The sequence below is a fragment of the Pseudophryne corroboree genome, chromosome 6 (assembly GCF_028390025.1).
Source record: "Pseudophryne corroboree isolate aPseCor3 chromosome 6, aPseCor3.hap2, whole genome shotgun sequence".
Taxonomy (NCBI): Eukaryota; Metazoa; Chordata; class Amphibia; order Anura; family Myobatrachidae; genus Pseudophryne; species Pseudophryne corroboree.
This window is the reverse complement of record NC_086449.1, coordinates 238,228,528-238,516,885: the sequence shown is the minus strand read 5'-3', so window position 1 is coordinate 238,516,885 and position 288,358 is coordinate 238,228,528.

Sequence of the window (288,358 nt, the reverse complement as noted above, 5' to 3'; positions counted from 1 at the left end):
TGGCACTGGGGGGTGTTTGTGTATGTGGCACGGGGGGCAATGTGTGTTTCTGGCACTTGGGGGCATTTCTGTATCTGGCACTGGGGGCATTTGTGTATGTGGCACTGGGGGCAATGTGTGTTTTTGGCACTGGGGACATTTCTGTATCTGGCACTGGGAGGCATTTCTGTATCTGGCACTGAGGGGCATTTGTGTACCTGGCACTGGAGGGAATTTCTGTATCTGACACTGGGGGGCATTTGTGTACCTGGCACTGGGGAGCATTTGTGTACCTGGCACTGGGGGGCATTTCTGTATCTGACACTGGGGGGCATTTGTGTATGTGGCACTAGGGGCAATGTGTGTTTCTGGCACTGGGGGGCATTTCTGTATCTGGCACTGGGGGCAATGTGTGTTTCTGGCACTGGGGGCATTTCTGTATCTGGCACTGGGGGCATTTGTGTACCTGGCACTGGAGGCATTTCTGTATCTGGCACTGGGGGGCATTTCTTTATGTGGCACTGGGGGCAATGTCTGTTTCTGGCACTGGGGGGCATTTGTGTACCCGGCACTGGGGGGCATTTCTGTATCTGGCACTGGGGGGCATTTGTGTATGTAGCACTGGGGGCAACGTGTGTTTCTGGCACTGGGGGGCATTTCTGTGTCTGGCACTGGGGGCATTTGTGTATGTGGCACTGGGGGCAATGTGTGTTTCTGGCACTGGGGACATTTCTGTATCTGGCGCTGGGAGGCATTTCTGTATCTGGCACTGGGGGGCATTTGTGTACCTGGCACTGGAGGGAATTTCTGTATCTGACACTGGGGGGCATTTGTGTGCCTGGCACTGGGGAGCATTTGTGTACCTGGCACTGGGGGGCATTTCTGTATCTGACACTGGGGGGCATTTCTGTATCTGGCACTGGGGGCCATTTGTGTACATGGTACTGGGGGGCATTTGTGTACCTGGCATTGGGGGGCATTTCTGTATCTGGCACTGGGGGACATTTGTGTACCTGGCACTGGGGGGCATTTCTGTATCTGGCACTGGGGTGCATTTGTGTACCTGGCACTGTGGTGCATCTCTGTACCTGGCACTGGAGGGCATTTGTGTACCTGGCACTGGGGGGCATTTCTGTACCTGGCACTGGGGAGCATTTCTGTATCTGGCACTGGGGTGCATCTCTGTACCTGGCACTGGAGGGCATTTGTGTACCTGGCACTGGGGTGCATTTGTGTATCTGGCACTGGGGGGCATTTGTGTATGTGTCACTGGGGGGCATTTCTGTATCTGGCACTGGGGGCCATTTGTGTACATGGCACTGTGGTGCATCTCTGTACCTGGCACTGGAGGGCATTTGTGTACCTAGCACTGGGGGGCATTTGTGTACCTGGCACTGGGGGGTATCTCTGTATCTGGCACTGGGGGGGGCATTTGTGTATGTGGCACTTGGGGGCATTTCTGTATCTGGCACTGGGGGCATTTGTGTATATGGCACTGGGGGGCGTTTGTGTATGTGGCACGGGGGGCAATGTGTGTATCTGGCACTGGGAGGCATTTCTGTATCTGGCACTGGGGGCATTTGTGTATGTGGCACTGGGGGCAATGTGTGTTTCTGGCACTGGGGACATTTCTGTATCTGGCACTGGGAGGCATTTCTGTATCTGGCACTGGGGGGGCATTTGTGTACCTGGCACTGGAGGGAATTTCTGTATCTGACACTGGGGGGCATTTGTGTACCTGGCACTGGGGAGCATTTGTGTACCTGGCACTGGGGGGCATTTCTGTATCTGACACTGGGGGGCATTTGTGTATGTGGCACTAGGGGCAATGTGTGTTTCTGGCACTGGGGGGCATTTCTGTATCTGGCACTGGGGGCAATGTGTGTTTCTGGCACTGGGGGCATTTCTGTATCTGGCACTGGGGGCAATGTGTGTTTCTGGCACTGGGGGCATTTGTGTACCTGGCACTGGGGGGTATCTCTGTATCTGGCACTGGGGGGGGGGCATTTGTGTATGTGGCACTGGGGGGCATTTCTGTATCTGGCACTGGGTGCATTTGTGTATATGGCACTGGGGGGCGTTTGTGTATGTGGCACGGGGGGCAATGTGTGTTTCTGGCACTGGGGGGAATTTCTGTATCTGGCACTGGGGGCATTTGTGTATGTGGCACTGGGGGCAATGTGTGTTTCTGGCACTGGGGACATTTCTGTATCTGGCACTGGGAGGCATTTCTGTATCTGGCACTGGGGGGGGCATTTGTGTACCTGGCACTGGAGGGAATTTCTGTATCTGACACTGGGGGGCATTTGTGTACCTGGCACTGGGGAGCATTTGTGTACCTGGCACTGGGGGGCATTTGTGTACCTGGCATTGGGGGGCATTTCTGTATCTGGCACTGGGGGACATTTGTGTACCTGGCACTGGGGGGCATTTCTGTATCTGGCACTGGGGTGCATTTGTGTACCTGGCACTGTGGTGCATCTCTGTACCTGGCACTGGAGGGGATTTGTGTACCTGGCACTGGGGGGCATTTCTGTACCTGGCACTGGGAAGCATTTCTGTATCTGGCACTGGGGTGCATCTCTGTACCTGGCACTGGAGGGCATTTGTGTACCTGGCACTGGGGGGCATTTGTGTATCTGGCACTGGGGGGGCATTTGTGTATGTGTCACTGGGGGGCATTTCTGTATCTGGCACTGGGGGCCATTTGTGTACATGGCACTGTGGTGCATCTCTGTACCTGGCACTGGGGGGCATTTGTGTACCTGGCACTGGGGGGTATCTCTGTATCTGGCACTGGGGGGGGCATTTGTGTATGTGGCACTGGGGGGGCATTTCTGTATCTGGCACTGGGGGCATTTGTGTATATGGCACTGGGGGGTGTTTGTGTATGTTACACGGGGGGCAATGTGCTTTTCTGGCACTTTGGGGCATTTCTGTATCTGGCACTGGGGGCATTTGTGTATGTGGCACTGGGTGCAATGTGTGTTTCTGGCACTGGGGACATTTCTGTATCTGGCACTGGGAGGCATTTCTGTATCTGGCACTGGGGGGCATTTGTGTACCTGGCACTGGAGGGAATTTCTGTATCTGACACTGGGGGGCATTTGTGTACCTGGCACTGGGGAGCATTTGTGTACCTGGCACTGGGGGGCATTTCTGTATCTGACACTGGGGGGCATTTGTGTATGTGGCACTAGGGGCAATGTGTGTTTCTGGCACTGGGGGCATTTCTGTATCTGGCACTGGGGGCAATGTGTGTTTCTGGCACTGGGGGCATTTCTGTATCTGGCACTGGGGGCATTTGTGTACCTGGCACGGGAGGCATTTCTGTATCTGGCACTGGGGGGCATTTCTTTATGTGGCACTGGGGGCAATGTCTGTTTCTGGCACTGGGGGGCATTTGTGTACCCGGCACTGGGGGGCATTTCTGTATCTGGCACTGGGGGGCATTTGTGTATGTGGCACTGGGGGCAATGTGTGTTTCTGGCACTAGGGGGCATTTCTGTGTCTGGCACTGGGGGCATTTGTGTATGTGGCACTGGGGGCAATGTGTGTTTCTGGCACTGGGGACATTTCTGTATCTGGCACTGGGAGGCATTTCTGTATCTGGCACTGGGGGGGCATTTGTGTACCTGGCACTGGAGGGAATTTCTGTATCTGACACTGGGGGGCATTTGTGAACCTGGCACTGGGGAGCATTTGTGTACCTGGCACTGGGGGGCATTTCTGTATCTGACACTGGGGGGCATTTCTGTATCTGGCACTGGGGGCCATTTGTGTACATGGTACTGGGGGGCATTTGTGTACCTGGCATTGGGGGGCATTTCTGTATCTGGCACTGGGGGACATTTGTGTACCTGGCACTGGGGGGCATTTCTGTATCTGGCACTGGGGTGCATTTGTGTACCTGGCACTGTGGTGCATCTCTGTACCTGGCACTGGAGGGCATTTGTGTACCTGGCACTGGGGGGCATTTCTGTACCTGGCACTGGGGAGCATTTCTGTATCTGGCACGGGGGTGCATCTCTGTACCTGGCACTGGAGGGCATTTGTCTACCTGGCACTGGGGTGCATTTGTGTATCTGGCACTGGGGGGCATTTGTGTATGTGTCACTGGGGGGCATTTCTGTATCTGGCACTGGGGGCCATTTGTGTACATGGCACTGTGGTGCATCTCTGTACCTGGCACTGGAGGGCATTTGTGTACCTAGCACTGGGGGGCATTTGTGTACCTGGCACTGGGGGGTATCTCTGTATCTGGCACTGGGGGGGGCATTTGTGTATGTGGCACTTGGGGGCATTTCTGTATCTGGCACTGGGGGCATTTGTGTATATGGCACTGGGGGGCGTTTGTGTATGTGGCACGGGGGGCAATGTGTGTATCTGGCACTGGGAGGCATTTCTGTATCTGGCACTGGGGGCATTTGTGTATGTGGCACTGGGGGCAATGTGTGTTTCTGGCACTGTGGACATTTCTGTATCTGGCACTGGGAGGCATTTCTGTATCTGGCACTGGGGGGGCATTTGTGTACCTGGCACTGGAGGGAATTTCTGTATCTGACACTGGGGGGCATTTGTGTACCTGGCACTGGGGAGCATTTGTGTACCTGGCACTGGGGGGCATTTCTGTATCTGACACTGGGGGGCATTTGTGTATGTGGCACTAGGGGCAATGTGTGTTTCTGGCACTGGGGGGCATTTCTGTATCTGGCACTGGGGGCAATGTGTGTTTCTGGCACTGGGGGCATTTCTGTATCTGGCACTGGGGGCAATGTGTGTTTCTGGCACTGGGGGCATTTGTGTACCTGGCACTGGGGGGTATCTCTGTATCTGGCACTGGGGGGGGGCATTTGTGTATGTGGCAGTGGGGGGCATTTCTGTATCTGGCACTGGGTGCATTTGTGTATATGGCACTGGGGGGCGTTTGTGTATGTGGCACGGGGGGCAATGTGTGTTTCTGGCACTGGGGGGAATTTCTGTATCTGGCACTGGGGGCATTTGTGTATGTGGCACTGGGGGCAATGTGTGTTTCTGGCACTGGGGACATTTCTGTATCTGGCACTGGGAGGCATTTCTGTATCTGGCACTGGGGGGGCATTTGTGTACCTGGCACTGGAGGGAATTTCTGTATCTGACACTGGGGGGCATTTGTGTACCTGGCACTGGGGAGCATTTGTGTACCTGGCACTGGGGGGCATTTCTGTATCTGACACTAGGGGGCATTTCTGTATCTGGCACTGGGGGCCATTTGTGTAAATGGCACTGGGGGGCATTTGTGTACCTGGCATTGGGGGGCATTTCTGTATCTGGCACTGGGGGACATTTGTGTACCTGGCACTGGGGGGCATTTCTGTATCTGGCACTGGGGTGCATTTGTGTACCTGGCACTGTGGTGCATCTCTGTACCTGGCACTGGAGGGCATTTGTGTACCTGGCACTGGGGGGCATTTCTGTACCTGGCACTGGGGAGCATTTCTGTATCTGGCACTGGGGTGCATCTCTGTACCTGGCACTGGAGGGCATTTGTGTACCTGGCACTGGGGGGCATTTGTGTATCTGGCACTGGGGGGCATTTGTGTATGTGTCACTGGGGGGCATTTCTGTATCTGGCACTGGGGGCCATTTGTGTACATGGCACTGTGGTGCATCTCTGTACCTGGCACTGGGGGGCATTTGTGTACCTGGCACTGGGGGGTATCTCTGTATCTGGCACTGGGGGGGGGGGCATTTGTGTATGTGGCACTGGGGGGGCATTTCTGTATCTGGCACTGGGGGCATTTGTGTATATGGCACTGGGGGGTGTTTGTGTATGTGGCACGGGGGGCAATGTGCTTTTCTGGCACTTGGGGGCATTTCTGTATCTGGCACTGGGGGCATTTGTGTATGTGGCACTGGGTGCAATGTGTGTTTCTGGCACTGGGGACATTTCTGTATCTGGCACTGGGAGGCATTTCTGTATCTGGCACTGGGGGGCATTTGTGTACCTGGCACTGGAGGGAATTTCTGTATCTGACACTGGGGGGCATTTGTGTACCTGGCACTGGGGAGCATTTGTGTACCTGGCACTGGGGGGCATTTCTGTATCTGACACTGGGGGGCATTTGTGTATGTGGCACTAGGGGCAATGTGTGTTTCTGGCACTGGGGGCATTTCTGTATCTGGCACTGGGGGCAATGTGTGTTTCTGGCACTGGGGGCATTTCTGTATCTGGCACTGGGGGCATTTGTGTACCTGGCACGGGAGGCATTTGTGTATCTGGCACTGGGGGGCATTTCTTTATGTGGCACTGGGGGCAATGTCTGTTTCTGGCACTGGGGGGCATTTGTGTACCCGGCACTGGGGGGCATTTCTGTATCTGGCACTGGGGGGCATTTGTGTATGTGGCACTGGGGGCAATGTGTGTTTCTGGCACTAGGGGGCATTTCTGTGTCTGGCACTGGGGGCATTTGTGTATGTGGCACTGGGGGCAATGTGTGCTTCTGGCACTGGGGACATTTCTGTATCTGGCACTGGGAGGCATTTCTGTATCTGGCACTGGGGGGCATTTGTGTACCTGGCACTGGAGGGAATTTCTGTATCTGACACTGGGGGGCATTTGTGAACCTGGCACTGGGGAGCATTTGTGTACCTGGCACTGGGGGGCATTTCTGTATCTGACACTGGGGGGCATTTCTGTATCTGGCACTGGGGGCCATTTGTGTACATGGTACTGGGGGGCATTTGTGTACCTGGCATTGGGGGGCATTTCTGTATCTGGCACTGGGGGACATTTGTGTACCTGGCACTGGGGGGCATTTCTGTATCTGGCACTGGGGTGCATTTGTGTACCTGGCACTGTGGTGCATCTCTGTACCTGGCACTGGAGGGCATTTGTGTACCTGGCACTGGGGGGCATTTCTGTACCTGGCACTGGGGAGCATTTCTGTATCTGGCACTGGGGTGCATCTCTGTACCTGGCACTGGAGGGCATTTGTGTACCTGGCACTGGGGGGCATTTGTGTATCTGGCACTGGGGGGCATTTGTGTATGTGTCACTGGGGGGCATTTCTGTATCTGGCACTGGGGGCCATTTGTGTACATGGCACTGTGGTGCATCTCTGTACCTGGCACTGGAGGGCATTTGTGTACCTGGCACTGGGGGGCATTTGTGTACCTGGCACTGGGGGGTATCTCTGTATCTGGCACTGGGGGGGGCATTTGTGTATGTGGCACTGGGGGGCATTTCTGTATCTGGCACTGGGGGCATTTGTGTATATGGCACTGGGGGGCGTTTGTGTATGTGGCACGGGGGGCAATGTGTGTATCTGGCACTGGGAGGCATTTCTGTATCTGGCACTGGGGGCATTTGTGTATGTGGCACTGGGGGCAATGTGTGTTTCTGGCACTGGGGACATTTCTGTATCTGGCACTGGGAGGCATTTCTGTATCTGGCACTGGGGGGGCATTTGTGTACCTGGCACTGGAGGGAATTTCTGTATCTGACACTGGGGGGCATTTGTGTACCTGGCACTGGGGAGCATTCGTGTACCTGGCACTGGGGGGCATTTCTGTATCTGACACTGGGGGGCATTTGTGTATGTGGCACTAGGGGCAATGTGTGTTTCTGGCACTGGGGGGCATTTCTGTATCTGGCACTGGGGGCAATGTGTGTTTCTGGCACTGGGGGCATTTCTGTATCTGGCACTGGGGGCAATGTGTGTTTCTGGCACTGGGTGCATTTTTGTACCTGGCACTGGAGGCATTTCTGTATCTGGCACTGGGGGGGGCATTTTTGTATGTGGCACTGGGGGCAATGTCTGTTTCTGGCACTGGGGGGCATTTGTGTACCCGGCACTGGGGGGCATTTCTGTATCTGGCACTGGGGGGCATTTGTTTATGTGGCACTGGGGGCAATGTGTGTTTCTGGCACTGGGGACATTTCTGTATCTGGCACTGGGAGGCATTTCTGTATCTGGCACTGGGGGGGCATTTGTGTACCTGGCACTGGAGGGAATTTCTGTATCTGACACTGGGGGGCATTTGTGTACCTGGCACTGGGGAGCATTTGTGTACCTGGCACTGGGGGGCATTTCTGTATCTGACACTGGGGGGCATTTGTGTATGTGGCACTAGGGGCAATGTGTGTTTCTGGCACTGGGGGGCATTTCTGTATCTGGCACTGGGGGCAATGTGTGTTTCTGGCACTGGGGGCATTTCTGTATCTGGCACTGGGGGCAATGTGTGTTTCTGGCACTGGGTGCATTTTTGTACCTGGCACTGGAGGCATTTCTGTATCTGGCACTGGGGGGGCATTTTTGTATGTGGCACTGGGGGCAATGTCTGTTTCTGGCACTGGGGGGCATTTGTGTACCCGGCACTGGGGGGCATTTCTGTATCTGGCACTGGGGGGCATTTGTTTATGTGGCACTGGGGGCAATGTGTGTTTCTGGCACTGGGGGGCATTTCTGCATCTGGCACTGGGGGGCATTTGTGTATGTGGCACTGGGGGAAATGTGTGTTTCTGGCACTGGGGGGCATTTCTGTATCTGGCACTGGGGGCAATGTGTGTTTCTGGCACTGGGGGGGCATTTGTGTACCTGGCACTGGGGGCATTTCTGTTTCTGGCACTGGGGGGCATTCGTGTATGTGGCACTGTGGGCAAATGTGTGTTTCTGGCACTGGGGGGCATTTGTGTTCCTGCCACTGGGGGGCATTTCTGTATCTGGCACTGGGAGGCATTTGTGTATGTGGCACTGGGGGCAATGTGTGTTTCTGGCACTGGGGGGCATTTCTGTATCTGGCACTGGGGCAATTTGTGTTTCTGGCACTGGGAGGCATTTGTGTACCTGGCACTGGGGGGCATTTCTGTATCTGGCACTGGGGGCATTTGTGTATGTGGCACTGGGGGGCAATGTGTGTTTCTGGCACTGGGGGGCATTTCTGTATCTGGCATTGGGGGCAATGTGTGTTTCTGGCACTGGGGGGCATTTCTGTATCTGGCACTGAGGGCAATGTCTATTTCTGGCACTGGGGGGCATTTGTGTATCTGGTAGTGTGGGGGCATATGTGTATCTGGCACTATTGGGTTCATATGTGTATCTGGCCCTCCCATATGTGTATCGCACCCCCATTTTAATTGCCTTTTCCCCCTTGTGGCATTTGGCCACACACTTTTTTTGGGGGGTGGGGGCTGCGCACCTTTGGCACGCACACACAGTACCACTAATAAATTTTTTCTACTTGCACCACTGGGAGGCACATGGGGACAGGAGAGGCTGCATAGAGAGGGGACACTGTACACCACCAATTTTTTGGGGGATGGGGGGAGACGCATTAAGGGCTGCATTAAGGGATGCATTATTGGGGTGCTGCGTATTTTAATGTGATAATGTTGTTTAATATTAATTAATAGTATTTTTAGGCTATTTGTATGTGACGGTTGGATTTTGTAGGTTAATTGTGTTATTTTATTTTCAACCAGCAATGTCGACTGACGAGCACCGCCAATTCTGGTCAGGGTTCATCGATCTCTTACATGAGAACGAGTGCCTGTGGCGTGTCAGAAGCCCGGACTATGCCAACAGAACCAAGTGGAATCGGGCATATCAGCAGCTCATCCAGTACAGTAGAGGCAGAAACTCTGTTGCCGATGTGCCTTGGGTGAAGAAGAAAATAGCAAATTTCCGAACAGTCTTTGTCGAGGAACACAAAAAGGTGCAGGATGCACAGCGATCCGGAGCCGGGACTGATGAGGTCTATAAGCCGACGCTGTGGCACTATGACCAGTTGAAGTTCATTATGGAGCAAGAGCCGTGGGTAAGGTCACGGGATGCTCTGGATCCAGAATCTCCAGTTCTTGTAGAAGAGGAGGCCCAGGAGAGTCTGGATCTGGTAAGTACACACACATTTGTTTGGTATGCCACCCACAAATGTTTACATAGACCTAATTTTTGTTTTTTTTATATTGCAGGAACCTACCCCGGAGCTGGAGGAGGAGCATACCACAGGCCAAGGGGCAGAAGTGAAGGAGCCAGTAGTGGAGCCGGTGGCACCCCAGCAGCCGCGTCCAGCAAGATCAAGGTGCACGGCGAAGAGGACCACTTCTGCCACCTATAGTCCCCCCCTCTGGCTCCCAGCAGTTTTTTCTACACGCCGAGGAGGTTCTGCATAGGGCCCGGATGTGGATCAACAATTCTGCAATTATATTGCAGCGGAGATGCGGTTAATGAAGGAGGATCAATAGATGATCCTTAAACGGTTAGTCTGTGAGGCTGCCTCACACGCCAGGCGCCAAAAACTGGTACTGGCGTGTGAGATAGTGCCAGCTGACCTTTGGCATCTCCCAAATTTGCCCCCTCCCACCTTTCCATACCACCCCCCCATGGAGCATGCGCCGGTAAACCCTCCTCCACAAATGATTTTTTTTCCGGCGGGAGCCACACAGCCCAGCCCTCCCCCCAATCTAGCACCTCGTCCAGTGGCATGTACTCGGACATGCCGAGTACACAGTCCTCTGTGCTGGGTGACCCACGCTATTTTAATTTATAATTAGTTGTTTTGTACCCGGTTTTTTAATTTTGTTGGAAAAATCTGCTGGTGATCTTATCCTACGCTGTTGCTCCAAGTGAACTTTTTTGAGGTCATTAGTACTGCAGCGTCGGTTTTGTGACCTCACTGTCCTGGACTACGGATCGTTGTGATCACTGCACTTCTTGTGTTCTATTAATACTGTTTGGAAATTTGCTGTTGTTCTTCACCCAAGGCAAAATCGCACTGGGTTTGCCTCTACGGTACTGGGATATGCCCGATTCCTGTTCTGTTGGCATAGTTCCTGTAAAAATGTACTCATTCTCATGGCACAGTGTATGAATCCTGACCAGAATTGGCATTGTATTTTACACATTTCCTTTTTTTTATAATGGTTTCTGGAAAAAAAAATTGTGTTAAATGTTTTTTAAAAATGTAATGTGGCTTATATTGCGTTATTGGCAGTGTTCGCAAAAACGCCCTATAGCGATGGTGGATTTTTCTTTTTTTGGGGGGAAGCATGGGTGCTGAGTGTTGCTGTGATGGAGGTAGGGAGGATACTGGTGAAAACCACACATTTTTTATGTGTCATTTTCTGGGCCATGTTTTTCACAATTTTTGGGTCATGTTTTATTAGGGCCTAATTCAGACCTGACTGTAGCCCTGCAAAATTTTGCAGGGCTACGATCAGGCACACCGACATGCGGGGGGTACGCCCAGCACAGGGCTAGTCTGCCCCGCATGTCAGGCTCCCCCCCCCACAGAAGTGCAAAAGCCGGCACGATGAACTGCAGCGAGCTATCAGGTCAGAATGACCCCCTTAGTCAGAAGCATGCACAGATCACTAAGAAAAGTAAGTAAGTGTTAAAAGTTAAAAAAAAAAACGATGTGCAGGTCCACTCAAAAAGCATAACTAGCCCCGGGCACCTTGAGCCGGTCCTGGTTGCAAAAATGGAGTAGGAGTCCCCCATATTTAAGCAACCAGCACCGGGCTCATGGACCGGTCCTGGTTCCAAAAATACGGGGGACAAAGAAGTAGGGGTCCCCCATATTTTTGAAACCAGCACCAGGCTCCACTAGCCAGGGAGGTGTTGCCACAGCCGGGAGACACTTTTATACAGGTCCCTGCGGCCGCAGCATCACACACCCCAACTAGTCACCTCTGGCTGGGGTTCCCTGGGGGGTGGGGACCCCTTAAATCAAGAATCCCCCCCTACAGGCACCCAAGGGTCAGGGGTGAAGCCCGAGGCTGTCCCCAGCACCCCTGGGCGGTGGGTGCCGAGCTGATAGCCAAAAAATATGTACAAAAAGAATATCGTCTTTTGCTGTGGAACTACAAGCCTGCCCCACAAGCTGGTACTTGAAAAACCACAAGTACCAGCATGCAGAGAATTAAAGGGCCCGTTGGTACCTGTTATTCCACAACAAAAGAAATACCCTAAAAAAGACAAAACACACACCGTGAAGGTAAAAGTTTATTAACACACACTTACACACTCACACATACTTACCTAGTGTCCCACGCAGCCCCTCGGTCCTCTTGTCCATGTAGAATCCATGGGGTACCTGTGAAATTTAAAAAATATGACCACACGGTGTACAGAATGGATGGCAGTATTTATATGACAGAGAAGCATGCACAGATCAGTCAGATCCGTGCATGCTTCTGTAAAAATGTTAAGAAAGTGTAGAAAAAGAAAATGATGTGCAGGTCCCACCGAAAGCATAACAAGCCTCGGGCTCTTTGAGCCGGTCCTGGTTGCAAAAATATGATGGAAAAATGGAGTAGGGGTCCCCCATATTTAAGCAACCACCACAGGGCTCTTGGACTGGTCCTGGTTCTGAAAATACGGGGCACAAAAAGAGTAGGGGTCCCCCGTATTTTTGAAACAAGCACCAGGCTCCACTAGCCAGGGAGGTGAAGCCACAGCCGGGGGACACTTTAATACAGGTCCCTGTGGCCGCAGCATCACATACCCCAACTAGTCACCCCTGGCCTGGGTTCCCTGGGGGGTGGGGACCCCTTAAATAAAGGGGTCCCCCCTTCAGGCAGCCAAGGGCCAGGGGTGAAGCCCGAGGCTGTCCCCAGCACCCCTGGGCGGTGGGTGCCGGGCTGATAGCCAAAATTGTTTAAAAAAAGAATATTGTATTTTGCTGTGGAACTACAAGTCCCAACAAGCCTCCCCCACATGCTGGTACTTGGAGAACCACAAGTACCAGCATGCAGAGAATGTAGTTCCACAATAAAAGAAATACCCCAAGAATGACAAAACACACACACTGTGAATGTAAAAGTTTTTTTAACACACATCTACACGCTCATACATACTTACCTAGTGTCCCATGCAGCCCATCGGTCCTCTTGTCCATGTAGAATCCATGGGGTACCTGTAAAAAAAATTGTTACAAAAATCAACCACACAGTGCACAGCCACAGAGCAGAAATGCATTGTTTTAAAAATGGCTGACAGTCAAAAAATACACTCCCCCCCAACCCGGTAATGTCATCCCACTATTATAATGAGATAGTCAAAATCTCACATAAGCCAAAATCTCACATAAGCCAAAATTGTAAGCACACATAGTCAAGAAAAGTTATTCAAAATCGGTGGTGCTGGGCTCCGGGGAGTTCAAGGGAAATTGCATAGTCAAAATCTCAAGGATCTCACCGTGTGTACACATCATTACTTTCTATGGGGTAGTACAGTTTATTAAACTACTATCCTGTGCCATGTCTGAAGTTGAAATGCCACGTGTTTGTGCTGCCCTTTGCTGTTGCCTAGCTAAGTCAGGCAGCTAGCTTGGTGCAACCTTTTGGCCTAAAATGAATGAAAACAATACTGTGAGTTGTGAGGTTTTCAAAATTGACTGGAAATTACTGAAAATGAATGTTATTGAGGTTTATCATGCCGTAGGAACAAAAAAGGCCCTATTATGTGATATTAGCAGTTTTTATTAAAAAAAATTTAAATACAGGTCCAAAACCAAAACCCGTGAGTGTGGTTTTGGCAAACCCACAAAGCTAATACAGATCCAAAACCAAAACTAAAACATGGGGTTGGTGCTCATCTCTAATTGCAATATGCAGCAGATGGTTCATAGGCATCAGAACTTAGTCCAAATGAAGAGGTACAAATTTGTATATATGAAACTGATCAGGATAGGAACTGCAGGAACAGATACAATGCAATCAGACATGGGAGACCAGACCAGGAGAACAGGAAACCGACTTGCTGAGCAGTCACTGAGCATGACCTGATGATCTGGCACAAGAAACCTTGTGAAGCAGATTTAAATTAGGGAGTACAGGTGCTGCCCACAGCTGCTCCATCAGCCTATTACCACATCACAGACTGCAGGGACACAGGGTCTGATTTAGAGTTCAGCGTAGGTCAGCTGCAGCATGCAGATTCCCGATTATGGGGAATCTGCGGCTGTGCAAGGTCTGTTTTGCACATGCACAGAAAGGGCCTTGCGATGTCGCCCGCAGTTCCCCTCTGCCACTGCCTGATTAACAGGTAGCAGAGTTGAGGGGGTGGCCTCGCAGCCCCCTCTTCCATCAGTCAGCTGAGTAAGCTGGGGCCCAGCAAGAGCCTTCCCGCTGACCCAGTGGCTTGTCGCAGTAGATTAACTAATATAGGACGGTATTCAATTAGCCCCATTCGTTTTTCTCCAAATGACCAGTTTATCAGGCTAATCAATTAAAGCCTGTATTTTTCAGAAGAAATAGCACATGGATCTCCGAGGGCTGTTTATTGGGGATTATGCTTCAAGGGCCTTAGGCACCCGAAGAATAATCCCTGATAAATACTGAATATTGGGGCTAATTCATTAGCCCCTGGCAAATCATTTAGCTGTGGTAAATTACAGCAGTTAAATGAATACAGGCCATGGTTTTAAAATATATCAATAAAACCCTGCTGCTAACCTGTGAGGTTGTTAGCCTCATTTGCAATGAAACAAAATTGGAGAGAAAAGAACTGTGTATTATATTAATAAACCATTAAAAATGCTCATCAGACTTCCGGTTCCAGCTGCGGATGGAGTAGGATGCTCCACTCTTTAGCTCCGGTGCCTGACCGCTACACACCCTGCCAAAAGCACTGTGTGGCTTTCCATTTGTGGCTCTCCTGCTTCCTCCAATACCGGGCATGATTCTCGCCGTGTATGAGGTTTCTCAGCCAGGGCATAGCAGAAAAAAAAACAAGTTCCGGGAAGATGCGGACTGCAGTGCTGCAGCCAAAATGGCTGCTGCAGCACATGCAGACACTGGGACCCTTTCTCATCCTGAATCTCAGGGCTCGGACGCACAGGCACTGAAGAAGCTGTTGAGGTCTGCTTCCCCTGCTAAAGCTGGTACCGAAGCTTCTCTCCCCTCTTCTCCCCCTGCTATTTTGTCTTATGATGATGTTGTAAAAGCTGTGAGGGAGACAGTGCAGCCATTACTCGCTGACCAAGTTCAGGCACAGGCTGTATTAGATATTAAAAGTCAGTGTAAGCAATTGGCTAAGAGAGTTTCAGAAGTGGAACATACTGTTGGTAAAAATGTTCATGACCTCGCCAATGACCTCGCCAATTTAAAGGATGTTACTGCTGCTCTTCAGATACAAGATGCACAGGTTTGTGGAAAAACGTGATGATCCGGAGAACAGATCACGTTAAAATAACCTGAGAGTAGTTGAAATCCCTGCGTGGCCCTGCTTTGTACCATTTTTTTTAAATACTCTCCCTGAGTTATTAGAAATACAAGATGCCTGTGCTGATATGGTTATCGAACGCGCCCACAGAACTGGGGCTCCTACTGCGTCCAATCCTCATGTTGTACTATTCAGATGTCTTAACTTTTTACATAAGGAAGCCCTAAGGGCGGCTTCCCACCATAAACGAGACCTTGAATGGAACAATAATAGGCTCCTTATATTTCAAAATTACTCTCCAGAACTTACCGGGGCTAGGAAGGCATTCTCACCCATGTGCTCCAAACTAGTTCAGGCTGGTCATAAATTTGCTCTGCTCTATCCAGGCCGCCTTCCGGATTTTCGATGGCAATTCATTTAAAGATTTTTCCACCCCAGATGATGCTGGGTCCTACCTAACTGAACTCTCTTCCTCTATGACACCACTGGATTGACTTATATACTGCTACCGCTTCCTTTGCCCCCGTGTACACATGGTGGAAATATTCTGCCTACCCTGCCTTTACAGTTCATAGCCATATTCTGGGATGTTACTTTTTCTGCCTCTACTCTACGTTGCTGGACTTTTTCTATGGACCTTGCATGGCTGGCTTGTTGTATGATGACTGATATCATTGTTTTCTAATCTATGCTGCCCCGCCTGCCCTACTCTACCTGACTACGTGAGATTTTTTTGTATTTATAACCTATGTGTCTTATGTCTATATTATCTTGCTATGACCGCATTTTTTTGTTTATTTTCTTGTCTGCAATATTGCAATTTAGGGCTAGCTGCACACCTACTCCTTCTCCTTCTCATTGTTTTATATACTTGTTATCCGTGAAGTTCAATTTACGATTATGCTACTAGGGACTCCTTCTGATTCCTCTTTATGTCTGTGCTTCTGTTTTTTCTTGTTTGTATGTTCTCCACTCTCCCTCCTTCCCTTGATGTGTCTTCCTTCCCCCACCCCCCTCTTTTCTCTATTTTGGATGTTTAATATTTGTATTTCCCATTGCCTGAAGACTTGGTGTGCTTCTAGATCCACTGGCTGGCCATGGATGTGGACCCACACTTGTTCTCTTAAATATTGTTATGACCTCATATAAAATAGGCTCCTGGAATGTTGGAGGCATTCATTTCCCGATTAAACGGAAAAAAAATCCTCCTTTATTTAAACAAACTCCGCCCGGATTTGGTTTTCATGCAGGAGACGCACTTACTTCTTCCTGAATCTAACAAATTGAATATGCTTGGTTGGGTGGTGGTGGTGGCAGCCGCCCCCTATAATTCTAAAGTGCAGGAAGTTTTGATTTTGGCTAAGCATAACCTCCAGCTGGATGTTGTTTCTTCCTATACTGACCCAGGGGGCAGGTTCCTTATTGCAGAGGTAAATATTTGTGATGTCCGTTATGTATTGTGCACTGTGTATGAGCCAAAATCTTATTCTAAATTGTTTTTCCGTTCACTGATGGCGAAACTGTATTTCTTTGCCCATAATATTTGGAGGTGATTTTAATATTATTACATCTTGGTATATGGATACCACGTCCACTGCTTTGTATAGGACTCCACTTAAACTGGGAATCCCTTATATTACAGAACAGCTCTTGCTTACAGATGTTTGGAAAGCCTTTCACCCTACAGAGGGGGAGTTTACCTGTCTCTCGGCTGCTCATAGCACACTGTCTAGGATAGATTATTTATTGTTTTCCAGTACAATAATACCTACCATAATTGCTTCTGATATTGAACCTATGTGTCTTTCTGATCACTCATTACTGTGGGTTTCCTTTTCTTCCACTCTAGATGTGGGCTCTTTCAAACTTTGACGCTTTCCTACTGACTTTGTTTCTTCTTTAGGCTTTCGCAACAAACTTGAAACTTTTTAGGAGGAGTTCAGACTAGACAATCTTGATTCTGCAAGTACTGATCCTTTGATGTTTTAGCAGGCTTCAAAAGCTGCCATCCGTGGTCACATAATTGAATATGTTTCTCATAGAAAAAAAGAATTTGCTTCCCAGTTCAAGCTCGTTCAAGGTAACCTGACTGAGGCCTGCCAAGCCTACAAAAGGCACCCTTCCCCTGCCTCTGAACGGCTTTATACCCAATCCAAACTTCATTTTGACACTCTCTTATCTTCTATAGGAGATAAACATACCTTTCACAAACAACAAAGGTTTCATAATTTTGGAAATAAAACTGTCCGCTTGCTCTCTAATCTTCTTAAAGGATCCAAACCCCCTTCCTTTATAAAATCTTTACGGAACTCTGATGGTACTCTTATTTCTTCTTCCAGAGATATTGCCTGGGTCCTTCATCAATCCTATTTGGATATTTATGCCTAGCCAGTGATTCATGAATGAGCTAAGCAGTGCTTTTGGACTGATCTCACTCTCCCTGTTTTGAACACTGACGTGACTGACTCTTTATGCTCACCCATTACTGCCCATACCCTGGACTGGATGGATTTTCCGGGGAATTTTATATGATTTTGGCCCCTAGGCTGACTGAGCCCCTTGTGTCACTGTTCAATGCGATTCTATCCTCTTATAAAATACCTCAATACTTAACCGATGCCCTTATTAGACTGATCCCCAAACCGGGTAGAGACCCCGATCTCCCTGGTTCCTACAGGCCGATTTCACTCCTGAATGTCAACTATAAGCTCTTTACTAAAATCTTGGTCGTTAGAATTAAAGTTCTTCTCCCTGCCATTATCCACCCTGATCAAACAGGTTTTATTATGTGATGCCATTCAACTAGTAATAGCCGTAAGATTATTGCAGCTGCTCAATGGTGGGACACTGTGGAAAGCTTGGGTCCGAATTTTATCCTTTGACCTTGTAACTTGGGACCATCTTTACACCACTTTAAAGGGCTTTGGGTTCCCGTAGTCTCTAATCATTTTGCTATGGACCATTTATACCTCTTCAAATTCACGTATTCTCTGTAATGGGTTATTATCTGATCCTGTTAATTTATATAGGGGTACCAGGCAGGGACGCCCATTATCTCCCCTACTTTTTGCTATAGCCATAGAGCCCCTTGGTACTGCCCTGTGTAGTCTCTCACAATTCCAAAGAATTACAATAGCTAACCATGTCCTACAGGTAGTCCTATTTGACGACGACATGCTTTTATTTATATCTCAACTGCTATTATCCATCCCTCCTATTATGCAGACTATAGTTTCCTTTGGGTATTTTGCAGGTTACTGTGTCAATACCACTAAGTCTGAACTCCTTCCTCTCACTTCCTTTGCTTACTCTCTTTCTTCTTCTCCAATTCCTTCTCAATTCCATTTTAATTCTACCAAACTCAAGTATCTTGGCATTTTTATCTCTGCTAAATTATTCGATCTATACTCCACCAATGTACACCCTGTCATCTCTAAGATTACCCAACTTCTTACTTCTTGGACGGCCCTGACACTATCCCTGCTTGGATGTGTTGCTATCCTAAAAAGTATTAGTTTTCCTAAACTCTTGTACATACTGCAAATGCTACCTATGCAATTGTCTAAAACAGAATTAACTTTGTGTGACAAACTATTTACAAAGTTCCTTTGGGACACTAAGAAACCTCGTATAGCATTACATAAGCTCAAACTCCTACGTGAGGTTGGTGACATGGCTGTTCCTGATCTTTTGGCCTTTTCTCGAGCTGTGGCTTTCTGCTATATTTCTGACTGGATACTCTCTAAATCCACTTATACAAATGTTCACATTGAACAGGCATTGGCTTCTCCCTAAGATTTGAAAGCTCTGTTCCACTTCCCCAAATCTGCCCTCCCAAATCTGCTTTTTGTTCTAATGTGCTGAATACGTATTTGGCGTGGTGGGTCATCATTAACAAGGCTTTACGCAGAAATCCGCACCATTCTAAATTTATTACATTTTGTGGTAACCCATGCTTTTTGCCTCCCTGGGACAACATTAAGTTCTCCCATTGGAGGGAGAAGGGCAATGCTGATATTAGAGATGTGTTTGATCCAGGGAACCATCTTTTGTCTTTCAGTGAGTTGGAACTTAAATACGCCCTACACAGGAATGAGTTTTATACGTACATTCAGGTTCCACATTTCATACATTCTCTTCCACTGCCTTTTGATGTATCTTTGGATATTGACCCGCTCATACCCTTAATGTCTTTGATCTCATTATGATCCTTCAAGACTAACATGATCTATTGGGACTTGAGGGGTAATTCAGAGTTGATCGTAGCAGCAAATTTGTTAGCAGATGGGCAAAACCATGTGCACTGCAGGGGGGGGGGCAGATATAATATGTGCATAGAGAGTTAGATTTGGGTGGGTTATATTGTCTCTGTGCAGGGTAAATACTGGCAGGGCCGGTGCAAGGTAATTTGGCACCCTAGGCAAAACTTATGCTCCCCCCCCCCCCTTCACACACACCCTTAGGTGAAAAAGCGTGGAGGAGACAGATCTGTGTCAGGGTTCAGCTTCATCGCACCATGCTGACACTGCGCGGTGACCTGTTATTGGCTGTGTGAAATATAAACTGGTGGGTCCTAATGTGCGCAAGAAATAGCGGCAGCCCACTTGAATAATGCCAACGGAGACCCTCTCCACAATCCCCAATATGCAATGTATGTGTAAAGAAAAAAGCAATATTCTATAGGCGCCAACTATATGGAAAGAATTGATATACGTTCCTTAATAAGTCTTGAAATAGGGCAAAATCTCAGGGTGTGTGGTCTTTCTTCTTCCTCCTTTACAGCATTCATCAAGCCGTCCCCATCAGAAGAAATCCTCCCAATGTACCGTGTTTTAGAATGACAGGAAAAAATCGTATAGTGTAATACAATTTATTTAAAGTAGGCTCAATTTCTTAATATAAAACACAATCCTCCTCAGGAAATCCTGGGTGGAGAGTTCAAAACAATTACCAGCTAAAATTATGAAATGTGCATGTAAAATCTTTTAAAAACAAAACGTCCTCCTCCCCAGAATGAACACTCAGAGTTCTTGGAAACAGCTTAGGTGAAGGTGAGGTTGGCTTAATTACCAGAAATCCCTGGAGCTCAGACTGAAGATGTAAAACCAGTTCTGCGACCCGGACTCGCTTGCTGGACCTCTGACTCCTCCTGGCAAAGATGCAGACCCTCCGTCACCGCTGTTGTGCCCCACCAACGCGTTTCAACCCTTAAACACGGGTCTTTTTCAAGGTGCTGAGTGTATTGCTTCCTTCATGCTTAGTTTTTAAACTTCCTTCCTCCAATCAAATCCTTTCTCCTATTACCTTTTGAGTGATCACAGCTGTGTATCACTGTGTCTCCGTCCTGGCTATCATAGCTCCGCCCCCCTGTTGCCATGGAAACGGTCCCGCATTTCTTTTCTACTGGTGGCTTCAGGCTGATGTCATAGCTCCGCCCCCTCGTTCCCATGGAGACGGACCGGCGTCAATCTTCTAGTGGTGACGTCAGCGCTAACCGCCGCGTCTCCCTGGTGACCCGTCTTTCAGCTGTTCGTGTCCTCCATCTCCTGCGGCTTCACATAGCTGGTCACGGCACGTCACTTCCTCCCTAGTTTTGTTGCCCTGGTGATGGTAAACAAACGTCGTACACCTTCCGTATCAGTTCTCTTTATCCTGGTTGCCTTAGTGATTGTAAACAGACAATATATTCATCACATTTCACTTCCTCCTTGATCCGGTTACCATGGTTTTCATATACACATATCGTGATCACTGCCCGACAGCTTCTCTATTCAAGGGTTGTTAGCAGAAATTAAGTATGGTATAGTCCCATGTGATACATATCGGTAGTTTATCATTTTTTTTTATTTTTTGATACAACGTCTTATGGTATACTGAATGCCATCAGTCATAAATCTTAGATCTTGTGACGTGGATATCTTGGGTAATTTGTACCTCAAACACAAAAGGAATACATATACATTATGAACCGCATAGTCAAGGATGTGCATGTATACAGTATATTTCATATAAGGTGTCTGTGCTTCTTTATCAGTAGTGGGTTTAAATGCCTTAGACATTTCTAGTTGTCCATTAATAACTACATAATCATGGGAACTAATCATAGGAACCATTTCAATTCAAAATCTGAATTGAGTCCATTTGGTTTCAAGGTGTTTAATTCATAAATTGTGCGCATCTCCATTTTCGCCAATTGTGTCCCCATGTCCCTTTTTCGACAATGTCCCTCCACCAATTTGATTCCTGCAAATCTTGTAATATGGTCAGTTGAACAATTATGTCTACTCTTAAAATGACTGGATAATGAATGTGTATCAAGACCTTTCCTTATATTCCGGAGGTGTTCCCCCAACCTGGTTTTTAATGGCCTCGATGTTCTACCCACATAGACCAATCTGCATGAACATTCTATTATGTATATTACGTTTCTGCTATTGCACGTCATGAATTTCTCTATTTTGATCTCAACCCCATTCAGCTCTATTTTTTCGATTTTTCTTTGTTCACTACTTATGTTTCTGCATCCGAGACAGCTTCCGCATCGATGGAATCCCATGGTCCGAATGCTGTTCCTTATTTGTGTCCCGGAGTGCATACTTCTTACCACCTTGTTACCTATATTGGCGGCTTTCTTATAAATGAATACTGGTTTCTCTGGAATAATTTTACCCAGAATGGGGTCCTTTTTAAGGATTCCCCAATGTTTGTAGAAAGTTTTTTCCACTGCCTTATGCTGTGAATTGTACCCTGTAATAAACGCCCATTGGAATTTCTCCTGTCCTTCCAAATGGTTCTTTCCTGGGTTCTCTAATAGTTTTCCCCTATCCAGGGATTTTACTGTATTCAAGGCATTATCTATTATTGTTGGAGCGTATCCACTTTTTTTGAATCTTGACGTGAGTTAATCCGCTTGTTGTTGGTATACGTTTCCATCCGTGCAGTTCCGTTTGACCCGTTTTAACTGGCCTCCAGGTATGCTGTTTAGCCAGTTGCTATGATGGCAACTGGTGGGATTGATATACACCTGGGAATCAGTTGGTTTGGTGTATGTCTTTGTTTTTAATGTTCCATTATCTACATAAATGGTCAGATCCAGGAAATTAATGGATTTGGTGCTACTTTCAAATGAAAACTGTATGTTAAAGTCATTTGTATTGAGGTAATCAAAAAATTCATTGAGGAGTTCAATGCCCCCTTTCCATACAAATAGCACATCATCTATGTATCTAATCCAGGACACTAGGATCGCCCCAAAGGGATTGTTGCTCCAGATGTGATCGAGCTCCCATTGTCCCATGAAGATGTTCGCGTAACTTGGGGCGAACCTAGTGCCCATGGCTGTGCCAACCTTCTGTAGAAAAAAATCTCCTGCGAACATGAAATAATTGTTGTTTAAAATGAAAGTGATTCCCTCAATAAGGAATTCTTGAAGACCTTTCTCGATGTTGCTAGTTGCTAGATATTTGGTGACTGCGTTTATACCTGCAGTGTGGTCGATTATAGTATATAGGGATTTTACATCTCCCATGACCAATATACATTCCTCCTCCCACAATATCGTTGGGAGGGACCTAAGTACATCTTTGGTATCTTTAACATGGGATTTATTCAGAATTACAAGCGGTTGTAGGAAGTGATCTATGTATTCTGACATATTGGCAGTAATAGAGTCAATTCCAGACACTATGGGTCTGCCTGGTGGTTGTATAGGGTCCTTGTGAATTTTTGGAAGAATATACAGTACAGGTGTCATGGGTTCCGAGTTCCAGATGAATTTTTGTTCCCTTTCTTCCAGGATTCCCTTTTGTCGGTAATTCTCAATGAGGCTCTGTAGTTCTCCCATTATCCTCTTCGTAGGGTCGCTCCTTAATTTCTGATAGGTGCATCCCTCGTTTAGTTGTTTATGGACCTCATCCTCATACCAAGTTCTATCCATAACCACTATGCCCCCCCCTTGTCTGCAGGCTTGACCACTATTTCTGTGTTCATCTTGAGATCTTTTAATGCTTTCCGTTCCTTCATTGTCAAATTGTGTTTGATGCCTTTATTGTCGATTTTCCTAATATCATCCTGTACCGAAGTGCAGAATGTGTCAATAAAGCTGCCCTTTACATGTGAGGGGAAAAAAATAGACTTAGGTCTAAAGGGGGTGGCATGGGATTCTAAGGGTTCTTCTGTAGGTTCACTTTCCTTAGCCAAGAAAAATTTTCTTATGCATAATTTTCGCATGAACTTGTTAACATCCACAAACGCCGAAAATGTATTAAGCATGGATGTTGGGGCATATTTCAGTCCCTTTCCCAGTACGCTTGTCTTGGCGTCTGTTAATGTGTGCCTGCTTAAATTGAAAATCTTTACTTTCTCTATTTCCCCCTCTGCTGGAGTTAAGGCTTTTTCGTTGCTTGTGGTCTTCTTTTTCTTATTCCTATTCTTGCGCCATTCTTTATTTTTTGCTTTTTTTGTTTTTAACCCTCCCCTTTTTCCCCTTCTCGTCTTATCTTTTAGCCTCTGTATGGGTACCTCCTGTTGCCTCCCCCTAAAAAAGGCGATCTTTCTCTGAACTTCTGAAGCGGTTCAAATCTGTTTCTATTGTCATCTCTGTTAAATCCGTAGTCATGATTGCGGACCCTATATCTATCCGGGGCATTGTCCCTCCAGGTCATTCCCTCCTTCCAATAGGGTTGTTCATTCCGCTCCCTTCGTCTCACATTGGGCCTGACCTGACTCCTATAAGGGTCATTTCTTATGGGACGCTCTCCCCTTCCGGGGTATCTCTCTATTGATGTCCTATATCTGGTCCTACGATCCCTTCCTGTATTCCATTCTGGTTCTGGTACTTCCCAGTGTACATTTCCCCTCCTCGGGGTGATTGGTTGTCTGGTAGTTCGACTTGATGGGGATATGGGTTCATCTTCAACTGATCCCAGATCTTCAGATCCTGCGTCTCGTGAGTTGCTGGCAGCCGACTCCTTCTTATCTCTAATGAACTTCCTGACCTTTCTATCTATGAGTGCTTTTTCATTTTTCTTGATGGCACTTTCTATTCTATTTTCCAATTCCTTGAACTCATTCATATCTTTGAAGGGAGTGGTGAGATCCCTGTAGATGATAATCTCTTCATCCAATTTCACTAACTCCCTTTTACGCTCCTCTATAATTAAGGCCATGAGTGAAAAGGAACATTCATTAATGATTTTTTCCCAGTTTTCTCTAAATTGTTCTGATGCTGTCTCAAAGGATGCTTTCTTGTGTATCTGTAGACCCCTTGGTATGATCTGATTAACGATGTACTTTTCAAGGGTGACGGTTTCCCACCAAATTCTGTTCTCCCTTAATAGGGTTTTTTCGAGTTTCCTCATTATGTCCTCTAAACTTTCATTCAGAAGTTCTATGTGGTTACCCTCATTTCTAAATAATTTGTCCAATGTTGATTTTCTATTCTCTCTATACTTAAACATGATTGCTGCACTTTTAAACCCCCAAATGGAGAAAGGATGTAAGTGTGAAATATAAACTGGTGGGTCCTAATGTGCGCAAGAAATAGCGGCAGTGTCAGGTCCGGGTGTTTTTGTGAATCCGTTAACCTGGAACCAACCACAGGGGTAGGTGCTGGGGTATGAAGAAAACAGGGAGGACGAAGGAAGTTCCGTTTCATATATTTATTAAAGTAACAATTCAGTAAGGAGTTAAATGACTAGTTGTTAATCATCATTATACTGAAGTATTGCAGGAATGACAGAAATAATATGCAAGAGAAAACTCAGAAATAAATAAAAGAAATGTTCATGGAAACATATGCAAAAACAAGCTGAAGAATAAATGTTGAATTGTCCAAATATAAACAGGCTTTGATGCTGAACTGCAGATTGTGTTTAACTGGTTAATGCAGACATGGAGAATTAACTGTAAGAATTTGCAATGGAGTTTTAAGAGTTAACTGAGAGACTGTGAAGAATTATCCTTGTAATGACAACATAGAAAAAGTACAGAATTGGGTTACTTGCGGGTTCCGGAGATCACTGTGAAACTGTAGTAGATGGCAAGGTGATGAATGGGTTAAATGCAGAGTTGAACAAACGAACAGCTGAGGGAATTGGAATCCTCCAGACTTTGTATGATAGGCAGACAGACAAGGTAACCTCATGCAGGACACTGGGAATCCAAGTATTTCCAATAGGTGTGCAATTGACTGATAGCACAATGGAGAGCCGGTAGATCTTTGGCAGTGAAGGCTGCAAAACGGACCTCTGGGAACGGAGGCGATATCTGGACCACGGGAATCACACAGGAATGCACGGAGAGAGTTCAGAGCTAGAGCACAGCTTTGATACAACAAAGCACTGGCCCAGAGTGACATAATCCCAGCCTACTTAAAGGCAGCACAAGCACGGGATTGGCTTACACCTGCCCACAGGTGTTTTCACAAGTGCTCAGTATTAGCTATTTGGTCTCCAACATGGCCACCTCCTATACAGCAGACACACCGCAGTGCCTTAGGCCATTTGGTCCCCGCACTCACAGTTCCCAGACTCTGCATTACCTGTGCCATTGATCACGCCGTGTCCCCACACGGGCGCACAGCACCGCGAGCAACCGCACTGGCAACGGATGAACCCCAGAACCCGCAAAGGTGAGAGACCGGTTCGTGACAGTACCCCCTCTTCTACGGGTGGTCTCCGAACACCTTTGAACCTTGTCAGGATTTTTGGAGAAGTATTTCTGTACCAGTCTTGGAGCATGAACATCTTCAGAGAAAACCCAGGATCTCTCCTCCGGGCCGTAACCCTTCCAGTCGACCAGAAACTGTAAACGTCCATATCGGGAACGTGAGTCCACAATCTCTTTAACTTCAAATTCCTCATTCTGCAAAGAGTGAACTTTAGGAGATTTGGACTGGGTAGTACGGAACTTATTGAGAATCAAAGGCTTCAGTAAAGATATATGAAAGGCGTTAGGAATTCTCAAAGACGGTGGCAGCTTGACTTTGTATGACACAGGGTTGAGTACCTTTACAATGGGAAATGGACCAATAAACCTGGGAGCAAATTTCTTAGAAGGAACTTTGAACTTGAGATTGCGCGTAGAAATCCAAACTTGGTCTCCCACTTTGTAATTCGGTACAGCTTTACGTTTTTTATCTGCAAAAGATTTATAACGAGCGGAAGTTTTGACCAAGGACTTACGTACACAACTCCAGATGCTAGATAGACGTTGAAGCTCTTGATCTGCCGCTGGGACCTCTAGGGCTGGCAATGGATGAAACTCTGGCACACGAGGATGAAAGCCGAAGTTAATATAAAAGGGCGTAGATTCTGAAGATGAATGGAAGAGATTATTATGAGCAAATTCTGCCAATGGAAGGTAGTCAACCCAGTCATCCTGTGAGGACGATATATATAGCCGGAGAAATGTTTCAAGGTCTTGGTTGACTCTCTCAGTTTGTCCATCTGTCTGAGGATGATATGCAGAAGAAAAGTTCAACTTGACATTTAAAGATGAACAAAGCGACCTCCAAAACTTGGCCACAAACTGTGTTCCCCGATCAGAAACAATTTCTCGAGGAAGGCCATGCAACTTGAAGATTTCAGAGATGAACAATCTGGCTAGTAAAGGGGCTGATGGTAACCCAGTTAATGGAATGAAATGTGCCATTTTCGAAAATCGATCCACTATCACCCAAATGGTATTTCGCCCTTTTGATGGAGGTAGATCGGTCACGAAATCCATTGAGATATGAGTCCATGGTTGTTTGGGTATGGATAGTGGATGTAACAAACCTGGTGGAGAACTTCTTGGACTCTTATGTTGGGCACATTTAGGACATGCTGCTATAAACTCTTGGACATCGGCTTTGAGACGTGGCCACCAATAAGACTGTTGAATAAACTTGAGAGTCTTTAGAACCCCAGGATGACCCATGAAGGAAGAGGAGTGAGCCCAGGTAAGCAGCCGTTTTCGAAGACTTGTGGCGACAAAGGTCTTGCCAGGCGGAGGAACTGGAGAGGTTCGAGTCATTAAAAAGGACCTAGGATTCACAATGGCTTGATTCGTGGTAGCATCATTTAATTCAGAAGAAGCAAAGGACCGGGAAAGGGCATCTGCCTTTTTGTTCTGAGACCCTGGACGATAGGTGAGTTTGAAATCAAATCGTGAGAAGAAAAGCGCCCATCGGGCTTGTCGTGGATTCAAACACTGAGCTGACTGCAGATACAGAAGATTCTTATGATCAGTATAAACTGTAATGCGATGTTGAGCTCCTTCTAGAAGGTATCTCCACTCCTCAAATGCCAACTTGATGGCAAGTAACTCTTGCTCACCGATTGCATAATTACGTTCTGCCGGGAGGAACTTACGGGAGAAATATCCGCAGGGATGGACCTTTTTATCTTCAAAGACTTGTGACAACACAGCTCCTACTGCTTCTGTAGATGCATCCACCTCTAGTAGAAAGGGACGATTCAGATCAGGCTGTCGAAGAATGGGGGCTGACACAAAGGCTTGCTTTAAATCAGAGAAGGCTTTGATTGCTTCTGAAGACCAGTTCGTAGGATTTGCTCCCTTACGAGTTAGGGCTGTGATGGGAGCAGCTAACGTAGAATAATTCTTAATGAATCTCCTATAGAAATTAGCAAAGCCGAGAAATCGCTGAATCCCCTTGAGAGTTGTAGGAGTGGACCAATCTCGGATAGCTTGTACCTTACCGGAATCCATACATAGCTCTGATCCAGAAATGATGTAACCAAGGAACGGTATGGAAGATACTTCAAAAGTGCACTTCTCTAACTTACAATAAAGTTGATTTTTCCTCAGACGTGTCAGTACCTCTTTAACTTGGTGACGGTGAGACTTTATATCCCTAGAGAATATTAGGATATCATCCAGGTACACTACTAGACACTTGTAGAGAAGATCACGAAAAAGTTCATTCACATAGCTTTGAAAAACTGCAGGTGCATTACAAAGACCGAAAGGCATTACAAGGTATTCGTAATGCCCATCCCGGGTATTAAAAGCAGTCTTCCACTCGTCCCCTTCTCGGATGCGGATTAAATTGTAGGCCCCTCGGAGATCCAGTTTTGTAAACACAGTAGCTCCTTTTACCCGGTCAAATAATTCTGGAATTAAGGGTAATGGATACTTGTTTTTCACAGTGATCTCATTGAGTCCACGGTAATCTATGCATGGTCGTAACCCACCGTCCTTCTTCTTAACGAAAAAGAATCCGGCTCCTGCAGGTGAAGAAGATGGTCTGATAAATCCTTTGGTTAGATTTTCTTGTATATAATCAGACATAGCTTGCGTCTCTGGGATGGATAGCGGATAAATTCGTCCCCTAGGAGGTGTTTTACCCGGAACCAGGACAATTGGGCAGTCCCATTCGCGATGAGGAGGTAGAGAGTCTGCTGCTTGTTTACTGAAAACATCCGCAAAGGATTGATACACCGGAGGTAGGTCGGGAAGGCTGATTGACCGGAGAGGTACAATTGAGGCTAAACAGTTCTTGGTACAAGATTTACCCCATGAAAGGACTTCCATGGTTTGCCAATTAAGTTGAGGGTTATGTTTCTGCAGCCAAGGTAAACCAAGTATCACATCTTGAGAGGCTTTGGGAATCACGTAGAAGGAGAGGTATTCGGAATGGAGCACACCAACTTTCATCTTGAGACATACGGTTCGATGAGTAATTATACCATCTGGAATTCGACTTCCATCCACTGCTGTAACGGCAACTGCTGCTTCCAGAGGCATGGTTTGAACTTTAGACCGCATGACAAAGGCTGAGGAGATGAAGTTCTCGGCTGCCCCAGAATCTAGGAGAGCTGAAACTTTCACTGTAGAACTTGGCACTTCTAATTGAATAGACAAGGTCGGCTCTTTCCCAGAACGTGATTCTAGAGTAACTCCTAGCTTAACCTCTCTTGAATAAGCTAGGAGCGAGAGTTTCCCGGTCGGAGTTTGCAGAATTTAACTAAGTGTTCAGAGGACCCACAGTACATGCAGAGGTTACCCTGTCGACGACGAAGTCGTTCCTCTTCTGTGAGGCGAGAGCGCCCAATCTGCATAGGTTCGTCTGTCGTTACCGGAGACTGTGATGAAGAATCTTGTCGAGGCCTAGGATGATAACGTGGACTGGATCGCTCTGCCCTGGATTTCTCTAAACATCGCTCCCTGTAGCGTAGGTCAAGTTTGTTACAGAGAGAAATCAATTCATCCAGTTTAATTGGCACATCCCGGATAGTTAAATCGTCCTTGATTCTCTCAGAAAGTCCATTCCAAAACGCGGCGATCAGGGCCTCCTCATTCCAGTTTAACTCTGAAGACAACGTGCGAAACTGAACAATATATTGATTGACAGGACGTAAACCTTGACGTAGACGGAGAATCTCCAAAGATGCTGAGGTGGTCCTGCCGGGTTCGTCAAAGATTCTCCGGAAAGAAGATACAAACTCTTTGTAATTAGAGAGGATAGGATCACCTCTCTCCCATAATGGTGATGCCCACTCCAGAGCCTGACCGGAGAGGAGGGCAATAATATATGCGACCTTAGAACGAGCTGATGGGAAACTGGCGGACATCAGTTCGAACTGGATCTCGCATTGATTCAGGAATCCCCTGCAAAGTTTTGGAGTTCCGTCAAACTTACTCGGAGAGGGTAACTGCAAGCGGGACGTAGGCAGCATCACAGGAGAAGCTGTAGTGGTAACTGGGACAACCGGAGTTGGAATCTGGACTTGAGACGTTTTAATTGCTGTATGAAGAGTCTCTAAACGGTCTGCCATAGTTTGCATAAACTGCACTATTTGTGTCTGTATAGACTCCTGGTTTTCCAGACGGGAAAGGATATTTGACGTAGCACCGCCTCCTGCGAATTGGTCACTTGACGGATCCATGTGGCCAGTGCTTACTGTCAGGTCCGGGTGTTTTTGTGAATCCGTTAACCTGGAACCAACCACAGGGGTAGGTGCTGGGGTATGAAGAAAACAGGGAGGACGAAGGAAGTTCCGTTTCATATATTTATTAAAGTAACAATTCAGTAAGGAGTTAAATGACTAGTTGTTAATCATCATTATACTGAAGTATTGCAGGAATGACAGAAATAATATGCAAGAGAAAACTCAGAAATAAATAAAAGAAATGTTCATGGAAACATATGCAAAAACAAGCTGAAGAATAAATGTTGAATTGTCCAAATATAAACAGGCTTTGATGCTGAACTGCAGATTGTGTTTAACTGGTTAATGCAGACATGGAGAATTAACTGTAAGAATTTGCAATGGAGTTTTAAGAGTTAACTGAGAGACTGTGAAGAATTATCCTTGTAATGACAACATAGAAAAAGTACTGAATTGGGTTACTTGCGGGTTCCGGAGATCACTGTGAAACTGTAGTAGATGGCGAGGTGATGAATGGGTTAAATGCAGAGTTGAACAAACGAACAGCTGAGGGAATTGGAATCCTCCAGACTTTGTATGATAGGCAGACAGACAAGGTAACCTCATGCAGGACACTGGGAATCCAAGTATTTCCAATAGGTGTGCAATTGACTGATAGCACAATGGAGAGCCGGTAGATCTTTGGCAGTGAAGGCTGCAAAACGGACCTCTGGGAACGGAGGCGATATCTGGACCACGGGAATCACACAGGAATGCACGGAGAGAGTTCAGAGCTAGAGCACAGCTTTGATACAACAAAGCACTGGCCCAGAGTGACATAATCCCAGCCTACTTAAAGGCAGCACAAGCACGGGATTGGCTTACACCTGCCCACAGGTGTTTTCACAAGTGCTCAGTATTAGCTATTTGGTCTCCAACATGGCCACCTCCTATACAGCAGACACACCGCAGTGCCTTAGGCCATTTGGTCCCCGCACTCACAGTTCCCAGACTCTGCATTACCTGTGCCATTGATCACGCCGTGTCCCCACACGGGCGCACAGCACCGCGAGCAACCGCACTGGCAACGGATGAACCCCAGAACCCGCAAAGGTGAGAGACCGGTTCGTGACAGGCAGCCCACTTGAATAATGCCAACGGAGACCCTCTCCACAATCCCCAATATGCAATGTATGTGTAAAGAAAAAAGCAATATTCTATAGGCGCCAACTATATGGAAAGAATTGATATACGTTCCTTAATAAGTCTTGAAATAGGGCAAAATCTCAGGGTGTGTGGTCTTTCTTCTTCCTCCTTTACAGCATTCATTAAGCCGTCCCCATCAGAAGAAATCCTCCCAATGTACCGTGTTTTAGAATGACAGGAAAAAATCGTATAGTGTAATACAATTTATTTAAAGTAGGCTCAATTTCTTAATATAAAACACAATCCTCCTCAGGAAATCCTGGGTGGAGAGTTCAAAACAATTACCAGCTAAAATTATGAAATGTGCATGTAAAATCTTTTAAAAACAAAACGTCCTCCTCCCCAGAATGAACACTCAGAGTTCTTGGAAACAGCTTAGGTGAAGGTGAGGTTGGCTTAATTACCAGAAATCCCTGGAGCTCAGACTGAAGATGTAAAACCAGTTCTGCGACCCGGACTCGCTTGCTGGACCTCTGACTCCTCCTGGCAAAGATGCAGACCCTCCGTCACCGCTGTTGTGCCCCACCAACGCGTTTCAACCCTTAAACACGGGTCTTTTTCAAGGTGCTGAGTGTATTGCTTCCTTCATGCTTAGTTTTTAAACTTCCTTCCTCCAATCAAATCCTTTCTCCTATTACCTTTTGAGTGATCACAGCTGTGTATCACTGTGTCTCCGTCCTGGCTATCATAGCTCCGCCCCCCTGTTGCCATGGAAACGGTCCCGCATTTCTTTTCTACTGGTGGCTTCAGGCTGATGTCATAGCTCCGCCCCCTCGTTCCCATGGAGACGGACCGGCGTCAATCTTCTAGTGGTGACGTCAGCGCTAACCGCCGCGTCTCCCTGGTGACCCGTCTTTCAGCTGTTCGTGTCCTCCATCTCCTGCGGCTTCACATAGCTGGTCACGGCACGTCACTTCCTCCCTAGTTTTGTTGCCCTGGTGATGGTAAACAAACGTCGTACACCTTCCGTATCAGTTCTCTTTATCCTGGTTGCCTTAGTGATTGTAAACAGACAATATATTCATCACATTTCACTTCCTCCTTGATCCGGTTACCATGGTTTTCATATACACATATCGTGATCACTGCCCGACAGCTTCTCTATTCAAGGGTTGTTAGCAGAAATTAAGTATGGTATAGTCCCATGTAATACATATCGGTAGTTTATCATTTTTTTTAATTTTTTGATACAACGTCTTATGGTATACTGAATGCCATCAGTCATAAATCTTAGATCTTGTGACGTGGATATCTTGGGTAATTTGTACCTCAAACACAAAAGGAATACATATACATTATGAACCGCATAGTCAAGGATGTGCATGTATACAGTATATTTCATATAAGGTGTCTGTGCTTCTTTATCAGTAGTGGGTTTAAATGCCTTAGACATTTCTAGTTGTCCATTAATAACTACATAATCATGGGAACTAATCATAGGAACCATTTCAATTCAAAATCTGAATTGAGTCCATTTGGTTTCAAGGTGTTTAATTCATAAATTGTGCGCATCTCCATTTTCGCCAATTGTGTCCCCATGTCCCTTTTTCGACAATGTCCCTCCACCAATTTGATTCCTGCAAATCTTGTAATATGGTCAGTTGAACAATTATGTCTACTCTTAAAATGACTGGATAATGAATGTGTATCAAGACCTTTCCTTATATTCCGGAGGTGTTCCCCCAACCTGGTTTTTAATGGCCTCGATGTTCTACCCACATAGACCAATCTGCATGAACATTCTATTATGTATATTACGTTTCTGCTATTGCACGTCATGAATTTCTCTATTTTGATCTCAACCCCATTCAGCTCTATTTTTTCGATTTTTCTTTGTTCACTACTTATGTTTCTGCATCCGAGACAGCTTCCGCATCGATGGAATCCCATGGTCCGAATGCTGTTCCTTATTTGTGTCCCGGAGTGCATACTTCTTACCACCTTGTTACCTATATTGGCGGCTTTCTTATAAATGAATACTGGTTTCTCTGGAATAATTTTACCCAGAATGGGGTCCTTTTTAAGGATTCCCCAATGTTTGTAGAAAGTTTTTCCACTGCCTTATGCTGTGAATTGTACCCTGTAATAAACGCCCATTGGAATTTCTCCTGTCCTTCCAAATGGTTCTTTCCTGGGTTCTCTAATAGTTTTCCCCTATCCAGGGATTTTACTGTATTCAAGGCATTATCTATTATTGTTGGAGCGTATCCACTTTTTTTGAATCTTGACGTGAGTTGATCCGCTTGTTGTTGGTATACGTTTCCATCCGTGCAGTTCCGTTTGACCCGTTTTAACTGGCCTCCAGGTATGCTGTTTAGCCAGTTGCTATGATGGCAACTGGTGGGATTGATATACACCTGGGAATCAGTTGGTTTGGTGTATGTCTTTGTTTTTAATGTTCCATTATCTACATAAATGGTCAGATCCAGGAAATTAATGGATTTGGTGCTACTTTCAAATGAAAACTGTATGTTAAAGTCATTTGTATTAAGGTAATCAAAAAATTCATTGAGGAGTTCAATGCCCCCTTTCCATACAAATAGCACATCATCTATGTATCTAATCCAGGACACTAGGTTCGCCCCAAAGGGATTGTTGCTCCAGATGTGATCGAGCTCCCATTGTCCCATGAAGATGTTCGCGTAACTTGGGGCGAACCTAGTGCCCATGGCTGTGCCAACCTTCTGTAGAAAAAAATCTCCTGCGAACATGAAATAATTGTTGTTTAAAATGAAAGTGATTCCCTCAATAAGGAATTCTTGAAGACCTTTCTCGATGTTGCTAGTTGCTAGATATTTGGTGACTGCGTTTATACCTGCAGTGTGGTCGATTATAGTATATAGGGATTTTACATCTCCCGTGACCAATATACATTCCTCCTCCCACAATATCGTTGGGAGGGACCTAAGTACATCTTTGGTATCTTTAACATGGGATTTATTCAGAATTACAAGCGGTTGTAGGAAGTGATCTATGTATTCTGACATATTGGCAGTAATAGAGTCAATTCCAGACACTATGGGTCTGCCTGGTGGTTGTATAGGGTCCTTGTGAATTTTTGGAAGAATATACAGTACAGGTGTCATGGGTTCCGAGTTCCAGATGAATTTTTGTTCCCTTTCTTCCAGGATTCCCTTTTGTCGGTAATTCTCAATGAGGCTCTGTAGTTCTCCCATTATCCTCTTCGTAGGGTCGCTCCTTAATTTCTGATAGGTGCATCCCTCGTTTAGTTGTTTATGGACCTCATCCTCATACCAAGTTCTATCCATAACCACTATGCCCCCCCCCCTTGTCTGCAGGCTTGACCACTATTTCTGTGTTCATCTTGAGATCTTTTAATGCTTTCCGTTCCTTCATTGTCAAATTGTGTTTGATGCCTTTATTGTCGATTTTCCTAATATCATCCTGTACCCAAGTGCAGAATGTGTCAATAAAGCTGCCCTTTACATGTGAGGGGAAAAAATAGACTTAGGTCTAAAGGGGGTGGCATGGGATTCTAAGGGTTCTTCTGTAGGTTCACTTTCCTTAGCCAAGAAAAATTTTCTTATGCATAATTTTCGCATGAACTTGTTAACATCCACAAACGCCGAAAATTTATTAAGCATGGATGTTGGGGCATATTTCAGTCCCTTTCCCAGTACGCTTGTCTCGGCGTCTGTTAATGTGTGCCTGCTTAAATTGAAAATCTTTACTTTCTCTATTTCCCCCTCTGCTGGAGTTAAGGCTTTTTCGTTGCTTGTGGTCTTCTTTTTCTTATTCCTATTCTTGCGCCATTCTTTATTTTTTGCTTTTTTTGTTTTTAACCCTCCCCTTTTTCCCCTTCTCGTCTTATCTTTTAGTCTCTGTATGGGTACCTCCTGTTGCCTCCCCCTAAAAAAGGCGATCTTTCTCTGAACTTCTGAAGCGGTTCAAATCTGTTTCTATTGTCATCTCTGTTAAATCCGTAGTCATGATTGCGGACCCTATATCTATCCGGGGCATTGTCCCTCCAGGTCATTCCCTCCTTCCAATAGGGTTGTTCATTCCGCTCCCTTCGTCTCACATTGGGCCTGACCTGACTCCTATAAGGGTCATTTCTTATGGGACGCTCTCCCCTTCCGGGGTATCTCTCTATTGATGTCCTATATCTGGTCCTACGATCCCTTCCTGTATTCCATTCTGGTTCTGGTACTTCCCAGTGTACATTTCCCCTCCTCGGGGTGATTGGTTGTCTGGTAGTTCGACTTGATGGGGATATGGGTTTTGTTTTTAAAAGATTTTACATGCACATTTCATAATTTTAACTGGTAATTGTTTTGAACTCTCCACCCAGGATTTCCTGAGGAGGATTGTGTTTTATATTAAGAAATTGAGCCTACTTTAAATAAATTGTATTACACTATACGATTTTTTCCTGTCATTCTAAAAACGGTACATTGGGAGGATTTCTTCTGATGGGGACGGCTTGATGAATGCTGTAAAGGAGGAAGAAGAAAGACCACACACCCTGAGATTTTGCCCTATTTCAAGACTTATTAAGGAACGTATATCAATTCTTTCCATATAGTTGGCGCCTATAGAATATTGCTTTTTTCTTTACACATACATTGCATATTGGGGATTGTGGAGAGGGTCTCCGTTGGCATTATTCAAGTGGGCTGCCGCTATTTCTTGCGCACATTAGGACCCACCAGTTTATATTTCACACATACATCCTTTCTCCATTTGGGGGTTTAAAAGTGCAGCAATCATGTTTAAGTATAGAGAGAATAGAAAATCAACATTGGACAAATTATTTAGAAATGAGGGTTTCCACATAGAACTTCTGAATGAAAGTTTAGAGGACATAATGAGGAAACTAGAAAAAACCCTATTAAGGGAGAACAGAGTTTGGTGGGAAACTGTCACCCTTGAAAAGTACATCGTTAATCAGATCATACCAAGGGGTCTACAGATACACAAGAAAGCATCCTTTGAGACAGCATCAGAACAATTTAGAGAAAACTGGGAAAAAATCATTAATGAATGTTCCTTTTCACTCATGGCCTTAATTATAGAGGAGCGTAAAAGGGAGTTAGTGAAATTGGATGAAGAGATTATCATCTACAGGGATCTCACCACTCCCTTCAAAGATATGAATGAGTTCAAGGAATTGGAAAATAGAATAGAAAGTGCCATCAAGAAAAATGAAAAAGCACTCATAGATAGAAAGGTCAGGAAGTTCATTAGAGATAAGAAGGAGTCGGCTGCCAGCAACTCACGAGACGCAGGATCTGAAGATCTGGGATCAGTTGAAGATGAACCCATATCCCCATCAAGTCGAACTACCAGACAACCAATCACCCCGAGGAGGGGAAATGTACACTGGGAAGTACCAGAACCAGAATGGAATACAGGAAGGGATCGTAGGACCAGATATAGGACATCAATAGAGAGATACCCCGGAAGGGGAGAGCGTCCCATAAGAAATGACCCTTATAGGAGTCAGGTCAGGCCCAATGTGAGACGAAGGGAGTGGAATGAACAACCCTATTGGAAGGAGGGAATGACCTGGAGGGGCAATGCCCTGGATAGATATAGGGTCCGCAATCATGACTACGGATTTAACAGAGATGACAATAGAAACAGATTTGAACCGCTTCAGAAGTTCAGAGAAAGATCGCCTTTTTTAGGGGGAGGCAACAGGAGGTACCCATACAGAGACTAAAAGATAAGACGAGAAGGGGAAAAAGGGGAGGGTTAAAAACAAAAAAAGCAAAAAATAAAGAATGGCGCAAGAATAGGAATAAGAAAAAGAAGACCACAAGCAACGAAAAAGCCTTAACTCCAGCAGAGGGGGAAATAGAGAAAGTAAAGATTTTCAATTTAAGCAGGCACACATTAACAGACGCCGAGACAAGCGTACTGGGAAAGGGACTGAAATATGCCCCAACATCCATGCTTAATAAATTTTCGGCGTTTGTGGATGTTAACAAGTTTATGCGAAAATTATGCATAAGAAAATTTTTCTTGGCTAAGGAAAGTGAACCTACAGAAGAACCCTTAGAATCCCATGCCACCCCCTTTAGACCTAAGTCTATTTTTTTCCCCTCACATGTAAAGGGCAGCTTTATTGACACATTCTGCACTTCGGTACAGGATGATATTAGGAAAATCGACAATAAAGGCATCAAACACAATTTGACAATGAAGGAACGGAAAGCATTAAAAGATCTCAAGATGAACACAGAAATAGTGGTCAAGCCTGCAGACAAGGGGGGGGGCATAGTGGTTATGGATAGAACTTGGTATGAGGATGAGGTCCATAAACAACTAAACGAGGGATGCACCTATCAGAAATTAAGGAGCGACCCTACGAAGAGGATAATGGGAGAACTACAGAGCCTCATTGAGAATTACCGACAAAAGGGAATCCTGGAAGAAAGGGAACAAAAATTCATCTGGAACTCGGAACCCATGACACCTGTACTGTATATTCTTCCAAAAATTCACAAGGACCCTATACAACCACCAGGCAGACCCATAGTGTCTGGAATTGACTCTATTACTGCCAATATGTCAGAATACATAGATCACTTCCTACAACCGCTTGTAATTCTGAATAAATCCCATGTTAAAGATACCAAAGATGTACTTAGGTCCCTCCCAACGATATTGTGGGAGGAGGAATGTATATTGGTCACGGGAGATGTAAAATCCCTATATACTATAATCGACCACACTGCAGGTATAAACGCAGTCACCAAATATCTAGCAACTAGCAACATCGAGAAAGGTCTTCAAGAATTCCTTATTGAGGGAATCACTTTCATTTTAAACAACAATTATTTCATGTTCGCAGGAGATTTTTTTCTACAGAAGGTTGGCACAGCCATGGGCACTAGGTTCGCCCCAAGTTACGCGAACATCTTCATGGGACAATGGGAGCTCGATCACATCTGGAGCAACAATCCCTTTGGGGCGAACCTAGTGTCCTGGATTAGATACATAGATGATGTGCTATTTGTATGGAAAGGGGGCATTGAACTCCTCAATGAATTTTTGATTACCTCAATACAAATGACTTTAACATACAGTTTTCATTTGAAAGTAGCACCAAATCCATTAATTTCCTGGATCTGACCATTTATGTAGATAATGGAACATTAAAAACAAAGACATACACCAAACCAACTGATTCCCAGGTGTATATCAATCCCACCAGTTGCCATCATAGCAACTGGCTAAACAGCATACCTGGAGGCCAGTTAAAACGGGTCAAACGGAACTGCACGGATGGAAACGTATACCAACAACAAGCGGATCAACTCACGTCAAGATTCAAAAAAAGTGGATACGCTCCAACAATAATAGATAATGCCTTGAATACAGTAAAATCCCTGGATAGGGGAAAACTATTAGAGAACCCAGGAAAGAACCATTTGGAAGGACAGGAGAAATTCCAATGGGCGTTTATTACAGGGTACAATTCACAGCATAAGGCAGTGGAAAAAACTTTCTACAAACATTGGGGAATCCTTAAAAAGGACCCCATTCTGGGTAAAATTATTCCAGAGAAACCAGTATTCATTTATAAGAAAGCCGCCAATATAGGTAACAAGGTGGTAAGAAGTATGCACTCCGGGACACAAATAAGGAACATCATTCGGACCATGGGATTCCATCGATGCGGAAGCTGTCTCGGATGCAGAAACATAAGTAGTGAACAAAGAAAAATCGAAAAAATAGAGCTGAATGGGGTTGAGATCAAAATAGAGAAATTCATGACGTGCAATAGCAGAAACGTAATATACATAATAGAATGTTCATGCAGATTGGTCTATGTGGGTAGAACATCGAGGCCATTAAAAACCAGGTTGGGGGAACACCTCCGGAATATAAGGAAAGGTCTTGATACACATTCATTATCCAGTCATTTTAAGAGTAGACATAATTGTTCAACTGACCATATTACAAGATTTGCAGGAATCAAATTGGTGGAGGGACATTGTCGAAAAAGGGACATGGGGACACAATTGGCGAAAATGGAGATGCGCACAATTTATGAATTAAACACCTTGAAACCAAATGGACTCAATTCAGATTTTGAATTGAAATGGTTCCTATGATTAGTTCCCATGATTATGTAGTTATTAATGGACAACTAGAAATGTCTAAGGCATTTAAACCCACTACTGATAAAGAAGCACAGACACCTTATATGAAATATACTGTATACATGCACATCCTTGACTATGCGGTTCATAATGTATATGTATTCCTTTTGTGTTTGAGGTACAAATTACCCAAGATATCCACGTCACAAGATCTAAGATTTATGACTGATGGCATTCAGTATACCATAAGACGTTGTATCAAAAAATAAAAAAAAATGATAAACTACCGATATGTATTACATGGGACTATACCATACTTAATTTCTGCTAACAACCCTTGAATAGAGAAGCTGTCGGGCAGTGATCACGATATGTGTATATGAAAACCATGGTAACCGGATCAAGGAGGAAGTGAAATGTGATGAATATATTGTCTGTTTACAATCACTAAGGCAACCAGGATAAAGAGAACTGATACGGAAGGTGTACGACGTTTGTTTACCATCACCAGGGCAACAAAACTAGGGAGGAAGTGACGTGCCGTGACCAGCTATGTGAAGCCGCAGGAGATGGAGGACACGAACAGCTGAAAGACGGGTCACCAGGGAGACGCGGCGGTTAGCGCTGACGTCACCACTAGAAGATTGACGCCGGTCCGTCTCCATGGGAACGAGGGGGCGGAGCTATGACATCAGCCTGAAGCCACCAGTAGAAAAGAAATGCGGGACCGTTTCCATGGCAACAGGGGGGCGGAGCTATGATAGCCAGGACGGAGACACAGTGATACACAGCTGTGATCACTCAAAAGGTAATAGGAGAAAGGATTTGATTGGAGGAAGGAAGTTTAAAAACTAAGCATGAAGGAAGCAATACACTCAGCACCTTGAAAAAGACCCGTGTTTAAGGGTTGAAACGCGTTGGTGGGGCACAACAGCGGTGACGGAGGGTCTGCATCTTTGCCAGGAGGAGTCAGAGGTCCAGCAAGCGAGTCCGGGTCGCAGAACTGGTTTTACATCTTCAGTCTGAGCTCCAGGGATTTCTGGTAATTAAGCCAACCTCACCTTCACCTAAGCTGTTTCCAAGAACTCTGAGTGTTCATTCTGGGGAGGAGGACGTTTTGTTTTTAAAAGATTTTACATGCACATTTCATAATTTTAGCTGGTAATTGTTTTGAACTCTCCACCCAGGATTTCCTGAGGAGGATTGTGTTTTATATTAAGAAATTGAGCCTACTTTAAATAAATTGTATTACACTATACGATTTTTTCCTGTCATTCTAAAACACGGTACATTGGGAGGATTTCTTCTGATGGGGACGGCTTGATGAATGCTGTAAAGGAGGAAGAAGAAAGACCACACACCCTGAGATTTTGCCCTATTTCAAGACTTATTAAGGAACGTATATCAATTCTTTCCATATAGTTGGCGCCTATAGAATATTGCTTTTTTCTTTACACATACATTGCATATTGGGGATTGTGGAGAGGGTCTCCGTTGGCATTATTCAAGTGGGCTGCCGCTATTTCTTGCGCACATTAGGACCCACCAGTTTATATTTCACACATACATCCTTTCTCCATTTGGGGGTTTAAAAGTGCAGCAATCATGTTTAAGTATAGAGAGAATAGAAAATCAACATTGGACAAATTATTTAGAAATGAGGGTAACCACATAGAACTTCTGAATGAAAGTTTAGAGGACATAATGAGGAAACTAGAAAAAACCCTATTAAGGGAGAACAGAGTTTGGTGGGAAACCGTCACCCTTGAAAAGTACATCGTTAATCAGATCATACCAAGGGGTCTACAGATACACAAGAAAGCATCCTTTGAGACAGCATCAGAACAATTTAGAGAAAACTGGGAAAAAATCATTAATGAATGTTCCTTTTCACTCATGGCCTTAATTATAGAGGAGCGTAAAAGGGAGTTAGTGAAATTGGATGAAGAGATTATCATCTACAGGGATCTCACCACTCCCTTCAAAGATATGAATGAGTTCAAGGAATTGGAAAATAGAATAGAAAGTGCCATCAAGAAAAATGAAAAAGCACTCATAGATAGAAAGGTCAGGAAGTTCATTAGAGATAAGAAGGAGTCGGCTGCCAGCAACTCACGAGACGCAGGATCTGAAGATCTGGGATCAGTTGAAGATGAACCCATATCCCCATCAAGTCGAACTACCAGACAACCAATCACCCCGAGGAGGGGAAATGTACACTGGGAAGTACCAGAACCAGAATGGAATACAGGAAGGGATCGTAGGACCAGATATAGGACATCAATAGAGAGATACCCCGGAAGGGGAGAGCGTCCCATAAGAAATGACCCTTATAGGAGTCAGGTCAGGCCCAATGTGAGACGAAGGGAGCGGAATGAACAACCCTATTGGAAGGAGGGAATGACCTGGAGGGACAATGCCCCGGATAGATATAGGGTCCGCAATCATGACTACGGATTTAACAGAGATGACAATAGAAACAGATTTGAACCGCTTCAGAAGTTCAGAGAAAGATCGCCTTTTTTAGGGGGAGGCAACAGGAGGTACCCATACAGAGACTAAAAGATAAGACGAGAAGGGGAAAAAGGGGAGGGTTAAAAACAAAAAAAGCAAAAAATAAAGAATGGCGCAAGAATGGGAATAAGAAAAAGAAGACCACAAGCAACGAAAAAGCCTTAACTCCAGCAGAGGGGGAAATAGAGAAAGTAAAGATTTTCAATTTAAGCAGACACACATTAACAGACGCCGAGACAAGCGTACTGGGAAAGGGACTGAAATATGCCCCAACATCCATGCTTAATAAATTTTCGGCGTTTGTGGATGTTAACAAGTTCATGCGAAAATTATGCATAAGAAAATTTTTCTTGGCTAAGGAAAGTGAACCTACAGAAGAACCCTTAGAATCCCATGCCACCCCCTTTAGACCTAAGTCTATTTTTTTCCCCTCACATGTAAAGGGCAGCTTTATTGACACATTCTGCACTTCGGTACAGGATGATATTAGGAAAATCGACAATAAAGGCATCAAACACAATTTGACAATGAAGGAACGGAAAGCATTAAAAGATCTCAAGATGAACACAGAAATAGTGGTCAAGCCTGCAGACAAGGGGGGGGGCATAGTGGTTATGGATAGAACTTGGTATGAGGATGAGGTCCATAAACAACTAAACGAGGGATGCACCTATCAGAAATTAAGGAGCGACCCTACGAAGAGGATAATGGGAGAACTACAGAGCCTCATTGAGAATTACCGACAAAAGGGAATCCTGGAAGAAAGGGAACAAAAATTCATCTGGAACTCGGAACCCATGACACCTGTACTGTATATTCTTCCAAAAATTCACAAGGACCCTATACAACCACCAGGCAGACCCATAGTGTCTGGAATTGACTCTATTACTGCCAATATGTCAGAATACATAGATCACTTCCTACAACCGCTTGTAATTCTGAATAAATCCCATGTTAAAGATACCAAAGATGTACTTAGGACCCTCCCAACGATATTGTGGGAGGAGGAATGTATATTGGTCACGGGAGATGTAAAATCCCTATATACTATAATCGACCACACTGCAGGTATAAACGCAGTCACCAAATATCTAGCAACTAGCAACATCGAGAAAGGTCTTCAAGAATTCCTTATTGAGGGAATCACTTTCATTTTAAACAACAATTATTTCATGTTCGCAGGAGATTTTTTTCTACAGAAGGTTGGCACAGCCATGGGCACTAGGTTCGCCCCAAGTTACGCGAACATCTTCATGGGACAATGGGAGCTCGATCACATCTGGAGCAACAATCCCTTTGGGGCGAACCTAGTGTCCTGGATTAGATACATAGATGATGTGCTATTTGTATGGAAAGGGGGCATTGAACTCCTCAATGAATTTTTTGATTACCTCAATACAAATGACTTTAACATACAGTTTTCATTTGAAAGTAGCACCAAATCCATTAATTTCCTGGATCTGACCATTTATGTAGATAATGGAACATTAAAAACAAAGACATACACCAAACCAACTGATTCCCAGGTGTATATCAATCCCACCAGTTGCCATCATAGCAACTGGCTAAACAGCATACCTGGAGGCCAGTTAAAACGGGTCAAACGGAACTGCACGGATGGAAACGTATACCAACAACAAGCGGATCAACTCACGTCAAGATTCAAAAAAAGTGGATACGCTCCAACAATAATAGATAATGCCTTGAATACAGTAAAATCCCTGGATAGGGGAAAACTATTAGAGAACCCAGGAAAGAACCATTTGGAAGGACAGGAGAAATTCTAATGGGCGTTTATTACAGGGTACAATTCACAGCATAAGGCAGTGGAAAAAACTTTCTACAAACATTGGGGAATCCTTAAAAAGGACCCCATTCTGGGTAAAATTATTCCAGAGAAACCAGTATTCATTTATAAGAAAGCCGCCAATATAGGTAACAAGGTGGTAAGAAGTATGCACTCCGGGACACAAATAAGGAACAGCATTCGGACCATGGGATTCCATCGATGCGGAAGCTGTCTCGGATGCAGAAACATAAGTAGTGAACAAAGAAAAATCGAAAAAATAGAGCTGAATGGGGTTGAGATCAAAATAGAGAAATTCATGACGTGCAATAGCAGAAACGTAATATACATAATAGAATGTTCATGCAGATTGGTCTATGTGGGTAGAACATCGAGGCCATTAAAAACCAGGTTGGGGGAACACCTCCGGAATATAAGGAAAGGTCTTGATACACATTCATTATCCAGTCATTTTAAGAGTAGACATAATTGTTCAACTGACCATATTACAAGATTTGCAGGAATCAAATTGGTGGAGGGACATTGTCGAAAAAGGGACATGGGGACACAATTGGCGAAAATGGAGATGCGCACAATTTATGAATTAAACACCTTGAAACCAAATGGACTCAATTCAGATTTTGAATTGAAATGGTTCCTATGATTAGTTCCCATGATTATGTAGTTATTAATGGACAACTAGAAATGTCTAAGGCATTTAAACCCACTACTGATAAAGAAGCACAGACACCTTATATGAAATATACTGTATACATGCACATCCTTGACTATGCGGTTCATAATGTATATGTATTCCTTTTGTGTTTGAGGTACAAATTACCCAAGATATCCACGTCACAAGATCTAAGATTTATGACTGATGGCATTCAGTATACCATAAGACGTTGTATCAAAAAATAAAAAAAAATGATAAACTACCGATATGTATTACATGGGACTATACCATACTTAATTTCTGCTAACAACCCTTGAATAGAGAAGCTGTCGGGCAGTGATCACGATATGTGTATATGAAAACCATGGTAACCGGATCAAGGAGGAAGTGAAATGTGATGAATATATTGTCTGTTTACAATCACTAAGGCAACCAGGATAAAGAGAACTGATACGGAAGGTGTACGACGTTTGTTTACCATCACCAGGGCAACAAAACTAGGGAGGAAGTGACGTGCCATGACCAGCTATGTGAAGCCGCAGGAGATGGAGGACACGAACAGCTGAAAGACGGGTCACCAGGGAGACGCGGCGGTTAGCGCTGACGTCACCACTAGAAGATTGACGCCGGTCCGTCTCCATGGGAACGAGGGGGCGGAGCTATGACATCAGCCTGAAGCCACCAGTAGAAAAGAAATGCGGGACCGTTTCCATGGCAACAGGGGGGCGGAGCTATGATAGCCAGGACGGAGACACAGTGATACACAGCTGTGATCACTCAAAAGGTAATAGGAGAAAGGATTTGATTGGAGGAAGGAAGTTTAAAAACTAAGCATGAAGGAAGCAATACACTCAGCACCTTGAAAAAGACCCGTGTTTAAGGGTTGAAACGCGTTGGTGGGGCACAACAGCGGTGACGGAGGGTCTGCATCTTTGCCAGGAGGAGTCAGAGGTCCAGCAAGCGAGTCCGGGTCGCAGAACTGGTTTTACATCTTCAGTCTGAGCTCCAGGGATTTCTGGTAATTAAGCCAACCTCACCTTCACCTAAGCTGTTTCCAAGAACTCTGAGTGTTCATTCTGGGGAGGAGGACGTTTTGTTTTTAAAAGATTTTACATGCACATTTCATAATTTTAGCTGGTAATTGTTTTGAACTCTCCACCCAGGATTTCCTGAGGAGGATTGTGTTTTATATTAAGAAATTGAGCCTACTTTAAATAAATTGTATTACACTATACGATTTTTTCCTGTCATTCTAAAACACGGTACATTGGGAGGATTTCTTCTGATGGGGACGGCTTGATGAATGCTGTAAAGGAGGAAGAAGAAAGACCACACACCCTGAGATTTTGCCCTATTTCAAGACTTATTAAGGAACGTATATCAATTCTTTCCATATAGTTGGCGCCTATAGAATATTGCTTTTTTCTTTACACACCTGTTATTGGCTGGCTGGTGAACTTGTTCCTGTGCACAGTGCGGGACCTCCGCAGCTGCTGCCACTGTCATTGGTCAATGGATGTGGGGGATTGTGCGAGAGTGGTAGTGTATCTGCAGGGTTCAGTGTGTACAGTGGCTTCCAGATGCATAGCGGGGACCATGGTGGATAATGTGTATCAGACCTGCTCCCTGAGGGTGGCGGCTGAGGGGCTCCCGGATTAGGATGTGGATGGCTGAGCAGCTCTGGTCTGGCATTACTACATCAGAGACAAATGAAGTCGCACCGATAAATATCGCTAGTGGATCTTGTCCCTGCTGCAGAGGTATGACTGCCAGACCATGCTGTGACACAGGGTGAGCTCAGTGGGGGAAGTATGACTTGTACCCGGGAGAGAGGACGGCTTCCCTGTCACTGCTACAGTAGTGTCCCTCACAGTTATGTTCGTTGCTCACATTAAGATGCACACTAGAGCCCCTTGTACACATTATACCACACAGTAGTGCCCCTTACACATTATGCCCGCAACACCCCCAACCCCCTCTTTCCTCCAGTGAACAGAAAAATAAGGTTGTAAACAGAATAGCTTTCAATCTTGCATGATGAGAGCAAGCAATAGGATTGCCAGATCTAGAGTTATAGGGCCTAATTCAGAGTTGATCGCAGCAGCAAATTTGTTAGCAGTCAGGCAAAACCATGTGCACTGCAGAGGAGGCAGATATAACATGTGCAGAGAGAGATAAATTTGGGTGTGGTGTGTTCAATCTGCAATCTATATTGCAGTGTAAAAATAAAGCAGCCAGTATTTACCCTGCACAGAAACAATATAACCCACCCAAATCTATCTCTCTCTGCACATGTTACATCTGCCTCCCCTGCAGTGCACCTGGTTTTGCCCAACTGCTAACAAAATTGCTGCTGCGATCAGGTCTGAATTACCCCCATAGAGAGGAAGATCCTTAATGTAAACAATGATGGGGGGATTATAATCACACACCTGCTATACTAGTGTTCTTCAACCACTGTGCCGTGGCACACTAGTGTGCCCTGAGCAGTCTCCAGGTGTGCCGCCATAGAAGCACAGCCAGGCCCGTCAGTGTTTTGCCACTACTGAGGCCCTGGAACGATCAATACTGGTGGGTTTAGTGGTTGCAGAGCCAGTTCCGAGACATTTCTTTTGGGGGAGGGGGGTTTGCGGGAGTTGCAATTTAAGCATGTACCCTGACTCATCCCCTTTACAGTTTTTTTTATTTTTTTATAGTCACATGGATTATTCCAATTTCTATATATATCTAAGGGCAGATGTACAAATGGAGCTACGTTAATCGTGGCTCCTCCTGCGATTAGGTGCGCTCCGCCGGGAATGAATGGGACGCACGTGCGTCGTAGATGTGCCCCATTCACTTTGAATGGGAGCATCTGTGTATGCTTGGCGGCGGACCGAGGCACACCTAGGCATGCCTCTTGCGCCCGTCTGCGTGACTCCATCTGTATGACATCTAGGTTTATGACAGTCGGCCCGTGCATTTAGAGGAAAGGGAGGGATTTGAAGGATCCCTGTCCAAGGATTTCTACTGAAAGAAGCCCAAAGGCTTATTTTGGCAACACCATTTATAGATGGTGTTGCCTATTGGGCACAATTTTCTGGAGCTTTGTGCAATAAAAAAAATAAAAAAAAGGTCAAAACTCTGAAAACGGCATTTTTCCTTTTAGTGCAGTTTAGTGTTAGTACATCCCACCTGTGTGTGCACATGTACAATGCAAAAGGCATGTCTACAAACTCACAGGTTACAGTAAAAGCACTGATGAAAACTAGAGCTGCCTGGGAGGGTGGTCTTTAGTATGCCGGCTGTCGGGATCCCGGTGCACAGTATACCGGCGCCGGGATCCCGACAGCCGGCACACCGACACTTATTCTCCCTCGTTCGGGTCCACGACACCCCTGGAGGGAGAATAAAATAGCGTGGCGCGCGTAGCGTGCCACCGTGCCCGTAGCGTGGCGAGCGCAGCGAGCCCGCAAGTGGCTCATTTGCGCTCGCCACACTGTAGGTAAGCTGGCGGTTGGGCTCCCGGCGCCGGTATGCTGGTCGCCGGGAGCCCGACCGCCGGCAAGCCGTAGTGAACCTGCCTGGGAGATTGCAAGGCACCCTTTCCTGGTCATCTACCTTCAAGAAACATGCCTGTCTGCATGGGTCAAACAGCACCAGACCCTGCAGAAAGTTGGCACTGGAAGGCACCAATAGCCATGTGGCAGCAACGACCTGGTGTCCAAACCTCCAGCCACTTACCTGGGTGAGACAGGGCAGGGAGTACATTCTGCCTGGTGGTGTGTGCAGATTAGCCCAGGTGTAGTGTGACCAGGGAGAGGGGACAGGATCATGTGTGATGCTGCTATTACTTATCTAACTGTGCAAAGTGCTGCTCCTAGAGCTGAACTTTTAGCAGCTTCCTCCCCCAGGACCCCTGAAAAGCCCCCCAGCCCTGGATGCCTGGCTTGTGCAGGCGCTATGTGCTCTTAGCCCAGCAGTTCTAGGATCGGAGCTGTCTCCACAGCAAAAATAACTTTACATCTCCCCACCACCTCTGACCTCCTATCCTTCGTTCACAGAACAGCAGCCCTAACCATGCAAAAATCCTAATCTTTTCTTAGATGAAAGGCTCCTGGGGAGGGGTGAGTACAGATAAGGAGACAGTGGGAGCAGGAGAATGAGACTGGCCAGAAGAGCTGATATACTGTAACTCACGTCACAACGCGCAAGGGATCCGCGGCTAGCTCTAGGATCAGTCTCTAGCTCTGGCCCGGGGCATGTGGTGTTTAGGCATGTCAGATAGGAGTTAGAACGTTTAGAAAGGGTTTAGGGGGGTGGGTCTGTTTAGAAAGAGATTCACCTCATTGGTGGCTGGTCTTAAGGGAGGGACCAGCCACAGGAGCTTGGCTGAACGGAGATCGGAGATCGGGCTTGCCTGACAGCAGGTTCTTTATGCTGCATCAGGTGAGTATTGGGCGATCGGTATACACAGACACAGTGTACACCAAGCTGTGCCCCCTGCACCCACCATGCTGTCACAGCCTTCTTATGACGACATTTTATCCCCTGGCTGCGGGTCCACTACATTCACCTTCTACTGTCACTTGTCCACTGTTTGTTTTCTTCTGGGCAGCCTCAGCGGGCCGCCCCTTCAGATCCCCCGCCCATAGGCAGCTGCCTAAAGCTGCCTAATGGTAGCGCCGGCCCTGAATACTGGCTGCTTTATTTTTACACTTCAATTTAGATTTCGGTTTGAACACACCCCACCCAAATCTAACTCTCTCTGCACATGTTATATCTGCCCCCGTGCAGTGCACATGGGTTTGCCCATCTGCTAACAAATTTGCTGCTGCGATCAGGTCTGAATTAGGCAATTGGTTCCTTCTAAAGCTGATACCTGGTGGCGCCCCATTGTTTCCAGCTGGTCATCTGATATGTTGACACCCATACAACTTAATGATTTACTGGGTGATCTCCCACACATTTTAAAAGCCCTTCATTCTGCTCAACTGCAGGAAATAATAATAATTTCATTTATAAAGCGCTCTTTCTCCAATAGGATTCAAGGCACTTAACAGATACATGGCATAATATAGTACAGAAACAATGAAGTACAGAACAGCTTTACATAAAATACAGAAGCATGTAGATACCAAAGGGACATTATGGAAATGCTTGAGTAAACAGGAAAGTCTTGAGTCTATTTTTGAAGGATTCTATAGTTGGGGCCTCTCGCACTGTGCAGGGAAGTGAGTTCCATAAAGTCGGAGCCGCATGACTAAAAGCTCGACCCTCAGATGAATTACGGGATATTCTAGGTACTACTAAAAGTCTTTCATCTACAGATCGCAGTAATCGAGTGGGGCAGTATGGGGTCAGAAGCTGCTTCAGGTACCTTGGGCCATGGTCATTTATTGCTTTGAAACTTAGTAAGCCAATCTCGAAGATGATTTGCCATCTTACAGGTAGCCAGTGAAGAGAGTAGAGAATGGGTGTTATGTGGCTAGAACGGGGCTGGTTGGTTAACAGCCTGGCAGCTGTGTTTTGCACCAGCTGTAAGCGGTGCAATTCTTTTGCTGGGAGACCAAGGTAAAGGGCATTACAGTAGTCTAATCGAGATGATACAAATACATGTATGACTTTTGGCAGATCATCTGAGGAAATTAAGTGCTTGATTCTGGCTATGTTCCTCAGGTGAAAGAATGAGCATTTGATTGTGGCTGATAGCTGATGTAAAAGTGTCAAGCCACCATCCAGGACAACACCAAGATTCCGCACATGATCATTGGTTTGTAATTCTGAATCCCCAAGTGTAAGTCCAGTCGGTTGGCTATGCTGCAGTCTTGTCCTTTGATGTTGCGGTCCTATCATAAGAACCTCTGTTTTATCAGGGTTCAGACGCAGCCAACTGGCACTTATCCACTCATGGCGCTCAGCTAGTCAGCCATTTAGGGTTGCTATTGGGTTATCAGTGCCCGGAGCAAAGGACAAGTACAGTTGTGTGTCATCTGCATAGCAGTGGTAGACCAGGCCATGGCGCCTGATTATTTCACCCATTGGGAGCATGTGTACTGCAAAAAGCATGGGGGATAGTATAGAACCTTGCGGGACAACACATGGCAATGGCACCGATAGTGATGAGTATACTCCAGACGATACTCTCTGTGACCTGCCTGTGAGAAATGATTTGAACCAGCTTAGGACTGTGCCATCCAGTCCACAAAATTTATCAGTCGCTCAATCAGAAGCCCATGGTCCACGGTATCAAATGCTGCACAGAGATCCAGAAGGATTAAGATTGAACCTCTGTCTCTTGCCATCAGAAGATCATTTAACACACACATTTAACATTTTTACACCGTGCCTACATCTCCTCTGGTCAGCAGAATCACATGGTGCCCACCGAGACTGGGTCCTGTCCTAAATGTAAGGTTCCTCATGCTTAACTGTATCATAATTTGTGGCAATGTCCAAAGATACTCAAGTTTTGGAATAAGGTACTCATATTTATTAAGACTACATTTAGTCTTAGACTGCCTCTCAATCCCAAAGCGATTTTAGGTCTCCAATTTCAGGAGTGGGGTTTATTACCGCAACACAGCCACCTTGTACCTCTGTTGTATGTGCTTCTGACTCTTGCAAAGAAGTTAATATTGACCAACTGGATAAAAAATTACCCTCCTAGGCCTGATACTCTACTTTTAGCTCCCAGTCGCACAATGTACTATAATTGTCTCTCTACCCTGCCGGATCTTGAAAGGAATGTCCTCCACTTTTATAGAAAATGGGGTCCCTATATAGAAACTTTGGATGATTCTCACCAATTACATGTTTTAAGTCTTTTTGAGTCAACCAATTGGTTTTTGTATAGAAGGCTTTATTCTGCTTATCAATTTATGGTGTGTGAGGCAAATAACAGGTCTTGGTGTCCTCCTGAATTTTAGAACTACTTCTGGTTTCTTATGATATTTACCCTCTTATGGCTGGGAATATTACTCTTTCTCTTTCTCTCCCCTCCCCTTCCCTCCTTTCCCCCCATGTCTTATCCTCTGTGTCTTTTTGTATTGTATTGTCTGGGTATTACCTTGACATCTTCATAGATGTTCCTACCTGTGATGTTAGTGTATTAGAATGCTTAATATTTGTAATCACTCCCTTACTAATCTGTGTAAGCCTGAATCTTCAGTGATGGTCCCTGGGACCAGGGGGATGCTGGGAAGTGGGTGGTCCAGTGTGCAGTGTGTCTGGAGTTGATGAGGGAATAAACTGCACAGCAGTGAACTCACATGTCTCTGTGTCCTTATGACTGGATTTACAAACATATGAACAAAACATGGTGTCAGAAGAAGTTTAACTTGGACTGCTAGTGCTCTCAGAGTGTGAAAGAATCTTGCAGAAGTCTGTAAGGCTGTGATACTCGGTGTCTGCAACCTGCCGTGTGCTCCTCTCTTCAAACAGTGAGTAACCATGGATAAACTAGCTCCTCCAACCGGCATGCTGATGTCTGGTAACTTGTCTGAAAACTGGAAAAGATTTAAGCAAAGGTTTAATATATATCTTGCTGCATGTGGAGCTGATACAGAGGCTGACAAAACGAAGGCATCCATTTTCCTCCATGTGATAGGAAAGGATGTGCTGGACATTTATAATAGTTCTCAGTTTGATGAGGGGCAGAATATGGTGCTATCTTCTATAATGCAAAAGTTTGAAGATTAATTTGTGCCAAGGAAAAATGTGACATATGAAAGATATAAGTTTTTCACATGTGATCAGAAGTCTGTAGATGGATTTGATCAGTATGTTACAGAGCTGCAATCACTCAGTAAAACCTGTGAGTTTGGTGATTTAAAGGATTCACTGATTAGAGATCGTATTGTCTGTGGAATACCTGATAATGGACTCAGAGAGAGACTGCTGAGAGAGCAAGACCTAACACTAGACAAGGCAGTGACTATGTGTAGATCTGCAGAAATAACTAGATTTCAAGCCAAAAAGTTACACAAGGAAGTTGATGCTTCTGTTCATGTAGTGCAGAACACAGAGCCAATCAAACCTCCATTCTCAAGAATGAAGCAGTCTAAGCCACAGTCTAATAAGGAAATGTGTAGTAGATGTGGAAATGCCCACAATCCTAAAATGTGCCCTGCTTATGGTAAAACCTGCATGAAATGTGGTAGACTTAATCACTTTGCCAAATGCTGTAAAATCAAAAGTGAAACAACCAATGTGCATGTTGTTAAACAAACAGAGGAATTCTTTGTGGATTGCATTGAACTTTGCAGTTGATAAAGATGGAAGCCATATTTGTTCATAGGACTCCATTTTATAATTGACATCTTACAAGCTGTTTCAAATTGTTATTTTTCAGCTTAGAAGTGACACAGGAAAGAGTATAGACCTGTACTTAGTTTGAACCCATATTGTGAAGTTATGACCTTTATTTAAGATATACTTTCCTTGCAGAAATATATTGTCAGCAGCTAAATGTGAAGGCTTCAAAGGTATTTGTCAGTTTGCGGTATAACAGGTGCGAAGACAGAACCACACATATGTAGGTTATGAGTTTAACAAAAGTCCCCTGTTGCCCCACATAAAACCACAAACTGGAATTATAGCTTGCTAAGAAGATAGGAGTTTATTAACCAATAGGATAAGAAAAGTATGTTAACCAATAGAATTAAAGAGATCATTAACCAATAGGATTATGATTTGTGTAAGGAAGCTACGCCACTGTATGCAAATATGTACCTCTTTATAATGTAATGTTTTCAGGAAATAAAGCTCTCTCTGCTCTATTACTTTTCCACTTTATACACGTGTGGCTAGTTATTACAAAGGTTATTTTGTTGACTGGTCACTGGCTGCAGCCATGTATGAACCTGATGCTGACTGACTGAATGCGTGCTTGAACTTGGTTAAGCAAAGGGTGCCCTTTCCTGGGCTCCCCTTTATCACAGTGCAGATAAGAAAGAATGGATTGTCCCTTTAACTGTGAATGAGATTGTCATTCCCTTTAAGCTTGATACTGGCGCGCAGGTGAATTTAATATTTTTTCAAGACTATAAGACTTTTAGAGTAAAACCTAAAATTCATCCAGCCAAAGTGAAAGTTACAGGGTACACTGGGGAGGAAATTCCTGTGAAAGGTACATGCTTAGTGACACTGAAATATAAGGGACAACAGTTTACAACATCTCTACTGATTGTGGATAAAAATGTGCAACCGATTCTAGGATTAAGTTCCTGTGAGAAACTAAGCTTGCTAAAGAAAGTTTTTATGGTGACATCACAAGTAGAAGATGACTGCAAATCGATGTTTACAGAATACAGAGACTTGTTTGAAGGTCTAGGTTGTTTGCCTGGAGAGCATAAAATAAATATAGACACGCAAGTTTCTTCAGTGATACACCTCTGTAGAAAAGTGCCGTTTGCACTGAGAGAAAAACTGAAACAAGAGTTAAATCGCATGGAAGCCTTGGGTGTGATACAGAAAGTTGATGAGCCTACTGAATCGGTAAGCTCCTTAGTAATTGTTGAAAAGAAAAATGGACTACTCAGAATATGTCTAGACCCCAGAGATTTAAACAAAGCTATTAAACGAGAACATTTCAAACTACCAACCAGAGATGAAATCATGTCGCAATTTGCGGGAGCAAAATGGTTCAGTAAATTGGACGCATCTTCAGGATTCTGGCAAATGAAACTAGATGAGGCCAGCACAAAGCTTTGTACATTTAATACACCAGAAGGTCGATACAGATTTCTTCGACTACCATATGGAATATTGTCCACTCCAGAAGTATATCACAAAAAGATACACATGATTTTTGAACATATTCCATGTGTTGAAACAATGATGGATGACATTATTGTCTGGGGATCTACAAAGGAAGAACATGATTCTAGATTGAGACAAGTAATGGAACTTGTCAAGAAAGTGAATCTAAAGCTAAACAAGGACAAATGTGAATTTGGCGTGAATACACTTACCTTTATGAGCGACGTGGTCTCGGATCAAGGTGTAAAACCAGACCCAAGGAAAATATCAGCCATAGTGAACATGGAACGTCCTAACAACAAAGACGATGTCAGAAGATTCCTAGGAATGATTACTTACTTAGGAAAGTTTATTTCTCAACTCTCTGAACGAACAGCCTCTCTTAGATGGTTGTTGGACAAAGATAACGAGTGGATGTGGTCACATGAACAAGAAGAAAGTTGGCAAAACTTGAAACAGATCATTACAGAGCCACCAGTGCTAAAATTCTTTGATCCTGCAAAAAGAATAAGAATTTCAGCAGATGCTTCGCAATTTGGCCTAGGCTCAGTGCTGTGACAAGAACATGAGGATACATGGCAACCAGTAATCTATGCATCAAGAGCACTGACGAGTGCTGAAACAAGGTATGCTCAGATAGAAAAAGAACTTCTAGCGATCACATATGATAGTGAGCGATTTCATCAGTTTGTGTATGGTCAAACATTTACAGTGGAAACTGACCACAAGCCATTGGTAGCTATCATGACTAAATCATTACATGACTGTCCCATGAGAATTCAACGAATGCTTATCAGACTACAGAAATATGATGTACACTTGCTGTACTGTCCCGGTAAATACATGTACATTGCTGATACACTTTCTCATGCTGTGGACAAAAGTGAAGGTTCCAAAAGTCTGATGGATGAAGAGATAGAAGCCTATGTTAATTTGATCATAGCTTCTCTACCAGTGTCTCTTGCAAGACAAGAACAGATTAGGAAAGAAACTGAGACAGATGACACAATGAAAGTGTTGAAAGATATCATTCTGAAAGGTTGGCCAGCAGAAAAACATGCGTACCCGCTGTCTATCCATGATTATTGGATGTACCGCAGTGACCTTACAGTTGTCGATGGTATTATTTACAAAGGCAATAAGTTTGTCATACCTGCACGACTAAGAAAAACTTTGCTGTGCAAGATACATGAAGGCCACTTAGGAGAAGAAAAATGTAAGCGGAGAGCGCGTGAAGTTATGTATTGGCCAAGAATGAACCAAGACATAGCACAGACTACAGCCACATGTGAATTATGTCTTACGTATAGATCGAAACAACAAGTCGAGCCACTGAGTCCTCACGCAGTGCCAGAGAGACCGTACCAGAAAGTTGGCGCAGATTTGTTTGATTGTAATGGGAAAACGTACATTGTCATGACTGATTATTACTCTAACTACCCTGAGGTGAAGACACTACATACAACTACTAGTAAAGCCGTAATCAATTGCATGAAGTCAATCTTTGCAAGGCATGGTGTTCCTATGGAAGTGTTCACTGACAATGGTCCTCAGTTTTCCAGTGCTGAATTTAGACAATTTGCTGATGAGTGGGAATTTGTCCATACTACGTCAAGTCCCCACTATCCACGCTCAAATGAGTTGGTGGAAAGTTCAGTAAAAACTGTAAAGAGTCTCATGAAAAAAGCTCAAAAAGGTAAAGAAGATTTCTACAAAAGTCTTTTAATCTACCGCAGTACACCTTTACAGAATGGACTTTCTCCTGCACAAATGCTGATGGGAAGGAGGATTAGAGCAAATCTCCCGATACATGATGAACTGCTTAATAACTCAGCGTTGGTCAGACTGAGTAAGGAACGTCAACAGGCGAAACAGAAACTGTTCCATGACAGGCGAGCAAAAAGCTTATCTGATCTAAAATCGGGTGACCAAGTCTGTCTCAGAGATCACAAGAAAGGTATTTGGGTGCAGAAAGGTATTGTGCAAGCACAAGTAGCACCAAGATCTTATACTATACGTACAGAGCATGGAACGGAAGTAAGAAGAAATCGGGTGGATTTAAGATCCCAACCTAACCATAATGAAGACAACATAACTGAAGAATACCCTTCATCTGACATGTATGATGATCCTCATAATGGTGAACAAACCACGATTCTAGAAAGGTCCAACATGGTAGATGAAACAGGTGTAGGTGTATGAAAGACCCAAAAGGGAAATACGCAGACCTGAGAGACTCATTGAAACGTGTTAGATGATGTTCTTAATATGATGTTGTTAATTGTTGCATTGAAGCGTTCAGGGCTTATCTTTAAAGAAAAGAGGATGTGATGTTAGTGTATTAGAATGCTTAATATTTGTAGACACTCCCTTATTAATCTGTGTGAGCCTGAATCTTCAGTGATGGTCCCTGGGACCAGGGGGATGCTGGGAAGTGGGTGGTCCAGTGTGCAGTGTGTCTGGAGTTGGTGAGGGAATAAACAGCACAGCAGTGAACTCACATGTCTCTGTGTCCTTATGACTGGATTTACAAACATATGAACAAAACACTACCCCTCTTTGTATTTATATTACTGTGAGTGAATTGTTGCTGCGCTTTTTGTTAAGAGACTTTTGTTTCTACCACCAGTGGTGCCGAGAGAGGGGGGAGAGGGTACAAATTACCCAGACCCAGGTCTGATGGAGGGGCCCGGTGAGGGTCCAGTAGGGGCCCAGGCCCCCTCCCCATTACCTGGCAGCAGCAGCTGCAGCTCTTCTCCTCAGCCCAGCACACTCTGCTGTGTACTGGGCTGCGGTGTGCTCAAAATACATTTTTTTTTCAGTCATTTTTTCTAAGGGTACATGACCACACCTCCGGTGATTAGGCCACGCCCCTTGAAAAGTACCTGGCCCAGCCCGGTTCTCGACTGCCCTGTCTTCCACTGATACTGACGGCTGTTATTATAAGTCTTTTTGTGGGTGGCGTTCACACTATATTTTCTATTTTTAATGGGCAATTGAAACTGTGTTTGTTTAATTTGCTCTTTTCACTGTTCACTGTTTTTCACATGAATAATTCAATAAATTCAATAAATATATTTTTTTTTAAAAATGCTCATCAATAATGTTGTGTACTACTGGATGAAAATATGTAATATTTTTATAACTAAATATAGAGAAACATAAAATGTGTAAAACATTACTCAAAGAATAACATTTACATCCAGGCTGCATACACAGAGGCGTAGCGTGGAGACATGACACCCGGAGCACCCCACACACATTATATATATATATATATATATATATATATAGTCTTTTGTAAAAGAGGGCACTCACCAAATTTCATAAAAGAAAGTCAGAAGGTCATTTATTGGTACATCAGCAGGTCGACGTTTCGATCATATCCAAATGATCTTTGTCAAGACAACAAAGCAGTGTTGTTGGTGACAGAGCACCAGAAGCATCATTTATAAATAAATGACCTTCTGACTTTCTTTTATGAAATTTGGTGAGTGCCCTCTTTTACAAAAGACTATTATTTGGAACCTACAATTCCTTGGAGTTGAGCACCACCGTTTTGGATTCTACTTATACAGTTCTGTGCGGATGTTCACAACTTATATATATATATATATATATATACATATATATATATATATATATATATTTATTATATTCACACACACATATAGGCACAGACATATATAAACACACATATATATACAGACATATACACATAAACACACACATAAACCCAAAGACATACATATACACACAGATACACACACAGACATACATAAACACACATATACACACACAGACATACATAAACACACACATATACTCACACATACTGTATACAAATACACACAAACACACACATATACACACAGACATACATAAGCACACACATATATACACATAAACACACACATGCACACAAACACACAGTTACACACACACATACACAAACATACACAAACACAGACATATACACAAACACACAGTATACACAGACATAAATACATACACATAAACACACATCAATTGTCACCAAGAAGAGGGCAGCAGCTCCTCGTTCTAGCATGGAGGGGCGGAGCTTCTTTGTGATTGACAGGCTGGGCCCAGCGGCGCCTGGAGCTTAAGCTCCACTCACTCCACCCTCGCTATGCTCCTGCGCATACAATATAAACACAATGGGGCAGATGTATTAAGCTTGGAGACGGCATAAGGAAGTGATAAACCAGTGATAAGTGCAAGGTGATAAACGCACCAGCCAATCAACTCCTAACTGTTAATTTACATATTGGAGCTGATTGGCTGGTGTGTTTATCACCTTGCACTTATGACTGGTTTATCACTTCCTTATGCCTTCTCCAGGTTAATATATCTGCCCCAATGTGTAATAAAATGAGCCTCTATTATTAAGACACAGCTCTCTATGTGAATCACAATGATATATGTCCAGTACAGTGATCGTTAAATAAAGTGAAGGTAGTGCTCTTTCAACAGATATTAGCCTTATGAAGTAGGATCACTGGAACTTATGGACACCTGAATAAGAGTTTAGGCAGGTGAGTGTGGACCAAATAAGAAATAAAGTTCATTGCATTAGTCCTCCTTAAATACGCTACAAATTCCTGGGGTATCTTAGGTGCAGAGAAATGTGTGGATAGGAAGCACTGCGTGGTACCACAGTTCTCTCCCACGTTACCCTTCATTTAGGATAACAGAATAGCTTGTGGACAGAGATAGTAGCTGCCAATGTAAACTCCAGGCCTAGAGTGAACCAAGATGCAGAGGTGAATGAAGGTTCCCATGAGGGACGGATAGTTCATAACTGCATCGTAGTTGCTGTCAAGTGAAGAGGCGTTTTTGGAGTGAGTAAACTCTGTGTCTCTCCTAATGCATTTCCTGGACCTGTTCTACTTTGTCAATGGAATGCAAAGTCATGTTTTCTGGAAAATGTTATAGCCAGGTAATTAGTTACCTTAAAACATATGTAACTCAAGCAGTGATACACACACTCTTACAGATGTGTGATAAAAAAATAAAAAACAGGTAGTCAAGGGTGTGGTGTGATATGTCGACAATTATAATATATATATTGGTAGATGCTCAATTAGCTTAGTGATATCATTCAGGTGCTCGAAAGGGAGGGGTATTTCTAAGCAAGAAAAAAAGGCATTTGTTTCCCCCAGCACCCTGAATGATAACCGTAACCAGATATAAATTCCACATAATAATAGAATTCAGAGATCTTCGTTACACATATTTGCGCAAATGTGTGAATAAGCCCCAAAGCCGCATCAAGGCGTCTCTGTATATTTGGGGTCCCTAGCGCTATATCTAGGTGCAGGGTGTGGAACCCCAAAACACCAGAATAAGCCAGAAAGCCCAGCGTAGCATACCAGTGAAAAAACTATAGTGTTAATGAATTAGTATTTAGGAAGCCGAAGCTATAGAGAAAGTGATACAAAAATGAAATGCAATTAAAATAGAGAAATAGTGTTAAAAAATTAATAAGTGAAAAGAGTTAGTAGAATGTAAAGGTATGCCACACTAAGGCCATCCAGCTCAGCCAGTCCAGAGGCACCACACCTCACACCTCCATTACCCTAATCTGGGTCAAAGATTAACCAGCAAGGAGCCACATGATAATGGCTCCTTACTACAATATGTCTAAGCTAAGAGCTACCTATTTTGGAGCAACCCCATAATGCTCCATGTGGCATGTCAGGGCCTGCACCTCCTCCTAATGCAGGAACCTCTCTGCCTCTCACAACAAACATATATATTGGTAGATGCTCAATTAGCTTAGTGATATCATTCAGGTGCTCGAAAGGGAGGGGTATTTCAAAGCAAGAAAAAAAAGGCATTTGTTTCCCCCAGCACCCTGAATGATAACCGTAACCAGATATAAATTCCACATAATAATAGAATTCAGAGATCTTCGTTAAACATATTTGCGCAAATGTGTGAATAAGCCCCAAAACCACATCAAGGCGTCTCTGTATATTTGGGGTCCCTAGCGCTATATCTAGGTGCAGGGTGTGGCACCCCAAAACACCAGCATAAGCCAGAAAGCCCAGCGTAGCATACCAGTGAAAAAACTATAGTGTTAATAAATTAGTATTTAGGAAGCCGAAGCTATAGAGAAAGTGATACAAAAATGAAATGCAATTAAAATAGAGAAATAGTGTTAAAAAATTAATAAGTGAAAAGTGTTAGTAGAATGTAAAGGTATGCCACACTAAGGCCATCCAGCTCAGCCAGTCCAGAGGCACCACACCTCACACCTCCATTACCCCAATCTGGGTCTAAGATTAACCAGCAAGGAGCCACATGATAATGGCTCCTTACTACAATATGTCTAAGCTAAGAGCTACCTACCTTGGAGCAACCCCATAATGCTCCATGTGGCATGTCAGGGCCTGCACCTCCTCCTAATGCAGGAACCTCTCTGCCTCTCACAACAAACATATATATTGGTAGATGCTCAATTAGCTTAGTGATATCATCCAGGTGCTCGAAAGGGAGGGGTATTTCTAAGCAAGAAAAAAAGGCATTTGTTTCCCCCAGCACCCTGAATGATAACCGTAACCAGATATAAATTCCACATAATAATAGAATTCAGAGATCTTCGTTACACACTTTTCACTTATTAATTTTTTAACACTATTTCTCTATTTTAATTGCATTTCATTTTTGTATCACTTTCTCTATAGCTTCGGCTTCCTAAATACTAATTTATTAACACTATAGTTTTTTCACTGGTATGCTACGCTGGGCTTTCTGGCTTATGCTGGTGTTTTGGGGTGCCACACCCTACACCTAGATATAGCGCTAGGGACCCCAAATATACAGAGACGCCTTGATGCGGCTTTGGGGCTTATTCACACATTTGCGCAAATATGTGTAACGAAGATCTCTGAATTCTATTATTATGTGGAATTTATATCTGGTTACGGTTATCATTCAGGGTGCTGGGGGAAACAAATGCCTTTTTTTCATGCTTAGAAATACCCCTCCCTTTCGAGCACCTGAATGATATCACTAAGCTAATTGAGCATCTACCAATATATATATGTTTGTTGTGAGAGGCAGAGAGGTTCCTGCAATAGGAGGAGGTGCAGGCCCTGACATGCCACATGGAGCATTATGGGGTTGCTCCAAGGTAGGTAGCTCTTAGCTTAGACATATTGTAGTAAGGAGCCATTATCATTAGTGATGAGCGGGTTCGAATCCTCGGGATCCGAACCCGCCCGAACGTCACCTTTTTTTTCACGGGTCCGAGCAACTTGGATCCTCCCGCCTTGCTCGGTTAACCCGAGCGCGCCCGAACGTCATCATCCTGCGGTCGGATTCTCGCGAGTTTCGTATTCTATATAAGGAGCCGCGCGTCGCCGCCATTTTTCACTCGTGCATTGGAGATGATCATGAGAGGACGTGGCTGGCGTTCTCTCAGTTTCTATGTTCAGTGGGCTGCAAATTGTGCTGCAAATATCTGTGCTCAGTGTGCTGCAAATATCTGTGCTCAGTGTGCTGCAAGGGCAAATATCTACGTTCTCTGCCTGAAAAACGCTCCATATCTGACTGTGCTCAGTGTGCTGCAAATATCTGTGCTCAGTGTGCTAATTGCTTTATTGTGGGGACTGGGGACCAGCAGTATTATATAGTAGGAGGACAGTGCAGAGTTTTGCTAACCAGTGACCAGTGACCACCAGTATTATACGTTCTCTGCCTGAAAAACGCTCCATATCTGTGCTTCATTGTAGTATATAGTAGGAGGACAGTGCAGAACTTTGCTGACCACCAGTTAAACTATATATATAGCAGTACGGTATAGAAGTCCACTGCTCTACCTACCTCTGTGTCGTCAAGTATACTATCCATCCATACCTGTGGTGCATTTCAGTTTTGCACAGTTTGCTGACCACCAGTATATACTATATAGCATTACGGTACAGAAGGCCACTGCTCTACCTACCTCTGTGTCGTCAAGTATACTATCCATCCATACCTGTGGTGCATTTCAGTTTTGCACAGTTTGCTGACCACCAGTATATACTATATAGCAGTACAGGCAAGAAGGCCACTTCTCTACCTACCTCTGTGTCGTCAAGTATACTATCCATCCATACCTGTTGTGCATTTCAGTGTTGCACAGTTTGCGGACCACCAGTATATACTATATAGCAGTACGGTACAGTAGGCCACTGCTCTACCTACCTCTGTGTCGTCAAGTATACTATCCATCCATACCTGTGGTGCATTTCAGTTTTGCACAGTTTGCTGTCCACCAGTATATACTATATAGCAGTACGGTACAGTAGGTCACTGCTCTACCTACCTCTGTGTCGTCAAGTATACTATCCATCCATACCTGAGGTGCATTTCAGTTTTGCACAGTTTGCTGACCACCATTATATACTATATAGCAGTACGGTACAGTAGGCCACTGCTCTACCTACCTCTGTGTCGTCAAGTATACTATCCATCCATTCCTGTAGTGCATTTCAGTTTTGCACAGTTTGCTGTCCACCTGTATATAATATATAGCAGTACGGTACAGTAGGCCACTGCTCTACCTACCTCTGTGTCGTCAAGTATACTATCCATCCATACCTGAGGTGCATTTCACTTTTGCACAGTTTGCTGACCACCATTATATACTATATAGCAGTACGGTACAGTAGGCCACTGCTCTACCTACCTCTGTGTCGTCAAGTATACTATCCATCCATACCTGTGGTGCATTTCAGTTTTGCTCAGTTTGCTGTCCACCAGTATATAATATATAGCAGTACGGTACAATAGGCCACAGCTCTACCTACCTCTGTGTCGTCAAGTATACTATCCATCCATACCTGTGGTGCATTTCAGTTTTGCACAGTTTGCTGACCACCAGTATATACTATATAGCAGTACGGTACAGTAGTCCACTGCTCTACCTACCTCTGTGTCGTCAAGTATACTATCCATCCATACCTGTGGTGCATTTCAGTTTTGCACAGTTTGCTGACCACCAGTATATACTATATAGCATTACGGTACAGAAGGCCACTGCTCTACCTACCTCTTTGTCGTCAAGTATACTATCCATCCATACCTGTGGTGCATTTCAGTTTTGCACAGTTTGCTGACCACCAGTATATACTATATAGCAGTACAGGACAGAAGGCCACTGCTCTACCTACCTCTGTGTCATCAAGTATACTATCCATCCATACCTGTGGTGCATTTCAGTGTTGCAAAGTTTGCGGACCACCAGTATATACTATATAGCAGTACGGTACAGTAGGCCACTGCTCTACCTACCTCTGTGTCGTCAAGTATACTATCCATCCATACCTGTGGTGCATTTCAGTTTTGCACAGTTTGCTGTCCACCAGTATATACTATATAGCAGTACGGTACAGTAGGTCACTGCTCTACCTACCTCTGTGTCGTCAAGTATACTATCCATCCATACCTGTGGTGCATTTCAGTTTTGCACAGTTTGCTGTCCACCAGTATATAATATATAGCAGTACAGTACAGTAGGCCACTGCTCTACCTACCTCTGTGTCGTCAAGTATACTATCCATCCATTCCTGTAGTGCATTTCAGTTTTGCACAGTTTGCTGTCCACCAGTATATAATATATAGCAGTACGGTACAGTAGGCCACTGCTCTACCTACCTCTGTGTCGTCAAGTATACTATCCATCCATACCTGAGGTGCATTTCAGTTTTGCACAGTTTGCTGACCACCATTATATACTATATAGCAGTACGGTACAGTAGGCCACTGCTCTACCTACCTCTGTGTCGTCAAGTATACTATCCATCCATACCTGTGGTGCATTTCAGTTTTGCTCAGTTTGCTGTCCACCAGTATATAATATATAGCAGTACGGTACAATAGGCCACTGCTCTACCTACCTCTGTGTCGTCAAGTATACTATCCATCCATACCTGTGGTGCATTTCAGTTTTGCACAGTTTGCTGACCACCAGTATATACTATATAGCAGTACGGTACAGTAGGCCACTGCTCTACCTACCTCTGTGTCGTCAAGTATACTATCCATCCATACCTGTGGTGCATTTCAGTTTTGCACAGTTTGCTGACCACCAGTATATACTATATAGCATTACGGTACAGAAGGCCACTGCTCTACCTACCTCTTTGTCGTCAAGTATACTATCCATCCATACCTGTGGTGCATTTCAGTTTTGCACAGTTTGCTGACCACCAGTATATACTATATAGCAGTACAGGACAGAAGGCCACTGCTCTACCTACCTCTGTGTCATCAAGTATACTATCCATCCATACCTGTGGTGCATTTCAGTGTTGCACAGTTTGCGGACCACCAGTATATACTATATAGCAGTACGGTACAGTAGGCCACTGCTCTACCTACCTCTGTGTCGTCAAGTATACTATCCATCCATACCTGTGGTGCATTTCAGTTTTGCACAGTTTGCTGTCCACCAGTATATACTATATAGCAGTACGGTACAGTAGGTCACTGCTCTACCTACCTCTGTGTCGTCAAGTATACTATCCATCCATACCTGTGGTGCATTTCAGTTTTGCACAGTTTGCTGTCCACCAGTATATAATATATAGCAGTACAGTACAGTAGGCCACTGCTCTACCTACCTCTGTGTCGTCAAGTATACTATCCATCCATTCCTGTAGTGCATTTCAGTTTTGCACAGTTTGCTGTCCACCAGTATATAATATATAGCAGTACGGTACAGTAGGCCACTGCTCTACCTACCTCTGTGTCGTCAAGTATACTATCCATCCATACCTGAGGTGCATTTCAGTTTTGCACAGTTTGCTGACCACCATTATATACTATATAGCAGTACGGTACAGTAGGCCACTGCTCTACCTACCTCTGTGTCGTCAAGTATACTATCCATCCATACCTGTGGTGCATTTCAGTTTTGCTCAGTTTGCTGTCCACCAGTATATAATATATAGCAGTACGGTACAATAGGCCACTGCTCTACCTACCTCTGTGTCGTCAAGTATACTATCCATCCATACCTGTGGTGCATTTCAGTTTTGCACAGTTTGCTGACCACCAGTATATACTATATAGCAGTACGGTACAGTAGGCCACTGCTCTACCTACCTCTGTGTCGTCAAGTATACTATCCATCCATACCTGTGGTGCATTTCAGTTTTGCACAGTTTGCTGACCACCAGTATATACTATATAGCAGTACGGTACAGTAGGCCACTGCTCTACCTACCTCTGTGTCGTCAAGTATACTATCCATCCATACCTGTGGTGCATTTCAGTTTTGCGCAGTATATATAGTAGTAGGCCATTGCTATTGATATATTACTGGCATATAATCACACACATTAAAAAATGGAGAACAAAAATGTGGAGGGTAAAATAGGGAAAGATCAAGATCCACTTCCACCTCGTGCTGAAGCTGCTGCCACTAGTCATGGCCGAGACAATGAAATGCCATCAACGTCGTCTGCCAAAACCGATGCCCAATGTCATAGTAGAGAGCATGTAAAATCCAAAAAAATAAAGCTCAGTAAAATGACCCAAAAATCTAAATCAAAATCGTCTGAGGAGAAGCGTAAACTTGCCAATGTGCCATTTACGACACGGAGTGGCAAGGAACGGCTGAGGCCCTGGCCTATGTTCAAGGCTAGTGGTTCAACTTCACCTGAGGATGGATGCACTCATCCTCCTGCTAGAAAACTTAAAAGAGTTAAGATGGCAAAAGCACAGCAAAGAACTGTGCGTTCTTCTAAATCACAAATCCCCAAGGAGAGTCCAATTGTGTCGGTTTCGATGCCTGACCTTCCCAACACCGGACGGGAAGAGGTTGCGCCTTCCACCATTTGTACGCCCCCTGCAAGTGCTGGAAGGAGCACCGCAGTCCAGTTCCTGATAGTCAAATTGAAGATGTCACTGTTGAAGTACACCAGGATGAGGATATGGGTGTTGCTGGCGCTGGGGAAGAAATTGACAAGGAGGATTCTGATGGTGAGGTGGTTTGTTTAAGTCAGGCACCCGGGGAGACACCTGTTGTCCGTGGGACGAATATGGCCATTGACATGCCTGATCAAAATACAAAAAAAAATCACCTCTTCCGTGGGGAATTATTTCAATAGAAATGTGGACAACTGGTGTCAAGTCGTGTGTTGCCTTTGCCAAGCTGTAATAAGTGGGGGTATGGACGTTAACCACCTAGGTACATCCTCCCTTATACGTCACCTGGACCGCATTCATCTGAAGTCAGTGACAAGTTCAAAAACTTTGGATGACAGCGGAAGCAGTCCACTGACCACTAAATCCCTTCCTCTTGTAACCAAGCTCCTGCAAACCACACCACCAACTCCCTCAGTGTCAATTTCCTCCTTAGACAGGAAAGCCAATAGTGCTGCAGGCCATGTCACTGTCAAGTCTGACGAGTCCTCTCCTGCCTGGGATTCCTCTGATGCATCCTTGAGTGTAACGCCTACTGCTGCTGGCTCTGCTGTTGTTGCTGCTGGGAGTCGATCGTCATCCCAGAGGGGAAGTCGGAAGACCACTTGTACTACTTCCAGTAAGCAATTGACTGTCCAACAGTCCTTTGCGAGGAAGATGAAATATCACAGCAGTCATCCTGCTGCAAAGCGGATAACTCAGGCCTTGGCAGCCTGGGTGGTGAGAAACGTGTTTCCGGTATCCACCGTTAATTCACAGGGAACTAGAGACTTGATTGAGGTACTGTGTCCCCGGTACCAAATACCATCTAGGTTCCATTTCTCTAGGCAGGTGATACCGAAAATGTACACAGACGTCAGAAAAAGAGTCACCAGTGTCCTAAAAAATGCAGTTGTACCCAATGTCCACTTAACCACGGACATGTGGACAAGTGGAGCAGGGCAGACTCAGGACTATATGACTGTGACAGCCCACTGGGTAGATGTATTGCCTCCCGCAGCAAGAACAGCAGCGGTGGCACCAGTAGCAGCATCTCGCAAACGCCAACTCGTTCCTAGGCAGGCTATGCTTTGTATCACCGCTTTCCATAAGAGGCACACAGCTGACAACCTCTTTCGGAAACTGAGGAACATCATCGCAGAATGGCTTACCCCAATTGGACTCTCCTGGGGATTTGTGACATCGGACAACGCCACCAATATTGTGCGTGCATTAGATCTGGGCAAATTCCAGCACATCCCATGTTTTGCACATACATTGAATTTGGTGGTGCAGAATTATTTCAAAAACAACAGGGGCGTGCAAGAGATGCTGTCGGTGGCCCGAAGAATTGCGGGCCACTTTCGGCATTCAGCCACCGCGTGCCAAAGACTGGAGCACCAGCAAACAGTCCTGAACCTGCCCTGCCATCATCTGAAGCAAGAGGTGGTAACGAGGTGGAATTCAACCCTCTATATGCTTCAGAGGATGGAGGAGCAGCAAAAGGCCATTCAAGCCTATACATCTGCCTACGATATAGGCAAAGGAGGGGGAATGCACCTGACTCAAGTGCAGTGGAGAATGATTTCAACGTTGTGCAAGGTTCTGCAACCCTTTGAACTTGCCACACGTGAAGTCAGTTCAGACACTGCCAGCCTAAGTCAGGTCATTCCCCTAATCAGGCTTTTGCAAAAGAAGCTGGAGACATTGCAGGAGGAGCTAAAACAGAGCGATTCCGCTAGGCATGTGGGACTTGTGGATGGAGCCCTTAATTCGCTTAACCAGGATTCACGGGTGGTCAATCTGTTGAAATCAGAGCACTACATTTTGGCCACCGTGTTCGATCCTAGATTTAAAACCTACGTTGTATCTCTTTTTCCGGCAGACACAAGTCTGCAGAGGTTCAAAGACCTGCTGGTGAGAAAATTGTCAAGTCAAGCGGAACGTGACCCGTCAACAGCTCCTCCTTCACATTCTCCCGCAACTGGGGCTGCGAGGAAAAGGCTAAGAATTCCGGGCCCACCCGCTGGCGGTGATGCAGGGCAGTCTGGAGCGAGTGCTGACATCTGGTTCGGACTGAAGGACCTGCCAACGATTACTGACATGTCATCTACTGTCACTGCATATGATTCTGTCACCATTGAAAGTATGGTGGAGGATTATATGAGTGACCGCATCCAAGTAGGCATGTCAGACAGTCCGTACGTATACTGGCAGGAAAAAGAGGCAATTTGGAGGCCCTTGCACAAACTGGCTTTATTTTACCTAAGTTGCCCCCCCTCCAGTGTGTACTCCGAAAGAGAGTTTAGTGCAGCCGCTCACCTTGTCAGCAATCGGCGTACGAGGTTACTTCCAGAAAATGTGGAGAAGATGATGTTCATCAAAATGAATTATAATCAATTCCTCGGTGGAGACATTCACCAGCAATTGCCTCCAGAAAGTACACAGGGACCTGAGATGGTGGATTCCAGTGGGGACGAATTAATAATCTGTGAGGAGGGGGATGTACACAGTGAAAGGAGTGAGGAATCGGACAGTCGTGTGGCAGACCCTGTCGCTGAAATGATGGGTTCGTTAAAGTGTGCATGTCCTATTTATGCAACATAAGGGTGGGTGGGAGGGCCCAAGGACAATTCCATCTTGCACCTCTTTTTTCTTTCATTATTCTTTGCATCATGTGCTGTTTGGGGACAATTTTTTTGAAGTGCCATCCTGCCTGACACTGGTGCCACTCCTAGATGGGCCAGGTGTTTGTGTCGGCCACTTGTGTCGCTTAGCTTAGCCATCCAGCGACCTTGGTGCACCTCTTTTTTTCTTTGCATCATGTGCTGTTTGGGGACTATTTTTTAAATCTGACATCCTGTCTGACACCGCAGTGCCACTCCTACATGGGCCAGGTGTTTGTGTCGGCCACTTGGGTCGCTTAGCTTAGTCATACAGCTACCTCATTGCGCCTCTTTTTTTCTTTGCATCATGTGCTGTTTGGGGACTATTTTTTGAAGTGCCATCCTGTCTGACACTGCAGTGCCACTCCTAGATGGGCCAGGTGTTTGTGTCGGCCACTTGTGTTGCTTAGCTTAGCCATCCAGCGACCTTGGTGCACCTCTTTTTTTCTTTGCATCATGTGCTGTTTGGGGACAATGTTTTTTAAATCTGACATCCTGTCTGACACTGCAGTGCCACTCCTAGATGGGCCAGGTGTTTGTGTCGGCCACTTGTGTCGCTTAGCTTAGCCATCCAGCGACCTTGGTGCACCTCTTTTTTTCTTTGCATCATGTGCTGTTTGGGGACTATTTTTTGAATCGGCCATCCTGTCTGACACTGCAGTGCCACTCCTAGATGGGCCAGATGTTTGTGTCGGCCACTTGGGTCGCTTAGCTTAGTCACACAGCTACCTCATTGCGCCTCTTTTTTTCTTTGCATCATGTGCTGTTTGGGGACTATTTTTTTGAAGTGCCATCCTGTCTGACACTGCAGTGCCACTCCTAGATGGGCCAGGTGTTTGTGCCGGCCACTTGGGTCGCTTAGCTTAGTCATCCAGCGACCTCGGTGCAAATTTTAGGACTAAAAATAATATTGTGAGGTGTGAGGTGTTCAGAATAGACTGAAAATGAGTGGAAATTATGGTTATTGAGGTTAATAATACTATGGGATCAAAATTACCCCCAAATTCTATGATATAAGCTGTTTTTGAGGGTTTTTTGTAAAAAAACACCCGAATCCAAAACACACCCGAATCCGACAAAAATTTTTTAGGGAGGTTTTGCCAAAATGCGTCCGAATCCAAAACATGGCCTCGGAACCGAATCCAAAACCAAAACACAAAACCCGAAAAATTTCCGGTGCACATCTCTAATTATCATGTGGCTCCTTGCTGGTTAATCTTAGACCCAGATTGGGGTAATGGAGGTGTGAGGTGTGGTGCCTCTGGACTGGCTGAGCTGGATGGCCTTAGTGTGGCATACCTTTACATTCTACTAACACTTTTCACTTATTCATTTTTTAACACTATTTCTCTATTTTAATTGCATTTCATTTTTGTATCACTTTCTCTATAGCTTTGGCTTCCTAAATACTAATTTATTAACACTATAGTTTTTTCACTGGTATGCTACGCTGGGCTTTCTGAGTTATGCTGGTGTTTTGTGGTGACACACCCTGCACCTAGATATAGCGCTAGGGACCCCAAATATACAGAGACGCCTTGATGCGGCTTTGGGGCTTATTCACACATTTGCGCAAATATGTTTAACGAAGATCTCTGAATTCTATTATGTGGAATTTATATCTGGTTACGGTTATCATTCAGGGTGCTGGGGGAATCAAATGCCTTTTTTTCTTGCTTAGAAATACCCGTACCTTTCGAGCACCTGAATGATATCACTAAGCTAATTGAGCATCTACCAATATATATGTTGTGAGAGGCAGAGAGGTTCCTGCATTAGGAGGAGGTGCAGGCCCTGACATGCCACATGGAGCATTATGGGGTTGCTCCAAGGTAGGTAGCTCTTAGCTTAGACATATTGTAGTAAGGAGCCATTATCATGTGGCTCCTTGCTGGTTAATCTTAGACCCAGATTGGGGTAATGGAGGTGTGAGGTGTGGTGCCTCTGGACAGGCTGAGCAGGATGGCCTTAGTGTGGCATACCTTTACATTCTACTAACACTTTTCACTTATTCATTTTTTAACACTATTTCTCTATTTTAATTGCATTTCATTTTTGTATCACTTTCTCTATAGCTTCGGCTTCCTAAATACTAATTTATTAACACTATAGTTTTTTCACTGGTATGCTACGCTGGGCTTTCTGGCTTATGCTGGTGTTTTGGGGTGCCACACCCTGCACCTAGATATAGCGCTAGGGACCCCAAATATACAGAGACGCCTTGATGTGGCTTTGGGGCTTATTCACACATTTGCGCAAATATGTGTAACGAAGATCTCTGAATTCTATTATCATGTGGAATTTATATCTGGTTACGGTTATCATTCAGGGTGCTGGGGGAAACAAATGACAATTATAATATAACATTAACTATATAGTCATCATTAAGTCACTGATGAAATAGCGACATGATGGAATCTCAACATATCATCTCTGGGGGCCCAATGGTGACTTACCTGCTTCCAGGAGCAACTTTCAGGTCCTAGCAGTCATGTAACTGTCAGTTCTGGTGGAGTCATCTGATGGTGCAGCATTCTGGTGAGTACACTCGCCCTATCCCTCCCTTTAGTGTCTAACATCTTCCTCATAGCTTAAGTCTCCCCGCAGTGCCTAACACTAATGTCCTCCTCAAAGCCTAAGCCCCCCATTAGTGCCTAACCCTAACATCCTCCATATAGCCTAAGCCTCCCCCTAGTGCCTAACCCTAATGTCCTCCTTATAGCCTAAGCCTCACCCTAGTGTCTAATCCTAATGTCCTCCTCACAGACTAACCCTCCCTCTAGTGCCTAACCCTAACATCCTCCTCACGTTACTGCACCGGGGGTCACGCAGCAGTGCAGTCACGCATCACTGGAGCACCGATCACCAGTCCCTGGGTGCTGGTAAGTATATATTGTGGTTTTTTTTACACTGTGATCTTCCTATGTGTACATTGGACACACATAGCTGATCACACCGGCCAGGTCCCTGCACAGAAAGTTGTGCAGGAGGCAGGATACCACAGTGAGCCCTGTGATTACGTTATCTGAAGACAGCTTTATTATTACAGGGCTCACCACGGTATTTAAAAAAAAAAAAAATCACATTACCCATTATAAGTATAGGAAATGCGATCCGGTTACTAAAACAAATGAGAATGAAAGGGGTTGGAGCAGTTTTTCACAAACAACTGCTCCAAAAGCCCTTTAATACATTCAGGTGATACTATAATAATGTGAAAAGGGCGTGAAAACACCCTTTTTCACATTATGGCCCTCATTCCGAGTTGTTCGCTCGCAAGGCGATTTTAGCAGAGTTACACACGCTAAGCCGCCGCCTACTGGGAGTGAATCTTAGCTTCTTAAAATTGCGAACGATGTATTCGCAATATTGCGATTACAAACTACTTAGCAGTTTCAGAGTAGCTTCAGACTTACTCGGCATCTGCGATCAGTTCAGTGCTTGTCGTTCCTGGTTTGACGTCACAAACACACCCAGCGTTCGCCCAGACACTCCTCCGTTTCTCCAGCCACTCCCGCGTTTTTTCCGGAAACGGTAGCGTTTTTATCCACACGCCCATAAAACGCCGTGTTTCCGCCCAGTAACACCCATTTCCTGTCAATCACACTACGATCGCCGGAGCGAAGAAAAAGCCGTGAGTAAAAATACTATCTTCATAGCAAAATTACTTGGCGCAGTCGCAGTGCGAACATTGCGCATGCGTACTAAGCAGAAAAACGCTGCGATGCGAAGAAAATTACCGAGCGAACGACTCGGAATGAGGGCCTATGTTAGTAACAATAATGTTAACAAATCTGCCCCTTAGCATTGAATTTATCTAAATATTGTATCAATTTAGAACTTTAGGTGAGTACTGGTACCTTTTTCTGTAAAAATAAAGCACTGGTTATATGAATAAGCTTCATTGATCGTATTGACCTCACTGCCATTATTATACATTTTGCTTGAAGCGCTGATACGTCATTGTTTTTGATTTGACATTATCCAGGTACAATGAAAGAACAAGGAAATTCCTTGTGTCAAATGATAAACAGATAGTACTGCATATTTTGTCTATAAATGACATCTCAACCACGGTTTCTGTCATTAATATACATTTGAGACAGCATAGGGTGGAACCAGGAATGAGAGCATGAAATGCCTTGAGACATGGTTAATAATATGTGAATTTTGTGAACACACCAATTTTCTTGGGGGCAAACAAATCCCATAGAACATTGTGGTGTTAGGTTGCGTTAACCAGCGCCAAATAGGTGCCAGTAAATCACAAAATATATGGTGGTCAATACCACAGAAGAGGAAAACAGAGCTCCCATGAAGGGTCCACAAAATATATGGAGGAAAATGGATTATCTCCTGTGCTGGAACCACCTATGTATTTATAAATAAAGTAATCTAATAGTCTTAAACCGGAGGTCTACAAATCCAATTAAGAATAAGGGTGTGGTACTATGTATTATTAACAGGGATGGTATCAGAATCCCGGCACTTGGGATGCCGGCAGTCCTAATACGAATAGCGGCATTCCGACAGTCAGGATCCCAACATATAATTGGTAAGTACACTATCCCCAAACTCCCTAACGTCCTATTTCAAAGCCTGACCCTAACCCTCCCCCTACCGCAGCCTAACCCTCCCCGGTGGTGCTTAATCCTAACCATCCGTTCCCACAGCCTAAACCTAACCCTCCCTGTGTGTGCCTAACCCAAAGTCCCCCTTGCTACAGTCTAACCCTGACCCTCCACCAGCAGCCTAATCCTAACCACTTCCAGTGACTTGCCTCTCCACAGGCATGGCAAATCCTCATTCGGTATCCTTGCGTTTGGGATCCTGTCCTGGGATAGTGATTAATGTGTTGCCGTAGCCGGCATTCCGAGTAGTGTTGGGATTCTGGCGTTGATATTTTGACTGCCGGGATCCCGACTACCAGGATCCTGACCGGATCCATATTGATATATGGTAAAGCATTTAACTTTCTTTTTTTTATTATGTGTAAAGGTGTAACCCTTTTTTAATAGATTTTAATTCCAATGTGCCTTTGCGCCTGATTGATATATCCAGAAAAAGTTCTCTTTGGTAATATCTATACATCCCATTTAACTTTCTTATTCACTGGTGAGCTGTGCAAGATCCTATACTTTTTATTCAACCAATATCCACTTTATTAAATAATTTAAACAATGTTACAGCTGAACTAATGTAATACACAGCAAAATAGTAAATATTACAATATTAAAATAATCTAAATAAAAATATAACAATGAACACAAAAAATAGGTATATAAATTCTAGACCAATAAAAGTGTACAATACAATCTAAAAAAATAAAAAAAATAAAGCACGGCAGTAAAAAAAAAAATTGAAGCGTAAATAAAAATAAAATAAAGAAATATCACTTTTCAAAGGCAATGAGCTTTGCGGTATAACAGTCCACTTCCTCATGCAGATCACTGAAAAAATATGATAAAAGAGAAAACACAGACGTGTCCCATGGTAAAGTACTTTTTTGAAATGGTAATGAAATTCGTCAGTGCAAAACATCATACCAGAAGTAGAATGTATAAGAGGCAAGAGCTTTTCTGAATTCATTTTACAGGATCTTGTCCTCTCTTCTCTTAGTTGTTGCCATTGTTAGTTGTTCTCTTTTTTTTTGGTGTTATTTTCTTCGTAGAGTGACCGGGAACCCCAATTAGTGCACTGTGTCCCTCGGGCAAGGTGCCTCGCTTTGCTCGGCACAGATTACCGTTCCGATCGTAGTCCACGTGGATCGTTAAGTATTAAAAAGTTAAAAAAAGAAGAAAAAATTTGAAAAACTCATGTCGACCTTTTGACCTGTCGACCTAGCACATGTCGACCTAGAAACCCAGTCGACCTTCCAACCCTGTCGACCTAGTGAGTGTCGACCTATAGTGGTCGACCTAGACAGTGTCGATCTTCAGACCGGATCCCCATATGGTGCGCATTAAAGTTCTGAGTTCATTAATTCCTGTTCTCAGCTCCAGGTTCTTCTAGCTTGCATCTGTCTACAATCTTGTGCTGTTCCCATGCTGCTCATCAGCTCTAGCTAGAAAAGCCTGTGCAGTTAGCCCAGAGCCGGCCCTATCCAATATGATGCCCTAGGCAAGATTTTGGCTGGTGCCCCCTAGCACCACCGCTGGTTCCGCCTCTGACCTTGCACCTCTTTCCCACCACCATCACCCCTCACCCATGGCAGTCCTTATTTTGGTGTTTGTACCCCCTATATCTTAAATAGGAACAGTTCGCACATTTGGCGCACACCCCAAAAAGGGGTGTGTTTTTGCTGACAAGGGGCATGGCCACACAATAGCAACCCAAATTCCAATTACGCCACACAATACTGCAACTTTATTCACATTTGGTCATGTGATAGTGTCCATAATTCATATTACATCCCACAGTAGTATCACTTTACCTTAAACGTTACTCCTCACAGTAGAGCCCCTTATTCACATTACATCATACTGAATTGCTTCTTATTCACATTACACCACACCATATTGCTCTTTATTCACATTAGATGACACAGTAGTGCCCTTTCTATAAGCAACGCCACATAGTAGAGCACCTTATACACATAATGCCACACATTAGTAATGCATTTATACACATAATTCCACACAGTAATGCCCCTTACACATATGAGACACATTATTAATGTCCTTAGAAACATAATGTACCTTACACATTATGACAACCTTTATTAATGCCCTTTTACACATAATGTCCCTTACACATACGCCATACATTATTAATGCCCTTATACACATAATGACACACATAGTGCCCCCTACACATTTGCTGCACATTATTAGTGCCCCTATACACATAATGACACACATACAGTAGTACCCTGTTACACATATGCCGCACATTATTAATGCCCTTATACACATAATGACACACATAGTGCCCCCTACACATATGTTGCACATTATTAATGCATTTTTCATGACACACACAATGCTCCTTACACATATTCTGAACACTACTGCACAACCAACCCACTCACATGCACACAGCACTCACACTGCCACTAACACTGTGACCTCTGCTTGGATATAGATGTGTCCTCATAAATCTTGCCTCAATGCTTACGTCGGGCACCTTTTTTTCATGAAAAGCCATCTTATTTGCATTGCTATGTGGCTAGGATGCACAAGCAGCTTCTACTGATTAAAATGATATGCAGCATGCCTACATACTGTGTGAGACTGTGGCTGTATCTGCATATGAAATGCTACACACAGACTATAGGCATGCCGCATATCATTTTAATCAGCAGAAGCTTCTGATGCCCCTAGGCATATCAAATGCCCTAGGCAATTGCCTAGTTTGCCTATGCCTATGGCCGGCTCTGATAGCCACTGCTATCCTGTGCAGATTCCACATTACTAATCATCATCAGCTTGTAAAGCCTGTACAGTTACCAGTACTGTCCTGTGCAATTCCAGTCTGCTATCATTCCCATATGTAGTACCTGCAGAGTGCACATTAATCACATGCATGCATTCATTCACAATTCAACAGAGAGCACAACCCATACCTGTGTGTGAATACCATGAATCACCAGCAGGGTGTCAACTCTCATCAGTGTCTGCAGTAACTTCACTTGCAGAGACTGCTCCTGTGCACCTGATTGCAAGCTTCTCCAGCAAGTACCTGCTTCAAATGTGTGACAGGATATTAGTAACTTTCAGCTTAGTGCTTCATCATGACTTCCATTCCTGTTCGGTTTGAATGCTCTAGATTAGATGCACTGATATTCAGAATGAGGAAGTGCGTCATAAAACGACCTACCATCGTTAACACCAACCCTAACCATTCTTGCCTAGTGGTCCCAGTCCTGAATCCAAACAATACACAGATCCTGACAACTGGTAGATGTTACACCATTTCCCCTGTGGCTACTTCAAGGCAGTTCCATAAGTGTCAAAATTCAGCTTTTAAAGAAACACTGACAAATTTCATCCAAGTGACCTTATCAAAGGATGCAGTGCCCAAAACTTGATAATCCCAAACAAAACATCAGCTCTTGGAAAGTTTGAAGGATGAATTTATTGATGAATGTGATAATATGTGATAAAATAAAAATAAAATAGCGAACGTCTCATACTTCCTCTGCATGACCAAGGAGAAGCTCACTTTATGCTAGTAGTCATCATGCCACTGTTCATACATGTACTAAAATGCACAACACAGAAGAATCTTCTGTGACTTCCCATGCACCACCTTCTTGCGGAGTTCAGTATCACTTCCTAAAAAGCCATATCTGTGAAAAGAACATTAATGCTCAAGAACTTGGGTATTGACATAAGGATCCCAAAGAGCATACATACTATGACCTTTCAGATTTCAAACTGTAATCATTTATATAGAGCAGCCTCCCTACACAATTTCTCAGCCATTTGAAATGTCAGTATGAGTATGAATGATAATTATTAGAAATTGAGACTGCTACTGTGGAAGTTACTAATGTGCAACACGATGAGAGGGATAATTGTGGCTTTGACAATAATGAGAATATCTAAGATGAATTTGCTGAACAAGATAATGATGAGAATTATGTTATTGTCTCCAAGTGAGGTAACCACCAGTGGTACCACATCTTCTCCATAAGCGCATTGTCATGCCTAGACATAAAAACCCCCCCACCTCTTCTGTGTGGAAATATTTTTACCCCGACTTATACTGTTACATCATTTGCAGCAAGTTCATCCAGGTGATTCATCAAAGCTGAAAATCATGCCTAGTAACAAGCAGTCCTGCCCGCCATGGAGAGAGGGTGTATTGGATCACTCTTGGGAAATATTGCGGTTTCACTTTCTGGAGCCTGATATGGGAAATGTGATCAACCCTCAGAAAACTGCATTTGCAGAGGTTTAACTACATTTTTAGTATTGATGCATCCCACCCTTAGTAATGAGGTTGAACTCCACACTTTTTATGCTTCAGCAACTGGAAGAACAGCAACATGTAAACAAGACCTGCATATTAAGCCATAAGATATGTAGAGGTGGGGCACGTTCCATAAAGCTGCACAGTGGAAAGTCCTTTTTGTTGTATGTTTGAAATGGCAGTAAAGTGAGATCAGACACTGGTATCCTGAATCAAGTTATACGACTAATCATACTCCTAGAGAAGTAGCTGAAGAAGATGAATGAGGACATAAAAGTCAGCAATTTAGCTAAGTATGTTGGCTATGTAGATCAAGATGTTTATGTGCTTCACCAATGTATTTACGGCATGATGAAATTGGATCACTACATTTTGGCAACCATGCTTGATCCCTGGTTTAACCACTTGCCTGGCACTATCACATGTGATATGACTGCAGCCTGGAGTGCGTTACCTGGCCACGTTGCATAACGCACTTCCTCCTGTTGCTGTGGCCCCCTGGAAGTTATGTCTAATTCCGTGACCGCCAAAATAACTTCCAAATCATGCCCCGGAATAACTTTAAAGCAGCATTCCAGGTCACATGCTCCAAAACTAAACGTGTGAGGAGGGTTACATAGTTCCACACGGAGCACAAATATGCTGATCTCTGTGCAGAGATAAGATGCAGCAGGGTTGACTGATGATCAGACCCTCTTGCCCCATGCTTTACTGTGCTATCTGCAAAAAGGTGAGGGGCATGGCCTGGCCATAACATGGGGGGGGGTGCAGATGGGGGTGTCACGTGGCACTAGGGAGGGTTATGATTTTTTGGGATTATACAGTAATAATAAAATTAAAAAAACATAGTGAGTCATGTCACATTGGGAGGGCAGGTACTTAACTGGGGCCCACTGTCAATGGTCGGGTCATCAGCATGTTGGAAATCCTTGATTTTCTGATACCATCATAAAAATTAATGAAATCAGTAAGTCTAGGATTTTTACTGTGTATGCCCCCTTGCACATACAACATAAGAGTGGGTGGGATGACTCCAGGGCAATTCCATCCTGCACTATTTTACACCAGAGGGTTTCAGCTATCTTGTTGGTGTATCTTAATTTTTACATTGATAACGCTGCTGCAATTTCCCAGCATAGGTGTCCTCTACTTGACTGATCGACATAGAGCAGATCATGTCAGGACCCACTGTAAGCAGCAGGAAAGATTTGAACCATAAATCAAGGAGATATACTAGGCCCCCTTACTCATTGGCCCATTTGTGCTGCACATCCTGCACCCAGTGGCGAATTTCCCACTAGGCACTTGAGGCACATGTCTAGGGGCGGCACTTGTTTGGGGGCAACACTTGGATGCTTGTGTTGGTACTGTCAGCCTAAAAGGTACCAGTAACTGCAAAATATTTCCACTGTTTTGTACCATATGCCATATTGAATGGAGTGTAAATGGGCAGGACATGCACATACTGCTCCTGTAAACTGTCCTACTCAGTATACATAATTAAAATGTCATAGTTAGTGGGTTTTTTATTTATTACATTTGCTATCAACAAATGAGGGGTTATTACCAATCATTAAAAATAATAAACATAGGAAGGCGGGGGCGGACGTTACTGTTGTGCCTGGTGGCGCCCTCTCCACAAAATCCGCCCCTGCTTGCACCCATTATGAATACACCACTGTTAAGTAATACAGCTACATGTGACTCTGAAATGTTATTATTATTATTATGACTATTATTGTCCTTTATTTATATGACGCCACAAGGTTCCGCAGCACCCAATTACAGAGTACATACAGTGCCTTGCTAAAGTATTCACCTCCCTTTGCATTTTTCATGTTTTGTTGCCTCACAATCTGGAATTAAAATGGATTGTTTGAAGGGTTGCATCATTTCATTCACAGAACATGCCTACAACTTTGAAGATTTTTTTTTTTAATGTGAAGCAAACAAATACAGTAGGACAAAATAACAGAAAATTTCAGCATGCATAACTATTCACCTCCCTAAAGTCAGTACTTTGTAGAGGCACCTTTTGCGGCAATTACAGCTGCAAGTCACATTGGATAAGTCTCTGTGAGCTTGCCACATCTTGCTATTGGGATTTTTGCCCATTCCTCAAGGCAAAACTGCTCCAGCTCCTTCATATTGGATGGTTTCCGTTTGTGAACAGCAATCTTCAAGTCTGACCACAGATTCTCAATTGGATTGAGATCTGGACTTTGACTAGGCCATTCCAACACACATAAATGTTTCCCCTTAATCCACTCGAGTGTTCCTTTAGCAGTATGCGTCAGGTCATTGTCCTGCTGGAAGGTGAACCTCCGTGCCAGTTTCAAATCACAGGCAGACTGAAACAGGTTTTGCTCAAGAATATCCCTGTATTTAGCACCATCCATCTTTCCCTCAACTCAAAGCAGTTTTCCAGTCCCTGCTGCTGAAAAATATCCCCACAGCATGATGCTGCCACCACCATGTTTCACTGTGGGGATGGTGTTCATGGCATGATGGCAGAGCCGGCCCTAGGCATAGGCAAACTAGGCAATTGCCTAGGGCATCTGGTATACCTAGGGGCACAAGCAGCTTCTGCTGATTAAAATGATATGCGGCATGCCTATATTCTGTGTGTAGCATTTCGTATGCAGGTACAGCCACAGTCGCACACAGTATATAGGCATGCCACATATCATTTTAATCAGCAGAAGCTGCTTGTGCATACTAGCCACATAGCAATGCAAATAAGATGCATTTTCATAAGAAAAATAGGCACCCGATGTTAGCAGAGCTGCCAGTTGACTCATGCCAGGAACTATATGTGTCATTATGTGTATAAGGGCATTAATAATGTGCAGCATATGTGTAAGGGGCACTATGTGTGTCATTATGTGTATAAGGACATTAATAATGTGTAACATATGTGTAAGGGACACTACAGTATGTGTGTAATTATGTGTATAAGGGCACTAATAATGTGCAGCATATGTGTAAGGGACATTATGTGTGTCATTATGTGTATAAAGGCATTAACAATGTGCTGCATATGTGTAAGGGAAATTATGTGTATAAGGGCATTAATAAGGGTTGGCAAAATGTGTAAGGTGCATTATGTTTATAAGGACATTAATAATGTGTGTCATATGTGTAAAGGGCATTACTGTGTGGTATGATGTGTATAATGCATTATCAATGTGTGGCATTATGTGCATAAGGTGCTCTACTGTGTGGCGTAACGTATAGAAAGGGCACTACTGTGTGGTGTAATGTGAATAAAGAACAATATTGTGTGGTGTAATGTGAATAAGGAGCAATATGGTGTGGTGTAATGTGAATAAGGAGCAATTCAGTATGATGTTATGTGAATGAGGGGCACTACTGTGAATAAGGTAAAGTGGTACTACTGTGTCATGTAATGTGAATAAGGGAAACTATCGCATGATAAATTGTGAATAAAGTTGCACTACTGTGAGGCATAATTTGAATTGGGGGTACTATTGTGTGGCCATACCCCTTGCCAGAAAAAACACATACCTTTTTGGGCTGTGCGCCGAATGTACACACTGTTCTTATTTAAATTACAGGGGGTTTAAAAAAAAAAAGAGGACTGCTATGGGTGGCGGGTGATGGTGCTGGGAAAAGGGTGCAGGGTCAGAGGCGGAACTAGCAGTGGTGCTAGGGGGCACCAGCCAAAATCTTGCCTAGGGCATCATATTGGTTAGGGCCGGCTCTGGGTGTTGGGATGTGTTGGGTTTGCGCCAGACATAGCGTTTTGCTTGGTGACTGAAAAGTTACATTTTAGTCTCATCTGACCAGAGCACCTTCCTCCATTCATTTGTGGAGTCATGCACATGCCTTTTGGCAAACTCAAAACGTGCCTTGTTATTTTTAACACTAAGTAATGGCTTTTTTCTGGCCACTCTTCCATAAAGCACAGCTCTATGGAGTGTATGGCTTCTTGTGGTCACACGCGCACATACACCAGTCTCTGCTGTGGAACTCTGCAGCTCCTTCAGGGTGACCTTTGGTCTCTGTGCTGCCTCTCTGAGTAATGCCCTCCTTGCCCGGAGGGCATTAATCAGAGAGGCCATCTCTTGGCAGGTTTGTTGTGGTACCATGTTCTTTCCATTTGAAGATGATAGATTTGGTGGTGCTCGGGGGGGATCATCAAAGATTTGGATATTTTTTTGTAACCCAACCCTGACTTGTACTTCTCAACAACTTTGTCCCTGACTTGTTTGGAGAGCTCCTTGGTCTTCATGGTGTGATGCCTCTTGCTTAGTGGTGTTGAAGCCTCTGGGGCCTTTCAGAAAAGGTGTGTTTATACTGACAGATCATGTGACACTTAACTTATACTGCACACAGGTGGACTTCATTTCACTAATTATGTGACTTCTGAAGGTAATTGATTGCAGCAGAACTTTTGAGGGGCTTCATATTAAAGGGGGTGAATACATATGCACATCCCAATTTTTTTAATTAATATTTATAAAAAATATTTTTTAGATTTTTCTCATTTCACTTCACCAACTTAGACTATTTTGTGCAGAGCCATCACATAAAATTCAGATTAAAAAAAAAAGAATAAAAATTACAGGTTGTAATGTAACAAAACAGGTAAAAAGCCAAGAGGGGTGAATACTAAATCAAGGCACTGTAAACAAAACTTACAGTTGAAGACAGTATAGGACAAGTACAGGATAAATATACATAGTTACATCAGCAGATGACACTGAAGTATCAGTTGTGTGGTATTTTTATGCAAAGAACACACACTTGCTGTGGCATGTAAAAAAAATTATTTAAATAGCATAATGAGACTATTTTTTTATGCGGTGTTTAATAAATGAAATTTCTGGAAATTAATGAACCCTGAGTTGTTTTTACATGACTGGCACACTAGACACAAACAATTAATGCTGTGTACGTATGCCCCAAATGAGTTCCAGAGGTAACCTCTGGCTGCCCTTGCAGTTCAAGATCTCTTCATTTTATAATGTATTTTTGCTAACTAGTTTCTAGCAGGTCACTTCCATAAAAAACTTAAGAGTAATGTAGCTGACCTTTTACAACCCTTTCCAGCCTTCATTATATGGTCCTTTTAAGTCAGGTTTCCAGTCGGGTTACCTATTCCCCCCACCGCACCCCACCCCTTCCTCTATCTTTTTACTATATCTTACATCTTGTTTTTGTTTATTCTGATAAAAATAAATTTGATGAGATTGTTAATTGTATAATTGTTTGTGTGTCTGATCTTGTAACAACAGTTTCTGATCTTTTTGTGACCTTATTGTGATGACTCTCATTGTTCTGATAAAATCTGTCCAAAAAAAAAAAAAGAGTAATGTAGCCATTCATTGATACCATGTAATGTGCAGGGAAAACAGAAAACAAACACTTAAAAGGACTGAGGGAAGGCACAGCAGTCAGATCAGTTTAAATGAAGTCAGAGATATTTGGAGGGAAGTACAATGGCCCTCATTCCGAGTTGTTCGCTTGGTAATTTTCTTCGCATCGCAGCGATTTTCTGCTAATTGCGCATGCGCAATGTTCGCACTGCGACTGCGCCAAGTAAATTTGCTAAGAAGTTTGGTATTTTACTCACGGCATTACGAGGTTTTTTCTTCGTTCTGGTGATCGTTGTGTGATTGACAGGAAGTGGGTGTTTCTGGGCGGAAACTGGCCGTTTTATGGGTATGTGTGAAAAAACGCTACCGTTTCTGGGAAAAACGCGGGAGTGTCTGGAGAAACGGAGGAGTGTCTGGGCGTACGCTGGGTGTGTTTGTGACGTCAAACCAGGAACGAAACTGACTGAACTGATCGCAGTGGCAGAGTAAGTATCGAGCTACTCAGAAACTGCTTAGAAATTTCTAATCGCAATTCTGCTAATCTTTCGTTCGCAATTTTGCTAAGCTTAAGATTTACTCCCAGTAGGCGGCGGCTTAGCGTGTGCAATGCTGCTAAAAGCAGCTTGCGAGCGAACAACTCGGAATGAGGGCCAATATGAGAAGCCATGCAGTTCAAAAGATCCGGATGATAGATAGACAGTTTCTAGTTAGACAGTCAATAGATAGACACCATAGGCTAAATGTAATAGGGTGCGATTTCGGAAACGTGCAATTTTTACGGCAAATTTGTACGTTTTCCAAGAATCACAAATTTAATAGCTTGCAATTTTCGAACATATACCAAAAATTGCAAGTGAAAAATCGCATCCAGATGTTTTCCCATTGAAAACAATGAAAATCGGAAATGTAATAGGATGCAATTTTTTCACTTGCACACAAAACCTTACCAAAAATTGCCAGAATAATAGACCAGGTTTAAACTGGCGATTTTTGGAGAAGCATGCACAGATCAGTGAGATCCATGCATTCTTCCAGTGTCGGACTGGGCCACAGGGGTACAGGGGAACCCACCGGTAGGCCCCACTGCTTGGGAGGCCCCACCTTCCCCTCCAGGAATAAAGGTTCCAGACTGTGCACTTGAATTATACATTATACTGTGTGTGTTACCTTATACTACACAGCACTATTTTGTATTTTCTACAGTGCATTGCTGTTATTAATCTGGCACATTATCATGCATAAACTAGCAGTATTTACTATATAACTATATTAAGGAGCCCAGACCATGTATTCAGATGTGTAGCGTGGAGCCATGGCTCCTGGAGCAAGCTCACGCCACGGCTCCTCCGCCCCCCCCCCCCCCCCCTATGTCCACACAAATTTTTGCTATTCAATTGGGTGCGGGTATTTTTTTATTTTTTCCTCCCAGCCCCAGATCACGACCAGATTTTCCTAAAGTCCATATCTTTAGGAAGATTGGTCAGAATTGCTCTATACTGCTGTGGAACCTGCCCTAATGACTAATTGAGCAATTTGAATTTTCCAATTAGCTTAATTAATCTGTAATTACTCACCTTCCGCAATGCTGCATCTCCTCAGGTTCTCTTTTTCTCCTCCAGTGTCACAGAGAGATCTTCCAAGGACGTCCAGACACAGGACAGGTACTAACTACCCCTGCCCCTCTTCCACGTATACTACACTGCAGCTTCTACCCTGAAATACACTCCCCACACACTACATCGCCATTACCCTGCATTCCCCACCCTGCACACACTACACTACCACTGCTACCCTACACCCCACACACTACATCACTGCTACCCTGCACCCCCACCCCGCACACACGACACTACCACTGCTACACTACACCCCATACACTTCATCACCACTACCCTGGATCCCCCACCCTGCACACACGACACTACCACTGCTACCTTACACCCCACACACTACATCACCGCTACCCTGTATCCCACACCCCGCACACACGACACTACCACTGCTACCCTAAAACCCACACACTACATCACTGCTACCCGGCATCCTCCTCCCCTCACACAAAAATTTGAACCCCCGCACACACTAATAGGACATTCCTCCCCCAGCACACATTAATAGGACACCCCTCCCCCCAGCACACATTAATAGGACTCCCTTCCCCCCAGCACATATTAATAGGACCCCCTCCCCCCAGCACACACTAATAGGACCCCCTCCCCCAGCACACACTAATAGGACACCCTTCCCCCCCAGCACATATTAATTGGACCCCCTCCCCCCAGCACACACTAATAGGACCCCCTCCCCCCAGCACACACTAATAGGACCTCCTCCCCCCAACACACACTAATAGGACAGTTTCTCCCCCTACCCCCTTTTGTTTATCTGCAGCACAGCACTGACTAACCTGAGCCTCCGATCACACGACACTACCACTGCTACCCTACACCCCACACACTACATCACCGCTACCCTGCATCCCCCACCCCGCATACACACAACACTACCACTGCTATCCTACACCCCACACACTACATCACGCTACCCTGCATCCCTCACCCCGCACACACGACACTACCACTACTACCCTACACCCCACACACTACATACCGCTACCCTGCATCCCCCACCCCACACACACGACACTACCACTACTACCCTACACCCCACACACTACATCACCGCTACCCTGTATCCCCCACCCCACACACACGACACTACCACTGCTACCCTACACCCCACACACTACATCACCGCTACCCGGCATCCTCCTCCCCTCACACACGACACTACCACTGCTACCCTACACCCCACACACTACATCACCGCTACCCGGCATCCTCCTCCCCTCACGCAAAAATTTGAACCCCCTCCCCTGCAGACACTAATAGGACATTCCTCCCTGCAGCACACATTAATAGGACACCCCTCCCCCCCAGCACACACTAATAGGACACCCTTCCCCCCCAGCACATATTAATAGGACCCCCTCCCCCCAGCACACACTAATAGGACACCCTTCCCCCCAGCACATATTAATAGGACCCCCTCCCCCAGCACACACTAATAGGACCCCCTCCCCCAGCACACACTAATAGGACTCCCTCCCCCCAGCACACACTAATAGGACCCCCCCCCCCCCCAGCACACACTAATAGGACCCTCCTCCACCAACACACACTAATAGGACCCCCAGCACACACTAATAGGACCTCCTCCCCCAGCACACACTAATAGGACTCCCTCCCCCCAGCACACACTAATAGGACACCCCCCCCCCAGCACACACTAATAGGACCCTCCTCCACCAACACACACTAATAGGACCCCCAGCACACACTAATAGGACAGTTTCTCCCCCTGCCCCCTTTTGTTTATCTGCAGCACAGCACTGACTAACCTGAGCCTCCGATCCTCGTGTGACTGGCTGCCAGTGCTGTTCCTCGTCTCAGGGCTGCTCTGACGGACAGGGAGTGGAGCGAGGGGGGTGGTGCTGCTGCTGCTGCCTGTCTTCTTACATGACTAGTGCAGCGGGGAGGAGTAAGCAGGATGGGGGAGGGGCCCTGGCACAGGGAGGAGATTAAGAGCTGCCTCTGTTGTTCGTGCTGCGGCCCGGCACCGCAGCATGTTTACAGTGTGACACAGCAGGTTGCAGAGCAGGGAGGGAGAGTGGCGCCCCTCTCAAACCCAGCACCTCCCTGCCGAGCGGGTAGCGCCAGGCCTGCTTGTGCTGCCGGCACCTCTGAAGTTTCAGGCGCCTGGAGCATGCGCTCCACCGGAACCGCCCTCCCTACGCCCCTGCATGTACTTCCAAATGGTTAGCCAAGCATATGTGGAGGCTGGACACATCCCCTCTGAAGAGTGGCTACACCCCTAAACATGGGCCCCTACAACTGCATCCCCCCCGGGGGGGCCTTCATGCCCAAGTCCGACACTGCATTCTTCTGTCTGTAAAAGTAAAGAAAGTGTTAAAGTATTAAAAAAAAATGACTTGCAGGTCCCCACTAAAAGCATAACCAGCCTCGGGCTCTTTGAGATGGTCCTGGTTGCAAAAATACAGGGTAAAAATTGATTGGCGGTTCCCCGTATTTAAACAACCAGCACCGGACTCTTGAACCGGTCCCGGTTCCAAAAATATGGGGGACAAAAGAAGTAGGGGTCCCACATATTTTTTAACCAGCACCGGGCTCCACTAGTCAGGGAGGTGAGGCTGCAGCTGGGGGACACTTTTATATAGATCCCTGCGGCCAAAGCATCACTCCCCCCAACTAGTCACCCCTGGCCGGAGTTCCCTGGGAGAGTGGGGACACCTTAAATCAAGGGGTCCCCCTCTCCAGGCACCCTAGGCCCAGGGATGAAGCCCAAGGCTGTCCCTCCATCCCTGGGCGGTGGATGGGGGGCTGATAGCCAAAACTGTGTAAAAAAAAAAAAGAACATTGTCTTTTGCTGTGGAAATCCCCAGCAAGCCTCCCATGCATGCTGGTACTTGGAGAACCACAAGTACCAGCATACAGGGAAATAACAGGCCCGCTGATACCTGTATTTCCACAACAAAATAAATACCCAAATAAAAACACAACACACACACCGTGAAAGTACAAGTTTATTTACACATACATGCACACTTACACACTCACACATACTTACCTAGTGTCCCACGGAGCCCATCCGTCCCTTTGTCTAGTAGAATCCAGTGGGGTACCTGTAAAAAAAAAACAATATACTCATCTATAATCCAGTGAAGGTCAGTCCTCTTCTTTCTATGTAGGCATTCATGGGTTAATAAAAATTTTTACAAAAAACCCGGTCCTTTCCCCAAATGCCGGGACCCCCCATGTCTGCTGTCACTAGAGGACCTGGCAGCCAATTAGGGAGCGCCACGTCATAGCGCTCTCCTGATTGGCTGTGCGCTCCTGGCATGTCAATCAGGTGGAGCGCACTGACTATAATGGAGGATCGCGGTCCTCCATTATAGTCAATGGTGGGAAAATTGCGGTCTGCAGCTAATGGCGAGGTTTATTGAGGTCACCACAAGGCTGCCAGGGTCCTCTAGTGAAAGCAGTCATGGGGGTCCCGGTATTTGGGGAAAGGGGTCCCATGTGTAAACATGGAATCCCTTTAGTGGCGTGGACCGGGTTTTTTGCATTTAACCCATGGATGCCTACATGGAAAGAAGAGGACTGACCTTCACTGGATTATAGCTGAGTATATTGTTGTTTTTTACAGGTACCCCAATGGATTCTACTAGACAAGGGGACCAATGGGCTCCGTGGGACACTAGGTAAGTATGTGTAAGTGTGCATGTATGTGTAAATAAACGTGTACTTTCACGGTGTGTGTGTTGTGTTTTTATTTGGGTATTTCTTTTGTTGTGGAAATACAGGTATCAGCGGGCCCGCTATTTCCCATCATACTGGGACTTGTGGTTCTCCAAGTACCAGCTTGCTGGGGAGGCTTGCTGGAACTAATAGTTCCACAGCAAAAGGCAATAGTCTTTTTTTTTTTTTTTTTACACAATTTTGGCTATCAGCCCCACATCCACCGCCCAGGGATGGAGGGACAGCCTCATGCTTCATCCATGGACCTTGGGTGCCTGGAGAGGGGGACCCCTTGATTTAAGGGGTCACCACTCCCCAGAGAATCCCAGCCAGGGGTGACTAGTTGGGAGGAGTGATGCTTTGGCCGCACGGACCTATATAAAAGTGTCCCCCAGCTGCGGCATCACCTCCCTGGCTAGTGGAACCTGATGCTTGTTTCAAAAATACGGGGGACCCCTACTTCTGTTTTCCCCCGTATTTTTGGAACCAGGACCGGTCCAAGAGTCCGGTGCTGGTTGTTTAAATACAGGGAACCCCCAATTAATTTTTCCCCTGTATTTTTACAACCAGGACCGGTTCAAAGAGCCCGAGGCTGGTTATGCTTTTAGGGGGGACCTGCGCGTCATTTTTTAAATATATTTTAACACTTTCTTTACTTTTACAGACAAAAGCATGCACGGATCTCAGTGATCTGTGCATGCTTTTGACTAAGTAATAGAAACATGACCTAAAATCTGCATGTTTTTATTACTAAAAATCGCATGTTTCCTTTACTAAAAACTGCAAACAATCGCCTGTGAATTCATTTTAACCTTAAAATTCGCACCCTATTACATTTGCGATTTTTAGTAAAAAAAATTGTAAATTACAAATGTGCGATATGGTGCGATTTTATGACACCTAAAAAAATCACACCCTATTACATCTAGCCTCATATGTTATACAGACATTAGGTCAACGGGGTCAAAATGTCAACATGGTCAACAGGTCGACATGTTAAAAGGTAGACAGTACAAATTGTCAACAGGGTCAAAAAGTCGACATGAAAATGTTCGACAAAAAAGATAGACACAAGTTTTTCTTTCAATTTCACATGTATTTGGACTTTTTCATACCGTCTCTATCCATGTCGGCATAGAGTTGGTTATAAACCTTGTGGCAAGCGCAGTGAACTACGAGCCTGAAGCGTGGCAATCGAAATGAGCCCCACGAGGGTATGCCTTTCTACAATTGGGGGTCCCGGATGACAAAACTATCCACACAAACCCCAAAAATGCAAAAAAAATGTTGTCTACCTTTTTTATGTCAACCATTTCCATGTTGACCTTTTGACCCTGTTGACCTTTTGTACTGTCTACTTTTTCATGTCTACCTTTTGACCCTGTCGACCTTTTGAATGTGTAACATGTTGTGTCTATCTATTGACTGTCTAACTAGACACTGAGGGGTATATTTACTAAGGTCCCAAATTAATTAGAATCCATTAGAGTTGCATTTTTTTTTCTAAGTGGCATCTCGGGAATTTACTAAACTAGAAACTCGGCAGTGTTTGGTGCATTCGTATTTTTTTTGACAGCCGCATACACAAATACGAATTAATAGACCATCGGTCAAATAATGTTGTAAAGTAATAGAACACGGTAATTTACAAAGTATTCGTATTTATGTTTTCGGCTGGAGATACATTAAACTCTGCCGTAAAATGGCTTGAATCATAAAAAAGTTCACATTTCAAATAGAACTGCTTTTGGCTGGCATGTTTCACATCTATCACTACTCTACAATTACTAAGGTATGTGTAATAATATTCCTTTATGGTTTTGTATGTATTGTCTGTGTATTTTTGGATACCTGTTATCTTTTTAACAACAGTACACATTTTGGGGAATGCCTTTTTTTTTTCAAAATAAAATCCAGTACAGTTATTATTAGGGATGTGCACTTGAAATTTTTCGGGTTTTGTGTTTTGGTTTTGGGTTCGGTTCCGCGGCCGTGTTTTGGGTTCGAACGCGTTTTGGCAAACCCTCACCGAATTTTTTTTGTCGGATTCGGGTGTGTTTTGGATTCGGGTGTTTTTTTCAAAAAACCCTAAAAAACAGCTTAAATCATAGAATTTGGGGGTCATTTTGATCCCAAAGTATTATTAACCTTAAAAACCATAATTTCCACTCATTTTCAGTCTATTCTGAACACCTCACACCTCACAATATTATTTTTAGTCCTAAAATTTGCACCGAGGTCGCTGGATGACTAAGCTAAGCGACCCAAGTGGCCGACACAAACACCTGGCCCATCTAGGAGTGGCACTGCAGTGTCACGCAGGATGGCCCTTCCAAAAAACACTCCCCAAACAGCACATGATGCAAAGAAAAAAAGAGGCGCAATGAGGTAGCTGTGTGACTAAGCTCAACGACCCAAGTGGCCGACACAAACACCTGGCCCATCTAGGAGTGGCACTGCAGTGTCACGCAGGATGGCCCTTCCAAAAAACACCCCCCAAACAGCACATGACGCAAAGAAAAAAAGAGGCGCAATGAGGTAGCTGTGTGAGTAAGCTAAGCGACCCTAGTGGCCGACACAAACACCTGGCCCATCTAGGAGTGGCACTGCAGTGTCACGCAGGCTGGCCCTTCAAAAAACTACTCCCCAAACAGCACATGACGCAAAGAAAAAAAGAGGCGCAATGAGGTAGCTGTGTGAGTAAGCTAAGCGACCCTAGTGGCCGACACAAACACCTGGCCCATCTAGGAGTGGCACTGCAGTGTCTTGCAGGATGGCCCTTCAAAAAACACTCCCCAAACAGCACATGACGCAAAGAAGAAAAAAAAGAGGCGCAATGAGGTAGCTGTGTGAGTAAGCTAAGCGACCCTAGTGGCCGACACAAACACCTGGCCCATCTAGGAGTGGCACTGCAGTGTCACGCAGGATGGCCCTTCAAAAAAATACTCCCCAAACAGCACATGACGCAAAGAAAAATTAAAGAAAAAAGAGGTGCAAGATGGAATTGTCCTTGGGCCCTCCCACCCACCCTTATGTTGTATAAACAGGACATGCACACTTTAACCAACCCATCATTTCAGTGACAGGGTCTGCCACACGACTGTGACTGAAATGACGGGTTGGTTTGGACCCCCACCAAAAAAGAAGCAATTAATCTCTCCTTGCACAAACTGGCTCTACAGAGGCAAGATGTCCACCTCATCATCATCCTCCGATATATATCACCGTGTACATCCCCCTCCTCACAGATTATCAATTCGTCCCCACTGGAATCCACCATCTCAGCTCCCTGTGTACTTTGTGGAGGCAATTGCTGCTGGTCAATGTCTCCACGGAGGAATTGATTATAATTCATTTTAATGAACATCATCTTCTCCACATTTTCTGGAAGTAACCTCGTACGCCGATTGCTGACAAGGTGAGCGGCGGCACTAAACACTCTTTCGGAGTACACACTTGTGGGAGGGCAACTTAGGTAGAATAAAGCCAGTTTGTGCAAGGGCATCCAAATTGCCTCTTTTTCCTGCCAGTATAAGTACGGACTGTCTGACGTGCCTACTTGGATGCGGTCACTCATATAATCCTCCACCATTCTTTCAATGGGGAGAGAATCATATGCAGTGCCAGTAGACGACATGTCCGTAATCGTTGGCAGGTCCTTCAGTCCGGACCAGATGTCAGCATCAGCAGTCGCTCCAGACTGCCCTGCATCACCGCCAGCGGGTGGGCTCGGAATTCTGAGCCTTTTCCTCGCACCCCCAGTTGCGGGAGAATGTGAAGGAGGAGATGTTGACAGGTCGCGTTCCGCTTGACTTGACAATTTTCTCACAAGCAGGTATTTGAACCCCAGCAGACTTGTGTCTGCCGGAAAGAGAGATCCAAGGTAGGTTTTAAATCTAGGATCGAGCACGGTGGCCAAAATGTAGTGCTCTGATTTCAACAGATTGACCACCCGTGAATCCTTGTTAAGCGAATTAAGGGCTCCATCCACAAGTCCCACATGCCTAGCGGAATCGCTCCGTGTTAGCTCCTCCTTCAATGTCTCCAGCTTCTTCTGCAAAAGCCTGATGAGGGGAATGACCTGACTCAGGCTGGCAGTGTCTGAACTGACTTCACGTGTGGCAAGTTCAAAAGGTTGCAGAACCTTGCACAACGTTGAAATCATTCTCCACTGCGCTTGAGACAGGTGCATTCCACCTCCTATATCGTGCTCAGTTGTATAGGCTTGCATGGCCTTTTGCTGCTCCTCCAACCTCTGAAGCATATAGAGGGTTGAATTCCACCTGGTTACCACTTCTTGCTTCAGATGATGGCAGGGCAGGTTCAGGCGTTTTTGGTGTTGCTCCAGTCTTCTGTACGTGGTGCCTGTACGCCGAAAGTGTCCCGCAATTCTTCTGGCCACCGACAGCATCTCTTGCACGCCCCTCTCGTTTTTTAAATAATTCTGCACCACCAAATTCAAGGTATGCGCAAAACATGGGACGTGCTGGAATTTGCCCAGATTTAATGCACACACAATATTGCTGGCGTTGTCCGATGCCACAAATCCACAGGAGAGTCCAATTGGGGTAAGCCATTCCGCGATGATCTTCCTCAGTTGCCGTAAGAGGTTTTCAGCTGTGTGCGTATTCTGGAAACCGGTGATACAAAGCGTAGCCTGCCTAGGAAAGAGTTGGCGTTTGCGAGATGCTGCTACTGGTGCCGCCGCTGCTGTTCTTGCGGCGGGAGTCCATACATCTACCCAGTGGGCTGTCACAGTCATATAGTCCTGACCCTGCCCTGCTCCACTTGTCCACATGTCCGTGGTTAAGTGGACATTGGGTACAGCTGCATTTTTTAGGACACTGGTGACTCTTTTTCTGAGGTCTGTGTACATTTTCGGTATCGCCTGCCTAGAGAAATGGAACCTAGATGGTATTTGGTACCGGGGACACAGTACCTCCAACAAGTCTCTAGTTGGCTCTGCAGTAATGATGGATACCGGAACCACGTTTTCTCACCACCCAGGATGCCAAGGCCTCAGTTATCCGCTTTGCAGCAGGATGACTGCTGTGATATTTCATCTTCCTCGCAAAGGACTGTTGGACAGTCAATTGCTTGGTGGAAGTAGTAAAAGTGGTCTTACGACTTCCCCTCTGGGATGACCATCGACTCCCAGCAGCAACAACAGCAGCGCCAGCAGCAGTAGGCGTTACACGCAAGGATGCATCGGAGGAATCCCAGGCAGGAGAGGACTCGTCAGAATTGCCAGTGACATGGCCTGCAGGACTATTGGCATTCCTGGGGAAGGAGGAAATTGACACTGAGGGAGTTGGTGGGGTGGTTTGCGTGAGCTTGGTTACAAGAGGAAGGGATTTACTGGTCAGTGGACTGCTTCCGCTGTCGCCCAAAGTTTTTGAACTTGTCACTGACTTATTATGAATGCGCTGCAGGTGACGTATAAGGGAGGATGTTCCGAGGTGGTTAACGTCCTTACCCCTACTTATTACAGCTTGACAAAGGCAACACACGGCTTGACAAATGTTGTCCGCATTTCTGTTGAAATACTTCCACACCGAAGAGCTGATTTTTTTGGTATTTTCACCAGGCATGTCAATGGCCATATTCCTCCCATGGACAACAGGTGTCTCCCCCGGGTGCCTGACTTAAACAAACCACCTCACCATCAGAATCCTCCTTGTCAATTTCCTCCCCAGCGCCAGCAACACCCATATTCTCCTCATCCTGGTGTACTTCAACACTGACATCTTCAATCTGACTATCAGGAACTGGACTGCGGGTGCTCCTTCCAGCACTTGCAGGGGGCGTGCAAATGGTGGAAGGCGCATGCTCCACGTCCAGTGTTGGGAAGGTCAGGCATCGCAACCGACACAATTGGACTCTCCTTGTGGATTTGGGATTTCGAAGAACGCACAGTTCTTTGCTGTGCTTTTGCCAGCTTGAGTCTTTTCATTTTTCTAGCGAGAGGCTGAGTGCCTCCATCCTCATGTGAAGCTGAACCACTAGCCATGAACATAGGCCAGGGCCTCAGCCGTTCCTTGCCACTCCGTGTGGTAAATGGCATATTGGCAAGTTTACGCTTCTCCTCCGACAATTTTATTTTAGATTTTTGAGTCCTTTTTTTACTGATATTTGGTGTTTTGGATTTTACATGCTCTGTACTATGACATTGGGCATCGGCCTTGGCAGACGACGTTGATGGAATTTCATCGTCTCGGCCATGACTAGTGGCAGCAGCTTCAGCACGAGGTGGAAGTGGATCTTGATCTTTCCCTATTTTTGGAACCTCAACATTTTTGTTCTCCATATTTTAATAGGCACAACTAAAAGGCACCTCAGGTAAACAATGGAGATGGATGGATACTAGTATACTTATGGATGACGAGCGACTGCCGACACAGAGGTAGCTACAGCCGTGGACTACCGTACTGTGTCTGCTGCTAATATAGACTGGATGATAATGAGATAAAATTAAAATATATATATATATATCACACTAGTACTGCAGCCGGACAGGTATATATTATGTAATGACGGACCTGCTGGACACTGTCTGTCAGCACTGCAGACTCCTAAAGTAAGCTACTAGTATCAAGAAGATAGAAAAAAAAAAAACCACGCGTAGGTGGTATACAATTATGGATGGACGAGCGACTGCCGACACAGAGGTAGCTACAGCCGTGGACTACCGTACTGTGTCTGCTGCTAATATAGACTGGATGATAATGAGATAAAATTAAAATATATATATATATCACACTAGTACTGCAGCCGGACAGGTATATATTATGTAATGACGGACCTGCTGGACACTGTCTGCAGAATGCGTTTATAAAAACACCACACGACGAGTGTTTAACTTTTTCAGGCAGACAATCACAATATACTGGTGGTCAGCAGACAATCACAATATACTGGTGGTCAGTGGTCACTGGTCAGTCACACTGGCAGTGGCACTCTGGCAGCAAAAGTGTGCACTGTACTTAAAATATGTACTCCTGCTATAACTGCTCCCCAGTCTCCCCCACAATTAAGCTGTGTGAGCAGTGAGCACTCAGCACAGTCAGATAATGATATACAGTATTACATATGATGCAGCACACTGGGCTGAGCACAGATATGGTATGTGACTGTGTCACACTGTGTATCGTTTTTTTTCAGGCAGAGAACGGATTAATTAAACTGGTGGTGGTCACTGGTCACTGGTCACTCTATCAGCTAGTAGTACTCCGTCCTAAGCAGACAATCACAATATACTGGTGGTCAGTGTGGTCACTGGTCAGTCACACTGGCAGTGTGGCACTCTGGCAGCAAAAGTGTGCACTGTACTTAAAATATATTATTTATGTACTCCTGCTCTAACTGCTCCCCAGTCTCCCCCACAACTAAGCTGTGTGAGCAGTGAGCACTCAGCACAGTCAGATATACAGTATTACATATGATGATGCAGCACACTGAGGCTGAGCACAGATATGGTATGTGACTGTGTCACACTGTGTATCGTTTTTTTTCAGGCAAAGAACGGATTAATTAAACTGGTGGTCAATGGTCACTGGTCACACTATCAGCAAGTAGTAGTACTCCAGTCCTAATATGCTCCCCCAAAATTAGTAAATAGTGTCTCTAACTCTCTACTCTCTTCTCTATAAACGGAGAGGACGCCAGCCACGTCCTCTCCCTATCAATCTCAATGCACGTGTGAAAATGGCGGCGACGCGCGGCTCCTTATATAGAATCCGAGTCTCGCGATAGAATCCGAGCCTCGCGAGAATCCGACAGCGGGATGATGACGTTCCGGGCGCGCTAGGGTTAACCGAGCAAGGCGGGAGGATCCGAGCCTGCTCGGCCCCGTGTAAAAAAAGCTGAAGTTCGGCGGGTTCGGATTCCGAGAAACCGAACCCGCTCATCACTAGTTATTATAAACATTATAGTTGCACAGCATTTATGTTGTGTTTCTTTTTGTTTGTGAATGTTACCTCATGCATAAACATCTCCCTAAGGTAATGTAACCTAATTGAATTATGTCATGTTAAATACACTTTTCTCTATATAAATACTTATCCTCTGCTGCATGTATAATCTATTACCCCCTTTCACATCGCCAAAATAGCTCGGCTTTTTACCAGGTTGCTGCCAAGTCGACCCGGGTAGAGGTGCGGTGTGAAAGTGCCAAACTGGATATCCCGGGACGTCCAACCCGGTATTCCTTCCCGGGTTAAAAGAAGGGTTGAACACGTGTCGGACCCGGATTATTGTGCTCTAAAAAGCTACAGTCCCTGGATATTCGACCTGGCTCTAAAGCAATAGCGCTGATTGGCTGTTTCTAGTCAGCTGAGGTCTGTTTACTGTACTGCACTGTGATCACACATGTTGGAAAGCAATCTGCACAGTTCTGCACTCCTTTGGACCAGTTCTGCACTCCTCTGGACCTTAAGTTCTGCACTCCTTTGGACCAGTTCTGCACTCCTTTGGACCTCATTAGCCATGGCAAACTGGAGTGATGAGAAAGTCAGGGAGTTACTGCGGATCAGGGGTGAAGAAGAAATACGTTGGCAGATAACGGGTACAGTCAGGGATATCGCAACATCAGTAAGATGCTTGCAGCATCAGGCTTTATTATGTCCCAACAGCAGGTGGTCAATAAGTTGAAGGAACTCAAGAAACAATATCACAAGGTTAACGACCACAATAGGAACCGCAGTGGTGCTGCCCGCATGGATTGGCAGTATTTTGAGGTGTGTGCCCATGCATTTGGCCATACTGCATTACGCAGCCCTGTGACATTGTCATCCAGTCTGGCTTGCAGCTGAAACTAGCCATGCCTGTGCTGCAGAAATCCTCCTGTAGTGACCCCAGAGGCTCCGCCACCGTCACCTGCATTGTTTGTGGATTCGCCTACACCCATGGCAGAAGAGCCACTGCTGATGGAAGAAGAAGCCGGTGTGATGCCTACAACACAGGTGGCTGATGAGATATAACCTGGACCTAGTGTGGTTGCAATAACCCCAACAATAACAACCCCAACACAGCCTTTACGAGGACCATGTAAATTAACGATTATCTATTCTCATCAAAATCTGGATTGTGGCAGGAGACCCTGGTGGCCACATGGTTAATGGCAGCCACAGCACGTAGGGGTTTAGCCCTTAAGTGCCCAGCGCCATTTTAAGGACAACTGGTGCTAGGCACCATATTTGAAATGGGGGGGGGCGGCACGGATAGCCTTGCAGATCAGCTAGTGGAATTAGGGGAAAGGGCAATGGAGCAAGAGCGCTTGATCATCATCAAGATGTGGCGTGATGAGTGATGAGCAGGCACCAAAGGCCATGGTACCTCAGGAGCCGTTGTCCGTGCTGCACACAGATTGGGATGCATTCAGTTTGCCAAGTTTGCAGACAGTGATGGGGACATTGATGGACATCAAGTTTTTTAAAAGACTTGCAAACTACATGATTTACCCAAGTCGGAGTGGGTGAGACACCTTGTGCCCACTCTGCATGGAGAAGCCTTGGAGGCCTATCGAGGAGTGACATAGTAACATAGTATCTGAGGTTGAAAAAAGACAATTGTCCATCGAGTTCAACCTTTTTGTGGTCTCCTATGCATGATGATTTGACTAAAATTTCTGACTGATGCTGCTGTCAGCCGTTGCATTTTATCCCTATTTATAGTAACAATAATGCTTGACTATGCACCATACCCCTGGATATCCTTATCCATTAGGAATTTATCGAACCCATTCTTAAAGGTGTTGACAGATTCCGCCATTACAACTCCCTCGGGCAGGGAATTCCAAACACGTATTGTCCTTACCGTGAAAAAGCCTTTACGCCTTATTGTGCGGAATCTCCTCTCCTCTAACCTGAGCGAGTGTCCACGAGTCCTCTGTGTTGATCTAACCAAAAACAGGTCCCGTGCAAGCTCTGTGTATTGTCCCCTTATATATTTGTAGATGTTGATCATATCCCCTCTTAGTCTCCGCTTTTTCAATGTAAACATGCCTAGTCTTTCAAGCCTTTCCTTGTATTCCATCGTCTCCATGCCCTTAATTAGTTTGGTCGCCCTCCTCTGTACCTTTTCAAGCTCCAGGATATCCTTTTTGTAGTACGGTGCCCAGAATTGTACACAGTATTCAAGGTGTGGCATCACTGGTGATTTATATAACGGGAGTATAATACTCTCGTCCCTAGCATCAATACCCCGTTTTATGCATGCTAATATCTTATTAGCCTTCTTTGCTGCAGTCCTACTTTGGGTACTACTGCTTAGCTTGCTATCTATGAGGACACCTAAGTCCTTTTCCAGTACAGAATCCCCTAATTTTACCCCATTTAGTAGGTAGGTGTAATTTTTGTTCTTGTAACCACAGTGCATTACCTTACACTTGTCTGTGTTGAAGCGCATTCTCCATTTGGCTGCCCATGCTTCTAATTTAACTAAGTCGTTCTGAAGAGACACGGCATCCTCCTCTGTATTTATAGCCTTACACAATTTGGTATCATCTGCAAAAATTGACACCATGCTCTCTAGACCTTCTGTTAGGTCGTCAATGAAAATATTGAACAATAGCGGTCCTAATACTGAGCCTTGCGGCACACCACTTAGCACTTCAGTCCAAGTTGAAAAAGATCCATTAACCACAACGCGCTGCTCCCTATTATCTAACCAGTTTTTGACCCAAGTGCATATTGTGCTTCCTAGCCCTGATTCTTGTAGCTTGTAGATAAGTCTCATGTGTGGTACAGTATCGAACGCTTTGGCAAAGTCTAAAAAGATTACATCCACGTCTTTACCCTGATCTAGGTTTGTGCTTACTGTTTCATAAAAGCCAAGTAAGTTGGTTTGACAGGATCTGTCCTTCATAAACCCATGTTGATTCCTTTTAATGACCTTATTGACTTCAAGGAACTTCTGAATACTGTCTCTTAGAATACCTTCCAATACTTTCCCCACTATAGATGTAAGACTAACTGGTCTATAATTACCTGGTTCAGCTTTACTTCCCTTTTTGAATATAGGCACTACTTCCGCTATACGCCAGTCTTTGGGAACCATACCTGATATAACTGAATCCTTAAAGATCAAAGATAGCGGTTTTGCCAGTTCAGAGTGAAGCTCCATTAGAACCCTTGGGTGAATACCATCGGGCCCTGGTGATTTATTAATCTTTAAATGTTTTAATCGGTCACAGACTACTTCCTCGCTTAAATAAGTACCTATCAGTGGGATATTCTCATTATTGAGATTGTGTGTCAGTCCCTGAAATGGGTCCTCTCTAGTGAATACTGTTGAAAAAAAACTCATTTAGTGTGTCTGCTATGTCATTATCATTTTTGCTTAAGAGTCCCAACTTGTCTTTTAAAGGGCCTATACTCTCCTTCTTTAATCTCTTGCTATTAATGTATTTAAATATTTTTTTGGGATTCGCTTTGCTTTCCTTTGCAACTAGTTTTTCAGTTTCTACTTTAGCCGCTCTTATTTCCTTTTTGCAAATTTTGTTACATTCCTTATAGTGCTGAAATGACTCTGCTTCCTTGTCAGATTTGTATTTTTTAAATGCTCGCCTTTTCTTGCCCATAAGTTCCTTAATCTTTTTGTTAAGCCACATCGGTTTATGATTTTTATTCCTTTTTTTGCTACTCATAGGAATAAATTTGAGTGTATTTTTAGCTAGCAGGAATTTTAGTACCTCCCATTTCTCCGTAGTATTTTTTCCTAAAAACAAACCTTCCCATTCAATATCCCTGAAAAATACCCTCATCTTTTCAAAATTTGCTGTGCTAAAGTTTAGAGTCCTAGTTGAGCCAGTATAGGGCTGTTTATGGAAACTGATATTGAATGTGACCATATTGTGGTCGCTGTTTCCCATGGGTTCCCCTACTATAATACCTGATACCAAATCCCCATTGTTTGTTAATACCAGGTCTAAGATTGCATTGTACCTAGGGGGTAATTCCAAGTTGATCGCAGGAGGAAATTTTGTAGCAGTTGGGCAAAACCATGTGCACTGCAGGGGGGCAGATATAACATGTGCAGAGAGAGTTTAGATTTGGGTGGGTTATTTTGTTTCTGTGCAGGGTAAATACTGGCTGCTTTATTTTTACACTGCAATTTAGATTGCAGATTTAACTCACCACACCCAAATCTAACTCTCTCTGCACATGTTATATCTGCCTCCCCTGCAGTGCACATGGTTTTGCCCAACTGCTAAAAATTTTCCTGCTGCGATCAACTTGGAATTACCCCCCTAGTTGGTTCCTCAATTAGTTGGACTAAGTAGTTATCATTAAGTGTGTTTAAAAACATATTTCCCCTAGCAGTATCACATGAATCGTTTTTCCAGTTTATCTCTGGATAGTTAAAATCTCCCATCACTACTATGTCTCCTACTCCTGCTGCTCTTTCAATTTGCTTTAGTAACAATTCCTCATCAGATGCGTTGATACCAGGCGGCCTATAGCATACACCCAATACTAACTTTTTTATTCCTTTTTCCCCGCATGCAATTTCTACCCATAATGTCTCGACAGTATCTACAGTCCCCTCCTGAATATCTTCCCGTATATCAGGTTTTAAAAACGGCTTTACGTAAAGACACACCCCTCCACCCTTTTTATTTAGTCTGTCTCTCCTAAACAGTGTATAGCCCTCCAGATTGACTGTCCAATCATGAGATTCATCCCACCAAGTTTCAGTAATGCCTATAATATCATACTGTTTGCTTGCTGCAAGTATTTCTAGTTCACCCTTTTTACCAGTAATGCTTCTGGCGTTTACATACATACAACTAATATAAGTATTTTCCCTTGCGTTAGGGACATCTTTCACCTTATGTAGCAATGATGACCTGTAATCGTCATTGGTTAGTGCTTTGGTAAAATCCCTTTTAGTACCCATGTTAGTAACCTTACCGCCTGCTCTTACCCTCCCCCCAACTTCTCCCCCATTTCGTTTACTACCGCCATCCCCACTATTCTCACTGCATGACCCGTAGTTTCTAGCTACACCCTCCCCCCAGGCTCCTAGTTTAAAATCTCCTCCAACCTTCTAACCATCCTTCCCCCCAGCACCGCTGCCCCCTCCTCATTCCGGTGCAATCCGTCATGACAAAAGAGATGGCGCCTGACTGAGTAGTCCGCCCAGTGACCACGGAGGACTGTGGGGATTCCGACAAAGTCGCGAAGGCCATCCTCCAGCGATTCTTCATCACTCCAGAGTCTTACTGGAAAAAGTTCAGAGACTTGCCAAAGAACCCTAACAGCACCCATGAGCAGTTCGCCACCCAGCTGCAGCAGTACGTGGTAAAGTGGGTGAAGGACTCTGAAGCCACTACATGGGATGCACTGATCGACCTGATCTGCAGGGAGCAGTTCTATTGCAGGTGCAACCCAGAAGTGAAGGAGTGGGTGCTAGATCGAGAGCCACCCTGCTGGGTGACCAGCTAGCACATAAATATGTGGCAATTTGGCCACATGGGCAGAAACGCCCAAGCAGCCAGCCCCAAAAGACTGTACCACCAGGGGGACACCCCTCTTCAGCTCATCGCCCCCCAAAGCAAGCATCTTCCAACCCGGGAGCTTATGACCAGCAACCACCCCGTACCCCGTAGTGCCCCTGCCAGTAATCAGAGGCCACCAGAGCCACGCCCGGACAAAAAGTGCTATGGCTGTGGGAAATCTGACATTTAAGGATGAACTGTCCTGCATCGCAAGCACTCCAGACTCATGCCCCAAATCCAAGTGCTGGAGCCCGGATTGCTTGCTTAACCTGTGGAGATGAACCTTCAGAGACTGTGGCCCCTCCAGTCAGTCTGATAAAGTGTGGCAAGGAACAGGTGGACTCTGCAGAGAGAGTCATCTGCATGGCTAAGACGCTCCTACACAATATGTGGAGGCACCTGCAGCCGGTCCATGTGGGATCCCTGCAGAGGGAAGGCCTAAGAGACTCTGGGGTTTCAATCACTGTGGTGAGCCCCCACCTTATCGATCCTGCTGCAATATTACAGGGACGCACTGCCAAGGTCACCCTGGCAGATGGAACGGAGAAAGAGGTTTCCATGGCAAGAGTCTACCTGGACAGGGAAGCTTAAAAAAGTTGAGAGAAGTTGCCATCATGGATGGTTTCCCAACTGATGTGGTCCTAGGAAATGATCTGAGTGGTGGGATCGTCACCACTTTTGCTGGCGCCATTCCCCAGAGTCAAGTTCCACAACCAGCATTGACATCAGCTACTCCAGCACAGCACAGCCCAGAGGAAAAGACTACAGCTGCTAGACAACTGCCAGCACAGCCAACCACAGCCTCAACCAGCCCAGAAGAAAAGATTACAGTGGCAAGATCGGCACATTGTCCCTGCATGCCTTTTGCCTCTGGTATGCCTACGTCCCCTAGCAATGCAGAGGATGTTGGTTCCAGCTCGTTTGATTCTGTGGGGGTGCCGAATGACGCTCCTGACCCAAGTGGTTTGCCAACTCCGTCGGTCAGTATGAGAAACCATGCTGACATTTCCGTGACTGACCCCTACCAAACTGACCCTAGTAATCCCCACCTAGATCCCCCTGTAGAGTGTCCCCATTTAGGAGAGATTGAGAGCTGCAGGCGGGAGATTAGGGAGGCTCATCTCTTTGACCCATTCCTGAAAGGCATGAGGCGCCACTCTGGCAGTGGCCTTGACGGGGTTGGGGCAGGAAGTGTGACCTGGCGGGAAGGGTTAAGGTACAGGGTAGCCAGGAAAGTGGGAGGGGATAGCCCAGATAGGGAACGTGTCCAACTGGTCCCCCCAGGGAATTTTCCGGTGCAACCGGTGTCGGTTGCCAGCTAAACCCCTTTGGACAGTAACCCGGATATAGACCATACCCTGAAGGGCCTCTCACAGAGCTTACCCTGGTCTGGAATGTTGGATGATGTCCAGACCAACTGTAAGGCTGGTGCCATGCGTTGGCAGCTGGGGCACTCCAATGTTTGTGTTGTCTCTTGGTCTCTGCCCATAGGAGGACCCTTACAGCAAGTTGCTGTGGCCATAGCAGTTCCCGTGCCTATGCACAGTAGATTGGGGAAGACACACAGCCTCCCTCTGGTGGATGCCACGCAGGATCTAGAGGCTGGTGGTCTGGCCACCATCACTGTGGTACAGGTAGCGGGGACATGGAGGTAAGAGTAGACCTAGGTGACAGGGTAGGTATCCCGAGTCATAGGTCGACAGAGGAGGATAGGAGAGCAGGTCTGACAATTAGGAGAGACAGTTGCCAGATAGGAATGACATAGGTGCAGTTCCTGGGGCACCGTGTGGAAGGAGACGGGTAGGCCCAAAGCAGAGGCGACCAGAGGCTGTCCCCGGCCCACATCACCCAGACAGGTACTGACCTTAGAACCTGTAAGGCACTATGGACATCTTGTCACTGACGTTAGTCCTGTAGTGAACCCACTTACAGAGATGACAGGAAGGGCATTCCCAAGTCAGTGGACTTTGCACCTGCTTGTGAGTTGGCACTCCAGTCATTGAAGGAGGCTCTGGTACCCACTCCAGTGCTGATGGCACATATTCCTGACCAGGACATTGTGATATGAACTACGGCGCCACTGCATGGACTGGGAGCAGTACTGAGCCAGGAGGAGCCATATGGGCAGGAGCACCCTGTGGCCTGTTTGATCAGAATATTGCTATGGTGGGAGGTGGGGTATGCCCCAATGGGGACACCTTGGGTGGCACTTGTGTGTACAGTGGACCAGTTTTTACTCTGCTTGTCTAACTGGCCCCCCACAGTGGTGACTTACCACCCACCGTTAGGTGGTTGCAACCTACCTTGGGGAAATAGGACAGACTTTTGTAGTGGAGCCTTGAACTTGGACTTCATGTGGACTATCTGAACATTGTGTACCAACGAAGAAAGGCCCACCGCACTATGGATGAACTGTCTAGGACAGAGCCTTTCCCCCCAGGTAGTGTCCCCTTCAACCCTAGAGACTGTGGGACCAGGAGCCAAATCGTTGGGACATGACTCGCTAGTTTCCCCGCTTGAATTGGGGGGGAGGAATGTATCCGGAGACCCTGGCGGCCACATGGTTAATGGCGGCCATAGCACGTAAGGGATTAGCCCTTAAGTGCCCAGCGCCATTTTAAGGACAACTGGTGCTAGGCACCATATTTGAAATGTACTTTACGGCGCTGGACATGGACTGTTTAAAAATATGTTTAATGATGTGTTTTAACCCATGTCATATGTAGTGCTCTGTGCACAATTGTAGGATTGCATGTTTAAATGTATTTATATTTAAGATGTGCTCACATGTATTTTAAAAGGGAAAAATGCACTTACTCACTGTATATATTCTGAATAAGCATCCCCTATCTCTATGACTATAAAATGGCATGCTAATTGCCCTCTCCTAGCAGATGTGTGAATGACAATACCATTTGAGATTGGGCAGTGCACAGCAGGTAAATGCTGGTAGTGTGAGTTCCTCAGGGAAAGATGTTAATCACGTGAGATTTCCTTATTCCATATGTAAAATTATATGGATTGGTATGGGTTTGGAACCTGTATTTATTTATGTAGCTGGTTTAATTAATATACGAATCCTGAATGGTATATGCAGGAAGGATGAGGAACATTTGTTTGGGAAATCAAATACAAACTGTATTTTGAAGCTATGTGATAAATATATCAATAGTGAATGTTAAACTGCCAGGTGATAAAGGATGGAGTTTAAATGACACCAAACTTTGTCTGCGTGACAGGAAGGAGGAAATTGCTTCATGCACTTATATCCTTTTAAAATGTAATTTATTTATTTATATTTTGTAAGATATCCTGACTGGATGGAAAGGCCTATTTTTTTAAAAATAGTTTGGCCTTTGGTCAACATACGGTATGCACCTCAAATTTGTTTGCCTAAGTATTTTGAGGCAATAATGTCCATTTAGTTTGCGGGAGAATATTTTCCACTAAATTTGGCCACTAAGTTGCTTCCTTAAACTGTGAAAATTCAGTGGTGTTTTATAATTAAACTTGGATTTCTGCTTAATGTGGGATTTAGGAGATACCACTCAATCAATCAATCAATCAATCAATCAATCACATTTCATGCGTTCCCTTCTAGAAGGTGCAACATATATGACAAGTTTCATGTGATGGGTTTTTAAGGCAACATGCCATCTTAAGTAGCCAATCTTACAGAAATTTTAGCACTGTTTGTATTAGGGTAAAGTATGTGTGTGAAAATACTGTATGTGTTGTGTGATTATGCAAATCAACTCACCATGCAGGTGTGGGGAATGCGGTGACAAGGGTGGTGGACTCTCGAGCAGTTGCTGTGGGGGCACGTCTGAGACCTGTGATATGCATCATCATGGTGGAGGCTCTTGTGCTGCTCTGGAAGACACACCCAGACTTTGCTTCTTGGTGGCAATACGTGTGTGGATGGTCCTTTTAAAATATAGGTTAGATTTAGAATTGGTTCAACATTGATGTGAAAACACACCCAATGCTAATGTACTTACCAGCATCAGCAGCTTCCTATGCTTCAGTATGAGTGGAGACAGGGCCAGAAGGTGTTTGTGACTTTTTAGAGACTGTAAAAGGATAGGAAGCATTTTTAAAACATTTGGAAAAAAAAACTATATACAAATGTGCAAACACATTACTCCTAAATTGATGTTTGCCATATTGAAACATTTATTAAATACTAAAAAAACAAACACATATTTTACCAAACAAAACGCAAAAAAAAAAAAATAATCACACTAGCGGGGTCCTCTTCCCTCATGTGATTTTACGCCTCTTTCAGTACTTAGCCTCTTTACAATACTCCCTTTGTTGACACAAAGGTGGTCATTCCGAGTTGATCGCTAGCTGCATTCGTTCGCTGTGTAGCGATGAGGCAAAAAAACGGCACTTCTGCGTATGTGTATGCGGTGCAATGCCCACACGCGACGTACTATTACAACGAACTATGTACTTTCACACAAGGTCTAGCAAAGCTTTTCAGTAGCACTGCTGGCCGCAGAGTGATTGACATGAAGTGGGCGTTTCTGGGTGTCAACTGACCGTTTTTGGGGGAGTGTTCAAAAAATGCAGGCGTGCCAGGAAAAACACAGGCGTGGCTGGGCGAACACAGGGCATGTCTATGACGTCAAATCCGGAACTGAACAGTCTGAAGTGATCGCAAGCGCTGAGTAGGTTTTGAGCTACACTAAAACTACACAAAAAAACTTGGCTGCTCTGCTATCCTTTCGTTCGCACTTCTGCTAAGCTAAAATATACTCCCAGTAGGAGGCGGCATAGCATTTGCACGGCTGCTAAAAACTGCTAGCGAGCGAACAACTCGGAATGACCACCAAAATCCTTAGGTTGTTAGCCACCCTGATACTTTTTAATGTGCTGTTTACTGATGCAACTATGGTTATATACCCTGTACTTTTTCTATATTGAATTGAACTGTAAGACACTGGCTTAATATTTAGCATATTTATTTACTAAGAATTTTTGCTAAAATGATCACATGTGGCGCCATATAAATGCTGGAAAAAAAACTTTAAAAAACAACGAACAGTACCTATTTATTACACACATCACCATATATTTTACATTTGTCTAAAATACAATGTAAAAAAAAAAAACACAGTATGGTTGGAAAACTATTTATGAACAATAACCACATATCACAATAAAGATTGGTGTGCATGAAACGAATTCAAAAGCCATGTAAATTATTTAAAAGACACACAACACCAAATTAATTTAGAAATATGATGTGTTTAGAAACATCAACACAGCATACATTTCTGTGCTGACATCATACACAATGGTAAATGAGAAGAATAAATAAGACAACATTATTAATGGATAAATCCACTTACAAACTGCTTGCTTCAAAAAATATAAAAATAAAAAATAAAAAAGAGTGCATCTTCAACATTAATATATATAAAAAAACCTAACTTACCAGCCTCCTTTGGATAATCGGAGTCTCGTACATAAGTCCCTCTCACTACCTCCGGAGGAATCAGTTTCTGCAGGGGCTCATCGTACTCCAAATAAGTGCCGATAAATGGCCACCCACCTCCAGTTTGACGCGCCAACTTCTCCTTTGACATTTTAGCTTTCACACAACGCTTTATGTCGTAAAAGTGCTTTCTGCAGGTCTCCTCTGTTCGCCTCACCATGCCCTCTCTATTCACAGCATCAACCACCTTCATCCACATTAGTGATTTTTTTCCGTGATGACACCTTGGCTGCATCTTGACCAAAAAGATTGCGATGATATTTCATTATCATCCTCAGCAGGGCCACATTCTCTGCAAATGTGAACTTCACATTGCGCCCTGATTTGGCCCTGGTATGTGGCAGCGGAGCCACATCACTATCACTAGAGGACAGGCTCTTCCTCTGCCACCTCCTCCACCTCACCCCCCTCACTAACCTCCTCCACCTCACTAACCTCCTCCATCTCACCAACCTCCCTCCACCTCACCAACCTCTGAATCTGACATGTTTAGGACAAACAACACTGAACAGTAAAAATCAAACACAAACAAAACACACTCCTCTACCTCAACACAGCACACACACACACACACACACACACACACACACACATAAGAGACTAAAACAAAAATACACTAACAGGAATTATGACACACTAATAAGTATCAATACAACAATAAAGACAAGACAACTTTCAACAACAATACAGCACTCAGAAATTGAAAAACTAATAACCACTACACTCACCAACTCCTTACAGCACTATCTCCTCTCCTCTCCACTAACTAAACCCACAAGGTTTGGACGGTTTGGGGCGTATTTAATATTTATTAGAGATGAGCGGGTTCGGTTTCTCTGAATCCGAACCCGCACGAACTTCATGTTTTTTTTCACGGGTCCGAGCGACTCGGATCTTCCCGCCTTGCTCGGTTAACCCGAGCGCGCCCGAACGTCATCATGACACTGTCGGATTCTCGCGAGACTCGGATTCTATATAAGGAGCCGCGCGTCGCCGCCATTTTCACACGTGCATTGAGATTGATAGGGAGAGGACGTGGCTGGCGTCCTCTCCATTTAGATTAGGAGAGAGAGAGAGAGAGATTGACCTGAGGCTGATACTGTAGAAGAGAGTGCAGAGTTTAGTGACTGACCACAGTGACCACCAGCAGTGCAGTTGTTTTATTTAATATATCCGTTCTCTGCCTGAAAAAAACGGTACACACAGTGACTCAGTCACATACCATATCTGTGTGCACTGCTCAGCCCAGTGTGCTGCATGCCTGCATCATCTATGTATATATTATATATCTGACTGTGCTCAGCTCACACAGCTTATAATTGTGGGGGAGACTGGGGAGCACTGCAGTGCCAGTTATAGGTTATAGCAGGAGCCAGGAGTACAAGACAGTCACATACCATATCTGTGTGCACTGCTCAGCCCAGTGTGCTGCATCATCTATGTATATATTATATATCTGACTGTGCTCAGCTCACACAGCTTATAATTGTGGGGGAGACTGGGGAGCACTGCAGTGCCAGTTATAGGTTATAGCAGGAGCCAGGAGTACATATTATATTAAAATTAAACAGTGCACACTTTTGCTGCAGGAGTGCCACTGCCAGTGTGACTGACCAGTGACCTGACCACACTGACCACCAGTATAGTTAGTAGTATACTATATTGTGATTGCCTGAAAAAGTTAAACACTCGTCGTGTGACTTCACTTGTGTGGTGTTTTTTTTTTTATTCTATAAAAAACTCATTCTGCTGACAGACAGTGTCCAGCAGGTCCGTCATTATATAATATATATACCTGTCCGGCTGCAGTAGTGATATATATATATTTTTTATATCATTATTTATCATCCAGTCGCAGCAGACACAGTACGGTAGTTCACGGCTGTAGCTACCTCTGTGTCGGCACTCGGCAGTCCATCCATAATTGTATACCACCTACCCGTGGTTTTTTTTTCTTTCTTCTTTATACATACATACTACTACATCTCTTTATCAACCAGTCTATATTAGCAGCAGACACAGTACAGTACGGTAGTTCACGGCTGTGGCTACCTCTGTGTCGGCACTCGGCAGTCCGTCCATAATTGTATACCACCTAACCGTGGTTTTTTTTTCTTTCTTCTTTATACATACATACTACGACATCTCTTTATCAACCAGTCTATATTAGCAGCAGACACAGTACAGTACGGTAGTTCACGGCTGTGGCTACCTCTGTGTCGGCACTCGGCAGTCCGTCCATAATTGTATACCACCTAACCGTGGTTTTTTTTTCTTTCTTCTTCATACATACATACTACGACATCTCTTTATCAACCAGTCTATATTAGCAGCAGACACAGTACAGTACGGTAGTTCACGGCTGTGGCTACCTCTGTGTCGGCACTCGGCAGTCCGTCCATAATTGTATACCACCTAACCGTGGTTTTTTTTTCTTTCTTCTTTATACATACATACTACGACATCTCTTTATCAACCAGTCTATATTAGCAGCAGACACAGTACAGTACGGTAGTTCACGGCTGGGGCTACCTCTGTGTCGGCACTCGGCAGTCTGTCCATAATTGTATACCACCTAACCGTGGTTTTTTTTTCTTTCTTCTTCATACATACATACTACGACATCTCTTTATCAACCAGTCTATATTAGCAGCAGACACAGTACAGTACGGTAGTTCACGGCTGTGGCTACCTCTGTGTCGGCACTCGGCAGTCCGTCCATAATTGTATACCACCTACCCGTGGTTTTTTTTTCTTTCTTCTTTATACATACATACTACTACATCTCTTTATCAACCAGTCTATATTAGCAGCAGACACAGTACGGTAGTTCACGGCTGTAGCTACCTCTGTGTCGGCACTCGGCAGTCCGTCCATAATTGTATACCACCTACCCGTGGTTTTTTTTTCTTTCTTCTTCATACATACATACTACGACATCTCTTTATCAACCAGTCTATATTAGCAGCAGACACAGTACAGTACGGTAGTTCACGGCTGTGGCTACCTCTGTGTCGGCACTCGGCAGTCCGTCCATAATTGTATACCACCTAACCGTGGTTTTTTTTTCTTTCTTCTTCATACATACATACTACGACATCTCTTTATCAACCAGTCTATATTAGCAGCAGACACAGTACGGTAGTTCACGGCTGTAGCTACCTCTGTGTCGGCACTCGGCAGTCCGTCCATAATTGTATACTAGTATCCATCCATCTCCATTGTTTACCTGAGGTGCCTTTTAGTTGTGCCTATTAAAATATGGAGAACAAAAATGTTGAGGTTCCAAAATTAGGGAAAGATCAAGATCCACTTCCACCTCGTGCTGAAGCTGCTGCCACTAGTCATGGCCGAGACGATGAAATGCCAGCAACGTCGTCTGCCAAGGCCGATGCCCAATGTGATAGTACAGAGCATGTCAAATCCAAAACACCAAATATCAGTAAAAAAAGGACTCCAAAACCTAAAATAAAATTGTCGGAGGAGAAGCGTAAACTTGCCAATATGCCATTTACCACACGGAGTGGCAAGGAACGGCTGAGGCCCTGGCCTATGTTCATGGCTAGTGGTTCAGCTTCACATGAGGATAGAGGCACTCAGCCTCTCGCTAGAAAAATGAAAAGACTCAAGCTGGCAAAAGCAGTAGCACCGCAAAGAACTGTGCGTTCTTCGAAATCCCAAATCCACAAGGAGAGTCCAATTGTGTCGGTTGCGATGCCTGACCTTCCCAACACTGGACGTGAAGAGCATGCGCCTTCCACCATTTGCACGCCCCCTGCAAGTGCTGGAAGGAGCACCCGCAGTCCAGTTCCTGATAGTCAGATTGAAGATGTCAGTGTTGAAGTACACCAGGATGAGGAGGATATGGGTGTTGCTGGCGCTGGGGAGGAAATTGACCAGGAGGATTCTGATGGTGAGGTGGTTTGTTTAAGTCAGGCACCCGGGGAGACACCTGTTGTCCGTGGGAGGAATATGGCCGTTGACATGCCTGGTGAAAATACCAAAAAAATCAGCTCTTCGGTGTGGAACTATTTCAACAGAAATGCGGACAACAGGTGTCAAGCCGTGTGTTCCCTTTGTCAAGCTGTAATAAGTAGGGGTAAGGACGTTAACCACCTCGGAACATCCTCCCTTATACGTCACCTGCAGCGCATTCATAATAAGTCAGTGACAAGTTCAAAAACTTTGGGTGACAGCGGAAGCAGTCCACTGACCAGTAAATCCCTTCCTCTTGTAACCAAGCTCACGCAAACCACCCCACCAACTCCCTCAGTGTCAATTTCCTCCTTCCCCAGGAATGCCAATAGTCCTGCAGGCAATGTCACTGGCAATTCTGACGAGTCCTCTCCTGCCTGGGATTCCTCCGATGCATCCTTGCGTGTAACGCCTACTGCTGCTGGCGCTGCTGTTGTTGCTGCTGGGAGTCGATGGTCATCCCAGAGGGGAAGTCGTAAGCCCACTTGTACTACTTCCAGTAAGCAATTGACTGTTCAACAGTCCTTTGCGAGGAAGATGAAATATCACAGCAGTCATCCTGCTGCAAAGCGGATAACTGAGGCCTTGACAACTATGTTGGTGTTAGACGTGCGTCCGGTATCCGCCGTTAGTTCACAGGGAACTAGACAATTAATTGAGGCAGTGTGCCCCCGTTACCAAATACCATCTAGGTTCCACTTCTCTAGGCAGGCGATACCGAGAATGTACACGGACGTCAGAAAAAGACTCACCAGTGTCCTAAAAAATGCAGTTGTACCCAATGTCCACTTAACCACGGACATGTGGACAAGTGGAGCAGGGCAGGGTCAGGACTATATGACTGTGACAGCCCACTGGGTAGATGTATGGACTCCCGCCGCAAGAACAGCAGCGGCGGCACCAGTAGCAGCATCTCGCAAACGCCAACTCTTTCCTAGGCAGGCTACGCTTTGTATCACCGGTTTCCAGAATACGCACACAGCTGAAAACCTCTTACGGCAACTGAGGAAGATCATCGCGGAATGGCTTACCCCAATTGGACTCTCCTGTGGATTTGTGGCATCGGACAACGCCAGCAATATTGTGTGTGCATTAAATATGGGCAAATTCCAGCACGTCCCATGTTTTGCACATACCTTGAATTTGGTGGTGCAGAATTATTTAAAAAACGACAGGGGCGTGCAAGAGATGCTGTCGGTGGCCAGAAAAATTGCGGGACACTTTCGGCGTACAGGCACCACGTACAGAAGACTGGAGCACCACCAAAAACTACTGAACCTGCCCTGCCATCATCTGAAGCAAGAAGTGGTAACGAGGTGGAATTCAACCCTCTATATGCTTCAGAGGTTGGAGGAGCAGCAAAAGGCCATTCAAGCCTATACAATTGAGCACGATATAGGAGGTGGAATGCACCTGTCTCAAGCGCAGTGGAGAATGATTTCAACGTTGTGCAAGGTTCTGATGCCCTTTGAACTTGCCACACGTGAAGTCAGTTCAGACACCGCCAGCCTGAGTCAGGTCATTCCCCTCATCAGGCTTTTGCAGAAGAAGCTGGAGACATTGAAGGAGGAGCTAACACGGAGCGATTCCGCTAGGCATGTGGGACTTGTGGATGGAGCCCTTAATTCGCTTAACAAGGATTCACGGGTGGTCAATCTGTTGAAATCAGAGCACTACATTTTGGCCACCGTGTTCGATCCTAGATTTAAAGCCTACCTTGGATCTCTCTTTCCGGCAGACACAAGTCTGCTGGGGTTGAAAGACCTGCTGGTGAGAAAATTGTCAAGTCAAGCGGAACGCGACCTGTCAACATCTCCTCCTTCACATTCTCCCGCAACTGGGGGTGCGAGGAAAAGGCTCAGAATTCCGAGCCCACCCGCTGGCGGTGATGCAGGGCAGTCTGGAGCGACTGCTGATGCTGACATCTGGTCCGGACTGAAGGACCTGACAACGATTACGGACATGTCGTCTACTGTCACTGCATATGATTCTCTCACCATTGAAAGAATGGTGGAGGATTATATGAGTGACCGCATCCAAGTAGGCACGTCACACAGTCCATACTTATACTGGCAGGAAAAAGAGGCAATTTGGAGGCCATTGCACAAACTGGCTTTATTCTACCTAAGTTGCCCTCCCACAAGTGTGTACTCCGAAAGAGTGTTTAGTGCCGCCGCTCACCTTGTCAGCAATCGGCGTACGAGGTTACATCCAGAAAATGTGGAGAAGATGATGTTCATTAAAATGAATTATAATCAATTCCTCCGCGGAGACATTGACCAGCAGCAATTGCCTCCACAAAGTACACAGGGAGCTGAGATGGTGGATTCCAGTGGGGACGAATTGATAATCTGTGAGGAGGGGGATGTACACGGTGATATATCGGAGGGTGATGATGAGGTGGACATCTTGCCTCTGTAGAGCCAGTTTGTGCAAGGAGAGATTAATTGCTTCTTTTTTGGGGGGGGTCCAAACCAACCCGTCATATCAGTCACAGTCGTGTGGCAGACCCTGTCACTGAAATGATGGGTTGGTTAAAGTGTGCATGTCCTGTTTTGTTTATACAACATAAGGGTGGGTGGGAGGGCCCAAGGACAATTCCATCTTGCACCTCTTTTTTCTTTTCTTTTTCTTTGCGTCATGTGCTGTTTGGGGAGGGTTTTTTGGAAGGGACATCCTGCGTGACACTGCAGTGCCACTCCTAAATGGGCCCGGTGTTTGTGTCGGCCACTAGGGTCGCTAATCTTACTCACACAGTCAGCTACCTCATTGCGCCTCTTTTTTTCTTTGCGTCATGTGCTGATTGGGGAGGGTTTTTTGGAAGGGACATCCTGCGTGACACTGCAGTGCCACTCCTAAATGGGCCCGGTGTTTGTGTCGGCCACTAGGGTCGCTAATCTTACTCACACAGTCAGCTACCTCATTGCGCCTCTTTTTTTCTTTGCGTCATGTGCTGATTGGGGAGGGTTTTTTGGAAGGGACATCCTGCGTGACACTGCAGTGCCACTCCTAAATGGGCCCGGTGTTTGTGTCGGCCACTAGGGTCGCTAATCTTACTCACACAGTCAGCTACCTCATTGCGCCTCTTTTTTTCTTTGCGTCATGTGCTGATTGGGGAGGGTTTTTTGGAAGGGACATCCTGCGTGACACTGCAGTGCCACTCCTAAATGGGCCCGGTGTTTGTGTCGGCCACTAGGGTCGCTAATCTTACTCACACAGTCAGCTACCTCATTGCGCCTCTTTTTTTCTTTGCGTCATGTGCTGATTGGGGAGGGTTTTTTGGAAGGGACATCCTGCGTGACACTGCAGTGCCACTCCTAAATGGGCCCGGTGTTTGTGTCGGCCACTAGGGTCGCTAATCTTACTCACACAGTCAGCTACCTCATTGCGCCTCTTTTTTTCTTTGCGTCATGTGCTGATTGGGGAGGGTTTTTTGGAAGGGACATCCTGCGTGACACTGCAGTGCCACTCCTAAATGGGCCCGGTGTTTGTGTCGGCCACTAGGGTCGCTAATCTTACTCACACAGTCAGCTACCTCATTGCGCCTCTTTTTTTCTTTGCGTCATGTGCTGATTGGGGAGGGTTTTTTGGAAGGGACATCCTGCGTGACACTGCAGTGCCACTCCTAAATGGGCCCGGTGTTTGTGTCGGCCACTAGGGTCGCTTATCCTACTCACACAGTCAGCTACCTCATTGCGCCTCTTTTTTTCTTTGCGTCATGTGCTGATTGGGGAGGGTTTTTTGGAAGGGACATCCTGCGTGACACTGCAGTGCCACTCCTAAATGGGCCCGGTGTTTGTGTCGGCCACTAGGGTCGCTAATCTTACTCACACAGTCAGCTACCTCATTGCGCCTCTTTTTTTCTTTGCGTCATGTGCTGATTGGGGAGGGTTTTTTGGAAGGGACATCCTGCGTGACACTGCAGTGCCACTCCTAGATGGGCCAGGTGTTTGTGTCGGCCACTAGTGTCGCTTAGCTTAGTCATCCAGCGACCTTGGTGCAAATTTTAGGACTAAAAATAATATTGTGAGGTGTGAGGTATTCAGAATAGACTGAAAATGAGTGGAAATTATGGTTTTTGAGGTTAATAATAATATGGGATCAAAATGACCCCCAAATTCTATGATTTAAGCTGTTTTTTAGTGTTTTTTTAAAAAAACACCCGAATCCAAAACACACCAGAATCCGACAAAAAAAATTCGGTGAGGTTTTGCCAAAACGCGGTCGAACCCAAAACACGGCCGCGGAACCGAACCCAAAACCAAAACACAAAACCCGAAAAATTTCAGGCGCTCATCTCTAGTATTTATATGGCTGCGCTTTGACACTCCCACGTATTCCACATAACCAATCTCGCTGCACCTTCAAAAATGAAAGTTAATGTGAAAACGCGGCCGCAAAGTCCACAAAACACTGCCGCTCCGAAAATACTGTATATGAATCATGCGTCACAATATCCATCTTCACCGAACACAAACACATTCAGCCGAACCCCCCCCCCAGAAATATGAATGACATCGACATCGGAAAATACGAATAGGACAAGCTTGAAAGCTTAGCAAATTACTGAATACAGATTCAAAAAGTTGCAATTTTGCACGGCCATTGTCAGTCTAAATAATTTTCGACTAAAATCTGTAAAAATAAGAATCTTAGTAAATATACCCCTGAATATCTGTTATACCACACCCATTCAAAATGACAGCTTTCTGGATATGACCGGCGGGATGTAATGGCGCTCGAGATCGCTGAAGGTGCCGGAAGCAGGTCCGATCTCTGACAATTTTTTTAAAAGGGGCAATCACTTACAAGGCAAAATCATGCCTTGTAAGTGATTGTCCCTTCAAATAAGACATTACATCCCACCCGATATATGGCTAAATGGTGCTTTCTGGATATAACATATAGTGAAATGGATGTTATCAGGTCTATAGATCTACACTTAAAAGGTCTTCAGACAATAGGTTGACCATTAATGGTCGACATGCATTAGGTCGACAGGATCAAAAGGTCAACAGGGTCAAAAGGTACAGTTCAAAAGGTCGACAGGGTGAAAAGGTCAACATAACTATGGTCGACACAAGTTATTTTCCAGTTTTTTATACTTTACCATCGATTGGAAATAGCAACCTGAGCCAAGCCATGCGAGGGGACACGGTACACTAATGGGGCTTATTTGTGGCTGAAAAGTTACAAAAACACCCCCCCCCCCCAAAAAAAATAATAAATAAATAAATCATGTCTAACTTTTTTCGTGTCGACCATTTCCATGTTGAACTTTTGACCCTGTCAACCTTTTCTATTGTCTACCTTTTCCATGTTTCCTTTTTGACCCTGTCAACCTAATGCATGTTGATCATTAGTGGTCGACCTATTGACTCTAGACATTTTTTGTAGATCTAATAATCCACTCCCAAATAGATATAATATTGCATAAGATGGATAAAATATATAGCGATGTGGATATGACATATACCAAGATATAACATACAGTAGTGAATATAACATACTGTATACCATGGATATAACATACAGTAGTGAAATTAATATATAACATATAGTAAGATGGATATGACATACAATGAAATAGATATAACACATAGTAAAATGAATATGTCAGCTTTCCTGTGTGTATAGTATATACCAACCAACACATGACAGAATCAGCCAATCATAGCTCTCCTACTTAAGCAGTGCTGACAAGGAAGATGAGAAGTGCAATGCGGAAGAGCTGTTGCAATTTAATAGTTGAAATCAGAGCAGTTACTAGACATGTTTTGACAACACTGGAGGGGCCGTGGCCAATGGCATTTGGAGAAATGATATACAGAAGGAGAGGAGTAATGACTAGCAGCAAGAGATGAGGGATGATAGTGTGCAGGGGGAGCAGAGATGATATGCAGGGGGAGAAAAGTGATGATCTACAGGAAGAGAAGAGGGATCACCTGCAGGGGAGATGAATGATGTGTGCAGGGAGAGCAGAAAAAGGCTAAATCAGCCACCGGTCCGTCAGCCAATCAGCGCTCGCGAAATCTGCATCGGCGGCTCTTGATTAGCTGCCTAACCGCGGGCTTTGACTGGCTGACGAACCGGCGGCTGATTTCAGATGCAGGGCAAGGGGCCTCCGGAGACCGGACTGAGGAGCAAGAGAGGCATGTGCTCTTCTCTCCTCCTCTCACACAGCAGCATTGGCAGCAGCACAGTGCCAGATACACATTATATGCCTCCAGTGTCAGATACACATAATATGCCCCCACAGTGCTAGATACACATATGCCCCCACAGTGCCAGATACACGTAATACGCCTCCACAGTGCCAGATACACATAATATGCCCCCACAGTGCCAGATACACACATGCCCTCACAGTGCCAGATACACATAATATGCCCCCACAGTGCCAGATGCACATAATATGCCCCCACAGTGCCAGATGCACATAATATGCTCCCACAGTGCCAGATGCACATAATATGCCCCCACAGTGCCAGATGCACATAATATGCCCCCACAGTGTCAGATACACGTAATATGCCCCCGGAGTCAGATACATGTAATATGCCCCCACAGTGTCAGATACACGTAATATGCTCCCACAGTGTCAGATACACGTAATATGCCCCCACAGTGCCAGATACACATAATATGCCCCCACATTGTCAAATATACATAATATGCCCCCACAGTCAGATACATGTTCCCCCACAGTGCCAGATACACGTGCCCCCACAGTGCCAAATACACATACACCCCCTGTAGTGGTGCTTTTTATTTTATCCTTTAGGCAATCTCAACCCTTTTTTAACCTTAATTCTTTGTAAGGATATTCATATGCCTGTCCCAAGCATGTTTAAATTACCCTACAGTCTTAGCCTCTACCACCTCTGATGGGAGGCTATTCCACTTATCCACTACCCTTTCTGTGAAGTAATTTTTCCTTAAATTTCCCCTGAACCTCCCCCCCTTCAGTCTCAATGTATGCCCTCGAGTTCTAATACTTCTTTTCCTTTGAAGAATGTTTCCCTCCTGAACTTTGTTAAGACCCTTGATATATTTGAAAGTTTCTATCATGTCCCCCCTTTCTCTTCTCTCCTCCAAACTATACATGTTAAGATCTTTTAGCCTTTCCGGGTAAGTTTTGTGATGTAGGCCATGCACCATTTTAGTTGCCCTTCTTTGTACACTCTCTAATGTATTTATATCCTTCTGGAGATAGGGTCTCCAGAACTGGACACAGTATTCCAGATGGGGCCGTACCAATGACCTATACAGTGGCATTATCACTTCTTTTTTCCTGCTACTGATTCCTCTCCCTATGCAACCAAGCATCTGACTTGCCTTTCTCATTGCTTTGTTGCATTGCTTTCCTGCCTTCAAGTCACTTGAAATAGTGACTCCTAAATCTCTTTCCTCCTCAGTAGTTTCCATTATAGAACCCTTGATACTATACTTAGCCTTTGGGTTTTTGAGACCCAAGTGCATGATTTTGCATTTTTTAGCATTAAACTGTAGTTGCCACGTTCTTGACCATTTCTCAAGCCTACCTAGGACATTAATCATTTGTTTGACCCCTCCCGGTGTGTCTACCCTGTTGCATATCTTTGTATCATCTGCAAAAAGGCATATCTTCCCTTCAATACCATCTGCAATGTCACCAACAAAGATATTAAAGAGAACTGGACCAAGTACAGATCCCTGGGGTACTCCACTGGTAACATTTCCCTCCATAGATTGCACTCCATTAACTACGACTGTCTGTTTCCTATCCTGCAACCAGGTTCTTATCCATTTAACTGATTTATAATCCACCCCCAGGCTTTCAAGTTTATTTAGCAGTCTGCGATGTGGGACAGTGTCAAATGCCTTACTAAAGTCTAGATATGCTACATCTACAACTCCCCCTTGATCTATTATTTTCATCACAGAGTCAAAAAAGTCAATAAGATTTGTTTGGCATGATCTCCCACCAGTAAATCCATGCTGTTTGGATCCTGTAAGTTGTTTGATTTAAGATATTCCACTACTCTTTCTTTTAATAGTTTTTCCATTACTTTCCCTACTACTGATGTAAGGCTTACTGGTCTGTAGTTACTTGCTTCTTCCTTGCTTCCACTTTTGTGCAGTGGGACTACATTTGCTCTTTTCCAGTCCTCTGGAATAGCACCTGTATTTAGTGACTGGTTAAATAATTCTGTTAAAGGTGTAACCAGCACATCTTTTAGCTCTTTGAGTATCCTTGGGTGTATCCCATCTGGTCCCATTGATTTATTCACTTTTAGTTTTGAAAGTTCTGTTAGGACCTTCTCCTCTGTAAATGTATTTTCATCTACCTTATTTTTATGAATGTCCTTGCAACTTAACTGTGGCCCCATCCCTTCTTCTGTAGTAAATACTGAGCAAAAATAATTATTTAGGTGATCTGCTATTGACTTGTCTCCCTCCACCAAATGCCCACTCTCTGTCTTAAGTCTTATTATTCCTCTATTTGATTTTCTCCTTTCACTTATATACTTAAAAAAAGTTTTGCCCCCTTTATCTACTGACTGGGCCATTTTCTCCTCAGCTTCTGCCTTTGCACGTCTGATCACTTTCTTAGCATCCTTCCGCCTGTCCAGATACACCTCTTTGTCTTTATTATTTTGAGTCTGTTTGTATTTCCTAAAAGCCATCTTTTTTGCTTTCACACTAGTTGATACTTCTTTTGTGAACCACACTGGCTTCCTTTTCCTGGTGCCTTTCCTAACCATTTTGATACAAAGGTCTGTTGCACTTAGCATTGCACTTTTCAGTTTTTTCCACCTCTCCTGCACTCCTTCCAAGTTCCTCCAGTCTGCCAATGAATCACTTAAACATCTCCCCATTTTTGCAAAGTCAGCATTTCTAAAATCCAACACCTTTGTTTTTGTGTGATAGGAGTTGGATCCTGTCTTTATACTAAACCATACTGCTTGATGATCACTGGATCCCAGGTGCTCACCCACATATATATCAGATATCCTATCACCATTTGTAAGAATTAGATCTAATATTGAGTCTTTGCTAGTGGGCTCCCTCACCAATTGCTTGAGAGATGCTCCCTGTAAGGAATGTAAAAATTTACCACTTGTAGCTGAACTTGCAAAAGACCCCTCCCAATTTACATCAGGTAAATTAAAGTCTCCCGTGATTATGACTTCTCCCTTAAAAGCCATTTTAGAGATGTCCAACAATAGGTTCCTGTCCAAATCCTGCCCCTGGCCTGGTGGTCTATAGATCACCCCAATGCGAATAATGTCCTTCTTCCCAGTTTCTATGGTGACCCAAAGGGCCTCAGTTTTGGCTTCAATATTTTGTATTAAAGTAGCATTTATGCTTTTTTTCACATACATTGCTACCCCTCCTCCTATTCTTCCTATTCTATCTTTCCTAAATAAATTGTATCCTGGTATAGCTAAGTCCCAGTCATGATTCTCATTGCACCAAGACTCTGTAATTGCCACAAAATCCAGGTTATCCCTTGTCATTATTGCAATTAGCTCTGGAATTTTGTCTCCTAAGCTCCTAGCATTTGCACACATAGCTTTAAGAATTTTGTCTGTGCATTTGTTATTAGTAGCCATGTCCAGAGCGTACAAAATAAATGACAAGTTTAAAGTTGAAATTACCTGTTTGGGGATGTTGCTCAGTATTTGTTTTCTTTTACTAATCGGTAATCATACTCTGTCCTTTACACCATGACTACACCTTTCTAAATATAAAGATATAGTACACCTGACCACAATGATAAATGTTCAAAGGAGGTAAACACCAGTCAGTATGCAATAATAAACTGTTTCACCGAGCAACTTCCCCACACATGCAATGACATTTACAAGAAATCATTACATCAAGAAACATACATAAGTTTGCCTAAGAGAGAACTGTAGTGAGCAGATTGGGGATGCCTTTTCATAGGTTTTTAAAAACAGATAATATGCATAAGATGAATTACATACTTTTGAGGCATTAAAGCAGTCCTTTTGTGGTAGTGTTGGTGTGTTGATGTTTCCCTTCTGTTTTCCTTCGGTTTAACGCAGGTATAACGCTATTTTTATAATAACACTTTTATGTCAGCACTTCTATGGAAGCACTACCAGCCGATGGCTATCCAGCCGTATACTAGACTTCAAATAGGAACAATATCCATGTGAATGCAATGATTGCAAACTCCACCCAATACAACCCCCCTTTTAAGCTAAGGCCATAAATTAGCTTAGAAAAACAGACATTACATACCAATAAGGCAGCCAACTATATCTTTACAAAGAGAAAAACAAAAAAAAAATAAAAACTCGCTTTTTCAATATACCTAGACTATTCAATCATGATATTCATTTGACATAATCAGCAAATGCAGTACAACTTGCTGGGATGTGTAGTTCCACGAATCATTCCTAGACTATTCAATCATGATATTCATTTGACATAATCAGCAAATGCAGTACAACTTGCTGGGATGTGTAGTTCCACGAATCATACCTAGACTATTCAATCATGATATTCATTTGACATAATCAGCAAATGCAGTACAACTTGCTGGGATGTGTAGTTCCACGAATCATACCTAGACTATTCAATCATGATATTCATTTGACATAATCAGCAAATGCAGTACAACTTGCTGGGATGTGTAGTTCCACAAATCATACCTAGACTATTCAATCATGATATTCATTTGACATAATCAGCAAATGCAGTACAACTTGCTGGGATGTGTAGTTCCACGAATCATACCTGTTAAGCACAAAGAGTGATGAGGAGTTGGTTCACAAAGTTCACAATCGACAACAGCTGATGATATAACTTAACGCAGGTATAACGCTATTTTTATAATAACACTTTTATGTCAGCACTTCTATGGAAGCACGACCAGCCGATGGCTATCCAGCCGTATACTTAAGCCAGCACATGTCCATGCCTGTCTAAAGTTTGCCAGTGACCATCTAGATGATCCAGAGGAGGATTGAGAGAATGTAATGTGGTCAGATGAGAGAAAAATCGAACTTTTTGGTATAACCTCCACTCGCCGTGTTTGGAGGGAGAAGAATGATAAATGGCATCCCAAGTACACCATACTCACTGTGAAGCATGGGGGTGTAAACATCATGCTTTGGGGCTGCTTTTCTGAAAAAGGGACAGGACGACTGATCTGTATTAAGGAGAGGATGAATGGGACCATGTATCGTGAGATTTTGGGCAAAAACCTCCTTCCCTCAGTAAGAGCATTGAAGATGGGACGTGGCTCGGTCTTCCAGCATGACAATGACCCCAAATATACCACCCGGGCAACTAAGGAATGACTCCGTAAGAAGCATTTTAAGGTCCTGGAGAGGCCTAGTCAGTCTACAGACTGAAAATCTGTGGAGGGAGTTGAAAGTCCGTGTTGCCTGGTGACAGCCCCAAAACATGACAGATCTAGAGAAGATCTGCATGGAAGAGTGGGCCAAAATTCCTGCTACAGTGTGTGCAAACCTGGTCAAGAACTACAGGAAATGTTTGACCTCTGTAATTGCCAACCGAGCTTATATTACAAAGTATTGAGTTAAACTTTTTGATTTTCCAAATATTTATGTTAAGCAAGAATATACAAATAAATTGTTTAGAAATCATACAATGTGAAGTCCTGTTTTTTTCCCCCAAGCATCTGTCTCTCACAGTTGAAGTGTATCTACGATGGAAATTACAGACCTCTCCCATCTTTTTAAATGGGTCAACTTGCACAATCGGTGGCTGTCCAAATACTTTTTTGCCACACTGTGTATATATCTATATGATATAGATATATATATATATATATATATATATATAATACAGTGTAGGACTGGCACTCCAATAAAATCCACAACGGAGTAAAAGGCCCAGGTGCCCGTGTAGAGGAAATTAAATACGGAAGGCAGGAACACGACACTCACAGGACTTCATAAACATGCATCAAGCAGGATCAAAGAAGCTGACTAAATTTCGTCAGGACAAGATCAACAGAAATAACAAAGTGCTTACCTTATATACCCAAACCAAACACAGACTGATCCCCTCGCAGCACGAGCGGGTCCCGGACGAGGGGCGATGACATCACCCTCCAGCGACGCGCGCTCTCCAGCGCCGTTACCATAGCAACCCACCGGACACACACACATCGTGCTGCTGGTAAAAACAAACACATACCGTTTAACAGTGCATGATCAACATAGAAATAAAGTGAATACATATACATGATCAACAGGCAATTACTTATAAGTGACCAATGCATGCAAAGCTGCAATTAGGAGACAAGCAAAACAGTAGATTATGGATCATCACGGATTCATGCAAAATGAACAAAAAAACTTTTATCAAGAAATATATAGGGTTACGGACTATAACTGAAATAATGTTGTATAATACTAACAGGAATTGGGTCCTACAGGCCATAAATGATAATAATGTTATAGTACCATATAATATATAGTTAAAGAACCATATAATATATAATTAAAGGAAGCACCCCAAGTTATTGGATTCATTGAGTCCGTACGGTGTAAGTGTACGGAGCTCAAAAATCCAACGGGCCTCCTTACGGAGAAGGAGGGCACCCCGGTCTCCCCCGTATATTAATGGGGACATGGTCAATGACCTTGTGGCGTAAATTTGCTAAAGAATGCCTAGCCTCACGGAAGTGGCGAGCTACTGGTTGTTCTTGGGGGGTTCCCTCAAGGGCAGAACGGATGGCTTGGCGATGTAATGCCATCCTCTCTCTAAACTGGCGAATGGTCTTGCCTATGTATAACAAGCCATAGGGGCATTTAATGTAATAGATTACATAAGAGCTTAAACAAGAGAGAACGTATCTGATACGAATTTTAGCTCCAGAGTGTGGGTGACTAAAAGTAGGACCACATTCCATGGAGCGGCACGTGGTGCAGCCTAAACATTTGTAGTAACCTGGCTGCCGAGCCAGGAAAGTCTTAGGGGTTACAATGTCCAAGTTGGAAATATCCTTCCTAACAAGAATATCACGAAGATTCCGATTTCGCTTGTAACTAGGCATTAATTTGGAGTCCTTAAAAGATGTAAAGTCAGGATCCGTAGTAATAAAAGGCCACAACTTTTTGCCAATCTGCATATTTCGGTGGCTAAAAAATAGATGGAATTTCTGAACAAAAGGGACTTTTTTATCACCATTGGGATTAACCGGCTTAATGGAGAGAACCTCTTCCCTTGATGTTCCCAGGACTTGTTTTTTAATTTTATTTAGGTAAGTGATTGCATACCCACGACTAACAAAGTCCTGCATCATAAGATCGATGCGCCGTTCTGCTTTCTCAGGAGTATCACAGGTGCGGATTGCCTGCAGAAATTGAGATTTAGGTAGACTGTGAGAAACAAAACTGGGATGTTGGCTATCTGCCCTCAAAATGTTGTTTCGGTCAGTCGGTTTCTTGAAAAGGTCAGTGACTAGCTTCCCATTATGCAGAGATACTTCAACGTCCAGATAATGAACCACTTTGTCACTAATAGTATAGGTGAACTGTATGTTGACGTCCAGTGTGTTTATGACCTCCATAGGGGCACTGAATTCCTGGCTGGTACCAGACCAAATGATGAAAAGGTCATCTATGTACCTAGTTAGGTACAAAATCTTGGTTCGCATCATGGGATTCAACAAGAAAAGATCCTTGTCTATGTCGAACATAAAAATGTTGGCCAGGGAAGGTCCACACACGATCCCATGGCACAGCCTCTCAGTTGGATGTACCAATGCTGATCAAATAAAAAGTAGTTCCTTGTTAAGGATAACTTCAGCAGGTCACAAAAGAAATTGATGTCAGGGCCCCGATAGGCCAAATTGCCTGTAAGAAATCTAAGGATTGCCTGGACACCCCTATCGTGGTGGATGTTGGTGTATAATGACACCACATCTACTGTGCAAAGGTGACATCCTTCCGGAAGTGTTGGTAAAGTTACCAGTTTCCTGAGGAAGGTGGAAGAGTCCTTTAAATAAGTTGGTTGATCTTGAATTAATTCTTGGAGGAAACTGTCCAAATACTGTGATACGATGTAATAAATGGAGCCACGAGCACTGATGATAGGGCTCCCAGGTGGTTGAGAGGAATCTTTGTGTAATTTCGGGATAGAGTATAGAACCGGTGTCTTGGGGAAACTAGTGGTCAATGCTTTGCAGGCCTTCTCAGTGATGATATCATTGCTGACTGCTTCCAATAGAATGGCATCTAATTCCTTTTTAAATGATGTTGTAGGGTCCGATGCAAGCCGTCTGTACACCTAAGTATCATTTAGTTGTGATAACATCTCATTTCGATAGTACTCAAGGTCCAAGATGACCACGCCCCCGCCCTTATCTGCGGGGCGAATTACAATGTCCGTGTAGTTTTGTAAATTCCTCAAAGCTGCTCTTTCAGATTTGGTGAGATTATTTCTTGGAGGAGTAGAACTGTCCAATTCATCCATAACACATTTATTAAGAGTTCTCGTAAATACTTTGAGGGAGTTATTAGAAGAAGACAGGTCAAATGTTGACTTCGGTTTGAATCTTTGAATTTGAGAGGAAGGGAGCTGCACTGGCTGCTTATCAAAAAATTATTTAAGACGTATTTGCTGTGTAAATTTGTGTAGATCAACCGTCCAAGCAAATTTATCAAACTTTACTGATGGAATAAAGGAGAGTCCTTTGTTCAGAACATTCAGTTCATCTTTAGAAAGGGTTCTTTTTGAAAGATTAAAGACTATGTCCGCTTTCTCGATGCACGCTTCTTGCTTGTAGATCCTTTGCCATTGGCCCCCTCGCCAGGTTTTTTTTGTGGAACCCCGCGTTGAGCGCGGGTTTGAAACCCTAAAGGGGGTTTACCTGGGACCTTTGATGGCTCACTATCTTGATCACTTTGTGATGATTGTGTACCAGACGTATCATTATTAATATGATCACGTCGTTGCCGCCATTTTGAGGCTCTATATTGCTTTGAAGAGATACCTGGGTTATTAACCCAGGGGTATACTGTTCCCTGTTGATAGTCTCTCTGTACAACTGAAAGCTTATCACGCTTGAATTTAAGCAGTTCCTGTCGATATTTCTCGGTTTGCTCCTGTAATTTATTCATCCAGTTGGTATCTGGATCGTTTCTAAAGGAATCATCCACTATCTTCTCAAACTCAGTGATGTTGGCCCTGATCCTAGTTAATTCACGGTTTGACTCCTCGATGACTAACAGTAATAGATCAAAACTGCACTTATTAAGAACAGCCGCCCACCGCCGACAGAATTCAACATTGAATTTGCCGATGGTGGGGGCGTTCCTAATCCTAAATCCCCTTGGGATCAATTTTTTGCGAAAATAATCGCTCAATATAGAACCGTGCAGAAAATAATCAATCTCTTTCTTTTTAATTTTTAATAACTTGAAGAAAATTTGCCCATTAGGCATGGTTATCTCTGTAGAATCCGAAATCTCTGGAAATAGTATGTTTTCCGCATCACTCTCAGAGAGGGAAAGTATTTCACCCAGTGGCAGGGTGACATCCCTGTAGCCACTGGTAGCTGGTTGCTCCATTCCAGTTGCCATATCAAAGATATAGTATATGTCCCATAAATCCAGTGAATAAAAGTGAAGAATAAAACAGTCTATGTCCTGGTAGTCAAAATTAAGGGTGCCTCGTCAGTATGGGAGTGGTGGGAGTATCCGTCGATTGGCAAAGAAACGGACGATTGCACAATCTCCCCCCTTCAAGTTATTAAAAATGAAAAAGAAAGAGATTGATTATTTTCTGCATGGTTCTACATTGAGCAAAGGACTCTCCTTTATTCCATCAGTAAAGTTTGATAAATTTGCTTGGACGGTTGATCTACACAAATTTACACGGCAAATACGTCTTAAAGAATGTTTTGATAAGCAGCCAGTGCAGCTCCCTTCCTCTCAAATTCAAAGATTCAAACTGAAGTCAACATTTGATCCGTCTTCTTCTAATAACTCTCTCAAAGTATTTACGAGAACTCTTAATAAATGTGTTATGGATGAATTGGACAGTTCTACTCCTCCAAGAAATAATCTCACCAAATCTGAAAGAGCAGCTTTGAGGAATTTACAAAACTACACGGACATTGTAATTCGCCCCGCAGATAAGGGCGGGGGCGTGGTCGTCTTGGACCTTGAGTACTATCGAAATGAGATGTTATCACAACTAAATGATTCTGAGGTGTACAGACGGCTTGCATCGGACCCTACAACATCATTTAAAAAGGAATTAGATGCCATTATATTGGAAGCAGTCAGCAATGATATCATCACTGAGAAGGCCTGCAAAGCATTGACCACTAGTTTCCCCAAGACACCGGTTCTATACTCTATCCCGAAATTACACAAAGATTCCTCTCATCCACCTCGGAGCCCTATCATCAGTGCTCATGACTCCATTTATTACATCGTATCACAGTATTTGGCCAGTTTCCTCAAAGAATTAATTCAAGATCAACCAACTTATTTAAAGGACTCTTCCACCTTCCTCAGGAAACTGGTCACTTTACCAACACTTCCGGAAGGATGTCACCTTTGCACAGTAGATGTGGTGTCATTATACACCAACATCCCCCACGATAGGGGTGTCCAGGCAATCCTTAGATTTCTTACAGGCAATTTGGCCTATCGGGGCCCTGACATCAATTTATTTTGTGACCTGCTTAAGTTATCCTTAACAAGGAACTACTTTTTATTTGATCGGCATTGGTACATCCAACTGTGAGGCTGTGCCATGGGATCGTGTGTGGGGCCTTCCCTGGCCAACATTTTTATGTTTGACATAGACAAGGATCTTTTCTTGTTGAATCCCATGATGCGAACCAAGATTTTGTACCTAACTAGGTACATTGATGACCTTTTCATCATTTGGTCTGGTACCAGCCAGGAATTCAGTGCCCCTATGGAGGTCATAAACACACTGGACGTCAACATACAGTTCACCTATACTATTAGTGACAAAGTGGTTCATTATCTGGACATTGAAGAATCTCTGCATAATGGGAAGCTAGTCACTGACCATTTCAAAAAACCAACTGACCGAAACAACATTTTGAGGGCAGATAGCCAACATCCCAGTTTTGTTTCTCACAGTCTACCTAAATCTCAATTTCTGCAGGCAATCCACACCTGTGATACTCCTGAGAAAGCAGAACGGCGCATCGATCTTATGATGCAGGACTTTTTTAGTCGTGGGTATGCAATCACTTACCTAAATAAAATTAAAAAACAAGTCCTGGGAACATCAAGGGAAGAGGTTCTCTCCATTAAGCCGGTTAATCCCAATGGTGATAAAAAAGTCCCTTTTGTTCAGGAGTTCCATCCTTTTAGCCACCGAAATATGCAGATTGGCAAAACGTTGTGGCCTATTAGTACTACGGATCCTGACTTTACATCTTTTAAGGACTCCAAATTGATGCCTAGTTACAAGCGAAATCGGAATCTTCATGATATTCTTGTTAGGAATGATATTTCCAACTTGGACATTGTAACCCTAAGACTTTCCTGGCTCGGCAGCCAGGTTGCTACAAATGTTTAGGCTGCACCACGTGCCGCTCCATGGAATGTGGTCCTACTTTTAGTCACCCACACTCTGGAGCTAAAATTCGTATCAGACATGTTCTCTCTTGTTTAAGCTCTTATGTAATCTATTACATTAAATGCCCCTATGGCTTGTTATACATAGGCAAGACCATTCGCCAGTTTAGAGAGAGGATGGCATTACATCGCCAAGCCATCCGTTCTGCCCTTGAGGGAACCCCCCAAGAACAACCGGTAGCTCGCCACTTCCATGAGGCTAGGCATTCTTTAGCAAATTTACGCCACAAGGTCATTGACCATGTCCCCATTAATATACGGGGGAGACCGGGGTGCCCTCCTTCTCCGTAAGGAGGCCCGTTGGATTTTTGAGCTCCGTACACTTACACCGTACGGACTCAATGAATCCAATAACTTGGGGTGCTTCCTTTAATTATATATTATATGGTTCTTTAACTATATATTATATGGTACTATAACATTATTATCATTTATGGCCTGTAGGACCCAATTCCTGTTAGTATTATACAACATTATATCAGTTATAGTCCGTAACCCTATATATTTCTTGATAAAAGTTTTTTTTGTTTTTTTGTTCATTTTACATGAATCCGTGATGATCCATAATCTACTGCTTTGCTTGTCTCCTAATTGCAGCTTTGCATGCATTGGTTACTTATAAGTAATTGCCTGTTGATCATGTATATGTATTCACTTTATTTCTATGTTGATCATGCACTGTTAAACGGTATGTGTTTGTTTTTACCAGCAGCACGATGTGTGTGTGTCCGGTGGGTTGCTATGGTAACGGCGCTGGAGAGCGGGCGTCGCTGGAGGGTGACATCATCGCCCCTCGTCCGGGACCTGCTCGTGCTGGGAGGGGATCAGTCTGTGTTTGGTTTGGGTATATAAGGTAAGCACTTTGTTATTTCTGTTGATCTTGTCCTGACGAAATTTAGAATTAAATGAAACGTTGACACCGATAACGATGCTGTCCAGTCAGCTTCTTTGATCCTGCTTGATGCATGTTTATGAAGTCCTGTGAGTGCCGTGTTCCTGCCTTCCGTATATATATATATATATATATATATATACATACATATATCTATATATAAATGAAAAAGCACTCGCTCACTGACTCATCACTACTTCTTACTTTCCGATATGTTAGGAAGTTGAAATATAACATAGGTATTCTTCAGCTGGGAAATAGTAAAACGTATTTAGAATTTTAATAAACCTCCCCTAAGGCGATGAACAGGGAGTTGACAAAATGACATCATTACCGATGCGTGACTTGCGTTGCGTGAACGATAACGGCAGAACGTAATTAAAAAAACATTAAAAAAATAATAGTATCTAAATCTGGATTGCACCTCCAGTGGGTAGAATTCAATAAACTACAAATGGTCCTGTCACCGTATCTGCTACGGGTGCTCCTCGGGTAACGCCAAGAACCATGGATTAATATTTACTTACATTAAGACATCTCAAATTTACATCTCTATAGATTTACCACATTTTTAACACTCATTTATATTTACAACCGTGAAAATCAGAAACTCTTGTTGCGAAGAACGGGTAGAACAGCTAGTATATACACTATATATATATATATATATATATATGATGAAGTCTGACGGACGAAACGCGTTGGGTGTACCTCAATTGATCCTCCATTTTTAAGATAAGCATTATATTCTTATTCTATTAGATTTTGTATTTTAGCTTTTTTATTGTGAATTTTTTTTAGTTTTCCACCCGATGCAGTTTTTAGCAATATTCCACACCTGTATTATTTTAGCCTACCATTTTAAACAATATTGTGTATAAATAAACCTATCTTTTATGAGATGGGTGCATGCTGAGATGCGCTGCATCCTTATACCAACACATACCTATCCATTCTTACCAGGAATGGCACAAACATTATGAAAAGGACTAACAAGGATAGTGTATAAGTGTCACATACATGTAGCCGCCACCTCTCTGTATTGTCAGCATTCTATTAAATGCAAGAGCTTAGCTCGATTGTCAAATACCAGTAATTGTGTGAGATACACGGTTACTATCTCGAATAGGAATGATATTTAGACCCCCGATTACATGTGTGGGTGTGTAGATATAAACCACGACCAGCAGGTATTAGCTGGGACACGTGACAGAAGGACAGTATATTGCTCTCCTCACATATATTGATAAAACGCACCGCAGCAATACACTGCCGCCATATTTTTCTAATTGGTGAGATTTAAGAAAAAGGTGCAACTGTGGACACACACCCTAATAACATACTTCTGTTATATATTTCTAACTAATACAACTATTCAGATAAAGCGTGGATGTGGGAATATAAGCCACGACCAGTAGGCACAAGCTGGGATACGAGGTAGAAGGACATCATATTACTAGTGTGCCCAGAGATATATTTAACATACATATTAAACAGCATATTGCCATCATACAGTGTATATTTAAAACCGGCAAGATTCCTGAAAAATTGACAGGGAACACTTGTTACCTCAGAATACATATGATATGAACTAAGCTTATGAATACAAGCATGCAAAAATAGCATGTTCTTCCAATCCTGTTGGTAAAGTTGTGTCATATGTATGTGGCTAATATTATCATCACCATATGATTGGCACGACATCATATTTGTAGAAAAATAGTTGGGTGATCATAAATGAAAGTTGACAATACAGTAGAAGGAAAATTTACATTAAGAATCCCCACTAACCATTCTTTATTCATAGGGGGGCTGCAAAGGACAACATTGTGAGATAGACATCCACGATAAGTAGGACAAATGACATGTACCAGACAGGACATGATATTGTCTCATCATTGTATATAGAATATATTCTTGGAGACAGTGGTGCGCACACTGCCAAGATATAGAGAGACTGTCAATTAAGAAAGACAATCTAGTCCTTAACAGTGGAATTAGGTACCTCACAGAGTTACATTAAAAGGATACGATTGTCTCCATTAGGACATTAAGGAAAAGAATATTGCAACAAATATGGATACATTCTGAACACTTGAGAGAGTGAAGAATTAAAAGGTTACAGTGACTGAATTTTTACTTCACATTTGTTTATTATTTTTACACTTGTTTTCACTTGCACAATATTTTCGCAGATATTTTAAGATAACAAAAGCTATATTTTAATATTAGTGGTCAGATATCACGTTGATATCTGACTTTAAGAATATTGTCACAAAGTCCAAGCGTGCCCACAATAGGGAATACTTCCTTCTCTTGGTCCTTACGGTCCCTAACATTCCTAAGGTTAAAGTCCAGAGTGCAGGAACACCCTGGGCCAGCACAAGCCATCTGATCCCAAGGCATTACACTAGTAAGAAGTGCCTATTCAAATATTAAGACTGCAAACGCAAGGGAGGGGTACTAATCCAAGCTGAAGGAGTTTCCACCTTCAAGTGTACACATATGTACACAATACAGAATATTAGGAATGGGGGCTAGGAGCCCCTAATACAGATTATGCCAGGTAGAGCCCACATTATGCCAGGATGGTGTGTGTATGTGTCCAGAGCACACAATATTACCATCCAGTACACACTGCAACCACAGAGTGGGAAGATGGGGGGGGGGGGGGGGGAACCATATGGATGACAAGTTGCAGCGTTGCCTGACTATTATTCTAACACTACAACAAGTAGCCAGTTGCAGGGAGCTACCTAACATGGTCACACTTTACGGTGAGGTGTTAGTGGCGGTTCTGTGTTGTGTGCCAGGCACATATCTAGTTATGGCAATGAGCTGAACACATATTTTGTCATTAGCTGGAAAATCCAGTAATGTAAGAAGTTGAAGGTACTAAATGGAGATATGAGCATGACTCTCAGCTGTCCCAGTTTAGGCAGGAGTCGCAGTTTGAGTCTCACCGCCCATGTGGAAGGACATTTGAGACATATGTCCTAGTAATTGATGAGACATTTTAGGGGCAGGCAAGGTGATGAGGATGGCACAGTGTTTTTTAAACCCTGGCAAGCCCTGGGGGTCATGAAATGACCCCAAAGTGGCATCCTTTATTGTCAGCATGCTGCTGCTTTGTACCCAAACGCATACTCTGTGTTGAATAGGGATTCTTAAAGGTTTGGAGATATGGCACACAGAGGAAAGGAGTAACCTAAGTAACACAAGTATGTAACCTGGCAGTGACAGCTATACTACTGTATAGATAACTTACAACATATGATTGCTATGGGATCAGGATGATTCAGTCTATAATACACTAGAACACAGGTTCTCAAACTCTGTCCTCAGGACCCCACACGGTTCATGTTTTGCAGGTCACCTGTAGATTTTTAAAATGTGACAGTTGGTGATACACAGTTCACCTGCTGGGTGACATGGAAAATGTGAACCGTGTGGGGTCCTGAGGACCGAGTTTGAGAACCACTGCACTAGAACATGCATGTCTGCAATAGCAGCTGTAGAACTTGCAACAGTCAATGGTAGCAGCTCTGGACACAAGTAACAGGTAGTGCAGGAGACTGTGTATAGCAGACTGTAGTAGAAGGTATAGGTAGCACTGCAGGTAGCAGACCGAACACTGGTGAGGATGAGCATTGATTACAAGTAGAGCAGGTGGTTATTCCTTATTGTAAAGTGATAAGCGCTGAGCATAGGACTGAGGTGGAGATGTCCTAAACCTTGGAGAGAGAGATAAAATACCAACCAATAAGTTCCTAACTGCCATACTACAGACTGTTTCTGAAAAATTACAGGAGCTGGTTGGTAATTAATTTCTCTCCAATTTATCAGTCTCCAAGACTTAGTACATCTATCCCTGAATCAGGAAGTGAAATGGAAACTAGAACACATTCCGGAGCTCAGGGACACAGGAAACCAGGAGACCTAGGTGATTAATGTATCAATTAATACAAAATAAAAAAAAGAGTCGAGAAGTTTCTCATAGCAACCAATCAGATTCAACTTCTCCACTGGTCCATTTCTTCACTCTTTTCACTGCTTGATATATCAACCTCCTAAAAGACTAGTTGTCCTGGCAATGGTCAGGTGGTAGAGAGCAGTTTAAATAGGGAACTCTAGCACAGGACTGGATGTGGAAGTCATGTGCAGCATAGATGGCTAAATCAATCTCAGCTGTCCTCAGGCAAGATGGCAACACCCATGCCACGCTGGGCCGCAGCTACAGGGGAATCCTGAGATGACGGACCAGCAGATTTGCACCAGCCAGTAAATGGGCAGTGCCGGTATTGTAGAAGGGTTTACCTACCTGATTTGTGACTAACGGGCACCCATTATTCCTGCACCAGATTTGACAATAGATGAGTCATGATTGTCATTACGATTATTAGTGGTATATTACTGGGCATTATGACTTCTGCTACACATTTCTGGAAAGCAGAAAAACTGCTGGCATATTGGCTACAGCCTGATTTATTTCTTTTTTCCTTACACATTTTACTTCCTTAGTACAACAGCTTGCCATAAAACAACATTGTATTCTGTAGTTGTCATAACACATACATCAAATTGGGACAAATGTTTGGAAGGTATGAGCTTCACACGCACATGGGGGCATGAGCGCATTATCACACACAAGAGGTGGCTTGCTACCCTGATCAACACCCTGCTACTTCTACTTAAGCTTACATATACACAAGCAATACCTTATAAGAACTCGACTGTGTATTTTTCCAAACATGCTGACTGGCAAAACTGTTGTTTTCTGTACTTGCTATCAGTGCTTTTACCAGTCTAGGTGTAGAAATATATATGCAGTTCATTACAATTTGAAACTGGTATAGTTATCAAACAGTGAGGAATATTCAATTTGTGCAGCCACGATGTACAAGACATGAGTGCTTACACAGAGTAACCCAACATTGCAGATTTCCTTGCGCAATATTATGTGGTGGTCACAAAATGTCAAAAAGGAAATGGTGGGACTACCAGGACCTCACAGCCATCATCACTTATTGAATACCCCCAGCTAACTGGTGCAAAACACTTGTATCTGCTGCTTGTTATTGATTCCATTAATATGTAGGTAAACAAATATATATCAACCAGAGTACTTGTTTGCTATACTAATTACTATTGACTCTGTCCAATCAAACTAATTGATGCCTTTATTATTGTAAAGCTTCAATATTGAGTCTTAGGCAATCAGTTGTTTTTAGACAACGGTGATGAAAAGTATCCCCAATAATTGTCAAAATTCACAAAAGCCAAAGTGGTGCTTTAGTGGAAATTAGTCAAACATTGGATGAAATCAATTGGGAGCAAGGATTTCACCGGAAAAAAACTTTGTGCCCAATTTTGGGTTACCGTGGGTATGCACTCTCCCGATATGGGGCTGAAAACCCTGCAGCACAAAAATAAAAATAAAATACTTACCGGTCCGGTGGTCTCTGTGGTACCTGGAGATCTCCCCTCCATTTTTGCACTGGGGAGGGGGCTGCTGGGAGGCGAGGGGTCTACTTGGAGATGTAGTTATCCCTGCGACTACTGCCTCCTGGGGGATCACACACTCACGGCTGTTGCAGGAGACCGTCTCTTGACACTGGATGAAAAAGGCGCCGCTTTGGAAGGTGAGTAATTTCCACTAATTAAGCTACTGTAATTAGAAACTTCCAATTGTTTAATTGGCCCACGGGGGGGGGGGGGGGGGGGGGGAGTCTGGGTGTTGCTAGGGTGCCAGAGCAAGTCCTAGTGACTGTTCATAAAAATTATGATTTTAGGAAAAATCATACTTGCTCTAGACTCTGACTTGCCTCTTTTTCACTTATTTCCGTTTCAAACTAATCCTAATGGTGTTGTTTGCCTCTCACCTTTATTTCCTACTTCACTGGCTCCCAAACCACCTCAGAATCCAAATCCAACTCCTGACTCTGATTTACTGTAAACTAGAGATGAGCGGGTTCGGTTTCTCTGAATCCGAACCCGCCAGAACTTCATGTTTTTTTTCACGGGTCCGAGCGACTCGGATCTTCCCGCCTTGCTCGGTTAACCCGAGCGCGCCCGAACGTCATCATGACGCTGTCGGATTCTCGCGAGGCTCGGATTCTATCGCGAGACTCGGATTCTATATAAGGAGCCGCGCGTCGCCGCCATTTTCACACGTGCATTGAGATTGATAGGGAGAGGACGTGGCTGGCGTCCTCTCCGTTTAGACACTTGATTTACTAATTTTGGGGAGCATTAGGAGTACTCAGTAGTGTACAGTGCAGAGTTTTGCTGATAGCGACCAGTGACCACCACTTTTATTTATAATCCGTTCTCTGCCTGAAAAAAGCGATACACAGCACACAGTGACTCAGTCACATACCATATCTGTGTGCACTGCTCAGGCTCAGGCCAGTGTGCTGCATCATCTATATATATTATATATCTGTCTGACTGCTCAGCTCACACAGCTTATAATTGTGGGGGAGACTGGGGAGCACTACTGCAGTGCCAGTTATAGGTTATAGCAGGAGCCAGGAGTACATAATATTATATTAAAATTAAACAGTGCACACTTTTGCTGCAGGAGTGCCACTGCCAGTGTGACTAGTGACCAGTGACCTGACCACCAGTATATAATATTAGTAGTATACTATCTCTTTATCAACCAGTCTATATTAGCAGCAGACACAGTACAGTGCGGTAGTTCACGGCTGTGGCTACCTCTGTGTCGGCACTCGGCAGCCCGTCCATAATTGTATATACCAGTGACCTAACCGTGGTTTTTTTTTCTTTCTTTATACATACATACTAGTTACGAGTATACTATCTCTTTATCAACCAGTCTATATATTAGCAGCAGACACAGTACAGTGCGGTAGTTCACGGCTGTGGCTACCTCTGTGTCGGCACTCGGCAGCCCGTCCATAATTGTATATACCACCTAACCGTGGTTTTTTTTTCTTTCATTATACATACATACTAGTTACGAGTATACTATCTCTTTATCAACCAGTCTATATATTAGCAGCAGACACAGTACAGTGCGGTAGTTCACGGCTGTGGCTACCTCTGTGTCGGCACTCGGCAGCCCGTCCATAATTGTATATACCACCTAACCGTGGTTTTTTTTTCTTTCTTTATTCATACATACTAGTTACGAGTATACTATCTCTTTATCAACCAGTCTATATATTAGCAGCAGACACAGTACAGTGCGGTAGTTCACGGCTGTGGCTACCTCTGTGTCGGCACTCGGCAGCCCGTCCATAATTGTATATACCACCTAACCGTGGTTTTTTTTTCTTTCTTTATACATACATACTAGTTACGAGTATACTATCTCTTTATCAACCAGTCTATATATTAGCAGCAGACACAGTACAGTGCGGTAGTTCACGGCTGTGGCTACCTCTGTGTCGGCACTCGGCAGCCCGTCCATAATTGTATATACCACCTAACCGTGGTTTTTTTTTCTTTCTTTATACATACATACTAGTTACGAGTATACTATCTCTTTATCAACCAGTCTATATATTAGCAGCAGACACAGTACAGTGCGGTAGTTCACGGCTGTGGCTACCTCTGTGTCGGCACTCGGCAGCCCGTCCATAATTGTATATACCAGTGACCTAACCGTGGTTTTTTTTTCTTTCTTTATACATACATACTAGTTACGAGTATACTATCTCTTTATCAACCAGTCTATATATTAGCAGCAGACACAGTACAGTGCGGTAGTTCACGGCTGTGGCTACCTCTGTGTCGGCACTCGGCAGCCCGTCCATAATTGTATATACCACCTAACCGTGGTTTTTTTTTCTTTCTTTATACATACATACTAGTTACGAGTATACTATCTCTTTATCAACCAGTCTATATATTAGCAGCAGACACAGTACAGTGCGGTAGTTCACGGCTGTGGCTACCTCTGTGTCGGCACTCGGCAGCCCGTCCATAATTGTATACTAGTATCCAATCCATCCATCTCCATTGTTTACCTGAGGTGCCTTTTAGTTGTGCCTATTAAAATATGGAGAACAAAAATGTTGAGGTTCCAAAATTAGGGAAAGATCAAGATCCACTTCCACCTCGTGCTGAAGCTGCTGCCACTAGTCATGGCCGAGACGATGAAATGCCAGCAACGTCGTCTGCCAAGGCCGATGCCCAATGTCATAGTACAGAGCATGTCAAATCCAAAACACCAAATATCAGTAAAAAAAGGACTCCAAAACCTAAAATAAAATTGTCGGAGGAGAAGCGTAAACTTGCCAATATGCCATTTACCACACGGAGTGGCAAGGAACGGCTGAGGCCCTGGCCTATGTTCATGGCTAGTGGTTCAGGTTTTTTGGAAGGGACATCCTGCGTGACACTGCAGTGCCACTCCTAGATGGGCCCGGTGTTTGTGTCGGCCACTAGGGTCGCTAATCTTACTCACACAGCTACCTCATTGCGCCTCTTTTTTTCTTTGCGTCATGTGCTGTTTGGGGAGGGTTTTTTGGAAGGGACATCCTGCGTGACACTGCAGTGCCACTCCTAGATGGGCCCGGTGTTTGTGTCGGCCACTAGGGTCGCTTATCTTACTCACACAGCGACCTCGGTGCAAATTTTAGGACTAAAAATAATATTGTGAGGTGTGAGGTATTCAGAATAGACTGAAAATGAGTGTAAATTATGGTTTTGAGGTTAATAATACTTTGGGATCAAAATGACCCCCAAATTCTATGATTTAAGCTGTTTTTTAAGTGTTTTTTGAAAAAAAACACCCGAATCCAAAACACACCCGAATCCGACAAAAAAAATTCGGTGAGGTTTTGCCAAAACGCGTTCGAACCCAAAACACGGCCGCGGAACCGAACCCAAAACCAAAACCCGAAAAATTTCAGGCGCTCATCTCTACTGTAAACCACTTATCCCCACTCTAACCACATCTCTGTGCATACTCTCTCCTGCCCTTTATGCTGCTCCCCCAAATTCCACCTTACTACCACCTTGATGACTTCTAACACTTGCCTCCAAAATTTCACTCTAGGTGGCCAACTCCAGTGAAACCCACTCCAATGTCTAGTCGGAAACTCGGAATACATATGTTTTACCAGAAGACGGGATGTCGGCTGTCAGTATACCGACAGTGGCATGCCGTCTGTCAGAATCCCAGCATAAGTCCCTGATCCCATATGTTATCGCGGCTCTGGAGGCCCTTTATCGCCTGAGGAACCCTAAGCATAATACCTGGTGAATTCCGGGAGAAAATTATGCAGGTATTGAGGGTAATAGGATCGCCGTAAAGTACCGCTGCTAATAGAATACCGCCCTTTGTGGCACCTTATAGATAAAAACTGATATTAAAACAACAATCATCTGAAGGTCCATATATTAGAAGTTATATCATATGTACTATTAATCACGGGATCAGTACGAGATCCCAGCAGTCTGGAGACAGAAGCCGGGAGCCCGACATCTGGGTACCCGGCGGCGAGCTCAGCGTGTCCCCTCGCTGGCTCGCTTCGGTCACCACAGGTTTCTATTCCCCTCCGGGTGGTGGCGTGTACCACCACCCAAGAGGGGTAATCAGCTGGCGGTCAGGACTCCGACCGCTGGTATTTCAGCTGGTGTCGGGATTCCGGCGTCGGTATCCTGACCGCCAGGATCCAATTGACTGCCTCCCTTAATCATTAAGTGATTACATCTGCACTTAATTACTATAGTTTGCAAGTCCCACTATTAAATTAAATGTCATTGTATTATATGATTTCTTATTTTAACTATGAGAAGAAAAGATATTGTTGATACAAGTTGACAATTGCTGTTGCCTTCTAATTCCTTAATTTTTTTTTACAGCAACCTAATTGGTTTAACCGTTATTACTTGTACTCGTGCAATAGTGAAACTATGATACAAACTCACAAAGTTTTAATCCTCAGTCCTGTTCTTGCAGGTTTAAAATGTAAGATAACGGATAGATTCTCTTTATTAGATAGAATGCTAGACCTTTGTATTCTAAAGAGGTGACTTGCAAAGCATATTGACCCCTGAAAACTGAATATCAAAGCTTTTTAAAATAACTAGTATCATGACATAGGTGGTCATTCCAAGTTGTTTGCTCGCTGCTATTTTTAGCAGAATTGCTAATAGGCTAAAATCCGGCAGTTCTGCGCATGCGTATGGACAGCAGGGCGCACGCGCTAAGCAATTTTACACAAAACTATGCTATTTTACTCATGGGCGAACAAAGTTTTTCAATCACTCTGCTGATCGTAGTGTGATTGACAAGAAGCGGGTGTTTCTGGGCGGTAACTGGCCGTTTTCAGGGAGTGTGCTAAAAAACGCAGGCGTGCCAGGTAAAAACGCAGGAGTGGCTGGAGAAACGGAGGAGTGGCTGGCCGGACGCTGGGCGTGTTTGTGACGTCAAACCAGGAACTAAACGGACTGAGGTGATCGCAATCTAGGAGTAGGTCTGGAGCTACTCAGAAACTGCAAGGAAATACTTAATAGCAGAATTTCCAATCTTTCATTAGCAATTCTGCTATGCTAAGATACACTCCCAGAGGGCGGCGGCTTTGTGTTTGCATTTCTGCTAAAAGTAGCTAGCGAGCGAACAACTCGGAATGAGGGCCATAGTTGTGTCTTTTATGTAAGGACAGTGACATTTTTATGATGTCTGAAGTGAGATTTTATGTTTGCTGAACTAGATATATGGTATATGTGTGTGTCCCCAGAGACTGGATCCAGCAGTAGCTGGATTATGTCGGTTTTACGCTGCAACTGCAAAACACACACATTTTTTAGATTTATTTTTTGCTGAGTTGTATATATAGGGCAGGATGTAATGCCGCCCGAGTTCGGTGGCCATGCGGGATGCCGGCCGAACTCTGCCATCTTTTTTAAAGGGGCAATCACTTATAAAAGACAAAACCATGCCTTGTAAGTGATTGTCCCTTTAAAAAAAAAGTCTGAGTTCGGCCGGCATCCCGCATGGCCGCCTAACTTGGGCGGCATTACATCCGGCCCATAACTAGAAAGCTTTAATAATCAATGATATTGATGTGCTGCACTGGTTTACAATTTAGGGAAACCATATGTTTGAGATCTAACTGTAGTGAAACAATACAGTCAGGAATCTAATAATCTGGAATGCTTGGAGGGTAAGGGATTTTATGTGATTGCGTTGTTTTAAATGTAACTTTAACTTTTAAAAATTGTCTTCTCTTTCCCCACACTATCCCTGGCATTCACCTCCTCAAACTGTCTAATGCCTTATTATAGCTTAATTGCTGACTTTCTGGCTACCCCCTCTGGGAGGAACAGCCAGGTCAGTACAGCGGGAGGCATATAGAAGTGTGCTGAAGGGGTGTAGTGAGGAGAAGGTGGACAATGCAGGGAGCGTGATGGCGCGATCGCACCACTGGACTGCTCAGGGATGTCCTGCTTCAGGACCGGGAGACTTGAATGCTTTTCCAGAAGGCTCGGAGCGGTGGCCCAGATTCGGGAGCCTCACAGCCATGCGGGGAGAGTAGACAAGTATGCCTTATAGTAGCAAAAGAGAAACACTTGGTTTCATGTTTGCTTGTATGGTAAAGCAGGGTCTTATCCAGGGCCAGTGCTAGGATGTTCGGCTAACCCCCTGCAAAATATAAATTTGCACCATTTTACAAATAGGTTCTCTGACATGTCTCTTTACAATGTCTCATATTTTGAAATGTAACATTCAAGGGTGACAGACGGGTGCTGGCTGGAGAGACAGGGATTGAGTCTTTGTTCTTGGGTCTTTGAGTCTCTTCAAAAGGAGAAGGGACCACATATGATGACAGCCAAAGGGCCCAAATAAGGGAAAAGGGAATATTCAGGTCTTCTATGTCAAAGTTCAAATTCCCTGACCACCCTCGATCCAAAAAGACCTTTAGGGGGCAAGACTTAGGAGACAACATCCCATAAGGGTCTTGAACAATCAAACTGCGTACCTTGCCACTCCCTTGTACTGGATAGTTCTTAAATCTTTATGTAAATGTGAAAGCCCTCTCTCACTTACTCACTGACTGACTGACTGACTGACTGACTGACTGACTGACTGATCACTAATTCTCTTACTTCCCGATATGTTAGGAAGATTAATTTTAACATAAGTATTCTTCAGATGGGAAATAGGAAAACTACGTAATTAGAATTTAAAAAAACCTCCCCTAAGGGGATGAAAAGGGTGTTGACATAATGACATCAATACCGATACGTGGCTTGCATTGTGGGAACGACAACGCCCAAACGGACAATCGGATCAAAATTTGGATTGCACCTCCAGTGTGTAGAATTTTATAAACTACAAAAATGGTCCTGTCACTTTTTACCATATCTGCTACGGATGCTCCTCGGGTAATGCTAAGAACCATGGATTCATATTTAGAACAGCTAGTATATCATACCTCCCAACTATTGGGCGGTGTTAGGATTAGAGATGAGCGGGTTCGGTTTCTCTGAATCCGAACCCGCCAGAACTTCATGTTTTTTTTCACGGGTCCGAGCGACTCGGATCTTCCCGCCTTGCTCGGTTAACCCGAGCGCGCCCGAACGTCATCATGACGCTGTCGGATTCTCGCGAGGCTCGGATTCTATCGCGAGACTCGGATTCTATATAAGGAGCCGCGCGTCGCCGCCATTTTCACACGTGCATTGAGATTGATAGGGAGAGGACGTGGCTGGCGTCCTCTCCATTTAGATTATAAGAGACTGAGAGAGATTTACTGGAGCTGACTAGGAGGAGTACTGTTACTGTAGAAGTGTAGAGACTGAGTGGAGAGAGTTTACTAGTGAGGACAGTGCAGTTTACTTTATAATCCGTTCTCTGCCTGAAAAAAGCGATACACAGCACACAGTGACTCAGTCACATACCATATCTGTGTGCACTGCTCAGGCTCAGGCCAGTGTGCTGCATCATCTATTATCTATATATAATATTATATATATCTGTCTGACTGCTCAGCTCACACAGCTTATAATTGTGGGGGAGACTGGGGAGCACTACTGCAGTGCCAGTTATAGGTTATAGCAGGAGCCAGGAGTACATAATATATTATATAGTGAGTGACCACCAGACACACAGTGCAGTTTATTTAATATATCCGTTCTCTGCCTGAAAAAAGCGATACACACAGTGACTCAGTCAGTCACATACCATATCTGTGTGCACTGCTCAGGCTCAGGCCAGTGTGCTGCATCATCTATTATCTATATATAATATTATATATATCTGTCTGACTGCTCAGCTCACACAGCTTATAATTGTGGGGGAGACTGGGGAGCACTACTGCAGTGCCAGTTATAGGTTATAGCAGGAGCCAGGAGTACATATTATATTAAAATTAAACAGTGCACACTTTTGCTGCAGGAGTGCCACTGCCAGTGTGACTGACCAGTGACCTGACCACACTGAACACCAGTATAGTTAGTAGTATACTTAGATTGTGATTGCCTGAAAAAGTTAAACACTCGTCGTGTGACTTCACTTGTGTTTTTTTTTTTTTTATTCTATAAAAATAAAACTCATTCTGCTGACAGACAGTGTCCAGCAGGTCCGTCATTATATAATATATAATATATACCTGTCCGGCTGCAGTAGTGATATATATATATTTTTTATATCATTTATCATCCAGTCGCAGCAGACACAGTACGGTAGTTCACGGCTGTGGCTACCTCTGTGTCTCTGCACTCGGCAGGCAGTCCGTCCATAATTGTAATACCACCTAACCGTGGATTTTTTTCATTCTTCTTTATACATACATAGTTACATAGACATCTTCTCTTTATCAACCAGTCTATATTAGCTGCAGACACAGTACAGTACGGTAGTTCACGGCTGTGGCTACCTCTGTGTCTGCACTCGGCAGGCAGTCCGTCCATAATTGTATACCACCTAACCGTGGTTTTTTTTCATTCTTCTTTATACATACATAGTTACATAGACATCTTCTCTTTATCAACCAGTCTATATTAGCTGCAGACACAGTACAGTACGGTAGTTCACGGCTGTGGCTACCTCTGTGTCTGCACTCGGCAGGCAGTCCGTCCATAATTGTATACCACCTATCCGTGGATTTTTTTCAGTCTTCTTTATACATACATAGTTACATAGACATCTTCTCTTTATCAACCAGTCTATATTAGCTGCAGACACAGTACAGTACGGTAGTTCACGGCTGTGGCTACCTCTGTGTCTGCAGTCGGCAGGCAGTCCATAATTGTATACTAGTATCCATCTCCATTGTTTACCTGAGGTGCCTTTTAGTTGTGCCTATTAAAATATGGAGAACAAAAATGTTGAGGTTCCAAAATTAGGGAAAGATCAAGATCCACTTCCACCTCGTGCTGAAGCTGCTGCCACTAGTCATGGCCGAGACGATGAAATGCCAGCAACGTCGTCTGCCAAGGCCGATGCCCAATGTCATAGTACAGAGCATGTCAAATCCAAAACACCAAATATCAGAAAAAAAAGGACTCCAAAACCTAAAATAAAATTGTCGGAGGAGAAGCGTAAACTTGCCAATATGCCATTTACCACACGGAGTGGCAAGGAACGGCTGAGGCCCTGGCCTATGTTCATGGCTAGTGGTTCAGCTTCACATGAGGATGGAAGCACTCAGCCTCTCGCTAGAAAAATGAAAAGACTCAAGCTGGCAAAAGCAGCACAGCAAAGAACTGTGCATTCTTCGAAATCCCAAATCCACAAGGAGAGTCCAATTGTGTCGGTTGCGATGCCTGACCTTCCCAACACTGGACGTGAAGAGCATGCGCCTTCCACCATTTGCACGCCCCCTGCAAGTGCTGGAAGGAGCACCCGCAGTCCAGTTCCTGATAGTCAGATTGAAGATGTCAGTGTTGAAGTACACCAGGATGAGGAGGATATGGGTGTTGCTGGCGCTGGGGAGGAAATTGACCAGGAGGATTCTGATGGTGAGGTGGTTTGTTTAAGTCAGGCACCCGGGGAGACACCTGTTGTCCGTGGGAGGAATATGGCCGTTGACATGCCAGGTGAAAATACCAAAAAAATCAGCTCTTCGGTGTGGAGGTATTTCACCAGAAATGCGGACAACAGGTGTCAAGCCGTGTGTTCCCTTTGTCAAGCTGTAATAAGTAGGGGTAAGGACGTTAACCACCTCGGAACATCCTCCCTTATACGTCACCTGCAGCGCATTCATAATAAGTCAGTGACAAGTTCAAAAACTTTGGGTGACAGCGGAAGCAGTCCACTGACCAGTAAATCCCTTCCTCTTGTAACCAAGCTCACGCAAACCACCCCACCAACTCCCTCAGTGTCAATTTCCTCCTTCCCCAGGAATGCCAATAGTCCTGCAGGCCATGTCACTGGCAATTCTGACGAGTCCTCTCCTGCCTGGGATTCCTCCGATGCATCCTTGCGTGTAACGCCTACTGCTGCTGGCGCTGCTGTTGTTGCCGCTGGGAGTCGATGGTCATCCCAGAGGGGAAGTCGTAAGCCCACTTGTACTACTTCCAGTAAGCAATTGACTGTTCAACAGTCCTTTGCGAGGAAGATGAAATATCACAGCAGTCATCCTACTGCAAAGCGGATAACTGAGGCCTTGGCATCCTGGGTGGTGAGAAACGTGGTTCCGGTATCCATCATTACTGCAGAGCCAACTAGAGACTTGTTGGAGGTACTGTGTCCCCGGTACCAAATACCATCTAGGTTCCATTTCTCTAGGCAGGCGATACCGAAAATGTACACAGACCTCAGAAAAAGAGTCACCAGTGTCCTAAAAAATGCAGCTGTACCCAATGTCCACTTAACCACGGACATGTGGACAAGTGGAGCAGGGCAGGGTCAGGACTATATGACTGTGACAGCCCACTGGGTAGATGTATGGACTCCCGCCGCAAGAACAGCAGCGGCGGCACCAGTAGCAGCATCTCGCAAACGCCAACTCTTTCCTAGGCAGGCTACGCTTTGTATCACCGGTTTCCAGAATACGCACACAGCTGAAAACCTCTTACGGCAACTGAGGAAGATCATCGCGGAATGGCTTACCCCAATTGGACTCTCCTGTGGATTTGTGGCATCGGACAACGCCAGCAATATTGTGTGTGCATTAAATATGGGCAAATTCCAGCACGTCCCATGTTTTGCACATACCTTGAATTTGGTGGTGCAGAATTTTTTAAAAAACGACAGGGGCGTGCAAGAGATGCTGTCGGTGGCCAGAAAAATTGCGGGACACTTTCGGCGTACAGGCACCACGTACAGAAGACTGGAGCACCACCAAAAACTACTGAACCTGCCCTGCCATCATCTGAAGCAAGAAGTGGTAACGAGGTGGAATTCAACCCTCTATATGCTTCAGAGGTTGGAGGAGCAGCAAAAGGCCATTCAAGCCTATACAATTGAGCACGATATAGGAGGTGGAATGCACCTGTCTCAAGTGCAGTGGAGAATGATTTCAACGTTGTGCAAGGTTCTGATGCCCTTTGAACTTGCCACACGTGAAGTCAGTTCAGACACTGCCAGCCTGAGTCAGGTCATTCCCCTCATCAGGCTTTTGCAGAAGAAGCTGGAGGCATTGAAGAAGGAGCTAAAAGGGAGCGATTCCGCTAGGCATGTGGGACTTGTGGATGCAGCCCTTAATTCGCTTAACAAGGATTCACGGGTGGTCAATCTGTTGAAATCAGAGCACTACATTTTGGCCACCGTGCTCGATCCTAGATTTAAAGCCTACCTTGGATCTCTCTTTCCGGCAGACACAAGTCTGCTGGGGTTGAAAGACCTGCTGGTGACAAAATTGTCAAGTCAAGCGGAACGCGACCTGTCAACATCTCCTCCTTCACATTCTCCCGCAACTGGGGGTGCGAGGAAAAGGCTCAGAATTCCGAGCCCACCCGCTGGCGGTGATGCAGGGCAGTCTGGAGCGACTGCTGATGCTGACATCTGGTCCGGACTGAAGGACCTGACAACGATTACGGACATGTCGTCTACTGTCACTGCATATGATTCTCTCAACATTGATAGAATGGTGGAGGATTATATGAGTGACCGCATCCAAGTAGGCACGTCACACAGTCCGTACTTATACTGGCAGGAAAAAGAGGCAATTTGGAGGCCCTTGCACAAACTGGCTTTATTCTACCTAAGTTGCCCTCCCACAAGTGTGTACTCCGAAAGAGTGTTTAGTGCCGCCGCTCACCTTGTCAGCAATCGGCGTACGAGGTTACATCCAGAAAATGTGGAGAAGATGATGTTCATTAAAATGAATTATAATCAATTCCTCCGCGGAGACATTGACCAGCAGCAATTGCCTCCACAAAGTACACAGGGAGCTGAGATGGTGGATTCCAGTGGGGACGAATTGATAATCTGTGAGGAGGGGGATGTACACGGTGATATATCGGAGGGTGAAGATGAGGTGGACATCTTGCCTCTGTAGAGCCAGTTTGTGCAAGGAGAGATTAATTGCTTCTTTTTTGGGGGGGGTCCAAACCAACCCGTCATATCAGTCACAGTCGTGTGGCAGACCCTGTCACTGAAATGATGGGTTGGTTAAAGTGTGCATGTCCTGTTTTGTTTATACAACATAAGGGTGGGTGGGAGGGCCCAAGGACAATTCCATCTTGCACCTCTTTTTTCTTTTCTTTTTCTTTGCATCATGTGCTGATTGGGGAGGGTTTTTTGGAAGGGACATCCTGCGTGACACTGCAGTGCCACTCCTAGATGGGCCCGGTGTTTGTGTCGGCCACTAGGGTCGCTAATCTTACTCACACAGTCAGCTACCTCATTGCGCCTCTTTTTTTCTTTGCGTCATGTGCTGTTTGGGGAGCGTTTTTTGGAAGGGACATCCTGCGTGACACTGCAGTGCCACTCCTAGATGGGCTCGGTGTTTGTGTCGGCCACTAGGGTCGCTAATCTTACTCACACAGCTACCTCATTGCGCCTCTTTTTTTCTTTGCGTCATGTGCTGTTTGGGGAGGGTTTTTTGGAAGGGCCATCCTGCGTGACACTGCAGTGCCACTCCTAGATGGGCCCGGTGTTTGTGTCGGCCACTAGGGTCGCTAATCTTACTCACACAGCTACCTCATTGCGCCTCTTTTTTTCTTTGCGTCATGTGCTGTTTGGGGAGGGTTTTTTGGAAGGGACATCCTGCGTGACACTGCAGTGCCACTCCTAGATGGGCCCGGTGTTTGTGTCGGCCACTAGGGTCGCTTATCTTACTCACACAGCGACCTCGGTGCAAATTTTAGGACTAAAAATAATATTGTGAGGTGTGAGGTATTCAGAATAGACTGAAAATGAGTGTAAATTATGGTTTTTGAGGTTAATAATACTTTGGGATCAAAATGACCCCCAAATTCTATGATTTAAGCTGTTTTTTAGTGTTTTTTGAAAAAAACACCCGAATCCAAAACACACCCGAATCCGACAAAAAAAATTCGGTGAGGTTTTGCCAAAACGCGTTCGAACCCAAAACACGGCCGCGGAACCGAACCCAAAACCAAAACACAAAACCCGAAAAATTTCAGGCGCTCATCTCTAGTTAGGATTCACCTGCAAATAATGTTTGGCAGGTGAATTGCAAGACAGAATTTTACACTGAAGTAGTAAACCATGATATCACAGAATACTGGATGTGTTCAGAATGCTAGGGCAGGGAGCAGCTGGAATCAATTAGAATAATGGGGTGCAGACTTTGAATGTAGTTTAAACCACAGAAGCAGTGAGAGTTCTACAATGCAGCAGGATACTAAACACAGGTAAATACAGCTAATGAGTGAATATCCATAACAGCATTAGAGCTTGGATGCAATCCGGAAATTATACTTAGTATTCCCTTGCTATGAGTAACGGGGGTCATTCCGACCCGATCACACGCTGCAGTTGTTTGCGGTGTAGCGATCGGGTCAGAACTGCGCATGCACCGGCGCCGCAGTGCGCCGGCTCATGCCAGATGGCCGAAGGCCGTCGTTACCTAGTGATCGCCTCTGACTGATTAACAGGCAGAGGTGTTCGCTAAGCGGGAGGGGCAGCACGGCAGCGTTTAGCTGCCAATTTCAGGGTGTGGTCCGGCAAATGCAGGCATGGCTGGACCGTGCGGGGGGTGGGCCGCAGCAGCTGCGTGACATCACACGCAGCCGCTGTGACCAAAGGCAGCAACGAGTAACTCCCGGCCAGTCGCAGGAGCTGCGCTGGCCGGGAGTTACTCTTCAAGTACAAAATAATCGCCGCTGTGCAATGCTTTTGTACTTGTGCACGGGGGGGGGGGGGGGGCGGACTGACATGCGTGGCGGACTAGCCCTGTGCAGGGCGTTCCTCCACATGCCTGGGAAGATGATCGTAGCTGTGCTAAATTTATCAACTCGGAATGACCCCCAATGACCGTTCACAGGAAAGATGAAGTACACAGAGAGTTATTAAAGTACAGTGTCCATGTCCAACTAATAAGTCTTGCAACATAAATAATAGACATAACCTGAGAGCTTACAGTGATAGTAGCATGAGAAGTCCACAGAACATAAGGAAGAGTCCACGGTGATAAATGGATGCACAATGTACTTAGGGCCTGATTCAGACCTGATAACTGCTGTGCATTTTCAAACAGCGGGCGATCGGCTATTAACTGCGTATGCATTTGCACCGCAATGCGCACGCGCGTCGGCAAACAACAACAGGCATCGCCGGTCAGCGACAGGCTGGTGCCAAAATTCTAATCGCACAGCCATTCGCATGCTGATTAACAGGAGGAAGCTGTTTGTGGGTGTGAGAGTTTTCTGGGAGTGTCAGGGAAAACGCAGGCGTTCCCAAGCGTTCTCAGGGAGGTTGTGTGACGTCAGCTCCGGACCCGATCAGCCTGTTCTGATTGCACTGTAGGAGTGAGTCCTGGGCTGCGCAGGGACTGCACAAATAGGGCAAATTATTCACTGGTGAATGGGGTGCGAACGGATTTGCAGCTGTGCGCTGACTGAGGGATATTTTTAGCAGCTCGGTGTACACGATCGCACACTTGCACGCGAATATACACTCCCCTTGGACGGTGACTATCTGGTCACAGGGCTACAATTTTAGCAGCCTAGTGATCAGGTCTGAATTAGGCACTTAGCTAGATGGAATTGCTGGAAATCATCCCTGGGCACAGGTAATTATCAAGGAATGCACAGTGTATTGGACTTGAAGCTTGCAGTGCACATGGTTTTGCCCAACTGCTAACAAAATTGCTGCTACGATCAGGTCTGAATTACCCCCCATGTTCTCACTGGAATTGTATTCTTTGGATACAGGGAGTTAAAGAAAACAGAGAAGAGAGTATATGCATTCTAATACGCTTAATAATAATAATAATAATAAGTGGTAACATTGGATGAAATTTAGCAAAAGATATGTTCAAGTGGCTGAGGTGTCCAGGGCCTCATCTGCACTACCATGCTGGATACAAGAAGGAAATCCTGACTGTGCATGGGTCCAGGGCAGTTGGCTGTGCTTTAGATTACACACCCATCATTAGGCAACTTGTGTGTAGCAGTATTTAAGTTTTATACCTCAGACAGAGAACTAAACCATGAAAACCACTTCCAACTTAGGTAAAAACATGATCTTTAGTATGTCATTGGCTAAGCAAAAATTACTAACATTAAGGACAGTTTCAGCTACTATCTTAAGCAGATACAAAATATCAGTGAAACAAAAAGTAGATCAGTTTAACTAAAGACATTCACAGAACTTTCCAAATCCTGTCTGTGTACGTGTCAAACATAGCAACACATTACAAAGTACAATGCAATAGATTTTGGGGGTCATTCCGAGATGATCGTAGCTGTGCTAAATTTAGCACAGCTACGATCATTCACACTGACATGCGGGGGGACCCCCAGCACATAGCTAGTCCACCCCGCATGTCAGTGTCGGCCCCCCCGCAGAAATGTAAAGGCATCGCACAGCGGCGATGCCTTTGCACTTCAAGAGTAGCTCCCGACCAGCGTAGCTTTAGCGTTCTGGCCGGGAGCTACTCATCGCTCCCCGGCCCGCAGCGGCTGCGTGTGACGTCACGCAGCCGCTGCGGCCCTCCCACCAATTGGTCCGGCCACGCCTGTGTTCGCCGGACCGCGTCCACGAAATGGCGGCTAAAAGCCGCTGTTCCACCCCCCTGCCCAGCGACCGCCGCTGCCTGTCAATCAGGCAGAGGCGATCGTAGCAGCCCGATGGCCTTCGGCGATAAACTGCAGCGTGCGATCGGGTCAGAATGACCCTCTTTGTTCTAATACAGACAGAAAACAAACAGTGGCCCCCACAGGAAAAAAAAAAAAGAAACACATTGGCTACCAAAGTATTAAAAAAAAAACACATTGGCCCCCAGAAGAAAAAATAATACATATTAGGCCGATAGTGAAAAAAATAAAATACAATGGCGTCAACAGTAATAAAAATAAAACACAATGGCCCCCAAAGGAGAAAAAAACACACACACTGGCCCCACATAAAAAAGATCCCCTATGAAAAAAACTAAGTTTAGTCACTGCATTTAATGTATCCTATGTTTTAGATAATGTATTATATGTTGTAGAGTGTGACACTGATCTGCAGTGCACCATACAGCCGCAGCCGCAGTGGGACACACACCGGCGGCTGGCAGCTGCACGCTGTAATAGACGTGGCTTCAATAAGCCATGCCCCAGATGGTCCCGCACTGACGGTGATCACACTGTACATAACCTGGGAGCGGGGAGCCGCGGGAGATGGGTGCATGCTGAAACACGCTGCATCCCTATACCAACACATACCTATCCATTATTACCAGGGATGGCGCAAACATTATGGAAAAGTACTAACAAGGAGAGTGTATAAGTGTCACATACATGTAGCCGCCACCTCTCTGTATTGTTAGCATCTTATTAATTGCAAGAGCTTAGCTTGTTTGTTAAATATCAGTTACTGTGTGAGATACATGTGTACTATCCTGAATAGGAATTATATTTTAGACCCCTGATTACATGTGTGGGTGTGTAGATATAAGCCACGACCAGCAGGTATAAGCTGGGACACGTGGCAGAAGGACAGTATATTATCTTTGCTCTCTTCACTATATATTGATAAAACACACTGCAGCAATACACTGTACACTGTACATAAGGTTGGTTCTATATCGGAGGGGCTGAAGGGACCTTGTGACGTATTGAGGGGAGGAGCTACGGGCGAACAGGGTACCCGAAAAGTACCCTCGCGGGCTCGCTTCGCTCGCCACGCTTCGGGCACGGTGGCTCGCTTCGCTCACCACCTAATTACTAAAGGTAATAGTTGGTGGCGTGGATAGTAGAGGAACTATCCCGCTGGCCTAGCTCCTCCCCCTTGCGTCGTAACTCCTCCCCCTTACGGAAAAGGTCCCTTAGCCCACTTGATTCTAGCATCTACCCTGGACATAACCTGGGAGCTGGGAGCCGCGGGAGATAGGTGCATGCTGAGATGCGCTGCATCCTTATACCAACACATACCTATCCATTCTTACCAGGAATGGCACAAACATTATGAAAAGGACTAACAAGGATAGTGTATAAGTGTCACATACATGTAGCCGCCACCTCTCTGTATTGTCAGCATTCTATTAATTGCAAGAGCTTAACTCGATTGTCAAATACCAGTAATTGTGTGAGATACACGGTTACTATCTCGAATAGGAATGATATTTAGACCCCCGATCACATGTGTGGGTGTGTAGATATAAACCACGACCAGCAGGTATTAGCTGGGACACGTGGCAGAAGGACAGTATATTGCTCTCCTCACATATATTGATAAAACGCATCGCAGCAATACACTGCCGCCATATTTTTCTAATTGGCGAGATTTAAGAATAAGGTGCGACTGTGGACACACACCCTAATAACATACTTCTGTTATATGTTTCTAACTAATACAACTATTCAGATAAAGCGTGGATGTGTGAATATAAGCCACGACCAGTAGGCACAAGCTGGGATGCGAGGTAGAAGGACATCATATTACTAGTGTGCCCAGAGATATATTTAACATACATATTAAACAGCATATTGCCGTCATACAGTGTATATTTCAAACCGACAAGATTCCTGAAAAATTGACAGGGAACACTTGTTACCTCAGAATACTTATGATATGAACTAAGCTTATTAATATAAGCATGCAAAAATAGCATGTTCTTCCAATCCTGGTGGTAAAGTTGTGTCATATGTATGTGGCTAATATTATCATCACCGTATGATTGGCACGACATCATATTTGTAGAAAAATAGTTGGGTGATCCTAAATGAAAGTTGACAATACAGTAGAAGGAAAATTTACATTAAGAATCCCCACTAACCATTCTTTATTCATAGGGGGGCTACAAAGGACAACATTGTGAGATAGACATCCACGATAAGTAGGACAAATGACATGTACCAGACAGGACATGATATTGCCTCATCATTGTATATAGAATATATTCTTGGAGACAGTGGTGCGCACACTGCCAAGATATAGAGAGACTGTCAATTAAGAAAGACAATCTAGTCCTTAACAGTTGAATTAGGTACCTCACAGAGTTACATTAAAAGGATACGATTGTCTCCATTAGGACATTAAGGAAAAGAATATTGCAACAAATATGGATACATTCTGAACACTTGAGAGTGAAGAATTAAAAGGTTACAGTGACTGAATTTTTACTTCACATTTGTTTATTATTTTTACACTTGTTTTCACTTGCACAATATTTTCGCAGATATTTTAAGATAACAAAAGCTATATTTTAATATTAGTGGTCAGATATCACGTTGATATCTGACTTTAAGAATATTGTCACAAAGTCCAAGCGTGCCCACAATAGGGAATACTTCCTTCTCTTGGTCCTTATGGTCCCTAACATTCCTAAGGTTAAAGTCCAGAGTGCAGGAACACCCTGGGCCAGCACAAGCCATCTGATCCCAAGGCATTACACTAGTAAGAAGTGCCTATTCAAATATTAAGACTGCAAACGCAAGGGAGGGGTACTAATCCAAGCTGAAGGAGTTTCCACCTTCAAGTGTACACATATGTACACAATACAGAATATTAGGAATGGGGGCTAGGAGCCCCTAATACAGATTATGCCAGGTAGAGCCCACATTATGCCAGGATGACAAGTTGCAGCGTTGCCTGGCTATTATTCTAACACTACAACAAGTAGCCAGTTGCAGGAGCTACCTAACATGGTCACACTTTACGGAAAGGTGTTAGTGGCGGTTCTGTGTTGTGTGCCAGGCACCGATGGCACATATCTAGTTATGGCCCTGAGCTGAACACATATTTTGTCATTAGCTGGAAAATCCAGTAATGTAAGAGGTTGAAGGTACTAAATGGAGATATGAGCATGACTCTCAACTGTCCCAGTTTAGGCAGGAGTCGCAGTTTGAGTCTCACCGCACATGTGGAAGGACATTTGAGAGATATGTCCTAGTAATTGATGAGACATTTTAGGGGCAGGCAAGGTGATGAGGATGGCACAGTGTTTTTTAAACCCTGGCAAGCCCCTGGGGGTCATGAAATGACCCCAATGTGGCATCCTTTATTGTCAGCATGCTGCTGCTTTGTACCCAAACGCATACTCTGTGTTGAATAGGGATTCTTAAAGGTTTGGAGATATGGCACACAGAGGAAAGGAGTAACCTAAGTAACACAATTATGTAACCTGGCAGTGACAGCTATACTACTGTATAGATAACTTACAACATATGAGTGCTATGGGATCAGGATGATTCAGTCTATAATACACTAGAACATGCATGTCTGCAATAGCAGCTGTAGAACTTGTAACAGTCAATGGTAGCAGCTCTGGACACAGGTAACAGGTAGTGCAGGAGACTGTGTATAGCAGACTGTAGTAGAAGGTATAGGTAGCACTGCAGGTAGCAGACCGAACACTGGTGAGGATAAGCATTGATTACAAGTAGAGCAGGTGGTTATTCCTTACTGCAAAGTGATAAGCGCTGAGCATAGGACTGAGGTGGAGATGTCCTAAACCTTGGAGAGAGAGATAAAATACCAACCAATAAGTTCCTATCTGCCATACTACAGACTGTTTCTGAAAAATTACAGGAGCTGGTTGGTAATTAATTTCTCTCCAATTTATCAGTCTCCAAGACTTAGTACATCTATCCTTGAATCAGGAAATGAAATGGAAACTAGAACACATTCTGGAGCTCAGGGACACACGAAACCAGGAGACCTAGGTGAATAATGTATCAATTAATAAAAAATAAAAAAAAGAGTCAAGAAGTTTCTCATAGGAACCAATCAGATTCAACTTCTCCACTGGTCCATTTCTTCACTCTTTTCACTGCTTGATATATCAACCTCCTAAAAGACTAGTTGTCCTGGCAATGGTCAGGTGGTAGAGAGCAGTTTAAATAGGGAACTCTAGCACAGGACTGGATGTGGAAGTCATGTGCAGCATAGATACGCTGTAAATGGCTAAATCAATCTCAGCTGTCCTCAGGCAAGATGGCAACACCCATGCCACGCTGGGCCGCAGCTACAGGGGAATCCTGAGATGACGGACCAGCAGATTTGCACCAGCCAGTAAATGGGCAGTGCCGGTATTGTAGAAGGGTTTACCTACCTGATTTGTGACTAACGGGCACCCATTATTCCTGCACCAGATTTGACAATAGATGAGTCATGATTGTCATTACGATTATTAGTGGTATATTACTGGGCATTATGACTTCTGCTACACATTTCTGGAAAGCAGAAAAACTGCTGGCATATTGGCTACAGCCTGATTTATTTCTTTTTTCCTTACACATTTTACTTCCTTAGTACAACAGCTTGCCATAAAACAACATTGTATTCTGTAGTTGTCATAACACATACATCAAATTGGGACAAATGTTTGGAAGGTATGAGCTTCACACGCACATGGGGGCACAGGGTCGGACTGGCCCACAGGGTTACCAGGGAAACCACCGGTAGGCCCCACTGCCTGAGGGCCCACTCCTTCCTCCAGGGATCAGGTTTCAGACTGTGCACTTGTATAATACATGGTAGATATGTTGCATTACACTGCACTAGACTATTGTGTATTTCAAGCCTCTGTGGAGGCTGGCCACACACCCTTTGTAGGCTGGCCACACCCCTAAGTATGGGCCCCTATCACTGCATTCCCCCCGGTGGGCCCTTCATGTCCCAGTCCGACACTGTGGGGGCATGAGCGCATTATCACACACAAGAGGTGGCTTGCTACCCTGATCAACACCCTGCTACTTCTACTTAAGCGTACATATACACAAGCAATACCTTATAAGAACTCGACTGTGTATTTTTCCAAACATGCTGACTGGCAAAACTGTTGTTTTCTGTACTTGCTATCAGTGCTTTTACCAGTCTAGGTGTAGAAATATATATGCAGTTCATTACAATTTGAAACTGGTATAGTTATCAAACAGTGAGGAATATTCAATTTGTGCAGCCACGATGTACAAGACATGAGTGCTTACACAGAGTAACCCAACATTGCAGATTTCCTTGCGCAATATTATGTGGTGGTCACAAAATGTCAAAAAGGAAATGGTGGGACTACCAGGACCTCACAGCCATCATCACTTATTGAATACCCCCAGCTAACTGGTGCAAAACACTCGTATCTGCTGCTTGTTATTGATTCCATTAATATGTAGGTAAACAAATATATATCAACCAGAGTACTTGTTTGCTATACTAATTACTATTGACTCTGTCCAATCAAACTAATTGATGCCTTTATTATTGTAAAGCTTCAATATTGAGTCTTAGGCAATCAGTTGTTTTTAGACAACGGTGATGAAAAGTATCCCCAATAATTGTCAAAATTCACAAAAGCCAAAGTGGTGCTTTAGTGGAAATTGGTCAAACATTGGATGAAATCAATTGGGAGCAAGGATTTCACCGGAAAAAAACTTTGTGCCCAATTTTGGGTTACCGTGGGTATGCACTCTCCCGATATGGGGCTGAAAACCCTGCAGCACAAAAATAAAAATAAAATACTTACCGGTCCGGTGGTCTCTGTGGTACCTGGAGATCTCCCCTCCATTTTTGCACTGGGGAGGGGGCTGCTGGGAGGCGAGGGGTCTACTTGGAGATGTAGTTATCCCTGCGACTACTGCCTCCTGGGGGATCACACACTCACGGCTGTTGCAGGAGACCGTCTCTTGACACTGGATGAAAAAGGCGCCGCTTTGGAAGGTGAGTAATTTCCACTAATTAAGCTACTGTAATTAGAAACTTCCAATTGTTTAATTGGCCCACGGGGGGGGGGGGGGGGGGGGGAGTCTGGGTGTTGCTAGGGTGCCAGAGCAAGTCCTAGTGACTGTTCATAAAAATTATGATTTTAGGAAAAATCATACTTGCTCTAGACTCTGACTTGCCTCTTTTTCACTTATTTCCGTTTCAAACTAATCCTAATGGTGTTGTTTGCCTCTCACCTTTATTTCCTACTTCACTGGCTCCCAAACCACCTCAGAATCCAAATCCAACTCCTGACTCTGATTTACTGTAAACCACTTATCCCCACTCTAACCACATCTCTGTGCATACTCTCTCCTGCCCTTTATGCTGCTCCCCCAAATTCCACCTTACTACCACCTTGATGACTTCTAACACTTGCCTCCAAAATTTCACTCTAGGTGGCCAACTCCAGTGAAACCCACTCCAATGTCTAGTCGGAATACATATGTTTTACCAGAAGACGGGATGTCGGCTGTCAGTATACCGACAGTGGCATCCCGTCTGTCAGAATCCCAGCATAAGTCCCTGATCCCATATGTTATCGCGGCTCTGGAGGCCCTTTATCGCCTGAGGAACCCTAAGCATAATACCTGGTGAATTCCGGGAGAAAATTATGCAGGTATTGAGGGTAATAGGATCGCCGTAAAGTACCGCTGCTAATAGAATACCGCCCTTTGTGGCACCTTATAGATAAAAACTGATATTAAAACAACAATCATCTGAAGGTCCATATATTAGAAGTTATATCATATGTACTATTAATCACTGGATCAGTACGAGATCCCAGCAGTCTGGAGACAGAAGCCGGGAGCCCGACATCTGGGTACCCGGCGGCGAGCTCAGCGTGTCCCCTCGCTGGCTCGCTTCGGTCACCACAGGTTTCTATTCCCCTCCGGGTGGTGGCGTGTACCACCACCCAAGAGGGGTAATCAGCTGGCGGTCAGGACTCCGACCGCTGGTATTTCAGCTGGTGTCGGGATTCCGGCGTCGGTATCCTGACCGCCAGGATCCAATTGACTGCCTCCCTTAATCATTAAGTGATTACATCTGCACTTAATTACTATAGTTTGCAAGTCCCACTATTAAATTAAATGTCATTGTATTATATGATTTCTTATTTTAACTATGAGAAGAAAAGATATTGTTGATACAAGTTGACAATTGCTGTAGCCTTCTAATGCCTTAATTTTTTTTTACAGCAACCTAATTGGTTTAACCGTTATTACTTGTACTCGTGCAATAGTGAAACTATGATACAAACTCACAAAGTTTTAATCCTCAGTCCTGTTCTTGCAGGTTTAAAATGTAAGATAACGGATAGATTCTCTTTATTAGATAGAATGCTAGACCTTTGTATTCTAAAGAGGTGACTTGCAAAGCATATTGACCCCTGAAAACTGAATATCAAAGCTTTTTAAAATAACTAGTATCATGACATAGGTGGTCATTCCAAGTTGTTTGCTCGCTGCTATTTTTAGCAGAATTGCTAATAGGCTAAAATCCGGCAGTTCTGCGCATGCGTATGTACAGCAGGGCGCACGCGCTAAGCAATTTTACACAAAACTATGCTATTTTACTCATGGGCGAACAAAGCTTTTCAATCACTCTGCTGATCGTAGTGTGATTGACAAGAAGCGGGTGTTTCTGGGCGGTAACTGGCCGTTTTCAGGGAGTGTGCTAAAAAACGCAGGCGTGCCAGGTAAAAACGCAGGAGTGGCTGGAGAAACGGAGGAGTGGCTGGCCGGACGCTGGGCGTGTTTGTGACGTCAAACCAGGAACTAAACGGACTGAGGTGATCGCAATCTAGGAGTAGGTCTGGAGCTACTCAGAAACTGCAAGGAAATACTTAATAGCAGAATTTCCAATCTTTCATTAGCAATTCTGCTATGCTAAGATACACTCCCAGAGGGCGGCGGCTTTGTGTTTGCATTTCTGCTAAAAGTAGCTAGCGAGCGAACAACTCGGAATGAGGGCCATAGTTGTGTCTTTTATGTTAGGACAGTGACATTTTTATGATGTCTGAAGTGAGATTTTATGTTTGCTGAACTAGATATATGGTATATGTGTGTGTCCCCAGAGACTGGATCCAGCAGTAGCTGGATTATGTCGGTTTTACGCTGCAACTGCAAAACACACACATTTTTTAGATTTATTTTTTGCTGAGTTGTATATATAGGGCAGGATGTAATGCCGCCCGAGTTCGGTGGCCATGCGGGATGCCGGCCGAACTCTGCCATCTTTTTTAAAGGGGCAATCACTTATAAAAGACAAAACCATGCCTTGTAAGTGATTGTCCCTTTAAATAAAAAGTCTGAGTTCGGCCGGCATCCTGCATGGCCGCCTAACTTGGGCGGCATTACATCCGGCCCCTAACTAGAAAGCTTTAATAATCAATGATATTGATGTGCTGCACTGGTTTACAATTTAGGGAAACCATATGTTTGAGATCTAACTGTAGTGAACCAATACAGTCAGGAATCTAATATCTGGAATGCTTGGAGGGTAAGGGATTTTATGTGATTGCGTTGTTTTAAATGTAACTTTAACTTTTAAAAATTGTCTTCTCTTTCCCCACACTATCCCTGGCATTCACCTCCTCAAACTGTCTAATGCCTTATTATAGCTTAATTGCTGACTTTCTGGCTACCCCCTCTGGGAGGAACAGCCAGGTCAGTACAGCGGGAGGCATATAGAAGTGTGCTGAAGGGGTGTAGTGAGGAGAAGGTGGACAATGCAGGGAGCGTGATGGCGCGATCGCACCACTGGACTGCTCAGGGATGTCCTGCTTCAGGACCGGGAGACTTGAATGCTTTTCCAGAAGGCTCGGAGCGGTGGCCCAGATTCGGGAGCCTCACAGCCATGCGGGGAGAGTAGACAAGTATGCCTTATAGTAGCAAAAGAGAAACACTTGGTTTCATGTTTGCTTGTATGGTAAAGCAGGGTCTTATCCAGGGCCAGTGCTAGGATGTTCGGCTAACCCCCTGCAAAATATAAATTTGCACCATTTTACAAATAGGTTCTCTGACATGTCTCTTTACAATGTCTCATATTTTGAAATGTAACATTCAAGGGTGACAGATGGGTGCTGGCTGGAGAGACAGGGATTGAGTCTTTGTTTTTGAGTCTCTTCAAAAGGAGAAGGGACCACATATGATGACAGCCAAAGGGCCCAAATAAGGGAAAAGGGAATATTCAGGTCTTCTATGTCAAAGTTCAAATTCCCTGACCACCCTCGATCCAAAAAGACCTTTAGGGGGCAAGACTTAGGAGACAACATCCCATAAGGGTCTTGAACAATCAAACTGCGTACCTTGCCACTCCCTTGTACTGGATAGTTCTTAAATCTTTATGTAAATGTGAAAGCCCTCTCTCACTTACTCACTGACTGACTGACTGACTGACTGACTGACTGATCACTAATTCTCTTACTTCCCGATATGTTAGGAAGATTAATTTTAACATAAGTATTCTTCAGATGGGAAATAGGAAAACTACGTAATTAGAATTAAAAAAAACCTCCCCTAAGGGGATGAAAAGGGTGTTGACATAATGACATCAATACCGATACGTGGCTTGCATTGTGGGAACGACAACGCCCAAACGGACAATCGGATCAAAATTTGGATTGCACCTCCAGTGTGTAGAATTTTATAAACTACAAAAATGGTCCTGTCACTTTTTACCATATCTGCTACGGATGCTCCTCGGGTAATGCTAAGAACCATGGATTCATATTTAGAACAGCTAGTATATCATACCTCCCAACTATTGGGCGGTGTTAGGATTCACCTGCAAATAATGTTTGGCAGGTGAATTGCAAGACAGAATTTTACACTGAAGTAGTAAACCATGATATCACAGAATACTGGATGTGTTCAGAACGCTAGGGCAGGGAGCAGCTGGAATCAATTAGAATAATGGGGTGCAGACTTTGAATGTAGTTTAAACCACAGAAGCAGTGAGAGTTCTACAATGCAGCAGGATACTAAACACAGGTAAATACAGCTAATGAGTGAATATCCATAACAGCATTAGAGCTTGGATGCAATCCGGAAATTATACTTAGTATTCCCTTGCTATGAGTAACGGGGGTCATTCCGACCCGATCACACGCTGCAGTTGTTTGCGGTGTAGCGATCGGGTCAGAACTGCGCATGCACCGGCGCCGCAGTGCGCCGGCTCATGCCAGATGGCCGAAGGCCGTCGTTACCTAGTGATCGCCTCTGACTGATTAACAGGCAGAGGTGTTCGCTAAGCGGGAGGGGCAGCACGGCAGCGTTTAGCTGCCAATTTCAGGGTGTGGTCCGGCAAATGCAGGCATGGCTGGACCGTGCGGGGGGTGGGCCGCAGCAGCTGCGTGACATCACACGCAGCCGCTGTGACCAAAGGCAGCAACGAGTAACTCCCGGCCAGTCGCAGGAGCTGCGCTGGCCGGGAGTTACTCTTCAAGTACAAAAGAATCGCCGCTGTGCAATGCTTTTGTACTTGTGCAGGGGGGGCGGACTGACATGCGTGGCGGACTAGCCCTGTGCAGGGCGTTCCTCCACATGCCTGGGAAGATGATCGTAGCTGTGCTAAATTTATCAACTCGGAATGACCCCCAATGACCGTTCACAGGAAAGATGAAGTACACAGAGAGTTATTAAAGTACAGTGTCCATGTCCAACTAATAAGTCTTGCAACATAAATAATAGACATAACCTGAGAGCTTACAGTGATAGTAGCATGAGAAGTCCACAGAACATAAGGAAGAGTCCACAGTGATAAATGGATGCACAATGTACTTAGGGCCTGATTCAGACCTGATAACTGCTGTGCATTTTCGCACAGCGGGCGATCGGCTATTAACTGCGCATGCATATGCACCGCAATGCGCACGCGCGTCGGCAAACAACAACAGGCATCGCCGGTCAGCGACAGGCTGGTGCCAAAATTCTAATCGCACAGCCATTCGCATGCTGATTAACAGGAGGAAGCTGTTTGTGGGTGTGAGAGTTTTCTGGGAGTGTCAGGGAAAACGCAGGCGTTCCCAAGCGTTCTCAGGGAGGTTGTGTGACGTCAGCTCCGGACCCGATCAGCCTGTTCTGATTGCACTGTAGGAGTGAGTCCTGGGCTGCGCAGGGACTGCACAAATAGGGCAAATTATTCACTGGTGAATGGGGTGCGAACGGATTTGCAGCTGTGCGCTGACTGAGGGATATTTTTAGCAGCTCGGTGTACACGATCGCACACTTGCACGCGAATATACACTCCCCTTGGACGGTGACTATCTGGTCACAGGGCTACAATTTTAGCAGCCTAGTGATCAGGTCTGAATTAGGCACTTAGCTAGATGGAATTGCTGGAAATCATCCCTGGGCACAGGTAATTATCAAGGAATGCACAGTGTATTGGACTTGAAGCTTGCAGTGCACATGGTTTTGCCCAACTGCTAACAAAATTGCTGCTACGGTCAGGTCTGAATTACCCCCCATGTTCTCACTGGAATTGTATTCTTTGGATACAGGGAGTTAAAGAAAACAGAGAAGAGAGTATATGCATTCTAATACGCTTAATAATAATAATAATAATAATAATAATAAGTGGTAACATTGGATGAAATTTAGCAAAAGATATGTTCAAGTGGCTGAGGTGTCCAGGGCCTCATCTGCACTACCATGCTGGATACAAGAAGGAAATCCTGACTGTGCATGGGTCCAGGGCAGTTGGCTGTGCTTTAGATTACACACCCATCATTAGGCAACTTGGAGGTCATTCCGAGTTGTTCGCTCGCAAGGCGATTTTAGCAGAGTTGCTCACGCTAAGCCGCCGCCTACTGGGAGTGAATCTTAGCATCCTAAAATTGCGAACGAAGTATTCGCAATATTGCGATTACACACCTCGTAGCAGTTTCTGAGTAGCTTCAGACTTACTCGGCATCTGCGATCAGTTCAGTGCTTGTCGTTCCTGGTTTGACGTCACAAACACTCCCAGCGTTCGCCCAGACACTCCTCCGTTTCTCCGGCCACTCCTGCGTTTTTTCCGGAAACGGTAGCGTTTTTTCCCACACGCCCATAAAACGGCCTGTTTCCGCCCAGTAACACCCATTTCCTGTCAATCACATTACGATCGCCAGACCGATGAAAAAGCCGTGAGTAAAATTACTAAGTGCATAGCAAATTTACTTGGCACAGTCGCAGTGCGGACATTGCGCATGCGCATTAAGCGGAAAATCGCTGCGATGCGAAGATTTTTACCGAGCGAACAACTCGGAATGAGGGCCCTTGTGTGTAGCAGTATTTAAGTTTTATACCTCAGACAGAGAACTAAACCATGAAAACCACTTCCAACTTAGGTAAAAACATGATCTTTAGTATGTCATTGGCTAAGCAAAAATTACTAACATTAAGGACAGTTTCAGCTACTATCTTAAGCAGATACAAAATATCAGTGAAACAAAAAGTAGATCAGTTTAACTAAAGACATTCACAGAACTTTCCAAATCCCGTACGTGTCAAACATAGCAACACATTACAAAGTACAATGCAATAGATTTTGGGGGTCATTCCGAGATGATCGTAGCTGTGCTAAATTTAGCACAGCTACGATCATTCACACTGACATGCGGGGGGACCCCCAGCACATAGCTAGTCCACCCCGCATGTCAGTGTCGGCCCCCCCGCAGAAGTGCAAAGGCATCGCACAGCGGCGATGCCTTTGCACTTCAAGAGTAGCTCCCGACCAGCGTAGCTTTAGCGTTCTGGCCGGGAGCTACTCATCGCTCCCTGGCCCGCAGCGGCTGCGTGTGACGTCACGCAGCCGCTGCGGCCCTCCCACCAATTGGTCCGGCCACGCCTGCGTTCGCCGGACCGCGTCCACGAAATGGCGGCTAAAAGCCGCTGTTCCACCCCCCTGCCCAGCGACCGCCGCTGCCTGTCAATCAGGCAGAGGCGATCGTAGCAGCCCGATTGCCTTCGGCGATAAACTGCAGCGTGCGATCGGGTCAGAATGACCCTCTTTGTTCTAATACAGACAGAAAACAAACAGTGGCCCCCACAGGAAAAAAAAAAAGAAACACATTGGCTACCAAAGTATTAAAAAAAAAACACATTGGCCCCCAGAAGAAAAAATAATACATATTAGGCCGATAGTGAAAAAAATAAAACACAATGGCCCCCAAAGGAGAAAAAAAACACACACACTGGCCCCACATAAAAAAGATCCCCTATGAAAAAAACTAAGTTTAGTCACTGCATTTAATGTATCCTATGTTTTAGATAATGTATTATATGTTGTAGAGTGTGACACTGATCTGCAGTGCACCATACAGCCGCAGCCGCAGTGGGACACACACCGGCGGCTGGCAGCTGCACGCTGTAATAGACCGTGGCTTCAGTAAGCCGTGCCCCAGATGGTCCCGCACTGACGGTGATCACACTGTACATAACCTGGGAGCGGGGAGCCGCGGGAGATGGGTGCATGCTGAAACACGCTGCATCCCTATACCAACACATACCTATCCATTATTACCAGGGATGGCGCAAACATTATGGAAAAGTACTAACAAGGAGAGTGTATAAGTGTCACATACATGTAGCCGCCACCTCTCTGTATTGTTAGCATCTTATTAATTGCAAGAGCTTAGCTTGTTTGTTAAATATCAGTTACTGTGTGAGATACATGTGTACTATCCTGAATAGGAATTATATTTTAGACCCCTGATTACATGTGTGGGTGTGTAGATATAAGCCACGACCAGCAGGTATAAGCTGGGACACGTGGCAGAAGGACAGTATATTATCTTTGCTCTCTTCACTATATATTGATAAAACACACTGCAGCAATACACTGTACACTGTACATAACCTGGGAGCTGGGAGCCGCGGGAGATGGGTGCATGCTGAGATGCGCTGCATCCTTATACCAACACATACCTATCCATTCTTACCAGGAATGGCACAAACATTATGAAAAGGACTAACAAGGAGAGTGTATAAGTGTCACATACATGTAGCCGCCACCTCTCTGTATTGTCAGCATTCTATTCATTGCAAGAGCTTAACTCGATTGTCAAATACCAGTAATTGTGTGAGATACATGGTTCCTATCTCGAATAGGAATGATATTTAGACCCCCGATCACATGTGTGGGTGTGTAGATATAAACCACGACCAGCAGGTATTAGCTGGGACACGTGGCAGAAGGACAGTATATTGCTCTCCTCACATATATTGATAAAACGCACCGCAGCAATACACTGCCGCCATATTTTTCTAATTGGTGAGATTTAAGAAAAAGCTGCGACTGTGGACACACACCCTAATAACATACTTCTGTTATATATTTCTAACTAATACAACTATTCAGATAAAGCGTGGATGTGGGAATATAAGCCACGACCAGTAGGCACAAGCTGGGATGCGAGGTAGAAGGACATCATATTACTAGTGTGCCCAGAGATATATTTAACATACATATTAAACAGCATATTGCCGTCATACAGTGTATATTTCAAACCGGCAAGATTCCTGAAAAATTGACAGAGAACACTTGTTACCTCAGAATACATATGATATGAACTAAGCTTAGGAACATAAGCATGCAAAAATAGCATGTTCTTCCAATCCTGGTGGTAAAGTTGTGTCATATGTATGTGGCTAATATTATCATCACCGTATGATTGGCACGACATCATATTTGTAGAAAAATAGTTGGGTTGGGTGATCCTAAATGAAAGTTGACAATACAGTAGAAGGAAAATTTACATTAAGAATCCCCACTAACCATTCTTTATTCATAGGGGGGCTACAAAGGACAACATTGTGAGATAGACATCCACGATAAGTAGGACAAATGACATGTACCAGACAGGACATGATATTGCCTCATCATTGTATATAGAATATATTCTTGGAGACAGTGGTGCGCACACTGCCAAGATATAGAGAGACTGTCAATTAAGAAAGACAATCTAGTCCTTAACAGTTGAATTAGGTACCTCACAGAGTTACATTAAAAGGATACGATTGTCTCCATTAGGACATTAAGGAAAAGAATATTGCAACAAATATGGATACATTCTGAACACTTGAGAGTGAAGAATTAAAAGGTTACAGTGACTGAATTTTTACTTCACATTTGTTTATTATTTTTACACTTGTTTTCGCTTGCACAATATTTTCGCAGATATTTTAAGATAACAAAAGCTATATTTTAATATTAGTGGTCAGATATCACGTTGATATCTGACTTTAAGAATATTGTCACAAAGTCCAAGCGTGCCCACAATAGGGAATACTTCCTTCTCTTGGTCCTTACGGTCCCTAACATTCCTAAGGTTAAAGTCCAGAGTGCAGGAACACCCTGGGCCAGCACAAGCCATCTGATCCCAAGGCATTACACTAGTAAGAAGTGCCTATTCAAATATTAAGACTGCAAACGCAAGGGAGGGGTACTAATCCAAGCTGAAGGAGTTTCCACCTTCAAGTGTACACATATGTACACAATACAGAATATTAGGAATGGGGGCTAGGAGCCCCTAATACAGATTATGCCAGGTAGAGCCCACATTATGCCAGGATGACAAGTTGCAGCGTTGCCTGGCTATTATTCTAACACTACAACAAGTAGCCAGTTGCAGGAGCTACCTAACATGGTCACACTTTACGGAAAGGTGTTAGTGGCGGTTCTGTGTTGTGTGCCAGGTACCGATGGCACATATCTAGTTATGGCCCTGAGCTGAACACATATTTTGTCATTAGCTGGAAAATCCAGTAATGTAAGAGGTTGAAGGTACTAAATGGAGATATGAGCATGACTCTCAACTGTCCCAGTTTAGGCAGGAGTCGCAGTTTGAGTCTCACCGCACATGTGGAAGGACATTTGAGAGATATGTCCTAGTAATTGATGAGACATTTTAGGGGCAGGCAAGGTGATGAGGATGGCACAGTGTTTTTTAAACCCTGGCAAGCCCCTGGGGGTCATGAAATGACCCCAATGTGGCATCCTTTATTGTCAGCATGCTGCTGCTTTGTACCCAAACGCATACTCTGTGTTGAATAGGGATTCTTAAAGGTTTGGAGATATGGCACACAGAGGAAAGGAGTAACCTAAGTAACACAATTATGTAACCTGGCAGTGACAGCTATACTACTGTATAGATAACTTACAACATATGAGTGCTATGGGATCAGGATGATTCAGTCTATAATACACTAGAACATGCATGTCTGCAATAGCAGCTGTAGAACTTGTAACAGTCAATGGTAGCAGCTCTGGACACAGGTAACAGGTAGTGCAGGAGACTGTGTATAGCAGACTGTAGTAGAAGGTATAGGTAGCACTGCAGGTAGCAGACCGAACACTGGTGAGGATAAGCATTGATTACAAGTAGAGCAGGTGGTTATTCCTTACTGCAAAGTGATAAGCGCTGAGCATAGGACTGAGGTGGAGATGTCCTAAACCTTGGAGAGAGAGATAAAATACCAACCAATAAGTTCCTATCTGCCATACTACAGACTGTTTCTGAAAAATTACAGGAGCTGGTTGGTCATTAATTTCTCTCCAATTTATCAGTCTCCAAGACTTAGTACATCTATCCTTGAATCAGGAAATGAAATGGAAACTAGAACACATTCTGGAGCTCAGGGACACAGGAAACCAGGAGACCTAGGTGATTAATGTATCAATTAATACAAAATAAAAAAAAGAGTCGAGAAGTTTCTCATAGCAACCAATCAGATTCAACTTCTCCACTGGTCCATTTCTTCACTCTTTTCACTGCTTGATATATCAACCTCCTAAAAGACTAGTTGTCCTGGCAATGGTCAGGTGGTAGAGAGCAGTTTAAATAGGGAACTCTAGCACAGGACTGGATGTGGAAGTCATGTGCAGCATAGATATGCTGTAAATGGCTAAATCAATCTCAGCTGTCCTCAGGCAAGATGGCAACACCCATGCCACGCTGGGCCGCAGCTACAGGGGAATCCTGAGATGACGGACCAGCAGATTTGCACCAGCCAGTAAATGGGCAGTGCCGGTATTGTAGAAGGGTTTACCTACCTGATTTGTGACTAACGGGCACCCATTATTCCTGCACCAGATTTGACAATAGATGAGTCATGATTGTCATTACGATTATTAGTGGTATATTACTGGGCATTATGACTTCTGCTACACATTTCTGGAAAGCAGAAAAACTGCTGGCATATTGGCTACAGCCTGATTTATTTCTTTTTTCCTTACACATTTTACTTCCTTAGTACAACAGCTTGCCATAAAACAACATTGTATTCTGTAGTTGTCATAACACATACATCAAATTGGGACAAATGTTTGGAAGGTATGAGCTTCACACGCACATGGGGGCATGAGCGCATTATCACACACAAGAGGTGGCTTGCTACCCTGATCAACACCCTGCTACTTCTACTTAAGCTTACATATACACAAGCAATACCTTATAAGAACTCGACTGTGTATTTTTCCAAACATGCTGACTGGCAAAACTGTTGTTTTCTGTACTTGCTATCAGTGCTTTTACCAGTCTAGGTGTAGAAATATATATGCAGTTCATTACAATTTGAAACTGGTATAGTTATCAAACAGTGAGGAATATTCAATTTGTGCAGCCACGATGTACAAGATATGAGTGCTTACACAGAGTAACCCAACATTGCAGATTTCCTTGCGCAATATTATGTGGTGGTCACAAAATGTCAAAGAGGAAATGGTGGGACTACCAGGACCTCACAGCCATCATCACTTATTGAATACCCCCAGCTAACTGGTGCAAAACACTTGTATCTGCTGCTTGTTATTGATTCCATTAATATGTAGGTACACAAATATATATCAACCAGAGTACTTGTTTGCTATACTAATTACTATTGACTCTGTCCAATCAAACTAATTGATGCCTTTATTATTGTAAAGCTTCAATATTGAGTCTTAGGCTATCAGTTGTTTTTAGACAACGGTGATGAAAAGTATCCCCAATAATTGTCAAAATTCACAAAAGCCAAAGTGGTGCTTTAGTGGAAATTAGTCAAACATTGGATGAAATCAATTGGGAGCAAGGATTTCACCGGAAAAAAACTTTGTGCCCAATTTTGGGTTACCGTGGGTATGCACTCTCCCGATATGGGGCTGAAAACCCTGCAGCACAAAAATAAAAATAAAATACTTACCGGTCCGGTGGTCTCTGTGGTACCTGGAGATCTCCCCTCCATTTTTGCACTGGGGAGGGGGCTGCTGGGAGGCGAGGGGTCTACTTGGAGATGTAGTTATCCCTGCGACTACTGCCTCCTGGGGGATCACACACTCACGGCTGTTGCAGGAGACCGTCTCTTGACACTGGATGAAAAAGGCGCCGCTTTGGAAGGTGAGTAATTTCCACTAATTAAGCTACTGTAATTAGAAACTTCCAATTGTTTAATTGGCCCACGGGGGGGGGGGGGGAGTCTGGGTGTTGCTAGGGTGCCAGAGCAAGTCCTAGTGACTGTTCATAAAAATTATGATTTTAGGAAAAATCATACTTGCTCTAGACTCTGACTTGCCTCTTTTTCACTTATTTCCGTTTCAAACTAATCCTAATGGTGTTGTTTGCCTCTCACCTTTATTTCCTACTTCACTGGCTCCCAAACCACCTCAGAATCCAAATCCAACTCCTGACTCTGATTTACTGTAAACCATTTATCCCCACTCTAACCACATCTCTGTGCATACTCTCTCCTGCCCTTTATGCTGCTCCCCCAAATTCCACCTTACTACCACCTTGATGACTTCTAACACTTGCCTCCAAAATTTCACTCTAGGTGGCCAACTCCAGTGAAACCCACTCCAATGTCTAGTCGGAATACATATGTTTTACCAGAAGACGGGATGTCGGCTGTCAGTATACCGACAGTGGCATCCCGTCTGTCAGAATCCCAGCATAAGTCCCTGATCCCATATGTTATCGTGGCTCTGGAGGCCCTTTATCGCCTGAGGAACCCTAAGCATAATACCTGGTGAATTCCGGGAGAAAATTATGCAGGTATTGAGGGTAATAGGATCGCCGTAAAGTACCGCTGCTAATAGAATACCGCCCTTTGTGGCACCTTATAGATAAAAACTGATATTAAAACAACAATCATCTGAAGGTCCATATATTAGAAGTTATATCATATGTACTATTAATCACGGGATCAGTACGAGATCCCAGCAGTCTGGAGACAGAAGCCGGGAGCCCGACATCTGGGTACCCGGCGGCGAGCTCAGCGTGTCCCCTCCCCTTAATGCCTCCCTTAATCATTAAGTGATTACATCTGCACTTAATTACTATAGTTTGCAAGTCCCACTATTAAATTAAATGTCATTGAATTATATGATTTCTTATTTTAACTATGAGAAGAAAAGATATTGTTGATACAAGTTGACAATTGCTGTAGCCTTCTAATTCCTTAATTTTTTTTTACAGCAACCTAATTGGTTTAACCGTTATTACTTGTACTCGTGCAATAGTGAAACTATGATACAAACTCACAAAGTTTTAATCCTCAGTCCTGTTCTTGCAGGTTTAAAATGTAAGATAACGGATAGATTCTCTTTATTAGATAGAATGCTAGACCTTTGTATTCTAAAGAGGTGACTTGCAAAGCATATTGACCCCTGAAAACTGAATATCAAAGCTTTTTAAAATAACTAGTATCATGACATAGGTGGTCATTCCAAGTTGTTTGCTCGCTGCTATTTTTAGCAGAATTGCTAATAGGCTAAAATCCGGCAGTTCTGCGCATGCGTATGTACAGCAGGGCGCACGCGCTAAGCAATTTTACACAAAACTATGCTATTTTACTCATGGGCGAACAAAGCTTTTCAATCACTCTGCTGATCGTAGTGTGATTGACAAGAAGCGGGTGTTTCTGGGCGGTAACTGGCCGTTTTCAGGGAGTGTGCTAAAAAACGCAGGCGTGCCAGGTAAAAACGCAGGAGTGGCTGGAGAAACGGAGGAGTGGCTGGCCGGACGCTGGGCGTGTTTGTGACGTCAAACCAGGAACTAAACGGACTGAGGTGATCGCAATCTAGGAGTAGGTCTGGAGCTACTCAGAAACTGCAAGGAAATACTTAATAGCAGAATTTCCAATCTTTCATTAGCAATTCTGCTATGCTAAGATACACTCCCAGAGGGCGGCGGCTTTGTGTTTGCATTTCTGCTAAAAGTAGCTAGCGAGCGAACAACTCGGAATGAGGGCCATAGTTGTGTCTTTTATGTTAGGACAGTGACATTTTTATGATGTCTGAAGTGAGATTTTATGTTTGCTGAACTAGATATATGGTATATGTGTGTGTCCCCAGAGACTGGATCCAGCAGTAGCTTGATTATGTCGGTTTTACGCTGCAACTGCAAAACACACACATTTTTTAGATTTATTTTTTGCTGAGTTGTATATATAGGGCAGGATGTAATGCCGCCCGAGTTCGGTGGCCATGCGGGATGCCGGCCGAACTCTGCCATCTTTTTTAAAGGGGCAATCACTTATAAAAGACAAAACCATGCCTTGTAAGTGATTGTCCCTTTAAATAAAAAGTCTGAGTTCGGCCGGCATCCTGCATGGCCGCCTAACTTGGGCGGCATTACATCCGGCCCCTAACTAGAAAGCTTTAATAATCAATGATATTGATGTGCTGCACTGGTTTACAATTTAGGGAAACCATATGTTTGAGATCTAACTGTAGTGAAACAATACAGTCAGGAATCTAATATCTGGAATGCTTGGAGGGTAAGGGATTTTATGTGATTGCGTTGTTTTAAATGTAACTTTAACTTTTAAAAATTGTCTTCTCTTTCCCCACACTATCCCTGGCATTCACCTCCTCAAACTGTCTAATGCCTTATTATAGCTTAATTGCTGACTTTCTGGCTACCCCCTCTGGGAGGAACAGCCAAGTCAGTACAGCGGGAGGCATATAGAAGTGTGCTGAAGGGGTGTAGTGAGGAAAAGATGGACAATGCAGGGAGCATGATGGCGCGATCGCACCACTGGACTGCTCAGGGATGACCTGCTTCAGGACCGGGAGACTTGAATGCTTTTCCAGAAGGCTGGGAGCGGTGGCCCAGATTCGGGAGCCTCACAGCCATGCGGGGAGAGTAGACAAGTATGCCTTATAGTAGCAAAAGAGAAACACTTGGTTTCATGTTTGCTTGTATGGTAAAGCAGGGTCTTATCCAGGGCCAGTGCTAGGATGTTCGGCTACCCCCCTGCAAAATATAAATTTGCACCATTTTACAAATAGGTTCTCTGACATGTTTCTTTACAATGTCTCATATTTTGAAATGTAACATTCAAGGGTGACAGACGAGTGCTGGCTGGAGAGACAGGGATTGAGTCTTTGTTCTTGAATCTTTGAGTCTCTTCAAAAGGAGAAGGGACCAACTTCTTCACATATGCTGAAAGCCAAAGGGCCCAAATAAGGGAAAAGGGAATATTCAGGTCTTCTATGTTAAAGTTCAAATTCCCTGACCACCCTCGATCCAAAAAGACCTTTAGGGGGCAAGACTTAGGAGACAACATCCCATAAGGGTCTTGAACAATCAAACTGCGTACCTTGCCACTCCCTTGTACTGGATAGTTCTTAAATCTTTATGTAAATGTGAAAGCCCTCTCTCACTTACTCACTGACTGACTGACTGACTGACTCATCACTAATTCTCTAACTTCCTGATATGTTAGGAAGATTAATTTTAACATAGGTATTCTTCAGATGGGAAATAGGAAAACTACGTAATTAGAATTTAAAAAAACCTCCCCTAAGGGGATGAAAAGGGTGTTGACATAATGACATCAATACCGATACGTGGCTTGCGTTGTGGGAACGACAACGCCCAAACGGACAATCGGATCAAAATTTGGATTGCACCTCCAGTGTGTAGAATTTAATAAACTACAAAAATGGTCCTGTCACTTTTTACCATATCTGCTACGGATGCTCCTCGGGTAATGCCAAGAACCATGGATTCATATTTAGAACAGCTAGTGTATCATACCTCCCAACTATTGGGCGGTGTTAGGATTCACCTGCAAATAATGTTTGGCAGGTGAATTGCAAGACAGAATTTTACACTGAAGTAGTAAACCATGATTTCACAGAATACTGGATGTGTTCAGAACGCTAGGGCAGGGAGCAGCTGGAATCAATTAGAATAATGGGGTGCAGACTTTGAATGTAGTTTAAACCACAGAAGCTGTGAGAGTTCTACAATGCAGCAGGATACTAAGCACAGGTAAATACAGCTAATGAGTGAATATCCATAACAGCATTAGAGCTTGGATACAATCCGGAAATTATACTTAGTATTCCCTTGCTATGAGTAACGGGGGTCATTCCGACCCGATCACACGCTGCAGTTGTTTGCAGTGTAGCGATCGGGTCAGAACTGCGCATGCACCGGCGCCGCAGTGCGCCGGCTCATGCCAGATGGCCGAAGGCCGTCGTTACCTAGTGATCGCCTCTGCCTGATTAACAGGCAGAGGCGTTCGCTAAGCGGGAGGGGCAGCACGGCAGCGTTTAGCTGCCAATTTGAGGGTGTGGTCCGGCAAATGCAGGCATGGCTGGACCGTGTGGGGGGCGGGCCACAGCAGCTGCGTGACATCACACGCAGCCGCTGTGACCAAAGGCAGCAACGAGTAACTCCCGGCCAGTCGCAGGAGCTGCGCTGGCCGGGAGTTACTCTTCAAGTACAAAAGCATCGCCGCTGTGCAAATGCTTTTGTACTTGTGCAGGGGGGGGGGGGGCGGACTGACATGCGTGGCGGACTAGCCCTGTGCTGGGCGTTCCTACACATGCCTGGAAAGATGATCGTAGCTGTGCTAAATTTATAAACTCGGAATGACCCCCTCCATGTCCAACTAATAAGTCTTGCAACATAAATAATAGACATAACCTGAGAGCTTACAGTGATAGTAGCATGAGAAGTCCACAGAACATAAGGAAGAGTCCACAGTGATAAATGGATGCACAATGTACTTAGGGCCTGATTCAGACCTGATAACTGCTGTGCATTTTCGCACAGCGGGCGATCGGCTATTAACTGCGCATGCATATGCACCGCAATGCGCACGCGCGTCGGCAAACAACAACAGGCATCGCCGGTCAGCGACAGGCTGGTGCCAAAATTCTAATCGCACAGCCATTCGCATGCTGATTAACAGGAGGAAGCTGTTTGTGGGTGTGAGAGTTTTCTGGGAGTGTCAGGGAAAACGCAGGCGTTCCCAAGCGTTCTCAGGGAGGTTGTGTGACGTCAGCTCCGGACCCGATCAGCCTGTTCTGATTGCACTGTAGGAGTGAGTCCTGGGCTGCGTAGAGACTGCACAGATAGGGCAAATTATTCACTGGTGAATGGGGTGCGAACGGATTTGCAGCTGTGCGCTGACTGAGGGATATTTTTAGCAGCTCGGTGTACACGATCGCAAACTTGCACGCAAATATATACTAGTGATGAGCGGGTTCGGTTTCTCGGAAACAGAACCCCCCCGAACTTCACGCTTTTTACACGGGTCCGAGGCAGACTCGGATCTTCCCGCCTTGCTCGGTTAACCCGAGCGCGCCCGAACGTCATCATCCCGCTGTCGGATTCTCGCGAGGCTCGGATTCTATCGCGAGACTCGGATTCTATATAAGGAGCCGCGCGTCGCCGCCATTTTCACACGTGCATTGAGATTGATAGGGAGAGGACGTGGCTGGCGTCCTCTCCGTTTAGAGTAGACTAGAGAGTAGTAGAGACACTTGATTTACTAATTTTGGGGAGCATATTAGGAGTACTACTTGCTGATAGTGTGACCAGTGACTACCAGTTTAATTAATCCGTTCTCTGCCTGAAAAAAAACGATACACAGTGTGACACAGTCACATACCATATCTGTGCTCAGCCTCAGTGTGCTGCATCATCTATGTAATACTGTATATCTGAATGTGCTGAGTGCTCACTGCTCACACAGCTTAATTGTGGGGGAGACTGGGGAGCAGTTATAGCAGGAGTACATATTTTAACAGTGCACACTTTTGCTGCCAGAGTGCCACTGCCAGTGTGACTGACCAGTGACCACTGACCACCAGTATATTGTGATTGTCTGCCTGAAAAAGTTAAACACTCGTCGTGTGGTGTTTTTATTCTATAAACGCATTCTGCTGACAGTGTCCAGCAGGTCCGTCATTATATAATATATACCTGTCCGGCTGCAGTAGTGATATATATATATTTTTTATATCATTATCATCCAGTCTATATTAGCACTGCAGCAGACGCAGTACGGTAGTCCACGGCTGTAGCTACCTCTGTGTCGGCAGTCGCTCGTCCATCCATAATTGTATACCACCTACCCGTGGTGTTTTTTTTTTTTTTCTATCTTCTTGATACTAGTAGCTTACTTTAGGAGTCTGCAGTGCTGAGCTGACAGTGTCCAGCAGGTCCGTCATTATATAATATATACCTGTCCGGCTGCAGTAGTGATATATATATATTTTTTATATCATAATCATCCAGTCTATATTAGCAGCAGACGCAGTACGGTAGTCCACGGCTGTAGCTACCTCTGTGTCGGCAGTCGCTCGTCCATCCATAATTGTATACCACCTACCCGTGGTGTTTTTTTTTTTTTTTCTATCTTCTTGATACTAGTAGCTTACTTTAGGAGTCTGCAGTGCTGAACTGACAGTGTCCAGCAGGTCCGTCATTATATAATATATACCTGTCCGGCTGCAGTAGTGATATATATATATATTTTTTATATCATTATCATCCAGTCTATATTAGCAGCAGACGCAGTACGGTAGTCCACGGCTGTAGCTACCTCTGTGTCGGCAGTCGCTCGTCCATCCATAAGTATACTAGTATCCATCCATCTCCATTGTTTACCTGAGGTGCCTTTTAGTTGTGCCTATTAAAATATGGAGAACAAAAATGTTGAGGTTCCAAAAATAGGGAAAGATCAAGATCGACTTCCAACTCGTGCTGAAGCTGCTGCCACTAGTCATGGCCGAGACGATGAAATGCCAGCAACGTCGTCTGCCAAGGCCGATGCCCAATGTCATAGTACAGAGCATGTAAAATCCAAAACACCAAATATCAGTAAAAAAAGGACTCAAAAATCTAAAACAAAATTGTCAGAGGAGAAGCGTAAACTTGCCAATATGCCATTTACCACACGGAGTGGCAAGGAACGGCTGAGGCCCTGGCCTATGTTCATGGCTAGTGGTTCAGCTTCACATGAGGATGGAAGCACTCAGCCTCTCGCTAGAAAAATGAAAAGACTCAAGCTGGCAAAAGCACAGCAAAGAACTGTGCGTTCTTCGAAATCACAAATCCACAAGGAGAGTCCAATTGTGTCATTTGCGATGCCTGACCTTCCTAACACTGGACGTGAAGAGCATGCGCCTTCCACCATTTGCACGCCCCCTGCAAGTGCTGGAAGGAGCACCCGCAGTCCAGTTCCTGATAGTCAGATTGAAGATGTCAGTGTTGAAGTACACCAGGATGAGGAGGATATGGGTGTTGCTGGCACTGGGGAGGAAATTGACCAGGAGGATTCTGATGGTGAGGTGGTTTGTTTAAGTCAGGCACCCGGGGAGACACCTGTTGTCCGTGGGAGGAATAGGGCCATTGACATGCCTGGTGAAAATACCAAAAAAATCAGCTCTTCGGTGTGGAAGTATTTCAACAGAAATGCGGACAACATTTGTCAAGCCGTGTGTTGCCTTTGTCAAGCTGTAATAAGTAGGGGTAAGGACGTTAACCACCTCGGAACATCCTCCCTTATACGTCACCTGCAGCGCATTCATCATAAGTCAGTGACAAGTTCAAAAACTTTGGGCGACAGCGGAAGCAGTCCACTGACCAGTAAATCCCTTCCTCTTGTAACCAAGCTCACGCAAACCACCCCACCAACTCCCTCAGTGTCAATTTCCTCCTTCCCCAGGAATGCCAATAGTCCTGCAGGCCATGTCACTGGCAATTCTGATGAGTCCTCTCCTGCCTGGGATTCCTCCGATGCATCCTTGCGTGTAACGCCTACTGCTGCTGGCGCTGCTGTTGTTGCTGCTGGGAGTCGATGGTCATCCCAGAGGGGAAGTCGTACTCGTAAGACCACTTTTACTACTTCCACCAAGCAATTGACTGTCCAACAGTCCTTTGCGAGGAAGATGAAATATCACAGCAGTCATCCTGCTGCAAAGCGGATAACTGAGGCCTTGGCATCCTGGGCAGTGAGAAACGTGGTTCCGGTATCCATCATTACTGCAGAGCCAACTAGAGACTTGTTGGAGGTACTGTGTCCCCGGTACCAAATACCATCTAGGTTCCATTTCTCTAGGCAGGCGATACCGAAAATGTACACAGACCTCAGAAAAAGACTCACCAGTGTCCTAAAAAATGCAGTTGTACCCAATGTCCACTTAACCACGGACATGTGGACAAGTGGAGCAGGGCAGGCTCAGGACTATATGACTGTGACAGCCCACTGGGTAGATGTATGGACTCCCGCCGCAAGAACAGCAGCGGCGGCACCAGTAGCAGCATCTCGCAAACGCCAACTCTTTCCTAGGCAGGCTACGCTTTGTATCACCGCTTTCCAGAATACGCACACAGCTAAAAACCTCTTACGGCAACTGAGGAAGATCATCGCAGAATGGCTTACCCCAATTGGACTCTCCTGTGGATTTGTGGCATCGGACAACGCCAGCAATATTGTGTGTGCATTAAATCTGGGCAAATTCCAGCACGTCCCATGTTTTGCACATACCTTGAATTTGGTGGTGCAGAATTATTTAAAAAACGAGAGGGGCGTGCAAGAGATGCTGTCGGTGGCCAGAAGAATTGCGGGACACTTTCGGCGTACAGGCACCACGTACAGAAGACTGGAGCACCACCAAAAACGCCTGAACCTGCCCTGCCATCATCTGAAGCAAGAAGTGGTAACGAGGTGGAATTCAACCCTCTATATGCTTCAGAGGTTGGAGGAGCAGCAAAAGGCAATTCAAGCCTATACAACTGAGCACGATATAGGAGGTGGAATGCACCTGTCTCAAGCGCAGTGGAGAATGATTTCAACGTTGTGCAAGGTTCTGCAACCTTTTGAACTTGCCACACGTGAAGTCAGTTCAGACACTGCCAGCCTGAGTCAGGTCATTCCCCTCATCAGGCTTTTGCAGAAGAAGCTGGAGACATTGAAGGAGGAGCTAACACAGAGCGATTCCGCTAGGCATGTGGGACTTGTGGATGGAGCCCTTAATTCGCTTAACAAGGATTCACGGGTGGTCAATCTGTTGAAATCAGAGCACTACATTTTGGCCACCGTGCTCGATCCTAGATTTAAAACCTACCTTGGATCTCTCTTTCCGGCAGACACAAGTCTGCTGGGGTTCAAAGAACTGCTGGTGACAAAATTGTCAAGTCAAGCGGAACGCGACCTGTCAACATCTCCTCCTTCACATTCTCCCGCAACTGGGGGTGCGAGGAAAAGGCTCAGAATTCCGAGCCCACCCGCTGGCGGTGATGCAGGGCAGTCTGGAGCGACTGCTGATGCTGACATCTGGTCCGGACTGAAGGACCTGACAACGATTACGGACATGTCGTCTACTGTCACTGCATATGATTCTCTCCCCATTGAAAGAATGGTGGAGGATTATATGAGTGACCGCATCCAAGTAGGCACGTCAGACAGTCCGTACTTATACTGGCAGGAAAAAGAGGCAATTTGGAGGCCCTTGCACAAACTGGCTTTATTCTACCTAAGTTGCTCTCCCACAAGTGTGTACTCCGAAAGAGTGTTTAGTGCCGCCGCTCACCTTGTCAGCAATCGGCGTACGAGGTTACATCCAGAAAATGTGGAGAAGATGATGTTCATTAAAATGAATTATAATCAATTCCTCCGTGGAGACATTGACCAGCAGCAATTGCCTCCACAAAGTACACAGGGAGCTGAGATGGTGGATTCCAGTGGGGACGAATTGATAATCTGTGAGGAGGGGGATGTGCACGGTGATATATCGGAGGATGATGATGAGGTGGACATCTTGCCTCTGTAGAGCCAGTTTGTGCAAGGAGAGATTAATTGCTTCTTTTTTGGTGGGGGTCCAAACCAACCCGTCATTTCAGTCACAGTCGTGTGGCAGACCCTGTCACTGAAATGATGGGTTGGTTAAAGTGTGCATGTCCTGTTTATACAACATAAGGGTGGGTGGGAGGGCCCAAGGACAATTCCATCTTGCACCTCTTTTTTCTTTCATTTTTCTTTGCGTCATGTGCTGTTTGGGGGGTGTTTTTTGGAAGGGCCATCCTGCGTGACACTGCAGTGCCACTCCTAGATGGGCCAGGTGTTTGTGTCGGCCACTAGGGTCGCTTAGCTTACTCACACAGCTACCTCATTGCGCCTCTTTTTTTCTTTGCGTCATGTGCTGTTTGGGGAGTGTTTTTTGGAAGGTCCATCCTGCGTGACACTGCAGTGCCACTTTAGATGGGCCAGGTGTTTGTGTCGGCCACTAGGGTCGCTTAGCTTACTCACACAGCTACCTCATTGCGCTTCTTTTTTTCTTTGCGTCATGTGCTGTTTGGGGAGTGTTTTTTGGAAGGGCCATCCTGCGTGACACTGCAGTGCCACTCCTAGATGGGCCAGGTGTTTGTGTCGGCCACTAGGGTCGCTTAGCTTACTCACACAGCTACCTCATTGCGCCTCTTTTTTTCTTTGCGTCATGTGCTGTTTGGGGAGTGTTTTTTGGAAGGGCCATCCTGCGTGACACTGCAGTGCCACTCCTAGATGGGCCAGGTGTTTGTGTCGGCCACTAGGGTCTCTTAGCTTACTCACACAGCTACCTCATTGCGCCTCTTTTTTTCTTTGCATCATGTGCTGTTTGGGGAGTGTTTTTTGGAAGGGCCATCCTGCGTGACACTACAGTGCCACTCCTAGATAGGCCAGGTGTTTGTGTCGGCCACTAGGGTCGCTTAGCTTACTCACACAGCTACCTCATTGTGCCTCTTTTTTTCTTTGCGTCATGTGCTGTTTGGGGAGTGTTTTTTGGAAGGGCCATCCTGCGTGACACTGCAGTGCCACTCCTAGATGGGCCAGGTGTTTGTGTCGGCCACTAGGGTCGCTTAGCTTACTCACACAGCTACCTCATTGCGCCTCTTTTTTTCTTTGCGTCATGTGCTGTTTGGGGAGTGTTTTTTGGAAGGGCCATCCTGCGTGACACTGCAGTGCCACTCCTAGATGGGCCAGGTGTTTGTGTCGGCCACTTGGGTCGCTTAGCTTAGCCATCCAGCGACCTCGGTGCAAATTTTAGGACTAAAAATAATATTGTGAGGTGTGAGGTGTTCAGAATAGACTGAAAATGAGTGGAAATTATGGTTATTGAATTTAATAATACTTTGGGATCAAAATTACCCCCAAATTCTATGATTTAAGCTGTTTTTTAGGGTTTTTTGAAAAAAACACCCGAATCCAAAACACACCCGAATCCGACAAAAAAAATTCGGTGAGGTTTTGCCAAAACGCGTTCGAACCCAAAACACGGCCGCGAAACCGAACCCAAAACCAAAACACAAAACCCGAAAAATTTCCGGTGCTCATCACTAATATATACTCCCCTTGGACGGTGACTATCTGGTCACAGGGCTACAATTTTAGCAGCCTAGTGATCAGGTCTGAATTAGGCACTTAGCTAGATGGAATTGCTGGAAATCATCCCTGGGCACAGGTAATTATCAAGGCATGCACAGTGTATTGGACTTGAAGCTTGCAGTGCACATGGTTTTGCCCAACTGCTAACAAAATTGCTGCTACGATCAGGTCTGAATTACCCCCATGTTCTCACTGGAATTGTATTCTTTGGATACAGGGAGTTAAAGAAAACAGAGAAGAGAGTATATGCATTCTAATACGCTTAATACAGTATCCCATATCCAAATATCCGAAATACGGAATATTCCGAAATACGGACATTTTTGAGTGAGATAGTGAAACTTTTGTTTTTTGATGGCTCAATGTACACAAACTTTATTTAATACACAAAGTTATTAAAAATATTGTATTAAATGATCTTCAGGCTGTGTGTATAAGGTGTATAAGAAACATAAATGAATTGTGTGAATGTACACACACTTTGTTTAATGCACAAAGTTATAAAAAATATTGGCTAAAATGACCTTTAGGCTGTGTGTATAAGGTATATATGAGACATAAATGCATTCTGTGCTTATATTTAGGTCCCATCACCATGATATCTCATTATGGTATGCAATTATTCCAAAATACGGAAAAATCCCATATCCAAAATACCTCTGGTCCCAAGCATTTTGGATAAGGGATATTCAACCTGTAATAATAATAATAATAATAATAAGTGGTAACATTGGATGAAATTTAGCAAAAGATATGTTCAAGTGGCTGAGGTGTCCAGGGCCTCATCTGCACTTCCATGCTGGATACAAGAAGGAAATCCTGTCTGTGCATGGGTCCAGGGCAGTTGGCTGTGCTTTAGATTACACACCCATCATTAGGCAACTTGTGTGTAGCAGTATTTAAGTTTTATATCTCAGACAGAGAACTAAACCATGAAAACCACTTCCAACTTAGGTAAAAACATGATCTTTAGTATGTCATTGGCTAAGCAAAAATTACTAACATTAAGGACAGTTTCAGCTACTATCTTAAGCAGATACAAAATATCAGTGAAACAAAAAGTAGATCAGTTTAACTAAAGACATTCACAGAACTTTCCAAATCCTGTCTGTATACGTGTAAAACATAGCAACACATTAAAAGTACAATGCAATAGATTTTGGGGGTCATTCCGAGATGATGGTAGCTGTGCTAAATTTAGCACAGCTACGATCATTCACACTGGCATGCGGGGGGACGCCCAGCACAGGGCTAGTCCACCACGCATGTCAGTGTCGGCCCACCCGCAGAAGTGCAAAGGCATCGCACAGCGGCGATGCCTTTGCACTTCAAGAGTAGCTCCCGACCAGCGCAGCTTTAGCGTTCTGGCCGGGAGCTACTCATCGCTCCCCGGCCCGCAGCGGCTGCGTGTGACGTCACGCAGCCGCTGCGGCCCTCCCCCCAATCGGTCCGGCAACACCTGCGTTGGCCGGACCGCGCCCACGAAATGGCGGCTAAAAGCCGCTGTTCCACCCCCCCTGCCCAGCGACCGCCTCTGCCTGTCAATCAGACAGAGTCGTTCATAGCAGCCCGATGGCCTTCGGCGATAAACTGCAGCGTGCGATCGGGTCAGAATGACTCTCTTTGTTCTAATACAGACAGAAAACAAACAGTGGCCCCCACAGGAAAAAATAAATAAACACATTGGCTACCAAAGTATAAAAAAAAACACATTGGCCCCCAGAAGAAAAAATAATACATATTAGGCCGATAGTGAAAAAAATAAAACACAATGGCGTCAACAGTAATAAAAATAAAACACAATGGCCCCCAAAGGGAAAAAAAAAAAAAACACACACTGGCCCCACATAAAAAAGATCCTCTATGAAAAAAACTAAGCACATTGACCCCAATAAAAAATAAAACACAATGATCCCCACAGTAAAAAAGTCAAACACATTGGCCCCAACAAAAAAAGTGCACATTAGTTCCCCCAGCTCTCACGGAAGACTTAAATGACCTGTCAGGAGTACTGCAGAGAAGGTCTCTCCGTAACTCTCAGTAGCGGGTAGCACCGGCACTAACAGCTGTACAGCCATAGTGATGCAGAGGTAGGACAGCACGCGGCTGTATGACCTATAATGTCATACTCATGCATTTCCATAGGGCATGGTCCGGGACATGTCTGAGCTGCCTGAAAGAGCCCAGCACTGCCTAGGCCTGAGTTAATTTGTCCGCTCTGGTGGCCAGTATCAGCATAGGTTGGAGCACTCATGCAATTTACTTATTAATGTACATGCAACAGAGGCAGTATTATTTCATTTATTTACAGTAATAAACTATTATGTACAGCGTGACCACAATTTTGGTAGAAAGACTAATTAGAACATGGGAAGCAAGAATTCGCAAAAATAAAAATAAAAATATTTTAGTGCAAAAAGCACACCCCCATCTCTGCATTTTGCTGAGTAGAGTACTTGAAAGCGGAGATGCTTGGCCAGGCTATCGGGTCATCCCAGCCATCAGGCCATTGTCCCTGCTGGTATTTTACCTTAAATTTGGGGCCATAAATTGCCACCTAAAATGTATGTGTATAAGTATCACAATGTCAGTTGATTGTCCAAACTTCAATGAATCAATTCAATGTGATTTTTAGTGTGTGCACTACAGGTTGAAACCCTGGGAGGCATTTGATATGCTGGCTGTCGGGATCCTGGCGCTCAGTATACTGGCGCCGGAATCCCGACAACTGGCATACTGACAACTGTTCTCCCTCTTGGGGTGTCCACGACACCCCTGGAGGGAGAATAAATAGCCACCGTGCCCACAGCATGGCGAGCACAGCAAGCCTGCAAGTGGCTCTTTTGCGCTCACCCTGCTGCCGGCATGCCAGCGGTCGGGATCCCGGTGCCAGTATGCTGGGCGCCGGGATACCATAATAGCCCCGAAACCCTGCTGAAATGAATGGCCCCAATGAAATAATGGGTCATTGAAATGAATTGCCAATTGCCATTTATTGTGCTACTTTGAACATTTCACATATGCAGTTTCCTTTTCCCCTTCAATTGGACTATAAATGATAAAAATAAAGTAATTTATTTCCTATTGGATTTATGCCAGAGCAACAAATATTTAAATGTATCTACTTATTTTTTATACATCTTATAAATGAGAGTGTCTGTCTGAATCTACTGAACCAATTGCTATGCGATTTTCACCAGTGTGTAGGTAAATTTCCCAGGCAGGTTGGAGATGGTGGGTCCCCTGCACTATTCGGTTAGTTTTTGTTGAAATTTCAAAATGCCTAGGAGAAAATCTTCACTTGGTCGTGACAGTGCTGTGGGTAAAAAGGTGTGCATTGCTAGAAGTAATCAGGATATCCCGGAGAGAGCACAGAGACCGTGAGACAGAGGTCTTAGAGACCGAGAGAGACATGCTTCTCAGCGTCAAACAGAAAACCTGCAACAGAAAAGTACTCACCTATCCTTGTAGAGAGACCTAATCTGTTTATGTTTGCAAGGTGAAACCTCTGAAGAAAATGCGGCCTGCTTCTCCTCGCAAAGAGAGCGTACCTGTATAAATAGGGAGAACGAAACCTCTGAAGAAACAGAGGCCCGTCTCTCTTCACAAACAGTGTGAAGTCATGTACATTGGAAGGTTGAAATATTTTCAGACACACAAATGACTTGATCGAGATAGCATGCGTTATCGTGAATTCAGGGCAGCTAGAGTACTGAAAATATAAATAGGGTGAATTAAATCTTTGAAGAAACAGAGGCCCACCACTCTTCGCAAATACTGCAAACTTGTGTACATAGGTAGGTTGAAACATTTTCAGAGACGAATGACTTGATCGAGAAAGCATGCGTCATTGTGAACTCAGGGCAGTTAGAATTCTAGAAGAAGACAGTTTCCAAGCATTCCATCCTCACTAATTGGCGCAATAAAGAATAATCTGCCTTTCACTATGTTGATATGGTAGACTACTCGCTTTATCCCATCTGTCAATGAATTCATCCCCATTGGCTTTGTGTAGAAGTTCATGGGGGGCGGGGAGACATTCTTTGCCCACCCAACAGAAATCATGAAGGGGGGAGGGCAACTGCCCCTCTGTCTCTCCCTCCCTCCCAGTTCCTACACACACATTGTGGTTATTTCTATTTTTACTATTTTGCAATAATGAGTAAGAATGTGATAAACCGTGGTCTGTTATACTGAAATCATTAAGGAGACAACTGTTTTGCATGCCATGTCTCAAGGTTGATGTCTCTGCAGCCCAAGAGGGTTGTAAATTCCCACTGCTTTTTAGCATAGGGCTAGTAGTCTTTGGGTCGCAGATAATATGCCACCCATCATAGATGAAAGAATGCTTGAAATGAAGTTTAGTTTATATTACTAGTAATATTAGAAATTGTGATTTAAAGCTCTACTTAAGAAAACATTTACGCAGTTCTGTAATATTGCTGTGAATCAGCCTAGTTTGTAGGAGAAGGATGTTTTTAGTAACTCATTTTTTACAATATACTTAATCTATGCTCATGAACCCTGGTGGTATCTACTGTACACAGTTGTTATGGTATGAGACAAGACTATTTAAATATTATACACCACTATCACCTCATTCAGTTTATTGTTACTGCTTCATCCTTTCAGAAAAACAAGGTAAGGGTTGACCACAAAAATACCTCATTAACATCACAGGAAAATTTAAAGAATGAATCAATATATAGAATGTTACAAATAATGCACTTCCTGTTTGAAGTATTTTTGATGTGATAGGGGTCTTTTGTAATGTCACACACGTGAAAGTGCTTTTGAACCCGTGTGAACTATACATGATGGAAGAAAATATGTGTGGATTATCTGGAAAAAATCTAACCACTTATATTACTGTAAATATGCAACCATGTAGCAATATTAAATTAGCAGGTTTCTTATATTCATTGGGACTAATTTAACTCAAGGGTTGTACCTACAATGCACTTACATGTGGGGGACGCCCAGCACAGGGCTAGTCTGCCCCGCATGTCAGTGCTGCCCTTCCCCCCGCAGAAGTGCAAAGGCATCGCACAGCGGCGATGCCTTTGCACTAGAGATGAGCGCCGGAAATTTTTCGGGTTTTGTGTTTTGGTTTTGGGTTCGGTTCCGCGGCCGTGTTTTGGGTTCGACCGCGTTTTGGCAAAACCTCACCGAATTTTTTTTGTCGGATTCGGGTGTGTTTTGGATTCGGGTGTTTTTTTCAAAAAACCCTAAAAAACAGCTTAAATCATAGAATTTGGGGGTCATTTTGATCCCAAAGTATTATTAACCTCAAAAACCATAATTTACACTCATTTTCAGTCTATTCTGAATACCTCACACCTCACAATATTATTTTTAGTCCTAAAATTTGCACCGAGGTCGCTGTGTGAGTAAGATAAGCGACCCTAGTGGCCGACACAAACACCGGGCCCATCTAGGAGTGGCACTGCAGTGTCACGCAGGATGGCCCTTCCAAAAAACCCTCCCCAAACAGCACATGACGCAAAGAAAAAAAGAGGCGCAATGAGGTAGCTGACTGTGTAAGTAAGATAAGCGACCCTAGTGGCCGACACAAACACCGGGCCCATCTAGGAGTGGCACTGCAGTGTCACGCAGGATGTCCCTTCCAAAAAACCCTCCCCAAACAGCACATGACGCAAAGAAAAAAAGAGGCGCAATGAGGTAGCTGACTGTGTGAGTAAGATAAGCGACCCTAGTGGCCGACACAAACACCGGGCCCATCTAGGAGTGGCACTGCAGTGTCACGCAGGATGTCCCTTCCAAAAAACCCTCCCCAAACAGCACATGACGCAAAGAAAAAAAGAGGCGCAATGAGGTAGCTGACTGTGTGAGTAAGATAAGCGACCCTAGTGGCTGACACAAACACCGGGCCCATCTAGGAGTGGCACTGCAGTGTCACGCAGGATGTCCCTTCCAAAAAACCCTCCCCAAACAGCACATGACGCAAAGAAAAAAAGAGGCGCAATGAGGTAGCTGACTGTGTGAGTAAGATAAGCGACCCTAGTGGCCGACACAAACACCGGGCCCATCTAGGAGTGGCGCTGCAGTGTCACGCAGGATGTCCCTTCCAAAAAACCCTCCAAAAACAGCACATGACGCAAAGAAAAAAAGAGGCGCAATGAGGTAGCTGACTGTGTGAGTAAGATAAGCGACCCTAGTGGCCGACACAAACACCGGGCCCATCTAGGAGTGGCACTGCAGTGTCACGCAGGATGTCCCTTCCAAAAAACCCTCCCCAAACAGCACATGACGCAAAGAAAAAAAGAGGCGCAATGAGGTAGCTGACTGTGTGAGTAAGATAAGCGACCCTAGTGGCCGACACAAACACCGGGCCCATCTAGGAGTGGCACTGCAGTGTCACGCAGGATGTCCCTTCCAAAAAACCCTCCCAAAACAGCACATGACGCAAAGAAAAAAAGAGGCGCAATGAGGTAGCTGACTGTGTGAGTAAGATAAGCGACCCTAGTGGCCGACACAAACACCGGGCCCATCTAGGAGTGGCACTGCAGTGTCACGCAGGATGTCCCTTCCAAAAAACCCTCCCCAAACAGCACATGACGCAAAGAAAAAAAGAGGCGCAATGAGGTAGCTGACTGTGTGAGTAAGATAAGCGACCCTAGTGGCCGACACAAACACCGGGCCCATCTAGGAGTGGCACTGCAGTGTCACGCAGGATGGCCCTTCCAAAAAACCCTCCCCAAACAGCACATGACGCAAAGAAAAATAAAAGAAAAAAGAGGTGCAAGATGGAATTGTCCTTGGGCCCTCCCACCCACCCTTATGTTGTATAAACAGGACATGCACACTTTAACCAACCCATCATTTCAGTGACAGGGTCTGCCACACGACTGTGACTGATATGACGGGTTGGTTTGGACCCCCACCAAAAAAGAAGCAATTAATCTCTCCTTGCACAAACTGGCTCTACAGAGGCAAGATGTCCACCTCATCATCATCCTCCGATATATCACCGTGTACATCCCCCTCCTCACAGATTATCAATTCGTCCCCACTGGAATCCACCATCTCAGCTCCCTGTGTACTTTGTGGAGGCAATTGCTGCTGGTCAATGTCTCCGCGGAGGAATTGATTATAATTCATTTTAATGAACATCATCTTCTCCACATTTTCTGGATGTAACCTCGTACGCCGATTGCTGACAAGGTGAGCGGCGGCACTAAACACTCTTTCGGAGTACACACTTGTGGGAGGGCAACTTAGGTAGAATAAAGCCAGTTTGTGCAAGGGCCTCCAAATTGCCTCTTTTTCCTGCCAGTATAAGTACGGACTGTGTGACGTGCCTACTTGGATGCGGTCACTCATATAATCCTCCACCATTCTTTCAATGTTGAGAGAATCATATGCAGTGACAGTAGACGACATGTCCGTAATCGTTGTCAGGTCCTTCAGTCCGGACCAGATGTCAGCATCAGCAGTCGCTCCAGACTGCCCTGCATCACCGCCAGCGGGTGGGCTCGGAATTCTGAGCCTTTTCCTCGCACCCCCAGTTGCGGGAGAATGTGAAGGAGGAGATGTTGACAGGTCGCGTTCCGCTTGACTTGACAATTTTGTCACCAGCAGTTCTTTGAACCCCAGCAGACTTGTGTCTGCCGGAAAGAGAGATCCAAGGTAGGTTTTAAATCTAGGATCGAGCACGGTGGCCAAAATGTAGTGCTCTGATTTCAACAGATTGACCACCCGTGAATCCTTGTTAAGCGAATTAAGGGCTCCATCCACAAGTCCCACATGCCTAGCGGAATCGCTCCGTGTTAGCTCCTCCTTCAATGTCTCCAGCTTCTTCTGCAAAAGCCTGATGAGGGGAATGACCTGACTCAGGCTGGCAGTGTCTGAACTGACTTCACGTGTGGCAAGTTCAAAGGGCATCAGAACCTTGCACAACGTTGAAATCATTCTCCACTGCACTTGAGACAGGTGCATTCCACCTCCTATATCGTGCTCAATTGTATAGGCTTGAATGGCCTTTTGCTGCTCCTCCAACCTCTGAAGCATATAGAGGGTTGAATTCCACCTCGTTACCACTTCTTGCTTCAGATGATGGCAGGGCAGGTTCAGTAGTTTTTGGTGGTGCTCCAGTCTTCTGTACGTGGTGCCTGTACGCCGAAAGTGTCCCGCAATTCTTCTGGCCACCGACAGCATCTCTTGCTCGCCCCTGTCGTTTTTTAAAAAATTCTGCACCACCAAATTCAAGGTATGTGCAAAACATGGGACGTGCTGGAATTTGCCCATATTTAATGCACACACAATATTGCTGGCGTTGTCCGATGCCACAAATCCACAGGAGAGTCCAATTGGGGTAAGCCATTCCGCGATGATCTTCCTCAGTTGCCGTAAGAGGTTTTCAGCTGTGTGCATATTCTGGAAAGCGGTGATACAAAGCGTAGCCTGCCTAGGAAAGAGTTGGCGTTTGCGAGATGCTGCTACTGGTGCCGCCGCTGCTGTTCTTGCGGCGGGAGTCCATACATCTACCCAGTGGGCTGTCACAGTCATATAGTCCTGAGCCTGCCCTGCTCCACTTGTCCACATGTCCGTGGTTAAGTGGACATTGGGTACAACTGCATTTTTTAGGACACTGGTGAGTCTTTTTCTGACGTCCGTGTACATTCTCGGTATCGCCTGCCTAGAGAAGTGGAACCTAGATGGTATTTGGTAACGGGGGCACACTGCCTCAATAAATTGTCTAGTTCCCTGTGAACTAACGGCGGATACCGGACGCACGTCTAACACCAACATAGTTGTCAAGGCCTCAGTTATCCGCTTTGCAGCAGGATGACTGCTGTGATATTTCATCTTCCTCGCAAAGGACTGTTGGACAGTCAATTGCTTACTGGAAGTAGTACAAGTGGGCTTACGACTTCCCCTCTGGGATGACCATCGACTCCCAGCAGCAACAACAGCAGCGCCAGCAGCAGTAGGCGTTACACGCAAGGATGCATCGGAGGAATCCCAGGCAGGAGAGGACTCGTCAGAATTGCCAGTGACATGGCCTGCAGGACTATTGGCATTCCTGGGGAAGGAGGAAATTGACACTGAGGGAGTTGGTGGGGTGGTTTGCGTGAGCTTGGTTACAAGAGGAAGGGATTTACTGGTCAGTGGACTGCTTCCGCTGTCGGCCAAAGTTTTTGAACTTGTCACTGACTTATTATGAATGCGCTGCAGGTGACGTATAAGGAAGGATGTTCCGAGGTGGTTAACGTCCTTACCCCTACTTATTACAGCTTGACAAAGGGAACACACGGCTTGACAAATGTTGTCCGCATTTCTGGTGAAATACTTCCACACCGAAGAGCTGATTTTTTTGGTATTTTCACCAGGCATGTCAACGGCCATATTCCTCCCACGGACAACAGGTGTCTCCCCGGGTGCCTGACTTAAACAAACCACCTCACCATCAGAATCCTCCTGGTCGATTTCCTCCCCAGCGCCAGCAACACCCATATCCTCCTCATCCTGGTGTACTTCAACACTGACATCTTCAATCTGACTATCAGGAACTGGACTGCGGGTGCTCCTTCCAGCACTTGCAGGGGGCGTGCAAATGGTGGAAGGCGCATGCTCTTCACGTCCAGTGTTGGGAAGGTCAGGCATCGCAACCGACACAATTGGACTCTCCTTGTGGATTTGGGATTTCGAAGAACGCACAGTTCTTTGCGGTGCTACTGCTTTTGCCAGCTTGAGTCTTTTCATTTTTCTAGCGAGAGGCTGAGTGCCTCCATCCTCATGTCAAGCTGAACCACTAGCCATGAACATAGGCCAGGGCCTCAGCCGTTCCTTGCCACTCCGTGTGGTAAATGGCATATTGGCAAGTTTACGCTTCTCCTCCGACAATTTTATTTTAGGTTTTGGAGTCCTTTTTTTACTGATATTTGGTGTTTTGGATTTGACATGCTCTGTACTATGCCATTGGGCATCGGCCTTGGCAGACGACGTTGCTGGCATTTCATCGTCTCGGCCATGACTAGTGGCAGCAGCTTCAGCACGAGGTGGAAGTGGATCTTGATCTTTCCCTAATTTTGGAACCTCAACATTTTTGTTCTCCATATTTTAATAGGCACAACTAAAAGGCACCTCAGGTAAACAATGGAGATGGATGGATACTAGTATACAATTATGGATGGACTGCCGAGTGCCGACACAGAGGTAGCTACAGCCGTGGACTATTGTACTGTACTGTGTCTGCTGCTAATATAGACTGGATGATAATGAGATGTAGTATGTATGTATAAAGAAGAAAGAAAAAAAAACCACGGGTAGGTGGTATACAATTATGGACGGACTGCCGAGTGCCGACACAGAGGTAGCTACAGCCGTGGACTACCGTACTGTACTGTGTCTGCTGCTAATATAGACTGGATGATAATGAGATGTAGTATGTATGTATAAAGAAGAAAGAAAAAAAAAACACGGGTAGGTGGTATACAATTATGGATGGACTGCCGAGTGCCGACACAGAGGTAGCTACAGCCGTGGACTACCGTACTGTGTCTGCTGCTAATATAGACTGGTTGATAAAGAGATGTAGTATGTATGTATAAAGAAGAAAGAAAAAAAAAACACGGGTAGGTGGTATACAATTATGGACGGACTGCCGAGTGCCGACACAGAGGTAGCTACAGCCGTGGACTACCGTACTGTGTCTGATGCTAATATAGACTGGTTGATAAAGAGATGTAGTATGTATGTATAAAGAAGAAAGAAAAAAAAACCACGGGAAGGTGGTATACAATTATGGACGGACTGCCGAGTGCCGACACAGAGGTAGCTACAGCCGTGGACTACCGTACTGTGTCTGCTGCTAATATAGACTGGTTGATAAAGAGATGTAGTATGTATGTATAAAGAAGAAAGAAAGAAAAACCACGGGTAGGTGGTATACAATTATGGATGGACTGCCGAGTGCCGACACAGAGGTAGCTACAGCCGTGGACTACCATACTGTACTGTGTCTGCTGCTAATATAGACTGGATGATAATGAGATGTAGTATGTATGTATAAAGAAGAAAGAAAAAAAAACCACGGGTAGGTGGTATACAATTATGGATGGACTGCCGAGTGCCGACACAGAGGTAGCTACAGCCGTGGACTACCGTACTGTGTCTGCTGCTAATATAGACTGGTTGATAAAGAGATGTAGTATGTATGTATAAAGAAGAAAGAAAAAAAAACCACGAGTAGGTGGTATACAATTATGGACGGACTGCCGAGTGCCGACACAGAGGTAGCTACAGCCGTGGACTACCGTACTGTGTCTGCTGCTAATATAGACTGGTTGATAAAGAGATGTAGTATGTATGTATAAAGAAGAAAGAAAAAAAAAACACGGGTAGGTGGTATACAATTATGGACGGACTGCCGAGTGCCGACACAGAGGTAGCTACAGCCGTGGACTACCGTACTGTGTCTGCTGCTAATATAGACTGGTTGATAAAGAGATGTAGTATGTATGTATAAAGAAGAAAGAAAAAAAAACCACGGGTAGGTGGTATACAATTATGGATGGACTGCCGAGTGCCGACACAGAGGTAGCTACAGCCGTGGACTACCGTACTGTGTCTGCTGCTAATATAGACTGGTTGATAAAGAGATGTAGTATGTATGTATAAAGAAGAAAGAAAGAAAAAACCACGGGTAGGTGGTATACAATTATGGATGGACTGCCGAGTGCCGACACAGAGGTAGCTACAGCCGTGGACTACCGTACTGTACTGTGTCTGCTGCTAATATAGACTGGATGATAATGAGATGTAGTATGTATAAAGAAGAAAGAAAAAAAAACCACGGGTAGGTGGTATACAATTATGGATGGACTGCCGAGTGCCGACACAGAGGTAGCTACAGCCGTGGACTACCGTACTGTGTCTGCTGCTAATATAGACTGGTTGATAATGAGATGTAGTATGTATAAAGAAGAAAGAAAAAAAAAACCACGGGTAGGTGGTATACAATTATGGACGGACTGCCGAGTGCCGACACAGAGGTAGCTACAGCCGTGGACTACCGTACTGTACTGTGTCTGCTGCTAATATAGACTGGATGATAATGAGATGTAGTATGTATAAAGAAGAAAGAAAAAAAAACCACGGGTAGGTGGTATACAATTATGGATGGACTGCCGAGTGCCGACACAGAGGTAGCTACAGTCGTGAACTACCGTACTGTGTCTGCTGCGACTGGATGATAAATAATGATATAAAAAATATATATATATCACTACTGCAGCCGGACAGGTATATATTATATAATGACGGACCTGCTGGACACTGTCTGTCAGCAGAATTAGTTTTTTATTTTATAGAATAAAAAAACACCACACAAGTCACACGACGTGTGTTTAACTTTTACAGGCAGACATTCACAATACAATATAGTATACTATATACTGGTGGTCAGGTCACTGGTCAGTCACACTGGCAGTGGCACTCCTGCAGAAAAAAAGTGTGCACTGTTTAATTTTAATATGTACTCCTGGCTCCTGCTATAACCTAACTGCTCCCCAGTCTCCCCCACAATTAAGCTGTGTGAGCACAGTCAGATATTATACATAGATGATGCAGCAGCACACTGGGCTGAGCACAGATATGGTATGTGACTGAGTCACTGTGTATCGTTTTTTCAGGCAGAGAACGGATTATATTAAATAATATAAAACTGCACTGGTGGTCACTGGTCAGTCACTAGTATAACTAACTAATACTATCAGCAAAATTCTGCACTCTCTGTCTGAGTACTCCTCCTAAGCTCCAGTAAATGAAGTGTCACTGTCTCACTCTGTCACTAGTATAACTAACTAATACTATCAGCAAAATTCTGCACTCTCTGTCTGAGTACTCCTCCTAAGCTCCAGTAAATGAAGTGTCACTGTCTCACTCTCACTCTCCTATCTATTTCTTCTCTAAACGGAGAGGACGCCAGCCACGTCCTCTCACTATCAATCTCAATGCACGTGTAAAATGGCGGCGACGCGCGGCTCCTTATATAGAATCCGAGTCTCGCGATAGAATCCGAGCCTCGCGAGAATCCGACAGCGTCATGATGACGTTCGGGCGCGCTCGGGTTAACCGAGCAAGGCGGGAAGATCCGAGTCGCTCGGATCCGTGTAAAAAAAGCTGAAGTTCGGGCGGGTTCGGATTCCGAGGAACCGAACCCGCTCATCACTACTTTGCACTTCAAGAGTAACTCCCAACCAGCGCAGCTTTAGCGTGCTGGCCGAGAGCTACTCGTCGCTCCTCGGCCCGCAGCGGCTGCGTGTGACGTCACGCAGCCGCTGTGACCCGCCCCCCAGCGGTCCGGCCACGCCTGCGTTGGCCGGACCATGCCCCCTAAACGGCGGCCTCACGCCGCCGTCCAGCCCCCTCCCGCCCAGTGCCCGCCTCTGCCTCAGAGGCGATCGATAGGCAATGACGGCTGGCATGCGCTGGCGCACTGTGGCACCGGTGCATGCGCTGTTCTGACCCGATCGCTGCGAGAAACTGTAATGAGCGATCGGGTCGGAATAACCGACCTGATTCAGATATGTTTTTGCATACCAGATGGTTTACGTACAACTCTCATAGTGTACTGCATATGCACAAGACTCATTCTGCACATGTACAGAAGAATCTTGCTATATCATTCACAGCCCCCCCTTAGCCGCAGAATGATTGAAATGCTATAGCGTTTGGGGTATGGTGCCCTCAGACGCAGCACTAGGATCTCAGAGATGAATGCAAGATATGCTATCGTATCTGCTACAGACACCGTCCGCTGCATTTCTATTTAATTTGTATGGAATTGCACAGCCACTTCCCTGCGTCTTTGCAATTCCCTACAAATTGGAATAGGGCCCTATGCTCAGTTTCTAATTTCTTTAACACTAATTTCCCCCTTCAGATAATTTCATCACTTACAAGCAAGCCTCCATTACTTCTTAACCTCTCTGCTATAAACTCTGCTAAGCCTCCTCATACCCCCAGAATTTTCAGATCTATCAATATTCCACTACTTTAAAATTTTGCAACAAATTCTCTTTGCAATTTATGTTCTCCTCTACTGATAGAGTGTATTTGCCAGTGTGGACTGTATAAAAGTAATGCCAGTAGAATAGCATGAATTTCCTCCTGCTGCTCTGGTCCTCTGGGAGTGTGTGAGGATGGGAACGTAGTCACCCCCTTTTCCCCCCATCCCCAACACTATGCAGAATGGTATTGAGTGGGTAATGTCGCAGAGGAGATGGTATCATCCCCTAAATAAATATATATATATATATATATATATATACACACACACACTGCTCAAAAAAATAAAGAGAACACTAAAATAACACATCCTAGATCTGAATGAATGAAATATTCTTATTAAATACTTTGTTCTTTACATAGTTGAATGTGCTGACAACAAAATCACACAAAAATTATCAATGGAAATCAAATTTATTAACCCATGGAGGTCTCGATTTGGAGTCACCCTCAAAATTAAAGTGGAAAAACACACTGCAGGCTGATCCAACTTTGATGTAATGTCCTTAAAACAAGTCAAAATGAGGCTCAGTAGTGTCTGTAGCCTCCACGTGCCTGTATGACCTCCCTACAACACCTGGGCATGCTCCTGATGAGGTGGAGGATGGTCTCCTGAGGGATCTCCTCCCAGACCTGGACTAAAGCATCCGCCAACTCCTGGACAGTCTGTGGTGCAATGTGGCATTGGTGGATGGAGCGAGACATGATGTCCCAGATGTGCTCAACTGGATTCAGGTCTGGGGAACGGGCAGGCCAGTCCATAGCATCAATGCCTTCGTCTTGCAGGAACTGCTGACACACTCCAGCCACATGAGGTCTAGCATTGTCTTGCATTAGGAGGAACCCAGGGCCAACTGCACCAGCATATGGTCTCACAAGGGGTCTGAGGATCTCATCTCGGTACCTAATGGCAGTCAGGCTACCTCTGGCGAGCACATGGAGGGCTGTGCGGCCCCCCAAAGAAATGCCACCCCACACCATTACTGACCCACTGCCAAACCGGTCATGCTGGAGGATGTTGCAGGCAGCAGAACATTCTCCTTGGCGTCTCCAGACTCTGTCACATCTGTTACATGTGCTCAGTGAGAACCTGCTTTCATCTGTGAAGAGCACAGGGCGACAGTGGCAAATTTGCCAATCTTGGTGTTCTCTGGCAAATGCCAAACGTCCTGCACGGTGTTGGGCTGTAAGCACAACCCCCATCTGTGGACGTCGGGCCCTCATACCACCCTCATGGAGTCTGTTTCTGATCGTTTAAGTAGACACATGCACATTTGTATCTTGCTGGAGGTCATTATGCAGGGCTCTGGCAGTGCTCCTCCTGTTCCTCCTTGCACAAAGGCGGAGGTAGCGGTCCTGCTGCTGGGTTGTTGCCCTCCTATGGCCTCCTCCACATCTCCTGATGTACTGGCCTGTCTCCTGGTAGCGCCTCCATGCTCTGGACACTACGCTGACAGACACAGCAAACCTTCTTGCCACAGCTCGCATTGATGTGCCATCCTGGATGAGCTGCACTACCTGAGCCACTTGTGTGGGTTGTAGAGAGGTCATACAGGCATGTGGAGGCCACACACACTACTGAGCCTCATTTTGACTTGTTTTAAGGACAGTACATCAAAGTTGGATCAGCCTGTAGTGTGTTTTTCCACTTTAATATTGAGTGTGACTCCAAATCCAGACCTCCATGGGTTAATAAATTTGATTTCCATTGATAATTTTTGTGTGATTTTGTTGTCAGCACATTCAACTATGTAAAGAACAAAGTATTTAATAAAGAATATTTCATTCATTCAGATCTAGGATGTGTTATTTTAGTGTTCCCTTTATTTTTTTGAGCAGTGTATATATATATATATATATATTTAGGGGACGATACCATCTCCTCTGTGACATTACCCACTCAATACAAATGTTATGCTGTTGGACCAGCACTCCAGAAATGAGTTTCCTGGGCCTAGGTGCCTTTGGAGTAAGAATATACAACTGTGATGTTCAAATCTTGTAAAGTGAGTCAACGCACGGAACTGCAGGGCTTATTTAAATAAACTGTACTAATTTGAAATAAGCCCTGGAGTGCCGTGCGTTGACTCACCTTGCAAAGAGTGATCATCACAGGTGTATATATGTATATACAGTACCAGTCAAAAGTTTGGACACACCTTCTCATTCAATGGTTTTTATTTATTTTAATTATTTTCTGCCTTGTAGATTAATACTGAAGACATCAGAACTAAGAAAGAACACTTATGGAATTATGTTGTAAACAAAAAAGAGTTAAACAAATCAAAATATGTTTTATATTTTAGATTCCTCAAAGTAGCCCCCTTTTGCTTTGATGACAGCTTTGCACACTCTTGGCATTCTCTCAATCAGCTTCATGAGGTAGTCTCCTGTAATGGTTTTGAATTAACAGGTGTGCATTGACAAGAGTCAATCTGTGGAATTACTTGCCTTCTTAATGTGTTTGAGACCATCAGTTGTGTTATGCAGAGGTAGGGTTAGTACACAGTGAACACCCCTATTTGACTACTGTTGTAATCCATATTATGGCACGAACCACTCAATTTAGCAAAGAGAAACGACAGTCCATCATTACTTTAAGACATGAAAGTCAGTCGATATGGAAAATTTCAAAAAATTTGAATGTATCCTCAAGTGCAGTTGCAAAAACCATCAAACGCTGTGATGAAAGTGGCTCTCATGAGGACCGCTCCAGGAAAGGAAGACCAAGAGTAACCTTTGCTGCAGAGAATAAGTTAATTAGAGTTACCAGCCTCAGAAACCGCTACTTAACAGAACCTCAGATTAGAGCCCACATAAATTCTCCACAGAGTTCAAGTAGCAGACAAATCTCAACATCAACTGTTCAGAGGAGACTGCGTGAATCAGGCTTTCATGGTCGAATTGCTGCGAAGAAGCCACTCCTGAGGATGAACAACAAGAAGATAATTGTTTGGGCCAAGAAACACGAGGAATGGACATTAGAACAGTGGAAAACTGTACTTAGCTCTGATGAGTCCAAATTTGAGATTTTTGGTTTCAAATGTCATGTCTTTGTGAGATGCAGAGAAGGTGAGCGGATGGTTTCTGCATGTGTGTTTCCCACTGTGAAGCATGGAGAGGAGGTGTGATGGTGTGGGGGTGCTTTGCTGGTGACACTGTTGGTGATTTATTAAAAATTCAAGGCACACTTAACCAGCATGGCTACCACAGCATTCTGCAATGCCATGCCATCCCATCTTGTTTGCGCTTACTGGGACCATCATTTGTTTTTCAACAAGACAATGACCCTAAACACACCTCCAGGCTACGTAAGGGCTACTTGACCAAGAAGGAAAGTGATGGAGTGCTGCGTCAGATGACCTGGCCTCCACAATCACCCGACCTAAACCCAACTGAGATGGTTTGGGATGAGTTGGACCACAGAGTGAAGGAAAAGCAGCCAACAAGTGCTCAGCACCTCTGGGAACTGCTTCAAAACTGTTGGAAAACCATTCCAGGAGACTACCTCATGAAGATGATTGAGAGAATGCCAAGAGTATGCAAAGCTGTCATCAAAGCAAATGGGGGCTACTTTGAGGAATCTAAAACATAAAACATATTTTGCTTTAACACTTTTTTTGTTTACAACATAATTCCATAAGTGTTCTTTCATAGTTTTGATGTTTTCAGTATTAAACTACAATGTTGAAAATACTAAAAATAAATAAAAACCATTGAATGAGAGGGTGTGTCCAGACTTTTGAGTGGTACGGTATATATATATATATATATATATAGACACACACACACACACACACACACGATGGATAGGGGTATAAGTGACCAATGGTGTCCCACAATGACAGTAAACAATAAAAATAGTTAGCCAATTGGATTGTTGAATTCTCTAAAAGGATCAGATAACTAATATAAAATTTAACTAAAATGAATTTAAAGACAGAGTATAACTATAAAAGCAATCTAAAATGAATTTGGTGTGTCTCTAAAATGAGTGTAAAATGTAGTAAAATCAGGGCATAAGACAAGTAATAGATATATAGGGGTATATTTACTAAGGTCCCTGATTTTGACCGAGATGCCGTTTTTTCTTCAAAGTGTCATCTCGGGAATTTACTAAGCAGAAATCACGGCAGTGATGAGGCCATTCGTATTTTTTTGCAAGTCCAAGAATAAAAATACGAATGAATACACCATCAGTCAAAACGCGGCATTTTAGATATGAATCTCGGTCATTTACTAAGAAGTGCAAAGCCAAAAAAAAAAACCCACTGCTGTGAAAAAATACAACTCGTAAAAAAGTGCTAAAAAAAACCAGACCTGCTTTTTTGAGCCGTGATTGGATAGGCATGCACGGATCCATGAGATCCGTGCATGTATATCAGTGGGAAGGGGTGGGAAAGTGTTAATTTGTTGAAAAAAAATTGCGTGGGGTCCCCCCTCCTAAGGCAAACCAGCCTCGGGCTCTTTGAGCCGATCCTGGTTGCAGAAATATAGGAAAATAAATGACAGGGGTTCCCCCATATTTAAGCAACCAGCATCGGGCTCTGCGCCTGGTCCTGGTTCCAAAAATACGGGGGACAAAAAGAGTAGGGGTCCCCCGTATTTTTGAAACCAGCACCGGGCTCCACTAGCTGGACAGATAATGCCACAGCCGGGGGTCACTTTTATACAGTGCCTTGCGGCCGTGGCATCAAATATCCAACTAGTCACCCCTGGCCGGGGTACCCTGGGGGAGTGGGGACCCCTTCAATCAAGGGGTCCCCCCCCAGCCACCCAAGGGCCAGGGGTGAAGCCCGAGGCTGTCCCCCCCATCCAATAGGCTGCGGATGGGGGGCTGATAGCCTTTTTGTAAAAGTGTAAGATATTGTTTTTAGTAGCAGTACTACAAGGCCCAGCAAGCCTCCCCCGCAAGCTGGTACTTGGAGAACCACAAGTACCAAATGCGGCGGAAAAACGGGCCCGCTGGTACCTGTAGTACTACTACTAAAAAAATACCCAAAAAAAGACAATACACACACACCTTGAAAGTAAAGTTTTATTACATACATCCACACAAACATACATACATACTTACCTTATGTTCACACGAGGGTCGGTCCTCTTCTCCAGTAGAATCCATGGGGTACCTGTTGAATAAATTATACTCACCAGATCCAGGGTACCAGGCTCCTCGGATAATCCTTTTGTAATTCACGTACTTGATTAAAAAAATAAATCGGATACCCGAGCCACGCACTGAAAGGGGACCCATGTTTTCACATGGGTCCCCTTTCCCCGAATGCCAGAAACCCACTCTGACTGATGTCTAAGTGGGTTTCTTCAGCCAATCAGGGAGCGCCACGTTGTAGCACCCTCCTGATCTGCTGTGTGCTCCTGTACTGTCTGACAGGCGGCACACGGCAGTGTTACAATGTAGCGCCTATGCGCTCCATTGTAACCAATGGTGGGAACTTTCTGCTCAGCGGTTGACCGAAAGTGACCTCACCGCTGACCACAAAGTTCCCACCATTGGTTACAATGGAGCGCATAGGCGCTACATTGTAACACTGCCATGTGCCGCCTGTCAGACAGTACAGGAGCACACAGCCGATCAGGAGGGTGCTACAACGTGGCGCTCCCTGATTGGCTGAAGAAACCCACTTAGACATCAGTCAGAGTGGGTTTCTGGCATTCGGGGAAAGGGGACCGATGTGAAAACATGGGTCCCCTTTCAGTGCGTGGCTCGGGTATCCGTTTTATTTTTTTAATCAAGTACGTGGATTACAAAAGGATTATCCGAGGAGCCTGGTACCCTGGATCTGGTGAGTATAATTTATTCAACAGGTACCCCATGGATTCTACTGGAGAAGAGGACCGACCCTCGTGTGAACATAAGGTAAGTATGTATGTATGTTTGTGTGGATGTATGTAATAAAACTTTACTTTCAAGGTGTGTGTGTATTGTCTTTTTTTGGGTATTTTTTTAGTAGTAGTACTACAGGTACCAGCGGGCCCATTTTTCCGCCGCATGTTGGTACTTGTGGTTCTCCAAGTACCAGCTTGCGGGGGAGGCTTGCTGGGCCTTGTAGTACTGCTACTAAAAACAATATCTTACTCTTTTACAAAAAGGCTATCAGCCCCCCATCCGCAGCCTATTGGATGGGGGGGGACAGCCTCGGGCTTCACCCCTGGCCCTTGGGTGGCTGGGGGGGGGACCCCTTGATTGAAGGGGTCCCCACTCCCCCAGGGTACCCCGGCCAGGGGTGACTAGTTGGATATTTGATGCCACGGCCGCAGGGCACGGTATAAAAGTGACCCCCGGCTGTGGCATTATCTGTCCAGCTAGTGGAGCCCGGTGCTGGTTTTAAAAATACGGGGGACCCCTACGCTTTTTGTCCCCCGTATTTTTGGAACCAGGACCAGGCGCAGAGCCCGATGCTGGTTGCTTAAATATGGGGGAACCCCTGTCCATTTTTCCCCCATATTTCTGCAACCAGGATCGGCTCAAAGAGCCCGAGGCTGGTTTGCCTTAGGAGGGGGGACCCCACGTAATTTTTTTTTAACATTTAAACTTTATTTATTTTTTAAACAAAGTGCACAATGAAGCCCAGCACGGATCTCTCAGATCCGGCCGAGATTCATTGTATTAAAGTCGGCAGTGTTTTACAAGTCACTCACGTAAAACACTGCCTAAAAAAACGAATGACATCGACATCGGAAAACCCGAAAATGCAGAATACGGCAGCTTAGTAAATTAGTCGTAACAAATTCAAAAAGTTGCAGTTTTACACTTTCGATGTCATTCGTGATTATTCTCCCACCAAATCGGGAGAATTACGAATGTTAGTAAATATACCCCATAGTCTCTTAGTATAGGAGGTCAGTAAGGGAAGCCCAATGCGTTTTGTCCTTAAGACGTCATCAAGGGGTGCATGAAGTCCCCTTGATGAATTATGTTGCACAGTCACTGTCCTTGTTATATTTCGCTTGTCTTAATAAAAATAATAAAAGTTAAATTTTAATAATCTGTGGTCACTCGTAAATTTATGTGAATTAGTTGTTTAAAATAATTGATGAATCCGAGCGTTCCCCATTAAGGAATACTTTTTCTCCCTGTCTACATATGTGACAAAAATTGCAAGGTATCAAAGAACAAACTACAAATATTTTAGCCAAAGGATGAATTTTTAGGTCACTGCATCTCTCCCCAAGCCAAACACCTCACTGAGGAAAGAAATCATGCAATCTGCAAGTGCTCTCAATACATTTAAAGGGCATTTTTGGGACTACTAACATATTGCAGAGAGTAGATACCTTGTGCATGTAGCAAGATACAAATTTTGTACGATGCTCTAAGGGCCAGTGCAAAAAGGAAAATTAACACTTACACAAGAACTAATTGATATGTTCCAAATCCTCAAAAATGACATATTAAATGCCCACGCATTGGCACTACCTGATTATAGTAAGCCATTTATTGTTTTGTCATGAGTTGCATTCTCATGCTCATGGAATTCTTACACAGACACATGGAGGCAAACAAAAACCACTTACCTATTATTCAGTACAACTAGATCCAGTCATTAGAGCCGCTCCTACCTGCATAAAGGCAGTAGCAGCAGCGGCTCTCATGCTAGAAAAAAGTGTTATTATTGTACTTGGACACCCATTAACTTTAATAGTTCCACACAGTGTCACAGAATTCATCAAACAGGCTCAAACAAAGCATTTGTCTGCTGCTAGACTTACTAAGTGTGAGGTAGCCCTTCTCACACCAAGCAGCATTACATTCAAGAGATGCACAACATTGAATCATGCATCATTGGTAACACAGGAATCAAAAGGTGGGAGGGCAGAGGATAATTCTATGCCTGATTCAGAAGTATCACAGGATGGTCAAAATACACACACTTTTTCTTATCCGGAATCAAATGAACATGATTGTACTGAACTGATGAGACAGGAATCACTTTTTTTGTCAGACATTTCTAATTCCCCATTACCAGATGCAAACCTTATACTGTTTGTAGATGGCTCCAGATATTATCTAATGGAGTTCCCAACACAGGATGTGCCATCACCACTCACACAGAAGTAATCATACAGCAGCCACTGCCCAGCCACATGTCAGCACAAGAGGCAGAACTGAAAGCTTTAATGCTAGCCTGCATTCAGTGGCTTAAGTTCGCCCCAGTTGCCTGGAGGCATGATCAGTTTTGGTGCCCCCCTACGTATACACACACTCACACACCATATGTACTGTAGCTATCAGGCACTCAGGGTGAACAGTAGCAGCATGATCAGGTGCCTTTCCCATTAGTAATATAGATACACAAGCAAAGTGCACAGAACTCCAAGTCAGTCATCACAATAAAATAGACACCAGCATACCTTTATAGCACACCTACAGTACTAGCTCACCCACCAGCGGGTCCCAATGAAGATGCTTTGGCGCAGAGGTGTGCCGATATATATAAAAAACACAAACACCTCTGCCACTTAAAAACACACAAATGCCTCTTTCACTTAAAAACACACACGCCTCTCACGCACATGCATCTTTCACTTAAACACACACATAAACGCCTCTTTCACTTAAAAACACGTAAACGCCTCTTTCACTTAAAAACATGCAAACGCCTCTTTCACCTAAAAACATGCAAACGCCTATTTCACTTAAAAACACAAAATGCCTCTTTCACTTAAAAACATTCAAATGCCTCTTTCACTTAAAAACATGCAAACGCCTCTTTCACTTAAAAACATGCAAACACCTCTTTCACTTAAAAACACACACGCCTCTCACACACATGCATCTTTCACTTAAACACACACAAATGCCTCTTTCACTTAAAAATAAAAACACACACAAACTCCTCTTTTACTTAAAAACACACACGTGTCTCTCTCACACACACACATGCCTCTCTCTCTCTCTCACACACACACACACACACACACACACACACACACACACACACACCTCTTTCACTTAAAAACTCACAAACATCTCTTTCACTTAAAAACACAAACTCCTCTTTAACTTAAAAACATACAAATGTCTCTTTCACTAAAAAACACACAAACGCCTTTCACTTAAAAACACAAACTCCTCTTTCACTTAAAAACATACAAACGCCTCTTTTGCTTAAACACACACGCCTCATTCACTTAAAAACGCACAAAAACCTCTTTCACTTAAAAACGCACAAAAGCCTTTCACTTAAAAACACATACACGCCTCTTTCACTCAAACCAGGGGTCAGGGTACTTTTTTACCTTTTATCTCAAAATATATTTAGATACGCCAACGTTACCCCCTTGATTTGAAAGGAAGGAAATCATATATTATTGTGCATATATACTGGTTATCACTGTTTATATGGCATTTCTGAGATTGTGTGTGTGTGTGTATATATATATATATATATATATATATATATATAAAAGTAGAAAAAGTGCACTCACCAGAGCAAATCCATAAAAAAAATATTTTAATCCTCACATATGCACCATAGTTGGTGATCTCAACGTTTCGGTCCACTCCGGACCTTCATCAGGATAGTCACAGCATTATCTGTTACAGCATCTGGTCACAGTCCAAACCAGACCAGCATCAACCAAACAATGCCTGACACGCAGTGTTTGGTTGATGCATATGTGAGGATTAAAATATTTTTTTTATGGATTTGCTCTGGTGAGTGCACTTTTTCTACTTTTCTATACATGGACTTCTTTTGGATTTCGCAAGTGACACCCCAGCCGATGGACATTGTTTTGATGTGAGTGCGACCTGCCTATACCTGTATATATATATATATATATATATAATAAAAAGGAAATAGCAGGCACTCTCTTTCCATGCAGCCACCGGGGTGCCCTCCTAAGCTCAGGATATAAAGGTAGTGTGGTTCCCTGGTTTGGACTGACAAGTCTCCACCACAGTATAGGAACCAGGCGGCACTCCACGGATTTTTTTGAAAAAAGTCAAATTTTATAAGTCCTTAAATATTCAGTGATTCATAGTAAAACAAGCATTGTGCAAAAAGTAGCTGACGTTTCAACGCCCCACAGGCATTTTTTTCAAGGTGCCCAGTGCTGCAAAGTGTATATAAAGTGCAAAACAAAACAAGAATCAACTGCACCCAGTGCACTTACCTAAATAGGAGCCTCGTTTAAGATCCTCCACCTCCCACTTCCAGACGCCAGCGGTGAGCAGAGTGCGCGCTCAGGAACTGTCATACCGGCGCCAGTCGATGACGTCACCACGTTGCCAGGCAACCAGACGCAGCGGTCTCTCTACCTGCGGGCTGCGGCTCCAGAAATCTGGTTGGACAGAGGAATGAATAAATAAATAAATACAGCTGTCACCAGCATGTAGAGGTGTAAAAGTGAAAAAGATTAAAAACATATAAGTGCGCTGGGAAAACGCCATATTAAAAGGTGCAACATACGGAAGGGCAGATATTAATTAATTAATTAGACGGTGTCAGCAACTCCAACACTAATACTGATAATCAATGTGGATTAAACTGAGCCAGTCAGGCACAAAACATAAGTATTAAAGAGAAGGAGAGGGATATAATCAGCTCCATCACCACTAAATATATGTAGTAAACAGGTAAAGAGATTACTGTGGAGAACACATATACGTTCAGCACAACAGAATCTCCAAATCGGTCACCCTTATAAGGTACCACCACCGATCCAAAAATATTCCAACCATAAACCAGACACCAAAATAGATATGGATAACTATTACAACAGAGATATTAAAAATGTGATAGTTATAAAAAGACATTCCATGGCATCTGTTCGTTCAGTCCATTAGGTGCTAATGAATTTAACTTAAAAATCAATCTGGCTTCCTTCTGTGCCAGCACTTTAGCTCTATCTCCTCCTCGGGGTAAGGTTGGAACATGGACCAGAATTTTATACTTCAAATCTGACAGTTTGTGTTTGGCCATTTTAAAGTGACGGGCAACTGGCTGATTGTTCTTCTTACCCTCAATGGCCCCACTGATAGCAGAACGGTGTAATGCCATACGTTCCCTAAATGTCCTTGTGGTTTGTCCCACATATACAAGTCCGCAGGGGCAGAAAATGACGTAAATAACAAATTGGGACGTGGACGTCACATAATGATGTATCCGGTGGGACACTTCGTGATAGGATGTTTAAACACTGGTCCTGATTCCATATAACAGCATGTCTCACATGACAGACATTTAAAACAGCCTTTAGTATTAATACCAGCATGTTTAGGGGTCACATCAGTCTTCACCAATAGATCACAGAGATTTTTTCCCCTTTTATAGCTCGGCATAATGGTTTTGTCCTTGAAGCATGGTAAATTTCTGTCAGAGGTGACAATTGGCCATAAAGCCTTTATCGCCCTTGGGAGCACCCCACTAGCCATGGTGAATTCTGTAACTAATGGAATTCTATTAGAAATCTGCTTAGTTTGAGTCCTCAAGAGTTGCTCCCTGGGTATTAACATGACTTCCTGCTTAAGACTCATTAATTCTCTTTTGTTGTATCCTCTTACCAGAAATTTCTGCACCACATTATCTAATGCTGATTCTTATTTGGACCTATCGTTTGCAATACGTGCTGCCCTCATGAGCTGGGATTTAGGTAATCATCGCTTCAGTGATGGTGGATGGAAGCTGTTATGTAACAGCAGTGTGTTCCGGTCTGTCGGTTTATAAAACACATCAGTAATAACGCTGTTATTTATTTTCAATCCCAATGGACACATCTAGATAATGAATACTACTGGAACAAAAGCTAGCCGTAAGCTTAACAGGTGAGTCACCGATATTAATAGATTCAATGAGGGCTTCCAACCCAGTCTGTGATAGCCCCCAGAACAGGATCAGGTCATCGATGTAGCGTCGGTATAAAATGATCTTTGAAGTTATCTAAGGAGATGAAAAAAATAATACTTTCTCTTGTGAAAACATAAAAATGTTAGCATACATAGGGTCTACCGGAGAGCCCATAGCGCATCCACTAAGCTGTAAATAAAATTGACCATTGTGAATAAAATAATTATGTGTAAGGATGAATTCTAACAGTTGTATGAATAAAGGTATTTCTAATTTATCAAATTAGTTGGTATATAAAAAGGCTTCTACAGCTTTCAAACCCGCTTTATGTGGAATGATAGTATATAGACTCTTTACGTCCATTGTACACATCACTGAATCTGATGATATATATGTTATTTCTTCCAGCAAATGAAGTGAGTGGTATCTTTCAAAAATGTGTTTTGTGCCATAACTAGTGGTTGTAATAACTTGTCAAGATATTGTGATATTGGTTGTGTCAATGAGCCTCTTGCCGAGATGATCGGTCTACCTGGAGGGGACACAGGGGTCTTTGTGCACCTTGGGTAGTGTGTAAAACACCGGGGTTATAGGTGTTGCTTGTGTCAAGGCTGTCTGTAGTTGTGTGTCAATTAAACCTTCTTCACTGCTGCCATTAAGATATTATCCAATTGTTTTTTAAATGGTTCAGTTGGGTTATTACATAATTTCATGTATGTTGATCCGTCAGATAATTGCTTATCAATTTCTTCTACGTATTGTGTTTTATTCTGGACCACGATAGCTCCGCCCTTATCTGCCGGGCGGATGATATCAGGATAAGATTGTAAATCCTTAATGGCCTGCAATTCCAGTCCATCATATTTTTAAAGATTTTTGGTTGTGCCGCAGAATATCTCGTTACTGAATCATCACGGAGTCTGGAAAAGGTCTTTAAAGTCGGATTATTTGAAACAGGGTCAAACTTTTATTTTTTTCTTCATTGGTCCAGGTTCAATATCACTGACAGTAGGCCTATGTTGGAAAAATTCTTTAAACTGAAGATTTCTGGCAAAGCGATACTCCTCCACTTTCCATCTAAACGGATCATGATTGTTGGTGGGGATAAAGGAAAGACCCTTGTTTAATACTTGTATTTCAGTCTCTGATAGTATCCGGTCAGAAAGGTTGAAAATCAATTCTTCTTCCTTTGGTTTGATGAAGGCCTTCCAGAGCCTTTTGTTTTGCCCCCCATGTCTGGTTTGTTGGACCATGTGTTTTCCAAATGGGCCCGTGTTGTAACCCCTAAAGGGGCTGAACCTGGGGTCTGTGGCTCGTCAGAATCATTCACCAGAAAATCACTATCACTATTGCAGTGGTTCTCAAACTCAGTCCTCAGGACCCCACACAGTGCATGTTTTGCAGGTAACCCAGCAGGTGCACAGGTGTATTAATTACTCACTGACACATTTTTAAAAGTCCACAGGTGGAGCTAATTATTTCACTTGTGATTCTGTGAGGAGACCTGCAAAACATGCACTGTGTGGGGTCCTGAGGACCGAGTTTGAGAACCTGTGCACTATTGGATGAATTCGGATTCTTTTGATATCTGCCCTGCCTGTCTCTCCAAGATGGTAATTTCTTAATATATCGTGGGGGATCCATTTCCATACCATTTAGCCACCTGTACACTCTGTTATCTTCATAATCCATGTTGACAGTGTGTAATTTTGCCTTCTTGAAATAAATAAGATCTTTTTGTATTTATTAACTTGTACTTCCAATTTTTCCCAGGTAGCAAGATACTTAGAATCCTCCAACATAACTTTGTGTTCATTAGTGAATGTAGCAATTTTTGTACGGAATTTCTTCAACTCTTTTCCAGCTTCCTCCATCACAAGTAGTATCAAATCCATACTGCATTTGTTTAGGATGGATATCCATCGGTGACAAAATTCAGGGTAGTTGCGTCCGATAGTAGGGGTATTCCTGATCCGGAATCCCCTAGGTATTTTTTTTAGCTCTGTAATAATCAGACAGCAATGTTCCATGGAGTAAGTAATCAATTTCTTTTTTCTTATTCTCAAGAGATTATGATAAATTTCATCAGTTGTCACATTGGCCTGCCCGCTGAGTAAATCCTCCTCAAACAGAATCTCTGCCACTTGTGCCTCTGTATAACAAAATGTATCCTCAAGGGCTGATGTCACATCTAAAACCGTTGCATATTTAGGAATAGCACCAAAATTGGTGGCAGACATATTTCCCAGCAGTTGATAGTGTTTTGTTGAGAAATCAATCGCTCTAATAAAATAATAATTATACAGACAATAGTTCAATATTGAAGGTGCCACACTTCTTTGGACTCAAATGCAAAAGAGTCCGATACACAATAAGAAGGAAATAGCAGGCACTCTCTTTCCATGCAGCCACCGGGGTGCCCTCCTAAGCTCAGGATATAAAGGTAGTGTGGTTTCCTGTGGTTCCCTGGTTTGGACTGACACGTCTCCTCCACAATATAGGAACCAGGTGGCACTCCACGGATTTTTTTGAAAAAAGTAAAATTTTATATAAGTTCTTAGATGCATCATAGTAAAACAAGCATTGTGCAAAAAGTAGCCGACGTTTCAACGCCCCACAGACATTTTTTTCAAGGTGCCCAGTGCTGCAAAGTGTATATAAAGTGCAAAACAAAACAAGAATCAACTGCACCCAGTGCACTTACCTAAATAGGAGCCTCGTGTAAGATCCTCCACCTCCCACTTCCAGACGCCAGCGGTGAGCAGAGCGCGTGCTCAGGAACTGTCATACTGGCGCCAGTCGATGACATCACCGCGTTGCCAGATGCAGCAGTCTCTCTACCCGCGGCTCCAGAAAGCTGGTTGGACAGAGGAATGAATAAATTAATAAATACAGCTGTCACCAGCATGTAGAGGTGTAAAAGTGAAAAAGAGTAAAAACATATAAGTGTGCTGGGAAAACGCCATATTAAAAGGTGCAACATACGGAAGGGCAGATATTAATTAATTAATTAGATGGTGTCAGCAACTCCAACACTAATACTGATAATCAGTGTGGATTAAACTGAGCCAGTCAGGCACAAAACATAAGTATTAAAGAGAAACATAAGTATTAAAGAGAAGGAGAGGGATATAATCAGCTCCATCACCACTAAATATATGTAGTAAACTGGTAAAGAGATTACTGTGGAGAACACATATACGTTCAGCACAACAGAATCTCCAAATTGGTCACCCTTATAAGGTACCACCACCGATCCAAAAATATTCCAACCATAAACCAGACACCAAAATAGATATGGATAACTATTACAACAGAGATATTGAAAATGTGATAGTTATAAAAAGACATTCCATGGCATCTGTTCGTTCAGTCCATTAGGTGTTAATGAATTTAACTTAAAAATCCAACTGGCTCCCTTCTGTGCCAGCAGTGGCCCAGCACTTTAGCTCTATCTCCTCCTTGGGGTAAGGTTGGAACATGGTCCAGAATTTGGAATTGCTGACACCGTCTAATTAATTAATTAATATCTGCCCTTTCGTATGTTGCGCCTTTTAATATGGCGTTTTCCCAACGCACTTATGTTTTTAATCCTTTTCACTTTTACACCTCTACATGCTGGTGACAGCTGTATTTATTTATTTATTCATTCATTCCTCTGTCCAACCAGCTTTCTGGAGCCGCAGGTAGAGAGACCGCTGCGTCTGGTTTCCTGGCAATACGGTAACGTCATCATCTGGCGCCGGAATGACAGTTCCTGAGTGCGCGCTCTGCTCACCGCTGGCGTCTGGAAGTGGGAGGTGGAGGATCTTACACGAGGCTCCTATTTAGGTAAGTGCACTGGGTGCAGTTGATTCTTGTTTTGTTTTGCACTTTATATACACTTTGCAGCACTGGGCACCTTGAAAAAAAATGCCTGTGGGGCATTGAAATGTCAGCTACTTTTTGCACAATGCTTTTTTTACTATGATGCACTGAATATTTAAGGACTTATAAAGTTTGACTTTTTTCCAAAAAATCCGTGGAGTGCCGCCTGGTTCCTATACTGTGGAGGAGACTTGTCAGTCCAAACCAGGGAACCACACTACCTATTTATATTTAAATATATATATATATATATATATATATATATATATATATATAGAATAAGAGATCCTTTTTGCGCTCTAAAATTGGACCTATACCTTTGATTGTACTCAATAATTTTATTAAGGGGCAAGCTTCTACACAGAGATGGTCCCCTGTCGAACAAGACCAAAAATAGAAATCAAGAAATAGTATATCTCTGTGGAGCGCACTTAATGACTGAAATAAATATATTTCTGTATAATACAATTTAATATGGTTATATTGGTTTCTGACAAAAAGAGGATGACATCACACAAACACCCTTTAAACTTTAAAACAGCTATTGCTTTTTATTGCTAAAATAATTACATTTCAATACTGATAAAAAATGATGTACACTTTTACAATGTGTTATTGTTCATTACAGCCAAAAAATTGAATAACAACTTTTCCAAACAATAAAAGATTTTTACACTCAACGCGTTTCGTCGTATGTCGACTTCTTCAGGAGTGTTTTTTATGAAAAGGCAATTAATTAGTTTGAAACAGCTGTATTTTCACAAAATTATAATCCATATTTTACTAAGAATTATTATGTATAATTAACTTCCATAGTTTTGTAGTATTTAATGAATCTTCCTATTTGCGACCATCTGATGGTTAATATTAATCTTCCAAAGGCTTGTAATTAATTTGTCCAAATTTTTATTTCATTTACCTATAATACTTTCATATGTCCAAAAAATATATATGAGGATCCGGCAATGGGATAAATAATATTAAGCTTCTTTTATTTCCCAGCAGCTCTCCTTGTGTGTCCTCATACACAGAGATCCAAAAGTGGAAATGATATATATATATATAAATAATTTCTTTTCTTTGTTTTTATTATTTTCACCAATTATTTTTTGGCAATGAATGTGTTGATTAACACTTTCTCCTCAAATCACCAGAATGGATGTAAGAAAGAGGGATGAGGGGGAAAGGGGGGAAGGGGACACGACTTTTAGAAGACAGATGATCACATCCTCACCTCAGTAATGTCAGTGGGAATTTCCCACTATTATGTGGGTCACTGTCTGATCCTGCGGAACTCCGTCAGCGGTCAGCCACAGAACACTTCAAGTTATGTGTGTGGGTTGGCGGGCTGTGGGCGGGAGGTCAGGACAGCGCAGGATGGGCGGGCATGAGGGAGCGCGGTGTGACATCAGCATGTCACATCACAAGCCGGACGGTACTGGACGGGGCTGTGTCTCGGCAGCGCGACCATCCATTACCCCCAAAAATTTTATTTTTACCCTATTTGGGGTAATTTACCCCTGTTCCCTGACCACTGACGTGAACACACACCTATTTCACCTAAACACACACAAACACCTCTTTCACTTAAAAACACACAAATGCCTCTTTCACTTAAAAATACAAACTCCTCTTTCACTTAAAAACACAAACTCCTCTTTCACTTAAAAACATACAAACACCTCTTTCACTTAAACACACACACGCCTTTCACTTAAAAACACACACATGCCTCTCACACACACCTTTTTCACGTAAACACATACAAACGCCTCTTTCACTTAAACACATTTAAACACACACAAACGCCTCTCACTCACACACATGCCTCCTTCACTTAAAAATACACAAATGCACACCTTTTTCACTTAAAATCTCACTTACACATGCATGCCTTTTTCACTTAAACACACACACCTCTCAATTACACAAACCTCCTTCACTTAAACACACACCTCACTTAAAAACATGCACACAAAAAAACACAGTGCTGCCAACATTTATTAAAGACCCCCCCTCAACTACCCCCCTCACACACACACACACACACACACACACACACACACAGTGCAGCTGGCTGGAGGCAAGTGCTGCCAGTGCCTACCTGATGCTATCAGCCCAATGGAGGAACAGAAAGCTTCACTCGGCCAGCTCAACTGGAAGGGCCTAGGAGGAGCTGCACTCTGGAGCTCCCCCTAACTGCAGCCAGAGCCAGCTCTGTATATACGAGGAGGTAGCTTCCGTGTCACTGACACAGCTCTTCCGCAATGAACAATAGTCATTCAGCGGGAGACAATGGAGGAGGAGATGTGTCCCCTTGAGGTCAGGAGCCCACTGGCAGCCGACTCCACTGCCTCCCAGAGTTCCGCCACTGCCTGCATTTATGCTGAAGGGAAAAAGGTTAACATTTACACTGATGCCAGATATGCTTATCGCCTTGCCCACGATTATGGCCCCATATGGAAAAGCAGGAACTTTATGGGGTTAGCAGGGAAACCAGTTAAACATGCAGACCACATTGGAGCACTGTTTACTGCATTCCAACTACCCTCCAGGTGTGCCGTGATTAATATAAATGCACACACATGAGAGACAACACCTGAAGCAAATGGGAATAGATTGGTTAGACCAGGCTGCACGTGATGCTGCCATATGTCAACTACCCCAAGGTGAGCCCACTTATATAGTTTATACTACCCCCAAGTTTAAGTGAGACACACTCTAAAAGCTCCAGGCCCAGGCCTCAGATGCCAAAACAAGAGCATGGTAGAAAGCAGGAGCTAAAGAGATTAATGGAGAGTGGTAAAAAGGTCAACATTTGTGCCTACCAAAATCACTTTACCCTATTATGGCCAATTTAATGCATGGGAAAGTGTATCAAGGAAAATATACCATGACGGCTATTACCAACAGATACTGGATAGCTCCAGGGCTTGCACAAACAGCAAAAACATTTGTAACAGGGGTCTAAATGTATTAAGCCTTAAGAAGAGTGGAGACCGATAAAGAGTGATAAATGACTAGCCAAACGACTTCCTAACTTCCATGTCACAGGCTGTGTAAAAAAAATAACAGTTAAGAGCTAGTTGGCTGGTCATTTATCACTCTTTATCCATCTCCAATTTATCACTTTTTAAGGCTCCATACATTTGGGCCCATGCTGCTTAATCTGTGCATTAAATATCTCTGGTAAGTCTGTCCCCACCCCACAGAAAAGTACTCCTCAAACTCAGTATCCCTTTAAGATGATACAAATAGACTTTATCCAACTTCCAAAATGCTAGGGCTTTGAGTAAACCCTCGTTTGTATGGACCACTTTAGTCACTGGTCACTTGCAGGAAAGCAGATGCAAAAACAGTGGCAAAGAAAATAATGACAGAAATTATTCCAGATATGGGGTTCCAGAAGCAATAGAAAGTGACAGAGGGAGAGAGTGTGGGAGGGAGAGCCCAGAGAGTGGAGATGTTGAACTGACCCAGGACAGGTCCAGCAGGGACCTTGGTACCTGCCAAGGTCATAGCCCTCAGTCACAGTCTCATGGGGAAGGGAGGGATCTGGCTCTACCTGGTGAAATGCATATAATGGGCTCTACCTGGCATAACGTGTCTAAGGTGCTGTACCTGGCGTAATGTGTATAAGGGTTCTGCCTGGCGTAATGTGTATAAGATGTTTTACCTGGTGTGATGTGTATAAGGGGCTCTACCTGGCAGACTGTGTACAAGGGGTACTACTGTGTAATGTGATGTGAATTGGTACTATTCTGTGGCCACAACCCTTCCCCATGAAGCCACGTCCCTATATTTTCGACACGCACCATAGACGCACTATATCCCTATTTTAAGTAAGGGGGGGTGTTGATAGGCACCAATTCTCTTTCTGGAAAAGGGCACCAAAATGTCTAGTTACAGCTCCGATAGGTGCAACTAATTGCATAATGGTCCTGCCAGATTTCAAAGGTTCTTAATGGGCTGTATGATATCAGGGGCATAACTCCCAGAGGCAATAGAAACCCCTGCCTCTGGGCTCCAAGCACCTGAATGGGCACTTGCATGTACAGCAGCACCTGTGTGGTTCACAGCATGATCCAAGTGTGACTGCTGCTCTTCCAATGGAGCTCTGTGGTGCACCCGCTGCTGCAGAGTTAATTAACTCTGTCACAGTAGCCCTGCTAACACCTGCAATAGGGGACAGGACAGCTTCCAGTTGCTTCTGCTAAGCCTGCACTGCAGCAAGTGACGGTGCACCCATCACTGCTGCTGGACTGCGAGATGGAACCCACCGGCGAAAGCTGATTCTGCATGCTGCAGAAGGCTGAATCTCGTGAGTCTGACCCTGACCCATCACCCATTGTCACACAGCATGGCTGAAGCCCTGTCACTGTGGGCTCCGGTCTATATAATTCTGTAAGTTGTGCGGTTTTCTTTTTTTGTTTTTGTTTTTTAAGAGGGGGCACCAAACTCCAACTTGGCTCTGGACAATTGGGATAAACTTACACCCTTGTTTGATATGGTCACTCAGCAATGTTGGCAAAGGGTCAAGAGGATGTGAAAATGAAGAAAGAAAATATATGGAGGTTATGTGTGGACTGTACAGAAAGGATGCAATTATATAGGGAGGCATTCACAAACAAAAAACATTCAACAAAATCTGTCAAAATGTTAACATAGCGGCAGTTTTACATATTCTATGTAATTTTGGAATCTGGGCCTTGAGGCAGATAACTCAGATTTAGGCGAAAGAGGGAGGCTCGTCTTATTTACACAATGCTTAGAATTTGACCCTTTAAGCTAACACAGAATTGGGCACTTAATGTAGAACAGAACTCTTTTCTTGAAAATTATCACTTCAGTTTTAGCCTGAAAATGACTTAGAACCCTGAAAAACAACATATTTGTATTACCTGCAGAAAATAAGTAAGGAATCCTAAGTATGTAACATATCAATAACAATTTATAAAAAGGTTATGTACATTATTTCCTCATTTTCAAAAGTATAGAATATAATATATTACAGTTTCAGCACTGCAGTATTAAAGTTTGAACTAGTGTCCTAGTTTTGATTGAGAATAATAGATGTTAAAACTTTGATTGTAACTTAATAGACAGATGGTAACAATAAGCCTGAACTCCAAAGTAGTTAAACAGTTCTATGTACATACGTATCTGCTTAATAATTGGCGTACAGTCTGTTTTTGATCACTGCACAGAGAAGACAGGGCCACTGTGCCGGTAATAGATAAGTATAGCTGGGATGGTGTGGAGCAGTGGACGGACCGAGGTGACTAGGGCCAGATTAAGCCTTATGTGGTCCGGGGCACTTAATACCCCTTTTCCACTAGCTCCTTAAAACATGGGTAAAACACGGGTCAATGCACGGGGGCGCGCATTTACCTGTGTTTTTCCCTAGTGGAAAAGGGTCCCCCGGCAAATTCCCGGATCAAGTGATCCGGGAATCCTACCCTGGTAGCTAGCCGGGTTGAACACGTGTTCAACCCGGCTAGCTGTCTAGTGTGAACGGGAGCCGTGTCGAGGTGACACGGCTCCCGTTCACAGTGCATAGGGAAGGCGGCGCTGGGAGATCATGTGTTCTCCCAGCGCCGCCCCTGCCGCGTCACTAGCGCGTCACCAACCCGGCAATTGCTGGGTTGGTGAGCGCTGTCTGCAGGGGGCTGTAGCACGGGTCGCAGCCGTGTCAGGCGACACGGCTGCGACCCGTGCTACTCTAGTGGAAAAGGGGTATTAGTCAGGGGGACCCAGGGAAGGGTGGGAGGGGGGGGTTTATAATAGATTGTACATATCTCCCAGCATGACCCATTCCAGGAGGGACAAACTGCTCTCTACCTGGACATCCCACTTAATATATGACTGGTGTCACCTGTGTTGAACTACAGTATTTCATTGATCAGAAAGTTATTTCAACACAGGTGATCGCAATCATAACTTGAGAGGGCAGTCCAGGTAGAGAGTATTTTGTCCCTCCTAGAATGGGTCATGTTGGGAGGTATGGACTGTGTATTTTAAATTTAAACCAATGGTGTATATTAGATTTAATAGTTTAATAATGCCTAGGTACTATTTATTAACAGTTTCATATATAGCACAGCATATTCTGTTGCGCTTTACAATTGGAACAACAGTAATAGAACAAAACTGGGTAAAAACAGACAGACAAAGCGGTAGGAAGGCCCTGCTCGCAAGTTTACAATCTAAAGGGAAATAGGCATTAATACACTAGGATATATGCTACCCATTGCAGCATATATTGTTTACAGTATTGCTTATAGAGCCACCTAATTGAGAGACTATTTTATAAAGTCTTCTTGAAGTGGAAAAAAGGCAATTTAAAAAAACTAAAAATACACATAGAAAAATAAATTCTATAATCTATCTTGTCACATGCAAGAATAGCAGCAGCCTCTGTACTACTTACACACTGGGACAGGACTCGGGAAGTCTCTGTGTGTGTCTCTCTCTAGGCCCGAATGCACTCATTAGATAATAGATTACACAGGATCCAGACACTCAGGCAGTGAAAAGGAGAAGCTGGGATGCCTGGGTCACTTACAGCTCAACCGCCCTATCTCTCCCCTGGTCATTAAGCTCCTTCTGTAGCTCATGAAAACTAATACTCCTGTGTCCCTGCCTGCCATGCATATTGTCCTGCTCACATTCTGGCTACCTGGTTCTGCTGCTGCACAAAAGGAAGAGCTAGTGATGTTAGTGTGCTCCAGCTGGAGGTCCCCTAACAGAGGTGGGCCCAGGGAACAGTATACCCTGTGCTCCTCCCCCTCCTCCTAATCTGGCTATGGAGGTGACCCGGCATGTGTTGGGTCATTTTACTAGAATATAATTTAAGAGTGGCGTGGATAGTGTACAACTGTGAAATATACAGTATCTGTATCTTTGGTGAATAGTTTTTCACATGGCGTGTTTCCTATAAGTTGACCATAGAGACTGCAATATCGACAACAGTATTAGGCAGAGCACGATATTGTATACTGTATTGGCCTGGGTGTACTATCATCTTCTGACTGCAAGGACATGCATCAGTAAAGTGAGCAAAGATCAATCTATTTGTCTGTGTACAGAACCTCATCCAAATTACCACTTATATATTTGGCCAAATTGTATACTGACCTTGTCACTCAGTGCTTAGGCAGAGTGGTAGGGTGTCCTGTGTGTGGCTATTATTTAATACTCCCAAACTTTTAAATATGACTGTAATCCACCCAAATACTGCAAAATTCACCAAAACTGCCCCTATCAGCCCAGAAATGCACACTTAAAAAAAAAACCACTTAGAACCCCTCGTATCATTCAACTCATATAATTTATATCAGATGTGGAAAACATAACCAGCTTGCAAAGTAATCCAATAAATTCCACAAAATATGGGATTCATGGTGCACTCACCAATCCACATCAATGCCAGGCACATTCATTAAATTCATTAGTAAAAGCATTCCTTGAGCCTGTTTTCAAACATTGTGTGCATATGTCAATAGTTTTAGTGTGGGGCATTCTGCTTGTACTGATTAAAGAGTTCTTACCAGTAAGAAGTTCATGGGAGTTAGATGCAAACTTTGTTATTGGGATCAAAGGCCAGATAGCAAAATATGGTTCTATTTTCTCTGGGTAGTGTATGTCTGAACGTGCATTATTTAACTGTTTGAATCAGGGGAGGATTGAGATGGAAATATCTGCGAGCAGCCCTAATGGTGGTGGGATACTCCCTACTCATAAGTCCCGATTTTAAATCGGAAGCAGTCGCAGCCTTTTTGTGTCTTTTGCAGTAGTTTCATCTGCAACTTTATACTAATGGCATTAAAATGCCATTCCCTGGTGACATTCCTGCATCCGAATGAGCGAGGACTGAGATGTCCAATGTCAGTGTCTACAGACGCTGCATGCATGCTTTGTGCATCTTTAGATGCCACCATCGGTCGCAACACTGAAACTTGCACCAGCCCTATGCTACATGCAGATCATCGATCTGAGTATGACCTCCAATATGAGCGATTCAGTATCTCTGTATGCAACCACCACTGTCAGTGACACGCTCGTGCCACTATAAACACAAACCCATGCTACACCACATCTGTGTCTCATTAGTCAACCCCCTGTAAAAGCCCAGGAATGGCCACAACAACGACTCATCGGGAAGTATGCACAGTGCAACTCAGATGCGTGCGGAGATGGAGAACAACACTCTAATGCATCTGACTGCGTCTGACTCAGGCCCAAAATGTTGTATACTGCGTCATAGTGGTGCTTGCTACATAACTACAAAAGGGACATGCACATTTAAATAATGTCACTCTCCTTCTATCTGCTGATATCACTCATTATGAAACTGTTCAGAGATGCAATAAATAGAATATAGCATTTACTAAAAAAAATGTAAAAAAAATACAGTAATGCCTGATATGTTAGTAGTCAGCAGCTTATGTGACTTTATGGTGACCACAACAACAAATACACATATTATAGTATTATATACACACACATTATAGTAGTAGTAGTAGTAGTAGTAGAGGTAGTAGTAGTAGATACTGTATATATATATTTTAGAGTCACAAAACCACAGCACGGATGTCTCTAAAGCAACTGAATGTAAACATACGGGGTAATTCAGACTTGATCACTGGTCTGCTAACTTTGCTGTCCTGCGTTCAGATAGTCGACGCCCACGGGGGAGTGTAAATTCACCGTGCAAGTGTGCGATCGCATGTGTACGCCGAGCTGCAAAAATCCAGTGTGTGCAGTCTGTGTGCAGACCAAGACTTACACCAACAGTGCGATGAGAATAGTCTGATCCGGGCCAGAGCTGACGTCACACACCCTCCCTGAAAATGCTTGGACATGCCTGTGTTTTTCCGGACACTCCCAGTAAACTGTCAGTTACCACCCGCAAATGGCCTCTTCCTGTCAATCACCTTGCGAAAACCCGTGCAAATGAAATTTTCGTACCCTGTCGCTGACCGGCGATGCCCGTTGTTGTTGGCCGACGCGTGCATTGCGGTGCATGCGCAGTCTATTGCTGATTGCCCGCTGTGCGAAAACGCACTGCTACGATCAGATCTGAACCACCCCCATAGTCCAGCATAATGTCCTATAACAGTCAGCTGCAGCTCTCCTCTTTGACCTGCCTTAAGGGCAGACTCTATAATATATTTAAAAATAAATAAATAGTGGGAGCACATAGTATAGTATGGTAAAAGTATGGTAAAAGCACAATAGCTAATTGGTTAAATCACACGTACATAAGAAAATTAAAAAATGGCATATCAGAGGCAAACAGATCTGTTAGTAGAAAGCGGGTCCAGAGTTTCCTGTTGTGAAAACGGAGCCACAGCACTTTCTACTGACAGGCCTGTTTGCCCCTGATATGCACGTTATTTACACGTTGTGACTGAACTTCTACGCAGCAATACTGTGAGAATCAGCAAGTATGGCAGCAGTGGGGATTTGTATGGAGATGTCCACTGACAGCATCTCTAACTGTCGCTTGCATACAAAAACACAACATCAGATGCACATCGAACTTATGAGCAACCTATGGTCACTCAGAAACCTGTGCAGCTGCATACGCAGGCTGAAACATCCCACAAACAGTCATAACACGCCTGCATTTTACTCGTCACCACAGTTACCGCCCACAAATGCTCCCTGTCTGTCAGTCACTCTGCATCTAAGTCCTCACTGCATCAGTAATCTAAGCTGCCGCATGCGCAGACCAAAATTGTAACAATACCACTCAGTATACACGGGTTGGGTATGAAATGCCGGCGGTCAGGAAGCCTGTGGTCACATGACCAACTTCAGCATCCCAACAATGAAAATTCGGACACTGTACGGGGGTAGTTATTTTACCTTTCACCCCTCCCCTACCCTAACCCTCTGGGTGTGTCGGCTAGGGCTAACCCTCCGGGGGGTGTCGGCAAGGGCTTACCCTCCGGGGGTATTGGCTAGGACTTATCCTCCAGCTGACCCCTACTTAGTGCATGTTATGCATGGTGCCATGGCTGCTAAAAGCCCCAGGTCATTCATTTATTTATTTATTTATTTATTAACAGTTTCTTTAATTGATCCATGTCCTATTCCAGCCTCTTTTCCCTTGCAAGATTTGTTCTGCTGTTGATTATGTTGAGCCTTCTTGGTAATATCCAGGGATTAAAGTGAGTATAGATATTTATATACATCTTTTAAATATGGTTATTTTTATTTACTGTTGATGTATTTAACAATACAATAAACAATTTTATATAGATGATTCTTTGTCAACTCTCCATAATTTACACCCATTTGCAATACCCCAAGTGCAGCCGTTTTCTTTTCTTTTACCATTGTATCCATAGGCACACGCACAGTGCCAATTATCGGCAGCGCTCAGGTGTGATTGCATCTTGGTAGTTCATTCATTTAGGCGCTGTCAGTAATTTGTTAGGGATTAAAGTGAGCCTGCGTTCTGTCAGTTCCACTTGGAGACGGAATGCAGTTCCGCCTCCTCCGGCTCACCTCACCCGATGTGTACCTGGCGCCACAGGGAGATTCCAGGCGCCCGCTGAGATTGTGTTACCAGCAAGTGCCCATCTCTCTCTTCACAGCGAAAGCTGTAGGCAGGAGCTCACTACTGAGCTCCGGATTACGGCTTCTGGGACTGTCAGTGCACACTATGGGAGAGACGTGCCGGGGAGCGGACGCCAGGAGGATCACAGCGGTCGGATGAGGGAGCTGGGCTTGGTAAATATGGTGTTTTGTTTTTTAAAACATAGGTGTTACTGTATCAGCAGTGCGACTACTTGGGGCAAACCACTGGGGGCAAGCTACAGGGGGCTAACCACTGGGGGCAAGCTACTTGGGGCAAACTACTGGGGGGCAAACTACTGGGGGGCAAACTATTATTATTATTATTATTATTATTACATTTTATTTATAGTGCGCCACAAGTGTTTCGCAGCGCAGTACAAAGGACAGTACAGGGAGATAAAACTTAGCATTACAGTAAATACATAACAAAAATAGAGTACAGGTAACAAAGAGCACCACAATTCTCAATACATAATACAGCTTAGATGTAAGTAGCGAGGGAGTAATCATTGTACTACTTGCGGCTGGCGGCCATAGATAGAGATGAGCCTTTACCAGTAGAAGAGAAAGCAGGTAAATATGGTCGCTGAGGAGGAGAGAGCTGCGAGTGAAATGTGTCGAGAAGAGGGCTTTGACAACAAGAGAAAAGAGGGCCCTGCTCTGAAGAGCTAACAATCTAGTGGGGAGGGGCGACAGATGACATGAGGTGCAAGCAAGCAGGAGGAAGCCTGATGGCAGTATGCAAGCAAAGCAGATATGTTCAAGGCATGGGGCAGGGGGATGAAGGAGCAGCCTAAGGACTAGGTTATGCATCGGAGGGGTATGCTTTGATAAATAGGTGGCTTTTCAGTGCCCGTTTGAAGCTTTGCAAGGTCGGGGAGAGTCTAATGGAGCAGGGGAGCGTGTTCCACTGAAGGGGTGCAGCACGGGATAAAATCTTGAACTCGTGCATGGGAAGCAGTGACCAGGGAAGTGGAGGGGCATCGGTCATCGGCTGACTGTAGTGGGCGGGAGGGAGTATGAAAGGAGAGGAGGTTGGAGATATAGGGAGCAGTGGAATTAGAGATGGCTTTGTATGTGAGGATGAAGAGTTTGAAGAGGATTCTGTAGGGGAATGGGAGCCAGTGTAGATTTTGTCAAAGGGGAGTGGCAGATGTGGAGCGGTGGGAGAGGAAGATGAGCCTAGCTGCGGAGTTGAGGACAGATTGGAGGGGAGCGAGATGGGAGCACGCGAGGTCAGTGAGGAGAACATTGCAGTAGTCGAGTCGTGATATGACTAATGAGTGGATGATAAGTTAAGTTGCACTCTGGGAGAGAAATGGCCTGATGCAAGCAATGTTGCGTAGCTGGAACTGACAGGATTGCACCAGAGCTTGGATGTGGGGTGCAAAGGAGAGGGAGGAGTCAAGAGTGATGCCCAGGCAGCGGAGTTGGGGAACAGGGGAGATTGTGTTGTCAACAGTGATAGAGATATTTGTGGGGGGGGTGTTGCTCTGGCTGGGGGAAAGATAATGAGTTCAGTTTTGTCCATGTTGAGCTTCAGAGAGCGCTCAGACATCCAGGAGGAGATGGCAGAGAGGCAGCTGGAGACATGAGAGAGGACAGAGGGGGACAGATCAGGAGAGGTAGAGTTGTCTGTCATCAGCACAAAGGTGGTATTGAAGGCAAAAAGGAGTTAATGAGCACACCCAGGGAAGAGGTGTACAGGGAGAACAGAAGGGAGCCTAGGACAGAACCCTGAGGGACACCAACAGGAAGGATGGAAGGGTGTGAGGTGGTTCCGGAGGCAGACACAGAGAAGGAGCAGTTAGGGAGGTAAGAGGTAAACCAGTCAAGGACGGTGCTAGAGAGGCCAACGTTTTGAGTGTGCAGAGGAGGAGAGGGTGATTCAGTGTCAAAGGCAGCAGAGAGGTCCAGAAGGATGAGCAGAGAGAAGTGGCACTTGGATTTGGCTGAAAGCAGGTTATTTGTGACTTTCACCTCGGTGGAGTGGAGTGGGCGAAATCCAGATTGTAGTGGATCAAGGATGGAGTTGTCAGAGGTAACTTGTGAGACAGCTGTAGACCAGTCGTTCAAGTAGTTTGGAGGCGAATGGGAGAAGAGAGATGGGGTGGTAGCTAGTGAGTGATAAAGGGTTGAGGTTGGTTTTTTTGAGAATAGGGGAGACCAGAGCATGTTTGAATGATGAGGGAAAGATGCCGGAAGAGAGCGATAGGTTAAAGAGGTGAGCAAGGTGAGAGCAGGCAGTGGGGGGGAGGGAGCGGAGAAGACAGGAGGGGAGGGGGTCCAAGGGGCAGGTTGAGGGGGAAGTATAAGATGAGGGAGTGGACTTTCTTGTCTGAGGTGGGACAGAAGCAGGAATGGGTGGGATAGATGGAGGAGAGGGGGTAATGGGAGAAGTAATGGGAGGGGTAATGGGGAAGTCTGCCAGAGAGTGACATCTCCTCCAGGAGCATTCTGCAGAGCGTGAACATCTTTGTAGGAATCGTCTTAGTTTGGTGTGCCAGGGTAATGTTGCCCATACACTTGTGAGATAATCGGTTCTAGCCTTCGATTTCGACTGGATTTGTGAGAGAAATCGGGGGTATTGTATGCACATTTTAGGCACCTTTTTCAACGCGATGCGCGGGCACGCCAGTCGAATCTTGCGTCTCAAAATAGTGTGTGCTGCACTTAATATTTATCGAATCGCAGCATGATCGCATGCTGTTTTTTTACCACTTTTGATGTATCACAACGCGTGTTACGTTCACTGTACTCGGTACTCAAGGAACAGGGTGGTCAAGCTCCGAGTACAGGAACGTAATGCTGCAGCTAGAACCGAGTTTAGCAGCAAACCGTATCGAAACCCTGACTCCGTTGTCTCACCCACGTGGTCGGTCTATGCCTGCGAGACTATGTTTGCTTGGGCCCACGGCAGCCACGTTTGAAGGGCGGATTAGGTCTGCCCAACTCCTATGCCCCCCAGTCTTAGTTGGAGACAAGGCGTAAACCGAGACGGGGAGAGAACAAGGGGAACCTCTAACTAAAACAGAAACACAGAGTTAGGGGCAGCTACTGAACACTAACAACAAAAGTATGTGCGCCACCGCCGCCAAGACAAACGGTAACAAAAGCGACGCTGTCCAGACGCCAAACACGACATCGTCGTATTTCAGCAAGGACAGCTATAGCAGAAACCTCCGCAAAAAACACCAAAGCAAACACAATTAAAGAAAATAAGGCTTTAGCCAAACAGTGTGGCAAAGCCACTACTCATGACACCACAAAGGGTGTATGCAGAAGGAACAGGACCCCAAGGCTGAAGGTACAGGATCACTGGACTGGAGGGCTGGAACAGATTCCCAGGACTAGGCTCCAGAAATCATGACACAAGACACAGGCATAGACTGGCTTCAAACAGGAGTACTCCAGACACAGGATACAAACTAGAGATGTGCACTTGAAATTTTTCGGGTTTTGTGTTTTGGTTTTGGGTTCGGTTCCGCGGCCGTGTTTTGGGTTCGACCGCGTTTTGGCAAAACCTCACCGAACTTTTTTTGTCGGATTCGGGTGTGTTTTGGATTCGGGTGTTTTTTTCAAAAAACACTAAAAAACAGCTTAAATCATAGAATTTGGGGGTCATTTTGATCCCAAAGTATTATTAACCTCAAAAACCATAATTTCCACTCATTTTCAGTCTATTCTGAACACCTCACACCTCACAATATTATTTTTAGTCCTAAAATTTGCACCGAGGTCGCTGGATGACTAAGCTAAGCGACCCTAGTGGCCGACACAAACACCTGGCCCATCTAGGAGTGGCACTGCAGTGTCACGCAGGATGGCCCTTCCAAAAAACACTCCCCAAACAGCACATGACGCAAAGAAAAAAAGAGGCGCAATGAGGTAGCTGTGTGAGTAAGCTAAGCGACCCTAGTGGCCGACACAAACACCTGGCCCATCTAGGAGTGGCACTGCAGTGTCACGCAGGATGGCCCTTCCAAAAAACACTCCCCAAACAGCACATGACGCAAAGAAAAAAAGAGGCGCAATGAGGTAGCTGTGTGAGTAAGATAAGCGACCCTAGTGGCCGACACAAACACCTGGCCCATCTAGGAGTGGCACTGCAGTGTCACGCAGGATGGCCCTTCCAAAAAACACTCCCCAAACAGCACATGACGCAAAGAAAAAAAGAGGTGCAATGAGGTAGCTGTGTGAGTAAGATAAGCGACCCTAGTGGCCGACACAAACACCTGGCCCATCTAGGAGTGGCACTGCAGTGTCACGCAGGATGGCCCTTCCAAAAAACACTCCCCAAACAGCACATGACGCAAAGAAAAAAAGAGGCGCAATGAGGTAGCTGTGTGAGTAAGATAAGCGACCCTAGTGGCCGACACAAACACCTGGCCCATCTAGGAGTGGCACTGCAGTGTCACGCAGGATGGCCCTTCCAAAAAACACTCCCCAAACAGCACATGACGCAAAGAAAAAAAGAGGCACAATGAGGTAGCTGTGTGAGTAAGATAAGCGAACCTAGTGGCCGACACAAACACCTGGCCCATCTAGGAGTGTCACTGCAGTGTCACGCAGGATGGCCCTTCCAAAAAACACTCCCCAAACAGCACATGACGCAAAGAAAAAAAGAGGCGCAATGAGGTAGCTGTATGAGTAAGATAAGCGACCCTAGTGGCCGACACAAACACCTGGCCCATCTAGAAGTGGCACTGCAGTGTCACGCAGGATGGCCCTTCAAAAAAATACTCCCCAAACAGCACATGACGCAAAGAAAAATGAAAGAAAAAAGAGGTGCAAGATGGAATTGTCCTTGGGCCCTCCCACCCACCCTTATGTTGTATAAACAGGACATGCACACTTTAACCAACCCATCATTTCAGTGACAGGGTCTGCCACACGACTGTGACTGAAATGACGGGTTGGTTTGGACCCCCACCGAAAAAGAAGCAATTAATCTCTCCTTGCACAAACTGGCTCTACAGAGGCAAGATGTCCACCTCATCATCATCCTCCGATATATCACCGTGTACATCCCCCTCCTCACAGATTATCAATTCGTCCCCACTGGAATCCACCATCTCAGCTCCCTGTGTACTTTGTGGAGGCAATTGCTGCTGGTCAATGTCTCCACGGAGGAATTGATTATAATTCATTTTAATGAACATCATCTTCTCCATATTTTCTGGAAGTAACCTCGTACGCCGATTGCTGACAAGGTGAGCGGCGGCACTAAACACTCTTTCGGAGTACACACTTGTGGGAGGGCAACTTAGGTAGAATAAAGCCAGTTTGTGCAAGGGCCTCCAAATTGCCTCTTTTTCCTGCCAGTATAAGTACGGACTGTCTGATGTGCCTACTTGGATGCGGTCACTCATATAATCCTCCACCATTCTTTCAATGGGGAGAGAATCATATGCAGTGCCAGTAGACGACATGTCCATAATCGTTGGCAGGTCCTTCAGTCCGGACCAGATGTCAGCATCAGCAGTCGCTCCAGACTGCCCTGCATCACCGCCAGCGGGTGGGCTCGGAATTCTGAGCCTTTTCCTCGCACCCCCAGTTGCGGGAGAATGTGAAGGAGGAGATGTTGACAGGTCGCGTTCCGCTTGACTTGACAATTTTCTCACCAGCAGGTCTTTGAACCCCAGCAGACTTGTGTCTGCCGGAAAGAGAGATCCAAGGTAGGTTTCAAATCTAGGATCGAGCACGGTGGCCAAAATGTAGTGCTCTGATTTCAACAGATTGACCACCCGTGAATCCTTGTTAAGCGAATTAAGGGCTCCATCCACAAGTCCCACATGCCTAGCGGAATCGCTCCGTGTTAGCTCCTCCTTCAATGTCTCCAGCTTCTTCTGCAAAAGCCTGATGAGGGGAATGACCTGACTCAGGCTGGCAGTGTCTGAACTGACTTCACGTGTGGCAAGTTCAAAGGGCAGCAGAACCTTGCACAACGTTGAAATCATTCTCCACTGCGCTTGAGACAGGTGCATTCCACCTCCTATATCGTGCTCAATTGTATAGGCTTGAATGGCCTTTTGCTGCTCCTCCAACCTCTGAAGCATATATAGGGTTGAATTCCACCTCGTTACCACTTCTTGCTTCAGATGATGGCAGGTCAGGTTCAGGCGTTTTTGGTGGTGCTCCAGTCTTCTGTACGTGGTGCCTGTACGCCGAAAGTGTCCCGCAATTCTTCTGGCCACCGACAGCATCTCTTGCACGCCCCTCTCGTTTTTTAAATAATTCTGCACCACCAAATTCAAGGTATGTGCAAAACATGGGACGTGCTGGAATTTGCCCATATTTAATGCACACACAATATTGCTGGCGTTGTCCGATGCCACAAATCCACAGGAGAGTCTAATTGGGGTAAGCCATTCCGCGATGATCTTCCTCAGTTGCCGTAAGAGGTTTTCAGCTGTGTGCGTATTCTGGAAACCGGTGATACAAAGCGTAGCCTGCCTAGGAAAGAGTTGGCGTTTGTGAGATGCTGCTACTGGTGCCGCCGCTGCTGTTCTTGCGGCGGGAGTCCATACATCTACCCAGTGGGCTGTCACAGTCATATAGTCCTGACCCTGCCCTGCTCCACTTGTCCACATGTCCGTGGTTAAGTGGACATTGGGTACAACTGCATTTTTTAGGACACTGGTGAGTCTTTTTCTGACGTCCGTGTACATTCTCGGTATCGCCTGCCTAGAGAAGTGGAACCTAGATGGTATTTGGTAACGGGGGCACACTACCTCAAGAAATTGTCTAGTTCCCTGTGAACTAACGGCGGATACCGGACGCACGTCTAACACCAACATAGTTGTCAAGGCCTCAGTTATCCGCTTTGCAACAGGATGACTGCTGTGATATTTCATCGTCCTCGCAAAGGACTGTTGGACAGTCAATTGCTTGGTGGAAGTAGTAAAAGTGGGCTTACGACTTCCCCTCTGGGATGACCATCGACTCCCAGCAGCAACAACAGCAGCGCCAGCAGCAGTAGGCGTTACACGCAAGGATGCATCGGAAGAATCCCAGGCAGGAGAGGACTCGTCAGAATTGCCAGTGACATGGCCTGCAGGACTATTGGCATTCCTGGGGAAGGAGGAAATTGACACTGAGGGAGTTGGTGGGGTGGTTTGCGTGAGCTTGGTTACAAGAGGAAGGGATTTACTGGTCAGTGGACTGCTTCCGCTGTCGCCCAAAGTTTTTGAACTTGTCACTGACTTATTATGAATGCGCTGCAGGTGACGTATAGGGGAGGATGTTCCGAGGTGGTTAACGTCCTTACCCCTACTTATTACAGCTTGACAAAGGAAACACGGCTTGACAAATGTTGTCCGCATTTCTGTTGAAATACTTCCACACCGAAGAGCTGATTTTTTTGGTATTTTCACCAGGCATGTCAATGGCCATATTCCTCCCACGGACAACAGGTGTCTCCCCGGGTGCCTGACTTAAACAAACCACCTCACCATCAGAATCCTCCTTGTCAATTTCCTCCCCAGCGCCAGCAACACCCATATCCTCCTCATCCTGGTGTACTTCAACACTGACATCTTCAATCTGACTATCAGGAACTGGACTGCGGGTGCTCCTTCCAGCACTTGCAGGGGGCGTGCAAATGGTGGAAGGCGCATGCTCTTCACGTCCAGTGTTGGGAAGGTCAGGCATCGCAACCGACACAATTGGACTCTCCTTGTGGATTTGTGATTTCGAAGAATGCACAGTTCTTTGCTGTGCTTTTGCCAGCTTGAGTCTTTTCATTTTTCTAGCGAGAGGCTGAGTGCTTCCATCCTCATGTGAAGCTGAACCACTAGCCATGAACATAGGCCATGGCCTCAGCCGTTCCTTGCCACTCCGTGTGGTAAATGGCATATTGGCAAGTTTACGCTTCTCCTCCGACAATTTTATTTTAGATTTTTGAGTCCTTTTTTTACTGATATTTGGTGTTTTGGATTTTACATGCTCTGTACTATGACATTGGGCATCGGCCTTGGCAGACGACGTTGCTGGCATTTCATCGTCTCGGCCATGACTAGTGGCAGCAGCTTCAGCACGAGGTGGAAGTCGATCTTGATCTTTCCCTATTTTTGGAACCTCAACATTTTTGTTCTCCATATTTTAATAGGCACAACTAAAAGGCACCTCAGGTAAACAATGGAGATGGATGGATACTAGTATACTTATGGATTGACGAGCGACTGCCGACACAGAGGTAGCTACAGCCGTGGACTACCGTACTGTGTCTGCTGCTAATATAGACTGGATGATGAGATAAAATTAAAATATATATATATATCACACTAGTACTGCAGCCGGACAGGTATATATTATGTAATGACGGACCTGCTGGACACTGTCTGTCAGACTCAGCACTGCAGACTCCTAAAGTAAGCTACTAGTATCAAGAAGATAGAAAAAAAAAACCACGGGTAGGTGGTATACAATTATGGATGGACGAGCGACTGCCGACACAGAGGTAGCTACAGCCGTGGACTACCGTACTGTGTCTGCTGCTAATATAGACTGGATGATAATGAGATAAAATTAAAATATATATATATCACACTAGTACTGCAGCCGGACAGGTATATATTATGTAATGACGGACCTGCTGGACACTGTCTGTCAGCACTGCAGACTCCTAAAGTAAGCTACTAGTATCAAGAAGATAGAAAAAAAAAAACCACGGGTAGGTGGTATACAATTATGGATGGACGAGCGACTGCCGACACAGAGGTAGCTACAGCCGTGGACTACCGTACTGTGTCTGCTGCTAATATAGACTGGATGATAATGAGATAAAATTAAAATATATATATATCACACTAGTACTGCAGCCGGACAGGTATATATTATGTAATGACGGACCTGCTGGACACTGTCTGTCAGCACTGCAGACTCCTAAAGTAAGCTACTAGTATCAAGAAGATAGAAAAAAAAAAAAAACACGGGTAGGTGGTATACAATTATGGATGGACGAGCGACTGCCGACACAGAGGTAGCTACAGCCGTGGACTACCGTACTGTGTCTGCTGCTAATATAGACTGGATGATAATGAGATAAAATTAAAATATATATATATATCACACTAGTACTGCAGCCGGACAGGTATATATTATGTAATGACGGACCTGCTGGACACTGTCTCTCAGCACTGCAGACTCCTAAAGTAAGCTACTAGTATCAAGAAGATAGGGGGAAAAAAACCACGGGTAGGTGGTATACAATTATGGATGGACGAGCGACTGCCGACACAGAGGTAGCTACAGCCGTGGACTACCGTACTGTGTCTGCTGCTAATATAGACTGGATGATAATGAGATAAAAATAAAATATATATATATCACACTAGTATTGCAGCCGGACAGGTATATATTATGTAATGACGGACCTGCTGGACACTGTCTGCAGAATGCGTTTATAAAAACACCACACGACGAGTGTTTAACTTTTTCAGGCAGACAATCACAATATACTGGTGGTCAGCAGACAATCACAATACTGGTGGTCAGTGGTCACTGGTCAGTCACACTGGCAGTGGCACTCTGGCAGCAAAAGTGTGCACTGTACTTAAAATATGTACTCCTGCTATAACTGCTCCCCAGTCTCCCCCACAATTAAGCTGTGTGAGCAGTGAGCACTCAGCACAGTCAGATAATGATATACAGTATTACATATGATGCAGCACACTGGGCTGAGCACAGATATGGTATGTGACTGTGTCACACTGTGTATCGTTTTTTTTCAGGCAGAGAACGGATTAATTAAACTGGTGGTCACTGGTCACACTATCAGCAGCAAGTAGTACTCCTCCTAATAATATGCTCCCCAAAATTTGTGTCTCTCTCTAGTACTCTAGTCTAAACGGAGAGGACGCCAGCCACGTCCTCTCCCTATCAATCTCAATGCACGTGTGAAAATGGCGGCGACGCGCGGCTCCTTATATAGAATCCGAGTCTCGCGATAGAATACGAGCCTCGCGAGAATCCGACAGCGGGATGATGACGTTCGGGCGCGCTCGGGTTAACCGAGCAAGGCGGGAAGATCCGAGTCGCTCGGCCCCGTGTAAAATAACCTGAAGTTCGGGCGGGTTCGGATTCCGAGGAACCGAACCCGCTCATCTCTAATACAAACTCCACAGGAAGCTGAAAGGTTCTCACAGGAACATACAGGTAAAATGACAAACTTCTATCACCAGCTCAGGATGCAGGGCCAGCTGAGTAATAAAGAAAGCATGCCCCAATCAGGGTAGCTGGAAGCCAGGCACGAGGTAATGGCCTAATTACTGGCAGGTGAGATACACAGACAAGAGCCAGACTGCAGTACAGAGACTCACCACATAATGACCAAATATCTGACAGGTGAGGCTTAACACATAGAAACAGGCTGCAGTTACACAGACACCACCGATGGCCAACAAGAGTCTTCTAAACCAGTACAAGAGAAATCCTGGCCTGCGAACAGGACAAAAACCTAAATTTCATAAACAGAAAGCAAACAGGAATGAACCACTGCTTGTGGTTCATAACACCGCGATGTGTGATATGTGCAGACAGGAGCCGACTTCCTGGACACGCCTCTTCCCCTCACTGCACACATGACTGGAGAGGAGGCTGCAAGCACGCTGCTGAGCTCCCAAACACCAGACAAGGTAGGCAGGCTATACCACTGGCCACCAGTGATTATTCCTTTTTGCCAACATTGCCCACCATTTATGCTGCTCTACCCACGTTTATACAGGCCCCATGCCCAAAATGCTGCCCCCACCCTAAACGCCATTATACTGCACCATTGACCACCAATGACTGTTATGCTATTTTACCACCACTGCCCACCTTTATGCTTCACCCACCATTATACTGGCCCCCTGCCCAAAATGCTGCACTACTGCAAGCCCCATATGGCCGCGCCCTAAACGCCATTATAGTGCACCACTGACCACCAATGACTATTATGCTGTTTTACAACCACTGCCCACCATTATGCTGCACCCACCATTATACTAGCCCCCCTGCCCAAAATGCACTACTGCAAGCCCCATGTGACCGCGCCCTAAACGCCATTATACTGTGCCACTGCAACCCACATCCCACCGTTATGCTGCTGCACCCTGCACACCAATGTATTCTCACTACATATTTCAGATAACTCACACCAGTAACTAGAAAACAAACGTTAACCTGAATAGTTGAACGTTTTTCGTGTTTTTTTATTTTCCTTTTTTTGCATTCTGCAGATGTCCTATGACAGTGATGGCTAACCTTGACACTCCAGCTGTTGTTGAACTACACATCCCAGCATGTCCTGCATCAGTTTTAGCATGGCCAAATAACAAAACTGTAGCATGGCATGCTGGGATATGTAGATCAACAACAGCTGGAGTGTCAAGGTTAGCCATCACTGTCCTATGAGAACCGTGATTTTCTTTCCGGCTTCATCAGCCTGTACCACGAGGAGGAGTGTCTGTGGCTGACGTCCTCACCAGACTACAGCAACAAGCAGAAGAGGCTGGCTGCTTATACCTGCATGGTGGAGTACTCCAAGCCCACCTCAGTGGCCTGGGTCCGAAAGAAAATCGCCAATCTACGGACTGTCTCTGTGAAAGAAAATCACAAGGTGGAGGAGTCCAAGAGGTCAGGGGCCGGTGCAGACAAGGTGTATGTGCCGCAGCTGTGGTACTACAAAGATCTCAACTTCCTCCTGGAGAAAAGGTCTGCTAAGGAGTCCCTGGTGGTGATGGCCGAGTTCGAGGAGGGAAGTCTGGACATGGAGGAGGCCAAAGGGGTAAGTTGCTTTTTAAATGGTTTTTACCTAATATATTCCTGCCATGCCACAGCTCCTTCCCCATTGAAGAAGGCATTATATTTTACCATGACCTCTTTTGCCCTTGCAGTGCTGCGTATAGTTGCTGTAGGTGGTACCACCGAGCAAATTGGCGCTGTCATCACTGGCTGGTTGGGATCTTCCGGTACTGCTGGCAGCAAAGGCATTTGCCTCGTAGCCTTGTGACGGAGCATGTTGTGTAGTATACAACATGTTGTTACTACACAGTCAATTTTGTTCAGCCTCATGTTAATGGGTTTGTGGAAGATCCTGCCAAATGCATTCTCAACAACCCTGCGGGCCCTAGAAAGTCGGTAGTTAAAAATGCGCCTATCGTGGTTCAGGACTCTTTGCGGGTAGGGCTTCATTATGTGTTCGTGCAGTGCGAAGGCCTCATCTGCCATGAACACAAATCCCAGGCTATTCTTTGTTTGCTCCACAGGTGGCAGATGAATGGAGTTGGGGGTGAGCCTATCATAGAAGCGTGTATTTTTCAACGATCCACCATCCGAGCAATGACCATTTTTCCCAACATCCAGGAAAAAAAACTCATAGGGGGTCATTACGAGTTGTTCGCTCGTTGCCGATTTTCGCTTTACTGCGATTAGTCGCTTACTGCGCATGCGCAAGGTTCGCAGGGCGCATGCTCTTAGTTATTTTACACAAAAGTTAGGTATTTTACTCACGGCATAATGAAGCTTTTTCATCGTCTGCTGATCGGTGAGTGATTGACAGGAAGTGGGTGTTTCTGGGCGGAAACTGACCGTTTTCTGGGAGTGTGCGGAAAAACGCGGGCGTTTCAGGGAAAAATGCGGGAGTGGCTGGAGAAACGGGGGAGTGTCTGGCTGAACGCTGGGTGTGTTTGTGACGTCAAACCAGGAACGAAACTGACTGAACTGATCGCAATGTAGGAGTAAGTCTGGAGCTACTCAGAAACTGCTAAGAATTTTCTATTCGCAATTCTGCTAATCTTTCGTTCGCAATTCTGCTATGCTAAGATACACTCCCAGAGGGCGGCGGCTTAGCGTGTGCAATGCTACTAAAAGCAGCTAGCGAGCGAACAACTCGGAATGAGGGCCATAGTTTGCACTGACCACCGCCATGAGAACAATGCTAAAGTAGCCTTTATAATTGAAGTAGTCCGACCCGCTGTTGGTGGGTTTGGGTAATTCCAGCGCCTGTCAAAGTCCTCTGCAATAGCTTGCCATTCTCCCACGCTTGTAGGGAACTGTAAAAGAAAAAAAAAGTTTGATTATCCACTAAATATTTTTCTCTTTACCCTACAGACACCTGAAGAAGACCTCGGCCGTACCCCTGCCCTCATCAACACCTCCCCAGAGGAACCAACCTCTCCGCAGCGACCTACTGGCAAGAGGAAGCCACGGAAAAACATTTTTGTAGGAGACCCTCTACTAGCGGAGGCCCATTCACAGCTGCTAAGTAAAGTGGATGAGTTTGACGACTTTGCGTCATATGTGAGCAAAACTATGCGGAACGTTTCTGTGCAGCAGCAAGTAGAGTGCCAGCGCCTGGTGTCGAAGGTTTTGTACCAAACACTCAGGGCAACTGACACCAGAGTGGAATGTTCATGGGCCAGAACCTCAAGCACCTACCCTACATCTACTACTCCCCATCCCAGCTACCATTCCGGTTATCCGCAACCGCAGGCCCAATCCAACTACCCTTCCTCCACTTTCCATCCTCCTCAAACCCCTCCTCCTCAAACCAGCCAACCTCCCTGTTTTTGTCAACCCCCTTTCACCATCCACCCACCCTTCCCCCACTTTCCAATCTCCTCCTCAAACCAGCTACCCTTCCCAAGGCTGCCGCACATCCACCGTCTCCTCCACAATTTTGACCTCCTTTATGTCACAGGGGGTACAAGAGGAGGAGGAGACAAGTCTCTTTCAAATGCAGGGCGATTCTCAATTACTGGTGCCCTTGTTATACATACCAACAGATGTGGTGCAGTCTGATACTACGGTGAGTGTCAACGCTTTCAGGCGGACAATGCACACATGCTGCTAGGGACAGGTTGATGGTACCGGGGTGCCACCTTCCTACCCCAGGTTGCACGTGTGCATTGTGCTCCTGGCTGCGGTGCCACTCAATGCCGTAGTGTGAAAATGCACCACATTTGTTGTTATATATAGCACTTTTTTTTATAATTTCATTAGAGATGAGCGGGTTCGGTTCTCCGATATCCGAACACCCCCCCCCCCCCCCCCGAACTTCACCTGTTTTACACGGTTCCGAGGCAGCCTCGGATCTTCCCGCCTTGCTCGGTTAACCCGAACGCGCCCCGCGCCCGAATGTCATCATCCCGCTGTCGGATTCTCGTGAGATTCGTATTCTATATAAAGAGCCGCGCGTCGCCGCCATTTTCACTCGTGCATTGGAGATTGAACGGAGAGGACGTGGGTGCATTCTCTCCCTGAAAAGCTCCGTATCTGTGCTCAGTGTGCTGCAAATATCTGTGCTCAGTGTGCTGCAAATATCTGTGCTCAGTGTGCTAAAAATATCTACTTTCTCTGCCTGAAAACGCTCCATATCTGTGCTCAGTGTGCTGCAAATATATGTGCTCAGTGTGCTGCATTGTGGGGACCACCAGCATATAATTATAGTAGTACAGTACAGTAGGCCATTATTGTATCTTACAGCTCTGTGTCAAGTATACTATCCATATCTGTGCTGCATTATTGTGAGCAGTATATAAAAGGACAGTGCAGCATTTTGGTGACCAGCAGTATACACATAATACAGTACAGTAGGCCATTGCTGTATCTTGCAGCTCTGTATCAAGTATACTATCCATATCTGTACTGCATTATTGTGAGCAGTATATAGTAGGACAGTGCAGCATTTTGGTGACCAGCAGTATACATATAGTACAGTACAGTAGGCCATTGCTGTATCTTGCAGCTCTGTGTCAAGTATACTATCCATATCTGTGCTGCATTATTGTGAGCAGTATATAGAAGGACAGTGCAGCATTTTGGTGACCAGCAGTATACATATAGTACAGTACAGTAGGCCATTCTTGTATCTTGCAGCTCTGTGTCAAGTATACTATCCATATCTGTGCTGCATTATTGTGAGCAGTTAATAGTAGGACAGTGCAGCGTTTTGGTGACCAGCAGTATACATATAGTACAGTACAGTAGGTCATTGCTGTATCTTGCAGCTATGTGTCAAGTATACTATCCATATCTGTGCTGCATTATTGTGAGCAGTATATAGTAGGACAGTGCAGCATTTTGGTGACCAGCAGTATACCTATAGTACAGTACAGTAGGCCATTGCTGTATCTTGCAGCTCTGTGTCAAGAATACTATCCATATCTGTGCTGCATTATTGTGAGCAGTATATAGTAGGACAGTGCAGCATTTTGGTGACCAGCAGTATACATATAGTACAGTACAGTAGGCCATTGCTGTATCTTGCAGCTCTGTGTCAAGTATACTATCCATATCTGTGCTGCATTATTGTGAGCAGTATATAGTAGGACAGGGCAGCATTTTGGTGACCAGCAGTATACATATAGTACAGTACAGTAGGCCATTGCAGTACCTTGCAGCTCTGTGTCAAGTATACTATCCATATCTGTGCTGCATTATTGTGAGCAGTATATTGCAGGACAGTGCAGCAATTTGGTGACCAGCAGTATACATATAGTACAGTACAGTAGGCCATTGCTGTATCTTGCAGCTCTGTGTCAAGTATACTATCCATATCTGTGCTGCATTATTGTGAGCAGTATATAGTAGGACGGTGCAGCATTTCGGTGACCAGCAGTAGTAGTACAGACAGTACAGTAGGCCATTGCTATTGATATATTACTGGCATATAATTCCACACATAAAAAATGGAGAACAAAAATGTGGAGGGTAAAATAGGGAAAGATCAAGATCCACTTCCACCTCGTACTGAAGCTGCTGCCACTAGTCATGGCCGAGACGATGAAATGCCATCAACATCGTCTGCCAAGGCCGATGCCCAATGTCATAGTAGAGAGCATGTAAAATCCAAAAAACAAAAGTTCAGTAAAATGACCCAAAAATCTAAATTAAAAGCGTCTGAGGAGAAGCGTAAACTTGCCAATATGCCATTTACGACACGGAGTGGCAAGGAATGGCTGAGGCCCTGGCCTATGTTCATGGCTAGTGGTTCAGCTTCACATGAGGATGGAAGCACTCATCCTCCCACTAGAAAAATGAAAAGACTTAAGCTGGCAAATGCACAGCAAAGAACCGTGCGTTCTTCTAAATCACAAATCCCCAAGGAGAGTCCAATTGTGTCGGTTGCGATGCCTGACCTTCCCAGCACTGGATGGGAAGAGGTGGCGCCTTCCACCATTTGCACGCCCCCTGCAAGTGCTGGAAAGAGCACCCACAGTCCAGTTCCTGATAGTCAAATTGAAGATGTCACTGTTGAAGTACACCAGGATGAGGATATGGGTGTTGCTGGCGCTGAGGAGGAAATTGACAAGGAGGATTCTGATGGTGAGGTGGTTTGTTTAAGTCAGGCACCCGGGGAGACACCTGTTGTCCATGGGATGAATATGGCCATTGACATGCCTGGTCAAATTACAAAATAAATCACCTCTTCGGTGTGGAATTATTTTAACAGAAATGCGGACAACAGGTGTCAAGCCATGTGTTGCCTTTGTCAAGCTGTAATAAGTAGGGGTAAGGACGTTAACCACCTAGGAACATCCTCCCTTATACGTCACCAGGAGCGCATTCATCAGAAGTCACTGACAAGTTCAAAAACTTTGGGTGACAACGGAAGCAGTCCACTGACATCTAAATCCCTTCCTCTTGTACCCAAGCTCCTGCAAACCACACCACCAACTCCCTCAGTGTCAATTTCCTCCTTAGACAGGAAAGTCAATAGTCCTGCAGGCCATGTCACTGGCAAGTCTGACGAGTCCTCTCCTGCCTGGGATTCCTCCAATGGATCCTTGAGTGTAACGCCTACTGCTCCTGGCTCTGCTGTTGTTGCTGCTTGGAGTCGATCATCATCCCAGAGGGGAAGTCGGAAGACCACTTGTACTACTTCCAGTAAGCAATTGACTGTCCAACAGTCCTTTGCGAGGAAGATGAAATATCACAGCAGTCATCCTGTTGCAAAGTGGATAACTCAGGCCTTGGCAGCTGTGTTGGTGTTAGACGTGCGTCCGGTATCCAGCGTTAGTTCACAGACAATTAGAGAATTTCTTGAGGTAGTGTGTCCCCGGTACCAAATACCATCTAGGTTCCAATTCTCTAGGCAGGCAATACCGAGAATGTACACAGACGTCAGAAAAAGAGTCACCAGTGTCCTAAAAAATGCAGTTGTACCCAATGTCCACTTAACCACGGACATGTGGACAAGTGGAGCAGGGCAGACTCAGGACTATATGACTGTGACAGCCCACTGGGTATATGTATTGCCTCCCGCAGCAAGAACAGCAGTGGCGGCACCAGTAGCAGCATCTCGCAAACGCCAACTCGTTCCTAGGCAGGCTACGCTTTGTATCACCGCTTTCCATAAGAGGCACACAGCTGACAACCTTTTACGGAAACTGAGGAACATCATCACAGAATGGCTTACCCCAATTGTACTCTCCTGGGGATTTGTGACATCGGACAATGCCACCAGTATTGTGCGTGCATTACATGTGGGCAAATTCCAGCACGTCCCATGTTTTGCACATACATTGAATTTGGTGGTGCAGAATTATTTAAAAAATGACAGGGGCGTGCAAGAGATGCTGAGGTGGCCCGAAGAATTGCGGGCCACTTTCGGCATTCAGCCCCCACATGCCGAAGACTGGATCACCAGCAAACACTCCTGAACCTGCCCCGCCATCATCTGAAGCAAGAGGTGGTAACGAGGTGGAATTCAACCCTCTATATGCTTCAGAGGATGGAGGAGCAGCAAAAGGCCATTCAAGCCTATACATCTGTCTACGATATTGGCAAAGGAGGGAGAATGCACCTGACTCAAGCGCAGTGGAGAATGATTTCAACGTTGTGCAAGGTTCTGCAACCCTTTGAACTTGCCACACGTGAAGTCAGTTCAGACACTGCCAGCCTGAGTCAGGTCATTCCCCTCATCAGGCTTTTGCAGAAGCAGCTGGAGAGATTGAAGGAGGAGCTAAAACGGAGCGATTCCGCTAGGCATGTGGGACTTGTGGATGGAGCCCTTCATTCGCTTAACCAGGATTCACGGGTGGTCAATCTGTTGATATCAGAGCACTACATTTTGGTCACCGTGCTCGATCCTAGGTTTAAAGCCTACGTTGTATCTCTCTTTCCGGCAGACACAAGTCTGCAGAGGTTCAAAGACCTGCTGGTGAGAAACTTGTAAAGTCAAGCGGAACGTAACCCGTCAACAGCTCCTCCTTCACATTCTCCCGCAACTGGGGCTGCGAGGAAAAGGCTAAGAATTTCCGAGCCCACCCGCTGGCGGTGATGCAGGGCAGTCTGGAGCTAGTGCTGACATCTGGTCCGGACTGAAGGACCTGCCAACGATTACTGACATGTCGTCTACTGTCACTGCATATGATTCTGTCACCATTGAAAGAATGGTGGAGGATTATATGAGTGACAGCATCCAAGTAGGCACGTCAGACAGTCCGTACGTATACTGGCAGGAAAAAGAGGCAATTTGGAGACCCTTGCACAAACTGGCTTTATTTTACCTAAGTTGCTCCCCCTCCAGTTTGTACTCCGAAAGAGTGTTTAGTGCAGCCGGTCACCTTGTCAGCGATCGGCGTACGAGGTTACTTCCACAAAATGTGGAGAAGATGATGTTCATCAAAATGAATTATAATCAATTCCTCCGTGGAGACATTCACCAGCAACTGCCTCCAGAAAGTACACAGGGACCTGAGATGGTGGATTCCATTGGGGACGAATTAATACTCTGTGAGGAGGGGGATGTACACAGTGAAAGGGGTGATGAATCGGACGATGAGGAGGAGGTGGACATCTTGCCACTGTAGAGCCAGTTTGTGCAATTTGAGATTGATTGCTTCTTTTTTGGTGGGGGCCCAAACCAACCAGTCATTTCAGCCACAGTTGTGTGGCAGACCCTGTCGCTGAAATGATGGGTTTGTTAAAGTGTGCATGTAGTGTTTATACAACACAAGGGTGGGTGGGAGGGCCCAAGGACAATTCCATCTTGCACCTCTTTTTATTTATTTATTTATCTTTGCATCATGTGATGTTTGGGGCTAATTGTTTTAAGTGCCATCCTGTCTAACACTGCAGTGCCACTCCTAGATGGGCCAGGTGTTTGTGCCGCCCACTTGGGTCGCTTAGCTTAGTCATCCAGCGACCTCGGTGCAAATTTTAGGACTAAAAATAATATTGTGAGGTGTGAGGTATTCAGAATAGACTGGAAATGAGTGGAAATTATGGTTATTGAGGTTAATAATACTATGGGATCAAAATTACTCCCAAATTCTATGATTTAAGCCGCATTTCTGTTAAAATAATTCCACAACGGTGATTTTTTTGGTATTTTGACCAGGCATGTCAATGGCCTTATTCATCCCACGGACAACAGGTGTCTCCCCGGGTGCCTGACTTAAACAAACTACCTCACCATCAGAATACTCCTTGTCAATTTCTTCCTCAGCGCCAGCAACACCCATATCCTCATCCTGGTGTACTTCAACAGTGACATCTTCAATTTGATTATCAGGAACTGGACTGTGGGTGCTCCTTCCAGCACTTGCAGGGGGCGTGCAAATGGTGGAAGGAGCCACCTCTTCCCGTCCAGTGTTGGGAAGGTCAGGCATCGCAACCGACACAATTGGACTCTCCTTGGGGATTTGTGATTTAGCAGAACGCACAGTTCTTTGCTGTGCTTTTGCCAGCTTAAGTCTTTTCATTTTTCTAGCGGAAGGATGAATGCTTCCATCCTCATGTGAAGCTGAACCACTAGCCATGAACGCAGGCCAGAGCCTCAGCCGTTCCTTGCCACTCCGTGTCGTAAATGGCACATTGGCAAGTTTACGCTTCTCCTCAGACGCTTTTAATTTAGATTTCTTGGTCATCATTTTACTGAACTTTTGCTTTTTGGAATTTACATGCTCTCTACTATGACATTGGGCATCGGCCTTGGCAGACGACGTTGACGGCATTTCATCGTCTCTCCCATGACTAGTGGCAGCAGCTTCAGCACTAGGTGGAAGTGGATCTTGATCTTTCCCTATTTTACCCTCCACATTTTTGTTCTCCATTTTTTTATGTGTGGAATTATATGCCAGTAATATTATTACATCAATAGCAATGGCCTACTGTACTGTACTACTATATACTGCTCACAACAATGCAGCACAGATATGGATACTTGAAGTGACACGGAGCTGCAAGATACAGCAATGGCCTACTGTACTGTACAACTATATACTGGTGGTCACCAAAATGCTGCACTGTACTACTATATATACTGCTCACAACAATGCAGCACAGATATGGATACTTGAAGTGACACCGCGGAGCTGCAAGATACAGCAATGGCCTACTGTACTGTACAACTATATACTGGTGGTCACCAAAATGCGGCACTGTACTACTATATATATATATATATATATAGAAAAAATCCAAGAATAACCACAAAAGCGATCAAACCCAGAAGAACCAGCACACAGCTTAGATGCAAAAGGAAGTTTTTACTTATCCAGAAAATTCATTAAAAGAGGCAACAAGCATATAGCACACATGATGGTAGCAGCATGAATATATCAATGAGTACTTATCATTCCAATGATATATTCATGCTGCTACCATCATGTGTGCTATATGCTTGTTGCCTCTTTTAATGAATTTTCTGGATAAGTAAAAACTTCCTTTTGCATCTAAGCTGTGTGCTGGTTCTTCTGGGTTTGATCGCTTTTGTGGTTATTCTTGGATTTTTTCTACATGATTATACCAACCGTGCACTAGCGTTCTGTCTAATTGTAAGTGAGAAGCGGCTGCTTTTGTGGATTTATATATATATATATATATATATATATATATACAACAAACAATGATAGGTGGCACTCACAGACTCATGGAATGATGAAAAAACTTCACCCCGTGAAGTGTTTATTAAAGCAGACAGGTAACGTTTTGGGGACACTTCCCCTTCCTCAGACAATTAAACAGTGCCAAACAGTGAATATTTATAACATAAAATGACCCCACTTACCCCCACAGGAATGACTCTCAGCTGCGTGGACCACGGAGTTCCCGAGTGTGCCCTGTCCCGCACTTCCGGCATCGGCGTCTCGGCCTACCCGGAAGTGACGTCATCAGGATTTGCCTGTCCCCAAGGCAACGCGCCGAGAGCCCTAGTAAACAAAACAATGTGGCAAATGACACAATTAGAAAGCATTTGAAGTGAATAAAAAGTGAATAAAAACGGCACACAAAGGCAAAAAGCGCTCACTCGGAGCTAGAGTGTGCCAACCAGTACAGTAGCATATCAAACGGTGACATATCATAAAAGATGATGCTAAAGCAATTAAAACAGAACAATGTGTCTGGATTCGACTTCATGGACATCACAGAAGTGTTGATTAAATCCTGGAAAAAATTGCGTTGGGTCCCCCCTCCTAAGCATAACCAGCCTCGGGCTCTTTGAGCCTGTCCTGGTTGTAAAAATACGGGGGGAAAATTGAAAGGGGTTCCCCCATATTTTAACAACCAGCACCGGGCTCTGCGCCTGGTCCCGGTGCAAAAAATACGGGGGACAAAACACATAGGGGTCCCCCGTATTTTTACCACCAGCACCAGGCTCCATTAGTCAGAGAGATAATGCCACAGCCAGGGGACACTTTTATATAGGTCCCTGCGGCCCTGGCATTAAATCACCAACTAGTCACCCCTGGCCAGGGTACCCTGGAGGAGTGGGGACCCCTTAAATCAAGTGGTCCCCCCCTCCAGCCACCCAAGAGCCAGGGGTGAAGCCCGAGGCTGTCCCCCGCATCCAAGGGCGGCGGATGGGGGGCTGATAGCCTTTTGTGACAAAAAAAAAGAATATTGTTTTTTGTAGCAGAACCACAAGTCCCAGCAAGCCTCCCCCACAAGCTGGTACTTGGAGAACCACAAGTATCAGCATGCGGGGGAAAACGGGCCCGCTGGTACCTGTAGTTCTACTACAAAAAAATACCCCCAAAAAAAACACAACGCACATACCGTGATAGTACAACTTTATTACATACATGCACACCTACATACACACATACTTACCTATGTTGACACGAAGCAGTCGGTCCTCTTCTCCAGTAGAATCCAGGGGTACCTGTAAATAAAATTATACTCACAAACAATCCAGTGTAGATCGGTCCTCTTCTTTGTTTGCAATCCAGGGACTTGGTAAAATAAAAAAATGAAAAAAACACGAACCATGTACTGAAAGGGGTCCCATGTTTACACATGGGACGCCTTTCCCCAACTGTTGGGACCCCCTGTGACTGCTGTCAAAGAGGGTCCCTTCAGCCAATCAGGGAGCGCCACGTCATGGCACTCTCCTGATTGGCTGTGCGCGTCTGAACTGTCAGTCAGGCGGCACACGGGAGATTCAATGTAGCGCATAGGCGCTCCACTGTATCCAGTGGTGGGAACTTTGCGGTCTAGTGGGGGCAACCATAAGAGTGACCCCACTTAACCTCGCGGTCTACCGCAGACTGCAAAGTTCCCACCATTGGATACAATGGAGCGCCTATGTGCTACATTGTATCTCCAGTGTGCCGCCTGACTGACAGTTCAGATGCGCCCTTTCAGTGCGTGGTTCGTGTTTTTCGGGTTTTTATTTTACCAAATCCCTGGATTACAAACAAAGAAGAGGACCGATCTACACTGGATTGTTTGCGAGTATAATTTTATTTACAGGTACCCCTGGATTCTACTGGAGAAGACCGACTGCTTCGTGTCAACATAGGTAAGTATGTGTGTATGTAGGTGTGCATGTATGTAATAAAGTTGTACTATCACGGTGTGTGTGTTGTGTTTTTTGGGGTATTTTTTTGTAGTAGAACTACAGGTACCAGCGGGCCTGTCTCCCCCCCGCATGCTGGTACTTGTGGTTCTCCAAGTACCAGCTTGCGGGGGAGGCTTGCTGGGACTTGTGGTTCTGCTACAAAAAACAATATTCTTTATTTGTCACAAAAGGCTATCAGCCCCCCATCCGCTGCCCTTGGATGGGGGGACAGCCTCGGGCTTCACCCCTGGCCCTTGGGTGACTGGAGGGGGGACCCCTTGATTTAAGGGATCCCACTCCTCCAGGGTACCCCGGCCAGGGGTGACTAGTTGGTGATTTAATGCCAGGGCCGCAGGGACCTATATAAAAGTGTCCCCGGGCTGTGGCATTATCTCTCTGACTAGTGGAGTCCAGAGCTGGTGTTAAAAATACGAGGGACCCCTATGTGTTTTGCCCCCCGTATTTTTTGGACCAGGACCAGGCGCAGAGCCCGGTGCTGGTTGTTAAAATATGGGGGAACCCCTGTCAATTTTTCCCCTGTATTTTTACAACCAGGACCGGCTTAAAGAGCCCAAGGCTGGTTATGCTTAGGAGGGGCGACCACACACAATTTTTTTCAGAATTTTTTACACTTTCAACACCCCTTCCAACTGAAAAACATGCACTGATCTCTCCATATTATTGTAGTCAGTAAAAAAAAATATATAATCTTTTTAAAAAATTGATTAAATAATACTTGTGGCTCATAAATAGACAAACCAAGTAGATAATCCCTTCAAATATAAATAGAGATGCTATTAGCAATCAAAAAAGCACCAAAAAATACATGTTATTAAAAAATGTTATTAGATCACGACAGAAAAATGAGGCGGAATGAAATTGACGAAATGACTGTCGAAAAGCACTGTTGTCGAATCGACATTCTTCAATTGAATATACTTTTGTCGAAAAGCCGCATTTTTAACATTGCAGACATGTCGAATTGCAAAAAGTCGAAAATGAAATGGCAGGTTTTTTGTCGAAAAGTACTGTATTGAATTGTCGAATCAAATTCTACAGGTTTTTTGTGTCGAAAATGACCCGTTTTTCAACAATTTCCGCAATTCAACCGCAATTGAATATACCCCATAGTATTTTGTTATCATGTCATAAATGTAATGATGCATAATGAAAACTTAATACTGTCTGAAAAAGTTCAGACATGTTGGCTGCATATACAATTATGTCTTGAAATAAAAAGCATGTATTTTTTCTACGCAATTTCAGTTTGCAAAATAAAACATTTTGTTACACGACGAGCAATGTGTGGTGTAATTTTCTTACCTTGCAGTACTTATACTGAAGCACTTTGATAATAGCCTTGCAGGTTTCAGGTATGATGTGTCCCAAAGCGTGCGCAGAGATACGGGTCCCATACTTCAGGTCCTCAAACGACTATCCAGTAGCAAGGAACCGCAGGGTAGCCACGAGCCTCTCCTCAGCAGGGATAGGAACCCTCTATTTGGTATCCCGCTTCTGTAGGAAGGGGGTCACCAGACGGAGCAACTCCTGGAAGGTGTCATCATTCATGCGCAGGAAGTTGCGGTAGTAATGCGGGTTGTTGTCCCTGATCTCATCCAGGAGGGGCATGTAGGAGCGAGTAGGCCGCTTAAGCAGCCTCTCCTTGGTGCAGCAAGATCTCTCCCTCTGCCTTTGCTGGGCCCTCTCCCTCTCTCCCCTCACCTTCAGCACAGAGTAGCACATGAGAGCCTGATAGCGAGCAGAATCCATATCTACACACAGCAGTATAGAAATAGAAACACTTTGTAATGCAAGCAAAACAAAGCAGTGCACAATAGCTAGCAATGTGGAATGAGCAAGAACAGAAATAACCAACTGAGTTGGAAGGGGCGCTCAAGCTGTAGCTCCAATTATTGTGTATTTAGCAGCTGTCTAGATAGGCTAGTCACACCTATAACATCATACATACAAACAAGAATAACAGAAATAAGACAGCGCTGACTGAGATGGATTGTCAATAAAATTACAATAATATTTAATGAATTAAAATTGCAATAACATATTTAAATGAAATAGGTCTCACTGCACTAATGAGCTTATAGTCACCATACATATATAAATTAATCACTTGCCGCTTGATCCAATGTCCCCGTGGGACCCGCACGATTAGAATGTCCCTTATCCTGGGGTTGTTGCACAATCCCCGGGCCGAATGCTTGTAATAACAACGCTGGAGGAATAACTGTCCCAGTAGTGTGGCAATACAACAGGAAAGTCCTCACCAGTAGTGCGTAGTTGTGATAATTTTATTGACAATCCATCTCAGTCAGCGCTGTCTTATTTCTGTTATTCTTGTTTGTATGTACAATGTGGAATGAGCAGCAGGTATAAACCAAACTTCTCTAGTCACAGAGCAAACAGAAATGCACAGACTATAAAATGGCTGCTTGTTTATATATCCCCCAGATAGGCCAGCCCTCTATTTAAATTTTCCTTAATCTGGCAGATAAATCTGGTGTGCTTTTGGTCAGCATGCAATGCGCTCGAATTCGTTCATCCGATACCACCCGATTTCTGGTCGTAAGGGGCATGAGATAAATCTCAGGATTGTATGCACATCGAATGCACTAAAAATGCACTTTCGATGAGATTTGTCTCAAGGTGAGCTTCAGTGGAAAATCGGGGCCGCGCCGAAGGCAATCGCACAAGTGTATGGGCACCATTAGGGTTTGGAGCAGCGGAGGGGGACAGAGGAGAGGGGGGCCACAGAGTTGAGAGCAGCGGTAAGGGAAGAGTTATAGATGGAGGCTAGTGGAAAGAGGAGAGAGGAAGATCTCGAGGGAGGACAGGATAGTGAGGTTGAGAGACCCGAGATTGCATCTGGTGATGGTGGGTCTGGGCGTGGAGAGGAGAGGGGAAGATGAGAGGGCGAAAGAAAGTAGATGGTGGTCAGAGAGAGGGAAGGAACAGTTTGAGAACTCAGAGGGTGAAGACAAGGTTGAGAGAGTGGCCGAGAATGTGAGTAGGGGTGGAAGACGATTGAGAAAGTCCAAACGAGATGGAAAGGGCAAGAAGATTAGTGGAAGCTGCATTAGTGATGCCAAGGGGGCAATCTACTGGGGGCAAACTACAAAGGGGAAAGATACTGGGGGCAAACTACAAGGGTGCAAGCTACTGGGGCAAACTACAAGGGGGCAAGATACTAGGGGCAAACTACAAAGGGGAAATCTACTGGGGCAAACTACAAAGGGGCAATCTACTGGGGACAAACTACAGGGGCACATTACTACTGGGGGCATAACTACAGGAGCACATTACTATGGAGGGCATAACTACAGGGGGGCATTACTACTGGGGGCATAACTACAGGGGGGCATTACTATTTGGGGCAAACTACTGGGGGCATAACTACAGGGCCACATTACTACTGGGGGCATAACTAAAGGGTCATTACTACTGGGGGCATAACCACAGGGGCTAAACTACTGGGGGCATTACTACAGGGGGCTAAACAACAAGAGGGCAAACTACAGGGGGACATTGCTACTGGGGGAATAACTACAGGGGCTAAACTACTGGGGGCATTACTACTTGGGGCAAACTACATTGGGCTAAACTACTGGGGCTAAACTACTGGGGGCTAAACTACATGGGGGCAAACTACATGAGGACTAAACTAAACTACAGGGGCTAAACTAGTGGGGGTATTACCAGTGGGAGGCTAAACTAAAGTGGGGGTAAACTACTTGGGTCATAACTGCAGGGCATTACCACTGGGGGCTAAACTACTGTAGGCATAACTACTGGGGCTAAACTACAGGGTGCTAAATGATGGGGCATTACTACAGGCGACATTACTACTGGGGGCAATACTACACAGGGACATTACTAATGGGGGCACTACTGATGAGGGCATTGTAAAGGGGGCACTTCATAAGGGGCATCACTCATGAGGACATAAGGGGCACCATTACTATGAGCTCTATATAAGGGGCACTACCACTGTGGGCACTACCAGTACAGTGGACATTGCCTAAGGAGCACTACTGCTGTGAGCATTGTAAAAAGAGTGCTATTGCTGTGGGCATTGTGTATTACAGGGTGCTACTACTGTGGGCATTATGTGTATTAGGGGTGCTACTACTGTGGGCATTATTACTATTGTGTGACCATGTCCCTTTCTTTTTGAGACCACGCCCCTTTTGGGGCACGCGCCTATGGCGCGCACACTACCTTTGTTGTGTCTTCTTTCCAGTGGCGTCTCTTCTCCTGTTAGGTGGGGCCTCTTTTAACCTCTTTCTTTAGGTTTTCTTTTTCCTTTTCACTCCGTATAGGGACTGCACTCTCTCTCCTTGCAACAGCTCTCTGAGGGATAATTTTGTTGGATGCATTGTGCAATGATTGACTCATCGCAGCACCAGTTAGGTTTAGGCAGTATAGTTGAGGTTAGGGTTAGGCTGTGGGGAGGGAGGGTTAGGGTTAGGCACGAAGCAGGAATGTCTTTAATTCTTATCCTCTTTATGTTGTGTCGCATACAGGTAACAGAAACATATGAGAAGATGAGTACTGTACCTTGACCTTTTTTTGAAAACACAATTTTATTAAAAGAAGGCAAGAGACACAAATGTATGTAACTACACATTTTTTTTAAACATTTGACACGATCTAATAACCGAAAGAAAAACACACATTTTAATAGAGTTACCGAAGTACTACATGAGTAGTAAAGGGAGAGCAAACAAACAATCTCTTACCTTCTTCACATTTTGTATTTGACTTCCATACAATTGTAAATGATTAAACAATCCAATAAGATCAAAATAAAGACACCTGGAAATAGATAACCCAGGAATAAAAACAAAGAAGGGAAAAGGGAAGAAAGAAAAAGAAGAAATAAAAGGGAGAAGAAAGAATGGAGCACCATCGCTTGTCTTGTGTATCAAAGAACCCGTCTCAATATGTTATCCGTGAATGTACATTGGCCCTCATTCCGAGTTGTTCGCTCGCTAGCTGCTTTTAGCAGCATTGCACACGCTAAGCCGCCGCCCTCTGGGAGTGAATCTTAGCTTAGCAGAATTGCGAACGAAAGATTAGCACAATTGCGAATAGAAATTTCTTAGCAGTTTCTGAGTAGCTGCAGACTTACTCAGCCATTGCGATCAGTTCAGTCAGTTTCGTTCCTGGTTTGACGTCACAAACACACCCAGCGTTCGCCCAGTCACTCCCCCGTTTCTTCAGACACTCCCGCGTTTTTCCCAGAAACGCCAGCGTTTTTTTGCACACTCCCAGAAAACGGCCAGTTTCCGCCCAGAAACACCCACTTCCTGTCAATCACACTACGATCACCAGAACGATGAAAATTCCTCGTTATGCCGTGACTAAAATACCTAACTTTTGTGTAAAATAACTAAGCGCATGCGCATTAAGCGACTAATCGCAATATAGCGAAAATCGGCAACGAGCGAACAACTCGGAATGACCACCATTATGTATCTGACAATAAAAGTAATCAAGTCAGGTTACGTGTCATAGACCAAGACGTATTTTCAAAGACTTTCAGTATGAGGGTAAATTGAGGGGGTGATTCAGACCTGATCGCTGCTGTGCGTTTTCACACAGCAGGTGATCGGGTCCTAACTATGCATGCATATGCACCGTAATGCGCACGCGCGTTAGACACAAACAATGGACATCGCCAGTCAGCGATGGGTTGGTGCGAAAAATCCGATCGCACAGGCGTTCGCAAGGTGATTGACAAGAGAAGGCCATTTGTGGGTGGCAACTGAGCGTTTACAGGGAGTGTCCGGAAAAATGCCTAAGCGTTTTCAGGGAGGGTGTCTGACGTCAGCTCCGGCCCCTATCAGCTTCTTCTCATCGCACTGTAGGAGTAAGTCCTGGGCTGCACAAAGTGGATTTTTGCAGCTCTGCATACACATGGGATCACACACTTGCATTTACACTCCCCCTGGAGGCGGCGACTATCTGAACACAGGACAGCAAACTTTGCAGGCCAGCGATCAGGTCTGAATTAGACCCTGAGACCTTGGTAAATACTCAAGATAAAGGCTCCATAAAATGTAGCTACTCCTTTCTAAATATCTACCAGTGCCATTCTCCTGTCAAAATAAAGAATAGAAAGTAATTCCTGTTTAACCATACTCAGTATAGGTGTCTGGAGACCAATTCCTGTAATATAGCCTTCCTAGTGGGTGTAGTATGTTGTGCCGGTGGTCAGGCTCCCGGCGGCCAGCATACCGGCGTCGGAATCCCAACTGCCAGCATACCGACAGCTGGGCGAGCACCGATGAGCCCCATGCGGGCTCGCTGCGCTCGCCATGCTGCGGGCATGGTGGCGTGCTACGCGCACCATGCTATCTATTCTCTCTTCAGGGGGTGTCGTGGACACCCAAGAGGGAGAAAAGCTGTTGGTATGCCGGCAGTCGGGATTCCGGCGCCGGTATGCTGGTTGTCGGGAGCCCGGCCGCCGGCAAACTGAAGACCACCCTTCCTAGCAATAGTGATCAAAACAGTGAAAAATGGGAAGGAGGGGGGGCAATCTAGAGTGAATGCCCATATATTAAAATCCGCTAACAAATAAGATTCCCAAGTAAAGGGTACATATATTCCTGTCAGTTGTCTTATAAATGAGTAGCTTTTGCACCAGAAACATTTAATTTTAGGCCAGTAATTGACATTATGTGCAAATGTGGCCGATTGTGCTTTGCATTTTGGGCATAAGTCTGATACCTCTGCAACTACATGTTTATCTGGGCTTGATAAAAAATAAGCCCTATTTAAAAATTTATGTGAGTTTCTTGCAATCTCACCGACCTAAGATATTTCAAGGTGATAGGCAATAATTGCAAGAGGCATTCAGGCTGTAGATAATTGTTGATATGAGTAATAAGTGCCCCCGGGGTCGAAGGTGTCTCAGATAGTACATATACCTTTATCTTTCCTTGTTTGATAATGCGCTATCAAAAGAGAGGGTAAGAAGTCAGGGTTGCCACAAAATAGTACATATTTCAAGAAATGGGGGTCAGTATGTAAACACTTATTAATAGTCAACCATGCCTTATATGTGTCACAAAATAAGACATTGGTTACTAAAACTTTAGGTATTTTTGAGTGAGGTAAATTCAAAACAGCCGCAGAGGAGTAAGGTGAAAAAAGTTCTTCCAGTGTCAGGTTGGTGGAGCGATTCAAACGTAAACACCAGTTGTTGGAAGTATAACAAAAAGCTGCAGCCTTGGAGAACGTCTGAATATTCGGTAGGCCTAGGTCCCGCCTGAACTTTGGTTGTATCAATCTGAGCCCGGAGATTCTAGATTTCTTGCCTTTCCATATAAACTTCAAAAAGGCTTCTGTACATCTAAGGTCGACTGATTTTGAAAGAGCCAAGGAGAGCATTTGTAAAGTATAAGTAAGTTTAGCAAATAAAATATTTTTAAGTGCAGCTATCCTTCCCATCAAATATAAATTCTTGGGTAAATTCATCCAATGTGACGTAGACTGAATAATCCTATCAATGACAATGGGGAAATTAACGGAATACATTTTATGTAAGGAGGAAGTTATAAAAATACCTAAGTATTTCAATTTAAATAGGTTAACATGAAAAGTGGTACTCAATAGGGGGCATTGCAGAAGTAAGTCATACCGTGTGAGCGGGAGAACTTCAGATTTTTATAGGTTAGTTTTATATCCTGCAAAGTAGCTAAAACTTTTAATTTCATCTAGAATGGCCGGGATGGAGATAGTAGGGTTAGATACAAAGAGCAACAACCTGTAAGCAAAGAGTGATAATTTCAAGTCTTGGCTACCTATACAAATACCACAGAATAGAGTGCGAGATTGCAGAGAAATATCCATGGGTTCCAAAACTGAGGCAAATAATAAAGGGGAAAGTGGGCAACTTTGCCAAGTGCCTCTGAATAGTGAATGGCTTTGGCATATAATTTTTGGTTAATATCCTTGAGGTGGAGAAAGAATATAGTATACAAAGGAGGATTACAATTTTAGAGGGAAACCCAAAACGGGATAAGGTTTCAAAGAGATGATCCCACACAACTAGGTCAAATGTCTTTTTGGCATAGAGGGATAAGAGAACATTAAGAGTGGCATCATGTATATCCTCATAATGTTGTAAGACAGAAACAAATTTCCTTATATTAGAAACGGAGTTTCAACCCCAGAAAAAAACCTGTCTGGTCACAATGCACCAGCAAGGGGATTATGCGTTAAATCGCTCAGCTAAAATCTTTGTGACGAGTTTATAGTCAACATTACGTAGCGAGATCGGGTGAAAAGAACCCAGCCTTGTGGGACCTGTACTAGGTTTAGGAAGAACCTTTATGATGGCATCATTAAAATATGTTGAAGCATGGCCTTCTAAAATTTTATTGAAAAAAACCACAAGGGTAGCAACAAGAGAGGAATCGCAAAAGCCTGTAGAATTCCCTAGTAAGGCCATCCAGTCCTGGAGACTTACCAGGTTTAAGTCCTTTAATTGCAGAAACCACTTCTTGTTCCGTGATAGGCATAGTGAGTGCCTCACCTTGTGTATCAGAGAGTTGAGGAAGGAAGATGAAACTCCAGAAATAATTTTCGTTGTCAACCTGAATTGAGTCTTGTGCGTATAAGGCCAAGTAAAATTGCTATAAAACATCTAAAATATCAGGGCAACTGTATACCAACTTTCCCTCTGTATCTTGTAAAGCTAAAATGGAAGAATTGGTTCTGTCTCGTCAAATTAGAAAGGAGTTCGCCAATTTTGTCTCCATGTAAATGAAAAATATATTTATTACTACGTGTCTTGCAATCCCCTGCTTGTTGAAAGAGTGCATCATAGTGAATGCAACATTCCTCAAAAGCCTTTTTTGAGGAGGGTGTAGAAAAGTAGCAAAGGTTTGGTACGTCTCCATCAAATCAAGCTGATACCAATATTTTCCGACTGGTGCTTATTATGATGTGTAGTATAGGAGAGTATGTCACCTCTAAGAATGGCTTTGGCGGCCTGCCAATACAAAGAAGGGTTATTAGCATGAGTTTCATTAGTAAAAGCATAATTATTCCAAAAAGTTTGTAAGGATTCCTTAAACTTTGTAAAATATGCTAAATACACTGGGAAGTACCAGGAACAGAATGTATCTGCGGAAATAGAAGGGATAATCGTAAACCATATTAACGCATGGTCAGTGAGGTTAAAAGTTTCAATAGTTGGACTTTGTTTTACAGACACATGAGTTAGACAATAAAAGAAAGGTATCTATTATAGAGAATTACGTATGGGGTGAGGAATAAAAAGGTATACTACATATCAGAGGGATGGTGTAAATGCCACACATCAGTGAGATGTAGGTGGGTAGTAAGGTATTGGATCCCTAATTTATTTTGTTTAAAAGAAGTAAAGACTTATAACTGCGATCCATAAATCAAGAAGCAACTATATTAAAGTTGCCGCCAAATATCATACAAGTATCTTGATAAGGGTACAATAGATTAAGTATGGTAAGGAAAAAGGATTTATCATATGAGGTAGGAGCATATATATTGCACAACAATTAGTACTATATGTACTGGCCCTCGGAGTCTGCCGCCTGGGTGACTACTGTAACAGGTAGATTTTTTTTGTGCCAATATGGCAACACCATTGGATTTCAAGAAATAGGAGAACAAAGCTAAAACTTTCTGCTGGAGCACTGACCATTTTTGGATGCTCTGCATCAGTAAGGTGCGTATCTTGCAGAAAAGTTATATCAGCTTTCATCAGATTGAGGTATGTGAGAAGTTTCTGTCTCTTAGCAGGGAAATTAACACCCTGGACGTTCCAGGAGAAAAATGTTATGTCAGAGACGAGGGTGAAAAACGACAGTTAAGTCACCAGGTGGAAGACCCACAGGTATAACTCGATATTCAAAAAAAAACCAAGTACAATCACTAAAATCTTGACATGTAGTCCATAGGTGAACAGGCAGTGGGGGACAAAGTGATGGGAGAAAAGAAGAGGGAGAAAAGAGATATATATACAGAAAAGAGAAGGAGGTTACAGAGTCAACTGCGACTGTAGTACAAAGAGTGTAGCATTTTCTGCAACAATTCAGTAGTTTTCACAAATATGAATAACCACAGATACATAACTAATAACTAGGAATAGTGATGTGACAGCTATACATCTGTCTGAAAAATTTGAAAAGTGGAAGTGATCCCCAGGATACTACCATATTTAGTATATTTAGCACTTTGACAAAAGCTAACAATATGATATAGTCTCAAAAATGAATCATCCTATATAAAGCTTTGGTTATAACAGGAAAAAGTATATGTAAACTCTATAAAGGGAGATAAAACACATCTATCAGATAAAAGACAGCAAAGAGAATAATATACTAAACAGAACAATATACGCCACATTAGTAAGACAACATAGTATATCAGGTATTAGTGGATGCTGAGGCTTCCTCATCTAGATATGCAAATGCATCTTGAGTTAAGGTAAAGTCTTTAAAGTCTTTGCCTTTAAAGATCCTTTAGCGAGCTGGAAATAAGAGAGCAAACTGTGTCTGGGATTGGATTATTTTTGTGTCATGTCTTTCCGAACCCGGGATACTTCTGCAGAAGTCCTGTAAGAGTAAAAGACTGTGGGTGTTTCACTCTATGTGACCTATTTTTTGAGCTGCCATCCACAAGACCATTTTGTGGGTGAAGTTCAAGCATGGAAATATAACCGTTCTCAAACATGGAGAATCTCTGGGTGGGTATAAGTAAGCAACTCGCTCAACAGTGAAGTGAGGAAAACAATCAGTAAAACCTAATGAATTCAGAACAGTAGATTGCAAAAAGTGTTCCAGTTCTGGGCTACAGAGGCTTTCAAGGAGACCAACAATGCATAAATTATTTCGACATGATCGATTTTCAAGGTCATTGACCTTATTACATAATTGTCGGTTTTGTTGAACCACTGATTTCATTTGTTCTTGTAATTCTGTAATAGCCTGTTCATGTTCACAAAGTCTCAAATCGTTTGCCACCACTTGGATCTCAGCTGATTCTATTTGGGATTTCAAGTCTTTGACCGCTTTAATAAATTGAAGGGCCTTTTGTTGGAGTATAGGAGCCATAATATCTTTAATGACACATATCATATCATATTGGAGAGGGAATGAGGGAGCCTCAGAGGCCATTGAGGTGGACAAAGCAGTAGGGAGTTCCATAATGTTACTCAGTGAGTCAGGAGGCGCCCCCATCGAGTCGGTGTTACTTGAATCGTTTGAGGACCATGCATCTCCCTTTTTCCCTGCTCTGGTATAAGAAACTCTGGCTGGAGTCTGTGTACAGTAGTTATAAATTCATCTATTTGACCACAAGATAGCAGAGTCCAGTAAAATCATTGTAAAAGAATCGGCTACAATACAGTTATTTATGATAGCCAATGTAAAGCTGGAGGATAAAGAGAACAAAGAGTAGCTGGCTCAAATTAAAGTATTGTGTATCCTAGAGTCACTGCTAATATGGCATCAGTCACATTACACGTATGGAAACAGCAGCAGACATATTCAGGTCTGTATTGTATTAATTCAAGTGCAGGATACTGTTACAGTCTTTAATATTTGAAAAATAAGGAATCTAGAAAGTGTCAGACTTGCTTAAAATATGCTGTGAGGCAGTAGGCAATTGCTCTGCGGCAGCTGGATTACCAAATTAAATAAGTGAGGAGAAAAAATAGATGGCCACCGTCCGCAGCGTAGCTGCAGGAGCAGGCTCCGTCTGTGTCCAGGCACAAGCCAATGCCATATTGTAGCCACCAGGAACAGGGCAGTGAAGGGGGACAGCATCCATGGCTGGTTCAGACAGGAAAGCGCGGTCGGAAGAGCCACTGTAGATGGAGCACTGCAGGCAACGCTGAACGCGGGCCCAATGTGTTTATGCGCTCATCCATTTTGAATGCAGCTGCGAGTCCAATCTTCCTCGCCAGACGTTCATCGTCTGCAGATCCACTCTGTCAGTCCCTCCATTGGTTACCGGTATTCTACCGTATTAAATATAAAATACTATTACTCACATACAAGGCTATTAACCAAACTGCACCAACATACATCTCTTCACTCATCTCAAAATATCTCCCTACCTGACCTCTCCGCTCTGCGCAAGATCTACGTCTCTCATCCACACGCATTACTTGTTCACACTCAAAATTACAGGACTTTACCCGGGCTTCACCTACTCTGTGGAATGCCCTCCCACGCACAGTAAGACTCGTCTCTAGTCTCCAAACCTTTAAACTTTCCCTGAAAACTCACCTCTTCAGACAAGCCTATCAAATTCCAGACCCACCCACACAACCTTCAGTGCTTCCCTATCTAATTACATCCTCTGTACAGTATTCATAACATCACATATCTTGTCTTTCTTTAGTCTCACACCCTCCTGACACTTGCCCAACATTGCGGGGTGATCATATCATACAACCCATTAAGAACCTAGCAATCTGGTGGACCATTATGCAATAGGTAGCATCTATCCTTGTGTATCTATGCCTATTTCCCTATAGATTGTAAGCTTGCGAGCAGGGCCTTCCTACCTCTATGTCTGTCTGTTTTTACCCAGTTTTGTTCTATTACTGTTGTTCTAATTGTAAAGCGCAACGGAATATGCTGCGCTATATAAGAAACTGTTAATAAATAAATAAATAAATCTGGGGGTGCCCTGATGGGTTACTCAGGCAGGATGGGTGAGGTAGATCCTGGGGAGTGTTGTGGAAATGGTAAATTCAGTCACTCCAGTCGGAGCTCCAGCTACATGCGGCTGCTCAGTTCGGTGTCCAAGCCACGTCCCCCTGTACCTTGTACTTAATCTACTATTTATTATATTTATGATTTTAATGCTATTTTGTTTTCCTAACATCTACCTTTTATCATATGTTTTGTGGTTTTGGATGTTAAGCCAAGGGAATTCAGGCAGATAAAACCTTGAAGCGCTTGTTGTCACTCACATTAATCATTTGAGATCTCTTACTAGTTCTTTCTTCCTGAATCTTTAAAGCCATGCTAAGGTAGAAAGGGAGTGGTACATTCTGTGCAGTGTGCCTCCAGCTATTATTGCTACTGAATCAGGGGTAAGCCAATCAGATTGTCTCTTCGGAGACAGGCCCATTTTAATTCATTTATGTCACAGCTCTTCTAGAAGTAGATTCCCATTACCGTATGAGGGTTTTTCCTCCCTTCCAGCATTAGCTATGGAATTCACTAAGTACTAATATAATTAGATAAAGTGGACAACAAGGTATTTGAGTAAGTCTGTATTTATTATAAAGGCCTATTACACCTGTATGTAAGTGTTGGCATGCTCTCTTACACCCTATTTATGTAAGCACTATTACTGTATACCAGATAATTGCTAGCTGGGACACTTAAGTGTATACACACTAGACGATATTGTGTAGGATGTGCCCAATTCGGACACATCGTTCATGATATCGTCCAATCGCTATGTCGCTCATGTTGTGCACTCCTGCGCGTCATCAGCGTCATCCTCCATCAGACCTACATGCATGTCCAAAAGACGATATCACCAGTGAGTGCCATGCTGCTGAATGCAGCCAGGTCCCCGCTCACGCAGAAATGTACAAACAGATCTTGTGCAGTCTCTGAGTAACCCAGGACTTACTCAGCCACAGCGATCACTTCAGCCTGTCCGGGACCGGAATGGACGATAGGAACCCTCCCTGCAAATGCTTGGACATGCCTGCGTTTTTTCAAACACTCCCTGAAACGGTCAGTTGACACCCATAAACGCCTTCTTCCTGTCAATCTCCTTGCGAACGCCCGTGCGAACGAATCCTTTGCACAAACTCATCACTGAGCGGCGATCTGCTTTGTTTCTGTGCGATGCGCCTGCGCATTGCGGTGCATACGCATGCACAGTTTAGATCTGATCGCCAGCTGTACAAAATCGCAGCCTAGCGATCAGGTCTGAATTAGCCCCATTACGTAAGACGTGCATGCACACAAACATGATGACATCTTTTTTTTTTTATCACCCTTCAATTTCATATAACAAAATATTGTCAGTATTTTTAGGAAGCATTCATTAAGTGGTTCAATTAATTAATAAACAATTGAAATACATTTTAGAATGTTTGACATTTCTTTTAGTATTTTTGCAGAAAAATCTTACTTTTATGTACTTGACTCCAAGAAGCAAACAAGACAAAGCAGCAAGTCACAATATCAGACATAGGAGTCCAGAGGAAGATTGTAGGGGAACAGACAATATTTAGGCAAGTGTTGTCCAAGAAGACACATATAATTTAAAAGAGACACTTGTAATTTAAAAGATTAAAAAAGGATAAGGGGCACTGAGCAAATAAGAACCTGTTACCCATAGAAGGGAGCACGTAATTGGAAAAAAAAAAAGTAGGAGGATGATAAAATCCAACCAGCTTCTGCCATCTACTGGAAAGACAGCAGAATACAGAAGACATGATATTTTTTTCGAATGCATTCTTTTTAAAGATAAAAAGTTTATGGTTGAAGCGACACTGGTTGAGAAACAGAGAAATTTGCTAAAATTAGTGAGGTACTGTAAAGGAGAATTCAAATTGACTGACAGTGTTTATTTCAAATTGTACAATTATTTGTTTTACACGCCATGCTGATTAATGGGTGCCTGACTGAGCAATTCAACTGTTGTTCCAATCGGGCACCAATGCTGCGGGTGCACACAGTTCTGCTTGCAACCTTCCGAGGTGGTGAGCAGAAATATGCAAAAAGTCAGTGGTTTGTGTTTGGGTGCGCTAACCAGAACTTTAGACGGGTTTAGCAAGCTTGATCTGGCTAAACCCAGTCCATTTGGGTGCAACAAGCTTGATAGTTAATGGGTGCCCAGAAACAATTGAATTGCTCCATCAGTTGCCCATTAATTATCGTGGCATGTAAAACAATGAATTATCCCGCTCAGAGCATTAGATGCCACAGGATATAAACTTGTCTTTACATCATGCTTTTTTGTTTGTTTTAAGCTTTGATAATATGTTTTCTTATATCTGGTTTATTTTGTCCTAAGGGCGATTCTCTGTGACGTACTAAGCAATTAGGTTTTCGTAAAACAATTTCTTAACAGACCAGTTTAAAAGGAAAAAAATTAAAAGCATGTGATGCATGGGACTTTATGTTCACTTTCTGAAGAACCACCCTGAAGAACTTGCTTGCAAATCATATAATGAATAGATTGCCATTGGATCTAAGGAAGCTAGGTGCCCACAATAACACTCCAGTAACTCTTACGGAGGTGTGTGGCCAATGACTTAGATGTAGAAAGGAGGAACATTGGGCACCTAGAAGCAATTTAGCTCAAAAGTAAAAAGCAGCTTGTAATCTGGTATCACCTAATTGGTGATCAGTCCTAAGGGCCCTACACATTGGCCGATCCGCCTCCGAGCGGCCGACGGTGGATCAGGACGACGGGCGACCCGGCAGCGGGGGGCAGTGATGAGGGGAGTGAAGTTTCTTCACTCCCCCCGTCACCCGGCTCTGTTGAAGTACAGGCAAATATGGACGAGATTGTCCATATTGGCCGGCATGTACAGCCGACGGGGCACCAGCGATGAATGGGCGCGGGGCCGTGCATCGTTCATTGCTGGTGCCCCCACACTCAAAGATATGAACGGTATCTCTTTCATTAATGAACGAGATTGTTCATATATTTGAGAATAATCGCCCAGTGTGTAGGGCCTATTACTGTTATGCAAGCCCAGCAATCCTCTAGTCTCCTGCATACTAAAGCTTTGTCTTTAGCAGCCACCTTTCCCAGGTGGATTAGATCCACCCACTAATCAGATGCCACCAGGTCTTAATGTGGACAAGAAAACTAGGCAAGTGCAAGGAAAATATGCAGGAGTAGACACCCACCTGGCACGGAGTGGGTTGAGGCTAGACAAACGGGCACGCACTGGACAAGGACTAGACAAAACTGAACTGGCAGGTGCTGGAGAATAACAGAAGTATGAACACACAACAGAACCAGGACTGGATAAAGTAGTACTGACAAGGGAAATAACACAAAATCCAGGGACTACTTCTGGAAGCTGGTGAGTAATAATTGAAGGACTGGAAGTGATACTACAGACAAACACACGCAGGCCAAAACTAGACAAGACTGGAGGTACAGAGTTTGAACTCAAGATTGGCTTACTGAGTTTCAAAGCATTACATGACCAGGGCCCAAGGTACCTGAAGCAGCTTCTGACCCCATACTGCCCAACTCGATTACTGCGATCAGTAGATGAAGGACTTTTAGCAGTACCTAGAATCTCCCGTAATTCATCTGGGGGTCGAGCTTTTAGTCATGCGGCTCCGACTCTATGGAACTCACTTCCCCGCACAGTGCGAGAGGCCCCAACTATAGAATTATTCAAAAGTAGACTCAAGACTTTCCTGTTTACTCAAGCATTGCCATAATGTCCTTTTTAGTATCTTCATGCTTCTGTACTTTATGAAAATGTACTTCATTATTTTCTGTACTATATTATGCTATGTATCTGTTAAGCGCCTTGAGTCCTATTGGAGAAAGAGCGCTATATAAATAAAATTATTATTATTATTATTATTATTTTCTAAGATAGAGTACTCACAGCTAATTAGTGGCCTGTTCCCATGGTAGTGGCCGCTGATTGGCTGGCAGGGGTAAAAGGAACCCATGTGGGTCCTGTCACTTTCGGCAGCCATGCTGTATGTACAATCTGGGCATGCAGCGCTCCTGTGTCTGTGGTTTGGGAATGCTTTTATATTCTTTCCCATGGATGCCTAGTGGACAAAAGGACAGATCTCTGCCTAGGATGCTACTGGACAAGGGAACCAACCAGTGCCTGGGACAAGGTGCATGTGTAGCGTTAGTGTGAGTGTGTTTTAAAGGGCTTTTTAATTCTGTCTGTGAGTACTGTAATATTTCTTTTACAGGTGAACTATAGATACCAGCAGGTCCTTAATCCCCAGGGGGAGGCTTGCTGGGACCTATTGTACCCATGTAAAGGACAATATTTTTGAAATTGTAACGGTTTACTCAAAGCTATCTTGTCCCTTTATTGGGGGGGTCCCCACTTTCCCAGGAATCCCCAGCCTGGGCTAATTAGTTGGGGAGGGTTAATGCTCTGGCCGGGTGACGCTGTCGAGTGTGTCCCCTGCATAACCCCGTGCTAGTAGAGCCCGGTGCTGGAACACTACTCTCACCCCCCATCCACAAATCCACTCACACCTTCACCAACATTAATGCTCATTCCACCCCCAGCTTAACTCACACCTTCACCAACACTAGTGTTAACACATCTCCCAACTCCACTCATACCTTCATTAACTCCACTCACACCTCCCTCAATTACACTCACACCTTCACCTCCATTACTCCTAACACATCCCCCAACTCCACTCACACCTCCACCAACATTAACTATCACACCTTCCTCAGCTCCACTCACCTCTCCCCCACTGCTCCACTCAGCCCAACCACCAGCAGCAGCAGCTGCCAGAGAGTATTTCATCTTATATGGCAGGAATAAGGTTATCTCACCTGCAGCATTATTACTGGGGAACAAGACTATTGGTTGGTTCAGTGGTCTCCATGATCACACCCTCACTCTCCACTGCTGATCCGGAACCTCACTATGAGTGACTTGGCAGCTGGATAATTTGGGTAAAGTGAACGCAGCGCAGCCAACTTCCAGGCCTCTCTGTGTGGACAGCTTGCATATTAGCACACTGCGAGCTAGTAGGTGTGTGCATGGTGTAGGTGGGCGCCAAGCCCCCTAGGACCACCGCGCCCACCATTACTGCCTTGTGAGAAATTCTCCCAGAGGAAGACCCTAACAGGTCGAAACGCGTTGGAGCTACCCATCTATACTACATTGGACTGAGGACGAATATTCACTACAAAGAAGGACAGTACTGCTAATCCTTTCCGCAAACCATCCGGTCACGTGATCCGGAGTTCCGGAAGCAACCGGTTGCCAGGCGACGGAAGAAGCCCGAGACAGCGGAGAGTGGAAGGCGGAGGGGAAGGGAGAAGGTAAGTCCCTGTAGGAGGAGGAGAGGCGCAGCCAGCCGCTCGGAGAGCTCCGGCCGGGTCCACTTCGCCTCTGTGACAGGCGCACACCCCAGGTCAGCGGCCCCACAGAGCGGGCCTGATTCGGGCGCTCTACTGTGGGACGTGCTGCAGGAGGAATAGCGCCAGTCCAGGGTCCTTATTCTCCACTCTAACCAAAGCATACACTACCGCTGTCAACTGTTCATCACTTCACAAGAGAATCCTTCACTTCAGAGCACAGATTAGCGGTACGCCGCTGTCTGTATAGACTTGTAAACCGTTTGGACTTTAGTACATATTATCATTAATATTTTTTTGTGGCATTTTTCTTTTTCTTTTTCTTTTTTTTTTCGACTTTACAAAGATTACAGCATTTGTTCTTTCAATTGAACCTTGCACTTCAGAATTTAAGCTCAAACCAGGAGCGTGCCCCAATCACTGATTGACTTTTAAACCGAATTTATACCTGTTGGGAAAGAAAGTATCTCAGCATCTTAGAATAAACAACCTTAAGTATATTACCTGCTTTTTCATTATTGATTTTAGTTTCACTTTATAACCGTACATTCACCACTACAAATAGGGTTTGAGCGCTGGTTCCTTGTGGATTTATCCACATCTGTATACTTGTGAGAAATTCAGCTGTGGTGCAGCCTATGCCCATTCACTCCATTGTGATCCGGTCAGGATCCTAGCGTTTGGTATCCCGACAGGATCCCAGCATTTGGGATACAGACACTGAACGGAATACAGATGTCGGGATCCCGACACGAATCGCATTGCTGGAGCCAGGATCTCAAATGCCAGACTCCCGTATGAAAGTCTGCAGGTACTCTAAGGAGGTAAGATGCGGGAGGTTAGGTTATTAGGTTAAGACTGCTAGGATGCAGGGTTATGGTTTAACATTGATATGCCACTGTTGGTATTCTGACTGCCGGCATCCCAAGCGACGGGATCCCTGTACTATCCCACTCTATTAATGGGCCACTCCTGAGTGCAGATCACTCCCCAGATGAGCCAGAGTAGCCAGCAATGTGCTAGGTGGAATGGTGCCATCCTCCTCTTGTGACTGTAGGGGGCAGCAGAGGACGAGGCCAGTCCTGCTGTCTGTGTGCTCTACCTAGCTCAAAATTAAACATTTACAGTGAAGGGCTGCCAGAGATTGCTACAGGAGAGGTGCAGGGGAAGCTCTGAGGAGAGGGTCTGCCTGCTGCTCCACATGGGTTCACATCCCGGCTTGGGACTATTACTGGATCCGAACATCTACCCCCTGGTCCCTGGTGGCACAGTTGGCAGTACGCCCCCTAGACCAGCCCCCTGCCATGGAGTAGATACACCCCTAGACCTGAGCCAAGAATACTGGAACAGAGCCCAGGAAGCAGTAGGAACTGACCAGCATAGCAAGGAACGGATGGTAGCAGGAGAGAGTAAGAAACGCAGCAAGAGCCCAAATAGGCTTAGAATACAAATAATGTAGGGGATATGTTCTCTGCACAGAGGAGTATCACTGCTCAAGTTCTAAGGCCCCTATAAAATCAGTCTGATTGTTCAAGTGCATAATAGGGAAGATCCTCTAAGGGAATATATCCTAAATCATCTGTAGCAATGGAGATGCAATAGTGTTGAATTTCACCCGTCCTGATGTGTTTACAGTTAGAGCAGATATGTGAGGCCTTTATAATGGTGTGGACACCCACTGCTAATGCAGAACAGTGGCAAAGTAGATCTGAGGGAAGACCAGAGCTACAGTATAAGCACTAAGTGCTTCCCCTACTGAAGGAAGGTACTGGGTACTGAAGGGTCTGTGGAATGGAAAGTAGAATGGCAGACGGATCTAGCAGATATCTGCATACTGTGTATGCGCTATATAGCCAGACATGGCGTATGCACATAGATGAAAAGCACAACTTTGGACGTATTTCTCCTGTCCTGGCAGGGTATCCCATTCCAAACACCGTTATAGCTTCAAAGGTTCTCCTCTGACAAGCTTTCAACTACATCTGCTAACCTCCCCAGAATCTGTACAGAAATCGTAACCCCATGCTCTCTGCATCAGTTACTCCTCCATCTTGTATTCCTCATCAGAATAGTCAGAAGAGGGAGTGGTATGATATGTCAACATTCATCATGCAGACATTGATGAAATGTTGACATGTTAGTATGTCGACCTATTGTCTTTGGTGGCCCAGCAGTTACTTACCTGCTCCTGATGCGGCTCCAGCAAAGCATCAAGTGGTCATGTGACCATTACTCCTGGGTCAGACCTCTGATGCTCCATTCTGGTATTCTCCCCTATCCCTGCCTGTAGTGCCTAACCCTAACCCACTCCCCTCTCCACAGTCTAACCCTCTCCCCTCCCTCTCCGCAACCTAACCTTAACCTCCCCACCTCAGCCTAACCCTTACATCTGCGGCCTAATGTCAACATTCTAACAATGTAAACCTATTGCCTGTCAAAATAATAACTCAACATTGTGGCGTCGACGTTATGAATGACTTAAAGACTACATCCCACCAGAAGGTCCTGACTCCACAGATACTAGATACTATATATTACCCCAATGCTGTCTGACAGAAAGAGAGCCCGCGACTCAATTGCGCCAATGGTCCTCTGAGTACGGTTAGGCTGGGTACACACTGGAAAGACCAGCAATCATTCCGACTTTCCTGATGATTTCTTTTGAGCTTAGAGCAAGTGAGATTGAGTGTACACACTGTGCACTCTTACCAAGCAACCAAACAATATATTGTAGGAGATATATCGTTGCTCCTGTGTCAGGGCCGGGTGTTTTTGTGAATCCGTTAACCCTGGACCAACCAAAGGTGTAGGTGCTGGGGTATGATGAAAGCAGGGAGGACGAAGAAAGTTCTGTTTCATATATTTATTGTAAGCAACAATTCCAGTAAGGAGTTAAATGACAAATTATTAATCACCATATATAAACTGACGTATTGCATAAAGTGGTAGAAATGATAAGCAGGAACAATCTTAAAGATACATTGAGGAAATGTTCATAGAACTGAGTTTTAAGCAGGCTTGTGAATGAATGATGAATTGTCCAAAAGAAACAAGATTTGATGCTGAACTGTAAAGTGTGTTAACTGGATAATGCAGACATAAATAAGTAACTGTAGAGATTTGTAATGAAGTTTAGAGATTTAACTGAAAGGCTGTGAAGAATTGTCCTTGATTGTAGCAACACAGAAAATACAGTACTGAAATGGGTTACTTGCGAGTTCTGAAGATCACTGTGAAACTGCAGCAGACGACAATGGTGATGAATGGGTTAAGTTTAGAGCAGAGCAAATGAACAGCTGATGTTAGTAGAATCCTCCAAAGTCTGTGTGGTTGAAGCAGGCAGACAGGGTAACCTCTTGCAAGGCTCTGGGAATCCACTTGTTTGCCACTGGGAGAGTGATTGACTGACAGCACAGCAGGGAGCTGGAGGATCTTTAGCAGTGAAGGCTGCAGATGGACCTCTGGGAGCGGAGGCGATATCTGGACCACGGGAATCACACAGGAATGCACGGAGAGAGCACAGAGCTAGGGCATAGAGTAGATACAACAAAGCACTGGTTCAGAGTAGCATAATCCCAGCCTACTTAAAGGCAGCACAAGCACGGGATTGGCTTACACTTACCCACAGGTGTTTTCACAAGTGCTCTGTATTGCTTATTTGGTCTCCAACATGGCCGCCTCCTATACTGCAGACACACAGCGGTGCCTTTGGCCATTTGGTCCCCGCACTCCCAGCTCCCAGATCCTGCATCACCTGTGCCACTGATCACGCCGCATCCCCACACGGCCGCACAGCACCGCGAGCAACCGCACCGGCAACGGATGAACCCCAGAACCCGCAGAGGTGAGAGATCGGTTCGTGACAGTACCCCCTCCTTTAAGGGTGGTCTCCGGACACCTTTAAGCTTTATCAGGATTCTTGGAATAGAATTTCTGTACCAGTCTTGGAGCATGAACATCTTCGGCAAAAACCCAGGACCTCTCCTCTGGACCATAACCCTTCCAATCGACCAAAAACTGCAGACGTCCATATCGGCGACGTAAGTCCACAATCTCCTTAACCTCAAATTCCTCATCCTGCAAAGAGTGAACTTTAGGAGGTTTGGACAGGGTAGTACGAAACTTATTGAGAATCAAAGGTTTCAATAACGATGTATGAAAGGCGTTAGGAATTTTCAAAGACGGTGGCAACTTGACTTTGTATGACACAGGATTGAGTACCTTTACAATGGGAAATGGGCCAATAAACTTGGGAGCAAATTTCTTAGAAGGAACTTTGAATTTAAGATTACGAGTAGAAATCCAAACTTGGTCTCCTACCTTGTAGTTTGGTACAGCCTTACGTTTTCTATCTGCGAAAGATTTATAACGAGCAGAAGATTTGACCAACGACTTGCGCACACAACTCCAGATTCTAGATAAACGTTGAAGCTCTTGATCTGCTGCTGGAACATCTAGGGCTGGCAACGGATGGAACTCTGGCACACGAGGATGAAAACCAAAGTTAGTATAAAATGGCGTAGATTCTGAAGACGACTGAAAGAGATTATTATGAGCGAATTCTACCAATGGAAGGTAGTCAACCCAATCATCCTGTGAGGACGATATGTATAGCCGGAGAAAGGTTTCCAGATCTTGATTTACTCTCTCAGTTTGTCCATCTGTCTGAGGATGATATGCCAAAGCTTAATGTTTAAAGATGAACAAAGCGACCTCCAAAACTTGGCTACAAACTGTGTTCCCCGATAAGAGATGATCTCTCGAGGAAGGCCATGCAACTTGAAGATCTCAGAAATGAACAATCTGGCTAGTGAAGGGGCTGATGGTAATCCAGTTAATTGAAAGAAATGCGCCATTTTCGAAAATCGATCCACTATCACCCAAATGGTATTCCGCCCTTTTGATGGAGGTAAATCGGTCACGAAATCCATTGAGATATGAGTCCATGGTTGTTTGGGTATAGATAATGGATGTAACAAACCTGGCGGAGAACCCCTTGGACTCTTATGTTGGGCACATTTAGGACATGCTGCTATAAACTCTTGAACATCGGCTTTAAGACGTGGCCACCAGTAAGACTGTTGAATAAATTTGAGAGTCTTTAGAACCCCAGGATGACCCATGAAGGATGAAGAGTGAGCCCAAGTAATCAGTCGTTTTCGAAGATTTGTGGCGACAAAGGTTTTGCCAGGCGGAGGAACCGGAGAGGTTTGAGTCATTAAAAAGGACGTAGGACTCACAATGGCTTGATTCGTGGTAGCATCATTTAATTCAGAAGAAGTGAAGGACCGAGAAAGGGCATCTGCCTTTTTTTTCTGAGACCCTGGACGATAGGTGAGCTTGAAATTAATTAATGTGAAGAAAAGCGCCCATCGAGCTTGTCGTGGATTCAAACACTGAGCTGACTGCAGATATAGAAGATTCTTATGATCGGTATATACTGTAATGCGATGTTGTGCTCCCTCTAGAAGGTATCTCCACTCCTCAAATGCCAACTTGATGGCAAGTAATTCCTGCTCCCCAATTGCATAATTACGTTCAGCCGGTAGGAACTTATGGGAGAAATATCCGCAGGGATGAACTTTTTTATCTTCAAAGACTTGTGACAACACAGCTCCCACTGCTTCCGTAGATGCGTCCACCTCCAGTAGAAAGGGATGGTTCAAATCTGGCTGTCGAAGAATGGGGGCTGACACAAAGGCTTGTTTTAAATCAGAGAAGGCTTTGATTGCTTCAGAGGACCAGTTCATAGGATTTGCTCCCTTGCGAGTCAAGGCTGTGATGGGAGCGGCCAACGTAGAGTAATTCTTAATGAATCTCCTATAGAAATTAGCAAAGCCAAGGAATCGCTGAATCCCCTTGAGAGTTGTAGAAGTGGACCAGTCTCAGATAGCGTGTACCTTTACAGGATCCATACATAGCTCTGATCCGGAAATTATGTAACCAAGGAACGGTATGGAGGATACTTCAAAAGTACACTTCTCCAACTTACAATATAGTCGATTTTTCCTCAGACGTGTCAGTACCTCTTTAACTTGGTGACAGTGAGACTTCAGATCCTTGGAGAATATTAAGATATCATCCAAGTACACTACTAGACACTTGTAGAGAAGATCACAAAAAAGTTCATTCACATAGCTTTGGAAAACTGCAGGCGCATTACAAAGACCAAAAGGCATTACAAGGTATTCGTAATGCCCATCTCGGGTATTAAAGGCAGTCTTCCATTCGTCCCCTGCACGGATGCGGATTAAATTGTAGGCCCCTCGAAGATCTAATTTTGTAAACACAGTAGCTCCCTTTACCCGGTCAAATAATTCTGGAATTAATGGTAATGGGTACTTGTTTTTCACAGTGATCTCATTAAGTCCACGGTAATCTATGCATGGTCGTAACCCACCATCTTTCTTCTTAACGAAGAAGAATCCGGCTCCTGCAGGTGAAGAAGATGGTCTGATAAATCCTTTGGTTAAATTCTCTTGTATATAATCAGACATAGCTTGAGTCTCTGGGATGGATAGCGGATAAATTCGCCCCCTAGGAGGTGTTTTGTCCGGTACCAAAACGATTGGGCAGTCCCATTCGCGATGAGGGGGTAAGGAGTCTGCCGCTTGTTTACTGAAAACATCCACAAAGGATTGATAGACTGAGGGTAAGTCGGGAAGACTAACTGACCGGAGAGGTATAATTGAAGCTAAACAGTCTTTGGTACAGGATTTACCCCACAAAAGAACTTCCATGGTTTGCCAATTAAATTGTGGATTATGTTTCTGTAGCCAAGGTAATCCAAGTATCACATCATGAGAGGCTTTGGGAATCACGAAGGAAATATATTCGGAATGGAGCACACCTACTTTCATCTTGAGACATACGGTTCGATGAGTAATTATACCATCTGGAATTCGACTTCCATCCACTGCTGTAACAGCAACTGCCGCTCCCAGAGGCATAGTTTGAACTTTAGATCGTATGACAAAGGCTGAGGTGATGAAGTTCTCGGCTGCACCGGAATCTAGAAGAGCTGAAACTTTAACTGTAGAACTTGGAACTTCTAAATGAATATGCAAAGTCGGCTCTTTCCCAGAAAGTGATTCCAAAGTAACTCCTAGCTTAACCTCTCTTGAAAAAGCTAGGAGCGAGAGTTTCCCGGCCGGAGTTTGCAAGACTTAACTAAATGTTCGGAGGACATGCAGAGATTACCCTGTCGATGACGAATTCGTTCCTCCTCTGTGAGACGAGAGCGCCCGATCTGCATAGGTTCTTCTGTCGTTACAGGAGACTGAGATAAAGAATCTTGTCGAGGTCTAGGATGATAGCGCGGACTAGATCGCTCTGCCTTGGATTTCTCTAAACATCGCTCTCTGTAGAGTAGGTCAAGTTTATTACAGATAGAAATCAATTCATCCAGCTTAGTTGGCACATCCCGAATGGTTAAATCATCCTTGATTCTCTCTGAAAGTCCATTCCAAAACGCCGCGATCAGGGCCTCCTCATTCCAGTTTAACTCTGAAGACAACGTGCGAAACTGAATAATATATTGACTGACAGGACGTAAACCTTGACGTAGACGAAGAATCTCCAAAGATGCTGAGGTGGTTCTGCCTGGTTCATCGAAGATTTTCCGGAAGGATGATACAAACTCTTTGTAATTAGAGAGAATAGGATCTCCCCTCTCCCATAGTGGCGACGCCCACTCCAAAGCCTGACCGGACAGGAGGGCAATAATATATGCGACCTTAGAACGGGCTGATGGGAAACTAGCGGACAACAGTTCGAACTGGATCTCGCATTGGTTCAGAAATCCTCTGCAAAGCTTTGGGGTCCCGTCAAACTTACTCGGAGAGGGTAACTGCAAACGGGACATAGGCAGCGTCACAGGAGAAACCGTTGTGGTAGCCGAAACAACCGGAGTTGGGACTTGGACTTGAGACGTCTTTATAGCCTTATGAAGAACCTCCAAACGATCTGCCATAGTTTACATAAACTGAACTATTTGTGTCTGTATAGACTCCTGACTTTCCAGACGGGAAAGGATGTCGGTCGTAGCACCGCCTCCTGCGAATTGGTCACCTGACGGATCCATATGGCCAGTGCTTACTGTCAGGGCCGGGTGTTTTTGTGAATCCGTTAACCCTGGACCAACCAAAGGTGTAGGTGCTGGGGTATGATGAAAGCAGGGAGGACGAAGAAAGTTCCGTTTCATATATTTATTGTAAGCAACAATTCCAGTAAGGAGTTAAATGACAAATTATTAATCACCATATATAAACTGACGTATTGCATAAAGTGGTAGAAATGATAAGCAGGAACAATCTTAAAGATACATTGAGGAAATGTTCATAGAACTGAGTTTTAAGCAGGCTTGTGAATGAATGATGAATTGTCCAAAAGAAACAAGATTTGATGCTGAACTGTAAAGTGTGTTAACGGGATAATGCAGACATAAATAAGTAACTGTAGAGATTTGTAATGAAGTTTAGAGATTTAATTGAAAGGCTGTGAAGAATTGTCCTTGATTGTAGCAACACAGAAAATACAGTACTGAAATGGGTTACTTGCGAGTTCTGAAGATCACTGTGAAACTGCAGCAGACGACAATGGTGATGAATGGGTTAAGTTTAGAGCAGAGCAAACGAACAGCTGATGTTAGTAGAATCCTCCAAAGTCTGTGTGGTTGAAGCAGGCAGACAGGGTAACCTCTTGCAAGGCTCTGGGAATCCACTTGTTTGCCACTGGGAGAGTGATTGACTGACAGCACAGCAGGGAGCTGGAGGATCTTTAGCAGTGAAGGCTGCAGACGGACCTCTGGGAGCAGAGGCGATATCTGGACCACGGGAATCACACAGGAATGCACGGAGAGAGCACAGAGCTAGGGCATAGAGTAGATACAACAAAGCACTGGCCCAGAGTAGCATAATCCCAGCCTACTTAAAGGCAGCACAAGCACGGGATTGGCTTACACTTACCCACAGGTGTTTTCACAAGTGCTCTGTATTGCTTATTTGGTCTCCAACATGGCCGCCTCCTATACTGCAGACACACAGCGGTGCCTTTGGCCATTTGGTCCCCGCACTCCCAGCTCCCAGATCCTGCATCACCTGTGCCACTGATCACGCCGCGTCCCCACACGGCCGCACAGCACCGCGAGCAACGGCAACGGATGAACCCCAGAACCCGCAGAGGTGAGAGATCGGTTCGTGACATCCTGTACACACTAGAATGAGCACTGGCTAATTTAAATAATGGGAATATCATCATGACGTCTGCATGGCAGTACACACTGCATGATAGGCAGCAAATTGCTAGGATATCGCTAGGTTTGATGTGCAGCACATCAACTGACGAACTTGCACGCAACAGCAATGCAATGCTTATTACATTTCATTATTGTGTATCTCTTTCAGATGCTTAAATATTGCTATCGCACTAAGGTGCTCAGCAGAGGCGGAACTACCGCCAGTGCAACCAGTGCGTTGCACTGGGGCCCGCCTCTGTCCAGGGGCCCAAAGCATGTAATGAGTCAAACTGACATATTACATGCTGCTGTGTGCTGCGGGCAACCGCTGCCCGCAGCGCACAGACGCCCGGAGAGGAGAGGAGCAGCGGTACGGGGGAAGGAGGAGGAGGGAGGTGGAGGAGGGAGCCGCAGCAGCGCTTTGTTACTGGTGGAGGCGCTGCTGCTGCCCCTCTGCTTCACTATAGGCTGTCTTCCGAGAACAGCCTATAGTGAAGCAGAGGGGCAGCAGCAGCAGCGCCTCCACCAATAACACAGCGCTGCTGCGGCTCCCTCCTCCACCTCCCTCCTCCTCCTTCTCTACTGCCCGGGAATCGTCAAGCTGCACCGAGGAGCCTGAGCCAGCGGAGAGGGTAAGTATAATTCTTCTTTCTTTCTGTTTCTTTCTTTCTTTCTTTCTGTCTTTGTTGGGACTGCCTGCCGCTATGTGTAAAAATGGGGAATCTGCCTGCCGCTATGTGTAAAAATGGGGAATCTGCCTGCCGCAATGTGAAAAAATGGGGAATCTGTCTGCCGCAATGTGTAAAAATGGGGAATCTGCCTGCCGCTATGTGTAAAAATGGGGAATCTGCCTGCCGCAATGTGTAAAAAGGGGGAGTCTGCCTGCCGCAATGTGTAAAAAGGGGGAGTCTGCCTGCCGCAATGTGTAAAAATGGGGAATCTGCCTGCCGCTATGTGTAAAAATGGGGACTCTGCCTGCCGCAATGTGTAAAAAGGGGGAATCTGCCTGCCGCAATGTGTAAAAAGGGGGAATCTGCCTGCCGTAATGTGTAAAAAGGGGGACACTGTCTGCCGTAATGTGTTACAAGGACACGCTGTCTGCCGTAATGTGTAAAAAGGGGACGCTGTCTGCCGTTATGTGTAAAAAGTGTACGCTGTCTGCCGTAATGTGTAAAAAGGGGACGCTGTCTGCCGTAATGTGTAAAAAGGGGGACGCTGTCTGCCGTTACGTGTAAAAAGTGTACGCTGTCTATGCCGCTATGTTTAACAAGGGCACGCTGTCTACCGTTATGTGTAAAAAGTGTACGCTGTCTGCCGCTATGTGTAACAAGGGCACGCTGTCTGCCGTTATGTGTAAAAAGGGGACGCTGTCTGCCATTATGTGTAATAAGGGGGAATCTGCCTGCCGCAATGTGTAAAAAGGGGGAATCTGCCTGCCGTAATGTGTAAAAAGGGGGAATCTGCCTGCCGTAATGTGTAAAAAGGGGGACGCTGTCTGCCGTAATGTGTAACAAGGACTCGATGTCTGCCGTAATGTGTAAAAAGGGGACGCTGTCTGCCGTTATGTGTAAAAAGTGTACGCTGTCTGCCGTAATGTGTAAAAAGGGGACGCTGTCTGCCGTAATGTGTAAAAAGGGGGACGCTGTCTGCCGTTATGTGTAAAAAGTGTACGCTGTCTGCCGCTATGTTTCACAAGGGCACGCTGTCTGCCGTTATGTGTAAAAAGTGTACGCTGTCTGCCGCTATGTGTAACAAGGGCACGCTGTCTGCCGTTATGTGTAACAAGGGCACGCTGTCTGCCGTTATGTGTAATAAGGGGGAATCTGCCTGCCGCAGTGTGTAAAAAGGGGGAATCTGCCTGCCGTAATGTGTAAAAAGGGGGACGCTGTCTGCCGTAATGTGTAACAAGGACACGCTGTCTGCCGTAATGTGTAAAAAGGGGACGCTGTCTGCCGTAATGTGTAAAAAGGGGATGCTGTCTGCCGTAATGTGTAAAAAGGGGGACGCTGTCTGCCGTTATGTGTAAAAAGTGTACGCTGTCTGCCGCTATGTTTAACAAGGGCACGCTGTCTGTCGTTATGTGTAAAAAGTGTACGCTGTCTGCCGCTATGTGTAACAAGGGCACGCTGTCTGCCGTTATGTGTAAAAAGGGGACGCTGTCTGCCGTTATGTGTAAAAAGTGCACGCTGTCTGCCGTAATGTGTAAAAAGGGGGACGCTGTCTGCCGTAATGTGTAAAAAGGGGACGCTGTCTGCCGTAATGTGTAAAAAGAGTAATCTGTCCGCTGTAAGGTGTAAAAGGGTCTCTACCTGGTGTAGTGGTGCTACTGTGTGGCGTAATTTGAATAATGGAGACTACTGTGCACCGTTTTATGAATTGGTATTATTTTGTGGCCACACCCCTTCCCCACAAAGCCACGCCACTATGTATTTTTGCGCGCGCCTACGGCGCGCACTGCCCCTGTTTTACATGCAGGGGTGGGGCTCCGATGCCGTTTCTTGCACACAGTGCTAAAATGTCTAGTTACGGCACTGTTGCTAGGTATCCATTTCTCTGGCCCTGAGCAGGTCCCCCTCACCAGATCCTCTCCAGGGGTGAGGGGGTGGACTTGGATGGGATGGGGGGGGGTATTTTGCCACACCTGGGCCCACCGCTCGCTAGTTCCGCCACTGGTGCTTAGTTTGTGGTCTGGATCTGCGTGCAAGGCTAGCCCTGATTTTTTTAACTAATGTTGTGCATATTGGAAGCATTTGGGAAAAGAATCCTGATGTAGGCCTTAATAAAAAAGTAAAAAAAAACAGGTGCGCGTGGGGGCGTGGCTTGACTGCCATTGAGAGCACACAGGCTTTGGGAGAGCTCCCACCAAACCAGCCTCGTAGTCCCCTTTAAAGTGGCTCAAGATCTACCTTCCACACCCAAATTCACCCTACTCGTTACCTGGAGTCTTCCCCTGACACGGGAGCCGGGTTCGCGGAGTCGGGGGGGGGGTCTCCTACCCCTCTGCAGGTTGCGGCCTGTTCCCTGTTTGGAGGCCGGGTACTCGATTTCCCCCTCTATCCCGTCGGAGCCGCAGTCGGTTGGGCCGGGCACTTCCCCCCACCCCGGACCCCTTCCCGCAGCCTACCGCTACCGCAGCCGCTGGGGGACCGTCCTCTGCAGCGTCCCGGCTGCCGCTCACCGTCTCCCCATCCTGCCTACACGGCCTCGTCTGGCGGCCGCGGCTCCGAGATCCGGAAGCGGCACGTGATGCCGCTGCAGCACCCGGCAGGGGATCCCGGCGCACGACCCTGGAGCCGTCCCTGAGGGTCACCTAAGGTATACCTGCTCCCAAGGTACACGGAGGCGCGGGGGACGTTGCCTGCTTCACCCTCCCTCTTCAGATCTCTCCCTGGACGGCCATCTTCCCTCTACACCTGGAGGATGCTGCTGCAGCCTGGAGCCAGGCTGGTAACTGGGTGAGCCCACTCCAGTGCCCCCTCTACTGCTGATACTCCCTCTTCCTTCTGCATTACTGTTTGGGGGGGATATTGGAAGCCTATCTATCACATTTATTATCAGTGAGTCTGGTACAGCTCTTGTGCATTTATTATTTACTGCTGGCTATGCTCCCATTCCACAGTGGAGTTGCCTTCTGAAGTATATGTCCTGGGTTGGAGCTCCCCCTAGTGGCTCTCCCTAATACATGGACTTGTATCTGTGATTCTACTGCCCTTATACCTGCCTGACAGAATTTGCAAAGTGTCTCGTGACGCCTATTGGGGGCTGGGGGTACGGATGCCCAGCATCCGCCCTCTCCTTCCCGGGGATGCGGAAAAAGTTGCGCGTGTTGCCTTAATGGATGAAATTTAATTAATGGCGTGCCAGTGCCATTCCACTGGGAGTCACCAAGCTGTAGGCACCTCACAGCATCTTGAGCAGTACCTTTGCATAAAGTCTCTATACCACATGATATCACTTAACCATCTGTCCTCCTCTCAGCATGGTCAGATCCGGGTAAAAGAAAAGTAATACTACGCACTCCAGGGAGACCGTGACCCAGCCGGGAATGAGATCATTCCTACAACCCACTCCCGCAACGCCTTCTGGAGATCTTTCTCCCTCAAGCCCCTCTTCCTGCCATTCTGCCTCTCCTGCCTCCCCATTAGCGATGGAGCAACCCGCCCCACACGCTCACAGCGATTCTGCTCTTCAAGACATCTTGAAGTTTATGAAAACGCTTCCAACGAAGCAGGATCTCCAGGACACCATGCGCAGGGAGTTGGCATCTATCAAACAGGATATATCGCAGCTCTCTGATAGGGTGACCACACTGGAGGACCACCGTGACTCTGCGGATGTCTTTATAGGGTCCCTAACGGATGTTATCAAGGCTCAATCTAAAGAGTCGCTGCGGTCCCGTGTGTTGGATTTGGACAATAGAGGTAGGAGAAACAATGTCCGGGTGAGAGGTATCCCCGTCCCCCAGACAGGCTTAGTAGATGCCCTGACGAAAATATTCAACACAGTTCTGGGTAAGGACACGGCTAACACCATAACCTTTGATAGAGCTCACCGTGCCCTTAAACCGAGAGGGCTCTCCTCCGACCGACCTCGGGATGTCATATGTCGTTTGCATTACTACTCTCAGAAAGAGGAAATTATGAGTAAAGTGTGCCACCTGGATGGCCTGGACTTTAATGGCGACCCCATTTCCATCTTCCAGGATCTCTCCTGGCATACGCTTCAACAAAGAAAGACCCTCCGACCCCTTACGGAGGAACTCCGCAAACGACAGCTGGTTTCCCCTTCAGCCTGCAGGTCTCCGCTTCGGGAAAGGTCCACACCCTACATACTCCCTCCGACCTTCACACTTTCTGCTCCAGTCTCGGTCTCCCACCCCTGAAGATTCCGGATTGGGACTTCTCCCTCCCTGATCTGCTCCCGCCCCAACCTGCGGGGGGGGGGTGCGTCTTGGCAAGTTGTACGTAGTTCTCAGAAGAAAGCTTCCACATCTCTCTCCGCTTGCCGGGACTCCTCCGCTACCTGAGACATTCTTCTCTACTGTCCTGCAAACTGGACTTTCTTGTTTCCTGCAGGAGGGTTGAACGTTCCAGAGGTGGCATGCCGGGGGAGATACATCCTCTGCGGCCGCGTGCCATTACTGCTCCGTTTCACGGTGTTCTCATCGGTTTCACCTTCAAACCTGGAGCTTAATATTGAGACTATATTACTAGACAGTTAGTTGCTACTGCCGGTCAATGTTAATGTTTTGCCTTTTTTTTCTTTATTGTTCTTAATTGTTCATAGTTGATATGGTGTCTGTGGGGGTGACTCCCTTGCCCTGTTCCCGCACAAGGCCGCTGTGCCCTATGGGGTTGCTGGTACACATACTTACCAGCTTTCCCATTGCGGGTGTTTTTTGGTTCTTGATGTTCCTATTTTCTGTGATCTGCTCTTTTTCCTTTCTTTCCCCTCTGTATTCTTTTTCATTTTCTTTAGTGATCTGTCCGAGTCTCCTACTTCCCAGTACTGTTATACGATCTGATGTCTACCCCGGGTACACTTAAATTTGCCTCAATTAACGCCAAATGTCTTAACATCCCTGAGAAGAGGTCCCATTTATTTCGGACACTGCGGTCGGACAGAGTGGATGTTGCTCTGATACAGGAGACACACTTTAAGATCTCTGCTCGCAGACCCCCTTTGGCAAACCATAGATTCCCCCTGGTTTTCTACTCCAATAACCCCGAAAGTAAATCCAAGGGGGTCGCTATACTTTTCTCTAAGGCCCTACAAGTGACTGATGTTTCAGTTCATAAACTAGTCCCGGGTAGATTGTTGGTGGTACAATGTAACATATTTTCACAAGCGTACACTCTCATAGCCCTCTATGCTCCAAATGAGGTCCAACCGTCCTTTTTTTCGCTCTCAACTTCCCCGGCTTGAAGCCCTCATGACGGGTATTGTTATTTTGGGGGGCGATTTAAACTGGTCCATGGACCCTTCTATTGACACCTCCCCTCCAGCCCCTAAATTCTCTGAACAAAAACACAGACAGGTCAGGAAGGTCTTCCACGAATTTCAACTTGCTGACTCTTGGAGGGTAACACACCCCTCTGAAAGAGACTTCTCATTCTTTTCGCACCCACACCAGGTGTATTCACGTCTAGACTACCTGTTTCTGAGCCACAGACACCTTCCCTTATTAGTGGATGCCTCCATTGGCTCCATCACTTGGTCAGACCATGCCCCGGTATTCCTATCCCTCTCAGCTCCATCCCGAACCCACGGCCCTTGGACCTGGCGCCTTAATGAATCCCTCCTATATGATGAGTTTTGCAAAACTGAACTAGATAAGGCGTTATCTGATTATTTTTTCCATTAACGACAAGGGGGACTTATCCAAAATTACGGTTTGGGAGGCCCACAAATGTGTTATACGGGGTAAATTGATCCAATTAGGCTCCTCTGTGAAGAAAAATAGGCTGGCCCTAACTACCGCATTATTGCATAAAATCCATTCCTTGGAGGCCCGACATAAATCCTCCCTGTCTCCCTCCGATTTGGAGGATCTGTCTGAAGCCCGGACGCACCTACGGAAAATCCTCAATAATAAAACCCAAGCCTCTCTGCGTAAATGTAGCAGCAAATACTATCGATGGGAAAATAAGCCAGGACGTTTGTTAGCACAGGCACTTAGATCCCAGAGACTGGCCTCTTTTATCCCCTCTATGAAAAATAGCACGGGCTTCGTATGCTTTAAAACACCTGAGATAAAAGCGTGCTTTAAAAATTATTATAATACCTTATATAACCTAGGTGATCCCTCTCCGGCCCACGATCCCCTGTCCAATATGTTGAGATCTCGGAACTACTTAGCTAAAGTGGCGTTTCCTCAGTTGTCACTCTCAGATCGTGACTCCTTGGAAGCACCCTTCACCTTAACTGAAGTTGAACAAGTTATATCCTCCACGCCCTTACGGAAAAGCCCAGGCCCGGACGGTTTTACCGCCATTTACTATAAGACGTTTAAAGAGACGCTCGCCCCCAGATTATTACAGGCCTTTAACTCCATCTCGGCTGATACGCATTTCTCTGGTCAGTCCCTGGAGGCCCAAATTACTGTGATTCCTAAACAAGGGAAGGATCCTTCGGTGTGCTCCAGTTACAGACCCATTTCTTTGCTTAATGTGGATCTAAAACTTTTTGCGAAATTGATGGCTCTTAGATTGAACAAGTTTCTCCCATCATTTATTCACAGTGACCAGGTGGGCTTTGTCCCGGGCCGCGAGGCAAAGGATAATACGACAAAGATCCTCAACCTTATACATCAGGCCTCTAACAGCAGGACTCCTACGGTGTTGCTGTCTACAGACGCCGAAAAGGTCTTTGACAGAGTCAATTGGGACTTTATGAGGGCTGTGTTGGAGCACATTGGGTTGGGTCCACAAGCTCTCCACAGAATATTATCCCTATATACACGACCATCGGCTGGAGTGCGGGTTAATGGGATTCATTCTGACAATTTTTCTATAAGCAATGGAACGAGACAGGGCTGCCCCTTGTCCCCCCTGATATTTGTCCTTTGTATTGAAGCCTTGGCCAGGGCTATTAGAGCGAACGATCACATTAAGGGGCTTTTGGTAGGTGATACGGATTACAAACTCGCTTTGTTTGCAGATGATCTCCTGACAGTCGTTACACAACCCGCCCACTCACTTCCTCACCTCATGTGTGAATTGGACTTCTTCAGTTCACTTTCCGGTTTTAACGTTAACACGTCCAAATCCTGTGCACTCAATATTTCAACCCCTCATACGACTAACTTCTTTAAAATCTACTTTCCCATTTATATGGAGAGATTCCCATATCACGTACCTAGGAGTCCAACTTCCTAGCGATTTATCGCGCCTGCTGACCCTGAACTTCTACCCTATACTCCAAGCCGTTAGAAATGACTACTGTAGATGGCAGCACCATAATCTTTCATGGCTAGGCAGAATTAATGTTGTAAGGATGAACACCTTACCCAAATTGCTCTATCTCCTTCAAACCTTGCCAATCCGAATCCCGGATTCTTGGTTCCAGGCCATAAGATCCTTAATTCAACAATTTATTTGGCGTCGTAAGAGGCCCAGAATTAGTAGATCCGTCCTGACTCGCCCGCCTACAAAAGGTGGTTTTCAACTCCCAGATATTAAAAACTATTACCACGCAATCCTCTTGAACAGGGTCTTGGACTGGACCAGGAGTCGGGAGGTTAAACAATGGGTGGCCTTAGAAGGCCTATATGTTCAACTATACCCTGAAATTTTCCCTTGGCTCCCGACCCTACCCAAACTTCCGCAACCCCACCCGACTATTTCTCCTACGCTCTCCTTCTGGAAAGGGATGAGGCGACGACCGTCCCTCTCCTCGGTCTTTGGCCCCCAAACTTCTTTTTTGAGTAACCCTGCTTTCCCACCTGGCCTCTCCCTTGTCTACTACCAAAACTGGGCCCTGGAGGGACTTTTTAGAGTAGGTCAGCTAGTTCAGCCATCCGGGGGTTAAGCAATTTTCAGATATTCGAGCAAAATGGGAGATCCCACAGGCTGATTTCTGGAAGTTTTTGCAGGTTCGACACTTCCTGTATACGGACAATATATACTGGCAAGCGGCCCGGGAGCTGACTCCATTTGAAAGGATGTGTGTTGCTCCCCTGAACCCCGTACACACGGTGTCTACCCTGTACAGACTCCTGTCTACATCTGACTCCTTGACCCCTCCTCCTTTCACCCAGAAATGGGAAAGAGACCTGAACCTCTCACTCTCAGATAGAGAGTGGGAATCTATCTTTCTTAAAGCCCATAGGAGTTCCATATGCATACAAGTAATAGAAACACAATATAAGATATTGATGAGATGGTACAGACACCCCACCCTTCTACATGCCATTTCTCCATCTATCTCCCCTGCCTGTTGGAGGTACCATAAAGATTTAGGCTCTTTGCTACACATTTGGTGGACCTGCCCCCTTATTAAAACTTTTTTGGGGTTGTAATTTCCATTTCCGGTATTATCCTTCATGCTCCTGTCCCATCCGATCCGGCCTTTTGGTTGTTGAACCACTCCACTACCCCACTTTCTACCTATAAGACATCACTATTACGACACGTTGGCAATGCCGCACGGGCAGTAATTCCACCTCTGTGGAGGTCCTCTAATCCTCCTACGTGGCATACCTGGTACTCCAGACTGGATTATTATATGAATATGGAAGATATTTTACTGAGCGCTGGGGATAGACGGACTGAGTTTACAGCTACATGGCTGCCTTGGATAGAATATAAAACCTCTGAGTCATACAAAACCCATATTTCTTCCCCGAGGTGAGATAGGGGCTCATTTGTCGTCTGTCATTTGTCTCGGGCATGCATATTTGAATATGTCTGTTTCTTCCACACTGCCTTTCCTCCCCTTCTTTGCATTCTCGGCTCGGTCACCTTTTTTCTTTGTTATTTTCTTTTTTCCCTCCTTTGTCTGTCTTCTTCTAAGGTTCCTGTTTTACAAAATGTTAATGCAGACTTTGGATATTTCGAACACACTGCTGCAATTTTGCTTGTATTTAGCAGCTTTCTAAGTGTCAGTTAATGTGTTCCTACGTGTTCACATATTGCTATATGTCTGTATTGTTTTCAATAAAAACAGATTATACAAAAAAAAAAAAAAAAACAGGTGTGCGTGAGAATTTTTCAATTAAGAACACGCCTTTGGCTTTAGGCCGGTCCCATCAGCCACAGCTGTTGTAACAATTGTTCCTAATCAGTTTTGAGACTGTTAATTGGATCTTGTTTTTAGTATAGATCTGAATCAGATAAGTGAATTAACTCTCCGTTTATATAATCCAACCAGTTCCACCACTTCATTATTTTCTACCTTTTCACAACAATAGGAGTCTCTTGCCAAGGTTTGTAATGATGACATTACATTAGAATGCATGTTTATTATAACAATAGAAAGATAACTGCTTGTTTGTGAGTTGTTTTGATAGTCCAATGATTGTGGGTTCAGTTTTTCTCCTTTATGCCCATGTGAATTTTATCCTGGTGTTGGGGGTTGGAATGGAAGCAGTGAGGTTGAATCTTGTACATCAGTGGTTCTCAACCTCGGTCCTCAAGTACCCCCAACAGTTCATGTTTTCCAGGTCACCTAGCAGTTGAACAGGTATATTCATTACTCGCTGATACATTATAAAAGACCCACAGGTGGAGCAAATTATTTCACTCACAATCCCGTGAGGAGACATGGAAAATGTCAAAGTCGAAAAATATTGCAGTACACACATCACGTACAAACTACACACAGATGGCCTCAGCGCGTGTACTTGTTCTGCCGTGCGTGCGCATATCCGCAATTTGAGTATTTACGGTAGAGTTTGTGAATGCATGGAAGGCTATCAAAACACATTACATATTTAATCTAAATAGTGCACAATGTACACATAGTCTCCCTGCACCACATCAGAAAGTAACAGCAGTTTAAATGGTAACAGAACAAAGGGATTCACCTTTACAGGATAGGAGGGGACAGAACAAGGTTATAAGGTGGTGTTTGGTATCCAGCTGAAGGGTATTTTAAGGGTAACATTCCGGTGTTGGTTTGAGAAAGATCGCATGTTCCTGCGGATAGTTATGTGCAGGAGCAGAATATAGATATAAACTGTATTTACTGTACATTATGTATGCGGCAGGAATCCAGAGGAGACCACCCACAAGAGCAGTTGGAACAGACATCGCCCACCTATTCAAACCGACCTATGACCTCTCCTGTACTGTAAATGACCATCCCTGTGTCCAATGGACAAAGAGATTACAGTATCCATTGTGTTATGTTTTGGATGAATTGTATAAAGAGAGCCTGCAGCAGGCCTGGTCGGACACAAGACTCACAAAGTTATCTATTAGATGACCGAGGACCGGACCGGGTAGCGCGGCGAATCCAATCACGTATGTACCATTGAACGTAGCCATTATTCTGTTGTATTGTATTGTTTATATTGTAACCCCCTTTCAGCAATAATACGCTGTGGTGTCGGAACCCAGTGGTTTAACTACAGACTGGTGTCGTGTCTTTCTTACCTTGCTAAGGTTTAAAGTGTATTAGTATCGCATTGCATTGCTGTATAAGGTTTAAAGTATATTCATTGGGTGTGTACGCGCTGTGTGTACTTTGTACCGTCAGCGCGGCGTTTGTACGCAAAGTCCGTACACAGTACGGGACTCTTTACGCTAATAGCGTAAAAAGTACGTAGAGTGTGTATTAAGTTTAGCGGCCGCAGCGGCTCCATGGTAAAGTGTATTTAAAGTGTGTATAAGGTATAGCTTTTCATTCCTGTATACAAATCAGCATTCTCAAAAACATGAACTGTTGGGGGTACTTAAGGACAGGGGTTGAGAACCACTGTTGTATATAACTAGAAAACTTTTTTGAATCACGGCGCCCTAGAATTTCAGAATTTTTTTCACGGCACCCTAGGTCAAAAATTTCTTATTGAGAAATTTAGAAAGAAATATTACATTAAGTAGATCGCATTTATATGTCATCCTTAGTGTCAGTTGTGTGGTGAGGGACAAGATTTGCTTCTGTTTGGCCACATATTTTATGACTGGCAGCCACCAGCACTGGTTTTGCCTATTATATTGACCATGAATAATTTGAATTGGTCCTGGACCACCAACCCAGGGCACCCCTGCAAGTGTCCCGAGGCACCCCAGGGAGCCACGGCACACAGTTTGGGAACCTCTGATATAGACGATGTGTAATATTTTATATGTTGTACAACATGAAGAATAGAAATGAATGTTATTCATTGAATACAACTTATCTCATAGCACTCAGTATCACATATAAACTCCTTAATGTAACACTAACTCACTGCACGTTTCAAGATTTTTATTCAATCTTTACTATAAATTGATCCAAACTGTAGTTCTATAATTTCTCAACATATATCATTGCTGAAAGAAAAATAAATCAGCTACCCTTAGCCTCCGTTCTAATTTACAGCATCCAAACTAGAGATGAGCGCCTGAAATTTTTCGGGTTTTGTGTTTTGGTTTTGGGTTCGGTTCCGCGGCCGTGTTTTGGGTTCGACCGCGTTTTGGCAAAACCTCACCGAATTTTTTTTGTCGGATTCGGGTGTGTTTTGGATTCGGGTGTTTTTTTCAAAAAACACTAAAAAACAGCTTAAATCATAGAATTTGGGGGTCATTTTGATCCCAAAGTATTATTAACCTCAAAAACCATAATTTACACTCATTTTCAGTCTATTCTGAATACCTCACACCTCACAATATTATTTTTAGTCCTAAAATTTGCACCGAGGTCGCTGTGTGAGTAAGATAAGCGACCCTAGTGGCCGACACAAACACCGGGCCCATCTAGGAGTGGCACTGCAGTGTCACGCAGGATGTCCCTTCCAAAAAACCCTCCCCAAACAGCACATGACGCAAAGAAAAAAAGAGGCGCAATGAGGTAGCTGTGTGAGTAAGATTAGCGACCCTAGTGGCCGACACAAACACCGGGCCCATCTAGGAGTGGCACTGCAGTGTCACGCAGGATGTCCCTTCCAAAAAACCCTCCCCAAACAGCACATGACGCAAAGAAAAAAAGAGGCTTTTTACTGATATTTGGTGTTTTGGATTTGACATGCTCTGTACTATGACATTGGGCATCGGCCTTGGCAGACGACGTTGCTGGCATTTCATCGTCTCGGCCATGACTAGTGGCAGCAGCTTCAGCACGAGGTGGAAGTGGATCTTGATCTTTCCCTAATTTTGGAACCTCAACATTTTTGTTCTCCATATTTTAATAGGCACAACTAAAAGGCACCTCAGGTAAACAATGGAGATGGATGGATTGGATACTAGTATACAATTATGGACGGGCTGCCGAGTGCCGACACAGAGGTAGCCACAGCCGTGAACTACCGCACTGTACTGTGTCTGCTGCTAATATATAGACTGGTTGATAAAGAGATAGTATACTCGTAACTAGTATGTATGTATAAAGAAAGAAAAAAAAACCACGGTTAGGTGGTATATACAATTATGGACGGGCTGCCGAGTGCCGACACAGAGGTAGCCACAGCCGTGAACTACCGCACTGTACTGTGTCTGCTGCTAATATATAGACTGGTTGATAAAGAGATAGTATACTCGTAACTAGTATGTATGTATAAAGAAAGAAAAAAAAACCACGGTTAGGTGGTATATACAATTATGGACGGGCTGCCGAGTGCCGACACAGAGGTAGCCACAGCCGTGAACTACCGCACTGTACTGTGTCTGCTGCTAATATATAGACTGGTTGATAAAGAGATAGTATACTCGTAACTAGTATGTATGTATAAAGAAAGAAAAAAAAACCACGGTTAGGTGGTATATACAATTATGGACGGGCTGCCGAGTGCCGACACAGAGGTAGCCACAGCCGTGAACTACCGCACTGTACACTGGTTGATAAAGAGATAGTAGTATACTCGTAACAACTAGTATGACACTATGACGGTATAAAGAATGAAAAAAAAACCACGGTTAGGTGGTATATATTATAATAATAATACAATTATGGATGGACGGACTGCCTGCCGACTGCCGACACAGAGGTAGCCACAGCCGTGAACTACCGCACTGTACACTGGTTGATAAAGAGATAGTAGTATACTCGTAACAACTAGTATGACACTATGACGACGGTATAAAGAATGCAAAAAAAACCACAGTTAGGTGGTATATATTATAATAATAATACAATTATGGATGGACGGACTGCCTGCCGACTGCCGACACAGAGGTAGCCACAGCCGTGAACTACCGCACTGTACACTGGTTGATAAAGAGATAGTAGTATACTCGTAACAACTAGTATGACACTATGACGGTATAAAGAATGAAAAAAAAACCACGGTTAGGTGGTATATATTATAATAATAATACAATTATGGATGGACGGACTGCCTGCCGACTGCCGACACAGAGGTAGCCACAGCCGTGAACTACCGCACTGTACACTGGTTGATAAAGAGATAGTAGTATACTCGTAACAATTAGGATGACACTATGACGGTATAAAGAATGAAAAAAAAACCACGGTTAGGTGGTAGGTATATAATAATAAATAATACAATTCTGGTCGGACGGACTGCCTGCCGTGTGCCGACACAGAGGTAGCCACAGCCGTGAACTACCGCACTGTACACTGGTTGATAAAGAGATAGTAGTATACTCGTAACAATTAGGATGACACTATGACGGTATAAAGAATGAAAAAAAAACCACGGTTAGGTGGTAGGTATATAATAATAAATAATACAATTCTGGTCGGACGGACTGCCTGCCGTGTGCCGACACAGAGGTAGCCACAGCCGTGAACTACCGCACTGTACACTGGTTGATAAAGAGATAGTAGTATACTCGTAACAATTAGGATGACACTATGACGGTATAAAGAATGAAAAAAAAACCACGGTTAGGTGGTAGGTATATAATAATAAATAATACAATTCTGGTCGGACGGACTGCCTGCCGTGTGCCGACACAGAGGTAGCCACAGCCGTGAACTACCGCACTGTACACTGGTTGATAAAGAGATAGTAGTATACTCGTAACAATTAGGATGACACTATGACGGTATAAAGAATGAAAAAAAAACCACGGTTAGGTGGTAGGTATATAATAATAAATAATACAATTCTGGTCGGACGGACTGCCTGCCGTGTGCCGACACAGAGGTAGCCACAGCCGTGAACTACCGCACTGTACACTGGTTGATAAAGAGATAGTAGTATACTCGTAACAATTAGGATGACACTATGACGGTATAAAGAATGAAAAAAAAAACACGGTTAGGTGGTAGGTATATAATAATAAATAATACAATTCTGGTCGGACGGACTGCCTGCCGTGTGCCGACACAGAGGTAGCCACAGCCGTGAACTACCGCACTGTACACTGGTTGATAAAGAGATAGTAGTATACTCGTAACAATTAGGATGACACTATGACGGTATAAAGAATGAAAAAAAAACCACGGTTAGGTGGTAGGTATATAATAATAAATAATACAATTCTGGTCGGACGGACTGCCTGCCGTGTGCCGACACAGAGGTAGCCACAGCCGTGAACTACCGCACTGTACTGTGTCTGCTGCTAATATAGACTGGTTGATATTTAAAGAGATATTAGTAGTATACAACAATACTATACTGGTGGTCAGGCACTGGTCACCACTCCTGCAGCAAAAGTGTGCACTGTTAATTAATATAATTGTACTCCTGGCTCCTGCTAACAACCTGCAGTGCTCCCCAGTCTCCCCCACAATTAATTATAAGCTTTTAATTTATACATTGATGACTGTGCAGCACACTGGGCTGAGCTGAGTGCACACAGACTGAGTCACACTGTGTGACTGACTGTGCTGTGTATCGTTTTTTTTTTCAGGCAGAGAACGGATATAGCAGAGAGAAGTGAACGGATATATTATATTAAATAAAAGTTAACTAGCAACTGCACTGGTCACTGACTGTGGTAAACTAACTCTGTCTGCGACTCTGCACAATCTCTCTCTATCTAATCTATCTATCTCTATTCTAATGGAGAGGACGCCAGACACGTCCTCTCCCTATCAATCTCAATGCACGAGTGAAAATGGCGGCGACGCGCGGCTCCTTATATAGAATCCGAGTCTCGCGATAGAATCCGAGCCTCGCGAGAATCCGACAGCGTCATGATGACGTTCGGGCGCGCTCGGGTTAACCGAGCAAGGCGGGAAGATCCGAGTCGCTCGGACCCGTGGAAAAAAAAGTGAAGTTCGTGCGGGTTCGGATTCAAAGAAACCGAACCCGCTCATCTCTAATCCAAACCCAGATTTGCTAGCAAGTCGCTCCCTCATAACACGGTCCAAAGTAGCTGAAGTTACCATCCTACCCAGGAAATGTCTCAATGTCTGAATGATGCTGAGAATCAAGCAACATGTCAAACACATGCCTCCTCATACAATGGGTTACCAGACCAACTGTAGGTTGTGTTCTCCACAGAAAATATTTCCAGCTGGGTGAGGCCAGACTAAAACATTCATTACAAATGCTTTGGAGGTTAATGCCCACTTACTTGCTGGACTAAACACTTTTATATTAATAATAAAGTTATTGCCAGCAATACATAAACTATAAAATGTGTGCAACTGCACTGATGGGGTGTTGTATTGTACATCCAACTTTAAACTCCGTGTCAGCAAAACTTCAGCATAGCCCAGAGGTTCCCAAACTTGGTCCTCAAGGCAAAATAACAGTCCAGGTTTTTAGGATAACCAAGTTTGAGCACAGGTGACTTAATTAGTACCTCAATCAATTTGATTTACCCATCCATGCTTATGTTACGTGGACTATGGTGTTCTAAGGGCTACTAGGTGGTTCTTGGTGACACTCACGCAATTACCCTTGCACAGCAGTCTTTTAGTCTCCTGCGATGCTAGGCTTCACCTTTAGCAGCCACCTTTCCGAGGTGAATTAGGTCCACCCCGTACTCAGATGCCCCCAGGTCTTATGTAAGGACAAGGAGACTATTGGAGGCTGGGCAAGAGTAAATGCAGTACAGTGAGACATTCACTGAACACAACCTTGATAACGCTGTTCAATGCACAGACAGTAATAATACATGAATGCACGCGAGTACAACAATGCACAGGTTGGAATAATAATTAACACAAACTGTATGTAAATGCAACAATGCACAGGGTGGTATAGAACACAGACTGAATGTAAATGCAACAATGGGTATCTGAATTTCTGGAATTCACAGGGCTGACAGGCTCTCACATGTAGCAAGAACTATAACCAGCGATTAGGGAGTGACCTGGAAGTGAATATAAATTAGTGTTCACGCTAGGCTGTTTTAGCAGGGCGTGGCACCCTGCCTGTTTTTTTAAGGGCAAAATCCACACAGTGACACCGCCGCCCGCCCACGCCCCATATGGTAACATCTGTGGGCTGCACCACCCACTTCAATGACGTTACATGACCACACACCCTTTTCAGACGCGCGCTCACATATGCCTCCGTAGTCTGGCGCCCTGCCCTCTAGAATTTCTAGAGTGAACACTATAAATGCCCAAGATCCAATCAAGGACCCAATTACAAAACGAGTGCAGCTGCCCTGCTGCACGTAACTATACCCTAAGCAATGGGGAACGCCGTCTGTCTGTGGTGTCCACATTGCTAGGAGTCCAGAGCCTGACATCAGCCTGTTGCTAGGCGCCGGGCGGGGACCAGCAGGAGATGCGGCATTCTGGCTCCCAAGCAACGGCCGGGACACGCATCCCCTGCTGCTGGTAACAGTAACCCCCCCTTAAAGAGGGAGTTAAGAAACCCCTAGATCCAGGTTTCTGGGGATATTTCTTGAAAAATCCTCTTATTAGTT